The sequence below is a fragment of the Cuculus canorus genome, chromosome 2 (assembly GCF_017976375.1).
Source record: "Cuculus canorus isolate bCucCan1 chromosome 2, bCucCan1.pri, whole genome shotgun sequence".
NCBI lineage: Eukaryota > Metazoa > Chordata > Aves > Cuculiformes > Cuculidae > Cuculus > Cuculus canorus.
Window position 1 is genome coordinate 134,665,323 of NC_071402.1, and position 233,364 is coordinate 134,898,686.

The 233,364-nt window shown below is 40.1% G+C and overlaps 3 protein-coding genes and 1 long non-coding RNA gene across 11 annotated transcripts; 2 read left to right on the forward strand and 2 right to left on the reverse strand.

The window, feature by feature from the left end:
- Positions 1-1,066: 1,066 nt before the first annotated feature.
- Positions 1,067-28,840, forward strand: LOC128851452 (uncharacterized). Of its 2 annotated transcripts, XR_008448843.1 has the most exons (7): positions 1,067-1,267; positions 4,992-5,082; positions 11,938-12,015; positions 12,707-12,755; positions 20,477-20,591; positions 21,249-21,342; positions 28,343-28,840. It is a non-coding gene; the product is annotated as an uncharacterized LOC128851452 (long non-coding RNA). The 2 variants fall into 2 exon arrangements; XR_008448842.1 differs by lacking the exon at positions 4,992-5,082.
- ASB4 (ankyrin repeat and SOCS box containing 4) lies at positions 6,968-21,325 on the reverse strand. The gene is made up of 5 exons (XM_009558859.2): positions 21,041-21,325; positions 17,064-17,363; positions 13,657-14,147; positions 11,999-12,112; positions 6,968-10,300 (listed from the first exon to the last, which is right to left on the reverse strand). Exons 1-5 carry the CDS (start codon positions 21,252-21,254, stop codon positions 10,112-10,114), a joined length of 1,308 nt encoding a protein of 435 aa, XP_009557154.1. The 5' UTR covers positions 21,255-21,325; the 3' UTR covers positions 6,968-10,111.
- A 10,783-nt stretch (positions 28,841-39,623) lies between the features above and the next one.
- Positions 39,624-67,541, forward strand: LOC104057494 (serum paraoxonase/arylesterase 2). Of its 2 annotated transcripts, none has more exons than XM_054057177.1 (10): positions 39,624-39,780; positions 44,039-44,109; positions 48,773-48,828; positions 49,187-49,352; positions 50,498-50,624; positions 51,397-51,597; positions 52,241-52,322; positions 52,863-52,991; positions 53,913-54,083; positions 67,302-67,541. In XM_054057177.1, the coding sequence occupies exons 1-9, from the start codon at positions 39,707-39,709 to the stop codon at positions 54,069-54,071; spliced, it is 1,065 nt and encodes a 354-aa protein (XP_053913152.1). In that variant the 5' UTR covers positions 39,624-39,706; the 3' UTR covers positions 54,072-54,083; positions 67,302-67,541. The 2 variants fall into 2 exon arrangements, with proteins under 2 accessions (XP_053913152.1, XP_053913151.1); XM_054057176.1 differs by lacking the exon at positions 67,302-67,541 and adding an exon at positions 58,447-61,670.
- PPP1R9A (protein phosphatase 1 regulatory subunit 9A) lies at positions 61,680-203,678 on the reverse strand. Of its 6 annotated transcripts, none has more exons than XM_054057171.1 (20): positions 203,582-203,678; positions 200,889-202,576; positions 126,366-126,498; positions 125,777-125,897; positions 121,017-121,121; positions 105,878-106,013; positions 97,686-97,841; positions 92,350-92,403; positions 89,734-89,963; positions 88,204-88,300; positions 87,925-88,096; positions 80,885-81,042; positions 80,008-80,308; positions 75,748-75,835; positions 75,572-75,649; positions 72,204-72,402; positions 69,473-69,592; positions 67,579-67,602; positions 66,222-66,404; positions 61,680-65,237 (listed from the first exon to the last, which is right to left on the reverse strand). In XM_054057171.1, the coding sequence occupies exons 2-20, from the start codon at positions 202,353-202,355 to the stop codon at positions 65,025-65,027; spliced, it is 4,035 nt and encodes a 1,344-aa protein (XP_053913146.1). In that variant the 5' UTR covers positions 202,356-202,576; positions 203,582-203,678; the 3' UTR covers positions 61,680-65,024. The 6 variants fall into 6 exon arrangements, with proteins under 6 accessions (XP_053913146.1, XP_053913144.1, XP_053913145.1 ...); XM_054057169.1 differs by lacking the exon at positions 203,582-203,678 and adding an exon at positions 203,397-203,575; XM_054057170.1 differs by lacking the exon at positions 203,582-203,678 and adding an exon at positions 202,967-203,102.
- Between the last annotated feature and the right edge of the window lie 29,686 nt (positions 203,679-233,364).

A 233,364-nucleotide genomic window follows, 5' to 3' on the forward strand; every position in this document is an offset into this window, starting at 1 on the left:
GTTGGCTTTGAGGAGCAAGACTCTTCCTGTCCAACAAAGAGAGCAGTTTGTCCTTGTGTCCCCGGCCACCGAAAGCTTGGCTGGGATAAAGGGGCCTTACCCACACCTGGAGACAGAAGGACTGGACTTTTAAATGACACACAACAGTGACCAGCCACTGCTTGTGCTCATTACACACAGCTGAGGCTTTTTAAGAAAAAAGGATTAAGAGTGTCCAAACCTTGAACAATGTGAGGATCTGCTTCAGTACGGCTGGAAGATTATTCCAGCTGTTTGGGGCTGGGAGCCTAAAAAAGCTAAGCTTGCCTCCCATAGTCAGTGGAGCTCCAGACACTTGGATGTAAAGAGCTTGGTTTAAGCAGAGGGCAGACTGGCAGGTAGTGCCAGATAAAAGGACATAAACCAGCACTGTAATTAAGGAGTGAATGATTACAAACCTTAAAAATACCCTTCAGGAAATATATGGCTGCTGTTCAGTTGCTAGCTGCTGGCCTTTTTGTTCTGCTTACAGCTTTCCATCATTTTCCCCTTGTTTTTGAGGACAGACACTGGCTAACTATGCAGCACAGTCCTCTCCAGTCAGGGCTGGGGGCCAAGGGAAGCGACAGTGCCTCTTAGCATTGTTCTGGCAGCCTTCCAGACAAGAGACAGGGAACCCATTGGGACAGCATGTTCCCCGCCGGCTGCACCAGAAGCTTAAAAACATGTTTATGTTGAGTCAGCAAGAGCCGCCCAGGCTGGGCACGTCACTGCTCTCTTTCAAGGCTGTTGGAAGGAGCCGTGTCAAAGTTCAAGCTCATGTTCGAGTCTGCTCCAGGTGCTGCCTGCAGTTTGCTCCTGCTCACTCGGAGCCACTTACCCCCAGTGTCACCAGTGCGCATAGGTCACCTGAAAATGAAGGGGAACCAGCATTGCTCTGTCCTTGTCGTCGTGCCCCATGTCAGAAAGGCCAGCTCTCCCTGTGCTTCAATGGGTGCCAGCAACTGGGCAGGACTCGGTGCCACCTGACACCAAACACTCCCATGCTCAGAGCACAGATGAGTGACAGCACACTGTGTGTCCCGGTCAGCTGAAAAAGCAGTCCTTCATCTTTATTTTCTCCAGGCAGAACCAACCTTTCATCAAAGCTCTTGAAAGGATGGAAGAGGGACAGGGACATTAAGGGGACACCGGGTGCGCAGTTCGGGTACGCCCCTGAAGCACAGAGGTGCGTGGGTGCTGTATGAGATGCTGCAAGAGAGGACAACACTGCAGCACAGCGTTCCAGGTACTGGTGGAGTTTCAATCAGCTGGAAATAGAAATAGGAGAGTTGGTTTACGGAGGTAGCTGGCTCCCCGCAGCCATGTCTGGGTGTCTGTCTAAGGCTTGCTAAAGGCCATGCGTCTACCTGGGATAAGGTTGTGTATTTGCCTATTTATTTGCCATTTGTTAAGTTCCTTCTGAGAGTCAGCAGCCCCTGGAGACAAATACAGGAGAAACTGTTCATGTTTGCCCTAAACTTGCAGCTGCTTTTCATTGAAGGGACTGCAGCCCACACTGGGATGAGGCTGCTTCCCTTGGAAGGGGCTGAAGCTCAGGCTGCTGGCTTATGAGTCATTCATGCAAGGGACAAGCCTGTGGATGTGCCTGGGTGGGGGAAGAGCACGCAGAAATATTGACTGTGACTAAGTGGAGAATCTTGTGTTCAAAATAACATTGTCACCTTCAAGTATTACAAGACACAGTTTACAGCCCTCAAAATGCTGATCCTCTTTGTTAAATAAGCAATGCTAATTTTTTTTCTTTCTTTGGATTTATTTTTTCTCTTCTAGTTTGCTGTTGGGCTTTGCCTCTCCGTAAGCATGATCACTCTGCCTTGTTTATTGATACATTTATTGATCACCATGTGAAAATCCACATCACTTCTAATGTCAATTCTCCCCTTCCTCCCTCAGTTCTTCGCCCATTCACCCACCCTCACCCCCTACACAGATCATCTGAATTCCTTCATTTTGCCTGCTCAGCTCCCTGCTGTGTCTGCCCATTTCCACGCACCCAGACTGAAGTGGCTTGGCCAGGGCAGGGTGCAACCACTGCTCCAGCGGTGCAGAAAGTAGCCACCAGAGATAAATAGCTTCATAAACAAGGGATTTGCTGATAAATCTCTAGAGAGTCCTGGTGTCATTAGAAGCCAAGGTAGGTGGTCTGTACCTTGGTCTGTTCTACACCACTGGAGGATGCAGCATTTGATTTTGGGTAAAGCTGGCAGCACAAAGAGTCTCCACCATGTTTCTGATTCCAGGGTAGGAACCTCCCACCGTGTTAGCAGGTGAAATGTGTGAGCACAGCTTACCTCAGTTGGTGCTGAACCAAATAAAGCACACTGCCTGCTCCCCAAAATCCATCCATCCAGCATCTGGGTTTCATCCACCTGCCATATGCGTTAGAGGCATTTGACTGAAGACTTTATTTCAGCAGGCTGGGTAAACAGATTCCTGCAGGTTAGGAAATACAGAGGTGGTGAAGAGAGGCACAAACCTGCAAGATTATGGGGGAGCAGAAAGGGGTAGCAACTCTATTCCAGCAGGGCCTTAGCAGTGCACTTGCTAGAAGAAGGTGCAGTGATGGGGTAGAACTGGGGATCAGGCACTATCTCACATGCCAGAGACTACATGGCCAGAGAGGAGATCGTATACACCTCTATCCTATCCATATCCTTGGGATAATCCAGCTGCCCAAGCACCGCAACTGGTGCTTGCCACCTTTTCTGCCCACTGTACCCACACTCCAAAATGAGCACCAGAGCACACAGAGAAACACTGCAATAATATGCAAATATTGTAAATTATTGCAGGAACTAAAGATTCCTGTGTTAAACTCTCCAAATAATTTCTAAAGTAATCCAACAAAAATAGAAAGGCAATTGAATTTCAATTTTAGGCTGGAATGCTGCATATTCTGCAAGTCACACTGGGCTTGACTGCATTAGAGACCTTTAAGACCAAGGTAATGCTGTGGTTCGTACTGTACTCCATCTACCCAACAGCTGCAAATTACACCATCAGTGTATTAACATATAAAACCCCAAAAGTTACAGATAAAAATGTATTACATCTTCTCTTTCCAGCTGGCTGAAGCTCCCTTAGTCGAGAAGAATTTGATTTTGTTTGTGTCTTGTTGCAGCACACGGGAACAAACTCCCTTCACAGTGTGTCATGAAAACTATCCCAAAGAAAATCTATGAAAACTCACAATAAGTTGAGAAAGAAATAAATAAATCACTGAAATTCTGTGGATTTATGGTGGAGGAAAGGGCACGGATGTAGGAGAAATGGATCCAGATGACAGACTGGGGTCCAGATTTCCAGCAAATTTCCAGCAAGGTCTAGTTCAGAGCTGCTGGGGCCAAGAGGTGTGCTCACCGTGGACACAGGCAGACAGGTTACCCTTGAGTTCAGGGCAACTATGCACTTTCTTACCCCAGAAGTGAACTTGGAAACAGCAGAACAAACTCACCTGGCTCAGATTTGGGAGATAGATGTAATCCAGTGGACTTCACTGCAACTCAGTCTTTAGGGTCACTTTCACTCTGTATGGATGTTAAAATACCTGTGTTGCTTTATGTCATGAAATGGCTTTGCCCTCACTGCAGTGGTGTCTCCTCACCTGTGTTCTCCAGCACACTATGTGCTTGTAGTCTGCCCAGGCGCTGCCTTGCCCTTCAGCAATGCCTGCATTTTCATACTGTGTGAACCAGTGCCCATGTGTTTATAGGGCACAAAATTCTGTCCCCTCCTTTACAGCCCATTATTACAAAGTAGACTTTCTGTGAGTGTTGCTGCTCTTTTGTTCCTGTACTTTCTTCCTCAGATCTTAGCAGTTATTTATTCTTAGTCCCTGATGAACTAGTAGGAATTTTTTAGGGTTATCAGGAATAGGTCACCAGAGAAAATTTAGATTGGATATTAGAAAAAAATTATGTACTGAAAGGGTGGTGAAGCATTGGAATAGGCTGCCCAGGGAAGTGGTGGAGTCTCCTTCCCTAGAAGTGTTTGAAAAACACGTAGATGTGGCACTTTGGGACATGGTTTAGTAGGCAGGGTTATGTTTGACTTGATGATTTTAGAGGTCTTTTCCAAGCTTAATGATTCTATGATTCTAGGCAAAGATCCCCATTCTTACCAAAGTTGTCTGGATTAATTCCTCTTTTCCCCCAGCAAATAGGCACCAAGCCTATGGTTATACACAGTCAGTACAATTTCCCACTGAGAGTTAATATTGACTTAAACTAACGCAGCGCTAATTGCACTACGAATAGCCTAAGCAGCCATATCAATTGCACTGTTACAGAGCTAAAATACAATGTGATTCTGGCACTAGGCAAAAGGCTGATACAAGCATCCCTAGCCAGCTCCAGCTTGAAAGAACAGAACTGAATGTTTCATCATTAGTGTAGAAATCATCGTGTGCCCTACTGTCCTTGTTTCAAACCCTTTAATTGTGATTTAGCAGCACTCCATAGGGTGCCTGTGCAAGGTAAAGGGCAACACATAGCTTCCACGTGCTAAGAAAATGTTAACCACGTATTAAAATCAAACAGGTCATCGGAATGCGTAATATCCATGGTCACCTTTCCACATGGTGTCTCATGAAGCTTAAGATGCATTTGGAGAAATAGTCAGAAACAAATTTCTGAGCAGCCAACCAATTTTGTCTGACAGTTGCTGTATATAGCAATCTTTTCTGACCCACTCATCTGCTATACCAGAGGTCCCTGCCGTTCTACAAATAGAGACTGTGGTAGATCTTTCCACTACTTCAAAATAATTCTTCGGGAGGTCAAGGTGTCAGACGCTAGGTAGGCTTTGGCAGCTCTGCTAATAGTACGTTCTGCACTGTCATTTAGTAGAAGAGAAGACCCTAGGGAGTACAGGGAAATTCTACTGCCATATCCTGAAAGTAAATGGAAATATTGCTGTGTGCGACCCATCTGTATCTTGTAACATTTCAGAAAAGCAGCAGCAGCCCTTCAAGAGCCCTGCAAACCTTCCAGTGCGCTGAAAAGCTGGTATGCCTTTTTGGCTTCTGAGAGTTTAATAAAGGTATGTAATAGCATAGGCTACCCCAGACTGCTTCAATCTTCCTTCCAATCTTAAAGACTGAACTCTTATATGTTTAATTTAAAGGTATTTGTCCCATGAGCAAAATCTGCTGCCAAAAACATTAGCACACTTTCAAAAGACATTCCTTAAATAAAAACGAGTCAGGCCTCTGTTATCATTGTAAATGGTCCAGCAGGACTTGAAGCTAAAAGTAAAGCTGCCACCTTTGATGGCAGACCATACCTTTTCCTCTATCCCCTAATATTTGTGTTTCTGACATTTTACAAAAGTAGTTGTCAGTCTTGTTCAGTCTAGGAGATTCATATAGATTCATGATCACAGCAGTTAACTTGATTCTGTCAAAACTGATGTATGGTGTGTAAGATATTGCCCCATGGAAAGAAGAGAAATGGTCTTTCAAGATGCTTAGTGGTTTTGAAGAAGTAAAATTTCATTGATGCCAAAACACTTACAGCAACTTATAGGTTTGAGCTCTGATATCTTGATTCGGGTTGAATCTTGATGGGGATCTCTCTGCAAGTCTCCTCACCCACGCCCATGCACACAAGTACTGATGCACACACCGACCTGTGCAGAGCTGCCAGAATTCAAATGGGCGTTTCAACACCATTCTGCTTTCATGTAGTCAGGAGTTTTGGTCCAAAAAACTTTCAAGACATACCACAGCCTCACCATCCTCCATACAGCCTCGAGTGACAATGTCAAGTAAGAGCATGAAAAGGGGTGCAGGTAACCCATTCCCTTCCCCTGTCAGCTTTTCAAATGTGAAGGGTAAAAAGACATGGAGATCCTAACTGCCTGTGCCAGGTGCCCCTGAGGGCCCACATTTATGGTCTGGGCTTGGAGTCTTTTCTTCTTTATAATGCAAATTCTTCTTGGTGTGGTCATCATGAGGGGAGTGAAGGATGTGGAACCTACACCTTTTGTGCAGAAGGTTCAGAGGCTAAATATTGCTGCCATTCAGCCAAGCAATAGATCCTCATTAGGTAGCTTGGTTTTGAGTACAGGTGTGTGATATTGACTCTTGAGTATGGACTTAAAGTACAAGTAAGGAGCACATGAACAAAACATGTATCACCTCTGGGACCAGCCTGTATGCACACAGTTGTCAATACTCATCCGAAGCCACTTTTATGGAGAAAAGACATCCTTATCACATATTTGAGCCTTGTGCAAGCAGTGTGGTCTTGATACCACTGCACACATTAAAATGCAGCTGAAGACACATCCTTCCCCTCCTGCCACCAGCAGCACTGGAAAACTAGCCTGTCTCAAGGATGGGTGGTGAAGGTTTTAAGGACATGTTGGCTGAAGGCTGAGCAGGAACTGGTCAAAGTTACTGCTTCCACTTCCAATGTCCTGAGTTTCTGCTTTGCAGTCTCTGTCTCCTTTGCTTGGCATCAGGCTAGCAGGAAAGCAGCAGTGTTTGAGAGGTGGCCCAGCCATGCTGTTCTGGGCTCATTGTTCTTGTATCTAAAGACTAAATATGAACTGACATATAAAGTTTTTGAAGGAAAATACATTGCTGAGCACTGTTAGATTTACTCTAACTTGTGTTTCACCTACATGCTGTCCATGGAGAAACCAGTGGAGTTGTGAGTCAAGCTAGATCCGATCAGACGTCAGGGGCTAGGTTTAAAACTATTACAAGAGCAGTTTACAAAGAGGGTGCCTGTATTTCCATGAACAGCTGAATGATAGCTCTGTACTGACCCACAAAAGCATACCTAGGGTCTCTGTGTTCATAGATGGAATAACTTCCTTTGTTAACACTGCATGTGGCTTAACAACATCTCTTCATGTGCACCTCTTAAAGAGCATGAGGACCAAAAAATGTAATCTTATTGTTGTCCATTGAGAAATCACTAAGGGAGCTGTGGGAAAGGCTTGCCAATGGGAAAGTATAGTTTATTCTTTGTGCCAGTCTGTGCTTTAAATATTCTAATAGGCTGTGAAATGCAGTGGAAATGTCTCAAACATGACTGCATCTCTACTAAGAAGCAAAATGGCAAAAAGAAACTGATTTCACAGAAGACACCAAACAACCCTGAAAACAATTTTCTGTTGTTTCACGTCATGACTAGGTTCAAACTTACAGTGTAGGGGTGACAACTTGGTCTCTTATCCTTTCCACCTGCAGCCATCCAATCTGTTACAGCTTTGAAAACACAAAAGCATGATCAGGAATTATATGAGAGCACAAAATTTCAAAGCATCAGCACTAGGTGAAAATAAGAAGACTGTGTATCCAATAGATTTAATAAATGATAGACTTATTATCAGGTACCCCCATGCCTCACACGAGCAATTCCATCCATTGTATGAGGATAGAGTACAGAAAGAGCAAAAAAAAGAAAGAAATGCTAAAAAGATAACAAACAATAAAGTTTGCTTACTGTTGGTTTTTGTAACTCTAACAACAGAAGCAATTAAAGTGCATCAATCAGGTCTTTTTTATGTGATAGGGGTGTTCTCCAGTGTTTTTAACAGCTTGCAAATTCCTATGACTATAATCAGTCTGATCCCACTGTGCTCCCTGTCAGATACGACAATGGCTATAATCTGGCACCTGCTTGGTACAAAGCTTGGAAGTGAGGCTGGGTGCCCACAGAATAAAAATTAAGTGTGTTCACTGCAGAGGGGGAGGATCAGAGGGAATTTAGGAACACTGGTGACAGCCTTTTTTCTTCTCTCTCAGCAAGAGAGACCTGACTAAGACAGGTCAAAAAACGTTGCTTTGTTCTGACTTAAACCTCCCTCTTCCAGATGCAGAATTTTACTTCCAGAAACAGCCAGAGCAGGGATGTGTTCCAAATAAAATCAACTACCTCCGTCTGTCTCTCTTGAATTACTCAGCTTGCCCCATTGTCAGACTGTACAAAAAACAACAAACATTTTCTTGCCTTGACCAGTTTGCAAATCCTCTTCCTCATGCCTGACTTACATAGGCACATTGCAAAGAAAATTATTGGGTTTAGATAACCCAAGCTTTCTCTGCCCTTCCAAATTCACTGGTTTTCCTCAGTGCAGAATTCAGTGGATCCCACTAACCCGGAACTGCCTTAAGTGGATTTCTCTACCGACAAACTACCCCAGACCCTCTTTGTCCTCCCCTGTAAATGACTGTAGTGTCTCTGATAGAGAGGCCAGGTTGGATGAGGCCTTGGGCAGCCTGGTCTAGTGGGACATGTCCTTGTCCATGGCAGGGGGATTGAAACTAGGTAAGTTTTAAGGTCCCTTCCAACCCAAACCATTCTATGATAACTCTGTAAATCTCTAGAGATATTTCATCTCGTGAGCTGCAGGGACATATATTACAGCTTCAGATGAGGAAGCATTTTCTCATGGTCTGTGTTGTCTTTGAAATTCTCTGGTGGAACCGGAAACTGTGAAATAGCAATCTAATTTGCTGTCTATCTAAACATAAACAGACTAATGAATTAGATTCTCTACAACACAGCGAACAAGCTTTGATTTATGAAAACTGAGATGAAAAGAAAGAGAAGTGATTTATAACACCAAATAATCTGTACATTTTTTCAAGTGCTGTTATTGTCAGAAACAGTGAACAGCCTGACTGCTCCTGTCCAGCTGGGAAGAGCCTAACGTGTTGTGGGCTCTCTTGCACAGGGATAATAATAATGATAAGGATCGACAGCTTCACAGTCAGAGATGCAATGAGAAGTCAGGACTTACTGGCTCACAGTGGTAGGCACAGCTCACCTCCCTTTCAGCAGAACACAGAATTGTCAGGGTCTTAAAAAAGTGGAACAGCCAGATAGATTGCATCAAACTAAAAAAAGGGAAGAAAAATGTTTGGGTTTTTTTCTGTAGGTCAGATCACACACTTGCTGTGGGACACTTGGTATCTGAACTGCCTCTGCCCTGCATTTCGTCCTGCTGAACTGGAGTCAGCAGCTTGGTCAGGAGTAAAGGTTTTCTGCAAGCAGAGAAACCAGCACTGACAGATCCCAAAGCACTGGATCTGCAAGTCAGAGGACAGGCAGGTCTGTAACAGCACAGCCAACACATCATCATCTTTGAAACACCTTTCAGTTAAGGTGGGAATCCTCTCACCTGCGCTTAGCTGCCAAAAAAATAAGGTGTGTAGTCCATGTTAGCAGACTAGATTCCATGCATAGTCAATGAAAAGAAGGCCTTGTATTCTTCCCAGATCCCATCCAACTCCATCCTGACGGATATATGTATGGGAGTAAGCCCAGTTGTGCAGGTTACAGGGGCAAGTCCATTTTACCTGCATTCTCAACACTAGGGCGTGAAATTATTGTCAGTCACAGTGAGAGCAGAAACAGAGACAATATCTGCTAAAAGCTACTTGGGCATGAATAGCAAGGTACGGAAATATAAATATAAATTTCTTACAATTAAAAAGGATATTACTATGACAAAGCTTTATAAGATACAGACAGGTGTAGCGAACAGCAAACTAAAGTTGAATTGAGAGTCAGTCCACAGGAAACTATGGAGAATCCTGGAATCCTGTCTGTGGTCACGATTCAAAGAAATTTGTCCATTTCTTTCTGGGAAAGCATTTCTATGACACTAATAAATGTCCTATTTTTTGATGATATCCTTTCTTTTACTCTTAAAGTGACAGCTGAAGAAAATTACAGTGAAACAGTATCAAAGGTTGTTCAGGCTGAATCGAATGCTATTTAGCAAGCATCAAAACCAATACCAGAGGCAGCAGAAGCATCATTTACACTGGGAGAACAAAGCATGAAAGCATGTTCTCCTGTATTTGTTTGTTGGGGGGGGCTTTCCTGATCTGCCTTCACGATTGTGACTCATAGCCTGCAGCTGCGATTCCTTAGCACAGGGAAAAACAGCAGCTCAGAGGAGAGGCAGTAAATCCCAGCCAGGCTTCAGGCTGGCTTGATATCATACACAAGTGAAGGACTATGTCAGAATTGTGCCTGGATCTCCAGCACCCCACAGAGGCACACGAATCCAGGAAGGGAGACTCCAGTGCCGGTGCTGCTGTAGCTCAGTAGATGATTCCTTCTGGTTCCAGCAGCAAGTACTTCTTTATGGACAGGGGGATGGATAGCAACGGGACTCCTCGGTGGCACCTTTCTGACAATATTGCTCGAATAGCACATCTGCATAAATGCATGAGTGACCGGGGTGAATTGCTGCACACAGCAAACAAAGACTCATAGAAATCCTGGTGCCGCTGAAAAAAAACACAATCATGTTTTAGGGTATTGAGGTTGTTTTCCCTCCCTCCCTTGCCCTTGCCTATGTACAGCCCTTGGCAGAACGAGGTAAAAAGCACAGGCAACCATCCTGTCCCCTGGAGGCACACCCAGCACCAGGGACTTGGTTTAGTGCAATGCCTGCACAAAATTCGTACGCTTGCCTCAAATATTTAGTGCTAAGAAAAAGACTATGATGAAATCTTTAGGATTAGTATGTCTTATATCCATCATTTTGAGGTGGGAGTTCTTCTGCGGTATTAGCCCTGAACTGAATAGGTGCTGCAGCCAGCTCAGGGCCAGTGAACATGGATGAGCTAATCCCCTAAACCTGACCATGGGGCAGTGAGGATGCGTAGTGCTGGTGCTGCCGATGGCTTAGCTGGGGCTGCGAATGGCAACGTGCATTTGGTCTTGCTCATTGCCCCAGTGGCCTTCTAGAACGAATAAATTTGCATCCCCACAAGAAGAGAGTACATATGCTTACAAGTGATGTTAAAGTAAAAGAAGCAAACAGTAAATACATGCTACGGCACATGGCTTGATCTTGCTTTTTAGCCTTGTTACTTGACAGATCTGGTTACACTTTTTTCAGGCACACTTTATGTATTGAAAAGTACAGATTTGTGTCAATGAAAATTCTTTTTCTTTGATTTCAGGTCAGATATGGCAAAGAGCTTTGACAACAAAAATGGCAATCTCAGTGAAGAAATAGAACAACTTTAGAATTTTCCAAATAAGAATGTTTCGAGGTTTCAAATTAAATTATTTGTTCAGAGAAAAAAATTAGTTATTTCCTTTCTAAGCACACTCATAGCTTAGTAAAGCTGTTACTACTACTGCTACTACTACTATTGCTAGTATTATATTCATGTGAAAAAGTACCTTTAAAATTTATTTTGTGTTCATATAAATGGTTTCTTAGATTTTTTTTTTTCTGAACAAAGCTGACCTGAAAAAAACAATTAGTTTCACAGTTCCTTTGGCTATATAACTGCATTATAATAGAGATGGTGTTCCCTAAACAGCACTGAAAATGTGTAGCAGATATTGCTGTACTTAACTTCAGCACTGATTTGAAAATATTGAAAGATCCCAGGATTAATGAAAAACTAGTTTTAAATAGAATATTGGTACTATACAGATAGCTGAAGTAAAGTCAAAGCATGTAGTTTGTGCTGCAATTTTGCCTTTTGACATCTTTCCCTCTTTGATCTCTTATTTCTCATTTAAATTCTCCCTTATATTTGCAGCTAAGAGTCCTGCTCACAGAAACCCAACGCATGCAACAGAACCTAAATATGTAGTTATTCACATATAACACAGTACTTTTGAAACATTTGCTGACCTAAAAAAAATATAAATACACTCATTGACAGATCTGAAGAGACACCAATGACAGCCAGAATCTTTGCACTTTCTAAGTTCAGGGACATCTCGGCTCCAGCAGCATCCCTGACAGGGGATGCTCAAAAGGATAGAGTTGCAATGAAAATTTCTCAAAATATATCAGTGAGTGATACGCTTTTGTCACATCAGTAATAAAATTGAGGAAGTCCCAAATCCTCTGAGACATTCTTTTCTTTCAAAAGCTTTCTCACTTTTCTTTGGTCAGGTATAGAGAATGCAGATGATGAGCTTGGATTTTCGGCAGTTCCAGCTCATGAAGAGCTTACCTCGAAGATGTCATCAGGTATGGCTGCTTTCCACTTAGATGTTGATTTGATGTGTTCATAGGTATTGACAACAACCTCCACAGCTCTGGGATGGGAATGACAGGCTTGTAGCACCTGCACGCAGGATGCATAGAGAAAATGAGTAGCACTGAAAAACTGAGGCTAACCTGGATGCTTGGCACTGGGCAGTGGCAAACTGAGACAGACACAGCCAAAGCATTACGAGAGGATAAAGTTGGAGGTGCAAAAGACAAGCCCTGTACACACTGCTCAGTGGGAGTACAGCAAGAAACCTCAGGCAAGCTCCCGGTGGAGCTGTGCACACCCAAGTTTAACACCATACAGAAACACTGTTTTAGGTCTCCAGAGCAGTCTAGCTTGCTGATGGGGTAGCTTTTTCACCTGAATCTGGAAATAACTCGTTCATAGCTAGGTTGAGTGTCTTGACACCAGGTAAAGCCATGCACAAAGTCCTTGCTCCAGTTCATGCAGCACAGGAACAGAAAAAAATGCCCTGGAAACAACTGGTCTACCCAGTAACTTTAGCCCGGTGGGAAGAAAACAGTCTACTGTCACTCACACTTATGAAATAACACTTTGCATTCACATTGTATGATGCACAGTTCTGTTCCACACATTAGACAGGCTTTCACAAACAAAACAGCAGAACATCCCTCTGAGATAAATATCATCCTATATATTTTACAGATGTCAAGTGATGGTTTGGAAGGGAGACCCACTTCAAGCAACAATGGAGGTAGGAAGAGGAGAACCCAGATCTGACTCTCAAACATGTTCTAGAAGATTAACTGTTGTTTTGTTACAGACAGGACCAGCTCATCCTCAGCTCAAGAGGGCAAAGCCAAAACTTTGGCATTTCATTTGAAGACTTCTGGCTGCTTGGCATATTCAAACTTTTTATATACAGTGGAGGACATGCAAAATGTTGCTTAGGGCACTGGAGGAGACAGTGTAAGTCCTGACTGCAGCAGGCTTATTTAGTTGCCTGATATAATAAACTTACCAGCCGGTGCCCTGGGCTTTGCAGACCTAGAAGGTCATTGGGAGGGATCCTGCAATTTTATTTTATTTTTTTCTTTCTCATCAACTATGAACCCAGGCCCAGAATTTCCCCTTAATTTCTGACATTTCCTAGGAATGAGCCAAAGATTTAATGAGATCCATTTCATTTGGAATAGATTTGAATAGAGTTTTAAAGGTCAGAAGTGACAAATTGAATCAACTAGTCTGATCTCCAGTCTTTGGTAGATGCCAAATATGCATTTTGTATAAGCCAGCTAAGTCTATATGGAGGCAGGTTTGACAAAGGCATGTAGATTTTCTGAAATGGGAAAGTGAAACAGCTCAGAATAAATAGGCTTGAACTACCATTTAGAGTGTGGGATTTCAAGCCGGTTAAGAACAAAAATGGTATCTGGGTCCGGTTTCTGGCATTAGCAACAGTAATTTCACTTCAGTTGAATGATACCATTCTTACAACAGGTGGGCTTACAAGGGTTTGGGCATTTTGGGTCTATACTTTACAAGACACCAGCAAATCAAGATACTGCCAAACCCCAAACTTTGGATCTCTCATCCCATTCCTGTTCAAGACACCACCCCTCTCCATACCCCTACAGTAGGAAGCCACTCTTAACCTTGTGGAATTGCAGTGGATATATCCTAGCTGCTCCATGGTTCAGTAGTAGCTGGTAGCAGATGTCAGGCTGGGCAGCTGGTCGCACAGATGTCACTTTTATGATATACTGTAGGGGTGCACAACCATTGACATCCATGATGTTTGCTTCTGCTCCTGCCTCCAGCAGCATGTGCAGCAGGACATGATCACAGTTCCATGCAGCTTTGTGGAGTGGTGTTTTGAAATCCTCATCACGAGCATTCACTTCAGCTTTATAGTCTAAGAGCATCCGACAGATGAGGTGGTGATCAGGGCTGTATATCTGATCCTTATAGTGAAGGGCCCAATAGGCTGCACAGGCCAAAGGAGTCTCCATGTAGGCATTGAGAGCATCAACCTGTGCTCCTTGTTCCACATAAAAGGCCACAAGCTCAGGGATACCCAAACGTGCAACGGTGTGCAGAGGAGTCTCTTCATCTTGGTTGTTTGTTTTTATGTTCACATTTGCTCCTGTCAAAAAAGGTGACAGGAAAACATGAAAGTAATGAAATTCTAGTTTGGCCATCTCTCTGTTTGAGCTGTGCTACCCAAGGAGAAGGTGAGGGTGGGCAACTGGCATGAAAGACATGCGTAGAAACGCAAGTAACTAGAGACATGGATTCTGCATTTCTTAAGTCTCCAGGAAACCGTTGGAAATTTATGGTTCCAGCTGCAGAAGTGATAGCTTGGCCCCAAGCTAGTAGAAGAGCTTATCTGAACACTATTTTGGAGCAGCAGGCAGGTCCAATCTCTGTGTAAAATGCTTTTTCCTATAAATTAAGAGCTGAAGGAAAAAGGAGATCTCTACTGTCGCTCGGGAGAGTAGTTGTGCTCTAAACTATACCCTGAGAATGCTTCCTGCAGCTCCCCATTAATCGCGAGCCTGGAAGAAAAGACATTTTATGATAGATCCATAGGTGATATAAAAAAACTCCATCGCCGAAGTGCCCCGCCGAGGGTCTGGATCTGTTTCCAAGCTGCTGGGGACAGGTAGGGACTACTCTGTGCGGAGCGGCTGCCTCAGATGAAGCAACAGCACCACCTGCCGAGCGGCGAGGTGAGGCTGAGGGGCTTCGAGCAGCACCTGCTCCTGCCCCTGCCCCTCCCCAGGGCTCACCCGCCTCTGCCCCTGCCCCAGGGCTCCCCCGACTCTGCTTCTGCTCCTGGCCCTGTACCGGAGCTCCCCTGATGCTGCCTCTGCCCCTCCCCAGGGCTCCCCCGCCTCTGCCCCTGCCCCAGGGCTTCCCGGACTCTGCTTCTGCTCCTGCCCCTGCACCGGAGCTCCCCTGATCCTGTCCCTGTCCCTGCCCCAGGCCCTGTCCCTGCTCCTGTCCCTGTCCCTGGGCTCATAGAATCATAGAATCACCAGGTTGGAAAAGACCTGTTGGATTATTGAGTCCAATCATTCCTGTCTGTCGCTAAAGCATGTCCCTAAGAACCTTGTCTACCCATCTTTTAAACACCTCCAGGGATGGTGACACCACCACCTCCCTGGGCAGCCTCTGCCAGTGCCCAATGACCCTTTCTGTGAAAAATTTTTTCCTGATATTCAGTCTGAGCCACCCCTGGTAGAGCTTGAGGACATTCGCCCTTGTCCTGTCCCCTGTCACTTGGGAGAAGAGGCCAGCTCCCTCCACTCCACAACCTCCTTTCAGACAGTTGTAGAGAGCAATAAGTTCTCCCCTCAGCCTCCTCTTCCCCAGGCTCAACCACCCCAGTTCCCTCAGCTGCTCCTCGTAAGACTTGTTCTCCAGCCCCTTCACCACCTTTGTTGCTCTTCTCTGGACACACTCCAGAGCCTCAACATCCTTCTTGTAGCGAGAGGCCCAGAACTGAACACAGGATTCGAGGTGCAACTGAACACCATATTCAAGGCTCCCAAGCTCCTGCCCCTGCTGGTACTTGCTGCCTGCCTGCCCGTGTTTCTTCCTACAAGTGATTTGCTGTAAAGCAATGCAAACAACTGGAGGAATCACACTGAACTCCTCTTATTAGGAAAGAGGGAAGGCCAGTGAGACCCCAGTCACAGAGCAAAGCAGAACTGCAGTCAGTGTCAAGCTGCGGCAGGGCCAGCAGGCTGGAGGGGCAAGGGGCTTCTTCCAGAGCTGGAGGGTGCTGTGGTCAATGACCACAGCTGAGTGGACAAGGGCTCCTTGAACCTGGGGTGATGGCAAACTTTCAATGAAGTACTTGTGCAAGGGTAAGTGCACTCTGCATGGCCACCCCTCTCCTCTCCCAACTCATGAAAGCCTGTACGTGCCCAAACATACACTAAGACTGAGGCGTAAGCACAGGGAGGGAGGAAGAGGAGTCAGAAATTGCGTTTTTCCATGTTAGCAAATTCAACTCCTGCTGTCAGGACTGTTTTCTTTGGGCAGGGTACAACTGGCAGCATTTATTTTCCTTTCTACCAAACAAAATAATACATATCTTTTCAGCAGAAGAAAAGTGATGTGGTTATTCATTCAGGGCTGCAGCTTGCCTTGCCTGCAAAGCATACTCAGGCTCTGCATCTCAGGAAGAGCCTTCCATAACAACAAATATATATGTAGAGAAAAAAATATACCCTAAAAGCATTAGCATTTGCCATGGCACAGTGTGATAAATAGTGGAAATCTGTCTGTAACTTAAGATCTGAACTGCCTGACTTCGCTGTACTTTTTATGGTTGTCTTTTACTATGTCCTGAGTCAGCACCCTTGTGTTAAGATAACTGTGTGTGACACAAATATCTTTATCCAGAATTACATCTATTCATAGCTTCAGTTTTCACAGATGATCAGCAGCATAACATGATTATCTTACTTCATGAAAACAGAAATCTCATATCAATAACCTCTTTTTTTTTTCCCAGTACCTACATAGATGCAGGAGTTTGGCTGCTGACAAATGAAGAGATGGTATGAAATACTGCATACATTTTTTCAAAGCCAAGTCTCAAAAAACAAACAGTTGGAAGAATTTTACTGAGATCAAGGATATTTGAACAAGAAAGAAGAGGAAAGGGGTAGACTTTCATGTGAGAACATCTCAATAGTAAACCTGGAGGAAGAAGATAGGGAAAAAAAGAAGAAATAGGAACTCCCTGATTCAGAGAAGTCTATCTGCTGAGGGATGGACTGGGAAGTGGGAAGGAGGCCCTGAAATGGGAAATGACTCTGGAGTAAGAGTGGGTGGCCAGGGAGAGAAAAGAACAGGTCGGATGAGGAATCAGGACGAGAGAAACTTCCACTGTTCAAAGAGACAGGGAAAAGGTGTCTAAGATGAGGATGTGAGTTAGCTGTGTATGGAAGGGATAAATACACTCGTACTTTGACAAATTGCCTCCTAAGAGAAACTGCAGACCATACCCACTGTCCCCAAGAGACCCTCTAGAGCTTTACCTTACCTCTCCAAACCAGCTGCTGGGCACAAGGCATGGAGGTTCGTGTCGTGCAGAAGTGCAAAGGTGCCTGCCCACTCATTGAAAAGCAGTTCAGCTTAGCTCCATGGTTACAAAGGATCTTTAGACACTCAACGTTTGCCATTTCACACGCTATGTGGATTGCTGCTTTTCCGTTGGGCCGACAGTTGATTGTAGCTTTGTGATTGAGCAAGACTGAAAGACTCTCCAGATGTCCATACATGACAGCTAGATGAAGTCCAGTTGCCCAGGATATTTTTAATTTGTAGCTAGGCAGCCAGTACCCTGTACAAAGTGAAAATGTGTTACCATCCTTAACAAAGACTTTTCTTTAGGCTATCCACCTACTGAGCATAATTGAGAGGAAAAAAGGGGTTAGAGTTTTGATTTAGCTTACTATAATTTCACCAGATACAGCTTAGCGTACACAAAGTTCTTTCAAGTATAACTCCGTTTTCATTTAGCACTTTTACAATGTGTGCTGGATAGCCTGCCTTTTGGAGGCATAATTCCCATGTGGATGTACTCTGAAGGCAGCTTTGTTTTTCTTGTGACCTGTGTAGACTAAAAATAAATATGCTTAGAGCCATCAGCTCTAAGCTACCAGCTAAAAAATATGGGGGAAATGGGATCTTCAACTCAGCAACAGCTGAAAAAAGGTGGCATTGGAATAAGGAGGCAGTATTTACTTCAGGATAGTGACTCAAGAGACAGCTCATCCTGCTGTTCCTGTGTAGGAGATCACAGGTTCTCACATGTCAGGAGCTGGATTCAGACCTCCAGTGATGCATTGTACATGGATGATCACTGGCAATGTGGCTGTAGCTGTATTGCAGACCTCCTGCCAACTACTGCCCCTGAGCAGCACGGATTGAGGAGTTTGGATGCTGATGCAAATTAAGTCAAAGAGCCAAATAGAAGCAGCAACACTTTAGCATGAATTTTGGCTATAAGATGTTTGGATTTTTCTCTGAAAATTTCACAATGGTCTGTGGGTTGTTTTTTGGTTGGTTTTTTTTTGGTTGTTTATTTTTTTTTTTTTACTTACAGACAAGTGTAAAACCAAATAACACTTTAGTATTTGTTCCCAAAATAGGAAAATAAGGCTACATGCTTAATGGCTGCACAGAGACAGTCTCAGAAATAATTACTATAATCATTTGTTTAAAAAAAGTAAAACACAGTAATAATGTGTATAGGGGCAGAAGAAGTCTTAAACGTCTTTCACCTTTCCTTATAGATACAGCAGCTGCATCTTAGCTAGAATGTGCCTATAAAATTTTCTAGGTTTGATTTATCTGTTTCTCCTTGGACGAATGCCTGGTGGAATGCTGTTATCATGTAAAAGACATAAAAAATACTAAAGACAATAATGAGGTCATATTAATTCAAATTTTCATTTTTTAATCTCTAATTGTATATAGTTTTTCAACCTTAATGTCACATAGATACAGTTTTTACAGTAATCATGTGTATTAGACAGAAGGAAGTATTAGTATTTACAGTATTAGACAGAAGGAAGATAGACAGGAAGGAAAGATGTAGAAACAAAGTGCTGATGTCAGGGAAAGATTTGAATTAAAGTTTTCCTTCCCTCCTAGTTAAATTCAGGGTATGTTCTGAGGTGCCAGTAATACAGTTCTTGTATGCCTCTGAAAAATGCTAATTTCCGTGGAAAGATTACAGAGTGGACAGTCATGACAACAGCTGCACCTCCTGCTCTGGCATGGCTGTAGTGACTTGTTCCTTGCCAATATAAGCATTTATTAGTGACAGTGCATGATATGTCAGGGGTGAGAAACAGTCTACAATGCGTGTGAGAAAATGTCTACAGACCATGGCACCCACCTTAGGACTAAATTGTGGAGACTACTAAACCCAGTCTCGAAGGAACCCACACAGCGAATGGCAACAGCAGGCAGCCCAAGGGCAGCTGAGTGCCCAAGCAGGGCAACAGGCTCCTCTGCAGGTACTCAACCCTCTCACAACCCGCTGACTCAGGTTACGTTAGCAGCTTTGGTAAGACAATATTTTCATCAGATGTCCTCAAACTGGGCACAAAGTAGGTGGGCTATACCCCAGAGTCTATGTATATAGCAGAACAAATTTCTTACATCAGGTCCGTATCTGAATTCACATGAAAGATTCCCTCCCCCTCTTACCAGCAAGATATGGAGCACTGCTGTGCCCTGCATGGAGATGGGCCTCAAGTTTATGGCCAGAGGTGAGCCATAAATGATACATCATAGCAGGAAAATCAATGGTAAAGCCAAGATATCACTTTATATAGCCACAATTTCACTGAGATCACCATTTATTTGTTCTCCTGTGCTGCTGTGGGTGAGCATCTCCCATGTCCTCTGACCAAACTTGCAGATGTTTCTGAGGGACAGGGACCAGGCACTGAACAGAAAGCAGACATGGGCTCCAGGGTAGGCCTTGTTCATTTTGCCTGCTTGGTTCATTGGTTAAAAACATTAAAATGTCACGGTGCATGCAAGGTCTATGTCCTTGGGAGCTGTCAGCCTCTTTGGAAGAGGGGAAGCAAAGCCACTCTGACACCCATAGCATCTCTTTTCCACCCCATAGCTCAGGGCTTTGGCAAAGCTTAGGTTGTTTGAATGATGGGATGGTGGAGCTCAATTTTGCTCCCTTCTCCCTCCTCAAGAAGATCCCTCTCTCATATCACAGTTACATGGGACTCAGAATAAAAGTAAAATTTTCATGAGCGTTGATGTGTGCCTCCTGCCTTTCAGACAAATGAATACACTGCTGTGATTTAGGCCACAGGGTGCCTTTATCTCTCTACTTTGGAGAAAGGAGAGACTTCTCTATAAGGAACAGGTTAATGTCTGCAAATGATCTACAATTAAAAATCTATGCATTAATCCTGTAGTCTTGAAGCATAACCAGACTGCATCTCAGCCTACTGAGAGGACAGAAGAAAAAGTGTTTTAAGATACATTCATCTCTATGTAGGTTAGTTTAGACACTGTCCCCAAGGGAAGTATGTCATAATTGCATCATCCTCCCTAGTGAAATCAAAAGAACAGAAGCTAATCATTAAATAAGAGGTAAACACAGAAAAGGGTAAGAGGTGGGATGTTGTTCCATCTTTATGTCTTAGGAAAAAAAAGAGCATTTGCTGTGTCACTGGGACTTGATGTGTTTATCTCCACATGTGATGAACTTCTGGCAAAGGCTAGTAATTACTGTTTTCTAGATACACACAAAGAGTCTGTTAGCAAGTAGGTAATGAAATATGTCGATTTTAGCAGGGAGCAAACTTGTTTTATTGCTTTAAGTTATGAGTTCTTGGAAACTCAGTGTCTGGCTGAGAATTGTTTTGAGTTTTCTACACTCCAAAGTAGATGTCTTTTCTGCTTGTGTTTTTACAGATGACTGTTCTGCTCTGATAAACTAGCACATCCTCACTTTCCATCAGTTTGAAAAATATATCTCCTCCCTTCCAGCAACATCCAAAGTCTGCAGTATTTCCTCAGCTCTCATAAGGTAGGGAGAATTCACTGTACTACTACTGTAAATTGAAAATGGAAGAGATTTAATATTTTGTTTCAAAATGGTCTGTATATGTGACTGGGTACATGCAAGAACTGTATACACCACACTCAGCCTGCACGTGTCTATTCTGGGCTTTGCACCCAAATTCTCTGTGAGGAAATGGCAAAGGGCTCCTCTTTCCGGACCTTCCTGAAGCTGCAGCAGCTGCTTCAGCAGCACAGAGGCTCAGGCTGATCTCTGTCTGGCCTGCCCGCCACCAAGCCCAGCGGGTACAGCTGATAAGCTCCCCTCCTGTAGTGACTGGGGCTGTATGAACTACTGAGACGTTACTGCCTACAAATCACCTTACACTGCAGCTTCAGAAGAGAAAAAAGGCCACAGTTTCTTGAAAATCACTCAAGCCCATCTACTTCCTGGCTGGTGAATGCTGCCACATTTACCTTGTTTGTACGATGCCAGAATCAGATTTTCATCTTCCACTTCAAACACGGTGTCCACATCTATTTTCTTTTGGCTCAATAGCTCTTCCAGTGTTTCAAAGTCATTAGACTTCAGGGCTTCAAGAAAATTCTTTTTTACCACCTTGGCAGCTGCAGCTCGAGTCATTTTCCTCTCCATATCCTCTCCTTCTTTGTATGTCTCCTCCAGATCCATTTCCAAATGTATTTGTTTCTGCTGTGAAGAGGGGTACACTGAGGTCCCTATAGCACAGTTGCATGCTGAAGTTCCTGAAGACCAGAAGGTAATTTTATCACTTGGTCATGCTGATCTGCTTGTTCTATTTATATGAGGGGCATTTCAGGCATTGAAATGCCACTCTTAGATATCACAGCACTCTTTTTATGAAAGTAAGGATAGACAAGCTAGCGATTATACCAAAGTATGAGTTATCTCCATGGACCTTCTAAACATCAAGCTTCATTAACTACATGGTTACCCTCTGCTCCTGCCATACATTCACATTAAAAGATATTAGGCCCAGGTGCTGTTTCTCAGCTGGAGAAGTGTTCACATTTCCTTTCATAGTTACCATTGCTGATTTATTGACTGCAATGGGATATGATGCTCTGCCTCTAGTTACCTTTAACGAGTGCATTTCAGAACAAAAAATAAAAATTTGTAAGTCACTCTTGCTGTGGGAGGTAGTTCACTCTTCCCCAGGAGAGCATTTAGCATGTTGGTCTTGGTTTCATTCCTCCAGCCAGCACAAGACCCCCCAAATGTGCAGGTTTCATAGGTAGCCTGATCTATAAAGCCCCAAGGGATCATTGTGTTGGTCTAGCTCAGTCTGCTGTCTAATTCCCGCAGAAGCAGGATTTCCAGAGCTTGCTCAGGGTCTACAAGTAGTCCTTCTTGGAAGGAAAAATGCTGGGATAAGGGAGCTGCAGAACTGTACGGCCAGGGGGATCTCATACACTGCAGAGGACTTACATGTGAATTAACTCACTTGCAAGCACAGGAGACTGCATAAATCCGTAGGTGTTTCTCCTTTCCCTGCCTATCCTTCACCTAAATTCAGGTCTTCTCTCTCACCACACCATCACCCACTGAACACTTCCCCCTCCTTCCTTTTTCTTTCTGTCCTGTCCCTGTGTTGACAGCAGTCTGTGAAGAGGCAAACCCACACATGGCTAGCATAAGCTCCTGTCATGCATCACCCATTTGGGCTACTGGTTGAGACTATAGCTAGAAGGAGACTATCCATCCTTGATTTAAATCACCCAGCAAAGCTGACTCCACCACAACCATTAGGAAGAAATTTTCATGTTTGGCTGCCAAGAGTGCTGATGGGGAAGCGTGAATATGGTGATACTGGAAGTCAGAGCAGCCAGGGGGATTTCCAGGGGCCAGGTTCCTCAAGCAGTCCCATGAGGACGTGAAGGACCTCGGTCCATGGGAATGCTCACTCTCCTAGAGCCAGTGCTCAACAAAAATGTTACAGGACAGCAGTTCATGGAGAACTGTGAAATTCATGAGTTTCTTCTACCCATGTACTTTTGGGTGAAGAATACTTTATAAAAACTGATTCCCTGAGAAGGAGAATGGCTTGCTCTGGTGCTATAGGTCCCAGGCAGCTCATCTCGGTCTTTCAAGGCTAACTTAAGATAAGACTCAGCATCGGACTCCTGATACCTTTATACTGCCTCCTTCTAACTTTGCTACTTTCAGTAGTGGATGAGTCCATTTCACACTTCAAAAAAAGTGTTAATGCTTGTCTGGCATAAGCAGAGGGACAAGATGTGAACTCAAATTCTTATGGACTTCTTATTACCCACACCTGTTTTTTTAAACCGCCGTATTCCGGAAAAGTCACAAATGCACAAAGCACCAATATGTGGCTGCAATCAGTTGTTCATCTCAGCTACACTTTTTGATTTTAAATGGACTATCTTTTTATCTGTCATCTTTCATAAATACTATTAGATGACAAAAGGACATTCAATCTAGCTGAAAGGATCATGCCAGTACATCTCCATGTTGGTCTGCTGCTTGAAGGTTGTCATGCACAAGCATGTTGCTGTAACAGATTACTGCGCATCTGCTGATCCATCGTGCTTCCTCGTGGTTGACAAGCAAGGTGAAGCAATTTGTGATGGCTTGGCCCACAGTGAAAGGGAAAGCTGATTAAAATTACCTTATATCCATCATGGTCCAAGAGCATGCACAGGAACAGCAGCTGAGATCAGATGATACACTACGATTTGTTCACCTTCAGCACTTGGTGTGGCCGTGCTCTGATTCTCATAGAAATTTTTCTTAACATTAATGAGCTTAAAAGAGAAAAGGAAACAATTATAGAAACCTATAGCCTTTATAGTTAGGGTTTTCCTGTAAGCTACATTTGGGTCTAATCTTGAAAAACCTACTCATATGAGTGCACTGGTGGTTTTGGTACAATTACATACAAGAGTGAGGAAATTATTTTATGTTTTACATTAACAAAAACCACAAAAAGTTAAATTGAGCTTTTAAAGCATTATATGAGCATATTTATTAATTTAGCTGAAGTATAGTCAAAATATATTCAAGAATACATAAATACTGTAAATCATTGGTGGGGCAAAGGGACTATTTTTTTACTATGTAGCTTCATTTTTGTTATTTGTGTGATTTCCTACAGCCATCTTCCCCACTATACCACAAGGTGGCAGTTTGATTTTAAAAGTCAAAACTGATGTCATCCAAGCTCCCAGGCTGCCAAATACTCTGAACACCTCACAGTGAAACAATAGCCCATCCCTTGTTTAATATAAATAACAGTATAGTATTTACAATATTTATAGGCTTGACTCAAGGCCACTGTAATGGGCACTGTGCATTCACACACTGTATCCCCTAAGAAAACCTGGTTTCCACATTTAAGATCGATTGTCTCAATTACACTGATAACACAAGGGCATATTTGTACCAGAGAGACAACTCCTGCCCCTAAGCTTTCCTTCTGCTCCACACAGTGCCACATAACATGATGCTCCTGTTCACAGCACAAGCTGTAGACATGTGAACAACTGCACTTGATGAGGACAGGCTGGATTTGCTCTTCCAAAGTGCTTACAGCAGGTCAGAAGAACCAGGTGTAAAGGGGTGTGGCAAACAAGAAAAGAGTAGACAACATCTTGGGGTCCACATTGCTTTCCACTTCACATGCTGGGACTGTTGTCACTGGCTTCAGATGGGCTGCAGAGGACCCCCTCCATTGGTGTTATCCAAAGCCCACTGAAGTCAAGGGAAGTATTTCCACTGATTTCAGTGGATTGTGTCCTTTATTAGGTCAGGCACCAAGCAGCATAGCTGAGCCAGTGAAAGCTGCCTGGAGCTGTCATGAACACTGCTGGGGTGGTATTATGAAAAGGATGATTGGTGTCACAGGAATGTGTATGAAAATCAGAGTTGTGAGTGCTCACAGAAGACAAAGAAAGCCTTAAGCTTGAGCAGAGTTTTGAAGGTGAAATCCAACATCCCGAACTCTAGACTGGGGCAGGCAAAAAAACGTCGAAAGGAGAAATGTTCTAAAAGGATGGTGATGATGCAACTGGACTAGGTGTGGGGAAGGGCATGGAAAGCAATAACAGATGTAGGGTCACCTACCTGCAGCTTTAGCAGGGTTGTTAGCAATGTTCTACCAAACACAGTGACAGAGGGGACCTTGAAACATTGCCTGCAGCCTCCAGTTCTGAGCCTTGCAGCAGTGTATTGGCACATTTAGCTAGTGAGGTTTCAACTCTGCCCTTTCCTTCCCTCAGCAGCTGCTGGCTGAAAAGGGCTGCTTAAGCAGTAGTAACAGCCTCTGCAAGGAGCAATCTGCCCTGTTCTGGAGCTTTATGGGTGAAGGAGGAAAATGTACTGAATATCAAATCTGTGGGCCTGAGGCAAAAAGCAGATCCTTAAATTAATCCCACTCTTTCATCTCTTCTGAACAGCGCATGCTTATAAAAATACTGTTGCTGCAGTGAATAACAATCCCCTAGCTTTGCTGTGGCCCTTACAGCATCTTGCAGCATGAGGCCAGGTCTGCCCCGCTGCTGCCCACGCTGTGGGCAGTATTGCCTTGTATATCCTTTGTGTTGCCAGGAATATCCTTTGTTTTCTTTTGACAGCTCTCAGTTCCCAAGCTGGGTTAAGCACAACCTTCTTACTTATTCATATCACACATCCTTTTGCTAATATTGAAATTGATTTTTTTTCACTGCTGTACATCTTTCTGCCTGCTTTAGCCATTGCTATATTTTATCTGATTTTCTCCCCAGGATGCTGACTCTGAGTGTGAAGATTACATAAATCTTCGCCATGCATCTTGCTTTATTTCTTAGTAGGAAAAAAGCTCTTTAGCTGTACCAGGTGCAAAATATTTTTCTCCAAGTGCTCAGCTGTAAATCATCTTTGGAGAGAAGTTCTCTCGGTGAATGCATCTCTGTGACTGGTTAACTGAAACCTTCTTAGCACCAGCAGCTTGGAATTCTCCTCTTGTTCTTTGTTGCGTTACTTCAGTTTTGAGCTCATTTGGTAGGGATAGGGCAAATAAATGCAAGAGGCACAAAGGCATTTCAACATAAAACTCTCAACTTCCCGGACATCAAATTCCTGGAAGCTGGGAACCTATGTATGTTTGAAAGTCTTGGTCTTTTTGTTTTCAGTAAAGCAACTATAATTTAGAAACATGGATCAAGTGAGGTGCTTAAGCCTTAAGGTGCAAGCATGTGACAAACCCAAAGGCTGATGTCAACAATGCTGGATTTTGCTGTCATGGAACTTTATATCTGAAAACTGCATAGCAAAACTTAGCCCAACCTTCCATGGGTTTTGTCAGCTCCAGGGATCTGTTTCTCCACATTGTTCCTATTTCTGCTATCACTGTATTTATTAGGATGTCCAGAAGCTCAGGGTTGGATTAGCTGTTGGTGTTAGGATGTTAGCTATTGAATTTAGAACGTTTTAAAAAGTGGAATGATCTCTCAAAAATCACTACTAAGATAATATAATTAATAGTTTGTTGTCCTATAAAAATATACAAAAAATGCACTTATTTTGCAAAAAAAGTTAAAAAATCCTCATCTTTGCCCAGGTGGAATGCTTGTAGGTTCTCTTTGATATGAAGCATATGTGTTGTTAACAGGATGCATGCACGCAGACAGCAATTAAAATCAGATGGACAGTATTTTCAAGGCATTGGAAAACCAAATCTTCCCTATTTATGCTTAGTGGAAAATTCTTCTCGTATTTAATGCAACTTGATGTCAAATTATCTGACAGTATTTAAAAGAGTGGGAGTTTGCAACCAGACTTAAAATATGAATCTCTTCCACTTCTTCCATCCTGGTGAAGTAAGGCATGGACTTTGGGTTTAAAAAAAGCATGTGGAAAGCAATTCTTTGAAGAGAAGTTTTCCTTCACAGCAGCAAGACAAAAATAATTCATGGCCAATAGAAAGAGCCGTGCAGGTGGCTGTGTCTCTCCTCCCCGGTCTCACGCCTAGCTGCCTGCTGCTTGGCCATGCTCCCTGGCAGGGCTGGCTGGGGCTGAACTCCAATAGTGGTTCTCCAGTTTTGCCACTGCTCTAAAATGCCAGTCTTTGGGGATCAAAATACCAATGTGTCAAAGAATATGAACACACTCTGCTGAAGCTGTGCTGGCGTTATTTGAACAGCCATCAAGCAGTCTAGGAGTGAGACGATTCCTGCTCTGAAGGACTAAATTTGAAGCGATGCCAAAACAAAGCATGTGGAAAAATCTGCTGAAAGGGTGGAATGTGTGGAGAGGGAAGATGAGATATCATGAGACAAGCAGCACATCACAAACAAGGCTGGGTACAGCGGTGAGGCAGACAGGGACAGTGCCAGTCTGTGGTGGCTCTGTAATCATCCTGCGCTTGCCAGCGCTTTTGATGAATGTTTTCAATCTCTGCTGTTGCCTGTGCTTCCTGCCCTTTCCTGATAAATCAGCCCCTGCTGCACAGTGGCTATTTGTTACATTTCTAAGCAACATAAACTGCTATGGTTTCTCCTTGAAAGGATCGCCTTCTACCTCCCACAAATGCAACAGACCAAGTTCTTAGGTGCAGAAGTGACAATGCAGTTGTGCTAGTCTAAATCAGAATGTGCATATTAGATGCTGGTTTTATTGGTACAATACAGCAGGAATTCCAGTTCTTATTGACAGATATCCAAAATTTGTGTGAATGATACAAGGATGTCTTGGCCTCGATACATTTGTGATGGATGGAGAGCAAAGCTGGTGAGAAGGGAATTGCCTGTCAGAGTGGAGGCTGTATGAACAACTTCTTATGCTGTGGAATAAAGCTCAGTATGTTGACTGACCAACTTGAGCCCATTTGTATATAAACCAAGAAAATAAAATATTTCTCATTTAAGCTAACAGTTGCCTTAATTTACACCAGTTATTAAAAGACTCCCCGAGGAGAGGTAATAACTGATGTTACCGTTTACCTCCTTAGCCTCTGAATGGCTGAAGCAGTAATATAGTGAAGACATGCATATCTTATAGCTATTCATATTTTGATTCTCTGTGCTGTGGTGTTTCTAATATCATATAGAATACCTATTGTAAAATTATACTCACTTCAGTGAGATCTGAGTTCATCTACTAGATCTGTGTAGAAAAATGTGCAGTATTAAAAGCACTTTATTTCAATTTAAAAATCTGTTGCCATAGTGACCAATCACAACTTTCTCAGAAGCTTTGTCTAGGATTTGGATGTAGGCTTTATTTTTGCTTTATTTTTTTTTCTCCTGTGTTCTCTAGGCCAAATCCTCTTTTAACTCATTTTTATTCTTTTTATAGTCTGTCCTTTTCTAGCAATGTTCTCAATTAAGTCAGTAAGAGTTTCTGACTGAATTTAAAACAAAGATCATGACCCGGACTTTTACTTTTAAATAATTATGTAAGAAACAGGAAAATACCATGCTGTGTGCTGCGGGCTTTCTCTGTCATCAATAGATCACCCAGACCTAATATAAGAGAAAGTCCTGAAGGATTTAAAGCCTTGAGAGTCGATACCTTTTAGTATCAATGTAATAGTCATGTCAAATATATGGTGAATCACATCTAATCCTGAAAAGCTCTTAGAGAAATGCCTTGATATTTCAAGATGACTCTTTATAACCAAACCTTCAGACAAGTTAACTCACTTATCACTCTAATGCTGCCCAAATCTTTTAAAAAATGTATGTCCTTCTGAGAAATGGGAACCTCAAGTGTCATTTTAACTCCTGCTTGACATATAGATCTCCAAGAGAAGAACAGGCTAAAAAGCCTGCACATCACTGTATCCTCTCCTCCTGAGGCCGGTGGAAGTTTTTTGCATGGGGAAAGGCAGTGAGAACATTTCTGAAGCAAGGGTAAGTATATACGACGAGATGCAGTTACTCATTTTTTACCATTACCTTTCTAAAGATCAGACTTTTCTTTCCTTGATAGGCACAGAGAAGCCTAAAAAACCTGTGCAAAGATAGTTACCAGCTGGAGTGAGACACCTGGGAGGATAATGTGACTCTTGCAGGGTGACAATGCTCAGATCAGGCAAGAAAATCTTTTTCCGCCTTTATCCAAACATGGATACCTAGAGTGTAGACACCTGACCCTTGAGCTTGTCACATCATCACCTGAGAGAGTCTATGAAGATGGCTGTAGAGTGCAATTTTGCTTGTCTGGAGATTAAAATAAAAAACAGATCAGATATCCTCCAGGAATATTAATTTTCTTCCATTAATTGTAATCTGGTTCTGTAGGAGGGTACTTTAAAAATTAAATTACAGATATTTGGTTTAACCAGTTGAATTTTAGAATGTGTTTAGTAAACTTCTGCAAAAATGAAAGTTAATTAATAAATAAGGTATGTGCCATGGTGATACTAGAAACTATTTCCAAATAATATGAATAAATAGCACATAACTTTTTTTTATTATTTTAATTTATTATTTAGCTAACATTCAAATCAAACTTGTGATACAAACAACAATTGTGCTATTCAACAGAGGGAAATGTTTTTCTTAATCCGTCTAAATGCTCAGCACTGAGTGAATAGAAAGTGCTCTGAAGGAATTACTCATCTTGCAAATATGCCTGATTCTTGGAGGACAGACCTGCAGAAGAAATCAGAGAACTCCTTTTCGAAAAAAAATCTGGCTATTTTTCTTTCTAAGGACATTTATTTTTTGTCTTTTTTAAAATGGCACAATAAGTGGCAAATTTATCCACACTCTAATGATATGAGTCTGAATGATTATTTCCTTATAAAAGTTATTTATTGTTCACGCTAACAACACTGAGAAATTTTTTGCTCCCCGCAAAAACTGGAAGTAAAAAGCCAAAGTGTTTGCAATTTAATTAATTCCAGAGAAAATATTTTGGGGAAGATTTCTGTGATAAAACACAGTTCTGGGGATGCTGATTTGTAACTGAAGCAGAGTAGTTCAATGAGCAAAAGCTAAACTGGGGTTGAGAGGCCCAAATGTTTGCTTTTTCCCTCAGTTTGGCCATTGATGCCTATGGGACTGAGTACGGGGGATCTTGGGGTGAGTGGGGGATGGAAGGAATGAACCCCCTGCCCAAATTCTTCCCTTCCAGCACCCAAAGCCTACCTAAGACCAGCACCTCAAGTGACATACACATCACTATGTTAGCAGCCTAGGGGCATCTGCAGCTAAAAGTGCTCAATGTACTCCTAGGGTAAGAAGATCAGTAGGAACGTAGCCTGGTTTTCCTGAGACAAATCCCTGAACCACCCCCATAAAGCACGAGAGACTTTAAGAGGTTTCAGGACCCGGAACAAAACTAGACTCTTGATACAAAATTCCCAGGAAGCAGCATGATAGAGCCAGTTGGGTGCTTCTCCAACTCAGGATGTCAGGGATGATAGGTTTCCTTTTCTGCACTCTGGCTGAGGCAGCCTAAGTGTCTATGGCTGCACCAGACCTGCTGTGCTGAGAAGCCCCACGGCCAGCCTGATGCCAGCAGATTCATCTGTGAGTGTTTTCTTTTAAGCTTTGCAAAACACTTACTGTCATCAGTGAAGACACTTTACACAACTCTTGAAGCCCCAGCCCCACCTAGGCTTTAAGGAAGACTGCTGGAAGTTTCAACCATGAGAGGTTTTATCAAATTACAAAATTGTGACACTGGGTTATAAGAAAATATTAAATCAACAACATTTGAAGCTACCAGTATGAAAGAAACCCATTCACTTCTATGGATAATATGATTTAAAAAAATCAGAATGTACATATCGGAATGAGACCATAGTAATAGACCACAAGAAGATTTTAACAAGTGGTACAGGAGTACTCTACAGCCTTCTGTAGAAGGTAAGATGAAGGTAAACAAACTGATTTTTTGTTCATAGTCCTGAAATTTATAGGTCAAACTAATGCAGTCAAAACCTAGAATGCATGATGTTCTGCACTGTGTGTACCTCCACACAGTGATCAGAAAGTTTAAGTTTCCCTCAAAGATGCTAATCAAAAACTTAAACTATAATAATTGCTCCTTTCTTATTATGATACAGAAATTTGCCTTTGCTTTTAGAGTTCAAATGTATGTTCCTGTTAGAACAAAAGGTGAACCACAGCTGTTGGCAGCCTAATTCTAATAGTTTTGATACCACATAACTCAAGCTATCTACTGGCTGGAGGGCTGCTGGGACCAGCTCCCTTAGGGTATGCGGACGAGATGAAGAAAAATATCATTATTTCTGGGTGTCAAGGGTGGTACACTCCACTCATCACCTTTCGGCCCTTCTTTGTGTTTTTGTTGTGATTATTTGAGGCAGAAAAGACAAAATCTAGTCTCTTTTCTACAAAATCCATCATGACCTAATGGGATTCATATGCAATCTGCTCTTGGGTTGAGAGTATGGTGGATGTCCAAATCTGGCAGTGCTGTATAGTACCCCATGGGAGCATTCTCTATCTACCGCTCACATGTCACTTCCTCCACAAAAGCAGAGTGCTTAACGGGTGGTTTGGATGCTATAAAGGCTTTGACTCTGCCAAAGCCACATTCTTTGCTCCTTGGCACATGTTTGCAGAGGAGAGTCTACGATGTAGCAACCATCAATTATTTCAGTGAGTGTTGGATTAAGTCTTAGAGTCTTTTTCCCATTATCTGTTCACAGTTTTTGCTTAAAAAAAAATTAAAAATAGCTTATGAAGCCACATCAATTATACCTTTATATGGTCATATACTGTTATAACAGTGTACATCAATATACAGCCATATACTGTTATACTCGAAGGAAAGCATTTGTAAAGCTAAATATTAAGAACACAACTGCAAATAGGCAAAATGTCTGTATTTAACTACAGAAATCTTTTGGCTTTTTCAGACTTAATCAAGTATGATTTAGACAACCTCAGTCTTGAGATCTTAGCTGAAAGACTTTATACATTATTTTCCTCTTAATTCCAGTGGAGAATGCGTAATCATCCTCTGTGTAGGGAACAGATTTTAGGTACTCTATATTTTTTTAGTAGTCTGTCACACCCTGTATACCTAGATAATAGTGTTTTATAACTTTATGTTAAGAAATAGAGTTATATCATAATTTAGCTTTTACATAATTTTACCAGAAGGGTTTGAATATTCAAAAAACAAATCCAGACACACACAAAAACAACCCAGCAATACCTGTGTGAAGTTCTTCCCACTGAAAACAATGATAAGGCTATGCCATTCCTCTTTCTTGTGCTTAGGGCAGGCTCATGGTCTGGGTTTGCAATAACCCAGTCTAAGTGCCAAATATCTTTTAAGACTGCAATTACTCAAAGCTGCCAAAAACTCTAAGCAAACTTGATTCTGTTACTTCTCATGCAGTGACTCTTTCTGTCTTGCTGTCTTGGCCTCCAAACTTCTTCTCCTGCTGGGACGCTTCCTGTGCTAAAGAAATGGTTGTTAGTTGCAAGACTGTTCTCAGGTTTGTAAACACTTTTGCTTTGTATCCTGGTAGTAAGAAATGGTGAGGATATGTGTGTTTTTATCAATGTATATAATCTCCCACCCACAGCAGTTCTGGCTTTTCTCTGCATCTGTGATTCCCTTGCTGGTAAGGGAGAGACCTCAGTTCAGTCTCCCTGAGGTCCCTCACAATGTCCTCTCCTGTGGTGGCTGCACCTGAACATGAAGTAACTGACACAGTGAGAATGTGGCTCAGCCAGCTCAGTGCACACTGGGCGATCAGGCGAACAAGATCCACCAAACTTTCAGTGACATCTCACCTAGAGGCAGAGAAGTTAATTTGTGTCTCTCTGCTGCTTCTGGTTGCCTGAAACCCCAAATATCCTAGCCAGACATTACATATAGCCCAAATCTGCTTGTACGGTTTCACACTGTGCCCATCATCCCTCCGACAAAGAAGCACAAGCTGATTTCCACAGCACTAGAACTGATCACTCAACTAGAAGAGTCTGGTTTGAAGGTCTCCTTACCTTCGTGTCATGTAAGAGCCTCTGTAGGAAACATCTACAGTAGCATGTTTGAAGCAGCTCCAGTAACGCCAGTGCCAGGACCTAGAGCTGTGAGATAATGTGAAATTATTCTTGGTGGTGTTATACTGGATTTACGCTGATGTAAATCTGAAAGTAGGCCGGAGTGTATGTGCAGGGCAGTCAAGAACACAAGAAATTGGGTTTAGGAATCGTAGTTCATGAAGAAATGTGCACTTCTGTGGTCATTCAACACTTCCATTTCCTTCTGTTTTCTTTATGCTTCACAACACAGTTTTAAATAACACTATGCCAACACAGTTTTAAATAACAATCCTGCATTTTGTAAATAAGCTTTGTATACTGAAACTCGTAATCATGCTTGTATTTTGCTGTAGCACAAAACATCGTAAAACATTGTGTATAATGGCTTTTCTCATTTGCTACCATACTTATAGTCAAGGCTATTTCCTCCCTTTCTCTGTGTTAAAGGATTTTGGAAACTGTTAAATTTCTAAATCTCACCTTCTGTCTTTTTACTGAGGTATTGTATCCTGAATATTCAGCTGAGAAACTTCCCTGATATTTACAATGCATAAACAAACAGAAGTAGCACAAGATTAATGCTTAGTTAGGTATTTCCCCTGTCATTAATTTTCTGTTTCATTGGGTTGTTCTACTTTAGTGAGAGGCCACAATGGCATTAGTGCATCATTCCCAACACAGCACCCAGCAGTGACCCTCCAGTATTGTGAAACTAATGCTACAATGGAAAATCAGCATTGGATGCTTGCTTTCAAGGCTGTGCTGGACTGTACTTCACCTTCTACCCAAGAGGAACACAACTATGTGCAACACTTTGCCTGGTACATGCACCAATGCTCACACCAATGTAGCTAAGCCCACAAGAGTCTTTGGCAGTGGTTAATATTTGACAGTGGTCCAAATCTCAGCATATGGGACACTGTAATTTTTATTTTTTATCTCCAAAGGCATGAAAGTAAACTGGGCTGAGACTCAAGGCAATTGTTGTGTATTGCCTGGGAGTCCTGCTGCACACAAGGGTGATGATGACAGGAACATGGCTCTCCTTTACTTGTGCTTGAAGTCAGGAGACTCCTTCATTTTGTATACAGCTTTAATCTTTCAGAAGCCACAGGGTCTTCTCTCTCCTCTACACAACCGTTATCACTCACAGTGCTTGAGAAGCTTGCTGCCAAGATAGCAGAGTTTCACCTGCAAGACTTGAGCATTGTATTGCCAAGGCACATTACTGACTCGGCATGCTTCTGCCTGGAAAAAGACAGCATTATTTGCTTTTTCCTTGTGACAAGGCTGAGCCATGCCACTGCCATCAAAGTCATCAGTAATATTCTGCACACCTAGCGCACCGTCAGCAGCAAAGGGCAGATTGCCTGGGAGGACCTCTCTGACTTTCGACTTAGCCTGGCACTTCTCCAGTTTAGCAGTTTTGCCACCTATAAAATAACTAAAGCAGCTCCCTTTGCTGCTGTTTCCAGATCCAGCAAGAAGCACTGCTGCATAAAAGACAGTAAACAAGATTTGGGCTAGGACATAGCCTTGCTTGGGGCTGGTTTTAACAGTGACATGTTCTGACATCTTGTCATCATCGAGAACCTTTGCAATACCTCACACCATCACGAAATAGGAAAATATGCTCACAAACTTATTTGGACATCTAAATTTATGCAGATGCCTCTGGGCTGCTCGTGGCTGACAGTGCTGGAGTCTTTGGTTAGAAGCCAGGTAGAGACCTTTGCTCGCTTTGAAGAAGGACAAGGCTGAATGCCAGGTTGTTTCTGCAAGAGACTTTTCAGCACCCTCACCAACAAATCCACTGATGTCATTTTGACATAAATTTTATTCAGCAGTTGAGAAAACCAATATACTTTCTTGTCACTGCAGGCATGTTTTTACCTTTTTCTTCGCAAAAGGCATTATGCATTTGTATTCTTGAACCCTTTAGGGTACCATCTCTTCTTTAGGTAATTACAGTGGACTCCAGGGTTCTAACTAGCTGTATTTATGTATAGTGGTCGAGTGTGAGCAGGGACTTTGCCTAGCCCTGTGGCAGCTGCTTAGCAGCTGTAGGAATCTCTGCACCCAACTTTGGAATGGGGAGCTGAGTGGTTTTTAACTCTAGCAGAGCTGAAGCATGCTGGGTTTAAGAAATTGCTGAGATCTTTGAGCAAGCCATCTACAACCTTCATTTGATCAGCAAACATGGTTAAAGTGGTTCTATGATCAGCAGCTTTTGAAGCTCTTCCTCTCATCAGTTAAATGATAGAAACACTGGGGTTTGTCTCTAGCTGCTTTCTCTCGTCTGCCTTGTCTTCATGCCGCATGTCCTCTTCTTAATGTGATTCAGTATTTGTAAACCAGATCAGAGTCACTGAGTTCTGCCTGACTCCTCACTAGCTGTCAGTCAGAATTACCCTCAAAGCCCTTCATAGCGTGGGTCCCTCACACTTTGAAGGGTCTAGTTAATACTATCATGGCTGCACTGTAGACTTCTGTATTTAGTCAGATTAGCCCCCAAAAAGTGCTCCAGAATAATAATTTGGCCTTTAATCTTTAGTATAAATTCATTGTAAATGTCTTGGCTAGGCAGATATAAGTAAATTTCCTTTAGATTAACATCTGCATAAAAGAGAGCGAAATATGGATAAAAAGAGAATTTTTTTAAACTTGATTTGGCAACACACATTGCATTTCATTAATGACTCAAGCATGATGCATTTTGAAATAGTTTGTTGTGAAATCCAGATCTGTTTGTACATAGTTTCTGTATCTTATCTCTTAAAAGATGATGATATGTAATAGAGAAGCACACGTAAGGGACATATCTATAATAAGTTAAAGTTCTAAGACTTTCAAAGTGTTTGGTAGAAATTATTCCCTTTATCTTCAGCCTTGTAAATGCTACCTTATGTTTTCTTAGCAAGTTGTCTAACTTCCCTCCCGCATGAATGGAGAGAGGGAGGCTAGGCATCTACAGAGTGCTACTTTTCCCACTTAGAATCATAGAATCATTACGATTGTAAAAGATCATCAAGCTCAACTGTCAGCCCAACATAACCCTGTGTACTAAACCATGTCTCAACATGCTACATCTACAAACTTTTTTAACACCTGGACAGATGGTGAATCTATCACTTCCCTGGGCAGCCTGTTCCAATGCTTGACCACTCTTTCAGTAAAGAAATTTTTCTTGATATCTAATCTGACTCTCCTCCTCACACCCCAGGGCAGCTTGAGGCCATTTTCTCTTGTCTTATCACTTGTAACTTGGAAGAAGAGACCAACACCCACTTTTCCACAACTTCCTTTCAGGTAGTTGTAGAGGGCGGTAAGGTCTCCCCTCAGCCTCTTCTTCTCCCAACTAAACAACCCCATTTCCCTCAGCTGCTTCTCATAAATCTTGTTCTCCAGACCCTTAGAATTGTTGCCCTTCTTCGCACATTTCAGCATCTCAATGTCTTTCTCGTAGTGAGGGGCCCAAAACTGAACACAGTATTTGAGGGGCAGCCTCACCACCAGTGCCAAGTACAGGGGGATGATCGCTCTCCTAGCCCTGCTGGCCACACTATTTCTGATATAAGCCAGGATGCTCCCAGCCTTCTTGGCCACCTGAGCTCACTGCTGGCTCATGTCCAGCTTCCTGTTGACCAACACTCCCAGGTCCTTTTCTTCCAGGCAGTTTTCCAGCCCCTCTTCGCCAAGCCTGTAGTGTTGCATGGGGTTGTTGTGACCAAAGTGCAGGACCTGGCATCTGGTCTCGTTGAACGTTACCAGTTTACCTAAGGCCATCGATCCAGTCTGTCCAGATCCCTCTGTAGAGCCTTCCTACCCTCAAGTAGGTCAACACTCCCACCTTTGGTGTCATCTGCAAACTTACTGAGGCAGCACTCAATCCTCTCATCCAGATCATTGATAAAGATATGAAACAGAACCAGTCACAACACTGAGCCCTGGGGAACACTGCTTGTGGTCAGCTGCCAAATGGATTTAGCTCCATTCTCCAGAACTCTCTGGGCTTGGTCATCCAACCAGTGTTTTACCCAGCAAAGAGTACACCTGTCTAAGCCATGAGCAGCCAGCTTCTCTAGGAGAATGCTGTGGGAAACAATGCCAAAGGCTTTACCAAAGTCGAGGTAAACAACATCTGCAGCCTCTCCCTCATCCACTAGACAGGGTACCTGGTCATAGAAGGAGATCCGGTTGGTCAAGCAGACCTTTCATGAACCCATGCTGGCTGGGCCTGATACCTTGGTTGTCCTGCACATGCCTGGTGAGCTCACTCGAGATGAATCACTCCATAATCTTCCCCCACTACAGGTATGCTTCCCTCAATGGGATAAATAAGTTTACTGAGGGATACTTTTCTTTCCTTGTCTGTAAAGGAGCCTAAACAAGTAAAAGAGAATAAGACTTATCCTGCCTCCCTGCTCTGCTCCCTTCCTCCATTTCTAGGCCTGGTACATATCCTTCTTCAGGTGATTATGCACACACTCATTCCTGCTTTTAGTGGCAGGAGGTCACTCCAGGTCTCTCCTGAGTGCCACAAAGGCAAACAGCTCAGGGGAGTTTGTAAAAGACTGAATTACAGCCATGTGCTTTTTAGCATTGCTGCAGCCACTTGGCCAGTCGATGGGGTGCTGGGGAGGGAAAGCTGCCACAGATGCTGATAGAGCCAATGGGGAGACCTCAGGCTGGCTGGGATCATGCTGAGGAAGTAAAGCTGCTGACAAAACCCAGGATTTTTCTTCAATCCTGGTTGATGAGCAGAAACTTCAAGGGAGATTCAGTCCATCTACCTTCAGGCATATACAAAGCAGATTTCTGCACTTGAATTAGTCACTGTAGTTACCTTTTCTAAAGAATGCAGAGAAATGTCCACTTCTTAGAGAATATTTCTTGATCTCTTTTAGACACTCTTCACATGAATTGTTACCTCAAAGCAACTGTTCTCCTGCCCTGACTATACAGGGTGCCTAGGTGGCTTGACAGGAATCAGGGAATTCTTTGCTCTATTAGTGCACGTGTATTAGCATGTACGTAGAATCATAGAATCATAGAATCATAGAATAGTTTGAGTTGGAAGGGACCTTAAAGATCATCCAGTTCCAACCGCCCTGCCATGGGAAGGGACATGTCCTGCTGGATCAGGCTGACCAAGGCCCCATCCAACCTGGCCTTGAACACCTCCAGGGATGGGGCAGCCACAGCTTCCCTGGGCAACCTGTGCCAGTACCTCTTCACTCTCTTCTGTAAAGCCTTTGACACAGTCCCCTACAACATCCTTCTCTCTAAATTGGAGAGATATGGATTTGATGGGTGATTGGTAAGGTGGATAAGAAACTGGTTGGATGGTTGTATTCAGAGAGTAGTGGTCAATGGCTCGAAGTCCAGATGGAAATCCGTGACAAGTGGTGTCCCTCAGGGGTCCGTACTGGGACTGGTGCTGTTTAATATCTTTATCAATGATATTGACAGCGAGATTGAGTGCCCCTTCAGCAAGTTTGCAGATGACACCAAGCTGAGTGGTGTAGTTGCCACACTGCAAGGATGGGATGTCATCCAGAGGGACCTGGACAGGCTGGAGAAGGGGGCCTCTGAGAAGCTCAGGAGGTTCAACAAGACCAAGTGCAAGGTCCTGAACCTGGGTCAGGGCAATCCCCGTTTTCAGTACACAATGGGGGAAGATGTGCTTGAGAGCTGCCGCAGGGAGAAAGAGAAAGACTTGGGGGTGCTGGTTGATGAGAAGCTTGACATGAGCCAGCAATGTGCGCTCGCAGCCCAGAAGGCCAACTGTATCCTGGGCTGCATCACAAGAAGCGAGGCCAGCAGGTTGAGAGAAGTGATTCTGCCCCTCTATTCCCCTCTTGTGAGACCTCATCTGGAATACTGTGTCGAGTTCTGGAATCCTCAACATCAGAAGAATATGGAGCTATTGGAACGGGTCCAGAGGAGGGCCACAAAGATGGTCGAAAGGCTGGAGCACCTTCCCTACGAGGACAGGTTGAGAGAGTTGGGCCTGTTCAGCCTGGAGAAGAGAAGACTCTGAGGAGATCTTATAGCGACCTTCCAGTACCTGAAGGGGGCCTACAGGAAAGCTGGAGAGGGGCTATTCGTAAAGGCTTGTGGGGATAGAATGCGGGGGAATGAGTATAAACTGGAGAGGGGTGGATTCAGACTGGACATTAGGAAGAATTTCTTCACTATGAGAGTGGTGAGACACTGGCACAAGTTGCCCAGGGAGGTTGTGGCTGCCCCATCCCTGGAGGTGTTCAAGGCCAGGTTAGATGGGGCCTTGGGCAGCCTCATTTAGTGGGATGACCCTGCCCATGGCAGAGGGGTTGGAACTAAGTGATCTTTAAGGTCCCTTCCAACCCTACTATACTATGATATTTTGACCATCTTTGTAGCTCTCCTCTGGACCTGTTCCAACATTTCCACATCCTTCTTATGTTGAGGATTCCAGAACTGGACACAATACTCCAGATGAGGTCCCACAAGAGGGGAATAGAGGGGCAGAATCCCCTCCCTTGCCCTGCTGGCCACGTTTCTTTTGAGGCAGCCCAGGATGCAGTTGGCCTTCTGGGATGTGAGCACACACTACCAGCTCATGTTGAGCTTCTGAAAGGAGCCTACAAGAAAGCTGAGGAGGGACTGTTAAGGTCCCTTCCAACACAAACTATTCTATGATTCTATGATTCTATGATTCTATGATTCTATGATTCTATGATTCTATGATTCTCGTCAATGCACACCCCGAAGTCCTCTCTGCAGGGCAGCTCTCAATCACATCATCCCCCATCCTGTACTGAAACCGCAGGTCGCCCCGACCCAGGTGTAGGACCTCGCACTTGGCCTTGTAGAACCTCATGAGGTTCACAATGACCCGCTCTCCAGCTTGCCCGGGACCCTCTGGATGCCACCCCGCCCTCCCAGTGTAGCATCTCAGTACAGAGGTGTACCCGTACCCTCCGCGCCCCCCGGCCTTTGCCCAGCACTCGTACTTCCCTGCCCGTCCACCAGAGGGCGGCACCCACGGCGACCCGCAGCGCTGCCCCTGCTCTCCCCGCCCCGGGACACGGGCTGCGGGGCCGCGCTGGGCTCGGGGCGGGGCAGGAGCGCGGAGCCGCCATGGGGAAGGTACTGGCGGTGGCTCTTGTCGGGATAGCGGCAGCCTTGGCGGTGGAGCGGCTGCTGGCCTTTCGGTGAGCCGCCCTGCGACGGCGGGGCTCGGGCGGGACGGGCTGCCGGGGCTGGGAATCGCGGCTGCGGCACTGGGGGCACTGGGGGACCCCGGGGGGGAGAGGGGTGTGGGCAGCCGGGCGGGGGGGGGGGGCGCTTCGGGGGCATCTTCATCATCGTCATTCCTCCCGTCCGCATCGAGGGTCCTTCGCTACGAGAAGGATGTTGAGGCTCTGGAGCGTGTCCAGAGAAGAGCAATGAAACTGGTGAAGAGGCTGGAGAACAAGTCGTACGAGGAGCGGCTGAGGGAACTGGGGTTGTTGAGCTGGAGAAGAGGAGGCTGAGGGGAGACCTTATTGCTCTCTACAACTACCTGAAAGGAGGCTGTGGAGAGGAGGGAGCTGGCCTCTTCTCCCAAGTGACAGAGGACAGGACAAGGGGGAATGGCCTCGAGCACCACCAGGGAAGGCTCGGACTGGATATCAGGAAAAAATTTTTCACAGAAAGGGTCATTGGGCACTGGCAGAGGCTGCCCAGGGAGGTGGTTGAGTCACAATCCCTGGAGGTGTTTAAAAGATGGGTAGACAAGGTTCTTAGGGACATGATTTAGTGGCAGATAGGAATGGTTGGACTCGATGATCGAACAGGTCTTTTCCAACCTGGTGATTCTATGATTCCTCAGAGAAAAACTAGGCACTGGCTTACTCAGAAGCTTTCACCCCATCCTCAGTCAGGGATAAGCTGCCTTCAAGAGCATTTCTCCAATGGGAATGCCCTTGGCAGTAAGGGGCCAAAGGGAGAGGGTGTCCTGGGGCAGGTGGGCTGATACCTCTGTTTTTCCAGAGGCTGCAGTTAACAGGGATGTGCTAAAACTGATTACCTGTGAGTTTACCTCATCTCCTGTCCATCAGCGAAAGAGCAAGTAGAAATCCAGTTGCCAAAACCTTGTGTTGTTTTCTACCAAAGCTTCTGGGCAACAGTAGCCCCTGTGTGTACATGAGGTTCATGGGCATCTATGATCATAAGTTGGGAAGTTACTCACTGTGAGGTAAAATAACCCACCATGTTGTGCTCTGTATCATACACCTCATATCGTGGGGTGTGAATGTTTTTGCAATGGTTTTACAGTAGCATCTGTGCTCACAGCTACTAAACCTGGTTGTTTCAGGACAGAAAAGTGGTGGTGAATTACTGTGTTGCAAGGCAGCTGTGCCATTATAATTTTGCTGACATCCACAAGGACTACAAATGCCAGACTTTAAAGCAACGACATCCAGCTAGTTCATCTTTGCATAAATAGTAATTGCAACTTATTACAGGAGGGCTATACTGCATGTACCTCTCAAGGACGTATCTGCATGTTACATCAAATCCATTGCAAGCTTTAGTTATAACCACGGTTGTAACAGGAGTCTCCTGCTCTGGAGTTGCGTAAGTTGGATGGTGGAGCTGGAAAATACTCCTGGGCTTTAGTGGGGTGAGACATTTCAAAGCATTGCCCCATGTCCTCTCCAAATTGAATGAACAAGGGCAGTATTTGGAATCTGGTAAAGCATAATCTCCTGGTGGAAGCAAGAGTCTCCCATCTCTGTAGTTCTCTGTGGGTTTTTCCTGTGTTTCCAGCAAGCTGCAGTGTAGCCATGGGCTTAAGGAGGTTGCAAAGTTTGGTAACACACAACTTCAGATAACAAAGTACGCCGCAGTCATTTAACACAGCCTTGGTAGGAGAAACTGGGAGCAATGTTAACTCTCTCCAGGCCTCTCTGTTATCCACCCCACAACCCAGAGGTAGGAATACAGCAAAGACTTCTTGTAGTTTGGTACATTGTGTCTAGATATTGTGACACAGGAATCCACAAAATGCTTAAAGGAGAAGGCTTGTAGAATTATTACAAATCTCTAACAAACTTAATTCTTCTTAAATCAGTTTTTTATGCACCTATTACACTACTGATAGCTACCAAATGGAGTTGAGTAGGGCTTGTGCATCATAAAACCAGTGAAGTCTTGTGTGTTACCACCTGAAATTACACCAATTTCCCTACTGATGTCTTAAATTGCTAATTCTTCACTGAAGAAAGGTCTGAACTGATTTGTAAAACTTGAATGTGAATTATACTGTGTTACTGTTTTTCTTAGAACAATCTGTACACGTTATTGTTTAAGTATAAATTTATGTGTACATACATACACAATGTTATAATTTCATAGAACTCTGTACTGATATCATCCTTATCTTGTGTACTGTATTGAAAACAGCAACGTGCTTCCAGAAAGATGCTGACAATTTGAAGAGAATTGGGAACCAAAACAAAAATGGGAAGTGATTTTCAGTGCTGCGAGGAAACAAGCAAACAAACAAACAAAGGGTCTGGTTAGTTTGGAGAAGAGGAAAACTGAAAGAGAGAGATCTTTTAATATGCAGCAGGTTACTGCTGAAAGAAAGGAAATGCCTGGGATCTGTGTCCATGGAGTGGGACAAGAGGTGCAGGACTGAAACTGTAAAGAGGAACTGGGTGGGAAACGTGCTGGGCACTGGGATTGCACCAAGTAGCAAAATTCCTCTGTTTTTTATTGCATCCTGCACAGTTTGCAGGTTCACTGTGTTTTCAATAAGGCCAGTTAGTTATCTAGGCCATCTGGCTCAGTACCCAAGGCTGGCTGAGTTAGATAAACTGACACATTTTGGAAAAGACACTATATATCCTGCAGGCTTGTGACCAGTGTCCTTTTGAATTACTCTCATTCCAGCATATGAAGTGTTTCCCTGGGAATGCTGTCGGGATATCATCATCGCTGCCTGGCTGCTGGCTGAGTTCCTGCCATCCAAAGCACTGTGTGGCTTGCAGTCTGCTCAGAAAAAGCTGATGCAGATAGGAAAGGGAAAGCCCTGAGCAGGCAGCAGTGCAAACTTTGGGCATGATGGCCCTAAGCCAGCCTCGGGGGCCCAGTGGGTTTGGCTATGCAGGGGGCTGAGGGAGGAGCTGATATCCCAGCTGTGCTGCTTGGAGCTGCTGTAATTTGCTCTCAGGACCCCTGAGATGGGGGAGAGCGCTTGGGAGAGTTTAATTTGGCTCCTTTCTCTTGCTGTTCTCTGCTGGTTCTGACCTTTTTTTCTTTTTTTTCCTGGCCTTTTATTAACATCCTGTGTCAATGATACAGTATTGAAACGATTTAGAAATCATAATTAAGTGATTAAACAAAATACAGGACTGACATGCCATACAGTCTTCAGCTGTATTGCATATATTTCATTCCACAGACTGATAGTGGTGTTTAGTTTATGCTTAAAACTATAACATAAACATAGCTGGGTTTTGCTATAGGATCTTTGCATTCAGAATTTCCTGTGGCTGCGGCAAGTACAGCCTTAACATGTGTATGATAGGCATGTGAAGGAGTAACTGTGTTAGTTTAAAAGCTTTCTTTTGGGAAAAAGAAAAAAAAAAGAGAAAAAGAATATTCCAGTACATTAGATTGACACTTCTGCATAGGAATGCATCATATTTGCTTATGGCACTGTGGACCAGCACGGTCAGACACAGCAGTTGTGTTAGTGAGGTGCCTTTCATATAGATCTGTTAACAATTTGGAATGGACGAGATGGAGAAATAAAAACTCATATGTAGGTACCTGTCTGTGTCTGCTTGTCCAGTAACATGTGAGCCAGAGACTGAATTTTGTGGGTATTCAAGAATGAAATAAGCACTGCTGAAGGATAATGCTCTGGGTGGAGACACAGGATAATTGCTGAAAATTGTACTACCAGGTCCTACCTTTCCTTAGGAAGTGGGTAGTCCTGTCTTGCAATAACGCTATTGCTACTTCGGAATGTGGACTAAGAAATGAAGAAAGTGCGACTGCTGGTGGCCTGGTCATCAAAAATAGCCAGTGGGCTGGGGTAGAAGGTCGCCCTCTCCTTATCTGAACCGCTGGTCCTAAGGGTACAGTGCTCCTATATTTAGGTGGCTGAAACCTGAAGAAAGTGTGGTGATGTTATTTTGTCGTTTGAGCTTTGGTGGGTTGTGAAAGCTTATTCCTGAAGCTCATGAACAAAGTCAGGTTCCTAAGATATTCAGTGTAGGAGAATCACTTAAGTCCTAGATGTGTGTGATTTGGAGCAATTGCTGTTGTCAGTTCCGAGTTTCGGTTATTCAGTATTTTATCGCTGATTTGTTGCTGCGATACGGCAGACAATAAAACCAAGATAAAGCTACACTAGGAATTTTACCTGTTTTAAAACTGTCTGTATGCTGTTAACCCTCATCTTTCCTCTTGCAGGGACAGACTCAATGCTTCACGGGATATAGCCCCAGTAACCCCCCCAAACTGCCGGCTCATTAAAGGGATTGGTAAGTGCTGGATAGAACTGAGTGCATTGCTTCTGTCCAGTCTTATCTTGCAACTGCTTCTTAAAGCCAGCTTCCAAGCCTGATCCTAGAAGCAAAGTGCTAATTTGATTTTCATTTATTACTTGGACTCCAAGGTAGGGAAAAGCTGCAGGAAGAAAATTATACTGAAAACCTACCTATTTTGGTATAATACTTTGGTATTTAATGTTTCAGTTCCTTTTTTGAAAGTGAGTACCTTGCAAGTGCTTCTCCTTTTCTCAGCCACTAGGGAAATTACGGGGCTTTTAGGTGAGGGTGTGCTGGCTCTTCAGGCAGGCACCTACAGGTGGCTGTCAGCTGGTGACAACTACAAGAGAGGACATGCCGCAAAGGTGGAAGCTTTGGGAAAAGACCACAGGCATGTGGTGAAGGCGGCTGCTGAAAGCCAGCCAGGATCACCCACCTTAGTGCCTCATTCTGTGGAGATTTAGGAGCCGGCTGGTACTGCCATGCAAACAGCGGGCAGGAGCTCAGTGTTGTTGCACAATTCAGCTGTGTGGTTTCAAAGAGTGAGGGGTCATATTTGTCATCCCAGCCTGTTTTGTGAAGAGGCTTAATAGAGTGGCTGAAATGTTGACTTTGTACTTTGGATCATGTGTTTAGCACGTGGCAATGTTTCTCTTGCTTTTTGTCTCCCTTTGGGATAACTGGAGTATAAAATGAATTACTTTAAAACTGATTGCTTATTTGTGTCTCACTTCCCTCCAATTTACAATTTTTAAACTTAATACAGGCTTAATGATTGAGGGTTTCCTCCTCCGCAGTATTTTCAGAAATGCCTTCTGTTCAAATTTGCCTGGATTTTGCGTCTGTAAAAAGTAATTGGATGAACTTCTAGAGCATTGCCTTTGAGCTTGCTGAGTCACTGTGTTGTTTTCATGAATCTCGCTTCTTCTTGTGTGAGCAATCAAACATCATTGTCAAGTCAGGTTAATGCCATGAATGAGCGTGCGCAGAGTTCCTTTGCCTGAGGTTATGTGCAGAAGAAATTGCTTTTTAAAAAACTTTCCAAGTCTTTTAGGTTGAGCTATAGTTTATTCAGACAAGACTCTGAATAATGCTTGTTTGATGCTGATTAATATAAAATAATTTCTGAGTAATTCTTTTAAGCATGTCACTATTGCAATCTTTACAAGTCTTTCTGCAACATGATTGCTCTGGTGAGGAAGCAGAAGAGCTGGGAATTGCAAATACAGTGGTGTTTAATTTCCAATTGATACCTCATTTTTGGTGCTTGACATTTACATGGAGATTGGGTGAATTCTGAGAACCCGGCTGTGCTCAGAAGTGGCAGCAGATCAATTTACAGAGCTTCATTTCAGCTTCTCCTCGCCTCCTATAACATTCCCTTTACATGGGGCTTTGCACCTTGCCTTGCCTTTGCTCTCTCATTTGCTGCTCTTTAGAAAAATTAAAATGCCAAAATTAATTCAAGTTCAGTGTGACAGATATAAAAGTGGCAAAGGACTTGTGCAAACTTAAAAGTTGGTGTGTTCATGCAAATGTCTTCTGAAATTCATTTAATATGGCTGGGGAGGTTACATTACTTGGAGAGACCAAGAAGCCCTTGCATCTAGATGCTGCCTAGGTAGCACTGTTCAGAGCGGGGGTTTTGCTGTACTCAGATCTGTAAGGTTGCTCCTGTACAAGACTTTATGTAAAGCTACCTTTCTACATGGACATCTTGTTCCTCCTGGGCTTTTTTTCCTTTACAATGTTATGATAAATTTGAATAAGTAGTCTGTCTTTATTTTAATCTTTAAAACAATCTTTCTGACCTCTTAAGTAGGGCATAGGTAATACGCTGGGTCGGCTCTGAACAAAATAATCTTAAAGTAGCCATTCTCTATGCAGAAAAACAGGCACCTGGTACAGTCTATTGTATTAATGTTAAATGTGATGCATCCACAGTAAAGGAAGCAAACCCACAGTAAATGGAAAAATTCTCTAGAGGACCTTTTTCTTTCAATACAATTTCATTCTTTCTGAGTCTCTCTCTTTTTTTTTTAAGACTTTGATCTTTTCTGCTTTTCTGATATTGTGCAATGTGAGCACAGATGCAAATATTGAACGAACCAATAAAAAACTGCACCTTGCCCTAAAGGTCATTCACAGATATGTAGAAAAAGCTATACTTGTAGAATAAACAGTATCTTCTGATTATAGGCATGCCCATGTTACTGGTTTATAGAAAACTAACCGTGTGTCCTGAACTAATTCCTGAAGTTCAAGAAGCTACTATTCAAGAAATTGCTAGAAATACTGCACCCTGGAAAAATTCAGGGGATACAGGTGAAATAGTCACTTGCTTTTGGACATGAAATACAGGTGGGTTTTCTTTTTTTTTGTTGGATGCATCGGCGGAACATATCATAATAAGATAAACTAAAGAAAAAAAAGGTAACGTTTTTAGGCTACACATGTTTTTTCTTAGTATCTAATTTTTTTTTAAACAGTACTTATTCAGATAATTCCAAAGACAAGCTAGGCTCAGTGATACAATTAAGTCAAGTAGTGGATGCATCTGATACCTAATAAATCAGTTCCTTACTCTCCTGCCCCATATGGTGCCTGCAACAGCAGCCCAGAGTCCTCCAAAAAAGGGGTCCCACAGGAGAGCCCAGGGGACTCCCTGCGTCCAGCTGTGTGTCTCCAACCCCTCCTCACTGTCCTGGCTGTGCCGGCTTAGCAGGAATCAGCATTTGACTTCTCTTCCAACAGTGCTCGCTCTCTTCCGCACATACCAGGATCTGGCTGAGAAGCGGCCAAAATGTGCTTTGTTGGGCTCTTCCTTTTGAAGTAATTGGGTGTAGGGCTCTTGTGATGCTCCTTCCACCAGAGACTTTTATGCTCCCAATTAGTCTGCCTGCTTGGCAGCCTCACTAATTCAGTAGCGATAAATGATTATATCTCTGTTTATTCACTCACCAACATGCTCTGCCAGTAAAAGCTGTCTGTCCAGCTCATGTCACCATTGTAATTGAGCCTCTCAGCATTTATTTATGTTATCTTTGCAGCAGTCCTGGAAACCAGGGAATCACTGCTAACCCCATCTTATAAATTAACCCAGACTTGGATAGACCAAGAGCTGGAACAAAGAAAAGAGTTTGTTGCTTAAACCAGGGCATGAGCCAAGCTGAAAAAAAACCCCAAAATTCGAAGTTTTAATTGGAAGATGCAGGTTTTAAATGTGCTCTTGTGCACATCAGTGCAGATGTCTGCCTCCTACCCGAGCTCAGCCAAAATTCAGAAATAAAACCCAGGAAGTGAGATAACAGGCTGGCTCCCCACAAAATGCATCCTCAGACTTTCTGCTCTTCAGAATGCAGGGGTGCTCTGCTCGTTACTGCAATCAGCTGGAACAGGGGCTTGCTGAGGCTGAGGAGGAGCTGGCCCTGTCCATCTCCCCTGTCCCTCCTAGAGAATTCATGCCACCACATCTCCGCAGGGCTGAGCTAGAGAGGAACTTGCCTAGACAGGTAAGTTTGGGTCTTGCTCCCTGCAAGGACTGGTCAGCAGCCCCAGGATAAATTACAGCCTGGCTAAATTAGTGCCAAGATAAACAAGAGTCATATCATGGTAAACAATAAACACAGCTTGAATTTGGAGGCGTTTCCACAGGAGGAGGTGCTGGGGTGCCAAGGATAGTGTGAGCCACGTAGAGGCACACAGGTGGTCTATGGCCAAGTAGGGTGGAGTGTGGAGAGATGAGACAAGCTGGGTGGGAAACATTTGTGTTAGTGGCTCTGTTAAAGAAAACCTTCAGAACCGTTTCTTCATTAAGGCAATTGCTCCTGAGTGGATTTAATCCAGCCATCATCTGAAAAGTACTGCTTGTGCTGGTGATTTGGAGAAGAGAGGGGAGGCTTCTCAGGGGAGCACTGTAAATGTGGGATGAAACGTGCTTCAGCATTGGACTAAAGGCTCTGTGGAGAGTGCTTGATCAAAGCTTGCAATTGCTCTAGTGTTCTTAGTAATGAGATTTTATTTTATTTTATTTTATTTTATTTTATTTTATTTTTTCCTAGCAGGGAAAAATACTACAGGAACTGGCAATATTGGAAATAATTACCAACAGTTAAAAGTGTGGTCGAACTGTTAAAGCTCTTAGCTGTTAGAGATGCAGTAGGTTCTCTGTCACTTGAGAACTTTAATTAAATATTTGGGAATCCATCTTAGTGAAGTGTCCCAGCGCAACCAGAAGAATTCTTGTGCATAATTCCTTGAGCTGCCTTATGCTGATGTGTGGGCTGAGTGATGGGTATGGGCCTGCCCTGAAAATCTTGTGTTCTGTGCTAATTGCTTGCCCTAGAACATTAAGTGAGATTCATCCCACACCACCCCAAGGCGCACAGAACTGGACAGGAGACTGCCTGGCCACTGCGGGGGCACCCCTAAACTACCAGAAATAGGTGTAAACCAGTACCATTTTCCAACTTGCATGCTGCTGCCTTCTGCTACTGCTTTTATTTCAATGAAATCTTTTCCACTGAATTTCATCACTTGTGCATTCATGTCAGAAAGGGGAATTCATGAGAGCTGGAATTGTACTGAAAAGGAGCTTTTTTCCCCATGGGAAGCATTTAATGTTGTCTGAAAAAAAACATTTATCTCTGTCTTGCAGAAACTGGTTCAGAAGACATCGACATACTTCCCAATGGATTGGCTTTTATCAGCTCGGTAAGTGCCCACGCCCCCTCCCTGTACAGGGGCTTGCCTGCTTCCTTAGCTACAGAAGTCATGGGTGAAAACTGCAGTATGGACTTTTTTCTAGCATGTCTGACATACCTGAAGCACCCACCCAGGTGATGGCTGCAATGGGTGGTAGTAGTGCCACTGCCTTGCCTCGGGCATAGCTCCTTGTGGCCTCCACACAGCTTGCACTGCGAGTAAAGGTTCATGAGGGAGAGCAGAGCTGGTCAGAGGGACATCCCGATGTGTGCTTGCAAGCCTGAGCAAGGCTGCAGCATTTTCAGCCCTTTGATGCTTCCCTTTACCTTTTCTCCAGGAATGATTTCCTTATGTTTTGATTTTACAGGGCTTGAAATATCCAGGAATAAAGAGCCTTGCACCAGACAAACCGGGTGAAATATTTTTGATGGATTTGAATGAAGACAATCCCAGAGCATTGGAACTGAGAATCAGCCGAGGGTTTGATCTGTCATCATTTAACCCACATGGAATCAGCACCTATATAGACAGAGGTAATGAGACATTTAACCTGACGTGGTGGCAGATTGCAGCCTAAAGACCACAAATGGAAATTCCATTGTGGGCTTGCATTGTACCTCCGATAGCTTCCACTTGCTGGGAGAGAAAAAGGTTTTTGGGATTTTTATCTTTGTTGGTCCATTTTCTAGATCTTCACTGCTAAAGCAAAAACCTTCGCACATAACCTGAGGCTATCTGAAACAGAAAACTGCCCTATGTATTGGAAGGAAAGAAATCATGTCAAAGTTTGAGGAGCTGAAAATCAGGAAGTTTATTTTACCAATTTACATCTGTCTCACTCTGAGGTCAAAGGTTTTGAGGCACGTGCTTCACTGACTAGCAGTGACCAGAAATGAGGCTTCTGTGGCTAGACAGTAAATTATCATGTCTCTGTAAATTATGAAAATCCCTAGTACTCTGTGGCCAAGACATGTTCTCCTTACCAAGACATGTTCTCCTACAGCAATGTTTGACTATCAATAAAATAGCCTTCATGCTCCCCTTCCTCTCTTTTTCTGCTGTCCTTTCACTGGGGGTTTTAGTAGGGCAATTAGAAGTCTGCAGATCCTAAGAGAAGAAAAACCACTGCTGTGGCTTGACATGCATCCCCATACAGTCACCCTTCAAGGGAAGGTGTTAGGGAAATCTGTGGTGGCTGATGTGCAGTCTCACCAGAAGGACTGGGCAGGACTTCAGTCTTACAGAGTACAGAAGGAGGACGATGCTCTTTCAGCTTTCTCCGGGCATGCGGTAAATAAACAAAAAAGCACAAACTGGCTGGTTACAAGGCCTCCTTCCCCTCTGACTGTGGCTACAGAGCATCACATTACAAAACTCAGTGGCTTGGGCACATGGATGAAGCCATGATTTCTTTCTTCCTTGGTAGAAATAGCAAAAATGTAGTTTACACAACAGTTCCCTGCAGACCGAGCTCAGGAGAACAGTAGCTGAAGACCTGGATCCAGTTGCAGTGGCATCTCGCATTACTTTGGTACTTGTCCTTCTGCTTCTGAGGGGTCATGAGACAAATGCTCCAAAACCAACATCTACTCTGTACTAGAGGCCACGTCAGAGCTGTGGGTGCTCAGCCACACAAACTGTTGCAGAGAATTCAGCTATTGCCATTTCTTTTTTTAAGATGACACCGTGTACCTCTTTGTTGTGAACCATCCCCATCAGAAGAGCACAGTAGAATTGTTTAAATTTGTAGAAGATGACAATTCTCTTGTACACCTGAAAACCATTCGACACGACCTTCTGATAAGGTATCGGAGCCAAAAACTGTCTTCCCCCGAAGAACAGGCTACTTTGGTAAAATCCAAAGTCGGATGACTGGGGGTTTAGGTTATTATTAATACAAGATATTTTATTAACCAGTTTTCCTCTTTCTCTTATTGATTACTTCTTATCTGTGTAATCAAAACCTGTGTTTCTCCAGTCTGTTCTATAAATGACATATTTAGTAGTTATATCACTAAAGCACTTAAGTGCCTCTGTGATAGATGGCAATGAATTAGTTTGGCATCCATTTGTCCTCTCATGTCACCCACTCTCAGGTCATCTCAGTTATGATTCTTAAGGTAGTCTATTATTCTGAATTTGCTACACTGTAAAAATAAACATACTTTTAGCTTTTTCTTTTTCTTAGTTGCATACAAAATTTGGTCTGCCCTACTGCAAAATGATTGTAAGACAATCATAGCGTGGTAGATGAAGTTGCCACAACTCCTGCCAGTTGTCAGGCTTCCAGTTGAATGTAATCCAAAGAGAAAGAAACATTCCCATAGCCTAGTGGACAGATAGCCCTAACTTAAGCTGATGCCCTATGGTGGTGCTCAGGTCTCAGCACTGCACAGTCCTGGCTCATGTAAAAGAAAATAGAAGAGAATCTGAATAACTCAGTGTCTGTCTGAAGCCCCTTTATGTCTATGAGATGATCATGTCCTAGTGGGATTCTGGGTAGTCGAGAAATGTTCCTTCATACCTCTCATTTAATTTTTTTATTTATTTTTCTTCCTCTCTTTTTATTTTCTTTAGCGTGAATGATATAGTAGCTATGGGACCGGACAGCTTCTATGCTACGAATGACCATTACTTCTCTGACTTCGCCTTGATGTTCTTGGAGATGTTCTTGGGTTTGACTTGGTCAAATGTTGTTTACTACAGTCCAAAAGAAGTTAAAGAAGTAGCAGCTGGGTTTTATTCAGCCAATGGAATTAACATTTCACCTGACAGAAAGTAAGTTTCTCCTTGCCTTAGATTTTGTTTGATCGCTCAGAAGAATCCCAAAATCCTAATTGGTACATGTGGTACCTTCTGTGGTCAAGTGTCTGAATTGGCTTATGTAAGGCAAGGTGCTGCCTGTACAGTGTAAGTTATAGAGGGATTGTAGAACAGAAGTCTTTCTAGAGCAGAAGTCATGTGTTTCAGTTTCAGACGCAATGTTTGCTGCTTTGTGTGGTAGTTTATATGCAATAAGATCAAAGATTGCTGCATTTTCACCAGCCAATACAGAAATTTATGCATATTACTTGCAAGGATTTGTGCAAGTAGGGAATGTTCTACAGTCTTAAAGTCTGTCTGACTGAATTAACCAGCCTGGTGGTGTAGACAGGTGATCTTAAATTTAAAAAAAAAGCATATTTGTGGTTCTCTTAATCCAAAGCCTGACTCAGTGTCGCCATGGGAGATCTGGCTATATTAGTGTTTCAGCAGGTTGGCTTCCTTTCAGTGCCCTGTGGCTGCTTGCAATGTCTGTTGCTGTGTGAGAACTGTGAGCTGGCGTTCCTCACAGGAGGAGCTGGGCTTGCACAGGAGGAGCTGGCCCTTTTTGGTGTCTGCTTATTCATACACATTGCTAAGAGAGTGCTTTCTTTTGAAGGTATGTCTATGTCGCAGATATACTTGATCATAATGTCCATGTTATGGAAAAACATGCTAACTGGAGTTTAAGCCACGTGAAGGTAAGGTGCTGCTGTTCTGTAAAAAAAGAGGCACATATGGAGTTTGGACAGATTAGTCTTCATGAATGCGCGAGATTTCAGCCTGATCATGCGTGAAGTTCTTTTCTGGATGACTGCAGCTGTGGGTTTGCGGAGCTGCTGTGTGCCCTGTTACAGAGCATCAGGTCTTCCACGCTCACACTAGCAAACAGAGAGGGATCCTCAGGTGTGCTGTGGAGCTCAGAGGAAGGGCTGCCTCACCTGATGTGGGTCAGTCAACAAAGCACTGAAGTAATCAGTGTGACCGTGGGGGTGAATGCAGCCGATGGGGGAAGCTCAGAGCAGCAAGGATATTTCTCACGGCACAGAGGAGGGGATGGAGCGTACTGAGGAAAAGAAAAACAGCATGGGGGGAGAAAATATTTTTTAAAAAGTAATCAGTCTTAAGTTATGTCAGATGAGAGTCTTGGACAGGTCTATTGGTTGTGTTATAGTTTGTATCCAAGACTTCCAATTGCTTTAACTTCTCTCCTTTTCCTTATTTTCCTTTGTGATGGATAGACGCTGCAGCTGGACACTCTGGTTGATAATTTGTCTATTGACCCACACACTGGAGACATCTGGACAGGATGCCATCCCAATGGGATGAAGCTGTTCCTCAATGATCCTGAAAATCTGCCTGCCTCTGAGGTGCCTTTTGGGAAACATCACTGGTCTTTCAGCTAAGTCTGTGCCCTGATATAACTTAACTCTTCATTATGCAGAGGAGAGCCTGGCCAGCCTTTGTGAAAGCAAAGACCAAGCTGGCCTCCAGCTTATACCTTCTGCTCTCATGTGGAAAGCCTGAACAGAGTTTGCTCACTAACAAACACCTTTTTAGATCCTTAGGAGACAACCGAGTAATTTCCACACAGTAGGTCAGTCATTCTGTGCTCCTCAGACTGTTTTCTGTGTAGCTGCACAATCAGATTTTGATGAACTGTGTTAATTACTGAGCCAGCACCTCTTTGCCAAACAGGAAATAATTGCCTGAGTGCAAAGCATGACCAAAACCATTCACACTGGAATGATTTATCCGTGCAAGTGTGGATCATCAGTAGGTGACACTGCAATTCTTCTTTCTGTGTGAAATCAATGAGGTAGTGGCACCAGCATGCTAGCAGCTGGGAGTGGAGGTGGCTGCTTGGCATCTGTTTGATTTCACCCTTGTCTGAAGCTTCCCATAAGACACCTTTCAGAATTATCATGTTCAATAACAATAGATTTCTGATATTAGGCAGTTATTTACTCTGTCTGGAAAAAGCAAGAAAATAAGAAGATAGTAACTCTTAGGCTAGAAAGCCATACACATGCCTTGTGCTGGAGATGGCTGCCTGCTTACTTAATGAGGTGGAGTGTGTGTTACACAGCCACTTGAAAAAAATCAGTCTTCAGGGACCTACTTCGTTGAAGCAGAAATCGTGGCCCTATCACAGGAATCACTTGGTTGCAGTTACCAGCAGCTGATAAACATAACTAATTTGTTTAAATTAACATACTGATGTTCCCTCCGTCCGTGGAGGATTTTCACCCGTGTCCATTTCAGCAGATGTATCCCCACTCCTCTGGCAGGTCCTGCGCATCCAGAACATCCTCTCAGAGGAGCCTGTGGTGACACGTGTGTACGCTGATGATGGCTCTGTACTGCAGGGAACTTCGGTGGCGTCCATCTACAAGAGAAAACTGCTCATCGGCACAGTCTTCCATAGAGCTCTCTACTGTGAGCTCTAGCTCGTCTCATGGGTAAGCTCTGCTGCTGTGGAAAGGATTTAGTTCCTTAGATACTCACTTAATTTCTGTTAGATTTGCTAACAACAAGACCATTCCAAAAAAGATTAGCTAGAGTCATGGAAATGTATTCTAGCCTTCCTCTCCAAAATGAGAGTTTTATGTAATAGTAACGGAAACGGAATTGGCAGTGAGCAATTGGACTTTACTTGTGTAATGGGAAGGACCCTGTGTCAGTACAAAGGGTAATCTCAAAGTTCAAATTCAAATTACAAGTGACTGAACTGTCAGACATTGAGTTATGTGTTGCAACTGGATTTTTTGTGTTCTCCCCCAAAAAACTGTAACTGGGAATTGCTAACTACCAGACTTATGTGTTTTCTTGTCACCAGCTCCTGGGCTTTCCCAGGGACTGTGCTAAGGGTTCTTCTTCCAAACCATCCTGTTGGCTTTCCCTAGTGCTTCTGAAATAACTGGAAGGAGAATAAATATTATTTCAGTTTCATTTCTTCCCTTTTCCCTTTAAGCCATTTCCTCACGTTACTTTTCATAAATTTGTCTTGATCCTACTGAGAAAAGAGAGGGGCATCGGCGTGATTTCATAATGAGTCTTCCAAAGGGAGTTTAATAAAAAGCCTTTTTTTTTTTCCTAAAGAGTGGGGAACAACTCCCGCACGCCTTCAGTGAAAAGTGCATTAGCAATCACTCTTGTCTGTCAGAGCAAAGGGAGGATTTCTGGGTGCTTTGCCACAGCAACTCCTTTCAAGTGTGGTTCATACGTGATCTGTGTTTAACTTCCAGTCTGTGTGGAGCTGATTCCCGCTGTGCTTCTGTGCAGCAGGCACCCGCTTCACTTCATGTTTATCCAGCAGCAGTTACTGATAACGTTTTGCAGTGCTACGAGACCTGCGTAGGTTTCTATTGATTGTTATTTTTAGAGTGGTGTTAGTTAGCAATCACTTGGAATAAACTGAATTGAAGGTCCTTTGAAGTTGGGAATCAACTTCGCAGTGTGCACAGTGTGCTTCTGCTGGCCTTGCAGAAGCCCCGGTTTGAACCACCATTTGTTTTCCTGCCTGTGGCGCGAGCTCTTCTTTCATTAGCGTAAATGTCCTGACTCACAGAGCAGCTCCTGCTGCTCTATTTATCCTCTGAGTTTCCACCTCTGATCACCACTCTGGTTTTGTGAGAGACGCTGACATCCTGCTAAAGGCTCTGTTATCGGTGGCGGCTCCCCTTGGAGATTGGGGTTGCTGCTGTGCTGCCTGTGCCTGCCCGGCTGGTGCGTCTCAGCAGTTTGACTGAAAGGTGTTGCCAGACAGACCTGCCCAGGGTCACTGTCTGCTCTGCATCCTTGAGCTGATGTAGTAGCATTTCCTCACTGCTGTTCTTCCACCACTGTGTGGAGAAAAAAAAAAAAGGCAGGCAGCTCGTGAAATGTGAGCTTAGGGGAGAAAAAAGCCAATTCTTGGGTACTAACTGCTATTCTGGCATTGCTGTTCCCTGCCGCAATTTGCTTCACCACTAGTCACGGTCCTCTCTGATCTGGAGAGTGCCTGGAACGTTCAGTACCTTGAAAACACAGAAGTGCTTATTACTAGAAGATAGAGCACATAACCCTCTCTGTAGTGGCCCGAACTCTGAGACAGGAGCCGGAGTAATTGCAAGCCTTCGTCTGTCTTTGCGCTTTGCGGTTCTGGCTGAGAGGGATCATCACTGCAGGCCAAGCTTTGGGTGAGCAGAGGCCCTGAACAGCAAATGCGTGCTGGCAGCTCTTGGCTCCTCTGCCTTTCTGTTCTAACACAAATAAGCCTAATGGCTTTCATCCACTGGTATAAAGGAGCTGCTGCTCCTTCTCTGAGGAAAGAGAGTCAGTTCGGACTAGAGTGAGGAGTTGGTGCCAGGGCTCGTGGCTGGGGCTGCATTGCTGCACAGGAGGGATGGTGCTATCCCCCTTCCTCTGCACTGCTGCATGGGCTGTGGGTCTTGCCACATCACCTCTTACCGCTGGTGAGCATCTGCTCCATCCCGAGCCCCCGTGCTCCAGCTGGCAGACAGTGTGGTGTGAGGCCCCTCCCTGGGCACAAGTAGTTGTGGAAGGGTTGAGAACTGAGCTGGCAGCATGCTGGCTCCAGTGCCGGCTGCTTCCCACTGCTGCTGTGCCAGACAACTCTTTCATCCCAGCGTAGCAATAGTGGCTGCTGGTATTTGTGATCTTTTGAATACAAATAGCACAGGCTGCAGGGGTGCAGCAATGGCTAGAGGGGGAGACTTGAACTTTAGGCTTTAACTGTGTGGTTAATTGACCTTGTCTCTTGGGCACAGACCTGCATGAGTGGCTCTGTACACACGCTGTGTTCATAGCTTCTCTCCAAAATGCCCACAGTTGGTCTGGGGACTCGAGCACTGCCAAGGGTTAACCGTCTGCTGTGAAGGATTTGGTGACCAGGGACTCATTCATTTGTATCATGGTTTCAAGTCTTTTGCTAACCACAGCGTGCAGACAGCCCTTCCACAGAGCAGAGCCAGCCCTGAAAGAGGGTGGCTTTTGTGTTATCCCTTTGCTGGACTTGCCTTTGGCATCAGGCAACTGCACCAAGCACTCGGGAACATGATTTATGCCAACTCTGGTTTTGCTGCTCCTTCCTTAGCAACTTCTCTACATGCAGGACATTTCCAGCTTCCTTGGGAAGCCCAATGCTTTCTTATGGGAACTTAAATCCAGTTTCAGCCTTGAGGAACAGGCATTGTTTCCACAGACCAGGCAGAAATAAACTGCTCTGAAGGAAGCTCTCATGGTAAGGAGAGGCCAGGGTATTAATTTGTTCATAATTAGCCATCGGTGTCCTGCACTAGCATTTTAAAATTATTATATTAGCCTTGAGCCACCATTTTTTCTCAAGTAAATTAAGTGCCATGTTCTGAAGAGTTAATGGTTTTGGCAGCAGTGGAAGTAACCCAGCTGAAATACTGACCAGTCACTACTGCTCCTGGATTTGCACTGTGGTTGCAGAAGTGTAACAGCCAGCATTTTCCTCAGCATTGGTAGAAGTAACCCATCAAATATTAATTTCCCATTTTCCAGTAGCTTAGAACATCTTCAAATGCGTAGATCTACAAGTTATTGAACTTTCCAACAACAACTACATTCTTTTGATAGTTTGGGGCCTTTCAGAAAATAACGTGTTTACTTGTCACTGGCTTTTTCTTTCTCTTTAACTACTCCTATACCGAAGGTTCCCTGGTGCCTGCCTGCAGCCAGGAGCACGTGCAAGTGACAGGCCTTAGCTTTTCCTAAAGGGTCTGAGAGGAGAGAGATCATAGGTAGGATTTAGTACCTGCTATTAATAATAGTAAAATTTGGAATTTTAAGCCAAGGCAAGGTGGGTCGGAAGCCTGTTGCCAAGCTCCCCCGAGTGTGCCCCAGCATTGTAGGGTAGAGGTGGGAATTGAAGCTGGGGCAGGACAGAGACAGCCAGCACATGTTCTGCAGCAAAAGCAGTGCTGGGTTACAGCTTCTGCCCCCCATGAAACCACCACTTGATAAAACACACTGGCAGCTTCTGTGCAGAAGCAGCAGTGGAGGAAGATGCACCTCAAGCATGGCCTCCCCGTTACGAGGTAACCTGCACAGGGAATATCTGGGCTTGTGACCCAGAGGAGGGCAGAATCCATCACCTTTTCCAAGCTGTAGAGTATGCAGCGGTTCTGGGCATTTCAGAAACCAAACTGCAGGCACCTGCCTATCTGAGACAACTTGCACAAACAAGTACATACATATAAATGTTTCCAGGCATAGGAAGCCATCGAGCAGACATTTTACATGTCAACCTCTAAATATACCTATTTTAATTAAGATAATAATTTTATGGATTGAGGAGTCTTTTACCCTCTCACAAGTGGTGGCCACATTAGTGGAGAATAAGCTTTACGACTCAGCCGTGGGGAAGCACGGGCTGGGCCAGACAGATTAAGCACAGAGCATTTGGCCTAGATTTTACCAGATGCAAATCCACGGAAATGACTACTCAAATTGGACAGTATGCCTGCTGCTTTCCCCTTATTTAATGCCTTATTAAAGGTGAATAAATAAAAATAAACAATGAAGACATATTAAACATGAACAGCAGAACTGCTGTACGTGAATGTATAAAATGCCCATTAATTAACCTACACTTGAGTGTAAAATGGTAAAATGTTTTTATGTACCAAAACTATCCAGGTCTTTTAATCGCTCACCAGCATCAGCCTATTTTATGTGAACCTGCAGCAAAATACTGGCACGCTACATTTCATCTGAATATCAAGAAAAAAAGGCCATTCTCTTTCCTTACTCCATTTGTTTTTGTTTTTTTTACTTCTTTTTACATAATTATAGATTGTAAATGAGATCCGCTTGGAGGCCTGTGAATCATCCCAACTTGACCAACAGCTGGGATTAAAATAATCTTCAGGACTGAGCAGAAGGAAGAAGAGAACAAGCAGGGCAGGGTTCATGTCACCTCCCCCCAAGTCTGACCCGTGCAACAACAGCTGCCCAGTTGTGCTCACCCTTTATTACTTCTTCTGGAATGAACAACAAATGGGCAGGAAAGTGAGGACTCAATACAAATTCTAATAAAGATTCAGGATTTCTCATTTTATTGCATTCGTTGTCTAACAACAATAATACTCATCGGCAAGAAATTTATTTACACTAACAAATTAACTTTAAACCACAAGGCTTTGTTGTTTGTATTTAAACTGTAAGAAAACAAAGGGCCACCATGATGTTTTGTTTCGACGTCTCCCAATAACTAAATATTAACCAAAGTTATTTTGGGGAAAACTCAACAATCTAGAGAAGTTCATATCAACCAAGCACAAGAGAACAAGCTCAGACATGGCACTACCGTGTCTTTCATGCAGATGATCCGACATCAAGATGTACAAACAAAAAGTTCAGGATAACATGCACTTCATATACATTTGATCTCTTTAAAAAAAGAAAAAAAAAAAAAGAAAAAAACCTCTGAAGCGCAAACACCTCTTCAACCATATAAAAAGAAACAATGTAAGAAGCCAATTTTTACAGTGACTGCAGTGCATTTTAGTCTTTTAGCTGCCTGGTCTTCTAGCAATGTGTCTAACAGTTGTCAGTGACCAGTGAGTTACCATTGCAATGTGACTGGAAAATACAAAAGCAGTTGTTCAACAATCAATGTGTATGGAAAAGTATAGAGGCGGGAGGTTCACTCTACGCTCTCCACTTCCAAATGGGCCAAGGGATTACTCCTTATGACTGGTGCGCTGGGATTCCCCTTTCCTCTGGATGTTTCTGCACCAGGCCCTGAACACACTTCCACTGGTGACAAAGCTTCCACTGAAAACCCGGCAGTAGGCTCAGGCTCTGAGGTTCTGCAGGTTGGACATGATCTCAAGCTGCGAGCCCACCTCTCTGGGAGAAGAAACCCACCCAAGTCAGCACACCAGGTTTCAGAAACCCTATGGCTCATTCCTAACACAGTCCAAACTTCCTGAAGAAACAGCTCAAGGCTCTGCTGCCAGACCTTCCAGTTCTTACTGTTCGTGCATCTTTTTAGTCATTACTTAATGCTGATGTAAAAGTACCACAGTTTGTATTGCCAGTTAGTAACAGAAAGCTCATTTTATCACGAGGGACCGGAAGGCTCAGTCACGACTAAGGCATCACAGCTTCAAAAAGCCAGTTCTACAGGCAAAATAAACACAGTAAAATCCATACATGAGGTTAGCAAAAGGGACTGTGCAATCTGCAGATGAACCACGCTCCACTATGGTGAGTGGGTAAGCCACCGCGGATGTCACAATCCTGCTTGAAAATGAGCTGCTGAGAGTGCTCTGATAGACATCAAAGGGTCAAAAGTATAAAAAAGGGTTTCCTTCCTTGAATACTGACACTCTAAAAAAAGCAATCCTGCCGATCTTCTGTCCCCTCCAAACCAGCCTGAGGACAATGTGCAGAAGGACCATTCTGTATACAAGTTTAACAAAACTTTAAAATCTTCTGCTCTGCAAAAATCAATTCAAACACAAAAGGAAAGATCGAGCGAAGCCACCAGCACAGCCAGGGGTGAACATGCTGTTGAGACCAAGGGGGAGCGCATTGCTGCTCTGAGCTTGCAGGCGGTCCCAGGGCCCTCTGCCTACTGCGCACCCTGCAACGCACAGACAGCCGTGTGCTGACTGCTGCTAGCGCTGTGTAAATCTCTATGGAGATGCATGTATGTATGTATACACACAAACCCATATACATTTATAGAGCAATCAAGCCACAAATCACTTAAACATGACTGATTTAATTATTTTCAATCATTAATTTAACAAAACTAAACCTAAACCATCTACCAGCTCTGTGCGCTCTGCCCATTTTGACTGCTAAAGATTTAGAACTTAATTGACTATGTGCTGCTATTTTAAAACATCTGTTTTTTTAGTGTTTTGGGCCACAACATCAATTTACCAATGTTTTCAAGTGAGGGATAACATGGAATGACAGAGGTGTAATTAAAAAACTTAGTCTGATGATAGTGCAAGGGCCACACCTAAAAAGAGCAAGATGGGGTTTTGCTTTAGGCTTGACAATATTTTCTCTCCGTAATCATTCCACTAAATCAACGTAGGACTTTATTTTTGCAAACTTCTCCTAAATTTCAGCATCAAGAAACAGTACAGACTGCACTGCAGAGTCTGTAAACTATAGCTGGATCTGTGTAAACCCTTCCTTTTGATTTTCAGTGCTGTGATGGTCCTTGGAATGGTCTTTCTGGCCAGACACAACTAAATGATGATCCTCTTCCTTCCTACTGTGGAACTGGATTCTACACTATTAACAAGAGTAGCATTTCCTTCTCTGACTTAAAAGTGTAACACAATTCATTCTCAAAAATAACACATCATCTCCCACCTCTTTCTTGCCATCAGATGAGCCGTGAGGTAAAGGTGGAGCAGCTCAGGAGGACAGGAGGCTTTGATGGAAGCAATGAATTATGACAAAAACTTGATGCTCAGTGTCAAGTATCTCTGAATGTCAGTGAGAGCTGATGACAGGCAAGCTTCCGAGGAAAACTGCTCAGTCACTCCAGTACGAGCTCGGTTCTTGTGGTATCCCTGCAGCAGACCAGAGTCACAGCAAAATAGATGCCTTTGCAAAAAAACTTTACAAGTTAGAAGAATGCAAAAGCATTTGTATAAAATGAGATAAAAACATCCCCTAAGTCTGTTCAGCTTTTTATTACTGGCTTTCTGTTCCACTGTGCAATTCTAACTGACAACAAAGAACAGGCTCTACTTACAGTCACCACCAGCAGACCTGTTCGTAGTGGTGGGTGAAATACAATCAGCAGAGGGCAATACTCTGTGCATTGCAACAAACAAGTTGGGCTGCTTGCCTCACCTCCTGCTCTGCCCGGACAGACTGAAACTGATTTGGGAGTTTTAATACGAAGTGACACAGGTGCAGCCCTCCACATGGGAAAATGCTACCTGAAAGCAAGTAACATCAGTATGTTTGGCTGATTTGCACAGAGCAAGGAGGCACCACAGTCTCAGTATAAACACCAGGGTTTTTTGGACTAAAGTAAGTTGAAGTAAGTTGCAGCGTTGTATCTTTTATTTTCTGTTTTCCAGAGTTCCATATTTTTGGTTGACTCTCCTTTCTCAGCCTTTCAGAGACTCAATATATTCACAGCCTGGCAATACTGTGGCAATAAGCAGGGCTAGCGTTCATAGAACCGGCCCACCATCGTAACCAGGGAGAAGTTAACTTCACCAGCTTGTGGTGGTCACCTAGGCATAAAGATGACACAGCCTCAGGGCTGGTGGAAACACCACGCTTCCTGCATAGCTATTTACAGGTGGCCAGGCAACTCAGCATACTCAAAATTGCTTTAGCTCCACAAATCAATAAACAAAAGTAGGTGACAGTTACATTTACGGGTGAGCCAAAAGAGAAAGTCTTTCCAGTAATTTAGCGTGGAATATTTTTTTCATCTTATTACACAAACCCCCACATTAGTCTGACTCAGCATTGGTTTATAGGACGTTTTCATTAAGAATTATGAGACACCCATATCTCGTTTCATACATAGGTCATTATGCAGTACAAGTGGAAAAAATGCAAGACAACTTTAAAGGTCTTATAGAACAGTAACAAAAGTTTCAAACTGCACTGGTCTTTACAGCTGTTATCAGTGACAGTTCTGCACATCTCCAAAATGAGTTACCATATTCAATAAAACAATAAACCTCTTTTATCACTGAAAGAGGAATGAAGCTCTTGACATTGCTTGGTTTGCTTAGATTTCATGTGTTGATCAAAATCCATTTTATGGTATTAATTTAAATTTAAGCTACTGGGTTGTTTTTTTTTAAGCTGGGTTTTTGTTGGTTTGGTCATTTTTTTAGTCCGAGAATAACAAAATCACATTACCGCAAAGCAATAACAAAACCATGAATACTTAAAGGACTTCAGTCGCATTAGTTATTCTGTAAAATAAGAATCTGATTTACAAAGAGATTAAGTAGGCACTGTTCTAAGCAAAAGAATGAAAACTCAATGCCAAGCAGTCTGCTCAGTTTTCTAAGAAAACAAAGAACATAAAACATGGACACCACCTTAGATTACTATCTAAAACCACTTAAATGTTACTACAATGTAAACATAATTTAAAAGGAAAATAATCATTGAATGCATTTATCAACATTGTCCTTAAAATATTGATTTTCCAGTTTCTTCCAGATAACTTCTTACTCAAATATAAATTGATAACCTCCTAAGTAACAGAATGCTAGCTTTATGAGGCTCTTAAACACTTGGATAATTTTTCTCCTACAAAGCGCGTGGAAAAATTCATTGCAATATGGGATTCTCATTAGCAGGAGTAATTTTTTACCGATGATCTATCTGAAGAAAAATATTGCAAGCCTTTAGAAATATCAGGAAGTATCTTTTACAGCAATTTCATTTTTAGATCTGAATAAAATATACAACAGAAAATTGTAGAAATTGGATTTGGAAGGTAAAAAAAAGCTAAAGCTAAGTAGATCTGTTATGTATTACTTCTAAATGAACTAATTTATCATTTTAGGGATCATTTTACATGTCAAAGAAATTATTAGGATCAAAAGTAATTGAACTATAAACATTGCACCCCAATTGTTTCAAATATGAGCTTCAGAGAACTTCACAGATGCAAATCTGTATGCCATAAAGTACAGAGCAAAAAAGAAGCCAGGCCTAACTAAACCAAACACTTTCTTCAAAAGAATTCAATATTTGCATTTTTTACGCTGGCAAATTTTGAAGTTCAAGACTCTAAATTTGCATCCACATGTTAATTATGGGTTGGCATCACAAGATGACAACGGCAACTTCCAGGATGCATGAAAAGGAAGTGTAGTTTCTCAATTATAAATGCTGCTACATAGTTAGCTTTGACTATAAAGCAGTAAGCTAATACCTCCAGTTTCTCATTGTGAGTATTTGCCTGTTGTCTGTCCATTCTTTTGAAGAAATACCATACATGTTAATACTGCTCTTAAGAGGCAGTAACACCATGCAGGGCAAGCTACACACTGCTCCTGTCATAGTGAACTACACAGAGGGCTTTGCTGATGGCTTCATATGCCAGGAAAACAGAAATCTCTGAAGGATGTAATACAGTCACTGCTAAGCCATCAAAACATTCTACAGCCTATGCCCAAAAATTCAGGTTTTGGTGGGGAAATTCCTTAAACACATTAATCAAAATAGTTAATATACGGCAGCCTTGGATTTAGTATCTGACACCTCCATGACAGCATTGATCTTAACAGCAATGTACTGAATTTAATTGTAACCAGAATCCCTCGTCTTCCTCTTCATAAAGTGCACTTCTGTAAAAACTGAAAATCTTCAGCAGACTTGTTTGATAATCCTTTCCACCAACAGCTTCATAACGGCACAGCACAAAGCTTATTCTCCCAATGCTTGCTGGAGAATGAATCTGAAGATGTGGTGTTTTTCTTGGAACAAAAACCCCAAAAGAAAACAAAATAAGCCCAGTTTTCTGTTCAAAACACATGAAAAAGAAAGCAGAGCGTGCTATTAAGAAAGTTGCATACACACTGGGAGCACAATGATATTTATACAGATCTATACGCTGTGCTCTAGTTAGAAATTCATCCTTGCTCAGATATCTAAAGGATAAATGTTATCCTCAGATTTCTGTGTAAACCCACATAATCATTTAAGGCTTTGCCTCCTTCCTGGATTAACTATTGTACAGTTAACAGAAAGAGTTTCACCTCCTGTCTTTCACCCAGGGAGAATATTGACTCTCTTGTCTTTATCTCCAGTGTATAATAAGAAGTCATTGAACAGTTGTGTTTCCAGAGCAGTGTCGCTTCAAATACTGACACAAGACAAAACTTACTCCAGTAGACTGATATCCAAACACCATAAAGAAGCTGAACTTCCAGTTAGAAAGTTAAGTCAAGTCTTATTGAGTAGAGCACAAGTCCTTTTACCCAGGTGAAGAAATGTCCACCAACTGTTTTAACTGGCCATCCTATTCAGAAGAGGTGAAGCAGTGGACCATGCTCCTCAGCATCATGCTGGTTACTGAAGTGACCAAACACATAGAGCTCAATAGAGAAGAGAAGTTTGGAAGGAAACACCGCCACACAAATATGAAATCTGTTAGCTGTCAACAACAACAAAACAAACCAAGGGGCTGGGGTTGTTTCATATGGCAACAACAACGAGCGTGAACTGGATATGCAGGAAAATAAAACTACACAATACAATTTTCCCTAGTCATTCTATGCATAGCCCCATTTCTCTGTACACACTCTTGTGTAATGAATGCCAGAAAGCTGAAGGGGCACCAGGGTGAATATGAGTTTCTCTTCCCTTGAAGTGCCTCCACTTTCCTAACACAGCAGCACTTCTGCTTATCACTGCTCATGAGTGCCCTCTGTTGCATCTGATGAAAACTTGTCTGTTTTCTTCGATTTCCTTTGCAGTTGCTCTTGTTCCTTCTTCCGAAGCTTTTCCCTTTGCTTTTCCATTTTTTCTTGAGCTTTGCGAGCTTTCTCCAAGGACGCCTTCATTTCCTTTAGCTTTTTTTTAATGATTGCTCTATCCTGGGAAGATGTCATACCAAGAGCCTGAGGTGGTGAAAATAAAATTAAAAGAAGTTCATATGCTTTAATCTATCACCATATTTTTTGTATTCTAATAACAACTCTTTGTAGTTAGAAGACCACTACAAATAAGCAAATCTGAGACAAGCTCAGATATATTACTTACAGCTTAAGTAATACATTTTATACTTCTACTTTTCATGCTTTCCACTTCTAGAATATTAAAAAATTAGATCTCATTGCAATCACAGTTTGACTATGTTGATTTCATTGATCGAATGAACCAATGAAAGATTAAACTATTTGCCTGAAGTCATCTAAGTCTACACAGAGCAAGACTTCCCAATTCTCACTGCTATGCCTTAGTCAGAAGTTCCCTTGCTCTCTTCTACACCCTCTAAAGTTAGTGAAATGCCAGCAAATAAATTCAGAAAGGAAGCACCAAAGTTTGACTTTCAGATATGCTGAGCCTCCCGCAACTCCCTCCTGCAATTATTTTTCACAAAAGTAGGCTCATGTCTTCGCTACAAGAAACAATGCATACTTTATACATCGAAACTGTATTTAGTGCTAAGATACTACAGCTGGTATCCAGCTTATGCCTCCAGTATCCCAGTAATCCATTTTTCAGTTGCTACTTCTGATGTATTTCTATTTACTGTCCTCTCTGAATCACTGTTTTGCAAAATGAGCTGTCTGAGAAATACATGCATGCAAATACCACTTATACAGGTTGCTATATGATTTATGCATGAAATTTGGGTACATTATATACATCCAGAGCTATGAGAAAGCAAATGCCCTCTGTTTCTGAAGCTTTTGAGTGCAAGAGAGTATGGGAACCTCTTAATGCATTGCTGTGGATTTATACTCTGTGTTTACTATTCTAGTCTATCACCTCTCCCCACACAGGGATTCACTGCTTTCTAACCTAATTCTTACTTCCTTTAAGATCACCTAAAGTGACAATAAATACTATAGTTAGTCTTGAAGCCATCAGTCAATTACCTTGAGCTTACTCCCATCCAGCTGAAGGAGATGCTCCCCATTAATGTTTTGGGCACTGAATTCGGAAACATACTGTTCAAGGTTCAGGCTCATTAACCAGTGGGAAACCTGCTGCACGCTCCACTCCTGAACAGCACGACTCTGACACTGACTGTGTTTAGGAGACTGTCCATCGTCAAGGATCTGTGACAAAAAAATGCTGTGTTATTATTAAAAGGGTAACATGGATGAGTAGTAACAACATTTTTCTGTTCAAACTACCAGCACCAGAGCAGAGGTATCGGTACTATCTTTACACTACAACAATAATAACTTCACACTGCTATACTACATCTATATCTAACCAGATATCTCAGAATTGATACAAGGTACTCAAAAAGTCTTCTATCTATAAAGAGAAGAAAAAGGAACTGGCGTTCCTTTTAACCCACAGAGGGACTGAAAAGGCCAGGTGGCACAATTCAAAGCAGGCATGCTCCCACTCCCTCACAAGACTTTTATCCTTCTAATTAGAATGTTTCTAAAGGATGCAATGAATTCTGCATTGCACTTTCCAGGCTCATTCACATATCTTTATGATGTTTTTAAGCTATAAAACAAGAAATTCAGGGGAAAAAACCCTCAGAAAACCACTCTAAATTTCAAAGTAATGACATCAAACAGCCAGTGAGACTGATACTATCTATGGGAGACTATGAAATGACACAGGAGTGGTAAGGAACATACAGCAACCCCACAGTCCTGATCCTGCTCTCATCGTGTTGTGCTGCTGTGGAGGAGAGCACAAACACAGCATCAGGAGGGGCAGATGGAGAGTCAGCTGTTGGGGCAGCCCCGTGTCCCCACTCTGCCATTTTATTCCACCCAGGGGTATGCCAGTAGGGCCTGAAACAAAAGCTACTCTGTCACAGCTCTGGTCAGCAAAGCAGCTGCTACAGTCTGCAGCAGCTGTCTGACATTAGAGCAGCTTTTACACTGGGTTACATGATGCTGGGAGCTCTCCCAGCTTCTGGCTGTGCAGTTCTCAGGGAAAGGGAAAAGATGGATCAAGCACTATCTTTTTCCTTCTGTCGCCAGCAGGATCTCAGTGCGGCTGATGCTTGGCCTGGTGAATCTGCTCTGACATTGACCCTCCTCCCCCTTCCAGCACACTGCAAAAACTGCCTTGAAAACTGTTAGCAGAAAGGAGAGGGGAACGGAAGACAAAGAGAGAAGCCAGTGACATCTGTGAGTTCTGCTCAAACAAGAGGATTTGCCACAAAACACCATAAAACAAGAAATGTGAATTGGCAAATGTGACAATACATTGCCACACAATGGTCACACAGTTCACCACAACAGCAGACTAGTATCTCACCTCATCATCAATCATATCCAGGCTCTGAGTGAGGGAGCAACAAAGAAATGGGAAAGAAAAGCATTATAGAAACAAAATACAGAACATGTAACAGCATGTAAAAGTTCAGGCAAAGGCAGCACCAAGATTTGCAAACACATATGGCTACTCAAAACCAAAGAGATTTAATTAAAAAAAATTATTTCCAGAAGCAGAGAGATTATGTTGAAAGCTCAGCACACACATGATTTGGCAGCTAAACCTGAGACTGTGTCAATGAAACCCCCTTGGAGTTCCTGGTCTTGATACCCTAAAGCTTGTGGGAACCTTCCTGATGGCTCCAATTGCAAGAGGAAAAGCTTCTTAATTAGAGGAGGACAATCTGCAGGAACTTGGTTCCCTCCACAACCCTTTCATTTTTCTGATCTTCAAATAATCATTTTAAATGTGCCAGAGAACCCTGAGCAATGCAATGCTCACAGCAATACGCAGTGGAAGACTGAAGGGCAACACTGGCCTAATCCACGGCCAGAGTAGCTGTGAAGGTTTCCACTGCAGCTCTTGCTGAACACAGTGCCTGATTCGGAGGCTGCAATCTGGCACACAGCAGAGGCCGGAGAAAACACATTCATTTTTATAGACCTGTTCAGGCTTGATATCTTAGAAGAGATAAAGTAGAGAGCTGAATAAGCAAAATGAAAGCATTTTCAAGCTTCTAATTCAATACCACTGGGAATGGGGCATTGTCACAATAAAATACATAATATAAAGAGAATGAAACATGGTAAGAGAATGAAATGTACTATCATGAGACTATTAATATTAAATAAAGCATAAAAGATTACTTTGTTGTTTTCAGCAATTGACAGAATATAGAGACTCCTGTCTACACTCTCTTACAAATTTTTGCCCTTTACTACCTGTAGTAAGTAACCTCTAAAGAACAGCTATTTTTGTAGACTTGCATGGAATGGCTCTCATTCTTTAAACCCATGAAAAGTATGCAAGCAATAACAGTACAAACCTAACTATCATTAAAACAAAAGAAGACATAAATACATAAGTTCCTCCTCTCTAGGAAAAAACCTGTCCCATACCGTACGCAAAAAATGTGAAGTTTTTACTGAGTGTATTTCGGAGAACAAAGGCATGGCTTTCTTGAGTCCACAGGACACATTGTCAGCTACTGTCAAATTGTGCAGCTTCACTGACAACTGAGTTATAAAATCAGTATCTTAAAAAAACTATTTTCAATATATTGTATTTGGCTTAATTATGGCACCAATTTACAGGGTCAGGAAAGCTTTTTTGCATTATCATTTTTCAAAAAATCTCTGGTTTGAGGTAACTGAATTCAAACCCACTGTGCAAAGCAAGCACAAAGAGAATGCAAAGTGGCGTAACACATATACATTCTAATCAATAAATATATACATTCAGGTAGAGCAATACACAACTACTGCATGCACAGATCCCTATTATTCTAATGTATTAGGGCAAAATTAGTCCAGGTGAAGATGCCTTACATCTCAACTATATTTACCATACTATACTGTACCTTTTTATCTCAAAACTTTCTCAATTACGCCTATTTTACAGTATGTGTGTGTCTATACATATATTGCCCTGCATGTATACATTTGGAATGTAGGAAAAGTCTATTGAAATGTGTGAGACTATAGCATCTCTTAGGAAACCAACTGCATTCTACTTTCCTATGATAATACCTTAGGACTTTATTTCAAGTAATTGCTATATGAACAAGAAAAATTATAATCTAGAAACCAAGGTTAATTTTCTTCTCCCGTTCTACTACCTAAAAACCATCCCTTTGTTATCTGAGCAATTTTCAAGCAAAGTGCCACGGGAGAAAGAAAACAACTATTTCCCACCTTAAACCATTTCATCAGCGTACCTCATCTGATGACAGTGCTAAGGTGTGCGAGAAACCGGGGGTTTTAGGTTCTGCTCCTAAACCGCTCAAATCAGCTGAGCTTGTGCTGCTGGGACTGAAATCATCGTTGAACGTGAAGTTCTGTGGAGAAAAAGATAAGTTACAATGAACAAATGATCTCACATGTGCATCTGAAAGGGAAATTTGCTGTCTTCCAGGCTGGCATAGTTCAGGAATGATTTCAATCATTTACCAAACCAGTTGCAATACACATGAAGAAGCCTACTTTTTGGTATTGTTAACGTTTATAGAATACACAGTATTTCTACCACTGTGTACTTCAAGAGACACCTTTGCCATCTTAATGCCTCAGTGAATAGCAAAAGGGTCCGAAAGCACTTTTCAGACTCCCCCTTTAAGATGCTGGCTCTCATCCTGGATCTAAATTACAGCTTCCGTGGGTTAATCACTAGCATTTTACTGTCCTCCAAATATTTAGGACAAGCGTAGCACAGGCAGTAGCACAAAGAATAGGACAGAGGATTAATGAGCATAGAGAAGTGAAAACTGCTATTGAAAGAACAAGGAGAATATCCTGTGAATCCATCTCCGAGTCCCAAATAATCTCCTCGAAAAGCAAAACGATCTTCCCTTTTTGCCTATACCTTTAGAAAAAAACTAAAATTGAACATAAAAGAGATCTTTGGATATTGAATGTTATTTACTGAAATAATAACCATAAAACAAACACTGTTTTTTCTTAATAACGCAATGACAGACATCACAGTGCAGAACAAGGAATAGCAAAAGCAGGCACACATTTTCCAGGAATACAGCAAAATTACCATCAGAAGAAGACAAAAATGAACAACTATTTCACATTAGAGTGAGAACCATTAAAAAAAAACCTAAGAAAAATTAAAGACACCATGATATTCCCTTTAAATTGAATGGGTAGTTGATAATATGCAGACCTCAAATTTCTAATCTAGCATCTAAATGAATATCAAATTAAAATGAATTTCAAATTCAATTAACATTCAATTGAACAAAATGGATCCAAATATAAAATCCCCAAATAACACTAAAAAAAGTCATCCTTTTATTCTCTCCCAAAAATATTTGACCTATCTTTCCTCAAAATGAGGAGTCTTCAAAAAATATTAAGTATTGGTCCTCTAAGTTTTGCTGGAAATCCAACTAAATATTGATATTGTGCTGTGCTTTAAAATCCTGAATAGCAGTATATGAACTGTTAATTTAAGAGCTTGCAAACTTTGCAGAGAAGATAAAAATGGTTTTGTGATCAGTTTTCTCACACCTACATTTAGAATTCTGTTCTGCTTTGCCTATCTCTTTATAGAGAAGATGAAAATTCGAGCAGCTTCCTTAATATGCAAACTTTTAGCCCCCCCAGTGTTCTAGGCCAGGAGTTCAACAGCTCTACCTCCTGTTGTGTGAAGAACATATTTTTCTTTTTTAAGTACTCTGATTTTTCTTCCACCTCTATTTTGTGCAAGCTTTAGCCTTACTACGAATTTAACTCTTTAAAATTTAATTTTCTGTAGGAAAACCACAAGATAGTTAAGGCCTGCTAATAATTATGATAGCAGGACAAAAAAACCCCCACCAAAATCTCAACCTAATACTAACTGTAAATGGGGGTGCTTTTTTCCCCCATTTGAAAATTATTTTCACACACTGTTTGTTTAAAGGCACAAATAGGATTTGTCTAATCCTTACCTTTCTTTTCAAAATAAACCAAGTAACTGATTAGTTTCTCTTTCATCTTCAGAGATTTAATCTGTGACCTTCTCTACCAATCTGATTTGGACTGGCCAGCCAGTAGGGACTGTTGCTGTCCCTATTCCCAACTATCACCTAGCACGGCTTGGTACACAGCAGAAGCAAGATACCACCAGCTTTGGCACCAAAAGAGTAAGAAATGCCTGTAGGAACTGCTATTATGTACACGCACATGTTTGTAGAAGACAGAGAAATTAAATTTCTGATTTATTGCTGTACATAAAGTCAAAAACTGTATCTGTTTCTTTTTACCAGACCAATAGAAGAAGTAAATTCCTACAAGGTATGAGAAAATACAGGCAGAGAAATATTTTTCAGAAGTGAAAATAAACATGGAAAAGGTATGTATAATACTGTAAGGGTTATTTAAGGAGTTATCATGCTGAAACATTCATGCACATAGAAAGGAATCACACAGACGTATTAAATTGCAATAGTTCATATTTACAGTTCAAGCATCTTCATATACAGAATTAAATCCAACATCCAGCATGCATGACAAACAGATTTCATTACTAGGGGGGAAAAAAAGGCAGATGGCTGATGGCATATAGCATTTCTTCACTTGCAAACACTTCATTTGAACGTGGTAGGTATTCCCACAACCAGTCCTGAAGAATGCAGAAATTATCTATAATTGAATACACAAATCTAGCATTTGTTTAGTGGATCCAAATGCTAATTTCCACTGGCATCATTTGTTTTTGTAGTGGTAGAGCACACCACAGTTAGTTTACTGAATCCATGTACATTGAGACAGAGTAAAAAGGCAGAGTCTGGGATGGTACAACGACAGAGATGTTCTGTTGGGATGAGCTTTTACTGTACAATGAACACCATGCACTGTTTATTGTAGTATTAACATATTGGCCTGTTCTTTTTCGAGAAACATGAAGCCAATTATGCCACTCAACACAGTGGGAATAAGGTAGTTTTTATTTTCTACCTTTGACCCTTTTTTAGCTGGACTTATATTTTCAGAGGAAGGTTCAGTTGAGCTGGTAGGCGATGGCAGGTTGCTAGAAGAATTGGATCCCTTCCCACTCTCTCCATACCATGTGAATGGTACACAGTGTGGGAGAGAGGAGGATCGTTCTGTTAAAGATTTAGTGTTTGCTGATTTCTGCAGCATCTCTCTGGCAGTCCTGTTTAAGAGAAAGGAGCAGGAGCACGTGTTAGTTTCTAAAATAAGAGAAAACTAAATGCTACACAGGCAGTTAATTGTAAAAAGAGTGACATTCCCTGTAACTGTGACTAGAGAACTGAGTGGCATGCAGCTGGTACAAGTATGCCTGAAACCTGTCTTTCAGCAAGAGAAAAAAGGGGGTTCTTTATGATTCTTCTTCTAACTCAAGCTCTCTTAGACAACACACACCCAGCAAACAGAGAGAGACACCCGCAGAAAATGCCTTTACTCCCGTCATTCAGATGTGAACCAGCTCCAGTCAAGAAGCCGCATGTTGTGTTGGTGCATTTCTGAGCACCTGTGGCATCTCAGCATGATTAAATACATTAGACTCAGCACTGCCTCAAGCAGGCTCTCGTTCCCAGAGATGGTCTGGCTTAGATTTCAATGGATCAGGTGTGTCTGTATCTGTCTATGGAGATGTGCCTTTGTTACAACAGCTAAACATTAATAGAGTATTATTATATTGATTTTAAAGTTACTAAATATTAACAATAATAATACAAGAAAAGGAAAGAATCACCTATAAGATATTGTCAGCTTCTGTTATTGTAGTAACATTGATTGCAGGGGATAATGTGATCAAGGCAAAGGTTACAGTTAAAAAATAAAATTCTTAAATTATTAGCTAAATATATCATTTGTCAGCAGTACAATATGTAAACTAAACACAACTATGAAAAGTGTCCGCCTCAAAGAACTTATGCATGTGGCATAGTCTCATATTATTTCTATCAATGTACATATTATTGCTTCAGAGCATTAAACATTTACTGTTCTTAGCAGACTTAGTAATTTGCACATATGCAAATCTCCCCTCAACTTCTACATCCTGGACAGCTTCTATGTTATTATTAACATAATCATTAGAGTTTTGTATATTGTGAAGTCTCTTTTATGTATGGCTGATACTGAGGTTGTGAAAGGGTTCCCACCCATGGAATCCTCCTCCTTCCCTTTGGCTACAGAGAGAAAGGCAGATATATCTGTCCCAGTCCTGTACTTCTCACTCATCCTCTAATCTTGCTTGAAAGCAGAAAGAAAAAAATGAATGATGCTGCCCGAATCACCTAGCTTCAGGCAGGGAGATACATGCTGTTTACTTAAAAGGGGAATTTTTTATATATGTTACATTAGCGGTAGACTTAGGAAGTCATTCGGGATTTTATTTATACATTCCAAGTGCGATTTTTTGGCAATGGCAAAATAATGCATGCCACATCCCTCTGACAGCATTAATTCTACATTAATAAATTGCTGTAATGGACATAATTACAACAGGATACTGCCTTTTGATTATCATCTTCCTTCTTTCAAAGAGTTTATACAGCTTTGGACTGTAGAGCAAACATCCTCACATTTTTTCTGAGGCAAATTCTTTACAGTTAGTAACAAAGGAAGTGACAAGATGAATTTAAAAAGTTATACTGAAATAATTACATCCCAGTTTACAGAGGCTCCTTACAAATGCTCATGAATTTTGACTTTGAAAGCAGCATTAAACTTTTAGTAACTGCATCCAAACTCAGACACATTGACAAACAATACAAGTTGGTATACAGAATGTATCAAGATCTTACAGACAAGTACACCTTCATTCCATCTACCCTATGGCTTAGTATTTAAACACTATGCGACGTACCTGCTGAGTACACTAGCTGTCTTACAGCCACACAGAGGCGCAGAGAATTTGCTTTAACAAATCTCTCCCTGTCACCAGGGGAATTCAGCAGTGATTATCACTAACTCTAAGGCACGTTGCAAGCACGTATACCAGTAGAACCAACTGGAACAGGTTTTCTGACACCAATGTAGAGGTGATGATTGCTGCCTCAGATCGCTGAAGATCCTGTCAGATATTTGCAGGATACAAATATACAAATGTATCCTGAGACAGAACATTGCACTTTAGTGCAGCGTTCCTAAGGTTTCTTTTGCTTTTCTGATGTTACAGAGCTACACAACATTCTTGTCACTGGGGCTCTGTATATTAGACAGTCAGAAAAACTCCATGAACACTTACATACTGTTTTTCCACCACAAACATTTTCTGAGCAGCATTGAAAATCTGCTTCCTTTAGATAGATCTTTTATCATGCGGCATTGTTTTGCACCATTTTTGCACCACAGAGTCATTGGGTACTGGAACAGGCTGCCCAGGGAGGTGGTCGAGTCGCCTTCCCTGGAGGCGTTTAAGGAACGGGTGGATGAAGTGCTTAGGGACATGGTTTAGGGAGTGTTAGGAATGGTTGGACTCGATGATCCAGTGGGTCCTTTCCAGCCTTGTGATTCTGTGATTCTGTGATTTTGTGTGCAGTTTTTGAGTTGCTATGTCCTTTCTAGACTTTTGGAATGTATTAAGTTAGCTTAGAACTCCTGACATATAAGTGAATGCATGTCTTCCACACCTGGAACCAGGGATCACCCCCTTCAGCTGGAGTCTTGTCAGACTCATCAGTATGAAGAGAGACCTTCAGTAAAAACCTACACTAGCTTTTGCAGAGATCGTTTCCTGCTATTTTGAACATCCATTTATTTATTCAGAATCCAGATGCTGGTGATGTGGTCAGATCTCCGAAGGAATTCATGACTCTTTCCCTGAGAGTCTGTGATGTGACCAACGCAGTCAGCATTTTATGTGGCCAGCATAGTTAGCATTTTTCCTATCTGCTTTCAGCTTACATCCATCTTCAGAAACGAACACTTTGAAGGCATTCCTGACATGGGTGCCATGAAGCTGCAGTGAACAGCTGCTCATCCTCACTCTGGGGGCTTTTTCCAAAAAATATGTGGAATTGTGTAAAGATTTCTGGATCACAGGTATTACTAACAGGCTATGTGTGCCTCTTGTAGGCTAGTCTGATAACCTATTTTTGCAAACCCCATGAGTGGATGTAACAGTGGTAATTATGCCACAATATTATAAACCTCCAAGTATTTTTAGATTATATGCTAGTCTTTCATTAGTTAAGAAATCTAGGTTTGTTAGCTCAGAAGGTTAACTCAAAACTTAACACTTATTTATATGAAGTCAGTGGGACTGTTAATGTTCCCGTCTGCTGGGATGATTAGTTTTTTTCCAATGTTTCTGGCATATCATTTCTTGCATCATCAATCTTTACCCATACCTACTGCCACAGGTCACCCTATGAGCTTCTTTCTCTTTCCGCTTCTTGCCCTTGTTTGAACTCCTCCTCAAGGGAGCCCTACAACAATATCAGAAAAGGTCAGGAAACATCTTTGAAATTTTACTTTTGATTCTTTAAATTACAAGAATATGTACTTTAAATAACAAAATGCTTACCCAAGGTCTGCAAGTTTTCGCTTTAGTTTTTCTGCATGCCCTATAGTAGGGCTAGTTGTTCTTGCTGCCTGAGCGCATGTGGCACCATCTAGGATACATTTGTACATGGAAGAATGTACATTATTATTATTATTTGTAATTGTTACTGATGGCTATTCCACTTTCCATTCAGAACAGTTAGTATATCTTTTCATAATTAGAGTCACATAGGTGTACATGTGAGTAAGTATACAATTTAATTAGGTGAATTCTTCTCATTTTCAAGAAGATAGTGTGAAAAGGAATAAAAATAGATAAATACTTTCAGAATTTGAATACACACATGGAGAAATCTTATTTTAATTGAAGGAAATGAGAAGTTACTTTTGGTTGAGTTTTAATGAATATATAGTAAGTTGAACACAATGAGAGATTTAGAAGTAAACATTATAACAAATCATTTTTTAAACTCAGCAGTGGCTGCATAAGTTTCCTTTTACACAATTAATTCGGCATGTATGCCTTACTTCTAAAATGACCCCTGAAAATACATTCCTGAACTCTGGAGCCAAAGGTATCTTTTACGATGGGACATGCTAGCTAATAGCTTTCTGTTTAACTTTAACATCTTTGTTAAAATAAACATCTACCTTCACATCCAACCATTCCAAATCTTTTTAAAAAAAGAATTAAAAGTAGTTTAGTTAATAAATTTGTCCTGAGATCTCTACCAGTTTTTGATCTCTTCTACAAACACTGTTGAAGCCTGAAGAGGAAATAGCCTGCAGTACCTAGAAAGCCAAAACAATGAATCTGAGTCTGCTAAACATCCTGTGAAATCTATATGGAAGCAAAAAGAAAACACAAAGCAGATGAAAAAATCAGACACAGTTTCTGTGATCCTTAAACATAAAGAGTGTCCTCAAATACTCTAGAGGAAGCAAATGAAGGTCAGTCATTTCTGTCACTTGCGGTTTGGTGACTTTTACAATGTGACCTTAGCTGTACAGTGACGTTTAACTGAAAGCACTGGTGGGTTTGTGGATTTCTCCTACATAAATCAAGCTCTCAGAATTAACTAAGAAAACCACAGAGCTATCACAGGATAGTCCACTGTGGGTACAGAAGAACTTTGTATGTTTCTTTGTGAATAATATTTGGCCAGGCTTTATTCAAGTAAAAAGTTCAGTGTATAAGTGGTTCACAAATCCTGGAAAAAGCAGGAAAACAAACCTTTTGCAATATCTCCACTCTAAAATCTGTATTTTTTGTTCTAAAACAAGTCTGTATGCTAAAAAAGGCATTGAAGAACCAGTGACAAGCAACCTCAAGCGAAAAAAAGAAAACAAACACCAGCAACAGGAAGAACGACAAAACAAAGTCTCCTGTGGAGAAATCCACCCCTCAGGGATGCCAAGCAGAACTTTAGGCAGCCTACACTTTGCATCAACCCTACAGTGTGTATACTTCTCTCCATTCTCTTATGGTTCCTCTTTCAGCTTTAATGCATTCTTCTCATGTGTCAACTGTCAAAATTGCCACTGTAAAGAATGAAAGACTGTAATGTTTTATTTTCACACCAGCTATTTGCAGGCAAGTGGGGCCTGGTTGCTGGGGGGTGGTGGGTTGGGGCTTTTTTGAGAAACTTCTTAATAAAAGTAAATGAAACTGTAAGATACACTGCTTTCGAGGTGGGCAAATAATTAAAAGTATTAGTAACTGGAAGTTTTGCTGATGTAGTAGAAGAGAAATAAACTGGAGAGCTCAGCAGGGACATGTAGCAGCTACCTGGTATGGCAAATTTCTGTTCAGACTCTTTTATCTGTGTGCTCCCCCACTTCCATGCAACTAGACCCAGCTGGAGCCCTCCTACTAATGACAATTTGCTGTGGGAAGCATTCATGCTGGACACAGTGGAAGATGAATGGGGTAGGTCCCCAAACCAGCTTCAGTGGTGGACTAGATTTGATTCTACAGTGACTTGAATACACAGAGGTATGCGGTGCTTGGCCCACAGCAGTGGCCACTGACCACGGCAGCAGATGACCTGCCTGGGCATGAAGGGACTTTCACCACCCTGGAAGGGTGCACCTTCCCCTTCTCCTTGTAGTTCTTCAGATACGGTGAGGGGAGAGCTGGTTCCTCAGAATAAATCACACAGAAGCCATTTAATCCATCACTTTCAGCCTCAAGGAGCTGGTGCAAGTAATCTGTGGCTGATGGATGTGAAAGGAGACTAGACCTAACTTTTTTCCTCAAGGTCACAACACAGTTGCAGCCAGCCTCTTACATCAATGGAGGATTGCTCACAGGGGTCAACCTCAGCTGCCTTGTCAAAGGACGCTACTGGACGAAACAGAGAGAACTGAAGAAAAGTAATTAATCATACACATACACAATGAAGTTGTGCTTAAAAGACAAACAAGGAAAATGCCTCATCATTTTGCAACGATGAGGAGACCGATAGCATGCTACTTCAGCTCTTCCCAAAACACTGCAGGCTGATAAGAAAGGAAATAAAGACAAGTGTGAACTTGCTAATGCTCACTTTTGTTAATCACTGACTAATCAATGAACACACATGTCCATAAATGTATTCTCTTTCCGTCTCTAAAAAAATCCCACCTGAACAGACAAAACAAATATAATGGCCCTTCTTATTTTCTGACCTGTAAGAGTCTGACATCCAAATTAATACTCAATTCAAACAGTATCGCTACACTTGCTGCCAAACAACAACTGCTTTAGGATATTTCTTTTTTGTACAACTGATTAAGAGGAAATTTTCCATCTGAAACTAAATCGCTCTGGTTTAATTTTCATGTACTCATCAGAATCTGGATAAACCCGAAAGAAAGCACACCCAAAAGAAAGCAGTAGTTGTTTGCTTAATAGACACAGTGGGGAAAGCATGACACAAATATTTATACAGATTATTTTTCAAACCTAAACTAGGAAGGAAAGTGCAACACAGTGAGTGAAATATATTATCCTATTCCTTACACTACAAGGCCAGTCTGCACCAAATTTTTATGAAGATATTTTTCATGCACTGGATAGAAAGGCAGGATTTATGACTTCACTGATAAACCAGTCATACATTCAGGCTGGAGTAAGAGTGGAAAGTCACATTCTTAAATCCACACCCTTATTTCCGCTTGCCAAACTCAAACTTTGAATTTAACTTTGGTTCATTAACAATTACACAAGCAGCAATTATACAAGTAGACTAGCAATTTTAGAACCTATGTAAAAATGGTAGCATACAGTAGCTGGGCCTAAATTAAAAAAAAATTTGTCTTTCAAGAAGAATGTGTGAAAGCCCTGTATGAAGATTATGAAAAACAGGTTGTGAATGAGTGGCAAGTCTTTCCAGCTACTTAGACAAACAAAAATCCTCAACAAATATTTTTTCCATTAATTTAAGCAAGCTGAAGTCTGTTATGAACCTGCCCACACCTGTTCCTGCAGTCCTTACTTACTAAAAATTTTATAAGGTATTTTAGCTTACATCACAGGTAAAGAATGCAAGGTACATAGCTAAGAATGCTAAAGTTGTGTAAAATGCTAATTTTGACAAGGCATCTGAATAACAGGTTTTTGAATTCTGTGCCATATTGCAATGGACTAAATAAATTAGTATCTGAGAAATGTACCTGAGCTAAGTATGATCGCATCATGTTTTATCCAGCTTACATTTAAAGAATATGAATTAAATAAATAACAATCTGGCCCACATCCTCATCAAATTACTTGAATTTTTTTTCTGTAAATGAAGACTCCCCAGACATTGACCTCTTGTTAAATCTAGACTATGCTGCCTCTCAGCAATTAAAAGCTACAATCTGTTATTCTTGCTTTACAGTCCTGTCCACACCCTCCAAAAAAAGCATCTATCAGTGCCAAAATCACATAATTTCACTAAGTGCACTGTGTTAAGCATGTTTCTAATAAAGAAATGTCCTAAGGTCCATTAATTTGGTAGTTTTTAAAACAAAGGACAATATTTTCTTAAAGGCAACTTCCCTATGTCTTTTTCAGTGAGTTCTAGGAACAGAGAAAAAGAAAGCAAGCAGTTCCTAATCTCAGTTTAAACTTCGCCCTTTTCTTATAACTTCACACAAGGCCAATTGCATTTTTTTTTTTGACTTCCAAGTAGACAAAAGAAGTTATAAGATGATGGCCTTCTAGCTGCTAAGGTCCTACTACACAACAGAATGTCATAAAGTAGATATAAGTGAGCAAAATGATGCATCAATTTATTGTAAAAAATTGTAATACCTTTATCTTGTAAAATACTCCTGCCAGCTGGATGATGCAAAGGAGATGCTTCAGAGCTGTGCCCGGATTTTGAAGGAGAGGAAAGTGGAGTGTCTCCCCGAGCATGTGGGGAAAGGACATCTCCTTTGTGGTGTTGTCCTCCTTCTTGGTTTTCAGTTAGGTTGTCAAGTGAGATTGCTGCACTGCTAGCCACAGGGGAGAGGGAGGAAGCACCAGAATCTGATGCTGGTGAGGATGCTCTCATGCATAAGGGCAGTGGTGATTTTGAAATGTGCATGGGACTACTGTAACTGTTTGACGGCTGTTGGTATAAGAGATTATAAAGCAGGTTATACCATTTAGAAACCAATCAGAGCAAGGTTTACTTTGAACATGCAATTCTTTTATTCATTATTTAGCGTTCTCTTTGTAAGAAACACTTTAGCAATTCATGCCATTACCTTCTGATACCACACACAGTGTTGTTTATTGATATCTGCTTTCAAATGTAAGTCAGAATCATACAAAACAACAAGTAAGCATTGTATCAATTGTGTCAACAAATTACCAAATAGAGAAATGCACGATTCAAGTTCCTTTCACCTCCTGCATAAATGAAAGGACTCACTCTGCATTATAAAGCACACATATATCAGAAAGCCCAGGATTCCTGTTAAAAAAAAAAAACAAAAAAACAACAAAACCAAAAAAGTAGGTGTGCTGACTCAAAGGAGACCAGACTCGCACATTAGTCAAGGCCATTCACAGCATAGTGGACACAGAGGAATAAATACTGCCTGTGCTACAATGAAAGGACAAAGACAGAGGGTGCAATGACTTACACGGGCAATCTAGCACTCCATAGGAAGCCCGAGAGAGAGGGTAGACTTCTTCTCACCTTTCTTTCTAGGCTGTCTTCTCCATCAGTTGAACTGATGCTATCATACAGCCTTGTTCTAGAAGGCCTCTGCCGCTTGTTCTTCACAGAAAGCTGAGCTCGAGTCTTCAGAGCTTTGGAGTCCAGTCTCTCTGTTTCTGGCACTGCTTCATTGAAATCTGTATGGAAATATGATTTGAAACTATTTAGCAGTAGAGTCTTTCATATTTTTTCTAAGATAGAACCCGCAATTGCAAGCACATGCACTTCACATGTTTTACTTGTACCTGTATCTTATTAATTGTTGACGTACACATGCAAAAAAATGGTTATTTCCAGAACTATTCAAGAGTTTATCTGTACACGTCCAGTAACTGCATAATGACACATCAACTGCAAATATTTAAAAATTTAGCAGATGATTCACACTGTTACATCAAGGACCACACACACAAAAAAACCTGGCAAACATAGTTGTACTATCCCAGAAAGCTGGTCCAATTAGACTCCTTCAAAAGGACTTGCATGCGCTTGTACTACAAAGACTGCTCCATCAGGACACAAAGGAATCCTCACCTCACTACTTATTGATACAAATTTCCTAGAATCTGCATGAGTATGCCAATTTAGACACAGAGGACCAATTATTTATCCTCAATCCTGCCCTTTAAAGGCACTTATAAGAGGCAGTACTGGACTGCCATTTTTTCTCCATTACATGTTACTTCACCGGTTTTGCAGGATGCTCATCAAATTACAGAAGTATCTCAAGCAGTCCTCAGGCTGCTCTGTATTTGATAAGAACCAGAATGGCTTATGTGTGTAAACAGCATGAGTTGTTCTCTCCTGAACTGAGTGTCCGTGAAACAACCTTGTACAATATGTACAAATTATGCATAAGTGATGTGTGTAGTCACACCAAGAGTGACATCGGTAGTATCCAAATAATCAGATAATCTTTTGTGATCAAATTACTTGACAAGCAGCCTTTCAAATGATTATGAAACGCACATTAAACCCGTTCCTCTGGGCCTACAGTGAAACAAGTTGCTTGCTTTATAATATTATCCCTCTCAGGGGGACAGCAGAGAGGAATCCCAATCCTGCTCTGGATTATGAGGTTATCTGTTTGAAGTTATATGTGACAACACAAATATGATGCCTTGATTGTTTGCCCTAACCCTTCTGCAAGTAAAAGCATCTTTTTATAAGTAATTGGCAATCTCATTTGTTACTTCATCTCTTGCTGCACAGTCAGAACAACTGCCCCCTCTTGTAGGTCCTTCTCTCTTTTATTCAGAGTTCCTTCAAACCCACAAAGCGTATATAAACTTGATAAGACTTCACTAAAACATCCCTGTCTTCACCAACCATCCTGCTCCCTCATACAAACAGATCGATATAAGCAGCCTAATTCAAATCCAGCCTTGCCTCACTTGCACTTGGATCACATCAGAAGACTCTGCTGAGCCCCCTTCCTTAAGCAGGAGTCTAGAGGACATGACTATTACTGTGGTTATCACCATCAACTGAAGTCGTCTGGTTTCAGCTTTCCAACAGCAGCATGTTTTGGCAGAAACACTAGAATGGTGGTTTGCAGGAAGAACGCAAGAGTGCTGAAATAAATTTTCACTGCAACCATCAGTGATGTTGTATAAAGTTTAGCATGACAGAAAAAACCCCAAAGGTCCATGAAAGGCACCCAGTATGACAGCCATTCAAGGTAAGAATGGAAAAGAATGGTAAGAATGGGAAAGCCATGATCTGCACATGACAAAGAACTCTACTTCTCCCTGATTAATTAGAGAAACAACTATACTGTGTGGAGCAGGATACGGACTGTTAGATCTGTCATTATAGGCTGATCTAACAGCGCAAAAACTCCCTGAGACATTTACAAGACACCAGTAATTATTGCAACAGTACCCATCAAAGAATCACAAGAAGACCTGTTCGAAAGTCGAGAGAGGTACTCTACTCTCCCCATTCTTCACTCTTTACAAAAGTTGCTGTAGTTTCCAAACACGTGGGGTTTGAAGATATCATATTCTACCCTGAGCACTTCAAAAAAACCCAAAATGAAACAAAACCCCAAATCCCAGAGCTGCGTTATTTTCATATATCGTCAGTAAAGAGATGGGCATTGTTACTTTTGCACCTACTCGCTATTGTTTTTGCACGTAAAACTTTCTGCTGGAAAAATCATGAAAACCTTTTTCGTTGGTTTTGAAGGGAATGCAGTTTTAGATCTTCTAGATCTTTCGTCTCCTGCCCAAGCACCATTATGTCATAAATGAATACTGGAGACATATTTCATACAGGAAATGGAACAATGAAAGAATTTGACCAGCCTGAGTTCAAAGTCGCCCTATTCAAGAATGTCTTGTGAGCAAGGTATACTACACCCTCCATATATGACTTGGCTCTACAGACGGAGCTAACATAACTGCAGTTCTCTTACCTATCAATCATCCACTCAAACAAAATCTGAGTATTTCATCAAATTTAACATTTTGCAAAGCAGCAGTAAGACGAAGCACAGTTTAAAAGATGTTTTCACATTTTACACCCAAAAAGGAATAAATATTCTTTACAGTTTCTACTTTTTTTTTGCAGTCCTCACAGCAAATGATTGACCCAGCAGAAACTATCCAATTTTAGTCTGACACTCCAATCTTTTCCCCTCTTAGGCCATTTTTCTGCTATTTCACTGCATGAGTGTGTGCACAGAAATGTCTAAGTGCTAGCACAATGCAATGGAAGAAGCAGAATGAGGGGTCTGGACAAAGGCAGGGATAGCGTGGAGTCTCCCATTTCAGCAGGAATGATGTGTCAGCGTAGCTCAAACTGCCTCTCAAATCCACAGCCACATGTTGAGCTAGGCTGCCAGCAGATAACTGAGGGGTAAGACTCACTCAAACTCATTTTTATTTTTGCAGATCTGTGTTTGTTAAAGCACTGCTAAGACCTACATACCATGTTTTACTTCTGTAAGAGTTAAACTATATACTGGTGACATGATGAAATCATTAGCATTTTCTGACCTGTAATTATTCTTCCGTTGTAAGTAGTCAGCAGGATAACAGCATGTTGTCATTACTTGAACTGAATATGTTTATTCTTACAGGTGCACACACTTCCATATATCACTTCCTTTCATAGGCTGTTTTATGCAAACTATCGACATAGCACTGCAAATGCTTATTCACAGAAGTGATCATACTGGTCTTGTTTAAGCAAAATACCACTTCGTCCTGGAGCTCACTGCTCCCTTCACTGCAGAGCTGAGCTCTTCACACTCGAATGGCAGCTCTCTGTGCACAGGTACCTAACCGCGTTTCAGCATGCTGCAAAGAGTGAGCTCACGCAGCATCAGTGGGGGCTCTTTCCTCTACAGAGGCTGCCTTTAAGTTGGGCTCTTGCGCTCAAGCCATGGAGCCTGTGGATCTGGACCTGAGCCACAGCCCATGAACAGAACCTCCTGGCTTGTCCTCAGACCTGCCTCATCACCATAAACTTGCCTGGGCTCTTGGCTAATTTCTGTTTCCATCACCTGCCCTGCTTGCTACCCTTGGGTGCAGTGGGACTGGGCTGCTGTTGGGCGATATCTAGCCTGGCCACACGTGCTGTCACCCTCAGTCCCTTCTCTCTTCTGCAGAGAGCCGCTGGCCCTCGCTGCTCCCCAGCACAAATATGAACCCCACCTGTTAGTCTAGGAAGCTCCCAGCCCACAGGGGAGCTCGAGAAATCTCTCGCATAAAATCATAACAGGTTTTATTTTGTTCTTGGATACGATGTAATTAGACTGTCTTTCAGCAGGCATTGAACCACTTGACTCCAGCAGGCTTCCTTCTGAATTATTTCAGTACCACTGCAGAGCAGGAAAGAGCTCGCCTGTCCTCCCACTGTTTTTCCATTATACAGGCTGATAGATTTCAAAATCTCCTTCTGTGAACTAAGGCATCCCTGGGTATTCCATGGCACCCAGAAAGTACAGCCATCAAAGTTGCTTGAACAGGCATTTGCACAGAGATGAGCAAATACTGTCAAAGTCAGCATCAGCACTCAACTGTTTAGATTTCAAACCACTGACTCCTTCCAGTAAATAGCTTGATGCTCCACTGCAGACACAGCTCACGACCACTAAAACAGAAAGCTACAATGCACTTTTTCTATTTTCCTGGACTCTCAGAACCAATCACATATTAGTAGAAGAAACACAATCCTTAGGCTTCTAGTATTGCTCGGCAAAGTAAAGGAAGAACTCTGTGGACTGTAATAGTTTTGATTTTCTAACTTCCACTGATGTGATTGGCAGCCCCTCAAGCTCAGTATGAGGTTATGGTACAGCCTGAGGAGTCATACAATGTTAAACATGGCCAGAGCACCTGCAGCGGCAGGGACAGCTATGGTGGTATGTACGAAACTGCATCCATTAGTTCTTCCCAAATCTATTGCCACATAAGAATGTAATAAGCACTTCAGATTACATTGAGGCAAAAAACATACCTAGAATAATTTTAATTAAAATATATATTCTTATATAACTGGATTTTTTGAGGAAAGACAGACCTGCAAACTTCAGAATCAAAATTACAGGATGTGGCTGTGTACATGCAGTGCCACCCTACAAACCCAATGCCAAGGCTTGATACAGAAGCATGTGCTATGCTCACCATAAAAAAGCCAGAAGAGACTGGAGGGCTTGTGTGAATGTCACAAAGTTGGCATGCACAACACTGCACCTGGAGGAAATCTGCTCACCCTCCACAGATATTGTGGACATCTAGTGGGACGTGTCCTTGTCCATGGCAGGGGGGGTGGAACTGGATGATCTTTACGGTCCCTTCCAACCCAAACTATTCTATGATTCTATGATCTCCCCTACCCTTTATTACTCCTCTGCAAACATCCACACGTTGATCAGTAAATACACCAATTATTAGCAATTAGTATTACTTGACAAAGGCAAGTCCTTTCCTTATGAGGTTTACACAAGGGTGATATGAAGACATAGTCTCTGTGTCTGCAGAGCAAGTACCACTACATTACCATCTGATACAGACTTCAGAGACTTTCATACAGGATTTACAGTAAAAAGTATATGGAAGGCAAGCAGCATTACAGCATGTTTAGGGATCTCTTACTTTAAAAACAGGGCTTTTCTTTTTCTGTTGTTAAAAACACAAACCCAGCCTGGATCCAAGGTCTAACTATGCTTTTTTTTTGCTTTCAAAAAAATCACTGCTGATTGTCTATTTTTCCTAGCAAATAATCTGTGTTTCTATTCAGGTGGTTAAATTCAGGCACTGACCACTGATACCATTTCTCCAGGGAACCATTTTTGCAATGACAAGCAGCAGCTCTTGGAAAATGAAAAATTTCATGCAAATATATTATTTGAAAGTATCAACAGGCTGAAATTTAATGCCATGTCAAGAATTTTCCATTTTTTAGAAATAATTTGACAAAGAATTGTTTTCTTAAATGTAAAATTCCTGGATTTCAAGACAGATGGATTTTTGACCATAGATGTGTGTTAACATTGTTACAACAGTAACTGTAAACATGAATTGTGAGTCAGGTAAAGAAAACACACTTTCCTCATGCAAACTGCCAAAAGGATTTCTGTTAACAGTGTGACTAAGTATTAAATATTTTGTAACACTTACTGAGTCTCTATGGGAGAAATACAGATTTGTCATCCTGTGCGCTTTTTTGTACTTCAGAGATTTCAGTAGAAATTATTCTGCACTTCAGAGATTTCCGTCTCACTTGCTAGGAAGAAACCGCTCTGGGAAGATTTGTGGAAATTAATTCCACAAGGTCTGCATATCACCCAAATACCGTTTCAGCAGGACTAGATCTTTTTTTACACATACTTTGTTAAAAATGTAATTCCTATTGATTTGTTTGTGGAGCGATATTTAGCTTGGGTCCACATATGAAATAACTGCTAAAAATACCAACTCTAATAAAACATGTGTATGCTTGCTAGAATGAATTCATTCAGAACCTAATGCATCCTTTTTTTCACCAGAGAAATAAATAATATTACAGTTCATTTAATATGGCAACTTTTATAGGAACAGAGTCTGGTGCTCCCCTGTCAGAATCCCAATATCTCAGACACCTTATTTCAGAGATGTTACTAAATACACTGTAAGTATTCCTCCTGCACCAAACAATTTTGCTCCAAGGCCTTGGACCTAAAATTGGCTTTAATTCCACATATAATTCACCAGTGAGGAGCCACTAGCAATCACAGAACTTTAAAGCTGTGGAATTTATCTCTAAATTTTCACTGGTGTAGACTGCAAAATGTGAACTATCTTTTCTACTCAAAGCAAGGAAAGGTTACAGTCACCCTGCTGACAACATCTATCCAGGTCTCAGTGTTGCCAGAAATTGTTTTGGCTTTTGGTAATGTAGAACAAACTCTTACAATTTTATACTGCAAATCAGGCTATGCTATAGCTGAACAAGATTTTTAATTAACGTGTCAGTAAAGAATTTACATTATATTCACAAAAGGCTACATCCTGAGAAACTGTAAGTGCCACCTGCATGGTTCCTTTTGATGTCTGTACCAACGTGGGATCAGAACCTGCAGAGATCCATTCAAAACGGTAGATTTAGCTTTTTTTTTTTCTCTTTCTGCTAACTTGTTCTTGTCTGATCTTTGGTGGTTGGGTAATTAAGGGCAGATTTAGGAACACAGAGAAAACACAATTTTCTCCTAATGTATTAAAATAAAAGAAGCATCAAATTAAACCTAAAAGATTATGGCATCCCACTGAAAGCTTTAAGAATTAAATAATGATCTTTGCTTTATTAGCACATAGTCCCTTCCATTTATTTAAGAATATACATCGTACAACTATTCTGGGAGACTATACTGAGGTTATTTGGTTTTGGTATAAACCTGATACAGCTCTCATTAGATAATGAATATCAGAAAAATAACAACATCCCTGCATTATTTTTTGTTTTAAACCCTACATTATAACCATGCTATTTACATAAATATTAACAGGAAATATGGTTTGGTTCAAACAAACCTTTACTTAAGCCATCCAGGCAGGACACTTGCTTAGTATCTAGGTTTTCCACTGGATCTACTCTAGAAACTTCTCCAAACGATGTCTGCCTTTCAAAAATGTTGTTGTTATTGTTAACTTGGCTCCCATTTTGTTTCATTAGCCTGAAAACTTCAGCTTCCAAGTCTCGTATCTGAAAGAAATACAAAACAGTGTTACCCATAACACACACCCCTTCTCCTATTTCATATGGAGACAGAATTGTCTCATTCTTCAAATATGAGAGTAGATTCTACTCACACGAGCTTGTAAGCCTTGAACTTCTACAAGGTGTGCTTTCTCCAAATCTTCTATTTTCTTTCGTTCAGCTTCCTGGCGTTTGATGAAGTCAAGTTCTCTTAGGGGAAAAGGGGAAAAAAAAAAAAAGATGCATTTGCTGTCATCGAAGCAATAAAATTCAAACAGAAAATAAAATGTTCTGATAAATCTCAAGCTGTGCATCAGAAAAATCTGTCCTTAACAAATACTTTATTACTAACCTAGTAAGAAGTATGAAATTGCAATTAGGACAAAACCCTAAACATTTAGTCAGTCTAAGTGAGTATGCTGGGGGAAGATACAAAAATGGCAAGAGGAGTTTATCTGAAAAAAAAAAATCTCAGTTGTTCTAACTGATAATAGAAGAAGTTAAATCAAGCTATTTTTTTAATAATCTTTTTTACAATGAAAACATTAGCTTAGTTTATGCTGTGTTCTGTTATAGGAAATGGAGTAAAATCTCTGTTTCATTAGAGTATGACTGCACTCCCTCAAAGAAAGGACATCCCTAAGTTTCCAGGTACAAATCTAATTTTCTAGTTAAACTACAAGGAAATCTGTTATGTGATTTTAGGGGGCTGAGACGGTTAAAACCAACTGACTAGATCTTCTACTAATATAAAGCAGAATAACAATAGAAAGGCTATCCAGGCTTATTCTAGCAATTTTCTCTATTTCTTTTTATTTTGAAAATCTAAGACATTTATGATAGAAAGCACACAAGATTCTAGCTAGTTCTGGACTAGTAACAGAATTCCAAGGTGGGTACTGACATTTTGACTAGCTAACCCCCTTTTTAATGTGACAGGATATTCACTTCTGTACTTCCAGTTGTCATTAGACATTGCTGTATGGTTTTCACTTTTCTTCTTTAAGTGACTATATTTCATTAGGAAATGAAAAAGTTGCTGCAGAAAAAGAAATCTAGGGGAAAGGAAGCTGATATAGAAATGTAAGATGTTATTATTCTTGCTAGCCATCAGGGAGAGGGGACCACATGAAACAGAGGGGGCCAGGTAATCATCAGTTAGCTCAACTCAGCTCAAACATTCTTGGAATCTACAAGAAGAAGAAAAATAAAATGTAAAATGTTACAAAACAATTTTCTTTTTGATGTTACATTAGTATACAGCAGGAGTGAATCCAGTTGACACAATACCAATATAAATCGCTGTGAACCTTGCTAATCAAATGCTTTATTATGAGTATTCTTGGTTGTTTGCAATCACATTGAGTTATCTAGTAGTTCTGGAACATTCCAATCTGGAATACTACAGATCAAATCTTTATTTTGTTATAGCATTATTTATCAACAATATTGAATTAATATTTGAATATTACTAACAGTTTTCCATAATAAAGAGCTTGGGTTTTTCATGGAAAAAAAAAAAAAATAAAAACAGTGTTTACCTTACAGGTGCTTAATAGTGGGTTTCATATTTCAAAATATATCACATATACGTTTCTTATCTGGCCACTAATTCATTTGCTGAGCTTAGTGTAGCTGCTTACTTTTGCTGAAAATCCTTGATTAATTTCTTTGCCTTGTTATATTTCTTCTCCAGAGCCTGATACTGGCTTTGCGTCTCCTTGAGGTGCTCATTCACCGTGTGACACAGGGTTTGTGCCTCAATCCAATAACTCTCTAATTTCATCATCCTTTCCTTATTCTCCTCAATGTTCTGCTGGAGTTGGGTCTTCTCCAATTCCCACCTCACTTTCTCATTCTCAGCAGCCTGCAGCTGAAGAAAAGAGTGGAGATGCAGTCAGTAAAAAGCTGCAAAGTGAAGCCTAATTGTTCAGGATTAATTCCAACAGTAGGGCTAGTGAAAATCAGTGAACTATAACTATAATAGTAACACACTGGCAGTGAAAAGAGCATTCCAGGACAAAGAAAATAAGCTGATATATGCATTGCTCTTCCTCATAAAAAGGAGAGACGTTGCTCTATGTTCCAGTGCAGCCTTTATACTTCTCTGGGTTACACTAACCACGGTTTAAAAATGTTAATAGTAGAGTATTTGGGCGAAGTGCAGGGTTAATCGGTCAGCTTTGGGGATGCATTTTGCTCTATGCATGCAGCTCAGGTGTTACAAGGCATTCATACACTTTCATAAAACAATGAAATTTCTTATTTTGGGGAGGAATCTGTTTTTTTGTTCTATAGTTGATTTAAGAACAATTTAGAAAACAACAGGAAAAAAGCCACTGCATCTAATCTGTCTGCTTTTTTTTTACCCAAATTAGAAATTCTATAGAATTCTTACAACGTATGTCTTCATGTCATGATTTTGCTTAATCTAGAAAGCCAGAGAAAAGAGGCTGGAGCATAATTCAAACTGTAACATTAGGTCGTTAACCTAGAATCATTTTTAATAGAAGCAAGCATAGAGTTTTGCATCCAATACTGAAATAATGCCAGAACTACTAAAAGGATAAAGAGAACCTGTTAGAAATAAATTCCTCTTGTTTTCTTTAAACTTGTTAATCAAGTTGAAAGAACATAGTATGAAAGGAAAATATGCCCTTGCTGTTGAAAATTTCAGGTACTAATTCTGCCAAACACATCAGCGCTGCTTAGCTCCGTGACCAGTGAAGTTCCACTGCTAGTCATACTTTTTGGCACCAAAGAGGTCCAATGCCTTTTTCCAAGAGACCTCAAAGAAGTCTGAATTTTACTGCTGAATTTATAATAAACCTTAGCTCTTTTCCTCCTTTTTTTTGGTTAAAATCTGTGGTTGTGTGTGCGCGTGTGTGTTCTATGCTTCTCACTTCCCTGCTGAAGATAGCTGCAGGTTTGAATGTTTGGTCCTGGAGAAGGGCAAGATTGTTCAGCAGTTTGTATATGTTAACTCCCAGAATTTACAGAAAACAACAAATGCCTTAACATCCGTGTTTACTTATAAAGACTATTTAATTTGCTCCAGACAGTTCTGCTAGCATCAAGGATGATGAACACAAAAAGAAAATAATTTGTTTGCAGATTTAGTGGTAATATACCTAACCCTGCCACATTTTCCCCTGCTCTATTCAAAATACTAGGTAAAGGAGTCCAACACAAAAAGGCACATTAATTCTCATATTGCAAACGGATTTGCACATTAGAGTGTTTACACCCACACATCACTGCCATGAAGTCAATGGGGCTCGGCACAATCCCAAGGGATTGACCGTGTGGCTCTGATTGATAGATTGGAACTAGAAAGCAAAGGAAGAAAAGATTTCTCTTTCTGAACTAGAACAGTACAACAGACACTGTCGTTACATAAAATAGTTGCATTCTGAATTTGTTTTTAACAATGATTTATGCATATTTGATAAGCATGATACAAAATACATAGTGCAAATGGTTGCTAGAAATAATCTAAAATCTTTTTCTGAAGAAAAATTTTATCTTTTTAAATTTCCTTTATAATGTACTCAAAGAGAAAGACATCATTATAAAACCTAATATTATTCAACATCTGAATTATCAGCTACCTTCCTGTAAAGGTTATTTTAGCACAAAAAATACAATATACTTTTATTGCTATAGCAATTTAAATCTAATAACTAGCAATCAGTTATGAAATGATGTTTTCTGTTAAACTAATAGGCTTTTTCCTTTCTAGAGTATCTTTTAAAGAAAACTGCAACAGTACAGACTTATTTTCTTCTATATATAAAAACTAATTTATATCCAATATCTTTAAATAAATAAAGCGTTTTTTTCGAATGTCAAAAAAAAAGAAACTAGCAAATGGGAGGATACTTTAACATCACTGGTAAATAAAAAACATATTAACTTAGACTTGACTGTTCAATACAAATATATTTTAAAAACCTGAGAAAATGCATTAGAATTGTAAAACTAGGAATCTGCCATTTAGTCATTATGGTACCCCTTAAAATGTATCTTTAATTGAAGCTACAAAAGTTGGCAGTTTCTCTTAATAGCAGTACTTAAGATTTTACTAGAAAGTTTGAATAGAAAATATACACCAAGACAAGATTTAGCTGAGCCACTGTGCTTCTTAATCAGCCTTTAATAAGAACATTGACTTCTCCACCCACATAAAGATACATGTCTTCAGATGTGCATGAGAGAGGAAAAAAAACAGCGTGTATTAACCTTATATTGAATCTTACCTTTGTCTTCAGCTTCTGAATTTCAGCTTCTGTAACTGCATGTTTGATTTGCAACTAAAATTGAAAATATAAAATAAACAAGTGAAGTCACAGAGAATACTCCAGTATTTTTAAAGCCTGTGCTGCAAGTTGAATACCTCATTGCATAGCAGAAGGCCTTGAAGAATGCTGCAGTGCAGTAGATTGTAAATTAAAATGTCTAGCTTGCAAAATGACTCAGTCTGTGCAACCTAATTAAAGATAGGATGCCGTCTAACCACTCATAATTTCAAATCAGAACATCCAATCTGTTTAGCAAAACCAAATGTCTTATGCTTTAAGAAAAAAGATGTTATCCTCCTGGGCTTTGCTCTCCTCTGATGTGAATGTGAAATACGTCCCAGTGCTGTCAGAAAGTCCTACTGCATTGATTACAGCAGGCATGTTACAAAAAAAAGCAAATATGGAAGCAAGCACTTGATTTAACAACTGAAGTCAGGAAAACCTTGAGGGAAGATTCCACACGTTTATTTCATGCAAGAAAAAAGGTAAACAGATGCTCTCCTTCTCCACTATTAGCTGGAGTTACTCTGCTCAAGCTAGCTCATCTCAGTTGAGAGCAGTTAGACGGGGAAACTGTAAAAAACAGGAAATTGCATTCAAGCACACAAAATGACTGCAAGTAGATTAACAGCCCTGGCAGTGTGCTAAAGGTTGTAGTGACAATACTTAGCAGCATGCCACAATAAAAGTGGATCTGTACAGTGAAAGGGCTGGCGCCGAGAACTCGGCATCCACCTGCACACTTTCGGGGCAATTTCTTTTGGACTAACCTCCATTAGTATAATCCTGTGCAGTGAATACTCATTAGCTCTTTAAGTGTACTAGGCAATGTCCTGAAATATCTGTAGTTTCAGCCCAAAGGTCTGCTATTTACAGACTCCAAGAACACCCTGAAGTACGAACTGAACCACAGCTTCAACAGCATGATCCTAGTCCAAATGGAAATGGTCACCCATTTCCCTTCTGCATCTGTATCCCTTCCACTTTGTTATTTAGAGCAGGCAGCATGGACAAACTTCTTACAAGCCCCAAAACCTTAAATCTAAAGCACAATTTAATCTGAATCAGTGACGTGTGTGTTGGGCTGAGGGCAATGGCAAAACCTGAACTACAGCTTGAGCTGGCACTGGAGCAGAGACAGAGACTTCGTCCATTATTTATGAATACCATGAATAGTTACGGAAAAGCATGTTTTACATAGGGGTTAATTCTCTTACAAGAATAACAGAAGCCTTTGGGAACAGCTTATGTTGAGCTAATGGAGTATGTGAGGCAGTGGTACTGAACCAGAAATTATCATTTCTGGTGAAGCAACAGCTACATTCTTGAAGACCAGGCTGTTAGCAAAAAAAAGTACAAATAATTCAGAAGAGAAGTTCCTCTGGAGGAGAGGAGTAATTTTCAAAATAACAGGAGCCATCACAGAGCTGATTGGTACAATTAACTTTGAAAAAGGCTTAGCTTCTTTTGAAATTCAATTTAGGCTGGGAGGAATAAAGGAGACACTGATGCAACCAGTTCCACCTGAGGAACAGTTTAGGAAACTTCTTTCCTCTGCTCTTTGCTTGGTCACTGTCTCCAGAGAAGACTATGAACTTCTTGTCCTGTCACTTGTGCTCACTTTTGGACTTTGCACTGAATCTTCACGTGCTCAGTGAAAGCAGACAAAAGATGTCATTTCAAATGAAACCAGTCACTGACATAACTGCTTGCAGAAGCATGTAAAATGCAGAGGCACAGCAGGCTCACTAGCAGGTGGAATGCCCATGGGTCCAGACCAAACCTGCCCTGAGCACACAGCTCACCTGTGGATCACTTGGGGTTCCTGAGGAAGTGCCAGAGAGCAGGTCTACTGGTCCAGATGGAGGGATGCCAGTACATCCTGGCATCCCTGGAGCTGGTGTTAGCAGCAAGAATAAGTAGTAATGCTATTCCTCCCAGTAGACCAGGAAGCCGAAAAGGATGTGTACCTTTCTGTAACTGCACAGGCAACTAAGGAAATACTCCAATTACTATTTGCAAGAGGTTACTTACAAGCTTTCAGCTCACTCAATCCAACTTGTGATCTGCAGTTTTCAGAGACTTCAAACTGCTTTATCTCATCATTCCATTTCAGCTGGTAGTGAAAAATTATGGAAGAACCATCTCAAAATGTCATGGTGTTTATGAAGTGCCCAGGCCTTTGCTTAGTTCTGCTACCTTATTGTTTCAGAGTGAGATAAAATCAGTGGGAGGATGGATGAGTCACACTTTGCCCTTTGCAGAGTTAAGAATGAAATCCAAAGGCCAAGACTCAAAGCCTTAGGCTACCTACTTACAGTCCACTGCTATCTCTTCTAAAAACCCACATACCAGTAAGCAGTACTTAAACAGCTTATTACTACATACAAATAAATGCCAAATTGTTGCATAAAGGACAATCTGCTCAGGTACAGATGGATTTAACAGTTATTTTTATACTCTGTTATTAAGTTAACAGAAATGAATACCGAGCACCCAGTCAGATCATTGAATCAGTACACGGTACAGCAGATCCCACTGAGGCAGAAGAAAAAAGACACTTTCCTGCTAACAGACAAATGTGTAGCTGGACATCTACTTTTTTGCTTTTTTTCCTAACAGACCTAATTATGCTTGCAGACTAGACAAGTAATATTAACATATTTATGGGTTAGACTGCACAACAGGCAAGGTCAATTCTTTGGCAAGCAATTCTGGCCTCTATAGTTAAAAATTTTAAAGCAAGTTTTCTAACAGGGGAACAGATATACATTATTAAAAGCTTCACATAATGCCAGACAAATTCTTGGCAGATAATGTTTTGTATTTTCTAAGTCAATATAAAACTGTTTGGGCTTCATTTTAACAAAAGATATTTTGAATAATTTTTGGCACATTTCCTTTCAAAGATGTCTTGGAGAACTGATTAATTTTCTTCAAAACTATAAAACTTTTTTTAAAGTAAGGTTTATAGAGAAAACAGTTTGAATTCATCTAAGACTGCAAAAGGCAGAATGGGATGAAAAGCTAGTAAATGTTAAATATCTAGAGTACAGAGGAAAGAAAGTATGCCATGTAATCTAGTAATCTCAATGAAATTTTTATAGAACCATTATATTTCTTGCATATAATAACGCATTTTTCATAGATTTCATTAAGATGTGAAATATAATACCTAATTCTTACATAAGATAGCCCTTCTCCCTATAGATCTTGTCTCTCTTCAATCATCACAGCTTATAAAAAAAATAAAAAGCTTATAAAGCTTATAGTTCTCTCTCAAAGCAGTTAAGGAAAATCAGTCTCATTTTTCCTGTTTTACAGCCAGGAAAAGAACACTTGAAGAATGATAGTGATTCACCCAGGAATGCCCATCTCTCTTCTGACTTCCATTCCAAAACCAAGGCATTTCAAATAAGATTGGTCTCAAAGTATTTGAGTACATTTTTCATTGCAAACACTGAATTCAACTAATTAGGTCAAACTATTATGCTTAAAGATTATACTCAACCTACTTGTTTAATACTTTCATTAATCTCTGCAGTAAGAACAAGAAAGAACAATTATTCTTTAAATACAATTCCAGAAAACACTGTGTGGGCTTGTGCAGCATGATCATGAACAAGTCCTCTAGTGTTGAAAGAATTCAGGGCAAATACCAAGAAAAGTACATGTACTCACTCTGCAGCAGCCGATAAAATGCAGCTGTGTACTGGTAAATACAATCAGTGAAAGAGAAGTGGCATGCTCATAACAGCAGTTAACTGTGTGGGTTAGGGAAAAAGAGTCCGCTCATGCAGGAGCATTTAATGTTTTCTCCTCAGGCTCTCATCTGCACTTAAGCTGTAGGATCCCAAAGTCCCTTAATCTGATCTCCTCTACAGCAGTATTTTGAGGGCATTAGATCAAACGGGACGACAAACAACTTCAAAAAGAGTGCAGCAACAGACTGAGTTGATGGAAACTGTTCTATGAGTACTTGATTCAAAGGCCATCACTGCATCTGTGCTTTACACAGTCTTGGTGCACAGGCACCACTTTGAGAAAGTTTGATGCAAAGGATTAGAAAATGAAGTAAAATGTTCTGCTAATTTGCATAAGAGCCTGGAACTTGAAGTATGGAGGAAATTATCACTTAAGTAAACTAAAAAACTTCTGGGAAACAATGATGAATACCAGTTGGCTGCCAGATGCTGAAAATGGTAATAGCAGAAAAGGGAAAGATAGGTTGCTCAGTGACTGATTACGTTCCATACATTATTCTCAGTAGAGAGTAATGACATTTATTTATAGAAAATTAAATATCTAGTTTGCTTGGAGGGAAAGGCAGGGGAGAGGACAGGGGAAGACGGATAAAAAGGGAGCCTCTCTATTTTAAAATTCCACTCTTGGCCTAGAATGTATCAGCTGCTTGAATTCCTCATGAGGTTGTGCCTACTTTCACCCCTTCCATCTTCACAGCATTTAAAAAGAAAAATGTTCTTTATTGTCATCACTTAGGCCATTACCGTGGCTTAGATAAATCCAATTGTTTCATGCCTTTATTTGCATCAGAGTTCAGTAAAGTTTAGAAATATAACATATCAAAGGACAATCTAAAGCAGAAATGCAGAAATGTTTCTCAGTACTTTGGCGAGTGAAGTTACATGAATTCAACGACCCCAAAAAGTACCACGATTCAAGCCTCAGTACCAGCAGATGCTACGCAAACTCCACAACCACAGAGGTTTGGAAAACACCAGCTTGAAATGTGTCTGCTTCCCTGATAGAGCATCTTTCTGTACACATGGCCAAACATATGATACCACTGTACACTGACAAGTCACTGTGTAATGCTATAGGACGAGCTCCACATGTCCCTTTTCACTGCAATTTAGTATTTGCTGTTTCATTTTCCTGATTGCTTTTGACTGGAATCTTACAAAAATAAAAGACAAAAAAGGGAAAAAAAGGGAAAAAAAGGGAAAAAAAGAGAAAAAAAGGAATCTGCTAGTAATGAATTAACTTTTACCTGGTCAAAAAATGGAAACTAAGTACTGAGGAAGAATAACTTCTGTGCTGAAAACTTGCACGTTACTTTCCAATTTAACAGGCACCTGAAAGCTGATGTTAGAACAACTCTGAAGAATAGTTCTACTTGTTCTAAGCAGAACCTTTCTAGTCATTCAGCAATACCACGTATACAAACAGCTAGACCTCTAGTATTCAAGAGAAAACAAGCACTGAGCAATGAGATGACTAGAAATCTAATTCTAGCGAGATTTTTCAGGAGTATTTTCTGATTTATAACTTACCTCTTTGAATTTGTGAGCAAGCTTGCTGGTGTCCACATCACTGGGGGAGAACATATCATCGTTTTCAGGAAGATCAAACACTTCAATAGCCATGTCACCTCCTGGAAGGACAGGTCCCATGTCTTCATCATCTTCATCTGTAGCATATTCCCCTGTCTTAATTTTACAGCATTTAAAAAATTCTAGTTATCTTCTTATGAACCAGAAACTGTTCAAAGCGTAATTAAGCTACTATGCAAATAGAGCATATTGCATAGAAAAAAAGGCTATGTTTTCCAATAGCTATAATCCTAGCACTTACGAATTCTACCAGAAGAAAAATACAACTCCAGCATAGTATTTCAGAACATTAAGAAAGAGGAGAAAGCAGTAACTAAGGATTTAGTGCTTAAGCACTACTGGCTGTAACATTCAATAGTTTTCATCCCTTTCCAAATGAGGCCCTCTTTTCCATAGGAAGACCTCTTCATATTTATCTCAAATTTAACAAGAAATCTCTTCCAAACTGAAACAAAAGCATAGTAGGACTGACAAGACCTTGATTAGTCTTTTGTAATCCACCTGGATGTAGTAATTCTCCAGCGATATTCCACGCTGAATTTGAAATTACACTGGTTAGTTCTTTATTAACAGAAGTTATGCCCACACAGAAAGAAAACAGCAGGAGAAAGAAACCAAGTGTCAGAGACAAGTTCAGAGACCAAAGTCAGAGTTTGCTGAATTTTAACCCTGACAAAGGAGCTGTTTCTAGCTAGTTTTAAAGCGAAAAAGGTGGCTGTTTCTGGGGCTGGTACATTGTGACGTGAACAATTTGCTGACAAACCAAAATTAAAAGAATCATAAGCTACAATAATTATCTCAAGATTAAACAAAATAAACCAACAATATTATAAGGAAGAACTTGCAATATTACACCCCAAGTTGCCTAGAAAAACTTTTGCACATACACCCGTGTTCACTTCTCCCCATTCCTGAGGTGGCTGGGTACCGCTTTGTTTCAGTGGGATTCCCTCTGGAAGCTGGAGTATGTTGCATATATATCACCAAGAGCCTTCAGGCTATGCAAATGACTATGAAAGCAATTCCCTCAGAGCCACATCTGGCTTGGGACTCAATAAATACATGGAAAAGGAAGGGCAGGCAAAGGGTTTGCAGTCCTTCTCACATTAATACAGTAATAACACCAAAATTTTGACAGAACTACTCAAAGTTTTGTTAAGGGCAGGCAAAGGGTTTGCAGTCCTTCTCACATTAATACAGTAATAACATCAAAATTTTGACAGAACTACTCAAAGTTTTGTTAATGAGCTTTCAGTTCCTGACATGAAGACACATAATACTATTACCAAAAGTATATTCCCAGTAGTGCCAGTATTACCTATTCATGTCATTTTTGGTCAAAAGAATGTAAGAACTCAGATGTCTGAGGAACAGCAGCTTGAATCACAACTTTGTACTGCAATTCAGTTTCCCAGCCATTGTTTAGGCTTATATAAATCTCTCTCAATTAAAAAGCAGGGCACAGAAGAATGTTAAAGTCTAAGTGCACAAGTACATATAGACAGGAAAGATTTACATATGCATCCAAAACTAAGGTGACATAGTTGCAATAAAACATCACCATTTCCTGGATATATAACACACAGAATCATAAAATGGCTTGGGTTGGAAGGGGCTTTTAAAGATCATGAAAAAATTATTTTTTCCTTTTTTGAAACCACTGACATTTTAAAAAACAAAATCCAAACACACAGGAAGCACAGAACAATTTGGTAAAATATTCTGATGTTATAGGGACTATCAAAAAGAAGGAAAGTCACCAATGTGTATGACCCACCCATACTTAAGATGTCACTGTTAATGCAAGTCACTTTTTAGAAGAGCAATCTCTGTCTCTACAAACAAATAGTTACATATTTCTCACTGAAATAAACAGTAACTATTTATTTTACACATTTTATATGTACTAGGACTAAGAATCTCAGTAGTCTTAAACCAAAAATAAGTTAATAGCTGTTCTTGCTTCTTTTTTTCCTTATTTAAAACAAAAGCAAAGAACACACACATAAAAAAAAATCTGTTACTCTACACTTGTAGTAACTTCTCTTTTTATTTTGTTCCCACAGATATGTGCATTTATTATTTAAACAGAAAATCAGGCTGCTAACTCTCCTGGCTTTCCCAGGAGCCTGTAACGCCACCTTCATACACCATCAGCGTAGTGAAAAGCAGAACAACTAACTCTAAAATGCCAGCAAGATTTCAATGAAATTAACTATTGTGGGTACAAAATACTAACTCAATCCCTGTACTGTCAATTTTGCAGTCATCATCTCTGAAAAATCTATAAGGTGTTATGTAATTTTATTTTCTCCATGAAAAAAACACATCTTGGCAGGTCCATCAGAAGGGGTACAGAACTCTCTGAAGCATGCAAAGAGGAGGCAGAAATGGGATCATTAACAACCAAACTTGTGCCCAGTTCAAGCAAAAAAAGTGGACCTGTCTCAGCTATATGTGCTTTTTAAAGGAATACATTAATTTAATAAAAACTTGTAATTATATTGACCAATTTTAGTAGAAGAATGAAACAGACTAGTTAACACTGATTCTGCCAAAGACTTAAACTAAAAGAAGTACTTCACACAAAAAGAAAAGCAAATGCATATAAAAGACTAAGTTATACTGGGGCAAAAATCAAGAGCAGGCACTGTTCTACCAGCCTCAGGAGTCAGAGTGTTTGAAGAGGGCCATCAGGCAGCTTAAAATGAACACAAAGGAAAATTTTCTTTCGAATTGTATATAGTGAGTGTTGGTGGGCACAGGCATTTTGGTTTCAATTAATGCAAAAATGCAGTTATCAAAGTGAACTACAGCAGTTTGCTTGAGTAAACAAGACAGCAGGATGATACAAACACATTACTGACCACCAAAATAAATGGGCCTTCGACTTTCCTCTTCGAAAGCAAGGGTTCCAATCTTATAATCACATGAAACACAAATTACTGGTTCAAAAGAACTGATGCTTACTTTAATGAAACGTGCATCATAAACTACATGAAACATACTTTCCCTGAAAAATATTCCCTCTGCTGACTTTTCCTTCACACGACTACCAGATCCTGCACCAGTAAGTTAGAACAGCAAATTCAGTGTTCTACAAGCAACAATAAGGCACAGACAAAAATTATTTTACTTCAAAATGACAAAGGCTTGTAAGGTAACAGTTGTTATGGTAGCTGCCTGAGGTTCCCTGCAATTCATTTCACATTCTTAGCTGACAATGCAATATTATTTTACTCAATAGCCAATGAAAACTTACATATTCTTGATGGAAAATCTCGGTCTCTTCAGTCTGTATTGGTGAGTAAAACTGATCCATGCAAAAGACCTATTTCTCATTTCAATAGCACCTAGGGTTTAAGCTTATGCCCTCCACAGCAACAGTTTCAGATATTAGCCATTCAGTTCTGCTACAGAGTATAGGAGCTAATAGCACGAAATTATCTTTAGAAACATGAACAGCAATTTCCCCCTTTAAAAGGGCAAATTTGTTAACTTACATTGTTTAACTGCCTTGCAAGTTCTTGAAATAGGCCTAATACTCCCAAGCAGAAAGAAGGAGCAGCAGCAGCAGCCAGGATAATGCAGACAGACCTTCCCCAAATCACCGTAAGAAAGGCTGCATCAAGCTAAATCTTTTGTTTGTACTGAAACTCTCCCACAATCATGGAATGTGATTTGAAGAACTACAGAAATAACTCAAAATCACCTCTTCATTTGACTTTTTGATAGTTTACACTTAATTCTTTCAAAAGAGTTAAGAAAAATATAATTGTATAGTGTCAATCATTGTTTTTACAGGAATGATTTATATTAATGATGCTGGTAAAAACTGTACTCTCAGTCTGAAAGATCTTTAACAAATGTATTCTTTGGTTGTTACACATTCAAGTACATTGCAGCATTTTTCTTTTTGTATGTCTCAAGGTTTTCTTGAATGGTTCTAATGTTGCTTTGCTCTCAGAACGTCCAATTTTAAAACCAAAAAAATACTCAAATTACTACTTGTGATATTAAAATACATTAAAAAATTATGTGCATAGAACTATTTGTCCGTGGCCACAGAATTAATAGAATTCTGCAATACAACTATCAATCTCACATCCTGCATCACCATATGCAGCCTTCATGGGGACAGGTCATCTGCTCTATGTCACTTTTGTCATTCACTGTAGAACACGAAGAAGGTAATATCACATTCAAATAAAAATTCTGAGAAATGGCAGAATTTGACTAAAATGTGCACAGAACACTGTGTTAACACAGCAAACTCAAAATATTTCAGTCAAGGATACAGATTCACGTCATACTTAACACACTAAGTAGGAAATACAAACAATGCCTGCTTCAAAGCTTTTGAGTTTTGCTTTCTGAGGATACAACAGATTAAATGGATGCGAGATATTAGGAAGCTAGATGAACTGGAGATGTGTAAACTCTGCAGCAGGCTATCTAGAGGCAGTACTTGAAATAACAGTCTCCCAGCTTTATTGTAGTTAGCATAGGATCATCAGGAAATGCTAACACTGGATATTGCTAAGTAGTACTTGAGAAATAACTGATACTACTGGCTCTGCTTGGCTCTTCAGAGCTTAAGAATGTGAGCTGATGCACATTTATCCTACTTGTCTTTGCATGGACCCCATCGTGGGCATCCCTTTTCTAAAACTTAAATGAAGGAGCATCTCAAAGCATCCTGCAACCCTGGGATAAACTGCAGCCCATGATAAGAGCAGATTTTGAAGTGCAAGGATGCAGGGCATTTCTATAGAAAATGATGTTTCATTTGGGATTACTCATATAGTAAATGATGTATCTTTTGGAAACATGTATTAGCTTGAATCTTCCCCAACAAATTAACTGTCACGTAATACTCCTGCAAGGCAATGGAATGAGAAGTTACAGCAGGCTAACAAGTGTCTCCCTAATTTAGCATCTGACTGAAGTCCAGTGCACACTGACTGTCAGAAGTCAAAACTGTCTTAATAATAGCGCTATTCCAAGGAATTCCGATCTTCTAAAATAGTTGGATGTTGCTTCAGCTATGATGAAGACTGTCTTAAGTTTCAAAACAGAGGAAATCCAGTCAGCTGGTGGCACAGCAAAATAAGCCACTGGGATTTGCACATGCCTGGCATGCATTCTCTTCCTGTGCTTTGACCACCTTTACCAAGCATAGCAACGTGCAGTGACTCCAGGACTCAAACACAGATCACTGATTTCCTGCTACAGAAACCTGATATGTTACTGCTGTCTTTGTTGTAAAGTTTCTGAGGCCTGAAATTGACAGCCTCAATGTACGGTTGCATAAAGATCATTTTCTTGTTTAGTTATGCAGCACTGTAGCTGGATATCCATGTTACCATATTTTAAAAACTGAATGAAAATTAATAGGACAGTTTGACAGCTCTGAGACAGAACAACACCAGTATAATTCCATGTCACCTCAGCATGAAAATCATTCAGGAATCCAAATATTCTTGAATTTCATACAGTCAGAATCACTACAATTTTGAGGAAGTGGACTTCCAAGGGTAGGGGTTTTGTACATTTGTGGATATTCACTCAGAGAAAGTAAATAGTGATCTTGCCCAGAAGATGCCCTGTTTACCAGAGCCAAATAATCAGGCTGGCAGTGGTGTCTGATGTAAAGCTACATAAACCCAGCCACATTCACCCTAACAAAGTAAGGTGAACCTAAAGCAGTAATGCTCATACTTGATAGTAAATGGAGCAGAACTGCTGGTGGTGACCAGCGTCTCTGAACCATATCTAATGTGCATTAGATCACAGCTTCCATCACCTCAACCACCTGAGAACGGTGCAAGTTACATGAGTTTACGTGGATGGCAGAGTCAGGTGGCAAAAAAAAAATAAAATATCAGGATTGCTGCAGGTTCCCAATAAAATCTACTTCTGATAAGTCTGTTAATTAAGAAAGGATATATGCAAAATGTTCCGTAACTGTACTCCAGACATCTATTCTGAGAATAAAGTTTACCATCCCCTCCCACATGTATGTATGGCATCATGTAGGAGATGGGTATAATCTTCAGTGACCTCAGTGGTTTTGAGAGCTGAAGTACAGAAGTTGTTCTGAAGCCTAATATCTTCTCCTCCCAAAAGAGATCTTCAGCGATACTTCGGATCTCCCCTGGTAGATGCCTTTTCCTTCTTCTTCTTTTTCCTCTCCTCACACATTACATCAAAGCCCCCTTTGCACTGCTGGATATCAAAGCACGTGTCACGGTCAGAGAGTTGGCCATCATCCTCAATGTAGTGGTGCGATAAGAAAGGATACCTTTAAATCTGTTCTTTACTTGCCCTACCTTGACTCCCCTCTATCATTCAAAGGTACTACTGACAGAAAACACTTTCTGATTTTAGTATTTTTGGTGTTAAAAATCTATGTGGTCAAGAGGGCTTAAGAGTTTGTAACCACTGAATTGCACATAGAACAAGAAGACACATGACAAGAAGTATCTGATACCTACTCATCCCTCATATCCTTCACTATTATGCTAAGAAACACTTGCATGGTCAGCAGTACAAAAGTGTCACTATCAGCATCAACACAGGAACAATCTGTACTGAAAGCTGAGGTACTACTGGGATCAGTACTGATCTATATGGTTTGAACATTTTTTTTACTGTCAGATCTCGAGTTACGACATCTGTGTGGTGCGTGAAGGTAAGTGACAAACCTGAGAGTTTTTGCAGGTGCATGTGCCCTCTTGGTAAAGGCTGTACTCACACAGGTCTGCCTTCAGCCACACGTTCCTCTGTGTGCAAGTACAGAGCGAGAAAGATTTGATCATCAGGCATTTAAGACATATCCTTCTGCCAATATGGAAGCTATTTGACTATGTTTACTACAAAATGATGTCATAGGTCTTCAAGTCCTGATATCTACAGTACACTGTGAAGAGTTGTGAGAGAGAGCGTTTCTTTTTTAGTTTTGAAGGAGATGATAAAGTTCCTTCAAGAAATTAGTCAAGATCTTGAATTTTAATTCTAGACTAAACTACAGTTAGAAGTCTTACATGTTTCTATAGTTTGAAGAGAGAACAGAGAAGACGGGGATTCTCTAGCCCTTTATGGTCTCGCACAGGCACACATACACATCCTCAATACAGACAAGGACAACTTATGTCAGTTGAAAACGCACCTATGACAGGATTTGTTCTAAAACATGTTAAAATATTTTTATTTTCAATGTTAGCAGAAATTACAGTGAAGCTTCACTGGGGCTAGATAGGATTTTTACCGAGGCTTCCGGACATTTCTGATTGTTCTGATGTATTGCTAGTTTAACAGTATGTTTCTAAATCTGAGTGTATCTTGATTTTATCTCAAGAGTATTTTTTTCCCTACTTCACTGTTTAGAAGCCTTGTCTTAGTTCCTAAAGAAACCCTAAATTGAAATAAATGCATAGCATGAATCCTGCGTCCCCCTTCTCTATCGCCTCTTTCTGCAAATAAAAGAAAAAATCTGGCCTGGGATGAGAATAAGACATGGAGCCCAGCATTTCAAACAATACTGTTCAAGATGATGTGAAATGATGGTGGTATCCTTGTACTATGTGGAGGTGGTTTGTTACAGCATTCGCCTTTTACCCTAAGCCAGCAGCTAAGCAGTAGAGACAGACAGCAGTCTCTGTAAAAGCTCTCTCATTAATCTTTCCAAGCTTCATGGTATTCAGGCATATTAGGAGTTCTAAGAGAATGGGAAGAAATTACGGAAAATTTACTGCATAAAGCTTATAGTTTCAAAATGTTTATATAGGGATACAAGGCACTATTTATGAACATGTGCTTCAGAACTTCATTCTCCTGTTTCAGATAAAGCTTACACCTTCAGAAAAATAGCAGTGATTACAGAAGTAGTGACTTATTTGAAATTTTACTCTTCTGAAACAAAATAAATATTTTAAATCCATGCTGAAAAGCTTTTCAGTAACTTCGCTCTTCAAATAAGATTCATCACCAAGATCTGTAAAAATCAGCAGCAGAGGTAATGAAGAGGGCCAGAAGTTGACCTCTGAGTGACAATTAAAAACCAGGAACTGGGAATACAAAACCAGAACATTAAAAAACACAGAACAGTGAAACGCTAGACAGTCTGTTACCTCATCATCATCTGCATCGTACTGTGCATAATGCTGCTCCAGCAGCTCTCTCTGGCGGCGTTCTTGTTCTAGAGTTTGGCTAATCAGCTGCGCAACCTCACTCACTTGTCCTGGTTTTTCTCGTCCAATTACAAACCTATACAAAACATTAGTGACACAATATTACTCCTATTGTTTTACCCATTTTCTTTATTTTTAGCTGTGTCTTTTATAGAGGGTAGACTTTTTCTCCAATGTGATCACTAAAGCCTTCACTCCGAAGTTCAATAAAAAAAGATTCTCTGAGTTTCATCTTTACGGACACAGACATAGAGCAGGGCAGTTTTTGAAAAATGTATTATCACTTCCATTCCCTTTAGAGCGATGAAGAAGCTACAGAAGACCAGATGCACAGTAACAGCATAGACACACTTCTGGCAGGTCAGTAAAAGGAAAATGAACCAGAGTAACTTCTTTCTCCATCTTGACTTAGAAGATATTTCTGACCTTTTATATTTGTCTTCCTCCTGTCTATAAGAGTGACTCTATTTCCACATTTTAAAATCTGACAGACACTATTTCCCTAATTTTAAACCACACTTAAATCTTTCTTTTATTACATGAACTTCTGTTGCTAAGGAGCATTTTTCTCCACTGCTAGCTACTGCTGAAGACTGGTAGCACATTTCTTTGGCTTAACAAAAGACCAGCGCAGTACCTCTTTCTTGGTTGAGACTTACGAGACTGCTTCCCAGTCCTGCTGTCGGTAACTGAAATTCAGAATTGCCTTGGATTGTAACACTTCTTTTCAGCACAGTGACATAAAGATAATTAGATATTTTGCTATCTATAGTATTAATGATAAACATCCATTATACGGCATGAAGACACTGTAAACTACTAAACAAACGAACAATTTAAAGATGTCAAGCAGAAGGAGTATTTTCTTAGCAGTCTAGAAAGACAATTTGGTAATTAGAGGTGAAAAACTATTACTCAGAGCTGAAAAGCATGATCAGGTGACACAGATACTGCATATGATAAATTATTTGTTTCCACATTTGGCTCAAATTATGAATTTAACTTCTTTTAGGAATGAGAGGTAGAGATGTGTGTTATAACCCTTGTAAAGAAATTATTTTGATTGGTGCTACATATCACTGTTACAGCCATTTGGGACTAGGTCCAGTTTCATATGAGCGGATGAACCTGAGTCCATTTCCTATGTCCAAAAATTTGTCAGACTCCATGAAGTCAGGCACTATAGAAAGGAATACAATTTTGAGATTATTTCAACATCACCAAAATATCCAAGTCAGTTACCTCCAAAAGGATAAGAAAGGTGAGCATGAGTGACTCCATTTGAAATAATGACACAGGATGCTCTGAAAATTACTTGCAAGCAAGTTTCTTCGTTTAAAAACATATAGCAGAACTAGAACAAAATCAAGGAAACAGCACAGGCAGTTTAATGCTGATCAAACCAGATCACAGTCTGGCACTCTTATCCTACTATTATGAAATAAGACACTGGTTCTCAGTAATGATAAAGACCTTGGACTGAAAGAAAAAAATGTTTCTTCATGGCCCCTATACTTCATCTGTTCTCCATACTGACTCATAGCGGGATCCTGTTTCCTCTGAATTTCAGTTTTGCAGCCAAGTATTACAAACACTAAACCAGTCATGTTTTCAGTCTCAACTGGGAGGAACAAGGAATTTTTGATATTACAACACAAAGTATAAAAGGATTCAACTCATATTCGCTAAGTATGTATCCTCTAACGTAAAAACAAATAAAAGAAAATACGGAAAAAAACCCTTTTATTTTAACCAAACATTTTAGCAACATTATGCATGAGTGTATTATTCAGACACTGTAGAGAACATCACATTTGTAAACACATGAGGGAGATCACCAATGTGGTAAATTACAGAACCACACAAAGGGACGTAAATATACTTCCTCCTGCCCTCTGCATGGAATTCATCTTGCTTGGAAAATAAGAGTCAACATTCTTCATACAATCATTTTTGTACACTGAATCACAGAATCATAGGAAAAAAAAACCCCTAGAACAGACAATATCTAATGTATTTGAGGTCTGGTAAATTTTGATTATTTAGAAGTGGTTTTGACACATTAGGCTGTAATGCAAAAATATTTTCACACAGGCAAACAAGTTTAGGTAGCATATAAAAACGTAAAAGTTTATTAATTGAATTTTTCTTTTCAAGCCAAAGTCACTTAGTTTATGGTGATGTGATTTTCAAGGCTTGAATCATGTCAAAATGAAGTTCCTCAATGATACCTGAAGCTGTTAGACATGAATAAAAGCCTCAAAGCAATGACAAATTTTAAAGCAAATGGTTTGCCAAACAGAAATATGCAAGGAATATTTTATTTCCCTGCAATTTACTGCTTTAAAGTGAGATGTGCAAAGTGTCTGAAATGAAATATTTAGAAGTATTCAATCTGCAACTGATGTCATTTCTAGATAAAGAACTGTAGATTTGTAAAATGGAATACTATGTTGCAAACAATTACAGTTTTTACTAACTAAACCAAACATTTGTCATGTTACATTCCATGACCTTAAGAATACCATGTCACATATAATTATGTTTAACTTGTAATAAAATAAGCCATAAATTATAAATTTATAATTTAAAGATGAATAAATATTTCTCTCTTATGAAACTGTAAAGCAGAAGCAGTTATTAAAACGCTAAGCATTAAATAGATCTTTATGCCTAGAATGGCTTTAAATACAAGAACTATCATTACCTGAAGTGTTTAAATATGAAAAAGAGACATAAGGTTGTGATTCACTGACCAGAAAATTAGTCACTGAACCATAATATGCACACTTCAACAAAGTGGCTAATTATATATTTTGCATTACTTTGGCTCACCAAAATTAGGCACATGCATTTCAGATTTGATTAGTTAGTCTTAAGGGCCAAAAGTACTACAACAAAGAACTATAAATTCGATGAGCAGTAATATACTTAAGAAGCTTCTTATGTTTCTGGATACAAGACAAATAAAGGTCTTAAAGCCTCTAAACCTCCTCATGATAATATTCCCCTTAATTATCAAAGCCAGCAACTGTAAAATAAAACCCAGAGAATCTGTGATGCTACATTACAAGTCTTCACTAAATCTTAGCCCATTGCTGATTATTTCTGACGTCCATAAAAAAGAAAGAGAAAGGAGATTCACTGGAGTGAATTGGGATTAAACTGTGACAACTTCACAGAGTAGTAGGGCATGAACTGACCTTGATATTCAGAGTAACACACATTCAAGCTGAATTATCAGCTGTGAAATATTCTCTTTGGTTGTGGGTAAAATAAACAAAGACAGAGCAAGGAATACAATTAATATTTGACTCCATCTTAGATTTAAGATCAAAACCGAATACAGTATCTCGAGAAATCAAAAATTAAACTACGGTAATGGCAGTTAAGAATTCTACCGCATTCTGCTGAAATAGGCAGCGACTCCTACATCTCCTGCAACGCAGTTATGACTTAGTGATTTTAAAGCACATCTGATATATATATATATGGTTTTCTGCATATTTCAAACTTCTATTAGATGAAGATTTGCAGACCTGTGCTTCTTGAAATTACAAAAAATAATTCATTCATTTTTTTACCAAACATGGGAACCAGAAACACTATAAGAAGAATTTATTAAATCTGAAAATATTTCTATTTTGAAAAGAACTTTGTTAGTAGAAAAAAGGGTGAAGGCATCAACTCTGTGACACAGAAATGAAGTGCTGCAGCACGGAGTTTTAGTGACATGAGTTGACGATTCCTCCTAAAAAACTTAAGTCATTATGTTCTCAGTGAAAAATAATTTAGCATGGATTCCTTAAATTCAAGAAAATTCAAGGAAGAATATAGCAGACTCATTCTAAGAAATAAAAAAATGGGGGGTGCGCTGTAACAGGATTCATAATTTTTTCTTTTAACCTTCCCTAAAGTATAGTTTGGTCAATAAAAATGTACTGTAAATTTTACTTTATTCGAGGACGTTTTACAGATGGATTTTAAAAATGCTTTTCCTCTGAAAGCTGCTTCTGCTACCATTTATCTCATTTATTTCAAGATGTCTTCATTTACACACTCTGGCTGCTTCCACTAGGATAATAGTCATATAATTAATTCAAAGTGCGAAAAGTGGTGTGAACCCTTTAAGAACGCAGTTTTATTAAGCTGCAGCAGTGCCAGCTGGAACTTTTCAGGTTTTATGAACAAGATCAAGCTCTCTTCAAAGACAGCAGCCTCAAATGAAGAGGTCACTGACCATAGATAAGGAATTCACAACCTATGAGGTTCCATTACACTTTTGTAGATTAAATTACCTGAAACTTAAAGTCATAAAGACTCTTTGAATCACTGAATACTTTAGGCTGGAAGGGAGCTCTGGTCCACCCCAAGATTCCCACTTCAAAAACGGGACAATTTTGTCATGACCTTGATCAGATTTGAATCTCTACTGATGGGATTCAACCTGTTGCAGTGTTTGAGAAAGCTCATAGCACCTTTTTTACGGTGAAAATATCTAGTCGGTATTTCCCTTTCTGCAACTTGTATTCATTGCCTTTTAACCTTGTCCCTGTACAGAGAGCGCAAAGAATCTGGGTTCACCCTTTCTCCCTCCTGGGAGGTAGCTGACACAGCAGTAAGGTGTCTGCCATCCCATTCTTTTCTTCAGACTGAATATGTTCTTTCCATCTCTTCCCAGGTTGTATCCTGCACAGCTGCTGTCTAGCTCAATGTAAGCTAGACACACAGCAATGCTGCTCCAGACTGAGGTCCCATATTTGCCCTTGTTTCATAAGGTTTCTGCCAGCTGTTATCTCCAGTTTGCTGAGGTCCCTCTTAACAGCAGACCAGTCTGTTAGCCTATGTGACCTCACCTGCAAATTTGCTAATGGTGCCCATAAATCCACACAGCCATTACACCAGAGACAAGCATGTGCACAGCAATCTTTAAAGCTATTAGCTGTAACCAAGAGAAGCTGAGGGTGATTAGTAAAAAAAAGTAAACAAGGTTTGCCTGGAGATTAGTGATGGTAGTGATCCAAAACTAACTGGAGACTAGCACGCAAAGTAACATGAAGAAGTAACCACCACTAGAACATGAAAAGAACAAGAAGTGCATCGAGGTATCTAAGGTCATGTAAGAAACATTTGACATGGCAACCCATACAATGTTTAGTGCAAGATGGTTGGTATGTAAAGCTACAACAGAAAAGCAAACTTTGGGAAATGCCTTCAAAGACCTCAGAGATTTAATAATTAAGTATTTGAATTAAACAAGGACTTATCTACTTCACATGAACAACCATACTGATAGTGATTCAACTGTTTTAGGACACTTTGATGAAGTCTGGCATATGGTGCATGGGCATCAGGCACAAGGTATCAAGAGCCATAAATGAAGCCTTGCACTCCAGTGCCATTTCTACCCTGAGGCAAATGGCTAGAGAACGCAGGAAATATGAAGATGTCCCTGCAACAATATCCAAGAAATTTGCCAATCTGTGGAAAAACTGAGGCAAAGACTTTTCTGTATTCTTTGCAACAAGGTCTCCCACCCCACTGAGCAGCAAGCCTGGCTCCATGGAGGAGAGGAAAGCAGTAGATGTTGCTTAAATTGACTTATGCAAGGCTTTTGGTATGGTCTACTATGTATCCTTATATCCTCCAAGATCAGCAGATCTTCTGTCCTTGAGGCTGGTCATCCCATAGTATCTTGCCAAGCAGATCCCTAAACAAGCCAGAATTTGCTCTCCTGAAGTCCAGGGTTGTAGTTCTAATGTTGATCTTTGTTTCTCTCCAGTTCTTAAACTCCACCTCTCCACAGCATCTTAGATACAAGCCCTGACAAGCGAAGCTACTATCAACACCAAATAGAGAGTCAGATGGTTAGGAAGACATGTAAAAAAGTACACATCAATATTAATGCACATAGATTAATTATTCCCACTGAAATCAATTCTAGTCTAGGGCCTCAATGACCCATTAGCTTTATTCAAGAATGCTTCAAAATTTGCCAAGGGCTTCAATGTTCTGGCATTTCTTCATGTTCTGGTCCTCACATTGCTCTGCTCTACTGAGTGCATGTAAAGAATCTCCTCCATCTCTTCCAGAAGCATGACAGTATCCTAAAACAATGCTTGCATAAAAGGTTTCACTGAATACACGATGATCATTTAATCAGCAGTCTCTGTAGTACCACACAATTCTTATGGGAATGGCCAACTCAAAGAAACACATTTGTAAATCTATGTTTTAACATACCAGAATGCAAGTGAAGTACATAAATCAGGTCTGTTCAAAAGGTTTAAGTGCTACCTGGGAATGTTTCTAAAACCTTAATGCCTTTTGAGGTGTGATCTGCTTTCCCTTATCCTCACCCTTGCTGGTATCCATGGGAAAGAAATCCAGGAAGGAAATACAGCTGGGTCACAAGTAAACTAGTTCAGACCATGTCCTTAATCTGGATGATGAAGTGATCCAGATTCTAGGCAAGCTGGACCACCCTTATAGCACAGTCCAGAGGTGGCTAAACGTTCCTACATCATCCCTATGGCTTGGTGAGTTATGCCACAAGAATGAGTGGCGGTTATTGCTGCCTAGCTGACACGATGTTGTATCACATTAATCAAGGTGCACCAAAACTGTGTGGGAGCTTCTACAACACAGTATCTTGGCCTTTGAAAGATTAAAAAGATTAGCTAAATAAACATTTACTATGATATTTCAGTTGCAGGTGTAGAAGTTTACGTCTAGAACCAACCACCTTGAGGATGAGGTGATTCAAAACCTGTCAAGTTGTTCCTTTCTCCAAGGAAATAAAAGAAAATCCACTCCTAATGAAATCCAGCCTCGATGAATCTTACCAATTCACATTACACTTAATTTTAAAAACATTGCCCTAGATATCTAGTGAAATGGTTTCTAATTCAGCCCAAATCTTTTAACTGAACATTTCTTCATATATTTCACACTGAAACTTGTAATTACTTGCCCAAATGTCTTAATATTTCAAGAAATAACATGGTATAAAATTCAAATAAGCTAGATCTCGGTACACAGGGGCTATGTTTATGCCAGTAAATTAAACACTAGCAGGGAATGCTCCCAAGCACCAGTAATTAATCATCTACATCTCTGGATGGTTTGACCCAAGTTAACTAATATTCTACCAAATAATGCTCAGAAACTGTCCAGGATTTAGCTTGGTTGTTTCTAATGGAGAATTTGGACACGGCCACCCTGCTCTGAAAGTAAGAAAGTTTAATGGTATGAGCACTGACCACTGGTGCCAGCTGGCCTCTGTGCTGAAGAACAGTGTGAAGCATAGTTCATGTACTACAACAGGCACAGCCAAGGAATATAAAATAGCAAAGCAGTGATGAATGCAGTCTTACCTCACCACTTACCTCAGTGCTAAGTGGCCATAGTGCTCATGAGTAATTTCTTACATTAAGTTCAGCACGCTACTCCTGGTAGTTTTACAGAAAAACTAATAGCATTTATAGGAGTTCTTTGCAGAGATCAGAAAGAGGAAACTAGCTCATGCTACATAATCTTCAGTATCACCATAGTGGAATAAACAGGAGAAATCCACAATATTTTGGTACACTGCATCACAAATCAAGTTTCTACTGGGTACATGGTTCAAGTTTGTCAAAGAAGCAAAATGTGCACCAAGCACACATGGCTTTTTAAGCAGCTCTTCATCAAGTCCAAGCTTCGCAGTTAGCACCACAGCACTTGCTTTTCTTTCCTCTTCTTTTTCTCTCCTAGGTTCCAGCACTTGGATTCAAGGACAAAGAAAAAGACAAGGAAAGCGAGAACAAAACCAACACTCCTAGCCAGAAAAAAATACAACATAATCTCTGAATCAGACATGGAAGTGTGGTGCCTTTTCCATTTGGGTCCTGTCTTGTCACCCAAGAAGCAGAAGAAGTAGAAATCTCTCTTGCCTCCTCCACAACATGGATTTGCAGCATGGAGAATGGATAATGCCTGCAAATGCTTAAAGGACACAGCTGTTTCATAGGATAAGAGCAGGGGTAGGGAAAGTAAGAAAGAGAAGGACGAAATCTGCACAGGTACGTGCCCTGGAAGAAGAGAAGATGATTATCTAGGGGAAGGTGTCACAAAAACAGTGATGCTGTTCACCATTACTGTGCACAAAAGCATTCACACTGGGGTACGCTGCTGCTTACTAGATCCTGTACTTGACTTCATCTGTCCTCTACACTTAGTGCTTGCAAAGATATGACTGCGTAAGTTACTTTTCCAGATGCTGTGACACTAAATGAAACTAACATCAGGCATAAAAACACTGGTTTATGGGACAGTATCTTTTCCAGAAAAAAATCAGCTCAAGATGGGGTGAGGAATTACCTGAAGAAACAAGAAATGACATATCAAGTTAGAGTAATTAAGAAGCTAATACTTTCACTTCTCACCCTTGCACGGCACCCCGTGTAAGAGTTACCTAAAAAAAATTGTACAAACTTCATTTCCGTCTGAAAGACTGCATTTTCATCGTAGTAATAAGAGAGAAAGAAATTAGGCTGTGAACTGGAAGTGGGAATTGAGACCAAACCCTGCTTGGAATTCAACTTTACAGATAAGAAAAAAACCACAAAATAGTAATAAATGATTCTTCATTAGAAAGAGAACAGTTAATAGTGGAAAGCTCCAGGGTCTGACAGTTACACTGCTATTGTTAGAACTTACTCATCAATGATCTTGAGGATTAATTAAACATGACAAAATTTGCTAACTAATTAGATTCTTCATTAAGGTGGGAAGACTTTGAGGCATTTAAGCAGAATTTAATGAAACAAAAACCAGTAAACTCACTGATAGGGTAGAATTAATATGAGTACTTTCAAGGTGGTGCAAATCATGAGAAATTAAACAGGTTTTGCACAGGTTCTGTGTGTTTCAACCGAAAACTCAAGAACTGACTCAGAAAGCATCATGAGAGCATCCGCTTAGTGCCTAGCAACAGTCTGGAAAGCTGAGAAAATGCTTAGTCACATTCAGAAGACAGGATACAGGAGGAGGGCACAGAATTTAAAATTCGCCTCTCCAGCAGAACGCTGAACTTGGTTAACTTCCTTAAAAGAAACCTTTCAGAGAAAAGCAATAACGATAAATGCATATAAGCAGCAATTGAATGACTGGGATTTTCCGATGACTCTCTTATGCAAGATCCCTTCTATTATTAGGGCACCAAGTCTTCCTCTCCTGAGGGCCAATGTCACCCAGAGCTGCATAAGCATGAATCTTTGTATCCAGTCAGGCAGAGAAGTGCAGTTCCCACTGAAAGCTCCCCTATTTCTCCTAGGATGGACAGAAAGTAGGTGAGTAGGGTAAAAGGATAAAGTTTTGTTTGTAAAAGAAAAAGTAAAATTTCCTGGAAGGCCTGGAAGGCCAGTCTCCAAGTGAGCTTTGTCTGGTGAAGACATTAGGGTCCCCTAGGACTCTTTTAAAATGATGAAGAATAGGGGGAAAGAATGGGGTCACAGAAGCTCAACATTACCGAAGGAAACTCGAAGAACTTCAGGTCTGCTAGTCAGCACCGCACTCTATGAGACTGCAAGCTATAAGGCAGAATAAACTAGGAGACTGTCTATGACAGGACAGGATTCCCACTGTCAAGCTGCCTCCTCATCCTATCTTTTATGACTGTAGGCATCACTTGCAAACCTCAAGATGATGGATTACATCCTAAATGCAGTCAGAAAAGCATTGAACAATTAGTGATATTAGTCTGGCACTGCCCTCTGACTGATCCATTAATCTTCAATCAGGAGCAACACTCAACAAAATTAAAAAACACACACATTTCAATGGAAAATCCCTCCTTATATAATCAAATTCAGAAATCCACTAATGAAAGATACTAGTAAATTAAAGAGTTAACCAAAATTATGAAGAAGACTTGATCTTTACATCAATTTAAATAACGCTCATAGTTGTATTTGCCAGATTAGAGTCACGTGGACACTAATTCTCATCCTTAAAACCAGAAGTTGATTACCAGCTGGGATTATGAATGAATTCCTACTCCTTTCTTTGTCTCATAACCTACCAGAGCACATCTGGTGGGTGCTGATTATATTCACAAAAAACATTGTAAGAAAAAATAATTGAATTTCCTATCATTGGACAAGCCAAATTGGTTGGGTCAATGATCTTCCCTTCCGATATGATGACTTTTCCGAACAGTCCAATACTTCAAACAATAGATAAAATAATCACAGGTGCTTCTATTTATTCTTGTTTTCTCCCTTCTCACTCTCACCTGGAACAGTTCAAAAGGTAAAAGACATGTCTTCATTTTCTTACTGTGTCAGCTACAGACAGTCTGGACACATTTTTCTGGCAGAAACATTGCAAGAATCTATTCTAGGTCAACGACTTCCACTGTCAGGATCATTTGAAGTATTCAGAAGGCTCAAAGGAGAAAAATAAATCACTACATATTGGTATTATGAAAGCTCCCTGAAGAGGTATTGACTGCATTTATTGCAAAGAATTTAAAAAGTGGATTGAATGTCATTCTGTTCATGAAGAGCCCTTTCTTTGCAACACATCACAAACCCTGCTAAAAAGTATGTGCTTCGACTAGATTAAGGACAAAATGACTGTGCATGTCATGCTGCGCATTATAAACATGAAGTAATGTCAGTGAAACACCTACAAATCCCTGTGTGTACAGGACATCAGGCAGAAGAAAGGTATGCACAGTTTATGCCATGATCACAAGTATGCTTATTAAAGCAATTCTATAAAATCAATTAAACTGACACTGTTAATCAGCAGACACGTGAGTAACTATGTACATGATTTCTTCTTTGAAAGGATTTATGAATTTTCCTTGCCTCAGATTAGGCAGGGTCTGAGACTATACCTTGACTACACACTTGTAGTTCAGCTGGGAAACCCACAGCAGGAATTGCAGAAGGTATTTATACAGCAGCAACCTTTTCCACCACTCCTGCCTCCCACAGTGATATGGATCGTTAATGGTCACTGCCATGGGAATGGTGCACTCAAAGGTCAGAAGCGCCACTCTCTGCACCGCCAACAGGCAGGAGCTGACTGCCAGGTGCAAGTAAGGGATTTTGCCCCAGAGGACCCTCTTATGCTGTCCCAAAGGTTCTGGAGCAGCTCAGGTGCAGAGGTGAGCACTCTCTGTCAAGTAGAGTGGAGACAAGGGATTTCTCCTTCCCAGCTCTAACACAGATGTAACTGGAAAAGAGGATCTGACTGAAAACAATCATTCTCTCCAACAAACAAGCAGCAGCCACCCTTGTGTCATACAGGAAAAGGAACAATCAGCAAGATATAAACATGTTATTTTCTTTCATACCTGAACTTGTCAATATTAGTTCTCGCTTACTTTACAAGCAAATGTTTAAACCTATAGTAATGTCAAAACATCAAGCATCATAAAATATCTCTCTCCATTAAAATAAAAGCCTACTGGAACCATTTCTGATTTCGAGTAAAACCACCCAATACAGTTCACCAGTGCCAGCACAGCATCAAACAGCTCAATGGCCCAAGACCTGAGCAGAAGCTGGGCAGAGCCTGCACCACACAATGCTTGGCCATCTCAAGTAGCACTCCCAGCTCACCATAAACCAGGAAAAGAATCACATGTTTTACAGCTGGCCAATGCAAATCAGAAGAGTAGTCTCTCTGAGGGTTTTTTTTCCATGAAGTTTTAAACAAAGCAAAAATAAGAGGAGTTGCAGCAAGTTCTACCCATTCTTTTCTTCTAAGTAGACATATGCATTAGTAAGAGACTGCTAAACACGTAGTATGGCAATGTGCATACAGACACCTACACATCTGGTTTACTTAATATAATTTTATATTAGAATCCATATTACAATTTATGTTTAACTTTATTTTTAATTTAATATTTTTATTTGTTTTCTTATCTAGTCGTGGCAGTAATACACCGAGTCATTTTTCCCGTGAAAGCTCAATATCTTAAGCTTACTTACAAGGAAAAATGTAAAAGTCCATACACCTCTCCGTGATAAATGAGACCTATCAGAAGCCAATGATTCCTGTGCATGGGATGGGATACGTAGTACACTTCTCATTGTGAGCTCAGCAACAATGAAGAAATAATTTTTACAGTCCACTATTTGATGACAAAAGGGTCTAGATTGTAACTGGTCTGACTGTAATTTACTTCCCAAGAGAAGACTCAAGGAACATTCTGTGTGAAAATCATATTATGTTTCTTGCTTCCTGCAAACCCATTATTTTTTCATGGAAGAAAGTATTCTGTTCTGTAACTTATACAATAATAATTACAGAAACTAAGCCGGTTATAAATTGTATATAACCCATACATGAGCACTTTCTTTTTTTTCTTTTTTTTGTTTTCAGCTAAAACATTAAACACAAAATATACACGGCATATGCTTTGTGTACCGAAACACAGGAAGACATTATTCTCTGTCTTAAGGATTTCATGCTTGAAGGTATCAACTCTGCAGAAAACTTAATAAAGTATATACTCATTTTTATATTAAAGTCAGCAGGGACACTCACAGTGCGTGAGTCTTTGCAGAAATAATACTGGTGTAACTAAAACTGTAAACTTTACAAAGAAATAGATTCACCTGTAATTGCACCACAATTTCTAACAACTTTTTTCCTAAATAACTTCTTTCAAATAAAAATCTGATCAACCATCCCCAGGATTCTTTGTGGAACCTACATCCCAGCATTATTCCTTACTGTTGTGCAGGAACAGCAATAGAATTACTATGGAAATGTGCACACCAGCACATAACACCGTCTGAGGGGGACTGCATACACTATCACCAATAGCTTAGTCATGGTTGAAAAGAAGTCAGACCCAAACTCATTAAGTAAAGAATCCAGCTGTATTCACTAGGGAGGATTTTGAGAGAAACCCAAAGGGTGACTACAAAACGGTTTTTGCTTTGCAAGATGAATTAATAAGAAAGAGTTAAATCTTTGCTGAAGTCATCAAGCTATTAAACAGAAAAACTATGTGACTGCATAGGCTTTTAAGTAGCAAAACAGTTCATTTTGACGGAAACATGGTTCTTATTGATTTACAAACATTTACAGCCTTGTATCTATTATACGCTAGTTTAGAATTTTACTTGCAGTATATGTTACATTTTCTAGCCTATTAATTATTTAATTTATTTTACACAGCTACCTTTCAATGAACCACCACACAGGAACAAACAGAATCCAAGAGATGGTTCAGGGACCCACGTTAGCTCAATGAATTAATAATGGGATGTTACTCTCCTCAATTCAGAAGCTGTTAACACTACTGCATCCATGTGACAGAGGCACTCAACCGCCTCTTAACCAAGCCAGCAGTAGTTTGGTTCAGGCTCCAGAAAAGGTAAGGGCCTGCCTGCAGCGAGGCCAGGAACTCCTCCAGAAAACCTATGAGAAGCAGAGGGACACAGCAAACATTGGTAAGCTGTGGAGATGAGGAGTTTCATGCATACATCTAATATATAGTTGACGACAAATCAACCACTTTTATCCCATAAATATGAGAGGCTAAATGAGCCTTCTCTGAGCTTGCCCTGCTGGACAGTGTGGCTGCAAGGCAATGATCTCCTGTTGTGCCAGGATTTCTCTCAAGCTTGCCCTTCAAAGGAATGAGATCTTTGATCAATGACAGATCACTGGTGAGCTCCATTTGAATACTCCCTTGATGGCAGCTGGACTGCATGCCAGGCAATTCTCCTTTTTAACAGGGATTAGTTGTCTAGCTTAAATATCTAATATTTTAAGCAGAATAAATCATTTAGAATTATAATAATGTGTAACTTGGTATACTGTATGCTTAGCTTTCTTAGGATAAGTAACAAGGCTCAATCTGAAGCACGAGGCCACAAGCTGGGAATTTCCAGTCAAAAACTTTCCCACCACATACAACCTGTTCACTCAAAACATGGCCTCCAGAATCAACAAAGAGCAAGAAAATACAAAGGCTTCAGGCACACAGACCATCAATACCAGATGCACCTAGACGAGAAAACAACCTATCTGAAAGACAGGTGAGTAATCCAATAAGGAACAGGAAGACTCCAGACCCAAATATTACTACTGGACCAAATCACCACGTGAGGTGCACGTAAACATTCTGTAAGGGTATAATTGCCCAGAGATTTCTTTGTTTATATCAGCCTCTCTCCCTGAGGTTGACCATGCTGCTGCATTAAATTATATATTTTATAAAATCCAATGTCTGAGAGAGTACTTTCTGAAACCTCAGATTCAAATTCAAACTGCAGCATGAACCGACGTCAGACAGGCAGACAGAATGATCTGATGCCTGAGAGTCTGCTTAGCAAAACCTTGGATCTGAACTCTGCAGCAAACTCACACCAGATGACCAGATGGGAGGTAAATGAATTGGGAATAAGCATGATGAAACTTTGAAACCTTAGCTAAGCAACATAGAGAATTGTGTGCACACGTACAATCTTTTGGCTGTAAACACATCTAACTTCCTTTTCCCTCTGCATGTTTCTTCCATGTAGTAAGTAATAGCACGACCTTATCATCAAACTCTATTCAGTCACGCTTTTATAAGAGTTTTACGTGGAAAAACTCATTCATGACAATCCCATACTCTTTTCTCCTCTGTGCTTAGGAGCACCTTCAGCAGCACAGTGTTCACTGCCTTATTCTCCCAACTCGGAGGCATCCCAGTGGAAGAACAGGGAGAAGACTAGTAGCAACACAGTTTCCATTTGACCAACACTGATGGCTTCCTAATTCCAGCTAACACAAACAGTTTGAGGCCCACAGAGATTTGTACGAGTGAAGAGACACCTTCCATGTGCAATTTTAGCTTCATTCAGCAGTCATATTTAAAAAGTCAAAACAAAAATCTGTAATACTTATCCCTGTAAGTTCACCCCTGTTCTGGGATAAAAGCAGAGAAGGCACAAAGAGGCCAAAAAGCTCTGCTTCCATCTGGGCATGCTGAGACTCCTGTGAAAGAAGTCGGGTAATTTTAAGCATTTTTTTCTATTGCTTTTTTCTATTGCTTTTTTTTTTCTTCTAAAATACTCACCTGACTTTCCCTTTGGTGTTTCTAAGAACAGTTGCAGCAAAATTTTGGGTAACACCAACCAGACTTATGCCATCAACTTCCACAATTTGGTCATTCACTTGGATCCTATCAAGGGAAAACCACAAATACATAAATAAATGTGTGAATTCTTAGTGAATTTTCATCAAAACTTAGCATATAGAGATTATTTTAGTTTAATTAAAAAAAATACTTTGAACAAAAATTCGGTCTTAAAATGATTGAGGTAAAGAGGAAAAATGCATCATTACTTGCACACAGACAACTCATAAACCCAGCATCAAAGGTATCATCAAAATTAATTGCACTGATCGTCCAGTTACTTTATTTGTATATAAATACAGAAACATAAACTCTTGAATCCATCATACGATTTAAATTAAATGAGGTACTCAAACAGTTCTTGTATCATTTTTTCCTAAGTTAGTCTTGAAAAACAGCATAAGACACAGCTCTGGTATTTCATGCTAATGGAAAAAAAATGTGATATTTAACTAAAACAACCTGCTCATCTGTGGATAAAAGAGCTTGTACGTCAGACTTAATTGTGACCTAGTCTCTTAAAATATTTCATCTAACATGCTCCAAAAAGATGAAATCCCAGGGTAAAAGTGATCTTGCAACATACAGTAAAAAGGCCTTGGATCGTTGTAACGAGGACACACTTTGAAACCAAACACCTACTTATAGTCGATATGCTGTTCAGTGCAAAAAGTCAGGCGGAATAAAAAACATGCCACTTTTATCTGAAGCGAGCATTGCTACAAAATCCCTAGGGCAGGCATTAGACTCATCTGGATTAGAAATGCTTGGAAGGAGGACTGCTACGCTAAAACGTCCTCTAGAAACGCATGAATGCCTATAGTTTCAAAAATGAAAAAACTAAACCCAGTATCCAGAACCAGCCAAAAGGAGCAAATTTCAAGTCCTTACATGGATGCCACTGATTAAAACTACAGACTACAAAGGAACGAAGAAACGACTACGAAAAAATCCCATTTAAATTACATGAAAATACCTAAATTAAGGTATTTAATATCTTAGTACCTTAGTGAAAAAGATTTCTTTTCAAAGAACAACAGAGGTTAAAGAGAGGGTTGAAGTGTTTTGACTTGGGGATACTAATTTCACTGTCAAGTCTGAGAGTGCTATGCAGTTCTACATGTGTTGAAGAACTAGTTTCAGTTCTTTGGACGCCACTGATGAGTAAGAAATACAAGATCTATTCTTTGGCAACCTCACACTACAGAACGTCACTGTGTTCTGGGCAGGATCTCCCTTTTGTATGCAAGAAACCTTTTCAAAATTACCTTTGTGACAGCCTATAAATTTGTATCTTGAAAATCATACCAGGCATTTTAATCTCAGAATTTTATTTCAGTTTTCACAGAAGCATGTAATAAACACATCAATTACACCAATATTTTGTATTTCTATACATGTTTTTTTAACTTTAGCAAATGGGAAGTGCACTCAGATGGCTGCAGGAGTTCCAAGTAAAGAAGTTTCAGAAGTTGACGCCCACTGAGTGGGATGCTGTCATCCTCTTGTCTGAAAACTAAATGGTGGAAGATCAGATTCCTTTCTGATGGCAGTTGAGCTACAACATTTTACATACTTCAACTATGCAGCGGACTAGCAGTGCTCATACAGATACACAGTCATAGAATTTCAGGTGATTAAAACATCATGTTAGAGAACTGTTGCCTGCAACTTCATGAGTGGCTCTATCTTGATGTACTGTAATGCAGTCTGATTCCATTTGCTCTCTAGGCATATTCAGTACCTCCTTATTTCTTGTTCATACAACTCCTGCATTCATTTTTAAGTCTTATTTTTATTGTTGCTGTTCTCAAAATCTTCTCTCTTTCTATACATACCTATATTTTAATTATATATGAGCATACATACGTATCAACAACCACAAAATTAACATAATTTTATTATGTTATTCAAATTATGTACTTACAGTTAATTAAGAAAGAAGTTTTCTGTCTGTTGCCATGTACATTCTATACTGCCCAGAATGAAATACTGTCACAGCCATATTCTCCTGGCCACCTTCCTCTTCCTTGGGCATCCCCTCTCCAGCCCCATTCCCATCACAGCTCTGGACCTGTACCCTAGATCTAACCCCTCAGAGAAGCCACCCCAGGCACCATCTACACCAAAAGCCTGTTACAGCCATGTTCCCTGGGCAGCCTTCCTTTTAGAGCCCCCTCCATCACGAGCTCTAGATTTCCCCTGTCTCTCATATGCAATTTCAAATATGAACAAAAAAATAGGATCAGGTTGCCAAAGCTTGAATTATAGAGGTTTAACTGCTTTTGGTATTAATGAAATCAGCAATTCTTCCGAGACAATTATTTTCTAATGGTCATGACATAAATCTTTGCCTATGTGAAGCAGCACTTCAATTAAGTAGCAACTACAAAACTGAACCAACTAAAGTCGAACAAATTACTTGCATAATTACTTCTCTGTATGATGAAATGAAAAATTTAACCCATGCAGAGCCAAAGTTCAGAGTATTTTTCAAGTTAAGAATGTGTTTCAAAACTGTTGTTCTCAATGTTTTCAAAATACTTTAAAATGTGAATGATTCATAAACACAATGATCTGCAAGAAACAGGAATTCATCCATGAAAAGATTTTATGTCTCATATTCAGTCGAATGACTGATTTAATATTTTTCATACTATTAAAAAACAGTTATTACTTATCAACTTCATATCCTGATGTGACGAGTCTTTCAATAAAAGATAGGAGTTAACCTCTAGATATTCTAATGTTTCAAACTGTAGTTTCAGAAGAGCCTGCTTGAAGACTGCTATGCGGTTATTCAGAATATCTGACGGAACTGCTGAAATATAGTTTTATTTTCTGCTAGGAGACTTTGTTTTGCTATCAGTGATAATGATTAACTAGGTTTTTCACAAAGATGAAGTTAACAGAACCCTTCACAGTCGATGCAGTTCATTACAGAACTCTCTGCTTCTGACTGAGAGGATTACATATCTTTTTCCCAAGTGAGTCAGGCTCTCAAAGAGAAAATCAGAGGGTATTTCTCAGCTGACTGAGAAACTGGTTTCCACCCAGTTGAAAACCAACACAAATATTAGCATGGCCAAAGAAAGATACCATTCCTTCTCTGCTGCCAAGTCCCTTTCAGATGCCATCTAGGGAAATGAGACTTGTGTCCGAACATTAACTTCTGTAGCCCACTCAAACATTTGAACGATGAGAGGAACAGAAAACATAGATCATCATAGAGCAGTAGTGAATAATGGATTTTCAGCCACAGAATTTCACACAGAATGCCAGTCGCAAGCTTAATGCCTTCTGGCATTTACATTTCAAGTAATGGATGAAGTCATGACATCTTGAGGTGTCAGCTTCTTCCCTTCATAATTTTTAAGCCTATGATAAATCAGAACTTGGCCTTCAACCTGGTACCTGTAAATATCCGATCTGCAAAGATACCAGCAAGCCCAATCTGGAATATGATATACTTCAGTAGTTTCAGAGCAATGTTATTAAACTTTACAAAACTCACGCTATGTAGAGCCTTCTGATTCAATTTGTGCCAAGTTTCCAAAGCAGAACAACCTTTTGACTGGCTGAGAAGCTATAGGTGTTCATCAATAAGGACCATGTTACTGCAATACAGTTTTTAGAAGACTATATCAACTTTTTAGAGTTCATTCTCACTCCACTTACCTGTGTTTGGTTTCAGCATTATTTATAACTAATATAACAAATCATTAATGGTTAAAAACAGAAGCAGAGAATACATATAATTAGATTTAATTACTGTTGTATCAGATGGGTAATATTTTATTTGCATGCAAATTTACAAAGGGTATGCTCTGGGACAAAACAACAAATTATATAGTTTGGAAGATGTTTAAGAATACTTTTCATTATTAATTGATTACACAGTAAAGTGTTTTTTTCAATGAGAAACATTGGCCTGATTGTGGCAGGTATTATGTAACATATAGATCACTGTCCAATACAGTAGGAAATACTGTATGTTCAGAAGGAATTCCTTCATCTGCACATACCAAGTAAGCCACTCCAGAAGCAACCAGGTGTTATATGTGCATCACATAAAACTATAAACACCAATTCATTTCTTTAGTGGGCAAGATTTATGATGCAGTTTCCTATTCCAGTTGATTAAGGTACTTCCAGTGCTGCAGGGGAAAAATTGAACTCTGGAGCAGAAGACTGGGCATAATAAGAAATACAAATAACAGCCTGTGTCAGTAAAGTTGGAAGGAGGTGTATTTAGTGAGTTAAAGCATTCAGATAACACATTTCTCCTAATAAAATGATAAGCAGAACTCGTTTTCCTAAGTATTGCTTGTTTAAAAGTTGGTTTGAAGGCAAAACTACATGGGGCAGCTCAACACATTCAAAATCTAAACCACCTTCAAAGGTGATACACAATCACTGGAACCTCCAGCTTTACTATTGCCAAAGCATTCGGGTCTTCAGCTAGTCACAAACACACACATCTTTGGCAAATCTGTTCTCCTGTAATGGTTTAAACTCAATGCACCAAACTGCTGTCTTCTCATGACCACATCAGGTATTTGGACCTTACCAATTAAGTGTTCAAACTTTGCAGCTTTGAGTTATCATGACACACATCAAGCAATCAACTCTTTCCTATGAAAACCATAATTTATAGTAATCATTGCTTGGGAAATTTCCAAATACTGAGTGTAGTTTACCTGCCATCTCTTTCTGCTGCCCCACCTTCTGTTACTGTTTTGACAAATATTCCTAGTTTTTCAAGGCCTGCATCTGCTCCAACTCCCATTCCAATAATGCTTATGCCAAGTCCATCTTCATCTGTGAAAAAGGAAAGCAAAAGCTTCTTACTTTTTATTTATATAGTTATTTGGTAAATAAACATTTATAATTTGGTTCTTCTTGGTCAGTAATATTAACATCCTTTTGCTTCTTTTTAAAAACTTTATTATTTTACTATCTAATTACACACAAAAAGTATCACATTCACCCTTACGAGGAGCTCAGAATAACAATCAAGCCTTTTTCAGTGGACAACGAAAATACCACATCAAAACTGTGTAAAATCATGTGTTAATAGAGTGACAAAAACAATTCCCTCTGTGAAATAAAGCACTGCCTGTCTCTGAACTGCTTATTTAATTCCTTATCGAACAATTCTTGAAATCCAGAAACCCAAGGTGACTACAAGAGATTTGTGGAAATCCCAGATAGGCTCCCTAGGCATGTGTGGACTTCCTCAGACTTGCAGATCAGTGTCACAGGAACTGGAATCAGCAGACTGCATACCTTTTTCTAGTTCAACTGGGAAGAGCTCCAGCTTTTCTACACGCTTCTCGAGTTCATATTCAGCTGATGCAGCCACTGGGTCAACTTCATCATTTCTCCTGTCATAGTCTTCATTTGAATATGTATTGAAAACCTGTAGAAACAGACCAAAAACCACTCAACTACCAATTAAAAAAAACCTTTCAACTTATGAAAAGAGCTACTGCTCTTGTCCTGTCATGCTGCAGTCTGCAAAGGCTTTTAAAAGACAGCTTTCTCCTGCTCATTCAAATTTCAGTGTTTTTTTCATTCATATAAAGCACAAATATGATTGCAAAAGTCAATTGAGTATAAATGACTTTTATGGTTATAAGTGCAGAAGGTGATCTTGAATGACTAAATTGGCCTGTACATTTCAATATTTAAAATACTTATTTCAACTAATTAAGAATGTATTATTAGTAAAGACTCACAGACAGGAAAAAGCAAAATACATTGAAATCACAATCTGCAACAGTCTCTGTTTCAGTCTTTTCTCCTACTGATAGTCCAGTTTGCATTCCTCCAACCAAAGCTAGACCTGAAGGATACTAATCTACATTTATGCTGCCTATTGACACCATTAGAGATTATATTTCAAGTCATGTGTTAACTTTTTAGAAGAGTAAAAGACACAGCCATGGATATTTTTTAAACTAACGAGGTTTACAAGTTTATTTCAGCTCTAAAGCAGTAATTTAACATTGACTGCATTAACCTGGTTACATTATCTATGCTACTTTCCATCATACTTTCAACATGAACACAGCCTTCAACTACAGATTATTCAGACCTTCAAGAACTTCAAACTGTCAGGAAAAGCATGTTTTCATATTTTAAAGGTCAGTTTGCCAGCCTAATTCACTTAACTGTCCACATTTGGCAGTAATAAAAGGATACACATGATCTGTGGTAAAAATTTTACTGAACTTTAGTCACACATGTGTATCAAGTTCATTACTTCAAATAAAGTAAAACAATTTCCCATATCCCCTCTTCCTCTTTTACAGGCACCCTACAGAAGATACAATTATGCAGACATATTTTTCTATATCACTGTTTCTCTTACATCATAAAACACTGCACCGTGCTACGTAGTTACACATGTATTCAGAAAGTCTCAAGAAAACTGGTCTCTTATAGCCTTGTTGGAGGCTCCTTAACAACTGCCCCTGCAGCAAGCATGCCAGCTTGCTGCGGGGTGCAATGCAATAGTCCAGAAAGCTATTAGTGCAGATTAATTTCATTAAATAGCAAATATATAAAGGCTGCAATACAAAAATGCTATCAAATACTATCCTGCTTGCATTAAGGCTACCATAAAGCTACTGCAAAAACAACTCATATACAAAAAATCTTTATATGAAGTAATGGTTGAAACAGAAGAGTCTCTCTATGGAAATTTTAACTCCTGTATTTTACACCAATGTGGAACACTTAGTAAACTGCCTCTTGCAAGAAGACTGAGATGATAAATGTTTCACAAGAATGCATAAACCTATCTCACACTGATTATTAGTGATAGTGAGGCAGGAAAAATGCTATTTTGACTAAATCATGTTCCTAAGAAGCCTTCATAAATACATGCAAAAGATAGGTAAAACATATCACATACTAAACATGGTCCAATGCTGCTGAACATGTAGTGCTGCCTTTGTATAAATAAGACTGGAGAAAAGACACTGATGCAGGAATAAGCATAAGACAACGTTACATTGTACTTGGTCTAATATTACCTGCAAAATCTATGTGCGAGTTCTGAACAAACAGAGAAATCATGCAAACAGCCAACCCCTTCAAACAGTAAATCATTACCTTTAACTCTTTCCTTAAGCTTCTGTTTGTGGATGTAATAACTGCACTTGCATCTAGTATTTGTACAAGCCTGGAACAATGCATTAATTTCTGCTCCTGTTGTTAACTCCACTGGGTGTTTGAACTCCCAGTTAAAATGGAAAACAAAATCGAAGGTGTCCACACCTCCTTAAAAGCCTGAAGGAGGAGTTCTGAGAAGTCTTTTATTACTACACGTCTTTTACAGACCTCTTTTACATAAGATAAATCCTTTTTCATGTTACGTACCCTTCCCTGCTCCTTCTCAGAACACTTGAAGGCAGGAAGAATCGTGAACATGATTTTCTTTGCAGGCCATATCAATCTAGAAAACAACCCACAGACCTAATGACACTGGCCTGTATGTAGTGAAAAAGCAGCAGATACAGCTATTCCATTTATCTTTTGATTGAGATGTACAACTCATGGCAACCATCTCTACTGTCACACAAAACCAGATTAAACCAGTCAGAAGAGCCTACTCAACAGCCACGCGAAGTCCTGCCACAGGCTAGTGGGTAACCAGCCCAGCAGCTTCCCTTCTCTGTGGTTTTCTGTCAAGGTGACTATTCCCACAAAGGGTTCCATATCCAAACTCAACCTCATTCATGCTGACACCAACCATAATAAGGACTAATCAGTAGAGCTGGACCCAACTAAAACATTACTGAGCTAAGATTTGAACACAAGTCTTTAAGTCTGAAATGCAGCAGTCATGCAAGCAAGTACAGGTTAGAAACCACAGCTGTGAGTCTAGCCCAGATTGTCTCATTTGTCAACATGATCACAGAGACCTGTTTCAAATGTGGAACAGAGATGAATGTTACAATGGAAAATGGAGATATAGTCACTAGCTGTTGAAGGATGTCAAGAGGGGCAGATAAATACTGCTTGCCAAAGACAAAGAACAGATGAGGGCGAGGTACAGGGAAAAACTATGTCACAATATGAGTATATTTATTTCTGGATTCCTTTTCATCATGTTAACTGGCCTCATTCTTTTCCTTTGTTCAATGACTGGCATCACTATACTGTGGCAGCAGCTTCAGATTTGTTGCAAAGTGACTGAGTGTGCTTCTGAAAAACTTTCTTTCAAAGCACCAAATCATATATCGACGTCTTTTTTGGGATTATCTTTCTTGAACCAGATTGGATAGAAGAGATGACGTCTTGATTCTTGCTCACTGTTTCGGAATATTTAGATTTGCACATGAGAAGGGGACTGAAGTACTGTTGGTGGTGAATACAGCTATGATTATGGCTCCAATTATATCATGCCACTCTTATCTAGTGTCTTACCTAAGCATTCAGTCTGAGATTGCAGGATCCCTGAGAGCATCAAGGTAAAAAAACATGTTTCCTATCTGGCATTAACTCATCATCTTTTGTACATTGGTCACATCATCTTGCCCACTGCCTTCAATGTGTGTTTTGACGAAGGGAAGAAGGAAGATATTCTTGTATGTCATTTACCTCATTTTGCATGATCATATTTAATGGTTGACTGATTCCATTAAATGAATGTCTGGGTGTTAAAATGAAGAAAAGAAAATTTGTGCTTGGAAAATTTCTTTCTTTGTGAAACAGTCTATCCACCACAAGAACAAATTGCTTGCTCAGTACAGTCATGAGAACTGCCACTCAAGATTTTACTCTGCTAAAAATAAAAGAAATATTTATAACTCATACACAAAGTACGCTTAACTTTTTAATTAGACCTACTTCGACAAGTCTGCTGTTGCTGTGTTTCCCAGCACATGCAGGACTGCAGACTTGTGGGAATTCTCCCATTCCCTGTGATTTAAAAGCTTCGGTTTTGCCCTCACACTGGCTAAGTAACTACTAAAATAAAGTCTCCTGAGCCACTACTTATAAAAGCTTTCTGTCAGAAAAATCCAATATGTCATCTGAATCTCTGGTTGCACCTCCCCTTTACAAAAAAATAAGTTTCCACGGAATTCACCTATGACATTAACAAGGATTACAATGGCACTCCTAATCCAGCAACAGAGGAAACGAATGGATACCAAAGCTCAACACGTACATCGAAACAAACAAATGAACTGATGGGCTCACCCCAGAGCTGCTGTCAAAAGAGCATACTTCCACCTTCTCTGAAGTGGAAGAAAAAGGGCCATCAGTGATTCAGCCAGCACCAAAAAAATGACAAACTGTGTGACCAAAGAAGCAAGTATGATTGTTAGGCACCCTGGGTGGCACCCCTAGGGAAACTACACGCACACATAGAGGACCACTTGCTTCTCTTTCAGAGAACAGTGACAGAGGACAATTTAGACACATCATCAACAATAACAAAACACGTTGCAAACTCTAGTTCAGAACACTCCTCCCTGCATTCTAGTTCTAATATTCCATTTTATGAATACAACTAGAATAAAGCAGTAGATCCAAACTGACTACTCTTGGGAAAAAAAGGAAAACTTATACATGCTTGGGGCATTTTCTCACAGCTCTCAACTACCATAAATCTCCACAGAATTTTGCTGGCAGTATCCAGTAGGCAGGGAAAATTCTTACTTTTCAAAGGAAGTCGGAATGGAGAATCATAAGGACTATCCACCCCCACAGGGTGGCCAGCTCAGTGCTGCATTAACCATGTTATTAGTATTGCACACTATAAACTGCAACATAAAAACTGTCTCACCCGATGTCTTAAGAAGGTCCCAAACGTAACGAGTACACCTTGGATATGTCTATGTCTTTGCTATTTGTGCCAAGGAACACGACCTCATTCCAGGTCCGACTGCTACTGACTGCCTTGCCTCCTGTGCTTTTTACCCCTCCAATGACTGGTGCCTGCTAAAAGGGAAACGGATCCTGCAGGAACTACATACTGGTGGAGGACAACTTGTTGCAATAGCTGTTCTAACACACTTGCAGTTATCCAAGTGTCTCTACCACATTCCGAAATAGTCTCATGCACAACTCTTAATTACACCAAGCCATTCCAGGCCAGGGGCCACAGCCAACACATACTCTGATCACTGTGTAATGCTTCTCCTGAAACCATACTTTCCACCCACTTTTACTAATGCTATCATAAAACCTCCTTCTCATACTTCTCTTCAGAAAGTGCAAACAACACCTAAGATCTGACCCAGTCATCTGGGTGAGATATTTCCACGTGGGTGGATCACCATGCATAAGAAAGTAGTGCTGAAGAAAATGGCACAAGCATTTACAGGGAATGTTTGCCAGCAAGTAATGTCTCTGGCATCCATTCTAGGCAGGGGAGTAGGCATCACAGCCACTAACTCACTGTAACGATGCCAGGTGAGACCAGTAAACTGCTGCTTTTCCCCAGCAGTTTCTTATTCCTGAAAATTCAAAGTAAAAGTTTTGTAACTCTGGTGTGCAAGAGGTCACTTTGAAAGTGAAGCTAGGCTATGGAGTAATTGTGTAGTCATAGGACTAGGGACAATGGCTATAAATTGGAGGGGGGAAGATTTAGACTAGACATTAGGAAGAAATTTTTCATGATGAGGGTGGTGAGACACTGGCACAGGTTGCCCAGGGAAGCTGTGGATGCCCCATACCTGCAAGTGTTCAAAGCCAGGTTGGATGGGGCCTTGAGCAGCCTGATGTACTGGGAGGTGTCCCTGCCTATCACAGGGGGTTTGGAATTAGATGATCTTTAAGGTCCCCTCCAACCCAAACCAGTCTATCGTTCTATGATTCAATGCAGAATTTGGCTTTCCCAAGTCCTGCATGGAACCATGTTTCCAGAAACAGCAGTCACATACTGCCAAGGGACTGAATGTGGCTTCCCAGAGGAACACACGATACTCACTGATGCTTGCTTTAGTACACACAGCAAATTCAGAGTGATGATTGGTATTATCACCATTCTTGTATGCCATTTTTAAAGCTTTAAAAATTTGGAACGCCTTTGTTCCACACCTTCTTTGCAGACAGCACCAGTGATCAAACAGGCCACCATTCCATACATCCTGGTGAGAAGCCCTGAGAACAAATAGGTCTTCTGGCCATACACCATTACTGTGCAGACATCCAATGCAGGAAGGTAAATAATTGCAGATCTACCTTCTATTTTTATGTTTTAACCCACCTCCAGGGCATACCATGTGTTTGGTGGGGGAGACTCACAGAGGACTTGGCACTGGCAGTATCTGCATGTGGAGAGTGCAGACCTTAAAGCACAAACAGTAATCTTTCCTTTCACTCATTTTCTTCCCCAAGTGAATAAACTTGTTTGTCCTGCATTGAAACTGGGAGAAAAAAAAAAAGAAATGTGCAGACACTAAAGGGAACTAATCAACTTGACAGGGTGGATGCATCCTTTGACAATCTTAATTATAATGACAGTAATAACAATTTCCTTCGGCTGATTCTACCACATACATTCACCCTGTTGACTTCGAGAAAGATGAAAACCCAGAGGTTGTCTTTAATACAGAAATGGATCGAAATCATAAATACTTTGTACTAGAAGCATTATTATTAATTACAGTAACAGCTGGAACTTCAGACAAGTTTTGTTATGTTTGTTAGCAAGAATCCAAGTAAGGAAACACAGTGGCCAAGTAATTTTGACGTAAGACACTGAGAAAAACATTACAAGTTGTAGATGATGCCTTTAGTACTTTCTCGGGTCTTTCAGTCTAGAAAAGCACACAATAGCATCTCCTTGCCCTCTGTAGGGAGGAAAAGGTATGTTCCCAGGGCAGCTGCCCATTTCTTCAGAGCAGTTTTACAATCACCTATTGTTCTGAATAGATTAAAAACTCTCTTGCAGGGAGAGAAGTGAGGAAGAGCCTTAAGAGTGCCATAGGAAGAATTAGACGTTTATGGACTGACCACCACTGCAATATCTGGTGGCTCTGTCACAGTCAAAGGGATGGAGTCAGTGAGGAGGAGCCTCCACACGCTCTCACATGCTTTCCTGGCTTTGCACTCCCCTAAAGCCTGTGTGGGCATCAGCTGTCACTAACGTGAAGCACCAAGGAGACAAATCTCCCCAAGAAGCAATTTCAGGGACAAGACACAGATGGGAATCAAGACAGTTGCAATATTGTAAGTTACCACCTAACACTAAAACTAAGTTTGGGGTTTCCCTCTGAAAGCTCGGTAGGATGAAGGTCTGATTGAAGCAGCCTGAAACTGTGGCAAAAAGAAATGCACAGCAGATTTCAATTCCTAAAATTCTAAACATGTCTGGGCCCTAGACTTCTCTGTCCTACAGAGACCCCTTCTGACACACAACAGAGAGCCAGGAGCTGCCATGCATAACCAAACTATTCAATTTGCCGATATGAACTGGAAAGTATTATCTCATGACACATTATCTAGCACACATTATCCTGTCTTCTGTCTCTTGGCACAGTCATAAAGACCATGTCTAGTAAAAACCCACAGTGTCACCGTCCTGCAGCAGAGCCAACACATCTCGGCTCACATCCATATAGCTCTGTCCACCACAGCATGTCCTGCACCTGGCCTGCTTACCAGAAGAGGCACCCAACCGATGCTGACCCCAAACCATGCCACAGCTGCACTGCCTGGTGGGACACACACCACTCAAATGCATTGACTAATCACACACATTCATTAGGCCTGAAACATGAGTGTGGTTCTGCTTTCCAATAGAAGCAGTTAAACAACCAGGCACGCTTCACTTTTAAGCTCATTTCAACTGAAAGCAGGATCTTAATTTTTATACAGTGCAGTTTCAAGCCAAAACACAAATCCAGAACTGCTTTGATGGTACATGGATCATCTCCTGGTGTCAACGATGAGAGGACAGACCTGCTTACTCTCTTTGACCTCTCTACCAAATTCACTACTGTTAAATCAGAAAGTCCTACTGCTTCGGCTTGGAGGAGCTGCAGGGACTGGAAGTACCCAAGCTAAAATTCTCAAGTCCTTTCAAGAAGGCTGCACCAATGTAGTAGTGCATCAAAGTTCTGCTCCACTACAAAGCCCTTACCTGGGCATTTTAAATTCTGTGCAACTCAACAGTGACATATTTGTATAAAATGTGACCTTCTTGGAACTTTAACTCAAGCAGAGGGTCAAATTTTCAGATTTCTCTTTCTATCTGTCATCACAAATTTTCTGTGTACACAGTTTTTACCCCGTCTTTCTGCTACTTGGCTCAGTTTCAGGTGTGACTTCTTTAAAACACCCATTTTCATCAAGTAATGTCCTAGAATAAGGAAAGTTATATACCCTAACATTTATTATTTATTCAGTTTGTAATTCTTTTATTGCTGATGTGCTATGTCTACATATATTCCGCGACTTGTCTATGTAGACAAAAAATACAAAATCACTGTAGCTGGAGATGAGATTTGTGCCACATGTGAAAACTGCATGCTTTTACTCTTATTTATGACAATTCAGAGTAGTTAGCAACCAAAAACAAGCAATGGTGCTGAAGAGTAAAATAGAATCTAACACCAATCTGGTCTTACAGAGTAATTTCCAAGAATGTAAAATATTTTCCTGATCATTATTTAGGTAATATTGTGTCATTACAGATGAATCATATGACAAAGGAGATTAAGATCTCCTGAAAATAGTAAGTTTACATATTAGTGCTATCTAAAACCTTGCTCCTTGAAGATAAGTTAAATTTTAACTTAGATAAGTGAAGAAGATAAGTAAAAATTTTTATAGCAGTTAAGTAACACACTCTCAGCCGAAAACATCCTATATTGTGTGCGCTACTCTAAGGAGGATCAATGAGGAGATTAAAGATGCCTTCTTCTTAGGGTTAGTTTTCCTCAGTCCTTGTGAAAGGACTCTTTCCCTTCTGAAAATATTCAGTCAAAAAAAAAGAAAATCCCACAGTTCAAGTCTCACAAAAACCAGATGAGTTCTGAGAAACTCCTGTTCTCCAGACAGTGGCTCCCATTTTAACTCCATCAGTGAGCCAGCAGGGCTGCTCCCTCCTTCATGGGGAGGAACAGACACCTCTCTGACTTCACCTGTGCTTTTTCAATGTAATGCGTTTCTCAAAGTCTCCGCCTCCTTCCTCCATAGCAGCATATACCACTGACCCAGGCTACGGCTACCCTGACACAGATAATCTCCAGTCAACTGCTAATTACACTCAAAGGAATTGCCAAGCAACACTCCTCTTTCAGAAACCTTGGAACATGAGATCTCTGCAAAGCAACAAGTGCTGGGACAAAAAGTCAGTAAAGCATTTAACGAAACAATACCATCCGAGATGCAGCCTGCCCCACCACTACTGCCAACAGCAGTTCAAAACCAGGGAGAGAGGTTGTCCTGCTGTTTAATAATGAGTTACTGCAACTGCTTTCAGTGACAGCAAACTCCTACTAGAAGGGAACTAACTTTGATTAAAATGAACTTTGCAGTGGCAGAATGTGAACTTTCTCAATCTGCAGCCATTTAGGTTGGATTTAGGGTCCAAAGCCTGCTGGAAACAAGTGGGACCACAGCCCTGCACCATCATGTCTTCACGTTTTTCAAGGGATCTGTGAACAAGATAAGTTACTTTGAAAACAAATTAATACTTAAACAGTTAAGAAGCCATACAAAATGCAATGCTGGTCTCTTCATTATACAACACCCAGTGTCCTCATTCATAACCTTGCTCTAGCACACACTGAAAAATGAGAAGTAGAGACGAACTGTCTCCCGTGGGCACAAGTCCTCATAGACCAGGCTTGCCCTTTGGAGCAGTAATCCCACTCACACGAAACTTTAGGAACAGAGTTGATAGAAATAATTTCTTTCTTTTCTACACAAGCAACAAATTATGATCTCTAGGTTGTTGAGTGCAAATATGCCTCTAAACCAATCCTGAAAAAACTTCAGCTATTTTCCCGAAGCAACCCTAAAAACCCAAACAGTTCACTCACTGGCAAATATTGAATTACTTCAACTCAAAGTACGAGATTATTTCTCTTTTCTGTTTCTATTAAGCTCATTTTCCACGCTTTCAACATGTGACCCCTTGTAGAGTAGCTGAACATCAGACTTATCTTTTGCAGGAAGGCAATCTAAATAACTCAACTTGCTTACTGTGAAAGGGTCACCCTGGACAGACTGAAAAGGATTCACTGGTATTGAAACATGGCTTGCATAGAATTTGCAACTTGCACAGCTATTAGGGCTGCTGTGTCTCAGTTTTATTTTAGTAAGCGAGTAAAGCAGCCTGGTGCACTGAAACCCAGAGCTGAGAAGATATCTAATACAGCCTTATCTGAATATTCCTACTTTTTTTTTTTGCATACAGTGACAGGTTACAATTCCATGAGGTTTTTTTTCTTTCTAATCTCACTATTTTTTTTTTGTCATAACCATTACTACAAGTAGGAAATTTCAATACTATCCTGTTTTTCTCTTAATTTTATGGTATACACAGAACGATTTTCACTGAATTCTGCTAGATGAGTTTTGCATACCTAAGTCTAAATCTTCTTGGGCAGCGGGTTGGTTTTTGTAATGCAGCAGCTAGGAAGCAGGAGTATAATGGGATGAATAAATGACTCATGAGGTGATTCCCCTGAGCCTTACTGATCATATAAGAATCCCAGGTTTTCAAATTTTGAGTACTTCACAGGCACGCTTCACATGTAATCCATTCCTTCAGCCAGACCTTGCCCTTTTTTTAACTCTAGGGTGTATTACTGGAAGTTACCGACAAAAATTTACTTTGCAATTGTTTACATCTACTACCATCTACTTTTAGTGAAACCAACAATTCAGAAATACAGAATACAAATCAGGAGAAAAAAACCCTTGTATTTGTCATGACAGTAGCTTACAATTGCAGGGAAAAGAGCCAAGAGCGACGCTCCACTGTATTCATTCCCAAAAAGCTTGGGGTTCTTCAAGAAGTGTCTCTTGCCAGAATTTTTTCACAGATCCCAGACAGGTTAGAGATCTGGGTACAGCAATTTAACACCTTGCTGCTTACAGCAGCGCAGCACTGACCTCTAAACCTGAAAGGCTTTGGCTGACTATAGCTGCACTCCTTTTTCAGGGAAAGGCAAAAATATTTGCCAACACCTTGAGTGTGTCTCCATCCACAACGAAGAAGCAGCTGAAACAAGAGCACATCGAGAGCCACGCTTCACAAAAAAAAATAATAAAAATATTAACAAGAATATTTAAGAAGAAAATTCTTTTCCAGTGAGAGAGCAGATACATTTTGTCACTCTTCTGGCAAGCCCCTCTATTGCCACGGTAACAAACTAGCATGCTTGAGAACTCATTCTATCTTTGAACATGAAAATAGGCACGCAAACGAGAATGTTTATAGTGAGCAGAGTTTGACAAATTAATTATACTATAGTATAGCCTCAAGTCTGGACTTTTAGTGTCTAAACAAGTCTAAACTGGTAGAAGAGCAAAGTTGCAATTTCTGTCCCTAGACATTTATTCCTGAATCTCCTGCAGTATTTCTTCCAGATCCTTGCAACACTGCCAACCTACATCGCAACCGAGAGTGCTGTTTTTCTTCTGCCTTCAAGAGGGTGACATGTGAGCTCGCCAAGAGTAAATGCTGCTTCTAGTACCAATTAGTACAGCCTGACATACAGTAGCAATGTCACCATGAATCAAAACGTTAGTGTTTCTTCTATCAGCAATCTCACTCTCCCTCGGCCTACGAGTCAAGATGCCCACACAGCGTAAGCATGTCACAAATGTTCTATGAGGAAAACACCTGAAATATTAACTATTCATAAAACATTCTTATTTCTATTTATAATAAATTTATGCAGATATTAACTGTATAACCTATATATTCACTAAAAATCTAAAAAAAAAATTCTCAATCAATTCATTTTATTCACTCACAAATGTCAGAACTGTTAAAAAAACAATTCAAAGGAGAAAAGGGCGCAAAAAAGTGATCACAGACATTAATTTAGAAGATTTGCTGAACGTATTACAGAGAGAGAGTTCATCCAACTATTTGTATTGTGAACTTATGACATTTTATAAATGGAACTAGAACTAATAAAATGCTTTTATGTAGAAACGTCCAAAATGCACTAGAAATATCACACATTGCTATCTACCCCTTTACTTAAGGCAGAAAAAAAGAGAGCAAGAAACGAGATAGGTACAAACATTTTGACTTGTTATCCAATTTTCTCAATGTTACATCACCACAAATCCTGCTCTGCTGTTTTGAGGTGCAAAGTTGCAGCTGCCCCTAAGGTTTCTTGTGACTCTCATATACTTTGTCTCATTCCTACCAGCTGCTGCACTGAGTACTAGTTGGTCATCTTACTGATACTGCTGCAGATGCAGCAAAGACTGAGTAAGCCAGGGAGAAGGATTTCTAGTGCTTGAAGACTTCACAGCCTTGCCTCAGACCAAGTGACAACAGGCAAATGCACTCCCACACCAGACCATAGCAAGAGCCCTTCTGAATCTCTAAGGCTGTCCCACCAGCACCTTTCACAACTAAGTTCATATAAAAATCTTAAATGAAGAGATGCTTGCATTTTTTTAAATGAGAATTTTTTCCTCAATGAATTCTTTAACTGAGCTTGGATTACTAAAAATAGTAATATATATATTACTATTATTTTACTATTATATTATTAATTATATTTTATTAAGAAAAACTCAGAGACATTTTAAACTCTTCCCTTGCAGAGTGCCAGCGCACAGCCTACTCATTACTTAAATACATGGCTTAGGAGTTGAAGCATAGCTTAAGTATGACACTAGATATTAGGGAGCCCTTGAACAGCCCTTCGGTACAGGGTAAACACAATCCCCCAGTTTAAGGTAGCACATGTCACAGCATTATTTAGTTTCTAGTACAAGCAGGTATTTTTCTGCATTGACTAAAATGCTTGTGATTCTAATGAAGCTAAAGCCTTTCGTAGCCTTGCTATATTCACATAAACATCACCATGCAACGACTAATTAATGAGGTGTTGCATTAATTCAGTAGGACTGTGGCACCCGCTCCCACCAAAACCCAGCCGTTCAGCCAGTTAATGCCATTGCTTGTATATAAAAATGGACAAACAGGCAGAGGCTAAGAGGATTAACGGCAAAGCTTCTGTAATACAGCAAAGGGTTTGCTGTATTTTGTAAACATCTTTCAAATGGAAAGTGCAATGCAGCATTCTCAGTGCCAGGTCACTACTCAATTACTTCATATTGTAGACTTACCAATCCCTTAATTGCACCTGCAGGCAGAATTCATTTTGGCTGACTGCATTTTTTCTAATGATAGTTTCACATTCACACTGTTTAGCACAATGAATTGCATCCTCGTAAGATGTAAAACTGCCTAGAGTAAGCAAAAGAATGTTGATCCATTAAGCATTCATACCAAGTGTATTGCATTACACTAAACCACACCAATGCTTCAAAAATCAGACAGTCTGAAATTCCAGAGGAATTTAGTCTTCCTAATGCCTCCTAATATGGTACCTGGGGTAACAGAGACTCTAACAGGAGCCAAGAACAGAGGTTCCCTGGTCTGACTGTGTAGCTGGTTTAAATGCACCAGCCCTAAGTGAAATTTACAATATGATATTAATGGAGCAAGAAACAGAAGGTTACAAATGTGTGCACACAGTATATTCGACTGAATAGACAAAGAGAAAGAAGGATCATGGGGATAAGCTGGTATTAATGAATAATGCTAGCTTGGAATGAGACTACAGCAATAATGTTACAAAGCAGGGATTCAAGACAAAGACATTTAAAGTGATTCAATTCAACAGTATTTCTGGACATTTTTCAACCTCAGCATTTGCTGTGACATCAGGCACAAAGTCTGACATTACTGCCTTGAAATTCAACAGCAAAACTGACCTCATCAGCCCCAAGAGGAAGAGATGGAAGACTACATTATGATTGTTTTTCACTCTACCCCTTATACTGTAGAAAAACTAAACAGGTATAGAAACTCCAATGAGTTTTGCTTGCATGAAGTGTTCACACAATTCCACTCTTTGTGCCTAAATTTACTGCATAAATTTAGATTTTATAAATGATTCCTACATACCAATATATGATGAATTTGAAATTCCAGAGAATCAAATGCAAAGCCTAGTACCCAGTGCTGTCAATACTGACAAGGTGCTGGGGAACCCCATGGAGCCCAGGCTGGGGCACCCCAGCTGTTGCTGTGACTCCCTCATTCTTTCACCAGGCTTCCAAAGTCTGTAGCATGGGATGATAAAGACAGGGAGGTAAGCCTCAGTAATGCTGCTTACAAGGCTGTTTCTGCGATGCCTCCAAAAAGCAAAGCAGAAGACCTTTGTTGGCCCCATCAACACCACCTCCTACTGTTGAAGAGTTAACATGAACCTGCTCCACTGATATATGATAGGAGAGTCCTGATGCCTGTTTTGCTGCTGTCATTCACCATGCAGGAATACAGCTTACGGAAGCTACAGGAGCAAAATCAATTAAGATGGAAAAAATACATCCTTTTCACTCTCTCTGTCTTCTAGAAAGAAAATAGTTTCAGTCTGGCTGCTGCGGGACATGGTGGGGGGGTGTAGTTTTTCCCCCACAGGAACATCTTGCTTTACTGTTCTGGGGTTGATCAAGCATCTCCCTGTGCATGGCCATGGCATGCATTTAGGCTACAGGTGGGGCACCACGTCCGTTACTGGATGTGAAAACAAGCACGGGATTAAATGTGAACACACTGCTGCCCGCAGTGGAGGTGGCCAGGGATGCAGACATATGGCAAACAAACTCCAGGATTTTTAGAGCCTTCTTGAGTCCTCTGAGCTGTCTGTCTTCCAGATGCAACTTCTTGTCCTGCTTCAGACAGAAATAACTAAAGCTCAAGACAAATATTCCAGCTTTGTGAGAGAAACTAAGATATGAGGCTTAGCTTTCTGTCCAGATTTGCCCAAGCAGAGGAGGAGAAAGCTCTGTTTATCATATGCAGAGACAGGGAACTATTAAAGCTATGGAAGAATGTCTCTGTATGTTGTGTCGACATAGTCAACAGAGTGAAGGCATTTACGAAAGCACTGTTCAGTTACTGCACCAGCTGAAGCATGCAGCCCACAGCTGGCATCGCTGCCACTCACAGTAACTGGATTCTGCTTACAAACAGCTGCACATTTCTTTTAAAACTTAAACAGACACCATTTAGCAGAATCTGGCCATACTCCAGATAACAAATGAAAATGTGTATAATCTGTGTATGACAGGCTATAAACCCAATACACTAAGCCTTTCAGTAATTTTAGCATGATTTTAAAGGCTACTTACATCTAATAGAATAAAAAAGAGAACATACCACAAAATCTCCAAAAAATCCTAACATTCAAATATTTTTAAGTCACCTAGTGTTTACTGTCTAAAGAGATCGGCAAGGCTGTGACTCTTGCCTGAACTAAGGGCTGTGAATAAACAGAGGAAGATAGTGACGTAATCTTACAGAACTTCAGTAAAATATACTTACCCATATAACCTTACCTATTTTTAAGAATCCCTAAGAATAAAAGAAGCATATATCCACATTTTTTCAGAAGTACATCTTCTAAAATATTATTTCATAGTTATAGTTTCAAGGATACCCATCCATGCCAAGAGGCTGCATTTTTTGGCATTACTACTATTCTTAATTGAACTTTTGTAGATCAAGCATAAGGAAAAATACAAAACAATTCATAGACCCATAGAATCACCAAGTTGGAAAAGACCTCTTAGATCATCGAGCCCAACCATTCCTTTCTGCCACTAAAACTTGTCCTTTAGTACGTCGCCTACCCATCTTTTAAATACCTCCAGGGATGGTGACTCCACTACCTCCCTGGGCAGCCTCTGCTAGTGCCCCATGACCCCTTCTGTGAATTTTTTTTTTCCTGATAACTAGTCTGAACCTCCCCTGGTGCAGCTTAAGGCCATTCCCCCTTGTCCTATCACCTGTCACTTGGGAGAAGAGGCCAGTACCCACTTCTCTACAACATCCTTTCAGGTAGCTGTAGAGAGCAATAAGGTCTCCCTGCAGCTCCCTCAAGGCTAAACAACCCCAGTTCCCTCAGCCATTCCTTGTTAGACTTGTTCTCCAGCCCCTTCACCAGCTTCAAAGCAATATTAGCAAATCCTTCTTTAGTATTATTAATAAAAGTTAGAAATAGCTCAAGAAAACCACAAGCGATAATGTTAACGCTTACTGGCAGACTGCAAACAACAGACAATGGGTACAAGGCGTACATAACTGCTGGTGGCTTTTTACCCCTAAAAAAACAATTGTGAATAAAACCATTGTCTTGGATGACGGAATTTGTTAGATACAGGTAGTGTGGGAAAATAAATGCATGGTTGGACATCAAACCAGTCTGCCAAGCTGGTAAAACTTTAATCTGGAAAACTGTAATTTTAACCTTGCTGTTATTGATTAAACTTCAAGAATCAAAAAAAAACCCAAAAAAACAAACCTTAACAAAGAGCACCTTTTGCTTTCAAAAAGAATATTTGGAAAACATGGCGTGGAATGACATGGAATGACTATTTTAAGAAGCCTCTTCTATTGTACTACTAAACAGAATAACCACAAACACAGGTCTGTCTGTAAATCACCTCAAGTTTTAACTTTCAATTCCTTGCAATAAAGTAAGAACAGAAGCCACAGTGTTTAAAAGGATGCTATCAACCATTTTAGTCCTGATGGAAATAAAGGTTTTCACAGATTATTCAAGAGTAAAACTAATACAAGTTCGTGCCAGAAGGTAAAAAATTATCCAAATATATTTATTGCTCAAGATCAACAGGATCAGCCACAGATTTAAAGCAGCTCATGCCTTCTGCTTGAGCACAGGAGTCCATCCACCCTTGAGTGAGAAAGCTGGGCAGAGCGGCCACATGGAAGTCCTGACGGTCACCTCCTGGGCCTGGACAGTTTTGACAGTGATTCTGCAAACATCAAAATGGGTTCCCTCCACTTTTTTTCCCAAAGAAAAAGGAAAATCTTGTCTCCTTAGAATTCAAAAATCTCCAGAAGCATGGGCATCCCCACTGCACGGAGTTAACTTAAAAAAGAAAAGCTTAAAATTAAATCTTAAATTACAACTGCAAGACCAAATAGTGTAGGGAGTTTATACTTCTACTTAACTTTTCAAATGACATTTTAACACAAATGGCTAAACGGTTTAGGTACAGAACATCAACAGTAGGTGATGGTCGCAGAAAATGATGCACAGAACTGGTAATCTTTGGATGACAGTTAACCAAAAGCTGACAGTAGTTTGAATTAAAAGTGACTTGAATATATCATGCATGGTTTTGACTATATATTCTGAAAGGTACCAGACAGTGCTGCAACTCAAGTTTTAAACATTATCTAATCGGACATACCTCATAAAAGCAGTTAAAGTAATCTTATTTTACCTACCTTTAGGTTAAAAGCCTGTCTGTCTTGCCAAAAGGGAAACTGTCATAATCTGCCTTAAATGCAAGCTTTCAAATGGTGAATATACACTGTCTTCCATTCCCTAAGCTTAATTTTATTTCTGATAAATGTCATACTGTAACTCAATAAAGCAGGCCTCAATAAAAGTACAAACTATAATTGTTATGTCTTTTTACGATATGACTTCTAGCTAACAAGAGGCAGAGTTATGGAAAAGCCATCATGTCTCTGCTTAGGAAAGAACTTGTATTTTATTAACCCAGCAGACTTTTCTAAGCTTGTTCCAGGAGATGTGCTTAAAAAACAGATGCACAAAATGAGTTTCATCACATGCAAACAAAATGATCTTTAGATACAGAAGTGGTTCTTCATACTTGAACTTTTTCCTTTTTCTACCAAAATTTTAGTTGTTTATGGTTTGCATTGATTTCTGCCAAAATAGATCAGGACAAAAACCCTTCCACTGAGTAGCGCTGAAAAACCTACAGCCTGACTTTACAGTTTTGAACATATTTTTAGACTGCAGTTTGGGTCTTCAGGTGAGATGAGTGATCCCAGCAGTTCACTGATATGCTGTGCTCGGTAAGGCATCCAAAGTCTGCCTGAGCACACTGCAAACTATGGTGAGGAGAGATCCAGTATGTCTATCAAATAAGTATCTGGGTTACCAGCTAAGAGCCAGACTGAAGGTACACAGCTAGTACAGGTAACACCTTGCATATTGCTCAGGACCAGAGAAAACTAAAGATCATGGCTGCAGAAGATAAATTTTGGCCAGAGGGGATGTAGCAGCTGAATCTGCTGCACAAAGCTTACAATACAAAAACCAAAATCTTAACTTCAAAAGAAGAACAGCAATGGGTTTTTCAGGGGTGAGATTTAGCAGTCATTCTAAGAGAAATGCAGTAGTAGAAAAAATAGTATGTTGATTTAGCTAACTTAAGTCTGGCAGATAAAAACGCTATTATCTAAGAGCAAAACAACTGAAAGATACAGAGATGTTTTCATACAAAGCCACAGAGTTATCAATCATATTTTGTATTCTAGGTCAAAACTGTATAGCTCAAATAAAAGTAAGTAGTTTCAGAAATGTAATATATAGATATTATTTCCAAAATAAATATTTTATTAATTATATTCTCCTTTACTTAAAATCCAGTCAAGATGCCACATTCTACCCTACCCACGAAAAGGTATTCACTGGTTACAGAAGGTGCAACTAAGTTTAACTGGTTTAACTAAGGCACAGCTCAAGTACATACGAAGTCCAAGGACATTCTTCAATTTGCTTGAGGATTCTTGCTGAGGGAAAGGGCTGGCAGGTTGTGAACAGGAAGAGGAAAGCAATGCTCCCCGGAAAGTTCATCGCAGCCACTGGCTGCCCACCTCTCCTGCAGGCAGGAGACAAGCTCCCAGAGCTGACCACAAGCAGAACAGGAGGGAACACTCCACCTGCTAACACCCAGGAAATAAAATCAAAATTATTCTTCTGGGCAACCTGAAATAGAAGGCAAAGAAATCCATTGTATTTATTCAAATAAGTGACAAAAGGTTAACTCTGTTATCCAAGGAAGTCTGTCAACCCATATTATCCCATTTTATGACTGTCAAAGTTTTACACCATGAAATAAAAGTATTTCAAAGGAACATTTGGCATGCAGTGCAATACAAGCAATCCATTACACCATGTCTGAAACAAGGTTTGTCTGTGCTTAGAATAGGCGAATGAATGAGACTACCTGGAGAGCTAGATATCAAAAGGCAGGGAGGCAAAAAGGTTCATCCTACCTAACCATTATTTTGTCTGTATGATCGATGAAGGAGAGTTTCAGTGCTAAAGCAGCTGCACGTTATACTGCAGTCACATGCATCTGTAATGAAACGATAAGCATAAATTTCTAACTTAAAAGTTATACATACTAAGTTTATTTTCTGACAGGAGGAAAGAGATGCAGATGAAAAATTTATCATACTCCTTCTAGTCCTCTGTCACAAAGTGAACAGAACAGGTCAGAAGTTTACTGTATTTCATGATGTGTGCATATCATGGATGAGATCAGAATCGATTTTGATTTTTTTTTTTTTTTCCTTTAGAACAGTCAAAAGAACTCGCCTTAAAACATTTTTGTAGATAGCTTCTAACAGGATGTGTAAGAAGGAAAAACATACCAGTGTTTCTTCATAAGAACATGACTTTTTAAAGCCTATAATGTGGCTGCTGGTCAAACATGGTCTACTAGAAAAAGGAATTACATCTTTGGCTCTGTAAAATGAAGGCGGATCTTTTAAACACCAATATTTTAAAATATTTTTTTTGTTTGAAAAACAAATTATTTTCACAGAAAACACGTTATTTCAAATTTGATAGCCCCTGAGGAAGTCGAGAGCTTGGCAATCTCCTTTACTCTGCAGGCTCATCACTGTAAGTAATGAAATATGTAAAAGGATATCAGAAAGCCTTAGAAAGAATGTAATATTATCATTATATGTATAAGAATATAGTTGATATAAGTTCATCTTTGATAAAAACAAAATTAAAAGTGCCAGACACCGCTCTGGCAGAAGTTTTAGTGTGAACTATGACTGCCTAAAAAGTTCTTTCATCAGAAAGACAACTGAAGAACAACAGGCTGTAGAGAAAAGGGATTTTGGAAGTCACCAAGGCAAACTGAGATAATTGGTTTGAAGATACTCATCTGTGCTCCAGGGTAAACCCAGATACTGCTTAAACTATGTACAAACATACACACAAATTATCTAACACCTCATTTTGATCTACAGGCCCACCAGAATATCAAAAAGACTGTGCAAAGTGAACACTTCTTTACCTGTTTCTCCAAACGCATCTAAAGGAACAAAGCAGCCTGATAATGCAGGGTGTAGGTCAAGTGTCCAGGAAGGAGAGACCATTGGAAGTACAAGGCAAAAGAATTAATTAGCAGAAACATCCAAAATCCAAATTTATATTACAAGCAAATTCTCAGCGGTACACATATAAATTAAAAAACCTTATAGGTACCTGGAATCAATATTCCTCTGCTGACAGAAAACTGACAAACTGGCAGTTACCAAAGAGCTCTAGGCTTAGCTGGAGGGGCCCAGAGTGAGTGATCTCCAGAGGTTCTCCTCAGAGCCCTGACTAGTATGGATACGGACTAACACATGTTAGTAGAAAAGGAAAAAACAGGTAAGAATTCATAGATCTGAAATCTCTGCTTGCTGCCTTTTTGCTGTTTCTCAATTCATTTCACTTACCATGCAAGAAGTATAAAAAACACTGAAACAAAATGAATGAAACTTTTCATTAGCTAACCTAGACAGATCTTTGTTAAGGAAATAAAATGACTGAAGAAGAAACAAGACATCAGGCATATGAGATACTACCAAGCAGCTGGTTTAAAGAAATCCGATTCAGCCCATATGGAATTTCCACCAGGGCAATTCCAGTCCCACTCCTTCTTTGTAGATGTGAAATTTAAATGATAATCAGACATTTGACTGAACATCACTGAATCACTGCTATTTACAGCCCTTTGGGCTCTCAACAGCTGAAATACCGAAACCAGTCCCAATAGCGTTATGAGAGTGTAAGGAGAAAGTCAAATTATCACTTTTTTCCCCACACAGACTGCCCTTGTACTGAGGTACTAATGCAAGCACTGTGACAAGCTCAATCCCCTGAAAACCCATTAATATCATGGCAAGTTTAAAGGCACTCAGAGCTGCTTTCCGAACAAGTCACAGACATCTCCAATTAATTTCTACACAATCAATATCAGTCCAATACCCAGTGGCTGAAAATGCCTACTACCCTAGCCTAAAAACCAGCTCCTACTCAGGAATCACAGATGTACACTGAACTGGAAAATGTTGAGGGTCTTCCAAAGGTTCATCGCCTGTTAATTCATCAAAACTACCCCAAAGATTCCCAGGTAAGCAATAGCTGTACCTCTTTTAAGGGAATGTCTCTCCTGAAGTGTAATCAGGCTCTGCTGGCTCACGAACCTTCCAATTACTAATACATGAAGTGCAAAGATAAGGTAACAGGAAACCAAAGCTCAGGAAAGCTAAGAATGTTGACACACAAACAGGAGTAGCACAAGGATCTTTCCAAACTCCTTTTTGCTCTGCCTGCTACCTGACCCAAGCATGCAAAGGGACCACAACAAAGAACTACTCCTGAAACCATTAGCGATTTCTATTTCAGAATTATTTTCTGTTTTTTTTCATGCAAAGAACTCTTAAACAAGGCTATGCCACTGTTCATTCTCCTTGTCAACAAACAAGGGGGGAAACCTAGTCTTTTATAAAGCCCCATGCTACTTCCTCCTTTAGAGCCTGACACAGGAATATTTCCTGAATTTCTTCATTATTTTTTTAACTCTTCTGTCTTCAACACTTAAGCATTAGTTAATATTATTTTTATGCACTTTGGAACAGATGTTACTTTTGTTCTTCAGTTACCCAGATAATCCCTTAAATACCTGCATACAGCACCCTGAGTATTGGATTTATATTTTAACACATATTCTTCTACTTCTTTATTTTGCTTTTTCTTACTCTGGTGTGTGGGAATACTGTACATAAAATCCTGCATGGCTAAATTCTGTAATGCACTTCTGAAACTAACGAAAGAATGACCTAAATATGAACAGTACTGACTATCAAAAATACTGAAATGCAAAGCTCTTCTACAAGACCATATTTTAAGTCACTGTGCTTGCATACTGTATATATGGTGTATGTATTTATATATTACAGGTGAAAGAAACTTTATTTCTCAACTTTTTAAACAGTAGTATTCCCACAGTCATAAGCAGAAACTAATTCCCAGATGTTGCTCAGAAAGCAAAATGCTGACCAGCAAATAACCCTCATACTCTGAGCACTGCACTCCCACTCCTTATTCATGAACTTCTAGGGAAAACCGTAAGGGAAAATGCATCATGTATGTGCACAGCAAACTGAATGCTGAGATGATCTCTATTACACAAGCGTTCTTCATGATATATTCCCAGTATCATACCATTCACATGTTTTTCCCTGCTAACTTTTAAGGAAAGCATTTTTTCCCAAGACATAATTACACACTTATACATTAGAGAAAAATAACCTCAACATTTCCTGTTATGGATAGGAGATTTATTCAGCCAAACAAATGAGAATTCTAGTCACCCATCCCTAAACATGCTTCCCTAGTGTAAAACATTGGACAAACTTCTCTCAACACTCATTTTTATTGAAGGAAAGAGGGCTGCAGGATTAAAGTAAAATTGCATATTTGTACCCTCTTCTAGGGTATCAAATATTAGCTAATCCTTTTATTTCCTAGTGGACCTATTAATTTATTTGGTATCTTAAAAATGTTAGCAGATCACCTTTACTCAGGGAGGATCCTACAGCAAACTGTGTGACTTTTTCATTACATCTACTAATTTTTGACTGTGCTTTTATGTTCACCTGTTAGCTCTCTTACATTAAAATATGTGAGGTAGCATATTTATGAAGTGCAAGAAGAAAAACAACATTCAACAAGCTCAATTTAAAAAATAACCTTCCCCTTCACCAAATGATGTTTTGTAATAAAATGCATACTGAACCTATGTAAATATGATACAAGTTTACTGTATCATCTATTTCAATATTTTATATATAGATGCGCTTATTTTTTGTGTTAGATTTCAATTTTATGTATTCATATATTAGGTATACATATTTAACATTCGTATATTTATATTTTACTATTAATACATGAGATGTCTACAATAATATAATAAATATTTATAAATATATTATACATAAAATACAACTAACTTTCAAAGTGAATGAAAATTTGCACAACATACTAATAAATCATACTAATAAAAGCTGTTATACTCCCCAGTGGAAGGTTTGGGGTTTTTTTAAACTTAAAAAGTGATCATTCAAAGAGTTTCCTACAATGTCCATGAAGCATCCAAGATGGAAAAGTATGATCCCTTCCAACCAGCAAGGTGCGCTCCCAGCAGGTCAGAGCCTAGAGCTGTGCTGAAAGGACCTTGGTTGGTGGTACCCAGCGCCTCATCACTCCTATGCATGGGATTTACATCAGAACCACACGATGGTTGAGAGCAGGTGAGGGTGGCCCTTGCCACTGTCTTCAGCTGCCTTGCGGAAGGGATTAAAGAGGGACTGGAGCCCTCATGGGAAAGGATGAGAGGCCACAGATACAATCCTGCAGGTGGGAAACTTCTGTTAAAAGTGAGGAAAGATTTCTCCCCATGAAGATGCTCAAACACGGGAATAGGCTGTCTAGAAAGACAGCAAAGTTTCTTGGGCTATAGGGAGATGGAAACTGGAAATGGGCAGAGCGCTGAGTAACCTGGTCTGCCTCCACCTGCTCTAAGCAAGGGGGTGGATAAGAGGATGTCCTCACATCCCTTTGGAGCGGAACTGCTCAGTGATACTGCTCAGTGCTGGCCTTCTCTGTTACAGATTTGCAAGCAACCAGGCTGTTAGATATACAAATACCTTAACTGTGTGGGGAAACAAGGCAACCAGACTGTAAATATTATACTGGTACATTTGGAAAAACAATTTTGTACGTTCAACACTGGAAGTCCTTTTAGAAGTAGGAAGTTTAACTGTTTGCGAAAGACCACAACAAAGGAAGAGTGACATTCTCTGCATAGTACAACATAATTCCCCTCAACAATTTATGACTAAATTAAATGCCATTATTACTTCATATTTAAGAAACTTCATACTTATTAATGCATTATATTTTCTCTTCCTGTTATTGTGTGCCAGCTACCATGCACAGTTCTTGCATCACACTCAATGAAAAAGAGTATGTCCCAAAGCCACTAAAAATACACACCTACCAAGAATATTTAATGCTGTGATGAGTGCAACTACTGTACGTTTTTCCTATTTGACCCACTTTTCCATGTGTGAGCTCTCTCGGACAATCCGTTATTGTGTTATTATACTGCTAATGTAACATGAGGAGGGATTCCTAATCACAGAAATTCCTAATCACAGTATGTGCCAAAGCCACTAAAAATGCACACCTATCAACAATATTTAATGCTGTGACAATTGAAACTTATCAACTACTGTAGGTTTTTCCTATTTGACCCACTTTTCCACGTGCGAGCTCTCTCGCACAATCCTTTATTGTGTTATTATATTTCTAATGTTACATGGTGACGGATTCCTAATCACAGAAATGCTATGCTTTAGCTGTTGTTAAACTGCATTCTGTAAAACACAAATAGTTCCTGAAACACAAGAGTCAAGCACAACTCTTTAACATCATGCATCAGGAAGCCTGAACTGTCTTAGAAAAGATTTTATGATTTGCTTCTTAAATATCTGAAGCCTGTATAAAAAAATTCAGCTTCCCATCCCTAAGTTCAAGGTGAGAGAAATAGGACTACTGGTAAAAACACAATATTCCAATAACTTTGTATTGCTTTCTTTTTGCTGGGAATTCTATTTCAGAAAGTAGTATTTGGACTATGCTTTTATGGGTTTTATTTTTGCATAGGTATTGCTGAAGTTAAAATATAATAATTTTAGAGAGTGGCATAATGTTTTAAATTTATCTAAAAATGACAATGAAAAAAGGGAGAAGAAGGATCTTGTATTTAAAAAACAAACACATTAAGGCTTCACGCAAAGAACACTCAACATTACAGATAACATATTGTCCAAGTCAGAAGACTGAATAGATTAGCACTATAAAAATTTGTGTTTGTATCCTGAAGGATATCTAATCAGACACATAATAAACAGAAGCCTATCTTTAGCCTGAAGTGAACCCTCTGCGTTCAGTGAAAGGCTACGATATATCAGGAAAGGCTTAACCTAGTCCCCCTGACCTGCTGAGTACCTAAGTGGCTTAGCAACTTAGTTCTTCCCAGAAGGGCAATATTAAATATCGTGTCTGTATGCAGTTCTCATTGCACTTCCTTATACACAGGAATCTAAAGATTGCTAATTATCTGTAATCTGGCTAAAAACAGAAAGAAGTGGATAATCTCTTTGGGAGGAATTCTCCTAAACATTAACAGATGACTAGATTGCAAGAATATTAAGACCAAAAGATTGATGGCAGTAAATGACTAAAGGAATTGTCTGCTTTGCCTTCCTCTCCTAAGCACAGGGTAGTGTTACATTGCCTATCATTAATTAGCACTACTTCTTCATGATAATTCCAAGTAAGAAGTTATCCAAGCTATAGATCAAGTTTTGGCAGCAAACAGAAAGGAGTAGTTTTTCCCACTTTTTCTTTCTCTTTACATTCAGAGAGCATGAGAATTCAGGACATTGTTATTCTTAAACTAACCAGTGAAGGTTTTGCCTCACTCCTCTCTTCCCCTTGGCTGTCTGGAAGACCAGGGATATGTGAGGTTGTGGGTGATGACAGAATTCTTTCTCACCCTTCTGCAGTCTCCTAAGTCTGCACTTATCACTACTCACAGAAACACTGTCCCTTTTCAAATGTCATCACAGCTGGCCACTACCACCCAGCTTGACATCACAGACACTGAGAGGTCAAGTGTTTCACATAAAACTTTAAGCTGTTTCCAAAAGCATCTATTTTGCATCATCATTGAAGCAAAAAAGAAAAACACGACATTTAATCTGTTTCACTGGTTTAGTCAGAAAACTGTTCAGAAGCAAAGCAAAATGCCAGCAATACCCTCTCCAGACTGAGTAAAATACTCACAGAGGATAGTGAGATAAACAGTGAGAGGGATATTCTCTTTGAGAAGTAGAAAGGAAAGCGAAAACTGTAAAATAAAAATTGGACTCTTCTGCTCCTTGCATCATTACAGCTTTTTTACCCGCCACTTCTCAGAGCAAAACCTCCCCTCGTGCAGAACCTGCAGAAGTGACTCCTCTCAAGCTGCATGGAAAGCATAAACCATTAAGCTCTTAAAAAAAAACCCCAAGTCCTCACACTGTATCTGTCAACTCTCCCATTTACAGTGTTCCTAGTTATTTTTGCCAAGCTATAAAAAGTATCTATTTCAAATAACTTCTTGTACAAAGAAAGAGCAAGTCAAAGTTTATCGTCAGCCTAAAATTCATTTCAGAAGAATAAAACAAGCCTCTTTCTTTATAGATACTTCTTTATAGAAAGAAGTATCTACTCTTTTATGCAGATAATAAGCAACATAAATAACCCAGATTACAGTTAATTGCAACTGCTACTCCAGAGCTTCTGACCACCGATTCCAGACACATCACTAGACCAGAGTGTGGTGGAAGTCCTTGGGCTGTAATTAAGATTCTGATCCATTATTGGAAATTCCATATTTTATTCAAAATTCACTGTATTTATGATGGTAGTCTCTTCTTGCTAAAGTAATACCAGATGGGTAGAAGCAGATCTGCAGCCCCGCAATGAGCTTCCCACTGCATCACAGTTATGACTGGTCTCAGCAATAGTCCCCAAGAGTGATTTGTACCCCAGTGGTTTGAACGCTGACTGCAAGCACTGATCTCCTGAAGAACCCCATCCTAAAACATGATGGTCTGAAAGCACTAAATCAGACTACCTCTGTCTTTAAAAACTTATGCCCCCTCTAAAATCTGGATGTATTCATGGCTACCTGACTTGTGGCTAGTGCAGGTTTTCTGTTTAAATCAACACTGAAGTTGCTGACAGCATGGCCATCACTGTGTTCCTACACTATCACCAGCTCAAGGCAAGGGTCAGAGACAGAAGGCGAAGAGGGAATAAAGTTCCTCTCCTGTCTAAACACAAGACTGCCAGAAAAGGATGTAGACACGCTCAGTGATGGGTCAAAGGATCTTTGGGTAGAGGACAGCACTAGTTCATTTTCATCTCATGAGTTGATACAGGAACTCCTCTTCTTTTAAGATAACTCTCAGAAAGCTTCTTTGTATCCTTCTCTATCTGCAATCCTTTCTGGGCCAGACATAAGGAGCACATTCCCCTTTCCCTACATCTCTGCTCTCCAAAACCACCGCACATATAGGCTGGTGACCCGAGATGCCACTGTGGATTGCCCCACTCACACTAGAGCCACTACTCATAAAAAGGGCTGAGATTTCAGCCCTCTACACTCTTAGAGTGTAATCAACCCTAGCAATTTAACAGTACGGATATGCCAGTCCCATTCAGTTTCAAAGGGCAGATACCGCTTTGCAGAGAAATGCTCCTACAGGCATATAATAGATCGTGGCCATTTAGAGGAAACAGAGAGACGCTAGAAGTCTACTTAAGACTTGTTCTAGTAAAGGGATAGGTCAAACAAAAAGTTAAATCAAACACAATTAACTTTCATAAAAGCTATCACTATAAGATCAAACAAGAGCTGAACATATGCAGAAGGAAGAGGTACCATAAAATGTAACCTGGAACTGAATATTATCAATAAACTAAAAGTGACTTCCAGTACATTATTATACGCTTCAATATCTCAAAAAGCCTTTTCACCCTCTACAATAGTCTACTGTAATTGTCACATGGTAATCAGATCTGGTGAGTATGCAGGAACTTGCTCTCTTTTAAAACGTAATGGTGCTTACAAAGGATTTTATTCATTAGACAGATTAATAGCTGTTCTTTGAATTCTGTCTCCTTCACATAAGTCTGTGCTGACTGCCAGTCCACTGCTGCCTGGAGGATAGTGAAGAAGGGTTTCAGAAGCTTGCCTGAGAGAAGAAAAGTAAGCTTACACGAAAAATCTTGCTGGGAATCATAACTGAAAATAAATTCTTGAGGAAACATGATCCCTTTAATTATTAAAATAGACAAACCATAAATTCCCAGTAATAATGCAAGAGAAATCTGATGATGATCTTACTCCTTCTCCACTTCTCCCACATGTCAGAATCAGATCATTCTGGTTTTCAAGTCTACCTTTAGCAAACTTAGGTACCATGAGGAAAATATTACAGAAGCTTCTGCCACAGACAAGTATTTAAATACCTTGTTGTGTTACATGAATATAATCTAACTACAGGTAACCTGCAAGAAAACAAGCAGCAGTGCACTTGTACCCTGTTGGTACTCACTCATCATGTTGCTTTTTGGAAAGAGTTGTTACTGTAGGTTTTGTGTACAGATGCAAGATAGTTATTGTTAAAAATCACAAGGAAATGTTTTGCTGGTTTTATGTTTATAAGTGTTTTATTTGCTCAACTTCTTGAATGACATTTTAAAATCACATTTAAAATATACTGGAGGAAGCAAATATAATAATATTATATTAAGTATATAATTTTATATGCACTCTTATCTTCATATTGTTACAAAAAGAGTCTGAAACAAAATTTAGAAGCTGTAAATAACTATTCCTTCCTCAATGCAAGCAGACCACTCTTTGAAAACTGAATTGTTATATGCATATTTAAATAATTCAAGAAAATAACATTATTTGGAATTTCCTCAATGTTCTTCATGCTTAATTAATTTATTATAAATTCAATCACAAATAAATGATCACTAGTATTAGAACAAGCTTAAGAAATGTCATTCTAAGACAGTATTTTCCCAGGAATGCTTTAACACCTGAAAACGGTAGCTCATTGCAGGATTATTTTTTTCCCCTTCTTGCATCTGTATTGTTACTCGATTTTGCTTCAAGGAATAACATTTAGGGAAGCCTAGGACTCTTGTTTTAAATGAAACGGCATTTTCCAGTCTTGAAAGATGAAAAGGCAATAACAGGAAAAAAAAAAAAACCATTACTGTGAACTGGTGGCTTCCAATTTAATGGAATGCCATCTGGGGTTTTATTCAATTAATCTTTCCTGTAATTCCCATTACAGACAATGAAACTGATACCGTGTACATCGCCCTGGCACAACATCACTGACTGACATCAGCACAACCATGCTAAAGACTTGGCTCAATACACAGAAGCGACCTTCTAAATGATGCCAATTCATCTAAAGCGCATACAGTCCTAATTAAGTATGGACAGAAATAAAACATCTATCTGATTTGCAACTGAACCACATATGATAAAGTAAAAGCAGTTACCACAGTGCTAACAAATATGTAAATGAATGTGAAAGCAAAAAACTGCAAACCTAACATTGTAAAACTTGTATTGGAGGTTTGTATTTCTTTGTCATTTCTGTGATAACCTTGCTAGACCCACTCACACAGTTTATGCCACAACAAGAAAAAAAGAGTTGATAATTGAAACAAAAAGTGAAAAAAAAAGAAATGAATACAGACTTCTAAGACGTTTTGTTCAAATATAAGGATCCTTCCTGGCAAAGCAAAGGGAGAGCAGTCTGAGGTGCTATGTTGCTATATCAGGCTGACCCCAACCTCTTCTACTACCATTTGAACATCTGAACTGCAATGAAGAGCCTGCATGGCCCCATTTCCTCTCCTCAAGGGACAATAGTGAGCTCTGCACGTAAGAATTAACACTCAAAGTCCGGAAGTAAACAGCATTCAAGGTATTTTAAATGGATAAACCACATCACATTCAAATCTAAGACAATAGCCAGTTATGACTTCCAGAATAATTAGAGCAATCAGCAAAAAAAATCAGGGCATTGCTTTTGCTTCATAAAACATAAACCAACTGCATAACTTTACTGAAAATTTCCCAAACGCATCATAGGTCCTTTAACATATGAGGAAGTCTATCCTTACAGACTGCCAAGGGAGAAACAGCACTCACATTCCTGGGTAGGGAGGCTGTGGAAGGAGAAGGGCCGCTGGCTACAGGAGGCATAAAATCTCCTTATGAAAGAGACTTTGGGAAGACTGAGACAGACAAAACACCTGTAAAGTACATTTTCTCCCTTGATAAGAATTCAATTCAGCTTCCATTCCAAGTCAATGGGAGACTTCCCAGGAATGGAAAGGTTGCTTAATTTCTGCTTTTTGTTTTTAATCTGTTTATTCTAAATTAGATACCGACTTCAGAATTTTTCTCTCCCCTGAGCACAGAGAAGTAACAGAAGTTCATTGATTCCCCTTCAAGTCTAGCAACAGATATTACATCTTAGAGGTGTAATGATAGTTTGCTATTTTTTAAAAAATAGACACTTAAAAGGAATCCTCTCATGTATTGAACCACTAAACACTGCAAACAGTATTTTCTTGCCATACACATTAATTGCACTTCATTGAGAATTTCACTTTATATGAAAACAACCAAAGAGTGGTATCCAGCAAACTAGAAATCACGTCACAGGCTGGGAGAGTCCTGCCAATCTCTCAGTACAGTGTAAGAAGGACCATGATTATGAAGAAATACAAGAGTTTCAGCAGGAAAACTGCTGTTTTCCCATTGTATCACCTTATGGTCCTTCCTCTCTTTATTCCTTCCCCACAGTCCAGTTTCTTGCTGCTTCTTCTCTTTTAATGCTTTTTTCCACCCTGAAGCAACAGACCAAATGCTGTGTTGTAGAAAACTTCTAGTAGTGACGGTGCAATGGAAGATGATCTGGGATGCTGCTGGGGAACAAATCTGGACACTGCACTTCTGCTGCATCCTAGTGACGGACCTGGGCTACATCTCCTCAAATATTGGCCAGACTCACCCATATTCCAGTGGGCAGTAATTGGTTTTAAATCAAAAGTCTGCAAAAAATGTGTTGTTCAATCTTAGCAGCAGCAATAGAGCATAAGGTTGAAATGAAATGATTTTGTTAGGTCTTTATCATATCAAAACCCCATATCAAGCCGGTTACTCTGACCACACTATCCACTCTAGTGAGCCAGTGATACCACCATGAAGGGCCCTCTACATTCAGTAATAGCTTAACTTAGTCTTATGAGGACCAGCTGAGGGAACTAGGGTTGTTTATTCTGGAGAAGAGGAGGTTGAGGGGAGACTTTATGACTCTCTACAACTACCAGAAAGGAGGTTGTGGTGAGGTGGGTATTGGTCTCTTCTCTCAAGGAACAAGGGATAGGATGAGAAGAAATGGCCTCAGGTTGTGCCAGGGGAGGTTTTGATGGGGTATTAGGAAAAATTTCTTTAAAGAGTGGTCGAGCATTGACAGGCTGTCTAGAGAAGTGGTGGAGTCCCCATTCCTGGAGGTGTTCAAAAAGTGCATAAACATGGCACTTCAGGACATGGTTTAGTAGGCAGAGTGGTACTGGGCCGACAGTTGGACTTGACGATCTTAGAGTTCTCTTCCAACCTTAATGATTCTATGAAAAGGGCTATTTTGTTCCATCAAAGTTGTTTTACTACATCTAATCTTCTGCAGTTCAGAATCTCAGCAGAGTGCTCCCGCTTATCAAAGTCTGATGACTCTCATGAACATAATAATGCTCAAGCAGCAGAGAAATGGCCTAGCTCCAGCCATCGTTTCCCCTACCTACCCTTCTTTCAGAATCTTTGCTGTTTAAAGCCAGTATAGTCACTCAGTAAACATCCCACTAACCAGGCTGACAGACAAGTTAAAATGTCTAGAAGCAGCCCACGTTTGGATTACTGTAACTTCTGCAAAACTGCTGAAGGGTCATCTGGCGGAGGCTGCACGCCCTTTTCTTTCCTTCTATTAAAAAAGCCTTTAAAAAAGTCATAAAAGCAGAAATATATGCCAGAGGAGGGTAAGGATGTAACTAGTCTTTTAAGGTAGATAAAAAAAGCACAAGGAAGTATAACACACAACAGAAGGAAGCAAAGCAGCAAAGACACCTCAAAACCCTTAACAATGAACTATAGTTGTATTTAAGGAGATGATATGATAACCAAGCCATCGGGTACAAATTTAGATGCAGAAAGTGAAAGACCCGAGATATTATTTCCAAAACAAAATACGTCACTAAACCTTTGGCAGGAAGGCAAGCAGAATTTATAAACAGGAGCAATTATACTAACAAGCAACTTACACACTATAAATACTGAATAAAGACAAATAATAATTAATTCTTTCTGACAGCTGTCGCTAGATTATAGCAATCACATTAGCACTGTAGATATTCAGAAGCAACACTACAAACACAGTCACCAAAATGGCTTTTATTTTTCAAATGTTTTAATTAATGTACCAGTTCTGGGTGCTGCTTAAGCCCATTCCTAAATTAATTATAATTCTGAGCTATGTGTACTTCAGTGCAGGCAAATCTCAAACCCCTCATTACATCACTGAAATCACGACGGCACACTTGAAAGCTAATTTAGAAAATCAGTTTCCAGTACAAAATAGATTTAACCATTTTGGGGAGTTTACTTCTCATACAATATACCTTCAAGACCTCATGCATCTGGCTCTGGCTATGCACATGAGCTCTGGATTTTCCCAAGCAGAAAGGGTTCTTTTTTCCTAATTTGAAAAGATTAAATGAATTTCACACATATTTGACTGTTCTTCCTTAACATACAAGAAAAGGAATGTGCCGTGACCTCTGATGCTGTTCTTGAAAGGCATTTTTTACAAGCTAATTGCCATACAATACACTGAAACTTCATGTTTAAGAGTCTTACTGATTAGTCAAACTTCATAGCAAAAGCAACTGGAAAAACTTACTGTGACAATTTAGTAATGCAATCATATCTCTAGCAAAAAGAAATTATTTTCTCATGCTTCCTGCAAATCTTGTATTTGGCTTCTGCTCTGATGTTTGTGAAATGTGGAGTTACCACAGAAAAGCAAACCAAAGCAGGTAACAGTTCATGTTATATAGATAACAGATCAATAGACATGCTCAACATTCCTCTCTCTAATAGCTTCATTAAATCCACAGGTCTCATGGACGGGCTATAAAGAAAACAAAGCCACAGCTGGCTTCAGAGGCAGAAGAGGCTTGATTAGATAGAATGAAGTTCTACAGAGGAATTACCTTAACATATGCATTTATCCTAACATCTCTTCTACCTTTTGAGGACTTAATCCCTGATATCAATACAGGCTGGGAATGAAGGGACTGAGAACAGTCTGCAGAGCAGGACTTGTGAGTACTGGTGGATGAAAAGCTGAACATGACCCAGCAACGTGCACTCACAGCCCAGAAGCCCAACAATATCCTGGGCTGCATCAAAAGCAGAGTGGTCAGAAGGTTCAGAGAGGTGATTCTGCCCCTCTGCTCTGCTCCCATGAGACCCCACCTGGAGAACTGCATCCAACTCTGGGGTTCTCAGCACAAGACAGTCATGGACATGATGGAGTGGGTGCAAAGGGCCACAAAAATAATCAGAGGGATGGACAGGATGAGATAGCTGAGGATGTTCAGCCTGGAGAAGACCAGGCTCCAGAGAGGCTTTATTGTGGCCTTTCACTACTTAAAGGGGGCCTACAAGAAAGATGGGGACAGACTTTTTAGCAGGGCCTGTTGTGGTAGGACAAGGGGTAATAGTTTTAAACTAAAAGAGAAGCAGACTACATAAAAGGAAGAAATGCTTTACACTGAGGGTGGTGAAACACTAGAACAGGTTGCCCAGAGGGGTGGGCAACCCCATCCCTGGAAATACTTACAGTAAGGTTGAATGGGTCTCTGAGCAACCTGATCTAGCTGAAGATGTCTCTGTTTATTGCAGGAGGGCTGGACTAGATGACCTTTAAAGGTCCCTTCCAACCCAAACCATTCTACGATTCTGTGATTCTATGACTTAATAAAAAAACGTAAAGCCGCAGAGGTGTCTTATTAGAAATAAAACATCCATAGAAAGAAATCCACAGAAATGTCTTGAGGGAATGAATTCCAGCACAGCTTTCAAAATCTCTGTTTTACTTTCAAGGGAACAACCCTGAAGCTTTGCATTTAACTCAGGATATTTTCCTTCATTTCTGTAGTATTTTGATTTCTTTTCTTTCCTGCCTGCTTATGCTTTAAATAGCATTTGCTGGACTGGAAAGATACCAAGTCAGATTTCCTGAGAAGGGACTGTGATTTTAATATTGGCAGCATCTGATCCTGTGTGTTTCCGGCAGATAGAGCAGAAACACCACCTGATTTCTGCAGTTGTGCTCTGCAAGCTCAGAACCATCCAAAAGCCTGAGAGATCAGAAATTTGCTTCTTCCTGCGAGGTAAACTGATCTTTAATCTGTAATAACTAACTCCCTTATTTGCAAGGTTACTTTTTATCCAGATCAGTCCTGTGGGAGGTTGGGGGCACACAGCAGCACCCCCACAAACGTGGACTGAAATGACTGCCAGAGTGGAGGCAGAGAAGCTCTTTCTTACCACATCAGCTGCATGGCATCCACGAGAGCAACTCAAGCACTGCCTCCAGCGCTCCAGGCTCCCACTGGCAAGATCTATCTCCATTAAAAGAATTGCTGTTTCCGGTATACTTACCAAACTCTTACACAACACTATCAGCTGCATTATCTGCTTCAGAGATGATAGCGGTGTGGGCTACAACACGCTTGGAGAAGCAGGGGAAGTGCTTTTTACAGCACAAACTAAGCCTTAGAGGCCATGCTGCAGCAGAGACTACATTCCCAAGTCAACATAGTGCCTGATTTCTAAAAAAAAAGTGACAACGAGAATGTGGAGATGATTGTGTAAATAGAATTTAGAGGAACAATGTTAAATTGACTTATGTGACTTGATACAATCAACATTACCCAAAATCTAAATCACAACAAAACACTGCAGCTCTTATTGAAATTACTGAGTTCACACACAGGTCATTCCCCTACCTCTAGCCAAAATATCAGTTCCTTTGGAAGGGATTAATTTCTTTGCCTGTTTAACCCTGATGTTTATAAACAACTGGGTATTCAACTCAGTTAGTCTTTCAAAAATCCCAATTGTGAACCAGTGTTACAATTGACTATTTTTGACAAAGCTGCACCTACGACTGCTAAGACATTTGTGGATGTTAGTGCGACGGAATGCCAGAAAGAGAGACCCTTGTGAAAACCACTTTACTTCCCTTTTCCTACTGTCTTCCCTCATCCATTTTCATCTGCATTATTTGTATTGACTCCACAATCCTCCACCAGACACCACCCTTGAAGTCCTCATTCCACTCCTCTATCATCCTACATTTTTCTGTTCTCCTTACATGACATTACAGGGGAAGAGTGTTCATACCACATAATTTCAGGTTAGGAAGCTAGCTTTCCTATTTAAACAATGGCTGTAGCATCTGCATCCCACAGTGGAAGAGAGAAACCTCATTAGGAGCAGAAATGGAAACTCACGCCCTAAGGCGGCTGTCATGCAGCCCCAGTCCTGCAGGCAGACGAGCCCACTCTCTGATACCCAAAGGCAGGCAACCTCCCACACTTCAAGCCTGCTCTTGGAGCGGTATTTAAATCTTCTTGAACAAATAAAACCTAAAAAGGGAAATACTGATGGAACATAAATTTTATTAACTACTATATAACCCTTCAAAAAAAGGCCTTACTGAACAGTTTCACCACCTTCTACTGCCCAGAAGCAGAGGCAGGAGGAGCGAGCACGTGCTTTCCTTGCAGCATGAGAACTGTATACAGATTAACAGAGGAAGGACACTATGCCAGTTCATCACCAGGTACACTAAACCTTACAGGCGAAACTCAGACAGATGCAACAGCAAGGGAGATCTATGGGACGAGGAGAGTGAAAGGGCTGTGAGGGGCTGTAGGTGGCTGTGCTACAGGCAAGAGCTGCAACCAAGATGAGGGATTTCCAAGTAGACACAGAAACTGCGTGTTAAACATACTCCCATTTCTTCCACAGGGCAACAGGAGGAAATCCTAGTATTCAATCAGTAATTCAAGGCAGGATAAAGTGTACATCGCTGCTCACCACCGCAGCTAAAGAAAGCAGAAATTTTCTGCTCAGAATGAAAGGCACCAACACAGAATGAGCCTAAACAAAACATTATTCTTCTTTTTAAGAGGGGGGAAAAAAGTTCTGATCAACACATATGCTCCTCCAAGATCAGAAGTTTATCAGAACAAGTTAAAAGGCTGCTTAAAAGCCTTAATTATAAAGCAATCGCAAGTAAGAAAACAGTTCGTATTCAGCCAAGCCCATAACAAGCTGCTGAGACTTTTCTAACGCCTTTCCAAACCAGCCTGTCAAAGCACACTGGAGGAGTTTACCTGGGGTCTTGGACTACTAGTTTTACAGGTAATTACTCTTTCCTACTTGTTTCCCTCTAAGAACATGCTGAACAAGCAGTAAAACACCTCACACTGACCTTAGAATGATTTTTTTTGTAGTGTGGCATGTTCTCCAAAGATTTACCTGAAATAATTAGAAATATATTACCTAATTTTTAATTAAAAATAATTTTCCTCTGTTCATTTGTATAATAATAGGTCTGACTTGAATTTCATTTAATGTCTGGTTCTACTGAGCTTCAGCCAGGCCTTTAGAGATTTCCTGGTCTCTGTGGCTTTTCTAAGATTCCTGGAACTCAAAACCTGATGAACCAATTTCTGCTGGTTTTCTACCTTGACACGCTGCATTAAAAATTGCAGCTTGTAGCAAGTTTTCATACCTGAATTAATAGCTTCCGGACAGAGCTTAAAATGGAAAAATCTGACATGAACTAAAGCATAAATATCAAGTTAAGCTCTAACAGCATCTGAACCTTTCCGCAAGGCTTTTGCTCACAAGTGGTTGACTGTATCCTCAGCGTCCAGTGATTTCCAAACCCTATTTGGCCTGCATGTGCTACTTTTATGAAGTTACTATCATATGAAAGTGGTTCTTAGGCTATCTTCGCCACTACTCTACCACCAGCAGTGTGCTTCTGATTTAAAGGCAAATTTGCTTGCAATTAAAAATAAGAGACAAAAAGCACACTGTTTCATACAGTTATTTCTGTGTTCATTAACAAAGTCAAGCATTTCACAGCAGAGAATGCAAGATTTACATTTCAAAACACAAATACTTTAAGTAAAAATATTTAATATTTTCCTCCATATGATTAGCTGTTCTCCTGTGCCGAACAATATAAAAATTAATAGAAATAGAGGGAAAAGGAAAATCCTTCTCTGTTGACCCTCTCCCACAAAAAGTGATAAATTACCCTGTCGTATATATAATTATTCGTCTGACATATACAGGATGCATTTAATTTAAGCAAGATCACATTATTTAAGCATTAATACCTACTGGGCTTGCCCGAAGACATTTTCTATCCATGCACTCCCATGAAAAGTCATTAAGGACTTTTACAATGACTTTTAGTCATTTTACAGGGTATTCATCATTGTTGAATACTATAAAAAGCAGTAAATATTCAGGCTTGAGTTTAACACAGAGAATTCTGTAAGAGATTCTGGAAAGGTTCTGTTACCATTTTTCCAACTGTTTTAAAGCATAACCTGCATATAGTTCTCTAATCACAGATGCATTTGCCCAAAGGATGCATCACAAATTGCTCTTCGTGAAATTTCACCTAATGCTTAAATAAATTTATGTATATTTACTTATTCCACAGTGCCTTCTGGTATTTATGTATAATATACAACTATGTGTGGCCATTAGCATATACATACTTCCTATGCTTAATTTCCTAATGCAACTCTTAGCGTTCCAACGAAGGTCTTTCAACATTAAAGAGGAACTTTTATTGTCTCATGCAATATTCTTCTAAACAGCCTTAAAGAGTTATTTAGCCTTTTTTTTTTCCTAAACACATAGCAATTATTTCTTGAAATGTATATCTGGAAGTTTTCCAGCATCGCATTCCTCTTATCTCTCTTTTCAAGGACTACACTATTACTTTGCTTTGATACTAGTTTCTCTAATACAGGCTCTTTGTGTTAGTTTCTCCATCTTCAAATAAAATATATCAGTGAATAGAACAAATCTAAAATCTTGGAGAGAATACTTCACACGTTCACTCGCTTGATCCCAGCCGCTCACTGCTTGTACGCAGCCACCCACATCATGGGATAGCCACTCGCGGGCTGGCCAAGACTGCAGTGGTGTTAACCCTCCCTTGGGCCTTGGCTCATCCATGGGTGCAGAGTGACCCCAACGCTGTCTCATAACACAGAAAGCCATTTTGTAGGTTTTCTTTGTCAGCAGAAAGTTTAGAAGAGTTTTTTCAATAGAGTATGTAGAGAAACTGGTACAGTGCTAGTCCTTATTTCGAAAAATGTCAGTGAAGGAGTATCTTCTGCTTCCCCCTTTGCCATCCAAAGCATTTAAAGTGTTCTTCCTTTTAAAACAATTAAGATATCAAGATAATAGTACATCATTACACTGTCTACCAGGAGCTATTATGAACCAGTCAAATAGCAAAATCCAGGGAAATACATCTGATTCATATCAAGAGTCACTCAAGTATTCAAAAATAGTCTGGGTATACTTGCAAAAAAAATAGAAAGTTGAGAATTTTTCCTTCTTTTGATATGTGCTTTGAAGAAATAATCCAAACTTCTTCTACAGAAAGAGCAGGAGATGTCAACTTTTCATTTTTAAATAAAAGAGCAACTCTGGATAAAAATAGGTGGCCATATCTATTTTCACATTTTCAATTATTAGGAGAAGAAATATTTATAAAAGAAAAGGCCATGTTTCCCAAATGGTTAAAGAACATTGCAGACCTTTTTAGCTGAATCACCACTTATAAACCCAGCTGTAAAACCTTAAAAATTATGAATAGATGTACTCTAAATCTTTGAGATTAGGTTTGCATTCTACAAAGTACTTGCCATCTTTTTTTCATCTCCTGAAAGCCACGGTGACATCGAGCAAGCCAAAATGTTCTGGTCATGGTTTGCAAATGCCTTTTTTTCAATTGAAAGTTTGACTTAGAGCTACCTTCTTCCTTTTAAAACAATACATAATTCCTCTACAGCAAGTAGAAGGCAGTTTTGAAATAAAAAATGTAATAAAACTGTGTTGCGGTTTTGCTCTTTTTTTCAACAGGCTTCATGAGGAACTTCTTATAAGAAATTCTTCATCTTTCCCAAATTATCTTCCCTCTTACAAAAATAATTTTTCTTCAGAACTTAAGACAAACTCAACAAACAAGGTAAATGCAAAAATCTCCTTCCTTCTGCCGAGGAATGAAGGTGAGGCTTTGGTGATGCTTCCAGACAAACTGATGAAGGTCTGCTGAAACTTGCATGCTGCTGCCAAGAGGATGCCGACCTCTTCCTCTTAGGGCTCCCTTTGAACTCAAACTGGTAACTATACAATCATGTGATCAGATATCAACAATTCGGAAAGAAGCATGAGTTTACAGAGGGATAAATTAAAGTACTTCACAAACAGCTAGTTCTCTTTGAAGGTCCTGATCTGTTGCAGTTTAGGAAGCTGAGCTGGTTTTAGGAACTTGTTACTTCCTCCCACTAAGCTGTAAGAAAGAGCTAATACCTTTGGAGCTGGACATCTTGAATATACTTCTCCTTTTCTCAGTTACTCTTTCCATGTTTTCCAACAAGTTCCCTCCTGGAAGCTTGCTTCATTTAACACCTCTAGGACACAAAAGAGCAAGTGCAAGTAGCTTGTCTACCATCATTTCTGGCAAATGACAGCTGCACTGTTAACATCACAGGTTATCACTAACCTATCTTGTCACTTGTATTATTACCACAAGTCTAGGAGAGGTTCAACACAAATCACAGCCTTGCACGCAACTTTTATCAAGATTCTCATAACAACACAGTCCCAAATAAATCAAAGAATTGGAAAAGCTGGTAGGCATATGTGGCAGTTCAAATATGAATCAAAAACCTTATTGTCAAATAAACTCATTCTATTGGAATGGCTCTGAATCGCAAATAAAATTCAAGACATCCAAACAGATATGTTAAAAAGAATCTTAACAAAACATTTTAAATTAAATTAAATTAAATTAAATTAAGTTCTCAAGACAAAATCAGGAATATTGTAAGAGTTTATTTCTATTCTGGTCTTTCTGGCAGTATCTGGGAGCTGCAATCATGCAACTTGACCATCATATGCCACTGCAAGTAGTGGAAGATGCACCCACTTTCTGCTAATACAAACCCGTGGTACCTGTTCTGTGACTGGAATAAATTGCTGCTGTCACTGACCTCTGCAACTATGAGAGCAGGCATTTCACATGGTATATGATAGATATTAAATAATACTTACACAGAAGCTGGGTCTTTATAGTTGCTTCTTCCAGCATTTCCTCCAGCATGATGTGAATTAAGCTTCCGGTTTTTTTTACAGTAATAATGAATTTAATGAACTTTTTGCTCCACTTTACCCTTTAGACAAGGCTGAGACAGCAGCAGGCTGCAGTTACACACTCCACTCCTGAAAGGCTTTGTAACTGAGCAGTTGTTTTGAATTCCTTGGAACAATCATGATGCAATATTTTAGAGGTGTTATTTTATTTACATGTACTCCTAATTCAAGAATTGCTGATTAATCTATGGTGTGAGCATGCTAGCCTAATGAAACAAAGGCACGATTAAACTGGGTCTACGAAAGCATGGTAATTCAGTAACCATCATCAAAGATTCCTCACCTATAACACATAATAATATACTTATAATGGCCACAGTAAGTGTATTTATCTTGCACAAGCTTAAGGGAATCCCCATGTCCCTATCAACAGAACAACCAGTTTGAAGTTTAATAAAATAATTACTATTTCTGACATATACAGTGAAGAATCTGATGTAAAACACACGCAAAACCAAACTAAAACCAACTGAATACTCGGAACCAGTAAGTCCTAATAAGACACTTTCCAAAATAATGCCGTTTGTTTAGAAAAAAACTCCCTCATAATTCTGTTCTATTTTAAGACCTTACATTTAAATACACATGGAATTTTCTAAATTCTATTCTTCTCTTTTGTCTCAGACTTTAAATATGCCCTTAGCACAGCAATCATTACAGTTAAAGGGAGGGTGGTTAAAACCCTCTCCTTCATGCCAGTAGTATTATGCCAGTTTTGTACTAACACCTATTTTGGACCCCATTTATAATCAGTGGTCATGAAAAGGGCTTTTTCCTGTGTAGATGAAAAAAAGCTTTTACTTGTACTCTGCTTCATCTTATGAGTTTTGTACCAACTGCTTTGTAAAAAATCCATCCGCACAGTACATTCTGCTTCATATGAATTTGTAAATATTCAAGATAAAATTACATGAATAGGAGATTACTAACATTTTTCTTTTTATAAAATACTGAAACTGAATTCTCCTCTGCCATTTGAGATTTTATATTCAGTGAATTGCTGCTTTCCTAAATTACATTTTCTCATGATACAAGCACATAACTTCACTGTGTAGGCTGCAAATCTGGTGGGAAAAAAAAACCATTTTTTAGAAATGTCGAGTACTATCCGATTATCATTTTGTGGCAAGTTTTCCGCCTACATTAAAACCCACAGATAGTAAAAGTCAAAAGGAGCTGTGTTAGACATCAGCTTGGCTCCAGAGAGAACGTAATTACTGCTTTTGTGCTGAATTTAGTGGCTTTTTTTAACCACCTTACAATTCCAAAACTGAACCCGGAAACAACGGCATCTTAAACTATTTGTGCTATATTAAAATACAGGTTTCACAGCAGCATATTTTGAATTTTCCCAGTTACTTTGGATTCGGAATATTCCAAATTGCTCTACAAATGCAATACTATTTTTGGTTGAAGATATGTGCTTAAATATATCCAAAGAATTCTTTGTTTGTTTGTTTGTTTATTACATGAAATAGTGTTGCTCCCCAAAATAAAGTATATGTGTTTCAAAATGCACAAGTTCCCAGTCATGCAGCTGAGTTCAAAGTACCCATCAACCTGTCCCTCAGGACATTATATTTAGGGGATCTGGGCTAATCTGCATCTGTGAGAGCAAGCTTCAGGGTAGATTCTTGCTTTGACTTCTATTATACAATGTGTTCTCCTGCAAATAATAGCAGTTTTTCCTTCAAGGCAATTATACATTTTAAAAAGAAACCCTTATATAAGCCTTTCACAATTGAGGAAAGAGTAATTAACTTGCATATTTGTAAGTTGCAACCTGCAGTTTCAGTAATGCAGTTCAGCAGGCCTTTAAAACGGTCAGACACAGGCTGTTAAATAGTATTCACTTGGAAAGGATGCAGTCATGGAGTTTCGCTCTCCTTTTTACGCATACACGCATATCACCGCAGTAGACAGAGGGCAGATGTAAGCACAGATGACCTTCAAGAACAAATCTCAGATATCAATTTTATTTCCATAAATTTTATTCCTACCCTCAAGACAGAACATTTCTCCATGGTATTATGGTTGGCTGAGCAGCAGGAAAGGCAAATTAAAAATCCCATTACAGGGATTTCTATTATAGGAATTTCCATAAAATGTATGACTAAACAAGCATCAAGAAAGGTTACAAATGCAGGTTAAAAAGCATACATTAAACCTAGAAAAAGAATAGAAAAATTGAATGAAAAAAAAAGAAATTTGAAATAAGATATCCACACGAAATTGTTTTGGTAAAAATTCTTGTCCCATTATTTCAAAATTGACAGATGTTTAGCATTTCAGTTTATGACTCAGAAATGCTCTGAGGGAAAAACTGCAGTGATCCTGCATAGCCGTATTACCTCCTCTCCATTGCACCTTCAAGAGGGAAGGAAGGCAAGTTCGACGGTCTAACTTCTCGGGCATTCACTTGATCCCTAACCCAACATTTTTCAATTCTACATTCAGTAATCTTCCTTTTGTTCCTTTTCTTTTCAGCACTTAAAAGTTGCTTAATTTCAAATGACATCTAAATGTATTATTTAAGTACCAAAGTAATGGCATTTGCAGGCGTACGCTCTTGTTCAGCAGCAATTCTGTACAATTAATTATTGAAAACATAGTAAGTAAAAGCAGAAAAACCTGAATGTCAGCTGCTTACCTACCTTCCTTACAGAAAGGTGCAGCCCTGTCTCCATTACTGAAACTCTCCTTTTGATAACTAAAGCAACTGCCTTAAAAGATCATCTCATCTAGGCACAGCACAGCAACATCAGGCAGGATTTCAAAGCAGTGCCATTCCCTTGCATGTTACCATATTGTAGTGCTCAATAAACATTGCTTTGCATTAACAGAGACAACCTGCCCAAGGAGCTCATCCTTCTAATTGCTCTAGTTCACGGTTACCTGGTTCAGATAGTCCTAATAGACACAGAGCCTCTGATCAGTACAATTTATCAAGAAATCCAGGGACACCTCAAATTTGAACCTCTCTCACCTCTACACATCACCATATTAAAATATGGGATCATAAATGAAGCTTCTCCATTCTCATCTCTGCTGGATGCAAGACCAGTGTTAAAACTTGTCTGTGCTGGATCAGCCCAAGCAGACACAGCCACAGAGTGCTTTGAGGGCACACAGTCATGCAGGGGACATTGAACCAGTTATGGCCTTGGGTGCCAACCCTGGGCTTTCATCATTCCCCCATCCTCCACATCTCCCTTGATGCATCCGTGCCTGGAATCCATGCCCCACCCCAACCCCAACTGTCTCAGCGAAGCATATTCAGAATCAAACTAAGATGGAGAAAACTAACGCAGAAAAAAAACACTTCAAATATAGGGCTGTATTTTAAAAGCCAGCCTGCCATTTTTGGAGCAACAGTTTTTAAGTCCTCTGCTTGAGACATCTTGAGTGCTATTTCCATGAAAGCTGAACACTTCCAGTTCCCGTGGAAATTAGCAAGTGAGGTGGGTGCTCAGCATTTCGGCAAGCCATGGCAGTGCTTTTGCAAAGAAAAATGTTAAAGCTGAATCACTTACAATTAGGAGGTGCCATCCAAATTTAGAAACCATGTAAAATAAATAAGGTCTTAGAATTAGGAAAAAAAAGGCAAATTGACTCAAAAGAAAATGTAGGGAGGGAAAAGCAGCATTTGGAAATGCATTTAATTCCTACATCCCCAGACTCTTGATTTTTCATAGCCTTGGGGATGTGCCAGCATGTTGAAAAGATGAAAGATAACATTCTTCCAAAGAGGTCACACAGACAACGTGCTACTAACCATCAATAAAATAGTAATTACAACAGCTTTGCGTTTATTTGAGAACATGTTTGATTAATAGAGCTCCTTAAAAGATGGTTAGATATTTTGTTATGGTGACATTTCTACATAGTGTGCAATTTGTACTCTACAAAACATCTATTTTAACACACCAAAAGGCTCCACTAGAACTGGGTATTTAGGTCATTTATATTACTGCAGTGAAGCGTCATTTATTTCGTCTGATACTCCTAGCCCTTTTGTAATTTGCCAAGAGTAATGTTTTCTGTCAGTAAACTCTGGCAAGTCAATAAACGCAGGCTTGATTTGACTTGAACTGGCATCAAGGTTAGAAATGAAGAGGGCAAATGTGTATCTTCATTGTAAAAGAAAATGCCCTGTTTTGTGGATGGTTAGCCATGCTTCCAGGATCATCTCTTTACAGATGTAAGGAAAAAAAAAATGTAAAGAAATTTCCAGACAGTTAGCAAAGGCTTTAAAGGAACAGTAGTGACCACAAAGGCAAACTCTGAATACAAGCAGAAAGGCAAAAAAGTATTTGGTTTATAAGCACAGAGCATAATCCACAACTGCTCATACTCGCTCCTTTCTCCCCAGAGGGACAGCTTGGTCCCTGTTAAGATCCTAAGTCTCCTGGATCTTCCCCAATTCTGCCTGTTGTAGCCATCAGATGGTTGCCTAAAACCTGTTAACTACATAAGTATGCAAAAGGAACAAAAACCTCCAACTGCTGCTTCCTTCAGACCTAGGTTAAAAAAAAGGATAAAGAGATCATGACAGGATCTTCTTCATGATGATTTAGAGACGAGCAGAATTCAGTCATTGCTGGATGGACTAGGGATATTTAATCTTTCTTTGCCCCTGTGGTGTGAGCAATCGGAGGTAGAGAGAGCTTCGGGAAAGAGGGGCAGCTTTCAACGTTCAGCATCTTTTGCAATCTCTCAGTGATAACAGCAAACAGAAACAAATTCAGGAGTTCACACATATAAACCACTAGGTTTCCATGAGAAGGTAGAACTGTAACATTTGTTCTAAAAGCTAGTAAATTGTGTACTGCATAATTTAAGCACTAGCAAAAATACTTGCTGCTGTCTTCTGTCTGCTTTTTTGGGGTACAATTTAATGTGCCAAACCACAAACCTTATCCATGTAGGACACAAAGTCTAGGACAACAACAAGAAAATAACATAAAAGAAGTAAATGCAGTAAATGGTTATAACAGTTGGCCTACCAAGTCTTCACTTGCACTACCATCTGCACTTGGTGCGCAGAGGGCTGCCATTTTGCTTCTTGTTTCTTCTGTCAGTATCAAAAAAATGGCATCATCATTATCTGCTTGTATTTCTGTTACTCTCAGCTAGCGATCAGACCCATCTATACTGGCATTTCAGTTAGCAAAATTACTCCAAAGCGCTTTCATTAATAGAAAATTAAATAATGATTCCTCTCCGGTAGTAATATTTCTTGTCATTTGCCAAGAACCTTGCATCCACGTAGGAGAAAACAATAATACATTCTAAACTATAACAACATTGACAGTAGCACAGCAACACCCTTAATAGTCTTCAAACTGCTTTCTTTTGAACACGACAAACAAAAGAAACCGATTTGCTTAGACCTTTCATGAACAGCACATTTTGAAACTTCAAGTCAAAATAAGGGGCACAGATGCTATGATCAAAGAGCAGCTGCTTGCTTAATCCATCAGGAAGAGGATCCAAACAAAAGCTTAAATGAGTAAAATGACAAGGATTCAAATGTTGAGGTTAGAATTTTCATTCACGGAAGAGTGTGCCTTTCAAATAGCTGCGGAGAGCTAAAATAATATGCAGACATTGCAATGTTTATGAATTCCCAGCTTCAAAATATTTCATTGACAAAGCCATTAGAATGTACTGTATAGCAAATAGGTGTCTTCCTGGTGCTTCAAACTATTTTCACTTTACTGCTGCTACACAAACCATCAGATTGTTTGGGTTATGGAATTGGGAGAGGATGCAATTTTTTTTTTTTATTAAAAGGCTTATGCATCTAATTAGTTATTTAATACAATCAATGGTGCATGCAGCCAAGTAGAACAGGTCTTATTTACTAAATTTAATGAGATAATTTGTTAGAAGTTACTGTGAAATGACTGAACAAAGAATGAACTAAAATTACAGTGTGAGAAACACAGGTTAACGTTCTGCTCAGACATACAATATTAACCAGACTCTCCCCAGGCTAGGAGCTGAATACAAGAGCTGGGTCCACTGCTAAAGACTATTTTTGTCCCAAGAGACTGAACAAAAAATACTTGTAGCAATTAAAAGATCATATTTGAATTGCTGCAACTACAGCTACATCAGCAAGAACGTGATACACTCAATTTATAGAGCAGGGTCATTTCTGCCAGCTCTGTCAATCCTTTTATGTTGTGAGTCCAATGTAAAGTACCTGCCAAAATAAAGAATCCAACTCAAACTAATGTTTTAAAAACTCTTGAATCTTACAAAATTGGCAGTAGAACAGGAAAGAAATCTAGATAGCGGGAAACACAAGTCTCTTCATCATTATGCATGACCAACACAGAAGAGGAGTCAGGAAGATGAGTCGAGAACCATCTCCCTAAATTAAAAAGCACTGGAGGCACTGAACACTGATACACAGCATGTTGATGTATGCTGCACTGCGAGTGTTTCAGATGTTATAGTGAAAACTACAGTCAAGGATCCACCACCAGGAAGGTCTCCCAAAAGACATCTTGTGCTAGACATTTTGTCTTCACAGTATCCATTCCTGAAATTCAAGTAACATGTCCAGCATAAGCTCAGTTTAACACTAATACCATAACAAAGGTCAAGAAACAACATTTTAACTATTAGACAGTGTTTGGATTTTGAATGCTTGGAAGAAGAACGAATATCAACATTTCCTTAGCAAAGAATATGCAAAATGTAGCTACAAAATATTGATTTTCACCTACATACAATAATTCAAATGAAAAAATCAAAACCATAATGTGCAGTTTAATATTCCTTGGCAGAACACCTCCTATGACACTTGGTCTTCCCACTTCCTGACTCACCACAACCAAAAGAGGAATCACTTGGCAGCAGTGAATTATTATACACATAGTCCAGCTGTGTAGCCTAAGCCATAAGGGAATAGGAAGATATGTAGGGCCTAACTGTAGCTCTTTAGGACACTAAAAAGTCTGACTTAATGCCAAATTGACTCAAAACATTTTAAACTGGAACTAATACAACATTCTGATATTTGAACTCAAGACTGATTTTTTCCATGTCTCCCAGACGGTTATTTTCAGCTATACACTTTTTTCACCAAGACTAAGTAAGTGCAGATTATTTTTTGTGGAGGAGAAGCAGTTTCCATTTTCCACAGAAAGGAAATACTGCTGAGAAAAAAAATTATCATTTCATAAAAACTATAATTAGGCCCAGTTCACAATGCAAAATTATTAATTCGATGCACAATAAATAGTTGTGTTTATGTCATCCTTTAGAAGTTTATCAACAAGCAAAGGTATACTTCATCAGAAGAAATCTGTTGACCACTAGAAGAAATGGTTGAAGACACACAATCTGGACACTTTACGAACCAACCACCAATTTACAGCCCATTCCACTCTGCCTCTAGTCTGATCATAGTCTTAGTTGCTGTGAATAGTCTTGGGAAGTGTTATTGCTTTTACCATTTCATACGCAAAATCTGTAGCTTTTTGGAGCACACATACCGAAAAAAAAGATTTCTACTTAATCTGCTTTATATTTTCATTTTACTTTTCCATTTTCTTACAATGCCTGTGTCTATCTAAATTTAGTGGAAACCTGCACTTGACCTCAGAGCCACCTATAAGTGAGGAAGTCATTATCCCACTCTACTTGACACTTGTCAGCCCACACTTGGACGACTGTGTTCAATATTAGTCACTGCTATACAAAAAAGATGTGGACAGGCTGGAAAGTTTCCAGAGAAGGACGACAAAGATGATCAAAGGACTGGGAAGACTGAAATATGAGGAAAGGCTGAGAGGCTGAGACAACAGAATTTATTCAGCCTTGACAAAAGAAGGCTTAGGGAGACCTTATCACTGTGTTCCAGTATATAAAAGGTGGCTACAAAGAAGATGGAGACTCATTTTACACGAAGTCACATGGAAAAATGTGTAATGGATACAAGTTACTCCCTTCCAATCTGGGATTCTGTGATTCTATGACAATTCAGTACATAATTTATTGAGACATGCAGCACTTTGCAAGAGAAGTAAAATAAATGCAAGTATGCGGTAATGTAATAGAGCATACTAATTTGAGAAAAACTCTCTCCCACTCCTGAAACACACTAAAATAATTCTAACTTACTGCAGGCTGAAGAACTGAAAGGCTTGTGAAACACATGAAAGAAAAATCTTCCCAAATTATTAACATTAATTTAACATTAGACTTTTCCTATTTGTTATAACCTCTTAAGTGTCATTTCTAAATTCTAGAATGTACATTTAAACCTGTTCACCTACTTTAGTTTTTTACTGAAATAAAAACAATTAATGTTTCCAATTTCCCTGAAGTTGCGCATAAACACACCACTAAATCTTAGGTGTAATAATCCCACTGTTGTGAGCAATCAGCATTTAGAAAGTCCAGCAGAACATGACTTCCATTTACTTGTACATATCTGAGATAATCAATGACATGATCATATACTAAAAGACACTTTTCCAATAAGAACCTATGAATTTAATAGGTATGGTCCAAAATTTACCTTTTCAATACAACTGTGATGCGATACACAAATCCAAGGCTTAGAGTTGTTAATGACACAATTTGAAACAGTCCACATTAACTTTGAGTTCTTATGTATCCAGATACTGAATCTAATAATCCCTCAGAAAGATGTTTCTACAGTCCACAATTTCATTTCAGTTACAAATGCTATTAAAAATAGAGTCCTAATGCATTGGAAGTTCAGCTCACAGAATAGTATAAACTGTCAAGTAACGGCAGAGTCTGTCTCAGGTGACCTGTCCCACTGCAGTTCAGTTTTCTTTAATTTTCAGTATTTTAATAACTAAGGCAAATTTCACAGTCAGTTTAGAGAATAAACAGGCTTGTTTGCAAACTAATTAATCCATCTGTTTCAGACATCTCTATTAGAATGATATTAATTACACTAACTGTATTGGCTAGATTGTCATCGACCATAAACTTTAAGGTGACCACTGCACATCAGCTTTTACCTGCTTTTCTACTGTATCTATTCTTAGTGAGCAGTAACACTCAGATTGATTAACAATCTCAAATTTTTTTTCTGTACTTCAGTACTGGGTGGCTTACAATTACCTCAATCAAAAATGGAGGTATGACACCTAGATGAACTTCAGAGATGGTTTACTCACCTCTACTCACAAATATGTGAAAACCCTGAAATATTGATGAAGAAAAACTTTTTTCCTCTTTCACTAACAGGGTTTCTTTTTCTCATTTTTCAGGCTTGTCTGTGACCTGGAGAGATTGTGAATCAGTTGTTCGCAATGGAAAGCTGGCTCACGACATGTTTGCCTAGAAATGCGTACAGGGAAGAGTGTAGCAAAAGGCGGCAAAGGCTGTAGCTGCACACTGAAGTATTTAGCCCTGTACTTTGAGGCAGCATCCACTGGTGTCATCACATCAGAAATCTTGAGTTGAACATTTCTCAGTTAAATGTAATTCCTCTGACAGAACGCAGGACAGCTCTACTGTAGTTTTTTTCATAGAGAATGAGCCTCACTATGCAAAGAGAACTATACTTGATATCAGTGGCATTTTACAGCTGACAAATTTTTCAGTTCTAACACGTTAGAAAAATTCATAGTTCTTATGTGATAAACCTGCCAAAATGAAGTGGAAAAGCATGCTTCTGCAAGCATTAATGTTGTCTTGATACAGCACATAGAGAGAAGTTAAGACATTTCATTTAGGACATTGTAACATGAACAGAAACCAAGAGGTCCCTTCTAATTCTCAGATGAAGCCCTGTTCCTGTGAGGTACTTTATCATCTCCTTCATTAATTTACTGAAGTCTGCCTTAATATTATTGCTACATCTTTTACTCCAATATGAAGATCTAAGGCACATCAGTCTGATATTAACAACTGTGTTCTACTTTCCATCCTAAATTCACTCATGGCTTTCTTGCATCCCATTACTGTCACTTCTTTCCACCCATTCATTCCGGTGTAAAGTCAGGTTTCTTAAATGCATGACACTGGAACTGTAAACAGTCGCTCAGTGCAGGTTTTCCCAGCACTTCACTACCTGTAATAGAAACACCTCACCATAGGTTGCTGAATACACACTAGCTTTGTACATGGCTGCATAGCCTCAATCGTACCAGTCCAGGTATCTCCTCTTTTCTCCTGAACTTCCAGGAGGTGTGAGTCATAAACTCAAAAGTGCATGACTTCATTGCCCTTCTGGCTGCCTGTAATCTTACATCTGTTACACCAGTCTTCAAGGTCAATTGGTTGTTCTTTATCTACATAGTTTACATCTCCAACATATACACAATTGACTATCTCCACAGTTACTTTTTTGGTCCGTATCACCACCAAAACATTTTTCAACTCTTGAGAATGTCTATCCAGGAACTTCTCTCTAGCCTGACTGCTCTGCTTTCAATCTACTCACTGATGTGACCTGTTTGCCTAACTTGCTACCTCACTTACAATTCTACAGCATGGGCAGGAAAAAATGCAGTCACCTACTTAGATTGAAATTACAGAAATACTCCAAGTAAGCTTCACCGAATGGTTGATGTTGGTAGCAACCTCTCAATGCTACCTGGTCTAACCCCTCCTGCTGAAGCAGAGCCACCTATACCCAGCTGCCCAGGACCACGCCCAGATGGCTTTTGAATATCTCCAAGAACAGGGACTTCACAATCTCTCTGGGCAACCTGTCCCAGTGCTCAGTGACCCTCATAGTGAAACAGTTTTTTCCTGCGTACAGACAAATCAGAATCATAGGATAGTTTGAGTTGGAAGGGACTTTAAAGATAACCCAGTTCCAATCCCCCCTGCCATGGGCAGGGACACCTCCCACTGGATCAGGCTGCTCAAGGCCCCATCCAACCCAGCCTTGAATACCTCCAGGGATGGGGCAGCCACAGCTTCCCTGGGCAGCCTATGGCAGTGACTCACCACTCTCACAGTGAAGAAATTCCTCTTTATGCCTAGTCTAAATCTGCCCCTCTCCAGTTTATACCCATTGCCCCTCGTCCTATTACTACCAGCCTTTGTAAACAGTCCCTCCCCTGCCTTCTTTCAGGCCCCCTTCAGCTACTAGAAGGTCACTATAAGGTCTCCTCAGAGCCTTCTTTTCTCCAGGCTGAACAACCCCAACTCTCTCAGCCTGTCCTCATATGGGAGGTGCTCCAGCCCTCTGATTATCTTTGTAGCCCTCCTCCGGACCTGTTCCAACAGTTTCATATCCTTCTTATGTTGAGGATTCCAGAACTGGACACAACACTCCGGATGAGGTCTCACAAGAGAGGAGTAGAGGGCAGAATCACCTCCCTGGACCTGCTGGCTAATCTTCTGATGCAGCCCAGGATACAGTTGGCCTTCTAGGCTGCGAGCACACATTGCTGCCTCATGTTGAGCTTCTCATCAACCAGCACCCCCAAGTCCTTCTCTGCAGGGCTGCTCTCAATCACATCATCCCCCATCCTGTACTGAAATTGGGGATTGCCCCAACTCACACGTAGGACCTTGCACTTGGCCTTGTTGAAATGAGGTTCACGCAGGCCCGCTTCTCCAGCCCGTCCAGGTCCCTCTGGATGACATCCTGTTCTTCCACTGTGGCAACTACACCACTCAGCTTGGTGTCATCTGCAAACTTGCTGAGGGTGCACTCAATCTCGCTGTCAACATCATTGATGAACCTATTAAACAGCATTGGTCCCCGTACGGACCCCTGAGGGACACCACTTGTCACGGATCTCCATCTGGACTTTGAGCCATTGACCACTACTCTCTCAATACAACCATCCAACCAATTCCTTATCCACTAAACAGTCCACCCTTCAAATCCATCTCTCTCCAATTTAGAGAGAAGGATGTTGTGGGGGGCCGTGTCAAAGGCTTTACAGAAGTCCAGCTAGATCACATTCGTTGGTTTTCCAGTGTCCACTGCTGTGGTTACCCATCATAGAAAACCACTAGGTTGATCATACAGGACTTGCCCCTGGTGAAGCCATGCTGGCTGCCACTAATCACCTCCCTGTCCTCCATGTGCGTTAGCACAGGTTGTAGGAGGATCTGTTCCATGATCTTCTATGGGAGAAAGCATGTTTGGGTTTGAACTTGATGAGAAAAAACCGTGCCTTTAATCGCTACAATCTTCCCAGTCACAGAGATGAGGCTGACAGGTCCATCGTTCCCAGGATCATCTTTTTAAAAAGGGGCACAATGATACCCTTCTTCCAGTCACCAGGGACTTCTCATGATTGCCATGACTTTTCAGATATCATGGAGAGTGGCTTGGCAACCACATTGGCCAATTCCCTCGGGACTCTGGGATGCATCTCATCAGGTCCAATAGACTTAACATATGTTCAGGTTCCTCAGGTGGTCACGAACCTGATCCTCCTCTAGAGTGGGAAGGGGTTTACGTCCCTAGTCGCCATCTTCTTGTCCTATGACTCAGGGCACATCACTGGCTTATATTCAACTTGGTGTTCTCCAGGACCCCAAGTTGCTCTTCTGTAAAGCTGCTTTCCAACTGGGCAGCATGGAGTTGTTTCTCCCTGGGTGTAGGACTTCACACTTTTCTTCATGAGGTCAATGTCACACATTTCTCCTGCTGAGGTTCCTCTGAATGCAGCATGATCTTCTGACACATCGGTCTCCACCTAGATTTGTGGCGTTAGCAAACTTGCTGAGGGTACACTCTGCCCCATCATTCAGATCATTACTGAAGATGTTCAACAAGACTAGACCCAGTACAAGTACATTGCTAGTTTCTGTACTCTAATTAGATTTTGAACCTCTAAGCTCAGCCCTCCAGCCAGTTTTTAGCCCTCCCTGTCTGCTCATCCAGCCCACACCTCATCAGCTTCTCTGTGAAGATGTCATGTGCAATAGTGTTGAAAGCCTCAATGAAATCAAGATAGACAAGAAGCACTGCTCTCCTCTCATCCACTAGGCCAGCCGCTTCATAAGGTGGTATGAGGCTGGTCAAGCATGGCTTCCTCTTGATGAATCTATGCTAACTACTCCTGATGAATTTCTTCTTTATTTTAAACGCTTTTAAAGTATTGGAAAACATCACATCTATAATCAGGATTTTAATACATAAAAGTTACCATAATTAAAATCTGCTTTAGTGTAAACTTGCACCAAGTGAGAATCCATTATTTCAGTCTGTTTTCTCCTGATTTTTAGGCATCCTGGGTTTTTTCTGAGTAACAAAGTACAAGTCATACAATTCACCCACTTAAAAAGTGACAGAAGTGATTCAACACCAGATTCTATACACACTTTCCATCAACATCTTCATTTTTCAAGAGATTTTCCATGAATTCTAACAAAATTCCCTCTTAAATCCTGTCACCAAATCTTTGGTCTCTAATTATTAGAATCTTAGTGGGTAACCATAAGTAGACTAATCAAAGAAGAAAAAAAACATTTCTTTCCAGCTGAGTATATAAATCCTGCTATTTTTTTTCCTGTCAATTAAGCAGTTTGTAAACTTAATGAAGCTTTTGGGGAAAAAAAATCCTACGAAAAATTCTAGAAACTCTTTGAGTCTACCTAAGTTTTCAAGATGAACCTTCATTACCTGAATTTTGGAATAAACATATCTAACAATATATGAAAGCCCTGATTACTCTCAGGAAATGCTTCAATGACCTGAATGTGTCAAAAAGAGGGAGAAGCAGACAATCATACTGAAAAAAACACAAATGAGAAAACAGTAGATCAGTTATTTATTGTACCACTGCAAACAGAATATTTTTTTACACAATTCAGCATATGCTTAAAATTGATGAAATTACTTTTTAAAAAATCATTTGTGTCACACAGCTTATGATTTCGCTATATAAACTGTCAAAAAGCATCATCCCTAATACACTGGAAGACAAAAGCATAGATAGTTCTACTTAGAAAGCCAGATACTGCAATGAAGACTGGTGGGAGATGGAGCTTTCTCTTATCAATAGTTTAATTTTTAGGCAAGATCCCCAGAAATAACAGATAGATAAGTTTACATTGAAAATAACACATTCTTTTGATTTTCAGAATAACATTATTCAACTTCCAAATGGGAAATAACACCTGAAAAAAATAGTTTAATAAATCTTGATATCATTAGAATAAACTACCAGAGGATAATAAGGAAAATTATTGTTTCTAAGATGTGCCCACAAAACTGGATGCAGCTTTTAGTGTTCGTTTGTTATGTAAGTCAAACAATGGAATTGTAATAGTGTGGAGATGAACACAAGACCAGCATGGTCACAGTAAAAACTAAAGGAAAAGCTAAAGGGGGGAGGGGGGAAAGAGGAGTATCTTTTTGTTCCTTTTTGTTCCTATCTCACTGAAGACAAGAAAAATACTACTTTCAGGATAATCTGTTCCAAGGAAGCCTTGACTGATGTGGATAACACATCAGTAGCACCAGGGTAGGAGCAAACCCCTCTTAGCGACTTTGTGCAGCAGCTATGCCACAATTATTCACAGAGACATTTCTGAACTACCAGTATGCAGTTAAATTCTGCTGCTACCCTGATTCAACAGCTGCACAATGTCGCCTCAATCATTAATAAACAGCTTTGTGCCTCTCCGTATTTTTTACTTTTTATTTCCAAGCAGCTGCTCATAAGAGAAATTTACATTTTTACAAAATATATGATAAGGTTAATCCTCTTTGCCATGTTTTCAAGGACTAAAATGAAAAATGAGCACAACATTTTGCTTGAACCTAAAAAAAAACCCTCTGAAATTCTGATAATTCTGGAACAAAGAGATTAACATTCTCCAATTAAGACAGGAGAAAGCTTTCTCCAATTGATTTGCAGGCAGTACGTATTATTTCATCAGTTCAGAGATTAGATGTGCGGGTAAACTGGTTTCCAAGGTAACTGGCCTAACCATGGGGAAGTCATCAGGGTGATAAGTAACTCAAAAAATTTAGAAGGTACCATGCGGAAATAGAAGTTGCTGAACTGTAGCTATTCAGATAAGCCCAAGATCTACTTATTTTACACAAAGAAGGATAGGATTATTTAGAACAGTGTTTCTAATTTTTAAACTGCCAGGTCGTAAACAGTGCCTGAAAACCTGACATGGGGCCAGAGGAGATGAACTCCTCACTGAAAACTACAAGCATGAGCAGGAGATCAAGGCCTTCAGTGCTCGTGCGACGCAAACTGCTTCCCAGGTTTCTGCTGCATCGCTGTCAGCTACAGCGAACCACGGACACAGACTGCAGCAGCAACAGGAAATCTGAATATTGTTTAATATAAGGGAGATAGCTGAAGCATGAGTTCTAGGCTTTCAAAGGTCCCCAGTTAAGCTTCACTACAAATGCCTCTGAAAATAGGTGAACACAACAACATTGAACCAGAAGAGTTTGTTTCCAGGTTTTAGAGCTTTAGGCAAGGCAATCTCTAGAAACAGGTAGTAACACAGCAAAATATTTTGCTTATTTTTGTTTAATTCATGTGTGCAGATTTAAGTATCACTAAATACAGTACTTGACATCTGCAATTTTTTTATGTGGATTCTATGATTCAACCAATGTTTAATTTGACTGTGCAAACTAGAAGGCGCAAGTGTTTCAGCCACAGATAAACCTTTCATTTGGAGCAAATTAAAACATTAGGCAGAAATAAGAATAGCCAACCTTAGATTGTGCCTTCTAGGTGGTGTACGTGGCTACACAAACTGCACAACACGGATCTATTTGCACAATCAATCCACACTGCAGTATGGCAAAGGCAAAACACAACCAATATACGCTTACAGACAAGGTTTTAACTGAAGGCATGCATATACACACACAGGCAATCTGAGGAAAAAAGATGATTTTGTATGAAAAACAGGAAAGTTCCTCCCAGTCTGCTGCCACTGGCAGCACAGGGAAGAGAGGACCATTTTCTTCTGCAGAGGTTGAAGAGTGGCTTTCCAATGCGATGAGCTGCTGCCAAGCATCTTGTTTCCCAGATGGGGAACAAACTCTGACATGCAGCCAGGGCCTAAGCCATCAACACGGAGGGCATGTGAGGGACAAAGTCCATCTTTGTGTTAAGGCATAAATTGGGCAGTTCGCTTTATTTATGTTAAATACATCACCATGGCATATTATATGCAATGGATTCACTTTTGTTACCCTACACTGTGGGAAACTTACATTTTTTTTCCCCCCCGTGCTCCAAATAGCATTTCTGAAAGCTTCTGAAATGACCTGGGAGAAAAAAGACCAGCTCATAATATCTAAAATACTTCTCAGAGCTCAATCCTGTAAGCTGCTTCTCAACTAGAAACACCATCACCTATTGCAAAAATTCAGGGTCTTCTTTAAGAATATAAACTGAAATAGCTTTGCACAGCTGTGCACTCAGTGCAAACAGTCCTAAACCACATCAAATTCTCACATGCCATCACATGCTGCATATGCACTGATTTCTTCATTTGCAGTACCAGGAAGAAAGTTTAATAGAGCAGCAAGATAAGCCCTCATAATGGCAAAAAAATATTGTGCAGATTCAAACACAAAATCCTTCAGATTACATAATTACTCTGAAAACTACTTAAAGAACACAATAAGTAACACATTTTCTTAAGATAGCCATGGGGCAGGGACCCCAAAACCAACCTTTTAGCTTGGCTAAGGAGAATTCATTGCACTAGGGGGAGGCACTAATTTACATTTCACTAACAGCAGGATTCTACTGTCCTTCTACATCTGCCCACAACTTAGCAAAACATAAACAAAAAAATCAAATCATAGTCTGTTGCACAGAGTAGCAGAAAAAAAACCTCCTGGTTTTATCATCCTGTAATATACTTAAAAGATTGCAAGTCCACGGATCTTCTCAATGGGATGGAAAAATCTTATTATCTTAAGAGTTTTACATCAAGCTTCCCAGCACCTCCAGTTGTGGGTTAGCACAGGAAGAGTCACTGTACTTGCTGTGTAAACATGCTTTAAACCACCACAGGAAAGAGAAAAAAAGGCCACCATCTATAAAAGACACATGCTGCCCCTACAGAATGACATAAAGATGAACCAGTCATCCCCTCCAACTGCAGGGAAAAAATTCTGATTCCTCAAATGTTGCATTCTGATAAAAGAAGCTTAGCAAAAGTCTGCACCGGCAACAGACATTTATTTAATTGCATGGAGGATCCTAGGTGCTCAGTTCAATCATGAAAGGAATTTTGTGTTCAAATCGGAAGCTAAGCTACATCCTTGAATTACCATAAATAAAATTCTGTGAAAGCATCAAACAAGTTCACAGTCTCTTGTTGTGAAAAATATATAATTATTAGCAAATTCCATAACCATTCATCAGCAATCGGCATTTGGAGAGGCAGGCTCAGTAAGGAGAATTTGCTTGGTTTATTTTATATAATACATAAAATAAGACAAAGTATTTTGACTACATGGCAAAATAAATTAGTCTTTTACTAAGCACCAAACAGCTACAACTAGATGCATTTAGTACAAACCCGTCTTGTTTAATTTTAATTCAGGTACACCTAATTTCAAATGCTGCCTGCAGCAATATATACAAACATTCCCCATGACCATACCCCCACTCTTAAATCTCTTGTTTCCTGAACACAGCTTGATACTGTTATGGAAAGGAAAGGAGTCCAGATTCTGGGAACTGTAATTTGTTTCTGACTTCTATTGTCCAAGCATATCATTATATGCATGAAAGATAATATATTCTAACAAGTATCAAGCCATATTGGACTGCTGCAGAGAAGAAAGTCAGCACCTTCATAAAACCACTAAGAACTCAAAGCATAGCCTAGACCTGCTTTCTTTCACTTCCTCTATATTAATTTCAGTTTCAGTTCTGCTGAAAATATCGACAACAAACCCACTCTTGTCAGCCAAAGTCACCACATGAGATACAACTCTGTGCACAGTACATCACCCACCATTTTTTAATCTCTGAAGCCTGGTTTCACGGTTAGTAAAGAACTGTGACAATGCAGGAGGTGTGCTTTGGAGATGCTGAAGACTGCACAGAAGTTCTCTCAAATCTAAGTGGTGAAGGACAGAGCAGAGCTGTAGTGAAGGCAGGAGGCAAGAACTCCAACACAGGTAGCTGCAGCTCCTGGCTCTTTCCCCAGATTTCACCTGTACCTCATTTACCTGTAGGTCAGTGAGCACACAACATAAACAGCGAATTATATCTTCCTTCTAAACTGCAATATTATTATATCAATTCATCAGTATCATCGGATTCCTCAAAAGAAGTTATTTAAATTTTACAATTTTTATTGTTCATTAAAATTTGAAGGTCTCACCTCTACTGCTCTCTCTTCCGTTAATCCCAGTTGCATAACTGAGTATTATTTCATCTTCCTCTACCCATTTCTCTCCCTACTATGTTATCTGTTGGGCTTATTTGTATTCATTATGTAGACAAAGACATACTGTAGACACAAAGTGAATACCTCAGTAAGGGCCTGACTGTGTATCAAAACCAGGGCAGCTTCAAGACATGAATAAAAAAGCCTACCCTGGTTATCCTGGGTTTAAAATTATTCTACCATATTTATACACTGATGTTTTATTTATCTTTTTTCCCGCCTTGGGACAATGCTCCACATTCAAATGAATTCAAAGTGAAGTTAAATGTTAGTCTTTTGTCACTTCCCAGCCACCACTTTCAAATAGCATAATGTGAGAGGCAACCTAAAGGGGAAAAGTCAGTTTTCAACTGATACCGTGACTGAAGAAAACCGTGGGGGAAAGCATCCAGAAAAGGAGCCTGGTTTGAAAAAGAAATGCTATTTATTATCACTAACTGGGGACTACAATCCAGTGAAGTATTAATTGTCTTACCAGTTGGTCAAAGGAAAACACAACATATATGTACCAACTAAATTACAAATCTGGAGTTGAGAACATAAAAACCCTCACAAAATCCAAAGGGAAATTAAGTTGCATTAGTGGTGATGCTCCACAAAGTAAGCACAAACACCAACCAAGGCCCTGTCTAAAGCCAAGAATCAATTTATTGAGTACTGCAGTCTCTCTGACTTCTTACAGCCCTAATAAGAGCTGCAAACAGATGCCTCCCCTTACTCAGGGCTCAAAGCCTACAACTGCCTCCCGAAGACAGGCAATCATTGCATTTGATCAAAAAAAAAAAAAAAAACAGGAAAACCTAACTCACTCTGTGAAAACCTGTCCAGAAGAGGAAGAGATGGCAGTGGTGCACGTTGTATAAAAGGCCAAGTGCTTATACCACTCATCTGTTATATATTTCCATTATCTTAAAGTCAAAGAATCTCACTTTATATCTAATAGCTTCTCTTCTATTTCATTTTAACAAGCCTTTCAGCAAAACTGAGATTGCAAAGCTGCCTTCAGTGCAGAAGGGGAACAGGCTAAATATTAACCTACACAATTCTGTTACCCCTTTTCCAGTGCCAGGACCTGCAAATTCTTTCTGTATAGATTGCTCTTTTGGTCCCATGTTCAACAGTAAGAGTGGAAGGGCACACAATGTAACCTACAGCACAATGTTTAGGTAGATGCTGTCCCAGAAAATGATGGAGGGAGGTCTGAGTCCCCTTCCTAGGCACGTGTTCCAATGATGGTTATCCATTCTCCAAGTTCTTTCATTAACTGCGTGGACAAGCAGTTTTCATAAAACTTGATTACAGATTCACAACACACCTGAAAGAGCTGCCAGCCTCGAGATGATATACATGAACTCCAAGATCAGCAAGTAAGATACCCCTTTAAGAGGTAGTAAAGGTTTTCTGAGCATCTCCTTGATCAGCTTATCGAATTGTGATAGGATCACACAAAGCAGTCTCCTTGAACAGTAATTAGTCTCAAGAACTGCTCTCAACTGAAGGCACTACACTTCCTTTCATGAAACTGATGCCGTTTGTTAGAAATTGTCACCCAAAAAGTAGCTTTGCATTTCTTTATTTCTTTAAATACTACCAGATGCTGAAACTGTTTCCAGAAAAGCATTAGTTCATGCTTCCGGTATGAGATCTACCTCAAGCAAATTTTTTCTGACACAGTTCTTGTAACTGGATGAAGGGACCATCCCAACAGCACTTAGCATAATTAGACAGCAGACTACATGCTCAGCACACTTTCAGGCTCCTTGCAGAACAGATGGCAATTCCCAGGGCTGGCTGCTTTGCGAAAACAGTCAGAGCACAGGGTAAAGGCCAGTACTCCCCACAACTCTCAGATTTCAGGTTTTATCACCACAGACAGTTTGCTGTAGCTTCCTTTCTTTTTTGTTCACTCTCTTCTAGCTGATGAGGTGTTGAATCTTTCTCTTGCAGCAGACTGCAGGCAAAGCTACACATTCTTCCTGAACCATGATGTGAAATTAAGAAATGTTTCTGTAGTGCAGATCGGCATCAGTAAGGCGAGACTGCTAAATAAGTAACACACTGCTAAGTCACCAAAATGGTTCTGCAGATGTGTTCATGTGAAACTTCCACATTGCTGTGACAACACAGAAAAAACAAATCACTTGAAAATCCTCTATTCCACAACGTGAATGTTGTGATCTCAGCCAGAGAACACCCTACAATCTCACTGCTAGGCTTTTAGCAGAGGTGGCAAGTGCACTGGCAAGTCATGCAGAAGTTCCCCTTCACTCTTAATGGTCATAACTATGCCTCCATTTTTAATAAAAACTCTCTAAGTTATCTTCATTTGACAAGCTTTTTAACATTAATTGCCACCCTATTAAGCTGTACTACACCTCTATCAAGTTTTGTACATTTCAAACCTTCCCATTCACTTTTGCTTCACTGGAGTTCACTTGCTGCCACATGCCCACAAGAAAAGGGAGCACTGCCTGTCAGTTTTGCAGTTTTCCCTATGCCTACTCCATTCAACACTGCCAAATACAGTGTAAGAGCAGAAAAATTACTATCTGCATTTTTCTTCAGGTCATTGCCATCATCATGTCTGCCCACTTGCCCTGTTATCAGTGCATACTGATACCTTATTTTCTATTCCCTATGTGCTAACCAAATGGTGCACAGGATGACATGGGACTCATGGTGTTGTAATGACAATTTCCAGCATGGTCATCTGCCTATCTAGTACAGTATAGTCTGCATAGTACAGTATAGTATAGGTCAGTTTGATATTCCATCATATGCCATCAGGAATTCTTCCATGCAAGCTCAGTGAACTGAATCAGACCCTGTGTTGTAACTCATGCAAATCTGCTATTAGTACTACTATGCTAATTTACGGATCAAGTTCATGGCGGTAGCATGACAAAGGGCTGCACAATGTCACAGAGTCCCAAAAATATCTTATTTCTGATGGTAACACTGATGTCTGCACTGAATACATGGATATGGATATTAGCAGAAGCAGATAACTCAAAGATATTTAAAACATAACAATTATTCTACAATTCTACTTTTTTCACTTCAGAAACTTAGTTAAATCTGAGTTCTTAAAAGGGGGGTGAGGGGCAGTCCTCCTTTTCCTTTTCTGCTGGCATTTTATTCAGGTACGGGAGACAAAAGATAAAATTTTGACCTTCACTTTCAGAGTAAAGTAATCCAAGCCAGTCATTAAAAGACAACTGTTATTCAGAAAGTCACCAAGTGATGCTTTATCTGGGAATCCCAATGCTAATAAAAGACAAAGAATTTGATCTAGTGTTTCATGCCTATTGTACCACTTCAAAGAGAACAAAAAATACCTCATACCAGAGAGAAGTAACACCATGCTTACCCTTAACAGACGTTTTGGCTGCACCCTCCTAGGAGGTTTAGCTTGCACAGCAAAAAATCTTGCAGCTGAAGCAAGCCCTGCACCCCTGGGAGCAAGTTTATCATCAAAGAATAAACTAGTTTTTAAGACAAAAATTTCTCTTCCAAAGCCTTTTGATGAATTACCACTACAATATTTTATTAGCCAAATAGCTGCCTACACAAATAAGTTTGCTCTTATAATTCTTACTTTTCTAGGTGTACAAGTGTGTCTTCTAAAAAGGGGTGGCAGTAGTCTACCCGTAAGTGTGCCAAGTGAAGTAGATACTCCACACGACATCACCCAGAGAAGATGCTTCCTCTCCTCTCAGGTGTCAGCCACAGTTTTATGGAAAACTGTGATGGAACATATGGCGCATCTAGATTTTGTTGTCTCACACAATAAAGAAGCAAGCTATCAAAAGCAGAGTGACATCAGATAGAAAGACCCACTAAGAGAGCAACCAGAGAATGAAGAGCATTTACCTAGCCTCCATGTATACACATTTCACACATTATTTATTACAAATAATAAAACAAGCAAATTCCACAGATAACGCTGTAACAAAATAAAATCAGTGGGAAAATTCTTCATTTCTCAAGTAAAGAATATGCTCTATGTAAAACAATGAAAAATTATATATGGGGGGGTAGAAAACAAGCAAAAACTACATTTAAAAGAATATCTATGAGATAGACTACACCATTTAGATAACATCAAGAAGTCAACTAGGGCAAAACCGTGAAGAAAGGGTTCAATTGCTTCTTTCAGCTAATGCCATACTGTGGGACTACTGAAGCAGTGTAAGTGGTTAGCTCTCAAAAAAAAGACTACAAACCCGCCCTCTGGCTTCTTTGAGCCCTAAATGCTGCAAATGTGGTGCTACTGTGTACCAGCTGCATTGGTTTATGACAGGCAGGACCCAGCCAGGGCAGGGTGCTGAATGCTGATGAGGCTCTAGCTCAGCCCACGCTCTAATCCCAACGCCCAGTTGGGGAAAGAGACTCTCACCGCTCCACCTGACAAGCATCCCTGTGCTGCTGGGAGCTAAATCCGGCTTTCTCAAACTCAGAAATGTGCAGTTCTTAATGGCATGGATTAACTACAAGGCTTCTCCAGGGCTTAGAGACACAAGACAGCCTCTAGACTAGAAAAATAACATAAATAAAAATTATATGCGGTCACAGGATTTGTTTCAATACATCCACTTTTAAGCCAATAGAGTGAAGAACCATTTACTTCATACTACTCTCTGTCTTTCTGTTTTAATTCATTTATTCAAAGTGCTACTCAAAAACACTCCCACTAATCTCTCTCACACTTTATAAATTGCTGTTGGGTCATTTTCAGCAATAAGCATTAGCTTCTCTTCTGGGAGATCTTGAGCTTTACAAAATCAGCAAAATGCCTCTCTCCCACCATTATCAGAATTTCATAGATAAACTAGAGAATGATAGCAGCTCAGTACATTTTACGCGATGAATAATTCTGAGATAGCACTGAAGGTATACAGCAAAGTGTGGAATTATTTACAGGTTTGAACAGAGCTTTTGAGTATTTTGCCTCAATCGAGAGCTCAGCTCGCGTTCCCCTTCCAAGCAGAGCTCACCCAGCTGTGGGACAGACACAGCCACGCAGATTTCAGCTACTGCTATATGCAAAATGTTACTAGGTTTTGCTTCTCCTGCAAATGAACACCATCCCCCTACTGTCTTATTTTTGCACATGCTGTTTCTAATTTCTCCTCTTGATCATAAATATTTAACTAATAATATTTGTTTAAATATTTTCCTAAAATTGTTTTGCATTGTTAAATGTTGCTTATAAGGTGAGGTGATCCTGTTCATGCTATACTACAACAAAAATAAATAAAAAAATCCCACCCTTATAATTCTTCCTTAGACAGCTACTGTAATTTGCAGCAGTGGGTCTAGGTTTTCATTAACAGGAAACATTAAAAGGCTACTTTCAATCCTTAAACTAAACTTCATTGTTTGTAATTAGAGATAAAAATTCAATCTGTATTTTATAAGCGTTTGTTAATATACTTACATATATTTAAACATTAACTATTACAATGAGAGAAAGCCTACTGAAGATGCTGCATTACCTTTGGACTTGCAAAACTCTTATAATATGACAAATAAAATGAGAGGTTACTTAGCATACTTTACAAATAATAAAAGAATTTGTTTTGGATGCAATTTAGCTGCCTCCTTTACCGAAGTTCACTATCAGGAAAATATTTTTCTGATTTAAATGAAGCCACAGAACCACAGGATGGTTCAGGTTGGAAGAGACCTTTGGAGATCACCTGGTCCAATCCCTCGGCTCAAGCCGGTCCATGTCTAGACAGTTTTTGAGGATCTCCAAATGAATGTCCAGATGGAGTCTCCAAAACCTCTCTGGGCAACTGTACCAGTGCTCAGCGACCCTTGCAGGGAAAAACTGTTTCCTGCTATTCAGAGGGAAGCTCCCACCCTTCCACTTGGACCACCCACTGCTTCTGGTTATGTCACTGGGTACCACAGAAAAAAGCCTGGCTCCATCCTCTTCGCACACTTCTTTCAGGTTTTTATATGCATCAGTAACATCCCCCTGAGCCTTCTCTTCTCTAAACAGTCCCAGTTCCCTCAGCCTTCCACACAGGAGAGATGCTCCAGACCCTTCATCATCTTCATGAGCCTTTATCAGACTCCAGTTTCTTGTAATAGGAAATCCCAAACAGGACCCAGCACTCCAGGTGTGGCTTCACCAGCAATGAGCAGAAAAGAAGGATCACTTTCCTCGACCTGCCTGGCAACACTCCTCCTAATGCAGCCCAGGATGCCACAAGCTTTCCTTGCTACAAGGGAATATTATTGGCTCATGTTTAACTTGGCATTCTCCAGGACCCCAGATCCTCTCCTGCAAAGCTGGTTTCCAGCTGCGTGGCCCCCAGCATGTACTGGTACATGGAACTGTTTCTCCCCAGGCGCAGGACTTGGCACTCCTCCCTGTTTTACTTTATAAGGTTGTTGTCTGCCCACTTCTCTGTTCAGCCAGTTTTCAATCCACCTCACTGTCAGATCATCCATCCCCTACTCTGCCTGCTTCTCTATGAGGCTGTTATGTCAAAAGCTCTACTGAAGTGAATGTAGACAAGATCCATTGCTCCCCCTCATCCGTCAAGCCAGTCATTTCATTGTAGAAGGTTATGAGGTTGGTCAAGCATAACTTCTCCTTTCTAACAGCCAAGACCTACAGGTAATGACCGTGTCATGCACTTGTACTAAACCACAGTAAGCAGTTATTTTGGATCTGCAGCTGGTAAGATTGGAAATTGCTTTACTGGCCACACAGAAAAAGCAAAAAAAAAAAAAAAAAAAAAAGAAAAAACCTGTCTGTTTCATGATATTTCCCTCACCTTATCTTAAATCAACATGAATTAAATTTGCAAAACATCAGGGTGGCAGTTCTCAGTCAACCTACAAGATTAACAGAGGGGAAATAAAACTGAGCAACTACTTCAGAGAAAAGAGACTGAGCAAAGAGGAATGAAGAGCTACCTGGTCTGGTGGTCTCAGCCTCCCAAACACCACACTGAAACATTCTATTTGTCTCAGTTCACTTTGCCACACTTCTAAATTACCACCTTTTTTGAGGGTGCTCTAAATCTCTAGATTCATGAGTTCTCTATGGCTTGCCCTTGCAAAAAATACAGTATTAAAATATTCAGAGTATTCTGTTTAAGCAGTCAATGCACAATAAAATGTACTGGATAACTGCCAGAGTCAACATTAATAAAGAGGTATCCTTTGGCTTCTAAGGCAGCCAAGCTAATAGGTAAATATTTAAATACATTAGAATCTACATAATCTAAATATGTCATTACCTAACTATAGCTGAGTCTGTCTTAAAGACAGCTTATAAAGATGTAAAGACGATTACAAGCTGGATAAATTTGGGGATTCTTTTTTATCACAAAGGCCATGATCTAGATGAATTAGACAGGAGTTTGATAGCATGACTTTTAGAAGTCTCTATAGCTTATTTCCTTTAAACATATAATGTAAATGGTAGATTTGAAATACAGGTATTTTATCAAATAAAAGGCACTAGGTCTACACGCAGCACAGCCTGAATATTAAAAGATATCCTTTCAATGCGAACCAGCATCTTATGCCCTTGACATTATGCACTGAATACTGAGGCAGATGGAAACTGCAGAGAGGAACATAAAAAGTTACAGATGTGCACAGACTATGAAGTGCAGCTGCATGTGTAATAACACACAGCAAACAGGTCTCCATAATAAATACTACATTCACATCTTCCACTGACTTTATCATATGGAAATATCTGAGTGATCTGACAGGCCTCTTGAATCAACTCTAGTGAGTGAAATTAGCTTCTGCTCTCACTAGAATACTTTCTGTATAAAAACAGACACCAGAGTAGCAGCTATCACTCCGTACCATTTAATTACAGGAATGTAAGGTACTTTTTTTAACAGATTATTTGTGGCCTGCAAATTCAACAGTGCTGAAGTAAACTCCAGCCGTTAACAGAACGAATAGACATTGTTAGACAATGCAGCAATCTACTAGAAACATAGCAAAAGAGAAGGAAATTGCCTGCGTCATTGCTATTGCAATTCTTTATTCTTATTTGGAAAATGCCCAATTCCACCTTAAAAATGGAACGCTGCCCCTTAGTCTTCAGGTGCTTTTTTCCTTATGACTATACCAGAGATGCAATTATGCTCTTCTTCAGGCTTTGCCATTCCTCACTGAGCAAGCTAGATTTCTTAAATCCCCTGTTTTATCATAGAATTAACCAAGAAAAAGCTAGATTAAGAGCAGCAAGTTGCCACAGCGTTTCCTGCAAACCCATTTGCCTTAAGCAAAATTCACCAGACACGTTCCAGATGAAGTCTCCTTAGTGAGCTATAAAATGACACTCGCAGTTCCCTATTGCTACCAAAATATTTTTCTTCATGTATCTAGAATACTATTTCCCTTCCTCACAGCTGCATCACACCATGGGTTACTGCTGTCATTCTATGCAAGCGAGTCACAGAGTGGCTTCCTCCTTAGCTGTCATCCCCTACAAATGAGTCACTAGTTTACCGTGAAACTTCCTGGCTCATAAATCCACCCTCACTACTCAAGTCTTCTCAGTCACCCGTATTTTTCTGTAATCCTATGCAATGATAAGGCTTTCCCACTTCCCATCAAAAGCAAGTGTCATTAGTGTGCTCCAACTTTCTGAGACAGAGCTACTGAAATTTTTAACAAGGTCTCCTATCTCATCAAAGGCAGACACTAATTTAGCCTGACATATGCTAGCTCTCATAAATCCATTTACATGTATTCCACTTTTCCATTTGCCTCCCTGCCTTTGATTCTTTTAAAAGTTTTTTCTATTGCCTCACTACAGAAAAAAATAAAAAGATTAATTATTTTCAAGCTGCCAGAACCACCTCTTCCCCACTCTCTGAAAAACACCTACTGCACTTGCTCTTCTGCAGTTCAATACTGTCTACTTTGATGGTGTTCTGCTTGTTTTGAAATGTTTGTTACAAGAGTTACTAAAATACAACTTTCACCTAGCCCCCTACAAACCTGAGCACTAGGAACCTCTTAAAGTGAAATGAAGATGAAACCTACCAGTTTCACTGTTAAGAGTTTCCACCTGTATGGATTTATTTCACTCAATATAGATTCCATGTTCAACATGACCAACTGTACCAAAGACAAAGGCAAAATATTAATATAAACTGGAGTTGATAGCTCTAACCATAATCTCATGCTCACTGTGTAACGCCCAACTTCCTTTCTTGTTTCATTTTTAATGGATAAATAGCTTTTCACTAGTTGGATTACTTTCCTTTACAAGGTCAAACTCAGCTTGACTTCTGGCAGTACCTTATTCACAATTTAAGACTTCTGAACTCTATGACAGTCTTCATTTTTCCAATAACCCCTCTTGCCACTCCTTGCAAGTTCTTGGCTGGGTCCTGATGTTCTCTTTGGCTGGCTTTTCTTCTGATTAAGTCTGCAATTATTCTGTTTTTTCTTGCGATGCAAATCCTACGCACTTTTTCTAATTCTGAATCAAAGAGGTTCCAAGAACCCCACCATTAGCTCCCTTAGCTCTTTGGTTCAACTACTTTCAAATCATTTCTCTACAGTTTCTCAGGCTGCAGTTTTGAAATTCAAAACCATTAATTGGAAAACCCTTTCAATTTAAACCACATAAACCTCTGATGCCAATTATTCAATCCAAACTTGGTTTCTACAAACCATTCTAGAATGTCCCCAATTCTTTTTAAACCCAGTTTACGGCAACACTACTTCTTTTTGGCTCAATAACTGTGTGTGAACATTGCATCCAGGAATAACTTGTTCCTAGAATTAGCAGTAAAATTATGACCTATACAAGAGTTGAAGCTTCCACAGCATATTGTGGCAGGCAAATACCTTTATTCTGTCTAATATATTGCAATAATACCATGAATACTTAATAAAATCTTTTGCATCTGTAATTAATTACTGTGTGTTAAAAACTCATCCAGTGAAAGTACACAACTCCAACACAGTAATACACTTCACATATAAGATAACCACATAGAACACTCTTACCTTTTAATAATCAAAATAACAACTTCTTCTGGAATGCTTCATCCCTTCACTATTTTTTCTTTATCTAAAAGCACCCAGCTTTTAAATCCTTAATACTTACTTCTCATTCCTTTCTGTGACAAATATGCATAAAGGTTCCACCTTTCATAACAAAAGTAACTGAAATAAAAGACCAGGCCTCAGAAATACTCCATATATCCTACCACCAGAACAAGGAATCTGATTTTACACTGCAAACTTCCACAAATAACTAAAGTTAGCACCCAAACCCTTGTAGTACAACATATTTTATTACTGCTTAAGTCTGTACAACTTCCCATACTTTACAATACCTGAATAAAGTATAAGATTGTTTTACGTAGCAGAACATACACGTCTCAAGCTACCCAAAAAGTATCTCAGTATGTCAAACACAAGTCAAGATTAATGGAATTAATTACCAACTTGCTGCCCCTTTTAGAGAATTCAAATACCAGCATAAAGTTCAGTGATTTATTAACATTACAGGAGACAGAGCCTAAGACCACCTTATACCTAGTTTCATGCTTCAGTCAAAACTATCATCCACTCCTAATGTAAACATGCATCAATACAGGACCTAGAGTAGAGAACCAAATTTAAGGAAAGGTAACTATGCCTTCAGTGACCTCAGAAGGAAGCTAGAGATCTTTCTTTAGCTCTAAGATTTCTTAACTAACCTACTCAAAGTAGATTAATTTATCAGATTCCATAATAATTTTAAATCTCATAGAGCCCCAGGATCTTTCTACAAGCCCTGACTTCCACATCTGCCTTCAACAAGCGTTCTAACATCCACCGGGACTATTTTATTTACAGAACCATAGGCTCACTGAGGTTGGAAGGGAGATGTGGAGGTCTTCTAAATCCAACTCTGTACTCAACTAAAACAAAAAGAAGGGGTGGCAAGTTCAGAGCCAGGCACTGTACATGGGTAATCTTTACTTACGACATCTATGATCTAAAATAGTTCATCAACATTTTAACAGCAACAGGTAAACACTATGCTAAATATTGAATCACGCATAGAAACACTTTTTTAAAACCAAAACCTCAAAAATCCAGCATACTTTGATGCTTACCAGACAAAGAATAATATTATTTTAGACAGTAAAAATTTCCAAAGTAATTCCACTGTCAGAGTCTTTGTTTGTCACTATTTAAACTCCCAAACACATTTTAGTGAGAGAAATCAGGAATAACTAAAATAAAGATTTGCTCTATGAAATGATTTTTAGTAAGAAAAATCACCATATAGTTCATAAGAAATCTGAAAAGAACTGATGTCATTTATATTTTACACTAAGCTACAGTCATGGCATTTCTTTTAAAACCTTTCCAAAGGCTCACTTTACAAAAAGAGAGAGAAAGAGAAGCATGAATTCAGACTCCTGAAGAGCATCTGAACAAAACAATCCAGGAAACTGAAGTGTTGTACATTACAAGATTCAGTCACGCTACACAACAAAACAGAAGAAGAATATATGCGACATGAACACGAACGATCATAATCCCTTCATATGCAGTTAGCTGAGGCACGGAAAAGCCATTTGCTATATCCCTTCTACTCCTGCAACCCTCTCACCCACCTAACCCAAAACCTAGTGAGGTCTGTAGAGAGGTCCCTTCACCACCACTGCACCCTAACAAAGCTTTATGGAGCTCCAAATACTGCAACAGTAGCTTGGGCTAAAAGCCCTCATAGCACTACAAGTTACCTGCTGTCCACCGATCACATACTACCCAACCCTCTCCAACCCCTCAACCAGGTTGGGCAAGTCAGCAGAGCAGAAAGTCGCAAAATAAAGCTCAGCAGGAGCTACTGACTGCTCTTAACAGCTCTAAATGGTTAAATATGTACCTGGTGACAGAAATAGGGCACCAGGCACATGTTAGGGTTAAAGACACAGCCATCAGCTACCAAGATACCAGATATTTTAGACTTGGAGAGAGTAGAAGAGGTGAGTGAACTTTACTCTTCTGTCCTAATTCTATCCAGGATGTTGGAAGTGTGGGTCAAAAAGGACTATGATTTGGACAATCAATACATTTCCATCTGATAGAATGTAGAAAGCCATGAGCTTATGATTTTGCACTACTGGCAAACCTGGTTCAATTAGCCCAGATAGTCTGGGAAGTGGCATATAACCCAGCCTGCAGGAAACACTGCAAATCTCAACAAAAGTCCACTAAACCACAGAGTTTCTGCTTTTTTTTGCATATAATAGAAAAGCATACCTGGAAAAAAACAGGGCATGTTTTTTTCTATTACACATTTACTTATTTATTTCACCTCCTACACTTGCCTTGGAGAGTTTAGTTCTATCCCTGAGCAGAAACACAACACCCCAACAACAGAATGGGCCAGTGCTGATGAAGGCCTCTATATCACTACATAAACACTTAAATCAATGTGCACGTCCCTTATTTAGCAACACACTCATGCCCACTCTCACTCTCAGTACTGTCTCTTGGGCCCTTCACGGCTATTTTTTACTGAACAGCACCAGGCTGACTTAAGCTACCACGGACACATACAACTGCTCACGTGGTGCCACTCGCCAAATACCTAGAAACAATCCAAGCCTGCAATGGCCCCTGGACAGCCCCCTACTCCTAAGGAGACTTTCAACAGAGAGGAGATCAGTAAATCTATCCCATAATCCTAAAGCAGAGTAAATGGTCCATGGAGCACAGGAACTGTGATAGCGGAATTGCAGACCATAACAGAGTAAGATTTCCTTTATCTGCTGACTTGAGTCTTTCTCTTTATAGCGAGTTTCATGATAACTGGATCTTTTTCCTGCCTGGGATATGAGTAGAATTCACTCTTTATCAGATTGATGAGTACGACTTTATTCATTCATCCTTCTGCATATACTTCGTTACTTTTCATAGCATTTCCCCTAAAGGGACAGAAAGGATTCCCCTTGGTGGTAACCGAAATCTCTTTACTCTTCACTCTCAGCACTCTTCTCATTTACTTCTCACATATCTTGGAAAAATAGTTCAAAGAAGTTTATCTAAACCCGCTGGTAACAAGTTTATGACAATAAATACCAACCTATTTCAAAAGCTACATTTTCAAATGCCAATTTTTTTAATTATTTCAGAGCTTACCTGCAGGAGGAAAGTGGATATACAGTATTGTGAAATCAGCACTAAATACCTAGAGTTTGTGTTGGACTTTTTACACCACTATCTAGCAGAGTAGTTAAACACAAATTGTTTCACTTGATAAAGACAAATCAGAAAATACTCCTACGTAACTCTGTATTCTCCTCTCTCTCAGTTAAGCTATGCATTAGATGGCATCCAGGAAAGAATTAATGAGATCAGTTATGCCCACTAACACACAAAATTGCCTAGAACAGAAAAATCTAAAATAGCTGTTGTGTATTCAGTGAGCTAGCATCATCCTCACATAACATATGGGTACAGAGAGTGATCAGGTAAGTTCATCCACTAGTACTGTGTGAGGGACTGAACATGAGTCCTCCTTGTCCTCTGGGCTGCTCATTGGCACCAACTTGTTGGGCAGAAACCGCTTGTCAGAACCGTTTTGCAACCTCCTGGCAGTATGCTGAACCAGCATCCAGGAGGCCAACAGATCCTTGTAACCCTTCAAGGACCCAGTGGGAGAACATTCCAGCTGACTTCCTGGGTCTTTACCCACAGCAGCGTGGCTGGACAATGACCTGATGCCACTGGCAGCCCACAAGGGCTTACACTGCTGAAGGAATTACTGAGCACTGTGGATAAAAAGCAGGAAGGCTCAAAAAGCAGCTTTAAATTTTCCACAACTTTTGCTGCACTTCTTCCTTCTGGTGCAAGCCTTCAACATGGTCTCACTTCTGTTTCCCCACATTACTAACAGACTGCATGCACTGGAGGTACCCAGGACAAAATGCAGGGGATCTCCCATTCCCTCCTACACTGTTCTCTCTCAATGCAGCTCTTATTCTGTTTTCTTCCTATCTACAATAACAATGCTAAAATAATTAAAGCAATGATTCTTTTACTTTGGATAAGCTTATTAAGAGTGCTTTATGTTTAAAACCATGACAAATGTACTCTTCTAGAGGATTTTCCTGATGGACTGTTATTATTACTTGATAATGTGTAATTTGAAACGAACATAGCATGAAAAACTTGAGAAGAAAAGAAAAATTGTATAACTAAATAACTGAGAGAATACTGTATAGTGCTTGGCCTGACAGCATGATTCAGGCAGATAAAACCATTAAGTATCCTGAAGTAAGGATGTCAGTTAGGTCTTTCAAAACAGAAACCTAACCATCTCAAAAATGAAATCAGTGGAATCACTTTCTGAATCGTTATCTTTTGGAACCGTAACAAATATGATAAAACAAACCTCTACACATAATTGGTAGATCTCTCAGAAGAGAGAACATCTTGTCTGTTAGTACAGGGAAGACGGTGGAGGGACAATGTTCATAATCCTTTGGAATAAAAGTTTTCTCTATTTCATCTCCAAAAAATGAAAGAAAAGCAGCTAGTTTAATCATGGGAATAATCTACAAGGAGGACAAACACTGTTAGAATTTTTGGTCCACGACGCAAGCCTGAATTAAAATGCTAACAAAAAAAACCCAAAAGTCCATTATCTTGGCTCAGAATATTTTGTTTCAGTGTAAAAAGCGGTTTTTTAGAAGCATGAAAAACACAAGGCTGTTCCCCTCCCTCCACCCCTCAATAAACAGTTGTGAAAACCCAGTTGCTTTATTCAGATTAGAATGTCCTAATACAAATATACATCTTTTCCTAACTTAAAGCATGGACAGATTTTGTAAATCAAATTACTTCAAGTTCAATAGTGAAGCCTGTTTCTTAATTTAACATTTTTCATCACACAATGAAAATACAGCTGAATACAGATCGTTAATTTACAATGTTTCGACTTCAAGTACTCCACCATATATGCCTCTTCCAAGAGCCACTTCTGGAAAAAAAACAACTACAATTTTGAACTATCCATTTTAGACCACGTACATTAAAAATAACTCGGAAGCAAAACATTTACACTTAACCCTGAGACTTAGTAGTGAAAAGCTGGCACAACAAAACATGACAAGTTATTCCCTCCTGAACTGAAAATACTTGAAACAACATTCTTAGCTTTAATTTCAAGGTGGTTAAACCAAAAAAAAACCTCTGCAAGAAACGTACCCTTCATTAGATATTTCTATCAACTGACTTTGGCCTTTCTGTAGCAAGAATGCATACTAGACATATGTATATTAATGTTTAATAAAGTTTTAAAGAAGTGAAGATGCTACTAGAAAAGATTGAAGTAATTCAGCCACAGAGTATTAACAGTCCTCTACTATTGAGACAGAACCACATTGTATTCCATGACACAGTCTTTAAATACAGGGACTTAAAGAACATCTGATGAGAGCTGAAGAAAACTCATCCACTCTAAAGAAGCTGTGATTTCAAATGAAAAAAACAAACAGCACAAAGGTCACCAAAACCCCACTTCTACATTCACCACACAGTTACAGTTCAGTCATATAAGTCAAAACATGCATATTAAAATTCTCAAATTTCACAAACACTGCTATCATTCTCAATTTCTGCTGGCTTAGTCAGTCATCAAGTAGTCTAGGCAATGACACAATCTCATCAAGCTCAGCTTCCTTAATTCATTTAAGATTATGTTCACTGGCTGACTGTAATAAAAATGTGTATTGAAAGATCCTCTGCAACCTCTTCAGCGCTGGAATCAGCTGTCAAAACCTGCTTCAAATAAAGTTGCTTTTGAAAATGAACTAAACTGCAGAAAAAAAACATAGGAAACTTTACCTTAATTGGAGCACGGCTAAACTGTATTTTCCTGTTGGCTGGGATTTCATCTTCATCTGGCAATCCATTAATTTCAGAATATTCCATATCAGGTTCATAACAGTTATTTTCATCGCTGTCATCCTGATCATCCTGTTCGGTACCTGTCTCTCCCCAGTCAGAATTATATCTCGACCGTACCCGATACACATTGTAGTCAGAGTGCATGTACACGTGGGAACTCTGAAAGTTATTCACATGTTCCTGCACTTCTTTTTCACTTGCCTCATCATAATGGGACTCGATAGCATCTGAAACAGCATCTGTGGCAAAATCACCACCTGAAGCTACGTTTCTTGGTACTTCTGCAGCTTCGGGTCTATCAAAGATACCCTCTGGATGCTCTGACTGTTCCTTTTGTTGCAACAGAACTCCTGTATCTGTTTTTGACTTACTCCTAGCACAGATGTCCACAGACCTTTCACTGTCAGGTGTGTTGACCAAATCCTGCTGACTTGCTGCAGTTTTCTCAACAGAATCAGCGCCTGCCTCTGTACTCTTCTTTATTTCTTCAGTTGGTTTTGAACTTGCCAAGGTGCCTGTGGATGTCTTCTGTCTCGGTGCTGAAGGCGTGCTGTTCTGCTGAGAGTTCTCAGCAGGCGTCAGGCCGGTACTCTGTTTGGCTGGTGGAGACCATGTACCAGCTTCTTTCAAAGGACTGAAACCCTCAAGGTTCGCAACTGGGGAGGAGATATTTGTGACAGTAGATGGGAGGTTTAGCGGGTAGTGACCAGTTACAGAGTATTCTTCATTGTTCTCTGATTTTTCTACAACGATTACGTTGTGTGAGTCAGTGTTTTCAAAAACCGCGCTGAGCTGACTCACTGTCGGAGAGACGGTCTCTGTCCTTGGGCTGAGACTGTCCAGTGAATCAGTGCTGCCTCTGTGAGACTTAGAACTGCACCATTCATCTGGAAGCTCATTGGAAATTACTTTCTCTTTCTTTGGAGAATAGCGATTTGAATGTCCCATTTCATGAGCGTTTCGCTCAAACATCTTCCGAGTTTCAGTAAACTTGGAATAAGAAGGACCATCATGGATAGTATCAAACCTACTAATCCTTTCTGAGACGGATGACTCCAATTTTACGATTGAACCATCTGCTTTTTCTACAAATTCTTTGGGCCTAATTCGTCTTTGAGGTGATGGAGGGCCACCCTTCCCCCTGATTTTTGCGGTAACTCCAGCACTTTCAGTGGGCTCCATGCCCATCTGCATAAATAAGTTCTTAATCCTATTGACATTTGAGCCATATTTCCTTCCCCTGCTCTGCGAGGCCTCTCCTTCCTCTTTCGTTTTTGGGTCTCCATCTGATTTTGGTTTGTCAAAGGTGCTTTTCAGCGCCTGGAACTCAGTTCTGTAAGCATTCCTGTGAGGAGAGGCACTTCGGAGGGTTGATCTTTCTCCTGAAGACTCAGTTTTCATCATGTTTATGCCAGAAGCACAAAACCAGCTTACATAGTTTCCGTGGTACCGCTCTCAGCAGTCTGTCACAGCTGTGATTCTGCTTGAGGAGTGTTTTTCTCAGGGGGCACTGCCCTTCATCAGGGCCATATTCAACAGATCTGGAGGCAAATACCTAAACACATGCAGTCAATTCTGACAAAGCAGCACAACCGAGGACTCTCAAGAACAACGGCTGATTTAACCTGCAATAGAAAGAAGGGGATTTTCTGAATCATGTACTTGTAGTACTTGTACTTCTTAAACCTATGCTGCAACTTCCATTTATATCCATCTGATTTTACATCCATCTGATTTTTACATCTAATCATAGAATGACCAGGTTGGAAAATACCTCTTGGATCATCCATTCCTATCTGCCACTAAGCCATGTCCCTCAGCAAATCTGATCCATCCGATTATCTATCTGATTTGCTCACAAATGAATAGTAGAGAAAAAAACCCAACCTAACACTGCAGACACACGAGGACTTGTCATTACAAACTTTTTCAAACGGATTTGTGCACGATTTTCAATCTATAGTATCATTCCATAGTGAAAGAACTCAACATCCCCAAATACCCCCAAATCAAACCTCCGCGTTGCTGACATCCAAGTATAAAGTAATGCATGCAGACTGACAGTTCTGCTTCCCTAAGGCACGGCGAGACAATCCTTGCTCTCTCAGAGAAACCGAGCAGCGCGAATGCCATCAAACGCAGCACATTCAGAACGGGAAAATCCAACAGCAGCTCCAGGGAATAAGAAAGACGGCACCCAAAGTTAACACCCCCGGTTGACACGGCAAAGAAAGTGGAATCCAGCCTGAGAAAGTTGCGGGTCGCCGCGGGCGGTGCCTTTCGCACCTGGCAGAGCCCGGGGGTGCCTGAGGCGGGGCGGGACCTGCGCGGCTCCCCGAGCGCCGCCGCCCGGCCCCGCACCGGAGCGGGCAGCGCCTCCTCGCCCCCCTCCCCAGCCAAACAAAAGCCCGGTGACGGCGCCGAGCGTCTCCCCCTCCGCCTTACCCGGCCTCAGCGCCGCTCGCCCGCCGCCTCGGCGGAGAAGGACGGGCGGCAGCGAGCGCCGCAACACCCCAACGCCATGGCGGGCGGCGCGGCCCCGCGCGCTCTCCCTCTGCGGGGGGGGGGCGGGGGGAGAGGAGCCGCGCGCCCGCCGCGCCGCGCCGAGCCGCGGGTGACAGGTGCCTCACCTCCCCCCGCGCGCGCCGCAGTGGTTCGCTCCGCCGCGGGGATGGGGAGGAGGCGCCGAGCCGCGCGCGAGCCCCTCCCGCCGGGCAGCGCGTGGGAGCGGAGAGCGCGTGGGGCGCGCGCGGGACGGGGGCGCGGCGACGCCTCGCGGCGGGGGGGGCGGAGGGCGCCTCAGGCGGCCAGGAGAGAACCGGGGGCGTCTGTGAAATGGGCAATCCCGGGAGGGAGGGACTGCTCATCGCGTGGCAGCTCCTAAGCGAAGTTTATTAGATTAATAGCATAAATATCCACAAAAATGGCCTGTGGGCGCTCGGCAGATTCTGGAAACTGTTGTGGGAGGTGACACTGCCCATTGCAAGGGTGGAACTGGGTGATCTATAAGGTCCCTTCCAACCCAAACCATTGTATGATGTGAAAGGGCCCTTTCAACCCAAACCATTATATGACTCCCTGAACTTTAAGGTCCCTTCCAATCCAAACCATGCTATGATTCTATGATTCCATGATATATAAGGTCCCTTCCAACCCAAACCATTCTAAGATTCTGAGTCTGAGTCTATGAGTCTGTGATTCTATGATACGTTCCCTTCCAATGCAAACCATTCTATGACTCTGATCTTCAAGGTCCCTTCCAACCCAAACTATTCTATGATTCTATGATATATAAGGTCCCTTCCAACCCAAACCTTCTATGATTCTGGGATCTTTAAGGTCCCTTTCAATGCAAAGTATTCTATGATTTTGTGGTTCTATTTATTATGTACACAGAATTGAGATAGCAGCCACTGGAAATAAAGACATGAGGTTTGGGATTTACCAACTTAATTTGTTAGCTTTAATGGGAGTGGAGAACAGGTGCTGTGCATGGCTCCGAGCAGTCACAGATGTCTGCCTCGGTTTCATATCATTTGCACCAAGGGTACACAGCTGAAAAGATTCGCCTTGGTGAGGTTTAAATAACCAGCATGTTAGTATTGACAGGCAAACAGCATGTCATGGAATGGTTTTGCTTGGCAGGGACCTTAAAGATCATCCACTTCCAATCCCCCTACGATGGGCAAGGACACCTCCCTCTGGACCAGGCTGCTCAAGGCTCCATCCTGCAAAATCCTGCAAAACAGAATGAAAAGCAGAAGGTCAAGGGAGGTGATTCTGCCCCTCTACTCCTCTCTTGTGAGACCTCATCTGGAGTATTGTGTCCAGTTCTGGAATCCTCAACGTATGGAGCTGTTGGAACGGGTCCAGAGGAGGGCTACAAAAAATGATCAAAGGGCTGGAGCACCTCCCATATGAGGACAGGCTGAGAGAGTTGGGGTTGTTCAGCCTGGAGAAGGCTCCAAGGAGACCTTGTAGTAACTTTTCAGTACCTGAAGGGGCTACAAGAAAGCTGGGAGGGGCTCTTTACAAAGGCTTGTAGTGATAGGACCGGGGCAATGGGTACAAACTGGAGAGGGGCAGACTTAGACTAGGTGTAAGGAGGAATTTCTTCACTATGGGAGTGGTGAGACACTGGCACAGGTTGCCCAGGGAAGGTGTGGCTGCCCCATCCCTAGAGGTGTTCAAGGCCAGGCTGGATGGAGCCCTGGGCAGCCTGATCCAGTGGGATGCATCCCTACCCATTGCAGGGGGGTTGGAACTAGGTGATAACTTTACGTTCCCTTCCAACCCAAACTATTCTATGATTCTATGATTTTGATAGACAGATAGGCAAGAGGTCAGGGACAGCAGGGAGCTGGCGCTGGCAGCACGGGAGCAGGTCAGGGAATTCTGCATGCCCCACAGGTGCTGAGCATGGCTGTGCCAACCCGCCAGTGCCCAGGGTGAAAGGGGCTGGGGTGGTACAGGGCAAGGGAGGATGCAGGCAGCATCTGAGCTTCCAAAGCAGCTACAGAAAGTTCCCCTCCTGAGACTGCTTCCCAAAGCAGAGGAATGAGGGAACAACTGTTCTACAGCTGCTGTGGTGATTCCCATCCAAGGACTGAAAATATTGCAACTAACCAGGACATTCTCTATTGAATCCTAAACATCAGATAACACAATCAGATCTGAGGCCCAACCTCTCTAGCAGAGCTGTTCTACAAGTATGGTTTTGTAGATGTGAAGCTGTAAGAACTCTTAGAGACCTGCTTGAGTTTTGAAGATAAAAGTACATTAACAGACTATCAAGTGTCATTGAAGAAGAATAGAGACATCAAACAGAAATCTAAGCATTTTATTTCATTTATTTTAGACTAAGCCTGCAGAATGGTTGAAGAGCTTAAGGCATACCAGACATGTACCTGGAAGAGCTTTATAATTCACATACACGAGGAAAAGAAAGGGAACAAGTAATCATTAAACAATCTATGAAACAACTGAAGACATTTTAAGAGCTGTTAATTCACATCTAATTATGTAAAGATAATTAGGAAAGTATCCACTACCACATCTATATAACCAGAGCCATAAATATTAATAAATACTTCTTCTAACAGAAGTTTTGCAACCTAAATGGCCACTTCTGACCCATAATATACATTTTAAGCATTGTACCCAAGGAAACACTTGTATTATTTCATGGCAGTATAGTACAAACTATCTCTGTATTGACCTTTAGTAGAAAGTAAGGAAATTAGATGACTTGGTGATGCTGCTAGAAGAAGCAGACAAGATATCTCAAGTTTTCCACGATGAGAGAGATAATATATTCTGTCTGCTCTCCCTAAATGTGTTGTAAGCAGACAGCATAGACATTCAAGTAGACAATACCCAGCTTTGACACAGAATCTAATGCAAAATTATTTTAAGTAATTTCACGTTCCTTTAGTAACACCTAGGGTTCAGAACAGCCAAGATCTGTAGAAGAAACTACTGGCAATTTTGGCTGCTCAAGCAGAGACAGTTTGAACCTTACTTAGCAGTTCAGCTTTGGTCACTGACGTTTAAGGTATTTAAACTTACTAATCACTTACAAAAAAAATTCAATCTACATGCTTACTTAGACCACGCCTGTGTTAAAGAATATTATTATAGTCTCTAGGATAAGAAATTGTGTTTTGTTTCAATGGGTGTGACACTTCCCAAAACAGACTCTACATATCTAAGCGTGGCCATGGAGCTAACATAAAAATCCAAATTGTGTGTCTTTTTACATTTTCAGTATTTCTGTGACAATCTATTTGACTAGAAACTATTTTTAGGCTCTGTTAAAGCATGACTGACATTTCTGTTAATTCCTGAGCAACACTAAAATGCTGCACACCATACTTCAGGCAAGATAAGAGACCATGGGCTTCCTTATTATGTTAGTATAAATTCAGAGTGAGTTCAGTGAAGTTATGGGATTACTCTGCTTCCCAGCCAGTGGGATTTTAAAATCTGTTCAGCTTAATATTTACCTATGATAGAATATGACTGTAATTTTACTTGTACCAGAGTAGCAACTCCATTCAAATGATTCTGAATTTGAACATATGACAGGGAGAGAGACCCAAGCTGTTTAACCTGACAGCATTACTTTAAATTATACTCAGTGTCTTTTAAAACCAGTTTTGATGCAGTCCTCCAACACTGAAAATAACTGATTTTCTGAGTATTCTAGATGTGTGAATTATATTTACTTACTAACATCTCTACATGGATGTCACTGATGGGTTGTTTTGAGTCACTTTTGTACTTCTGAGCCACTCAGGTTTTGAGATAGCGATTGATTTGCGCAGCAGAGCAGCAATGCTAGTTTTTCCACATGGCTCAGGCAAAAGAAGAAAGTCATTCCATCATCTGTCTCCCTGTCAGTGCCTTTCAAGTCTTTCAAGATATATCTGCATGTACACGTACAAATGGAAACTATTTACCTATTCTGATCTTTGGCTAAGAAATCCTTTGTCTGCTATCCTGCCAAACCACTGGTGGGGAGGAGGTTTTTCCTCCTTATTCATATCACAGAATAAACAGAATTGTGTTATTTTTTTCAACACTCAACCACAAATTCTTATTACATAATACAGTTTAAAGAAAAAAGATCTTGTCTGAACAAGATACATGCATTTTTGCAGATAAGGAATGTTGAAGTTAGGGTTCCCCTGTACCAGAGTAGCAGGAGACTAAAGCAAACAGCAAACAGCCATAATAATGAGTTGATAATCTTTCGTTTCAAACATTAGCAATCTGTGATTGTTGTAAGTGTAATTGTTCTCTAGAGGAAGCCATTAATAGCTAAAAATGGGACCTCATTAATATCACTAATTTGGCAACTTCAGGAGATAGTGCTGTTTTTATAAAGAACATGTCAAACTACTTGAAAGCTCAAGAATAGTGTCAAAAAAAAGAACTTTGTCCTGAAAGAGATGAAGAAAATCTCTGCTAATGATAACAAACCCACATGTTCTAGCAGTTTATCAGAAAGGCAAATATTAGCATTATGAAGGCCTAAACTCAGATTAGTAATAGCCTTTTCTGAGTTACAGTGAAGAGACTACCACGTCCATTCTCAAACATTGTGCTTTTAAATTATTCAAGAAATGCACAGTTATGGCTAGAACAAAATAGAATTTTCAAAAAGGAAAGCTATTAATTATACACCACACACAACTACTTACACTGAAATTGCAGCTTTGCCTATATTAAAAGCGAGAAATCTTAAGACTGGTCAAAAGTGCTGTATTTCACACAGCTTTCTCTCATGGGATCTCCACGCTACACTCTGAATTTATAGCACAACACAGACAACTATTAGTTACCAGCTTAGCTAGAATGATGCCAGCTAGTTGCAGAAAACGTATGATCTCATGGGAAGGGAAAAGAGTAAATGTTTGGTCTGTTAGGAATTTGCTAAGAATCAAATTCTGGCAAAATTTATATTTCATGTTAAGCTGTTCAGATGGGGAAATTATTAGGAAGCATTCCAGAAAACAGATTTGTTGACAAAACGAGTAGCATACTCCAAGGTGAATGGCACCTGTCGCATACCTTGATTCGTCAGATAAGTATCATATGTAGATACATGGTATAGAAAACTCTCTGACACCAGTGAAAAAGATTCAGACTTGGAAATGTTACTAGTTCAACTACTCCAAAGCAGAAAAGCAGAAATAAGAGATAGTTCAAATCCTCATAACAATTTAGTAATTAATATGATTTCTTAATGGAAATACTCTCTTATTATTATAAAATTCATTTTCTGTTAAAGGAATTTTTTTTCTTAATGGTCAGAATCTAGAATACAGAAAATAATGGGGTTTTCCAGTCTGTACTCAGAGTACTCCTTGTGCAGTAAACATCCATTATCATTTTTAAAGAACACTTAGTGAGCCAGAAGAAAACTGTGAGAAGAGGCAGAAGTATACTTGATGCTCAGAGCTTACAAGTGCACTTGATACTGTCCGTTTATAACACACAGGCAAATCTGATTACTGAGTTCAGTTTTCATTACCTTGCCAAATCATGTAATGTTTTGTGCCATGACGAAGACAGCAAGTTCGACTTTCCCTTTTTCTAACTGGCTGACTATTCAAATTCAGTGGCTCTTTGGAGCCTATATTCCCATTCTGGAAACAGCAACAGATGACTTTTTGGAGAGAGAAACAGAGCCTAGAGTTCACAAAGCAGAGCTCACTGCTGCCTTGCAGTGTGCAGTTTATTGGCAAGTGGCAAAAATGCATCTGGATTGCTCCACCCTGAAGCTGATGCATATGCCTCTATTTGAGCTCATATCATAGCAGTCTGTGTCCCAAGCCCTTCTGGTAACATGAATGAGAGCTGGTTACAGTTGCATGAGTATAATTTATTTATTCTTTTTCCTTTTTTTAAAAAAAATCTAGTAATTAGAATAAATACAAGTGAGAAAACAGCTGTTTAACTCAAAACAGTAATCTGTCACTCAAAGAACATAGAACCAAACATAGCTTTCCCATGCCTTGGTTGCTTGTCATGAACTGTGATTACATTTCCCCCTACCTTACACATATTGTCTTGCTAAGGCACCCTCAGCAAAAATTCTCTCTTAAAGCTAGATTTGGTAGTAAATTTAATTTAGCACATAAGAGCATTAAATACTTAATTCCTGTGTTCTACATGGCATCAGATAATGAACATAAGCCAGCTAAAAATATTCAGTTATTCTGGAAAAGTTGTGGTCTTAGTCAAAGCATAAAAAACATATCACTGTGCTGCAGTCACCGTAGAAATACAAGTTACCATTTAGAGGTGTCTATAAATAAGAGTTGTGTGCTAACAATAAAGCACCTGTGTAAAGAGAAAGAGAAATCAAGAAGGGTGACCACTTCATCAGACCATTGAAAAGGAAAATGAGAACACTGCCATCATGTTGAAAGACAAAGCATAAAAATTAATGGATCAAAGTCCACAAATTTACAACAATGTCTTTAAGAAAGGCAAGAAACACTCACATAAATCAGTACAAAATTATAGAGGACCAGGATTACATAAATATTTGCATAAAACAGAAAAAGCAATTGCATGAGTCAGAACAGACAAGCCTTTGAAGGATCTAGGCCATTGCCCAAGACGAAAATACCCAGAAATAGCTGCTATAAGGTAGCCAGCTTTGCACAAGCAAAACCATCAAGCTGCCAGGAAAACAGAGAAAAGATATATCACAAATCTACATGCCAAATAACAGGTCTAATCTTAAACTTTCAGGTGTGTAATATACAAAAAAAATGTAAATGGGATGGCCAAGGTCAGTGACTAGAAGCTCTTCAGCTCTCCCTGTGGGATGAAAGGGGCAATGCCTTGCTTGTGGCAGACAGATGTCAGTGCCTTTTTGAGCAATAACTTTTAAGTGAAACACCCCCCCCCAGGGTTTCTTTATTGCTTTGAAAAGTTATGTTCCATTATCTCTGTAAATACAAATGAAAAGGGGAACCTCTTGCCATTTCACTGTTAAGTCAGTGGCTAAATCCAAAAGTTAGACCAGTGACAAAAAGACTTTGCTTCTTTAATAAAAATTCAATTGACGTGCTGAGTAGTTTCAAGCAAGCTGGAACACAAGATAGACGGAAAATGAAAACTTCCATTATTTGGAAGCTCCACATCCCATCCTTCAAGAGAAGGATCACATTCTGGAAAGCTATGTTACTCTTACTCTGATGCAATACATATATCTGGCAATAGCAAAGTAGATGCATGCTCTCTCAGAACGGCAGTGACCCACTTCTAGATGAACATAAGAAGCTGTAACTTTTATCAGCAGGTGTTGGAGTAGGCCTGCACAATGGGTTTAGGCAATGGACCCTTGGTTCTCCAGGAGAAGTTTCTGTCTAAACCAGAGAATCTCAATACCAAGGAAAGGTATATTTACACACAAACTGCCCATCCATTTTCACCAAACAAGTTATGTCTGTTCTGGTCATTTGTAACTTTACTGTGAAATGATAAAGAGATCGAAGAGCTCCAGGATGTCTCTGATGAATGGCACTCAGGTCTGAGAGGACCATTGATTATTCAAGTGCCTCCTCTTAAGGTTGGCTATTTTCATTCTTTCATGTACGGGCCCATGCATGCTTTATCACAGTAACAAGATCATTTATAGTAAATAAGCCAATAGTAGTGCTTGGATCTAAATATTTGTATGTACTATTGTATGAGCAGCAAAAGCAGGTATTGCAAGCAGGCTGCCTGATAGCCTAAGAGAAGCAAACAAACCAAAATCAAGAGTCTACAACACTGAATGTAAGGGAATGCAGAACCAAGAAGGAACAGGAAGCAGAATTTTAACTGTTTTATCAAGGACTTTGCATAAATTCAACAGTTATGGTAAAACTCCTTATATGCAGTCATAAAACTATTTTTTTCCTCTGTGTTGTGTTGGCATTACTGTATGTAATAGACCTCTTAGGAACTACCAACCTCTCTTCCAAGCACTATCTTGTCACCTAAAAATAATGGTTGTGAAGAAGGGGGAAGAGAGAGCTGAACAGAAGGGTGAAGGAAGGAAAGTGAGATTACAGGGGTCTAAGCTAGTTTAGACCTACTACCCAGCAGTCTGCATTAGTTTCGTGCTGTGCTGTGTGAAAGAGAAAACAGTGTTTAGGAATAGATGGTGAGGAGGTGGAGGCAGAAGGGAAATACAGATGGGTGCAAAACTGCCAACAACCTGTCAGATCTGAGAAGAGGGAAGTTTTAAGGAGTGCATGAGGAGCACAAGAACTTGACCTTTTTTAATCTGTTATGGCTGTAGCGGAGTTTTCAGATAGGGAATAGAGGACTCAAACAAAAGAAGATAAGGCAGCTGCATGTGTCTAAGCCTTTACTCAGGCAGCTTCAAGAGTCCCACCAATGCCTGGACTATGATGGTGAAAACCAGACTAGCATGCAATGGCACATGAACAACATAATACTGGAATGCATCATGTACTAGCTAGTAAGTGTCTTGGTATTATGTAAATTCCAATAAAAAGAAAAATCAGACTTACATAGGCTTATATCTCTACCGAAGTTCTTTCTAGAACACTAACATTCTCTCTAGTATCTTACTTTCCTATCAGGCATGAAATTGCCAGCTCTGGCTGGGGTAGGTTGTATGGTAGAAACACCATCTGATCAGTCCCCCAAAATCCTAGCTGTAGGTAAAAGTACGATGTACTTAAGCAGCTCTAGCTTGTCTCATAATTGAAACAGGGAAAGAAGTTTTTTAAAAAAAAAAAACAAAAAAGGAAGGAAACGGCCCAGGCTGAGCAACAAGGGAATGATTAGCTTGCATGGCAGTGCTCCTCCCCGATTGCACAGAGGACTGCCTAAAGACCAAACCCCCAGAAAGAACAGGCAAGTAACAGGGGCTGGAGAAAGGGAGGAAAAAAAGAGCATTTTCCTAGTCTCCTGTATTTGAGAGCCTGCTCAATCAGCTTTGCGCAGCTACTCTACGTGAGCGTATACCAGCAGCAAAGAGACTAATCTCATCAGGTAAAGAAATTGTTTCATTATTTCATTGCAAGGAAACAAGTAAATGGTTATTCAATATAGTATGAGGTAGTAGTAACTCACAGTGCTACTACTAGTAAAGCACAGTGCCATTCAGAGAAGGAAAAAGAACACAGTGCACCAAGTCTTCAGAAACAGCTGAGAGAGTGGGAGTTTAGATCAAACCTAAATTCACTACCACTACAGTTCGCCCATGCATGATGTTCTAGGCAGTTTGTTAGTGCTTTGGAGGGGCCATCTAAAGCTATACATAGATGCGTGCCTGCAAACGGGTACCACGTTACTATTTTACTATCTTTGTAAAAAATAAGAGAATGCTAGGCATAAGTTTAACTACGATCATTTTTCACTTCCCACAACTGCAAAGCTGCCAAGTCCCTGCCAGATGCCTGAATGAGATTTGTGGATTGCTGAAGGGAGTCTGTACCAAGTAAGGGAGTTTGAGATTTTGCTTTTTCTGGTTTTCATTGCTCTGCCTCCTCCCTGGACACCAGATGGTGGCATTATCATGGATGGATTGTTTGTTAACAAGGATCTTCTCATGAATTCTCACTATAAAAATCATTTCAGTGTCAAAACACAGGGCACACCAGGTTGGCCTGGTGTATTAATTGTTTTCAATTTAAAAGGACAACTGAGGTTCTTAGCAGAAAACAATGGAAAAAATATTTTCCATTGAAAAGATAAAACACTGAATTACATTCTAAAGTGTTAACTACTGTAAATTTACATTGTACCAAGGCACCAAATTCTGTTTTTTATCAGAGTGAAGATTATTAAGTCATCAAATTATTCCACAACTTCTTTGAATTTTTTATGTTTCAAAATTATGGGACATTCAGTAGCATTGTGGACCGGCAAACAGAATGGGGAATGACGTTCTGACTGTATTGAACCATGCTGATCACTAGAAAAGGAAATGTCTGTAAACCTTCCAAACTGCAGGGAACACTGGACTGCTTGAAAGTTAAGTTCAGGACTCTGAACCTATACTGTAAAGGTAGACCTATGAACAATACATGCATAAGGCTACACTACTTATTTTTAGGCAGGCTTTCTGATTGCTGCCTGGAGCATTTCCTATTGCACTTAAATACCCAAAATGCTTCTTACATTTATTTTAAACAGATTTTCTGAAGCTCGCATTCAGAGCTGCTATAATAGCAAAATCACTGAAAAGCCAGCAGAACTATCTGTTGGCAACAGAACAAAAAATGGGGAAGAATATTGAATAGTAGGGGAGCAAAGCAGAACAAGGAGGAGGTATTTTAGCAAAATGATCTATTACCACTCATACATTTCTTTTAATATGCTGAGTAAAACTGAGGTTCAATAGTAGTACATAAGGGTAAGTAAAGCATCCTTTAATGGACAGCGTGTGTCTCATGTTATCATGAAGCAAAAAGAAAAAGAAACTATTATATCAAAAGACAGGCTGGACAAGGCACTTTAGGATCTCTAAAAGCAAGTAATCCCATTTCCCTCTCCACCCCTTAATTTCTCTGGGTCTGTTCATACATTTATGTTTTAGAAAAAATGTTTAATTTGAACATAAACAAGTTTACACTGTTTTCCACCATATTTATACATGCCAATTGTCCTTTCTGCCCTTGTAGACTGAATCTGGCAACCAGCGCTAGGAGGAATTTCAGGGATTCAGAATCTCAAGAGCAAGGCCTTTTTTTCTTCTTTCACTAAAACCTTTGCTCTATCAAACCATCTTATTGCCAGGAATGATTGCTGCTACATTGTCCTTTAAGGTCAGCCTTCTGCCAACCTCAATTCTTTCCCCTTTCCCCTCAAACTGTCTTGATAGATGCAAACCATTTGATTCCGCACTGAATGGAAATCACCAACCATGTAGCTTTGTCTAACTTTTTGTCTTTTTCATTTCATTTGAAGTGAGCTTGAAAACGATAAACTTGAAATCAAATATCCAAACATCTGTAATTAATACTGTTACCAAAATACACAGTATTTTTCAGATTAAAACTACCTGTAATGCATGTACCACAGAATATATGATTACCCATGATACATACCAGCCATCCTTGTACTCAGAGACTGAAATGCTAGAATCTTGAGTCTGATCATTCCTTCAACAATAAGTCAATAACGAGGTCCTCATGGATGCAATATCAAAAAGAAAATGAAGAACTTCTTGCTGAAGAAACAAGAAAGTTCAGTGGGAGGTAACTCAGTAGGGGTATGGTCCTGAGGCCACATAGGTGGGGAAGTTCAAGAATTTTTTTGTAGGAATGAGTCATGAATTCCTCACTAACTGATTCATCTGTAACACCAGCAATTTTAAAGAGGACACATACAGAACAGTCTGTGTTCTTCAAGGAAGGATCAAAACTGAAGAAGAAAAATAGATGCTACAGAGGATAATTAGATTTTTTAAATTAGTGTGCTAATCTTGGACATGATTAAGAGAATGTTTATTTAGCTTTTTGCCTTCTGAGAGCAGACCATAACCTCAAAATATTCTAAAAGTAGGGATTCACATTAATTAAAAAGCTGTTCACATCCCATGCGCTACTGTTTTACTTTTAGAGAAGGGAATTGATTTTGTATTTATTTATTTATTTTACATACCTTATGTAGCTGTAATTTATTCTTATTTCAAACCTGTGTAAAATTAAGTGTATGAAGTCAAGGTGATAGAAGCTAGTATTTTCTAAAAAAGTCTTAAATATTGGGCTATGTCCAAGTGTACTTCTAAGTACACTTTGAAAGCTGATTTTGTATAGTTAAGAAATGGCAAACAGTGGGAAATTACAGAGAGGGTCCTAACTTTTATGTGCTTACTACTTTGCTTAACTAAGTCCATACAAAAAAATTTAAGGAAGTCCAAACCAGAAACCTATGTGAACTTTTAACTTCTTTTAAATTTCTTCAGTGGAAAAAGACATAGACCTAAATCAGGAGTTCTGATGGAGGGCTGTGCCGATGTAGGTAGCTTCAGTAGAGTGTCAAAAACCCCATCAACAACAACAAAAAAAGACAAAACCTTCTTCACAGTAGTTAAATGTAGGAATTCTCCTTTTCCCCTGCTACCTCTCAGTTGAGCTAATCACTGCTCATACTAAACACATAGGGGAAAGCTAACAACTAAGCACCTCCTATGACATAATCTTATCCCCCCCACACACAGAGCAGTCTTGCTCTACACAGTTACAGAGAGGAGACTGGCATGAGAAAAGTTTCTGCACCTCCCACATTGGGATGCCATGTTTATACAGAGAAAACGAGGAGTTCACCTCGGTGCCCCTTGACTACACAGCCTACAGCTTTGCTTGCCCGTACAAGGGGGAGCAGAGCTCCCAGTATTGTTCTCTTCTCTTTACCCATGCACACAGACAAGGGTTAGGTACATAGGGCCACTGAGGCATAAGCAGACAAAGAGGGGAAGGGTGCAGAGCATTTTCCCCAGTACCTTTGTTTTGAGAGGTCAAGAAGACCTGACACAGAGTGGTACAAGTCTCCCAAAACAAGAGTCATGGACTCAGTCTTCCTACAGCTTGTGTGGGAGTGCTTGTGGGAACATTTTGCCCCTTGAATAGAGCACAGTATAAATCCCTGGTGGTCTGTTCTGTAAGTCACAGCCATGTTACTAAGGACAAAAATGTAACCCCGCTATATGTATATCCTCTTTTAGCCTAAGTCAGCATTGTTTGAGTCACTCTGCAACAGCTTAACTAGCATATCACCAGGGCATCTGGTGAGTTCCTGTGAGCCTAACTCCTCTGCTACAAAAACCGAACAGAATACAACCTTTAATTGCAGTGAGATTGGGAACAGATCAATCCTCGGAAAGGTTATGCTTCCAACATACCAAATCACACTTGTTATTTGGGCATTTGGGTGCTGCTTTTACTTGGTCCTGAACAAATTCCTTGCCAATTGCTCTAAGATCTTTTGGTCTAGCAATCCTTTCTTTCCTTAGAAAAAGAGACTTCAACAAGTTTAACTCAGGAAGCAGTATGATAAAGGGAGGACCTGATTTTTTTTTTTCAGATACAAACAGTGTGATGCTTATGTAATAAAAATAATCCTTGCACATGTCATAGACATTATAATATTTACCTAAGATTCTAAAAAAGGGAATGAAACAGTTCAAGCAGTAGCTGGAATAATGATTGATTGGGTGTAATTCTTGAGCTGCTCCCCACCATTGTAAAAGTCAAAGTCAAACTATTTCAACACTATATCTACTCTTTTGCCTTTCTTACCTGACCTTACTTACAATTTTAGGTTTACATTTCCAGATTCAACAAATTCCAGAAATAGAGACATATTGTGTGAAGGACTACTTAGTGGTCATTAAGTTACTTCTTGCTAAATTCTTGAATAGTTGCCTAAAAGGTTTCTGTGAGGTTAAATATATTGGGCATGCGTAATTGAAAGCGACAACATCAAACATACATTGCATCCTTTACATAAATAATTAAAATATTATTGGTTTTCACAAAACTACATAAACAAGTGCACAAGACCCTGCTGGCAGACCTGGCTGGCTGGGTCATTTAATTCTGTAGTACTTCCACACTCCTACCCTTCATTAGGAATCAGATCTTTTACTTCTTTTTTTTTTTTTTAAATTATTACTGTTTTTCTTGCCAATAAAGACTTGACACAGTGTATTGATGTTAGACATGAATGTCACCGTAACAAGCTTTTTCTAAATGACTCTTTTCAACATGCTCTACAGACCCTTTTCTAAGCTAGTTTACATTTTCAGAGCTCCTTCAAGCCTTTAATCTCATAATGAAGTTCAAGTAGTAAAACACAATAAACCAAAGACGATTGACAATTGACCTTCCTATCAGAGAGTAAACACACAGTAAATAGATTTTTAGTGATTCTGAATTAGTTTATGGTTGTATTATTTCAAAGAATCCTAGATCATAGTTTTCTTTCTATGAGAAAACATTGCCTCCTTGGATGGGTAGGAAAAAATGTATATCTGATAGTTTTGCCTTCTGCAGGGATAATTTACAAAAGCGTGATTTTTCCATTAGTATCGTTCTACTGAAATTTTCAGCAATAAAAAGAGATGTATCATTAACTCTGACTTGTACCATATTAAAGTAAGATGAATTCCAGCAGTGAATTCCACATGTTGTTTGAGAAGAGTGTGGCTGCACATTCAGCAGCCAGGATTGCACAAGTCCTTCTCTAACCTCGTAGAAATATAGGCTTTCTTTGGGAGAAAATGGTGCCTGCTGCTTCAGTGAAAGCCTTCCTAAAGCACCTATATTTGTATAATAAACAGCGGGAACTAAGGGTCTGGTGTAAAGAAAACCACAGCACATAACCATAGCTACTAGAGAAATTTCAGATGTGATTTCGGACCAGTTTAGTTAGCAGTACGCTAACCTGTACAAAACATTTATTTCAGTGAACGTGACAGCAGCATTGACAAAAAAAATGAGTGTCGTGCAGATCTGAAGATTAGTCTAATTAAAATGAATCAACCATCTTAAAGTTTCATTTGAAATACAATTTTCACATGAAGACAAGCCCACTTTGTTGGAGCATTGCCCACATTTATCACACTTGGACATTTTGTTCGAAGCAGACATAACATTTTTGATAATATACAGTATGTAGGATAAAGCCGCAGCAGTTTGTCATGGGTGGGCTGCTCCTCGCCCACTTGAGTTAGACAGGTTTCGGAGGACTTGTAAGAACAGCAGAGAGCTTCTCTCATGATTAATAAGCATGCAGCATTGTTTGATCTCCCAGGAAACGATGCTGTTTGATTTGGGCATGCTGTGATGAAATGGCAGTTGTATCAGCCCTGTCCTTTGTTCCACTGTCTCCTACCAGATGTTTAGGAACCACCACCATGTCTGCTGTTCCTATATGATTATCATTGCATTCTCTCTCACAGCACCACCCAGACCTTCAAGATAAGCAGCAGCCCCGATGCCTTTTTCTCCAGAAGAATAAGTGCTTGAGATTCATGATTCATCCGTGGTAATAGTCTTCAGTTTTGCCTCTTTAACAGTCATCTTGACTAGCGTCTGCGGTCGGCAATTAGGGATCTAGCTCAGAGAACAGTAGGGAACACAGTGTTAAGCAGTGTACCAATAGTAGCATTTCGTGGCTCATGATACTCCATATCCACAACAAGATTGTTTTACAGACTTTAGGAAAGAGAAAAAGCAGTCTCTTTCCCAGCATAACTTCAGTTAGGTCAGCTGGTTACAGTAATGACAAATTTTGGTGATGCCCTTCACTCCTGGAAGTTGAGGAGAGTGTACTGTATGGGGCCAGCAGCAAATGTGAGGACTGGGTAAACACTTGTTTCAGTCAAGCAGTAAGAAGTGAATTCACTCTTCTAGGCATTAAAAGCATGGAAATACGCTTCACTTGTGTTTACCTTTGATCACCAGACCTGTTCAGGGCAGTAATTTAAAACATACAGTAGGAAATCTGATATTAGAATTCAGGAACAAAACGGTCACTACTTTGTACTTAAACTGCACACCTCTTGCTTGCAGGGTCTTTTTGCACATGGCTAAGGGTGCCCAAATAAAGTGACTCAAAGACAAAGTGTGACAGTTCACCAGACTCATGTACCCTCTGGCTGTGCCACCCCATGCTCCTCCTGTATTAGACATTCCTTGATATTGTTATAATACAACTGGGTTTTTAATCTCATAAGGCTACCAAAATACTTCAATGCAGAAAAATCCTTTCTATATTTTTTAATGCAAGCATCTTGTTGTATTTTAACTTCATCCAAACAGTAAGAAAAAAACATTTTTAAATTTGAGTCTTGATTTTTAAATACAGTAATAGCCTTCGGTGCTTACAACATTCTAATTACTGGTAAGAGACAGAAATGCAACTTCTTAATTTAATCACTAAATTAAATCATTACTCGCATCTCTGTTTGATATATTATACAATGCAGAAATAGCTATTTTCCCTCAGGACCTATTATTTCAACTAATTGCAAAGAATTCCACCAGTTTTTTTAAACACTGTAATAATGCTCTGTGTATGCATTTTTCTTTTTCCTCTCCTTATGAAATAGAGATCAAAATCATTACAGAAAAGTGTATATGAAATAACTTAAGCTCAAAACAACTGGAAAATCAGATGATGACAATATAAAAATTAGTTAAAGACAAAAAATTACATGTTTTCCAAACATAGTTTGCCATTTACCTTCTTATAATTGAGGTTTGAATTGTGCTACATTAAAACTACATGGTATCAGTCAAATAAGACTCCATAAGGCATACAGTTCTGGTCTTTTCTATATTTTGGCATTTACAGAGAACTGGAACTTTGCTGGAAGATTCATGGAACCTGCTTTCTCTTACTTTTGCATACCATCTTTCATAAAAGATATCATAGATCTAAAAAAACGGCATGTATTTCTCTATTTTTTCCATATTTTTTTCCCTACAAGAGGGAAAAACTGTTCCCATCTTGGTGATCCTTCATGGGTATTCTCAGTATTTCAGGAAAATAACCCAAACAACTATGACTATGGCAACCAAATAATAGGCAATTTAGCAGAGCATCTTACTGGACTTCAGTGTTATTCATTACCTGGTATCCCTCTGGAGGGAATCTGCTCCATCACATGGAACCACAGGAAACAGCCTTCACTGTGGCTACTTGTCTGTCATGGTAAGGTGCACTCAACATTGGGCAAAAACCTGGCAGTTCATTTCTGGGGACACGTCAGTTCTAGTCCTAGGGACGTCTTTCCAGGTGCTGTTTTCTGCAGGATCATTCAAGAGCCCCTAAATTGCTGCATTCATTAAGTGGATCCGTACCTCTGCTACGTAAGTAATAAACCCACCTCCTAGTGATCACTGCTCTCTCATCTTCACTAGACTATGAATGTTTGAATTTAATATAGAGGTTCTCTTTCTATCGTTCAGGAAGTCTATAAGCAAAGAAGAGGAGAGTGGTTTTCCCTTTTAATACAGCTAGTATGAACCTACAGGTATACAAAGCAGACTTGGCCTCCTTCCAGATGTCTTTTTTTTTCCTCTCCTTCAAAACATAATAAGCTCTAGTGCCTTCCATTAAATGCTGGAGAAGTAAATCTTTGCCCACTGGTAAAAAGCAAGATTATTATTTGACTGTTTCAAGACTCATCAGTTCTCATTCTCTGGTTCCCATGGAAACTATCCCCAGTGAAGTTTGAGAGGGGCTATGTATGCAGCAGAAATGCTGATAATAATGGAGAGAATTAAGTTTCTGCAAGGGAAAATCTTAAGTCCTTTTCAAATTCTGTCCAGACCTTTGATGGCAAATCATCCGCTATTTTCATTTTTTTCCAAATAAAAAAGTAGGAATAAGTATTTTGCCATGTTGATTTTTAGTTCATGAGATCTTTAGGGGGGAAAGGTATCAGAATAAGGAAGTGTATTTTCTCTGAACAGAGAGCAATGTAATCAGCATAAAATAAAGAGTACACTATTAGGCTGAAATATGTCCAGTAACAGTGTTTTCTGAGGGATTTTGTATCTAAATTTATGGATAAAATTCTGTCAGCGGAAGTACAACTGCAGTCTCCCTTGAAACAGTGAGACTGTTTCACTGAACCTGTACTATAAATCAATTTGATGGAGCAAGAAGTAATACATTACAGTTGGAACTGGCCCAGCATCCTTAACAGAAAAATACAGAGGTAGGGTGATATAGAGTGAAAAAATGAGAAGTAAAAAAGCATCCACTTAAATATAAAATTTTGTAAAATGCATGAGAGCTTTATTAAATTCTGATCCTTGATGAATGAAAAGCAGTAGGTTCAATAATGACAGTACTGCATAAAAAAGTCCTGTTCTTAAAATTAAATCTCATTATCTTCTGTAGAAAGAAGTTATACAGATTTAAAACAAGCTGTATGATTGAAAGAAGTGGTTATAATGATGAGCAACATTACAGAGACATGATTATCGAGTAAAGTATTACAGAAATTATGACTAGTAAGTATTTTATATCTTTTTTTTTTTTTTACAGATTTGGAAATAGAAGAGGCAAAGAGACAGGAAAAGGATTAAGGGCACTAACAAGGGGCCTACTTAGTTAAGCCTACATTCAACACAGAACTTAAACACCTATGTGATGCTATAGCAATTCCGAAACTGTAAACCAATAAGCTGCATGGGGCAACTCCCACTTAAACCTGAAAACTTGTAAAAATTCTGCCTCTGTGCAAGCAGAAAATGAAGCATGTTGGCAGCTGTGTCACTTGCCTATTCTAACTGAAGTCCCCAAACCCCCAGGTGTCACTCTGGCCCCCAAGGAGCCCAATACCTGTACTCAGAACATACCCAGCTTGCAGCAGGAGCCCAGAGTACTTCATAAAATGAGAGGTGAACATTTTCTTTTAAAAGACAGTCAGAGAGGAAGAAATTGTTGCGAGTGTTCATTTTCACACAGTAACCTGCTGGTTAGAATACTCACTGAAAAAAACAGGAGACACCTGTGTTAAAGGTCTCTTCAGCAAGAGGAGGTTCCTCTCCTGCCTCCTCTCAGTCTCCTTCCTCAATAGCATGGTTGAACACCAGGCTGGAAGGTAGACTGAGCACCGGGAAGGGAGCAGAAGACGTGAAGGAGAGTACGTTTACCCCTGAGTAGCTAGGGCTGTCCCCTGAATGACAAAAGTACAGACTGAACCCTTTAGACTATTTTTGGAGTTGTGTTTAAAATGCACGAACAAGTGTGGATGCTGGCAGTGGAGTCCAGAAGTTAGCCCTCCCTGCCGGAAGAGCCAGGCCAGGAGTCATTCTCCTCCCAGCCCCAGGACTCCTGCATTCTTCCCAGCCTACTCACACAGCCTTGGCAACATTGCTCCCTCGCTCCAGCTTCCTGGGGAGCCCGCTTGGTTGGGCAATCCCCCAGGACCTGGGAGATGCAACTTGAACATACTCAAGTGACCAGCAAGCCCTCATAGACTCCTGAGGTTAATGCTCAAGATACTGATTCACGTATAAGGGGAGCAAGGAAAAGGGAAAACACCACAGGTTTGGTGTTTTGTCATTTTCTTTTTTAAATAAAAGACACAGATAAAAGCATCCAGAGCTCAGAGAATAAGCCTTGCATGCACTGGCAGGAGAGGCAGTGTGCCAAGGGAAGGAGGTGCCTATTGCCCACACAAAACTAAATGCCAAAGCCGCAGAAGGAGGCAAGATTTCAGAGACATCCCTGTTCTCGTTAATTGGCTCAGAGTGGCTTCCTGCAGAGAATGCTGATTCTTTCAGGTCACCCTTCCCCAAATGCAACATCTGTTTAAACCTCAACTGTTTTACAGAGGTAGGTAGGATGCCAAACATCTTTGAGTTGTGCATGGGAGCCTGTTTTCCATTTTTCACTGTTTCATCTAGCCATCAACCTCTACAGGCCTCTGTTTTCCATTTGTTAAAAGCAGATAGAAAATCAGCCTTCTATTCCACAGGGGGTGGCAAGGATAAAGGTGCTGAAGACTGAGATGCTCAGGCACTACAGTAGTGAAGGTTGTGGGACAGGATAAACCTCATAGAGATAAGTTCCCTGTCTGAAATCTTACCTATGCAGAAAACAAACCTAACTGAGAAGAAAAGAGCAATACAAAATAATAAAAAACGATCAGCATATTGAGTTGGCTAGAAAAGACTGACCAGCCAGCACTGTGGGAGGGAAATATCCCTGCAGGCTGTGCTAATATCACAAGCTTTCTGCACAAAAGCAAAAAGCAGCAAAACCACCCTCAAAATTCTCTCCCAGATGAGCTGCCTACATGAAGGAAAGACAGTAATAGCCTAGGCCAGTACTTATCCCTCCGCAGGCGTGCAGCATACATAAGGAAGGGGAAATCATAAGGACCTGGCACAACCAAAATGAGATATAAATTTCTATCTCTGGATTGGGGAGGGGAAGAAGATGATGAACAACTGCAAAAGTGAAAAGCTTTGGCATAAAAAAAGAGTAGGGCCCAGACTTTGACCCTGCTGCTAGGGCTGCCTGGAGAAAGACATTTCTGCTTCACAAAAGCTGTGATTCCAAAATCTGGCTTGAAGCCAAACCAAGATGTAATTTTCCAAGCTAATGGTTTCCAAGCATGACTTTTGAAAGTAAGCAAGATGCTTGATTTTCCATCAAGAAATGATCCTGTACCACAAAATCAGCATTTGTTACAAAAACACAGAATTTTCTATTTTTGTCACTGCAGCTTCAGTTAAATCTATGTGATTTGATAAAACATTCTCAAATAACTGCATTTTTTTGGTTTGTGAAGTTTCTGTCCTTATCTACTCAGAAGTAAAATTCATGATGAAAACAAAACCACAGAAAAAAAGCAGAACTGGACACAAAGATCAAATCAGAAAATAAGTACTGACCAAGAAAAAAGATGGATTTTTGATTACATGAGAATTAATGCAGTATGAAGAAACTTTGTATGCTATCATGGCTCAAGTGAGAGAGTATATCTATCCAGAGTTACACAGGGTTTCGAAATGGTAGTGATTGCCGTCTAAAGTACATGGATATGGGCAAGATTAGTGGACTGTGCAGATAAAGCCTTAAGAATTCGGTAAGACAACAGCAAATATACTAATGTTCAACAAATTGAGTAGTTCCTTTCTCACGTTTTTGCTGAACTGTCTCTGCTTTATCACTGTGCCACAGGAGCGCCATTTCAGTGCAGACTGATAGCAGAACCTCATTCCTGAAGATAACAGAAGTCACAGTCCGAAACCCAGGGACAGTAGATCTAAGGTTTCCTATCCTCCCCTTCCTTCAGGCACAGAAATACATTTGGGAAGTTGCCCATTTTTTAACTGAGTCATATAAATTATGTCTTATATGCAGAAAAATATGGAAAATAGGACAGATGGATAAAAATAAGCTCAGTCTGGGAGAACCCAGAATTTTCTAACATTCACCACTGTGAACTGTTAAGGGCTGCAGAGCTGTTCAGCAGAGGCCTGAGTTTGGAAGCCTAAGGTTGCCATCTTTTGGAATTGCATGTGAAGTGTGTAGCTCCCACCCAGTGCCATTTCATGAGGTCAGAAAACAGCAGTAGCTTGCTGAAAGAAATTTTGGTTCAGACAAATTGCATATACTGCTAAAAAGTCTTTAACTCAAAGTGTTTTAATCAGTAGTAGCACCAGACTTCAGAAGAAATTTCCATGCTTTTGTTGTCATCAGTACTACGTCACCTAGGTATGTTCAATTATGGTTCTACAAGTCAGCATGAAGGACCTCAATCAGTCTCTGCCTTATGTGGAAATGTCACGTCATCTTCTTTTTGAAAGGAGCATACAGACAGTCTTTCCATTTTAACTGCCATCCAGTTCCTTACCTTGTCCCCATGCTCTTTTAAAGTCTCCTCCTCGTCATCTTGGAGGCAACGTAGCCCAGCAGCTTTTTGTCTCCCTCCTGATATGGGGTTCCTGCTACCACCCTTACTCTTTGCATTGCATGCCCTACCCCACGCTCCAGTCTCTCCTAATCGTGCAACTTGTGTTGCTCTCACAGAAGGTGCTGTCTTCACTCTCTCTCATCCAGTGTGCAGCAGATGGGACAGAAGGCAGCCTGTCTTCCTCTGCTGGCCAAGGTGTCCCCTTTCCAGTTCAGGATCCACTAACTGTGAACAGCGTCCCATTCATCTGCTCACACACCTTGCAAAGAACCATGCAGAGTCAGCCTGTTGTGTTGCTTGCCAGAATCTTTTACTTGCTGCAGGTGTTCATTAAAAGGTCAGAGGTAGAACAGTCCTGACAAAAAAGCTCTCCCCTTCTCAAGATGACAGCACAACCACAAGCATAAGAGACTCCAGTCCTGCGATGTGGCAAGATGGTTTGGTTACCCCTAAGAGAAGGAGGAAGGGAGAGGGCGTCCAAGAGCGAAGGAAATTAAAAAAACCCACAGGCTTTTAAAAGCATCCTGGAGGGAATGTTCATTCACAGGTAGGAAAGAGTGTCAGACTGCAGTCTGGGAAACACTTTACAGAGGAATAAAAGCAGCTCCTGCTTCTCTCCTCTGCCTTTGGATTTCTGAAAACAAGAGGCAGTTATGCTGTCGTGAGCTCAAAAGTCATCTGAGCTGGCCTCTGAGGCACAGTGAGAGAGAGAGACAGTCCGAGTCACGTCCTGATTACAACCAAGTAACTGTGAAGGCCCAAACACCACCAGGCATGTGTGTGTCTGTAACACTGACCTGCAGGGCATGTTGAAGGTGATCAGTGTGGTCCAGCCCAGACTTGACGTTGAGGTGCTTATCATGCAGACTCTGGATGTGCTGCCTACCCTGGGCTGAGTGCTCAGCCAGTAACACAGAAGCAAGATTTAAATTCAGAAACATTGTAAGAATTCATCACAAGGTGGAATGTAGGTAGAATGGACTAAGTTTTATAGCGCCGCATTGATTTCCCTCCAGTGGAGACCATTACTATTCCATAGATCAGAGAAACACACAGACAAAAACAAAGACATTTCTTTAAAATGAAAGCAGAGTAGTGGCAAGAAAGAGCATAAGAGATTGCACACAGACATGAAAATCTTACCAAAAGAAAGCAAACAACCTGTCCGTAATTTGCCAAGTGCAAATCTTGAAACTTGAATGCCCAGAAGAAGTCTAATATATTAACTGTTTGGGCCCTCAATTTTGAAATGATCTGATTTTCCTGTGTTCTAAATTCTCAATTCCTACTGAAGTCAATGAGAGTGGTAAAGGAGAAGACCCTGTGTAGGCTATTCCTTCTTCGATTAATTCTAGTTTCTCTGATCAATTGCCTTTAGCTGGCTGGTCCTCCACCTTTCCAGATGCAATCCTGCATTTCAATAACTCTTCATGTTACATTTTCCACCTCATGACCTGTGATATTACATAAGCTGAGATGTTTGGCAATTGCTAGTTATTTACTTAGCCAGTCAGACAAAACCACAACACAATGACACAGGATTAGGTTCTCCTCAATAAAATATGAATTACTTGCCAGAAGACACGAGCACTCCATGTGCAAAGACATGGCAGTTAAACAACACAGTCATCTGAGAACAATCTTGTTTATATGTGCCATTTCTCCTGAAAATTAAACACATCTGGCATCTTTTAATGTTTGCTGCTCTCAGTCATTATACATCTCACAAAGACACCTATAAAAGACACAAAACTAAACTCAGATCCACACTACTCAAAGCTAGATGTTTAGACAAGGCACAAAGCGGACATGTTTAGACAAGGCACACCTTCAGATCTCAGTTTAGACAGAGCCATATTCAACAATCCTGAAACTAACAGCTGCGTTCCACCCTTCCACCTTCCATGTTCTCCTTGCTGCAAACCTGATTATTGTACTCTGTGGCATGCTCTTCATTTGTTTAGCTTTTCGTAACTGCTACCCTTAAGCGGCCAAACTCATCTCTCTCTTCCTAAGGTAATACCTCACACAAACACACTGGAGAGAACATGAAACTCATTTAAAAGAAAATATACAAGTATTTCACTGTTCCTCCAAGCAAAGCTTGTTCTGGAACAGAAAGAAAACTTGTTCTTTGAGCCGTGAAAACATTGGCCTTTCTTCCTATCATCACTTTCAAATTTCTTGCCTTCAGGCTGAAAACATTCCATTTTTCATTGAACCGTTTTCTTAAATCTGTACATAACATTTATATCTGTCACAAGCTTTTGCTCTGCTTCTTTGAGGTGTTTCTGCAACTCCCACACTCTTGGCAAGAAATGATTCCAGGTACAAACCCAACACCCTCCTTTATTCGTCATATAGGATGTACGATTAACTTGCTTTTTGAAAGTTGTTGCCTTAAGCTCTGGGTGTTGACTACTCCGATATAAGGAACTACACCTTGTTCTGAGCTGGCCTATATTTCCACTTCTCTGGACTGAGTATTCATAATAAGCTGGATCTGTGTGTTGCATAACCTGGCCAACACAATACTGACATCCAAAGTTTGGCACATGCAAGAATTTCTGCTAGGTGTATTCCATTTGGCAATTTACCCATAGAATCCATCTTAACATAGAAACAACTACCCCAAAGCACCACTGATTTATTGCAGCAAACATAATAAAGGATTTAAGTTTGTGGACATTTGCAGTCTCACCTATGTACGGCAACGCACATGAAACCCATACATAGAATGTGCAACATCCAGATTAGATGACGTTTCACAAGTGCCAAGTTACATTTGCTATGAATTCTCACTCTAGGATAATGTCATGCTTGCCCAGTAAATTTTACAATAAATTATTTGGTCATGGCAGAAGAGAAGGACATTAATACACAGAAAAAAAACCCAAACACATTAAAAATCTGTTGCCAGAGATGAGGATTTACTCACTAAGGTTGCATTTGCTGATGTGCTCATCTAGGCCATTGTTTTCTCTAGTAATTCCTTTTGAGCTACTTCTGTGCATCCAGGGAGCATATATCATCATGCAACTGCACTCCAAAGCCTATGTTCTGCTAAAAAGAAAAAAAAAATAATTCAAGGTATAAATATTCTCTTGCTTCCATAAGCAAGTACAGAGGCCCTCACTTAGTTGCATTATCTACAAAAGGTACAGAGCTTTAGGCAGCCACGTTAGCAGAATTTAGAAGTTCTCATTTTTCACGTTGTATTTGATAATTGTATTTCACATATGCTTTTGAACAGGCACCCACTCTTACCTTCCCAGGAGGGGGAAGTCTGCCTTGACATGGATTACAAAAAAGGCTGAAACAGGGAGATTTTTGGAGATAACTTAAGAATTGAAGAACAATGAAGACACAAGAATTATTTCAGCATTTCTAACTAATTTAGCCACCAGACTAACTTATCTATGCAGAATTTACAGTAAATTAAGTCAAATTAAAATCTAGAGATTTAGGGAGGGCAGAGCTCATAGAAAGATGAAGAAAATATTAATTTACAGATACTTACACTGGACTAAGTAACCTACTAATCAGAGTACTACAGACAGACATTTTAAGACATTCATAGAATGGTTCTGGTACTTGTTTTGCCTCTATGATAAATCAGTATATGTGTAGTATTTATTCTGTTTCAGTCCACAAGACGCGGTCTTTCCCAATACAGAGCAAGGAGAGAAAAGTCTTACCACTGTCTAGCTATTTTCGTATCTTTCTGGAATAGCAGTTAGAAACACAGATAGAAATGTTAATTCTTTGAACCAACATGCTCACTAAAGCTTTGACCACATGAAAAAATTGTGTGATATAAATCACATAGTCACTGACTATCTTAGTTTCTTTCTTTTAAACTAAGATGTGAGGGAGCACCCACCTGCAAGTGTCTTTGAAATGGAAGTGTCTCATAAAAGAAAAACACACTCAATATTGTTTCACTCACTACTGCTCAACCATGGCCTGAAGAGGGAGAGAGAGGCAACCATAAGCCATATAAAAAGACTGAAAACTCTCCCATAATGTTGACAAGAACTAATATTTCAGGTGTGGTACAGCATGTCTGAAAAGCTACAAGAACTACTCTGACATGTGAAACTATAACCTCTAAAATAAGGCAAAAATCACTGACACACAGAGCTACTGGCTATACAAATGCTGGTTCAGCAAACTGAAGTTGTCTGTGGGCTGGATTAACTTACAGTGCATTTCTTGTTTCTTCCAAGTTCTTGTTTATCACCTCCATATTTGGACATATACAACCTTTTTTCTCCAAACACAGGTATTTTCCAAAATAGGTGCCAAATTCTAGAGGCTCCTCTTAACTATTTAAAATTCCAGAAGATAAAATACACAGGCTAAATCAGCTAATAACAAAGTTTGTAAAAATCTATTTCTGTTCAACTCTGAATAATGTGCTTTGTTTCCATAAGCATCTGTTGGGTGCATTTCACACAATTTTCTAAGTCCTAAACCCTAAATTTTTGAAGATTTTTTGTTGTATTTAGTGTTCTGTAGCACTGCTGCACATAAAACGCGCATTGAACACTGCATGAAAACTAACAGTACACTGCAGTCACAAATTACCACATTATATGTCAAAACATATTCCAGTAAACAGTAGAAAGACAGATATACAAAAGAAATAAGAATCCTTGGAATGTAATGAAAGGTGGTGTGATAAACTCCTCAGGACTTGCAAACCAGAACAAGAATTGTAGTTGTTCTTTTTTACGTCTTACATAATAACTTGGTACAATAGTTGCTAACCTTACTAAAAGCTGCATACAGATAACAAAGTATTTTCCTGCAAGAGTGCCTTAAAAAAAAAAAAAAAAAAAGGAAGGAAGGAAAACAAAAAAAAAGACTACGCTTCCTTATTTTTTCTTTTAGGTGGGATGATCTTCAGAAGCACTGAACACTTCCAAGTGCTCAGTATCTATAAAGATCAAGCAGGAAGCACCTGTGCTCTAAAAGACAAAGAGGCAAATGGATTAGGTAGGATTTATTCTGCATGAAGTTGATTGCCAAATGTGCCTGAAGAACAAATTAAATCTTTGCAACAAGTCTGCAGAATGCACAAAGCAACAGTCATTGCCACTACTGCATCCCTTAAAAAAATGAGAATTTTATACTCTGGAAGTAAAACTTACTGTAGTAAGCATTAGAAGTCAGCTCTTCTACTCGCCAAAGCAAGTGCACTATATGTGGAATACAGAGCAATTTCTGTAAAAATGTCTCATCAATGCATCCCTTTCCATTAATTTCTCTTACCATCTGTTAAATTACAGTACTTGGAGAAAGAACTACTTACAGAGGCATTCTGGTTTGAACTAAAGTAGAATAAGTTTTATAACTTCAGCTAAGTCTCATCTGAGTAACTTCATTTTCTGGAAGTTAAATGCATGTTTTTTCAGACAGAGTTTCTCTCTAGAAGTAATAACATGAGGCACTGGTATGCAGAAAGGCCACTGCTTATACTTATTCCTATAGAAACCAAAGCCATCGTTGAGCTGGTGGAATGCTGTAAGTCAAAGAGGCGAAAAAGGGTCACACCAGCAGGGAGAAGTGGACAGGATAGGTGACCTAAAATCGATCAACAGAGTATTTCATCCCATATATGTCACACTTGGTATAAAGCTGAGGGATCACAAGGGTCACTCTTTCTTCTTCAATGGCCAGCTTCCAGTGAGGACCTCCTCTGTCGTTTTGCCCCTCATCCTGGATCTGTGCACTCCTGAATCCAGTTCCTGAGCCCAACTCCCTGCTAGCCCGGGACCTTTTCTCATAGCTGCTTTGCAGCATCTGTGGTGATGCAGTCATCAGCGGAGAGGGGGCAATCTCATATATTTGTATATACTTTACTATTTTCTTACTAAGAGTATTTTATTCTTCTTATTATTTCATTAAAGCTGTCTTAGTTTTCATTTCCAACCCACAAGTTTTTTTCCTCACATTCCAGGGAGGGAACTGGAAGCCAAACTGCTCACTGGCGAATTGGGCCAGGCTGGGACTAAACTGACAAAAGGGAGTATTTCTAACCCACACTTGGTGACTGATTTAACCAAGCTGTTTTGTCCATATCACTTCATTTTATGAATGGAAAGTGCACAGAATTACCCAAAGTTTCTCAGGCAAGTCAAAGGAAGTCTTGCAGGGCTGGGTCGGGGATGTATGCTTTGGAATCCCAGCCTCAAGATATGACTAACAAAGATACTCACCCATGTGCAAGGACTGCTATGAAGGGAGCAGAGAGACAAGCCCTTGTGGCACTTCTTACTTATCAATGACACATCACCATTTCTTCTTAGGCAGTGAATCTCACAAAAACATTATAGATAAACGTAGCAGAGGTGGCAGAGCACTCAACACTACTACAGCACTGCTACTACAGTAAAAAACTTGACGTTGACAGTTTTATAGTGTCTATAGAGATAACATCTCAACATGATATTACTTGGAAAGAAAATGGTAACTAATAAGCTGATGACAGAACAGATGTTTACAAAAATCAGACACTTTTCTAGCATAAAAATTATTGTTGGAAAGCCACCAGTATTCTCACTTGTTAGTCTAAACATTGCCATCACAGGATGAGCTAGCTATCCAAGATGGTTATAGCACAGCTGCATCAGTATGGCTGTGTGCATTTCCATAAGGGAATGAATCAAATAATCACAGATGACAGTGGAAGCAGGTCTACTCTAAGTGATAAAATGCCATGAAACAGAAGAGAACTTGTAGACAAGGATGAAGGAATATGATTTCTGCTCTTAAATATCTATGTAGCCAAATTAAAAATATGAACATATTGTGAACCCATCAGTGAAAAAAAAGAACCAAAAATCCTTTATCTGGGATACTGAGCTGGCAGACTAGAACACCAGAGTATTTTGCACCTTAATGTCAGGCAGAATTTTGATACTGTAGAGCCTCTTACTATGAGAAGTTCCCCTTTAAGAGATGGATTAGTTGAAATTTAGAGCTGTAACAAGTCTAAAGTCATACATAGTAAAGTCTTTTCCCTCTGCTTATAAAGAGTTCTATAAGGTCAATAAAATTTGAGTAAGACAGATTATATTTCTTCCTTCCACACCTCAAAAGCATACAATTATTAGTATTATTTTGCAAATGCATTTGGCTCACAAGAATGGAAATGCTTATGAAATTTCTGTATGCAGAACAAAGTAAGTCGGGTCATTTCCACGGATAATGGAAGACTTACTGTAATGTGCAAATATCAAACATGACAGTCCACCAGAAGGAGAAAATAAAAGTTGAAACAGATCTATTTGTTGAGGGGGTGGTGGTGGTGGGGTGGTGGTGTTAAGTTGTGGAAGGTAAAAAGAAAATAAATCTTCAACTGCCTTCTGTGCAATTCCAAGTAAATATTTCACGGAAACTTTCCATCCAAGTCTTGTCCCTACTTGACTGTACTTCTATACTAGACTAAACAGCAACACGTTTACAAAATAGATGTCAAAAAAAAAAAATCTACCCTTCCATGCATAAGTGGCCTAAGATATTGGAAGTTTAATTAATGAGTTAATCAAACCTACTAAATAATACATAAAAGCAAGCAGGCTTTAGATGTAGTTCTACATGTTGTTCTAGTACAGGAAGTACTCTTATATGTGTACCATATAGAAAACTGACAGTGTTGCTCCCTAAAAGAAAATGCTGCATTTACATAGCGCTGCATCTTAAGTGGCTGTATATGAAATATACATACACCTACTCACAAAATACACCTCCATGGCCAAGAACTGTATTTGACAATATTCTTCCTTCCTACACAGGGGAGTTTGCTTCCACAGTGGAGCAAATACTGTCATAGCATTTGGGCTACGGCACAGACGTTAACTGGAAGCAAAAAAAAATCAATAGTTAGTCCAGAAAGCATAGTGCAGTCAGCGTGAAGTGAGACAGCACAGAATCATAGAATCATAGAATCACAGAATCATAGAATCATAGAATGGTTTGGGTTGGAAGGGACCTTAAAGATTATCCAGTTCCAACCCCTCTGCCATTGGCAGGGACACTTTCCACTGGATCAAGTTGTTCAAAGCCTTGTCCAACCTGGCCTTGAACACCTCCAAGGATGGCGCATCCACAAGTTCTCTGGGAGACCTATTCCAATGCCTTACCACCCTCACAGGAAAATAGGCCTTCCTAATATCTAATCTAAATCTCCCCTTTTTCAGCTTAAAATCATTCTACCTTGTCCTAACCCTGCATTCGCTGATAAAGAGCCCCTCCCCAGCTTCCCTGTAGGCCCCCTTTAAGTACTGGAAGACTGCTATAAGGTCTCCCCAGAATGATCAGACCTGACTTGGGAAATAGGGAACGAGCTTTAATAGAGGCCACAAAGCTGCCAGACAGCAATGCAAGAGGAGTGACAAGTCCTAACGCACACGGGAGCCTGGGGCTTGGACCCCTGATCCCAACTCCATTTGTTGCAGGTGCATCTGTGGAGTA

Excerpts from the sequence above, each read along its gene's own strand:
- ASB4 (XM_009558859.2), bottom strand. The coding sequence starts at position 21,254 with ATGGATCTGGAGGAGACATACAAAGAAGGAGAGGATATGGAGAGGAAA. Across the intron at positions 14,148-17,063 it reads CCAGCAGCTGGTTTGGAGAG|GAGCAAATGTGAACATAAAA; the intron begins GTAAGGTAAAGC and ends CTTTTTTGACAG. Across the intron at positions 10,301-11,998 it reads TACCTGATGACATCTTCGAG|CGGCACCAGGATTTCTATGA; the intron begins GTAAGCTCTTCA and ends GTTTTTTTTCAG.
- LOC104057494 (XM_054057177.1), top strand. The coding sequence starts at position 39,707 with ATGGGGAAGGTACTGGCGGTGGCTCTTGTCGGGATAGCGGCAGCCTTG. Across the intron at positions 49,353-50,497 it reads CAGCACCTATATAGACAGAG|ATGACACCGTGTACCTCTTT; the intron begins GTAATGAGACAT and ends TCTTTTTTTAAG. Across the intron at positions 52,992-53,912 it reads AAAATCTGCCTGCCTCTGAG|GTCCTGCGCATCCAGAACAT; the intron begins GTGCCTTTTGGG and ends CTCCTCTGGCAG.
- PPP1R9A (XM_054057171.1), bottom strand. The coding sequence starts at position 202,355 with ATGATGAAAACTGAGTCTTCAGGAGAAAGATCAACCCTCCGAAGTGCC. Across the intron at positions 92,404-97,685 it reads TTGCTCACAAATTCAAAGAG|TTGCAAATCAAACATGCAGT; the intron begins GTAAGTTATAAA and ends TTTCAATTTTAG. Across the intron at positions 89,964-92,349 it reads TTCAGAAGCTGAAGACAAAG|CTGCAGGCTGCTGAGAATGA; the intron begins GTAAGATTCAAT and ends TCTTTTCTTCAG.